Source organism: Camelus dromedarius, chromosome X, assembly GCF_036321535.1.
Source record: "Camelus dromedarius isolate mCamDro1 chromosome X, mCamDro1.pat, whole genome shotgun sequence".
Lineage (NCBI taxonomy): Eukaryota > Metazoa > Chordata > Mammalia > Artiodactyla > Camelidae > Camelus > Camelus dromedarius.
The window spans coordinates 83,475,389-83,761,437 of record NC_087472.1 but is presented as its reverse complement, the minus strand read 5'-3'; the positions used below and the strand labels follow the sequence as shown (position 1 = coordinate 83,761,437).

The 286,049-nt window shown below is 51.2% G+C and overlaps 2 protein-coding genes, 1 long non-coding RNA gene and 1 other non-coding gene across 18 annotated transcripts; 2 read left to right on the top strand and 2 right to left on the bottom strand.

The window, feature by feature from the left end:
• Positions 1-52,566: 52,566 nt before the first annotated feature.
• Positions 52,567-53,214, top strand: LOC116151015 (large ribosomal subunit protein eL29). The gene is given in 3 exon segments (XM_031446637.2): positions 52,567-52,659; positions 52,661-52,837; positions 52,839-53,214. Coding segments are annotated over 3 exon segments (498 nt in total). The 3' UTR covers positions 53,067-53,214.
• A 23,191-nt stretch (positions 53,215-76,405) lies between these two features.
• On the bottom strand, positions 76,406-190,040 carry BCOR (BCL6 corepressor). Of its 12 annotated transcripts, none has more exons than XM_064483279.1 (16): positions 189,938-190,040; positions 102,956-103,081; positions 101,542-101,620; positions 97,793-100,633; positions 97,095-97,148; positions 96,433-96,619; positions 89,982-90,242; positions 89,322-89,666; positions 88,442-88,767; positions 87,854-88,108; positions 82,843-83,009; positions 81,729-81,874; positions 81,244-81,321; positions 80,880-81,036; positions 79,447-79,734; positions 76,406-77,310 (listed from the first exon to the last, which is right to left on the bottom strand). In XM_064483279.1, the coding sequence occupies exons 2-16, from the start codon at positions 103,039-103,041 to the stop codon at positions 77,250-77,252; spliced, it is 5,331 nt and encodes a 1,776-aa protein (XP_064339349.1). In that variant the 5' UTR covers positions 103,042-103,081; positions 189,938-190,040; the 3' UTR covers positions 76,406-77,249. The 12 variants fall into 12 exon arrangements, with proteins under 12 accessions (XP_064339349.1, XP_064339347.1, XP_064339346.1 ...); XM_064483277.1 differs by lacking the exon at positions 189,938-190,040 and adding an exon at positions 122,718-122,774; XM_064483276.1 differs by lacking the exon at positions 189,938-190,040 and adding an exon at positions 121,949-122,235.
• LOC116150747 (uncharacterized) lies at positions 189,817-255,786 on the top strand. Of its 4 annotated transcripts, XR_010379528.1 has the most exons (7): positions 189,817-189,909; positions 191,110-191,346; positions 211,331-212,718; positions 213,652-213,761; positions 247,794-248,642; positions 254,127-254,209; positions 255,359-255,786. It is a non-coding gene; the product is annotated as an uncharacterized LOC116150747 (long non-coding RNA). The 4 variants fall into 4 exon arrangements; XR_010379526.1 differs by lacking the exon at positions 189,817-189,909 and having other exon boundaries at positions 190,914-191,346; XR_010379527.1 differs by lacking the exons at positions 189,817-189,909; positions 254,127-254,209 and having other exon boundaries at positions 190,914-191,346.
• LOC116151053 (U6 spliceosomal RNA) lies at positions 238,737-238,842 on the bottom strand. The gene has a single exon (XR_004134847.1). It is a non-coding gene; the product is annotated as a U6 spliceosomal RNA (small nuclear RNA).
• Positions 255,787-286,049: the final 30,263 nt, after the last annotated feature.

The following is a 286,049-nucleotide window of genomic DNA, read 5'->3' as shown; positions in this document are numbered from 1 at the left end:
ATGACACTCTGAAGGACAAGGAGAGGTGTCAGTACAAGTTACCTATTGCTCCGTAACGAATCACCTTAAAACTTGGTAGCTTAAAACAACACACGTTTATTATCTCAGAGTGTCTGTGGGTCAGGAGCGGGGGGTGGGGGGGGGCAGCCAGGCTCGGTGTTTCTGACCCCGGATCCCGCCTGAGGGTGCGGTCATTCGAAGTCTCGACCAGGGCTGGAAGACCTGCTCCCAAGACAGCTTGCGCACATGGCTGTGGGTGGGAGGCCTCAGCCCTCACCACGTGGGGCTCTCCACGAGCCCCCCGAATGTCCTCACCATGTGGCAGCCACCCTCTCTCAGGAGGGGAAGAGTGTCAGCGAATGCGTGGACATATCTGTCAAAGCACCACGGTGTCCAATCCAGGGTGGGGTTTCCACCAGCTGTTTCCTCCCCTCCTCACGCCTGTCCAGCTGGGCTCCCCACCCATCTCTCACTGTGCAGGGGCCATCCACGAAAGCAATCCAAACGGTTTGTGTCCATACAGGTCACGCAGAAGAACGCCGCAAAGCAGAGCACTACTGGGAATGGGCGGCGGCCCGGGGTTGGTACCACTGGGCCCCAGACATCCAATAACCCAGGGCACGTTGCGAGCGCAGTTTTGCACTGCACGTCTGACTGTCTTCCATGCTCTCAGTGCCCATGGTTGCTTTCACAGAACAAAGTCTGTTCAACTGCCCTGTGGCTACCACGGGTCCTGTCAGGGGCTGAAAACACTAAGTGGTTTCTGTGCCAGGGGCAGTCCCCACAGGGGTGTCAGCTTGGAGAGGGGGCGCGTGAGTAGGCAGGCCTGGTCCTATAAAGAAGGAGCTGGCATCGGTCTCACTTTACAGAGGAAGAAATTGAGGCTCAGAGAGGTTGAGCCACTTGCCCAAAATCACACAGCTAGTAACAAGCCGAGCCAGGCCTTGAACCCCAGCCACATCTCTTGCACTAAACCATTTCTACATCGGATCTAGCATATTATGTAGGGCAGGGCTTCTTAAACTTTGTCACCAAAGAGCCCTAACAGCCTCCCGGGGGGGTCTCAGGTTAGAGTTCAAAATGGCACTTCGTGCCATTCATGCCCATCTACGTTGGATTCCATTAGACAGCCTCATGCTTGTTTTAACAGACAAGCGCCATTGACAATCACTTAAAATCAAATACAATTGATCGTCCAGGAAACGCTTCTGCTCTGACCCCGGGGTTTCAGTGCCCCAGCGCCCCTGCAGCGACAGCGGAGTACAGGGACTTCCCCTCATACCCACCCCACCCCCATCTAAAATCACAGACGAAGGCCCCCAAGAGGGCCCGATGTCATCACAACTTCCTCCTCTTTTGTCACGCCCCCCCCACCCCCGGCAGTATTCCCAGCAGCTCTAAACTGAGGCGAGGACTCGGAGGCGAGGGTTGAGGTGGGGGACTTCTCCCACCTTGCTGCTTCACCTATGCCCCCTCCTCCTCCTCCGCTCCCCGCAGCACCACATCAGCCCAGAACAGAACTTTGCACGTTCTGGATCTGAGCGGTTGCAGCCACCACCAACGCCCGGGAGGAAGGGGTTAAAAACATCTTTTATCTCTCAGCAGCCCTTTATATAGTCTACGTGTGACTCTGAATGGTTATGGCTTTATATAGAGCGTGCTCTGTGTGGAGGGAGAAACCGCCGTAGTTAAGGGAACAAAGACGGTTCTAGTCTAACGACCTGCTTTTATTTGTAGGGACCGCGTCTCCAAAGGGCGGCCTTCAGGTGACATCTGCCACGTTGAGGGTGTGCCTGAAGAATTACGCCAATAAACCCCGGAGATGCAAATGCAAGAGGGATGGGAACGTGCACAAATAAATGAAAGCCACTCCTGTTTATTGTTTCTGGGGGAAAAAAAAGAGAGAGAGAGAGAGAGAAATCACATGCTTCCCTTTTGGATGTTTTCACACAGAGCCGAACCTTCAAATGTCAACTTCTGCAGGGTGTTTGACCTAAAAATAGTATAATTTCTGTGTCATTGGAAAAGCTGTTTAAAATGACAGACTTAAGCCTGATTTTTCTTACATCTAGGATGAGAAACCGAAGTTGCATTATTTCGGGGGCATGGTCTTGGAAAAAAACAAGGCGTCCTTCATTTCACTAAAATGTGCCTGTTCCTGTGGTTTCTGCAGGTAAAATCCGTGTGGGATGGTTTTGGTCACTAGATCTCCTCTTTGTCCCTTGGATTAAGAATAATGGGGAGAAAAAAAAGAAAGGCACAGGTTGGGGGTGGTGGAGGGAGCTGGCAGTGATATCCTGGGGCCCCCATCCACCTTTTGCATCTTAGATGAGAGCTGGCCTCCACTCACTCTGGGGAACCAGAGGGCGACGACCCACATTGTCTCTGCCCAGCTCTCAAAATGAGCAAAGCCAGAGTTCTAACCCAGCGCACCTCTCGGCCAGAGGATGTCACACGCACCCTGGCAGGCAGGCTGCCAGAAGCTCGCAGTTTGTTTAGACAGCTCGGGTCATTCCTGTCCACACCCCAAGCTGACGCGGCTTTATAAACACCGAGCAGGGAATGCGGTCTGTGAAGTAACCCGGGTCAGAGATACGCACAGCAGACGGGGCGGGGTTCATGTGGGAGGGGTCTGAACAGTTCTGCTCAGAGAGAGACACGTTCCCCCCACCCAGAAGGACCCTACCCCCACCCCCCTGGATGCAAGTGACTTTCCCAGCGCCAAGTCAGCCCAAAAAAGCAGTCACCATCCTTGAAAACGACTCCAAATGTGACCCGTAGTCCCAACAGCCACTGGACTGGACCAGCTCTGAAAACAGGGCTGGGCTGGACTCCTCTCTGCACACCCCACAAACCCTGGGAGCTCCAGGCTGGGAGGCAGGAGACGAAGGTTCAAATGTTCCACCGCTCAGAACTGGCTGTGTGACCCTGAGCAAGTCACTTAACCTTTCTGAACCTTCATTTTCTAAATACAGGGCTTAGACTAGCCCCCAAAGCCTGACCATTCTAGTGACTCCTCAATTTACACCTCCATTCCATGTAGGAAAGAACAAATGAATTTATGAATTCATGAGTGAATAGCCTAAAGTAGGCGCCCCAAGCCAGAGCCACCCCTGCCCTGGGTCCAACTCTGCACCCGCATCCTTTCCCTGAGGACCTCGCATGCCAGAAAAGGTAAGCCCTTGAAAAACCCTTCCCACAAACATGAATTCACAGACACATCTTCAATGCTCCAGAGCCCAAGCCTCGCCCGACCTAGAGCATTTATGCAAGGCGGTGCTCGCCACCGATTCTCCAAGATTCTGCTCCCGTCCACCCTCTGCTTCCCGCGACGGAGCCCCAGGGAGCCAGGCCCGCAAGCTGCAGCACCAGGCCAAGGGGAAGACACAAACCCGCCGCCCTCTCCCTCCTCACACTTCACCAGTGGGTTCGTTTCAAAGCCTGTGGGTGTACTGCAATGAGAACAACATGAAAACATGGGCGGATTCTTTTCTCTCGAAAAGAAAAAAAAAAACCTGAAACAACACGCTGAAGTAATAACAAGGCAGAACGTGGACATCTGCTTCCCGCCCTGAACGACTCCCCAGCTCGCTTCTTCCCCAACCTTGTCACAGCCACCACCCCTCCTCCCCCCCAGGCATGGATTGCCAAAAAAGCCCGAATTAATTCACCTGCATTGACTAGGCATAGCTACCTGCTGTTGTGTTGTTTGCTACTTGTTTGTTCATTCATTCAACTAAAAGGCAGCGCGCCCTCACCAGGTGCGGGGCGCTGCGTGTTGGGGGCTGTGGAGGCTTCATCTCCAACAAGCCTTTAAGCAAGCCTGCAGTCTAATGGGGGAGCTGAGACAAGCCCATTAATAACTATGATACAGGGAGAAACGAGGCGAGGCAGAGATGCAGGAAGTGCTGGGGAAGGAAAAAAAGAACATTTGTTTGTGTGTGGTGAGGGCTCGAAGTGACGGGCAGGAAGGCTTCATGGAGGAGGTGGCGGCTTCCACCTGGGCATTAAAGTCTAGGTGAAGTTACACAAGCCTGGCTGGAAAGGAAAGCCTTCTGGGCAGAGGATACTGAGTGAGGAAGGGTACAGGGGTGGCTGGCGTAGCAGCAGGGGTCCCAACATCAGCCACATTCAGTGCGAGCGCCCAGGAGCCGGGGCAGAGAAGGCCAGCAAATGGACAGAAGCGGACCCAAAGCGTGTAGACTGAGGCATTTGGAGTTTATTCAGTTGGTAGAAGGGAACTACAGAAGGCATCTTTGCCGAGGAGAGTCTATGGTCGTTTGTCTGTCTCCTCCCTTGCGCTGCTCAGTATAGCAGGGAACTACATTTCCCAGGCGACTTTGCAAGTGGCCTCTAGAGTCAGCCAATGGGAGATACCAGAGGGTGATAGGCGGGCAGAAAGAGGGAGAAACCAGGGTATTTCTCCCCACTCTCTTTGCCTTAGGCGGCACCCCCAGCATCAGTTGCTTCTCCCTCATCCTGTGGTTCCAACTCCTGTTAGCTGACTCCAGCTCCCAGGTTCCTATAACACTTCCTCTGCCTTTGTCCCTCCAGCCTGAGGGATGCCAGCAGCCTCCTGCCATTGCTAATCTCTGGGTTGCTAACCTCTGCGTTACCTCACTGTGCCCTGTTTGGCTTTTTGGCTCCTCCAAAACCTATGAAGTCAGTTTCCTCGATTAAATTCGTTATGTTTCAATACCTAGAGAGGTTTCAGTTTTCTTGGCTGGACCCTCACTAATACAGGGTAATTGGATCCAATTTGGCTTCAGAAGGCTTACGTTGGCTGCAGAGGGCCCGATTCGCAGTTTTTGCAGCCTCCCAGGGGAAAGGTGAGGAAGGGGGAGGGAGGCCTGAAGCAGGGCAGCGGCATGAGAATAGACAAAGGGAGACATTCAAAGAGCCCCAGAAGAGATGACACAGCAGGACCTCGGAGGCCTGGGACGTGAGTACCAAAGATGGTGCTGAACTTAGCTTGAGCCCCCGGGGGAATGGCTGGGCCACCAACAGAGACGGGAAGAGCAGGGCAGAGGCTGAACTGCAAAGGAGCTGATGAGCTGGACTCTTCTTTCTGCTTTTTTTCTCTTCTTTATTGCTCTTTTTTTCTTTAATCCACGCACTTGGCTCTTGGGCTTTCCCTCATTGATTTTGGATTGAAGAGATTGATGGAGGAGACCTCTGCAGGGAGCGAGCACCCGGAGGCAGGAGCAGGAGGCAGAGAACACCTTCGGGCCCTAGGACGGGGCACAAAGGGAAGTGGGGCGGGGACACACAGGAGCACAGAGAAGAGCCACAAGGCAGGGAGGGGGAGGGGGGAGGCCTGAGCACCAGGCAGGAGCCAATGGGACGAGGTGGGAGAGCAGGACAGGGCACGCGGGCTATTGGGGCCCGGAGGAAGCAGCATCACGAGCGCAATGATGGTCACAGTGTCGGGGCAGCGAGCACAGAGGGCTGGTGACACACAGTCCAGCAGAGAGAGAGAGGAGGGAAGGCAGGGGGAGGCTTGCTCTGGGACAAGGTAGATCTGTGCCTGTGGGCAAGGGCCCAAAGAAGAGCAAATGCCCCAAGTGCCAGGGTGTGTGCTTTCATTCATTCATTCATTCACTCAACGAGTATTTACCACACACCTCTATGTGCCAAGCACTGTTCTGAGCACCACGGATGGAACTGTGAATGAAAGCAGTGAAGAGTCCCCACCTGCTTAGGGATCCTATTTGAACAAAGGGAGATAGACAATAAAAAAAGCCACACCGGATATGTCACACTGCACATGATGGTAATGGCTCTGGCGGTTGGCATGTGTGGGGGACACAACTGTGGGGAGAGGTCGTTGTGATTTTAGTAGGGTGTTTGGGGAAGGCCTGGCTGAAAAGGAGACCTAGAGAGGGGAGGAAGCCAGCTGAGAGGCTATATGGTGGAAGTGCACGCCAGGCAGAGGGAATAGTCAGTGCAAAGGCCCTGAGGTAGGTCTGTGCCCAGTGTGTTCCAGAAACGACAGTGAGCCCCGTGTGGCTGGAGTGGGGTCCGGGAGAGGCATGGGTAGCAGGACCTGAGGTCAGGGAGGTAGGGAGGAGGGGCCAGAGCAGGGAGGCCTTGTCAGTCAAAGTACGAACTTGAGCTTCTGTCTGAGGGAAACTGAGGAGCCACAGGAGGGCTTTGAGCTAGAGCATGATGTGATCTGACTCGGGGTAGTGACTGGGGAAAGGAGGTGAGAAGGCTGAAGACTGGGAAGCTATTGTAGGGAGCTACCTCCCTGAGGCCCAAATGTACCAGGAGAGGGGTGATTGCCCTGAGAGCCAGTGGGGGGGGGGGGGCAGGGCTAAGGAGAGCCTCAGGCCTTTGCCATGACTCAGGCCAGGGTACCTGAGTGCACCGGGATTGGCCGGCACACAGTAGGACCCTCCCGCCCTATGGCAGCCCCTGGATCACAATTCCACGGGACAAAGTATTTATGAACTTCCTGAAGACCTCCGCCTTCCCCAGAAGCCTTGAGCAGGGATATTTACTGTTCATCCTTGGTGTCCACGTGCAGAGGTAGGAACCACGAGCCTCTGGTCCTCTGGATTCCTCTGCTCCCAGAACCCCCTCCCCTGAGGTCTGCCCTCACACCCACCCTTTGGGTCCCCAGGCTCCCCAGTGGCCTATCAGAGAGGCAGCTTGCACACTGGGACAACTTCAGTGCACCACCTGTGGCCTGGCCCTGCCCCCGGAGCCATCCTCTTTTCTCCTGCACCCACCCATCAGCATTTGTGGGACTTAGTGGCAAGACCTGTCACCCCTCACTCCTAAGACGGCCTGCTTCTGGGAAGGCCCTGGTTGTGGCTTCTTCAGACTTCCCATCAGCAATGGAACACACAGAGCCAGGGCAGTCAACCTTGTGATTTGGCTGGCTGTGTTTCATTCTAGAACTTCAGCCTAACCGCTTTACCTCAGTCTTTTTGGGCACCCACAAGAGTATATATCTCTGTGCCCATGAATACAGACCTACTGGACCACTCCATCAGAAGAGCGGCTTCTCACAGTGTGAGATAGCAATTTCCCCTCAGAAACCCGAGAACAACAGCAGTCCCTGGTGGGCAGTCAACAGCACGAATTGGCAGCCATGTTGGAACTGGTGGCCATGTTGGAATTGGTGGCCATGTTGGAACTGGTGGCCATGTTGGAATTGGTGGCCATGTTGGAACTGGTGGCCATGCTGGGAAGGGTACATCCAAAGCAGGCACTGAGATCTCTTCGCCGCAGACTGCGCTCTTTGTAGAAATAGGGCTGCCATTCTCTGTCCTCACAACCCCAAACTCTCAGTCTCGGGGAGCCCATGTGTACTCAGCTGGGTATGAAAAGCACCACTTTTAGCTTTAGAGTCTGTTCCTAAATCCTCTGAAACAGCAAAGTTTAGTCTCCCTGCTTGCCTTATGAAAGTTGACACTTTTGTACTCTACATAAAGTTGAACATTAAAAATAATAGCTTTTGTGTTGGAGTCTACACTTTCAATATTCATTTTCCACGCTTCAGGATAAAATATATGACCATTAAGTCGCTACAACAAGTTGAAAAACAAGATTACTGCTTTCACATCCCGTGTGAGTTGCTAATAATCTTACCGTTATCCTGACATCGTGGTCAAGAGATATTGCTTTTAAAGTTATTGGGGTGGAAGGTCCTCAACACAATGGGTTTTTTGAAAGGGAAGAGGGAGGAGGGGAGACTGATTTTATGGGGGTGGGTGTGATGTCTTTTTATACCTTTTATTATGGAGAATTTCAAACCTATGCAAAAGCCAAGGAAATCTTACAAGGAACTGCTGGGACCCACGGCCAGCCTCAACAGCCTGCCACCCAAGGTCCGTCCTGTCCTGCTTATCCTGACCCCAAGATGCTCTGAAGTGAACCCCAGAGAGTACACACTTCGTTCGCAGGATACTGGGTCTTGTTAATAATGAAGAGGATTATTGTCAAGGGGTAGGACCTCTGTCGGTAGCCTTCCCTCTCTACTTGGGTAAAGCTGAGAGATGAACTTCAGCCCAGTCCATCCCCAGGAGGCATGGGACGCAAGTCAGTCTCCAGACCTGGGCCATTTGGACCTTTGCTGCCGCAGGAATAGAAGGTGCGTCTTCAGCTTAATGAGGGGAGTGGGGATGGAGGGCTACATGCAAGGCCTTTCTCAGTTGCTCCCTGGACCCCTGCCCCCGCCGTGGGAAGAATACCCCATCTGTAAGAAATGACTTTTGGAGAAAAGCTCATCTGAGCCCATCATTTTATATCAGCTTAATTATGCATGGGGTTTTCCACTGCCCTCAAGAGTGAGGCCAGACTGGCCTTGTGTGCTCCAGCTCTGATGGTCAGCACCCCCACACCTCCCCTCTGCCTTCACTTCCTCCCAGCGCCCCACCCCCAACCCATCACACTGAGCAGGAGGTGCCCTGGCTGGGTCCCGCGGGCCAGGTCCCGGCACCTTCACACACCCACACCCACTGATCTCTCCTTCCGGAATATACCAGTCCCTTCCCACCAGCTACACACCTCCTGGTCCTTCAAAGCTCAGCTTTTGTCACCTCCTCCAGGAAGCCTTTACTGTACTCCTCCAAAAAAAGCCAACCTCTGTGCTCACCAAGCACCTTACATGCTTGTCACTGAATCACTTTTTTGGACAACTATTTACTGAGCTCCTAGTGTACTACGTTTCAGGTACTGTTCTGTCCACTAGTGATGAAAGTGTAAAGAAAAAATATAAATAAGTGTGTGCTCTCCCGGAACTTCTATTCCAATGGGAGAAGACAGAAAATAAGCTTGTACTAATAAATTAAGATAACTTCAGGTTCTGATAAGTGCTACGAAGAAGATAAAATAGAAAAACACGGTAAAGATGGAGCAGGGGGCTACTGATTTAGGTAGCGTGGCCAGGGAAGGAGATTTAACTTGGGTCACAATTTTTTTAAATGGCCACACAGATCTTTAACATTCTTCCCACAGAGAGGTGAGGTCTATGTCCTCTCCCCTTGAATCCAGGCACGTTTGTGACTCCTTCCACCAAGAGGGTACCTGAGAAGTGACACCAAGAGAATTCCAAAGCTAGGTGACAAGCGGCCAAGGAGCTCCTGCTTGGTTCCCAAGAACACTCACACTGAAGCTCTGAGCCGCCACGAGAGAAGTGTGACTGGCCTGAGGCTGCCATCCTGTGAGGGAGCGCAAACAATAAGAGATGCCACGTGTCAGAGCTCTGGTCAGCTGTCCCAGAGAGACTGAGGGCTAAAGCTTCCCAGCGCAGGTGCCAGGAGCCTCCAGGTAAGTCCAGTACCAGCTGCAGGTCACCGCCAGTCTTCATGTCTTCTCACTCATGCTGGGGCAGAAACAAGCCATCTGCTATGTCCTGTCTGAACTCCCGACTCCCAGAACCCACAAACATAATATAATCCCTTTTTTATGCCCTTAAGTTTTACAGTGGTTTGATAAGCAGCAACAGTAACCAAAACACACTGAGTCTTGAATGATGAGAAAAGGCAGACCTGCAAAGAGCTGGGGGTGAAGAGCACAGCAAGTGCAAATGTCCTGAGGCAAGATCAAGCTCGGTCTCTTGAGAAAGAGGTAGGGCCTTATTACAGACCATGTAAAGAGTGAGGATTTTATTCTAAGTGTTACAGGAAACCATTGGAGGGTTTTGAGCAAGGCAGTGACATGACCTGATTCATGCTTTAAAAAGATCCTTCAACATACCAAGTGTTGACAGTACGTGGAGGAACTGGAACTTTCACCAGCTGCTGATGAGGACACACATTCTCTAAGAAAGGAATGCTATCCTGGGTCAGGTTCAATAGTCCAGTGTCATTCCTCTCACAATGTCCCCAGAGGACACTGGCTTCATCAGCCTCCTGGGGCAGGCTGCCATCCACAGCTCCTTCCTCGTGTCCAAAATTTGTGATTGCCAGCCAAGAGCTGGGGACATTCGAAGGTGCTGGGCTGTAACAGAAGTGGCCCCGGCCGCAGAGGACCAGTTGGCATCTCTGAACACCCTCCCAGAACAGAGCTGTTGGGCGTACAAGAGGATTACTTTTGAAAAGGTCCAGAAAGTTCTCCTTTTGCTGCCCTTTTAGTGTCACAAAAACATCACATAGTGATGGAAAGCAACTGGGAATTCTGTAAGGCTTGGTAATACGGTATTTTCCTCATCACACCAGCACTGCAGACATTTGGAAAACAGTCGTATTACCACATGCAAGACAGAATATTTATTCAAGGCTACATATGCAGACTACCCAGCCCAGATATGGATTGGAGGACGCCTTGCTCTAACCAGACAGCCTAGGTATGAGTAACAGAAGTCAGACGCCACAGAATTCCAGGAGCTGAGGGAGAGACAAGGCTCACAGGGTAACAGCTGAGAAAGACAGAGTAGCCATCAGACAGAAGCCAACACTGTGTCAGGAGGCTGCAGCCAGGGCCCGGGGTCCGCGAAAATTTCCTCCAAAAGCCTTCTCGGAAGAGGTGTGAGATCACACTTAAATCTGTCCCAAAAGGTCCAAAACCAAACAATGAGACGGTGGTCTGAGGCATTTTGTAGTCACTTGATTAATGAGCCTCCTCTTCTTAAAGGTGTTCTGTCCTCACCCCACCCTACACACACCCCCACCACACACACACCCCCGCCCCAGACCCTTCACCTTTCAGATCGGTGGAGTGACCGGAGCAAGTCAACTCTTCCAAATTGTGCAATATGAGGCGAAGACTCTGGGAAGGACGGCATGTCTGCTGCCGCCCCCTTGTCTCTTGGTGCTTTGCAAGCCGGGCTGTCTTTGCTTCCCTTCTCCCTAGATTTGGTCATTCTCAGGGCCCACAGCTCCGACAAGCTTCCATGCTACAGGGCACTTCTTCCCCTCTGCTCAGATCAACTATGGCCAGCCACTGAGCCAGTAAGAGAGAACCAGCTAACCCCGCAGACAGCAAGAAACCGCCGAGCACACAGCCACCAGCCGCCCAGAAGCCCCTTTGCATGTTGCAATGCAGCTGGGTCTCCAGACTCAGCTTCCCTCTGCCTCCCCTCCTCACCCTGGTCCAGGCCTCAGGAGCCTCCTTACAGGTCTCCCAGCTTTCTGTCTTCCTTTTCCAAACTGTCCCCCTGAAGCTATTTTTCACACGTACAATTCATCACCTTATCTCCCTGCTTAAAAACTTTTGGGTGGCATCCCACTGATAAAGCCCTAAACTGCAAAAGGCCCTGAGACCCTGACAGGATAGGATGCACCCACTCCAGGGCCCTCCAGCCTGCCTCAGGGCCTTTGCACCACACATCCAGCCTGGAAAGCCCTTCCCATAGTGCTCATTGAGTTAACCCCTTCTTACTCTTTCATTTTCAATTCAAATGTGGGCTTCTGCAGGACAGACTTCTTGGACGCCTCAGACCAAGTCAGGGCCCTTATACCCTCTCAGACACCCCAATGTCATGGCCACGTGGCAGTTGTCAAGTTTATACACTCATAGGTCACCTGGTAACTGTGTCTCCCTTAGATCTTTCAGTTCCAGGAACCCAGGGACGGGGTCTATTTGCTTCATCTGCTTAGGTCCAGTGGCAATCACAACCCCCTGCCTGGTAGGTGCCCAATACATATTTGTTGAGAGAATAAAGGTAGAAATAGGAATATGTTCATTTTCAATTATTCTTCCTTAATTTTAAAAAGTAATACATTCTTTTAGAAAATGTTTGGGAAAATTAAATCAACCATATTTCTAGAGATGAGCACTGATAACAGTCTTCCATCTTTCCTTTCCACCATTTATACTTTTTGTTTTACTAAACAGAGATTCTATTGAATATACAATACAAAGCGTCATAGAATAATTACTTCTCAAAAAACGTGAATATACCACTCCCTCTATTCTCTTTTCTGTCGCTTTTTGTTCTGATTTAACAATAACTCGTAGTCACCGGAAAAAATTTGGAAATTACCAAAAACATACAAAAACAGAAATGTAAATTACCTGTAATTGCAAGCTAAGGATATTCCACTGGTAACACAGCCCTGTATTTTCTTTCCATATTTTTTCTATGCATAAATTTCGCTGCATTTATCTCTGAGAAAGAGTCACAACATCACCACATTTCCAGGTGCTCTCCACCCAGAGAGGGAAAATGTTTCTGGCGAGGTTTTACCAGGGCCCCAGCCCTTCCAATCTGCTTGCAGTTCAGGGTGTCCTCCGGGTGGGCGGGCCCTGTAGGGCCTACGGGAGGTGGCTGCTTCTGCCTCAGCCCCTCCCCCGCCCTCCCCCAGGCCCGCCCCCCCCCCCAGGGCCTTTTGTGTGCCCCAGGCCTCCTGTGAAGCCAAGGAGTCCTGGTGTGCTTTTGTAACCTGATCACCTTCATCCTTGTGTCCCTGCGGGTTTCCTTAACGAGGCCAAATTTATGTGCCCCCAAGGGAATCCAAGCTGCCGGCCTCCCCTGCCCGGATCCCACCCCCACCACTACCACCCCCAAAAGCCACGGGGCATTTACAAGGAGGTCGGGTGAGCTTTGATAAAACTGAAGCAGTCCCTGGTGTCAGGTCAGAAACTCCACCTCGGAGTTGTGGGGACACCAGACAGGGAGTCATAAACAGGAAGCATTTCCCCTGCGCCTAGGGGAAGGCAGGCGGGACTGCTGGATGGATGCAAGTCTGAGAAAGAAACGAGGGGCGCTCAAGGCCACCTCAACCAGGGCGCTCTCTCCCCGCAGGGTTCCGGTGGTCGTTGCTATGAGGACTTGGCATCTGGCCAAAGTTGGGGTGCTTATGACGCTCAGTTCAGCTGGAGGGCAGAGAGGAGGCAGGCGGGTGGGCCCCAGACCCTGGAACCTGGCCCCTCCATCCCCCGAGCCCCACCGGCCCAGGGAGGTAAGTGGGCAGCACAGACCTCCAGACATGCTGGGAAGGACAGAGGCCCCAACCTCCAAAGCCCTGACTGAGTCTTTAACGGCAGGAACCTGGCCTCCAGCGTAGAGCTGTGGGGACAGGCCCCATGTCCATGCAGGAGGCCTGTCCCTCACTTGAGCCTCTGGACGATGCCTTCCTGGAGTAATAGAACACAGGAAAAATGAATTTCCCAGCCCAACCATACGGTTCCTAAGAACTGTGCCTCTCAGGAAGTAATGCTTCCGGGAGGGTTCTGCTCACCCCCAGCAAAGGTCGGACAGAAGGCCAGTGGGGAGAGGCAGTGAAGGTGAAGAAGAGGGGCAACCTGGGAACAGCTGGTAGGGTCTCCTCCAACTGCGACATCCCCCATGGAGTGTGGTTCCCAAGTACCCCCCTCTAGTCACGCCTTCTGCCACCTTTGGTCAAATCCCACCCACTGGGCTCGATTCAGATTTGCTCTCAGCTCCTTCCTGAAGCCGCTCAGAGGGCAGAATCAGGGCATCAGAACGGCAAAAGATTTTAAGCATGGCCACTCAAGTGTTTCCCAAAGTGTGTGCTGTGAAAGCCAGTGGGACCTACAAAGGAGCTCCTCGGTCAGGTGACTTTGGGAAACACCGTGCAGCAGAGTGCCTCAAGGATCCCAATTCTTGACCCCTCCTGAAATCCACGCCCTTGGCCATGGATTCACAGTGGCCTCCCATGGCAGGCAGGTCACCTGCCCAACCCTTGGCCGGTGGGCCAACCGGATGCTAGCAGACCTGAGGGAAGCAGAGGCCTGCAATGAGCTGGGGTTTTGCCCTCTTGAGCCTCTGCCACAGCCACGGGAACATGCCCAGGAACCTGCTGGAGGACGAGGGACGGGGTGGGGAGGGTACAAAACAGACCTGCCGTTGTCATCCCAACCAGGACCAGCTTAGCTGGCCCTCCAGCCAGCCACCGCCGGACACGTGAGAGTACCCAGCCAACCCCTGGGCCTTCTAGACACTTGAGCAATAAATCTGTATCACGGTGGGCTGAGGAGGTTTTGTAGCATTGTTGATGCAAAAGACAGCAGATGCAACTCTGCGTGTTAGTATGTCCCAGAGAGTCCCAACGGGCTCCAGCCGAATAAAGGCCCTGGGAAGGTCTGCAGCAGAGGAACCTGCTCAACTTTGCTGAACCCAGCATTGCCCCGACTCACTGGCTCAGGGAGCCCTTGTCTCCCAAGTAACACCTTAAGGAAGTGATGTTTAGAGGAAGCCACAGCAGGGAAGTCTCACCCCTCATTTTATAGATGAGGAAACCAGACCCAGAAAGGAGGCTCACCTGGCTTCTGGGTCACAATTTCTTCCCTTCAGTGACATTCCCACTTCCTGAGGTGATGGTGGCCTCTCCCTTTTCTGAACTGAGGTCTGAATCACACAACTTCACATTTGACTCTTTGCTGTATGCTGTTCTCTTTCCTTTTTCTTTTTCTTTTTGAAGTACAGTTGATTTACAATGTTGTGTTAGTTTCTGGTGTACAACAGAATATACATATATTCAGTTATATGCGTATATCCATATTATTTTTCAGATTCTTTTCCACTATAGGTTATTACAAGATATTGAATATACTTCCCTGTGCTGTACAGTAAATCCTTGGTGCTTATCTTTTCTTCCCTCCCTTAATGGGGGCACTGGGGATTGAACCCAGGACCTTGTGCACGCCAAGCACTCGCTCTACCACTGAACTCTACCCCCAACCCTGTTTATCTATTTTATATATAGTAGTGTGCATCTGTTAATCCCAAACTCCTAATTTATCCTTCCTACCTCCCTTTCCCCTTTGGTAACTATAAGTTTGTTTTCTATGTCTCTGAGTCTCTTTTTGTGTTGTAAATAAGTTCATTTGTATCATTTTTTTTCAGATTCCACATATAAGTGGTATCATCTGATATTTGTCTTTCTCTGTCTGACTTACTTCACTTAGTATCATAATTTCCAGTACCTTGTTTTCTAACTCAACAACAAAAAAAATTTCTTGAGAACCTACTACGTGCAAAGATCAGTGCTAGGCACCAGGAACCTCAAGAAAAGACAGTCCTTAGCTTCAAGCAGCTCACAGTCCAGTGGAGGAAGAAGGCGAAGAAGAAGAGCCTATGAAGGGGATCATTAGGTGCTCTGGGGGCAGGAAGGATGTAGAAGTGACACACATATCAGGACAAGCTTCGTGGAGGAGGTGACATCTGAACTGAGTCTTGAAGAATGAGTAGGAGTTACTTGCATAAGAAATATGAGACGGGGTAGGATGGGATGGGATGGGATGGGATGTGGTGGGGAGGAGCTGGAGGCAGTGGCAGTGGACCTGTGAGTGAGTCAGGGGTCAATTAACAGAGAATAGGATCCCCTCCAGCTAATTGCAACAGAATTATTAAGTATTAAGAGACTGACAGTATTATTGGGAGGGCTGAAGAGACTCAGTCAGTGCTGAGCTTCCCAGAGAGTCCCCCAAAGCCACACCACAGACCTGAGCTGGGATGATCAGGAAGCTATTCAACAATCAGAAGCCACCCCTGCCAGCTTGAGAACCATGTGGCCTCAGTCGCTAACCACATCAGCAAAAAGCGTGTCTCTCTCTCCTTCTTTCACTGAGATCCAAAGTCAAGTTTCCCGCAGGAAGGTCTGATTGGCTGAACCTCACCGTGCCCGGAACCCTAGCTGCAAGGGAGTCTGAGAAATGTGCTGTTTAGCTCTCTAACAGAGGTTGAAAAGGATTCAGTACGTCAATTCACCGTATCTTTCTCCAAAGAGCACTTAAGAAAAGCCAGTTCAGCGTGTATTTAGGGCTTATCTTCCCAGAAAATACTCTCAGCTCACACAGCTTCTTTTTTTCTGTCTCCCTCCTGGCGCCTCCCCCCACTTCTGGGCATGCCATAGGCACTCATTAAAGACCTCCAAAAAGCCTAAGCTGATTAACCGGCCTCCTCACTGCTTGATCTCTGGGGTGGGCAGGTATCAAGATGAATAAAGGCAACCTTTTTTTTCCCTCCAGTCTTGCCTGGAATAAATTGCTACTTTCTTAAACGCACAGAAGGATGTATTATTATGAAGGTGTTCTGTATTATTACTGAGAACAATTATTCAGAAGCCAGAAGCCTAGAGCTGACGAGGTTATATTCTCTGAGGAGAAATTCCAGAAACCATTAGTCATTGACTTTTTTGCTTGGGAAAAGAATCTCTTCCTTCTCCTGCATGGCTTGCCACCCAAAGAAGGACTCGACCCTGCGTGTTCACATCGCATCGGTGAGTCAGTGACTGGAAAGCAGCAGCCTTCAATCGGAGGCCAAAGCCAGCAGGCGGCCACTGGATGAGGCCTGATCATAGCTCCACAGAGGAGGACTCTGGGAATGAGGCTTCGGCTTGGGAATGCCGAACAAGTGTGTTTCCAGTGACTTCCATCTGCACAGCCTTCCCTGGCAGGGACGGGTCAGGCGGAACTGTTCTTTTGTCACCATCCGACCAAACCTGAAGATGGGGAAGCCGGGGCCTCTGGAATCCAACATCTGCCCAAACCCCGCAGGAGGTGCGGGCGGCCTCATTGATGCCTGTCTGTGGAACACCTGTGCAGCCTCAATGAGCGGTGTGGGGCGACCACGAGCCCAATTCATGACCACCATTGATGGAAGCTTCTGGCCCCACCCCCGCTTTCATTTCAGCTGCCTGGCCCCATCTCAGGGTAAAGGCAGGCCAGTGCTCGTGGGGTTTCTGGGGGGGGGGAGGGGGGGCAACAAACAGGCGACCCAGAGACCCCGGCTGGGGCCAGCAACTCTGACCGGAGGTTTCCTGGATCTCACCATTTTCCTCAGAGAAAATGGCTCGATTCCTCAGAGCGTCTGAGCCTCTTTCTCAGATTATATGCCTTTTCCCTCAGAGCGAGGTACTAGCGCCAAGCTGAGACACTTTCCTCAAGCTCTGGCCTCGGCTTTAAAGCGGACTTGGGTCCCCCAAGAATGTCTTGCAAAGCCCAGCCACTCCAAGGGCCATATTTAAACTCACCACAATCAAATGCAGGGCAGGGAGGGAAAGGACAGATTCTACAGACAGGAGGACAGGGTTCTGTTAAAGCGAAGGGAACACACGATCCTCCACAAATGGAGTGAGGCGGGTGGGGGCTATTTCACATTTGATTCCTCGTTCACTTCGTGGCATAAGAGATCACCGGCTGTTTAACTTCCCAGCTCTAAGAATGGGCTCCCTGGACGTTAAGTTCAAGGCTGCCTTGCCGTTCCTCTGTTCACAGGCCACCAGAGCTAAGCGACCCTGGAGGCTAGCACGGCTGAGACACTGGAGCTGGCGGGGAAGCTGGGGTCTCCACACAGGGTTATGTGACCTGAGTCTGCAAGACTGGGGTCTGCGCGGCCTGGGTTTGCATAGCTCAGGTCTACACGGCCAGGTTCTTTCTGGCCCAGATCTGCATCATCGGAGCCTGTGGGGTCCGGGTCTGCGTGGCACTGACGTTGCCACCCCTTTAACCAGTCTGAGGCCTCCTGACGCAAAAGAGGGAGTCGCTGCTCCGCTTATAACAAAGCTCTCAGGCAGCAGGAGTAGGGGCCACGCTGGGGAGGTGTGGGGCTGTGTCTGAGAGCTCCCCCGGGTGATAGGTCCATCTGGGACGTCTGAGCAGGGAGGCAGTTTCGTCCTCCCTGGGCCGCCGCAGTCCGTTCCACCCGCGGCATCCACCTCCTGCTTTTCCTCTCACCACCAGCTGCTTTCCTGTCGCCAGGGAGGACGAGGAGCCTGGAGCTGTGCACAGCGGCCCAGGCAGGCAATCCTGCCTCCCTGGGTGACAACAGAGGGTTGTTTACCTTACCTCTCTTGACCTCAGAGAGCAGGGGGCTCCAGCCACATTGCTCTGGCAGGGGAAGGGCCTGGGCCTGCTGGCCTTGCAGGCTGGGGAGAGACGCGCTCAGAAACACCACGGCGAGAACTGTCAGCCTTCATTATTAATACCCGGTGTTAATGTTTAATGTCAGAAAACTGCAGCTCCCTTCTCGGCACCGTCACCAAACCTGCTCAGGTCACGCCAACCAGAACTCTTCCATCTCAGCGCTCCTTGAGCTGCGTATCAAGACCAGCAGAGACATTTAGGTTTGCTCAAAAGACTAGGTACCAAATGAATTCTATAAATAAGAAGATTAAAATTAAATAGGACTAAAAAAGGATTGCATTGCTTTTGCAATCAGTCCTGTTCCTTAAACGTCTCTAATACTCTGTGTTTGTTCAGATGCCAGAAAGTCTAGAAATAGGGTAAAGCAGAAGCATCACCTTTAAGACAGGGAAGTCTGGGGCTCTGCAGAGTATTTTGTGTGTTGTTGATATTCCAGATGTATTTCTTAATCAGCAGGACGGATGCAACCAACAAAATCTGAAGGATCCGATGGACACCCCAAGATGAGTGCAAGGTATTGAATGAACAGGAATATCTAGCACTTAGGTAATCTACTAATTCTTACCTGTCAAAACCAACTCGTTTCTCAACCTGGGACACTCTGTTAGCTCTGGGGGCGGGACAGTCCGTTGCACATGGCTGTCCCACACACTGTCCCTGCCTTTCACCCCATGTGCCATCAAAAACATGTGGACTCATTTCCAACGCCCCATGCCGGGTGGTGGGCGGTGCAGCCCGGGGCTGGGAACCCCTGATCCAGGTGCACTGGAACACCGATGTGGTGTTCGGCCGGCGCAGAGCTGTAAATGCAGACTCAGAAATGACCCAGGCACCAGGCCAAGCCAGCAGAGCCGGGCCATGCTCACGCTGAGGCTTTCGGGAAGGCGACAGGGTTAGGGACTGGCCTTCACAAAGGGAGCCCAAAGGGAGAAGCTGCCCCCACGCCCACCCCACCCCACCCCCACCCCAGGGCAGCGCCTCCGCCCTTCTCCAACCCCCCCTCCCCCGTCCCCCGCTGAGAGGCTGAGAGCCGGCTGCCACCTCCATCTGCGGGCGGGAGTGGCCACAGCTTGTAAAGCTTTCATCTTTTCAACTTCAAAGAACAGCCTCGCAAAAAAGCCCAGGGCACAGTTTTCCAGGATCCAGGAAACCAGGTGACTCACCTGTGCTGGCACCAGCCTGGGGTCCCTGCTTGCCTCTCTTGACCTGAACCACACCTACCAGGCCCGAAACCTCACCTCGCTGCCAACAGCTAGCAGACATTCTTAAAGGACCAGAGCTGAATCCCTGAAATGGTTGGAAAAGCCACTTTAGAGGGATATAAATAGAAGATGATTTAATTTCCAGAGAATCTTCTTCCTATAAAGTTTTTTTTATAGTATTTTATTGAGAAATAATTTACATCCAGTAAAACACAGAAATCCTAAGTGTACAACTGGATGAATTTTTACATATGTATGCACTCGTGTGCCTTATAAAGTTTTAAGGAGCATAGAAAAAATTTTAATGAAAACACACACACTAGCTGGAATAGCTAAAATTAAAAAGAATAATAATACCAAATGTTGGCAAGGAGGAACTCCCGTACGTCTCTGATAGGAGTGGAAAATGGTACAACCACTTTGGAAAATGATTTGGCGGTTTCTTATAAACAGATCCCCGCCACATGACCTAGCCTGGGTATTTGCCCAAGAGGAATGAACATTCAAAGCAGCTTTATTTGTAATAACCCCAAACTGGAAACAACCCAAATATCCACCAGGTGAATGGAAAAACAAAGTGTGGTGTATCCACACGGTGGAATACGAATCATTGATAAAAAGAACAAACCCCTGACACATGCAACATGGATGAACTTCAAAATAATCATGCTGAGAGAAGCCAGAGAGTACGAACTGCGTGATTCCATTTATGTTAAACTGTAGAAAACGCAAACCATTCTACAGTGACGGGAAACAGATCAGTGGTTGCCTGGGGATGGAGGCCGGGGAGAGGCAGGCGGGAGGAATGACAGGGAGTGGCGGGTGGCATGAGGCAACCTTGGGGAGCAATGGATATATTCAGGATCGTGATTATGGTGACGGTTTCACGGGTGGATGCATATGTCAAAACGGATCAGATTGTATAATTTAAATAAGTGTAGTTTATTGTATGTCAATTAGACCTCGATAAAGCTGTAGTTTTTTTTTTAAAGATGTGTGTTTCACCACATGAAAATCAGACTATAATGTTTTTTTAAACACTGGAATTCTCCACCACTCCCTCCTCCCCCCAAAAAAGAAGGGAAAAAACCCACGTACAATAAATATGGGCTCTGGAATTCCACATATCTTCTCGTCTTTGGGATCAAGCTAGAGAAATTCTACTTTAAGCCTAAGGCCATGCGACAGAAACGCGGCCACCACACCGCAGCAGAGGCAGGAAGGCAAGTCGACGTGTCTGAGCCGAGGCCTGCCTTCCCGAGACATGGCTCTGGCTCCTGCTCATATTGTAAACTGAAGGGCACGTTCTAACCAGACGATTATTCCCGGGGTTAGCCGCGAATGAGGCATACATTTCCACCTTGTCCCCTCTCTGCTTCTCCCTTCTCGGGTGACTGTTCACGGCTGGGGCACGGCAGGAACTCCACACGAGCACCCAAAATCCTGCACCGTGACAACTTCATCTCTTAATTACAGTAAACATTTACATACTGCTCGGGCCCAGCCAGTGCAGAAAGATTCGTTAATGCAGAAACATGCCCTTTAACCATCCCGTTTTATTACACAAAACCCCTGGGGACCTGAGCAGCCCAAGATTTGCAAAAGATGATGGAGAAATTGGCTGAGATATTAAGCCCCTTTCCAGGTGCAATTAAAAGTGGGCTGGAGAAGCTCCCGCTTTCACAGATATGGATTTTTTTTTTTCATTCTGAATTCACACTGTAAGGATTCCAGGTACCTAGCTGCCATTAGAATTCTAACATTTGCTGGAGATGGGGTTTTGTTTTTATTCCCATTTTCCCCTCTCCGTTTCTGAATTGACAACCCTGCAGGTTTTGCTGGGAGGTCTAATATTTCCATGGCCGCCCAAGCACAAGGCCAGTTGGAAATAAACCCAGCAGCAAAGACCGCCATGAACATTATGAACATTCCTCTCGCTTCAAGCCTTTGATTCTTTAAAACAGACCCTCTCTGGAGAGACCAACTTTAATCACATTTTCTCGAGCAAAATCCAGCTGGCCTGGGGAGGGACAGCCCACGCCAGGCTCGGAGCCGGTGAGGAGGTGCCAGAGTGCCACGGCAGGCTCCCTACTTTCAGGACAAGGAAGGTCTCTAGAGGAGGAGGAGGAAAGGCTATGGGAAAAGTCAAACCGGAGCTTCCTCCAACCTCCTGTGCCTCCTCTCCGCTCCTGTCCTCTTCTTGGTTGTATGATCTTAGAAAAGTGACTCCCCTCTGTGCCTCGGTTCCATCATCTTTAAAGCAGGGGTAATGATCCTTCCTCTGCAGGGGTGTCGAGTAAGGGCTTTGGTGAGGTAGCTCTGTGCAGAGTCTCCAGCTAGGGCTAGCAGGTTAGTGCCACCCACGCCACGCTCAGTGGCTCATTTTCTTGTTGTCACCAGTATTATTGCCATCCTTGTCAAACCTTAGGCAGCCAAAAGGATCCCTCGTGCCACCTTCCCATTAATGAAATTGTGCTCGAGCGCACTTGCAGCCCCTTTCTCCCCTCGTGACTGAAAAGAAGAGTTCTACACCAAATAAGCTTGCGAAAGCCACCTCCGGGGTTCCCACCCAGACTGGCAGGAAAGGCACTTGGGCTGAGGCTGAGGGTGGAAGGGGCAGTTCTGAGCAGTGAGCAGTCGGGGGGGTGGGCATGACTACCTGGTAGGAGAGCGGCCATATGGAAGCGGGTGGGGTAGGCAGGCTGAGGATGAGGCCAGCCAGGAATCTAGGGGGAAGTTCAAGGTCCAGGAAGAGCAAGATCTGAGGCCAGTCCTGGGGAGAGGCAGGCGTCCTCTGCCTCGCGTTGACACATGCAATAGCACATACCCTACCTGACGACAACTTTCAGTTATTTAATTTATTTCACAGACATTTATAAAGCATTTGGGTTGTGTTGGGCACTGTTCCAGTACATTACAATCATCACTTCATTTAATCCTCATAACCACCCTATGAGACAGAAACTGAAATGATCCCCATTTTCCAGGGGACACAACTGAGGCTCAGAGAGGTTCGTTAACTCGTTCAAGGTCACAGAGCTAGGAGGTGGCAGAAATGGAATTTAAATCCAGGGAGAGGGGCTGCACAGCCCACACTGTTACCCACTGCAGGTAATACTTGCCCAGGGATTCACAGAAGGAAGGGACTCAGTCGGGCCCAAGCTTGGACTTAAAGGATCAGATCAGGCAGGTGAGGGGAGAGAGGAGAGAGGCAAAGGGCTTTGCAAGTGGGGGTAAGAATGTGAATGAAGACTTAGGGCATGGGGGTGTGAACAGCTCAGTGGTAGAACACATGCTTAGCACGCACAAGGTCCTGGGTTCAATCCCCAACACCTCCATTTAAAAAAAAGAAAAAAGACTTAGGGCAGACATGAGTGCCACAGGGCTGGCTGGGAAGAACAGAGAGAAAAGAGTTTGCGTCATCGAGTGGGAGATGGAAAAATAGGGCATCATGGATACTTTTGACATCAAGTTACAGAAAATCTCAACTCAAACTGGCTTTGACCAGTGGCCTTAGAACACTTTGACCACAATCCACAGTCACAAATATCCTTGCCATGTTGGCTCTGTACGCATACATCCATGTCACCAAAGTTTCACAAAGCGCTATACATGTGACGTACTATATTTTCAATTCTGTTCTTCCCTATTCTAACTCATTTTTTACATTGTTGATTGTGACCGACTTGATTGATTCCATGGCCCACAAATGAGTTCTGATCCACAGTTGGACAAATACTGGCTTAAACACTAAAGGAACTGATGATGGCAGTAACAGGGGTGTGCAGAGGTGGAGCTGGCTCCAGGTAGAGGACACTCAGAGAGGACATGTCAGCCTCATGCTAAGACTAGTTTCTCTGGAGGTCATAAGGAGCTCCTGGCCATCCCAGACGACACATCTAGGCAGATGCAAGTCCAGGGGAAGAAAAAGGCAGGCTACACTCTGAGTACCTTTCTTAGGAACAAGTCAATATTCCCCAGAAGCCCCCAGCAGACCTCCCTTCATGCCTCATTGGTTAGGACAGAGCCACAAGTCCATTTCTGACCCAATCCCTAGCCAGAGAAATAGACTGACCACCCAGTGGGGTGACAGATATCAGGGATGGGCCACCGTACCCTCTGCAAGCCCACAGGGGTAGGCCCTCATTATAGATGCCAGCCAAGAAACACAAAATTGATCTCATGGGGTTTGCAGCAGAGGTGACAGGGTTAAATGTGACAAAGGACAGGGATCCAGATTGGCCACCCTGGGGAGGGGGAGCGCAGAATGCTGGGCTGTGGGGGTGGAAGGCATGATGAGAAGGGCTGTAAACCAGGAAGGGCAGGGATCAATGTCCCCCAGGGGCACCCTGATTGGTACACGGAGGCTGGCTCTCAAGAGCAGCCTGAAGGGCGAAGGCTGGTGTACGTGTTGGGGGAGGGGGCAGGGGTGCCAGGTTCCAGTCCCACCTCTAGGAAAAGCCACCTCTAGGATACAGGAGACGTCTACTATCAGGCTGTGGAGCCAGGTGTCAGGATGCGGGCAGCTGAGAGCAGGAGCACTGTCCAGAGGGGCGAGGCCTGAACAAGCGAGTGGTAAGAACCAAATGGAGTCTGAAGTGGGGCTCAGTCAGCCAGGGGAAGATAGAAGATGGTTTGGGTGGTTTCCCCACAGGGGACCTTTAAGACAAGGATCCCGGGACCAGAAGTTCATGTGTGTTTCAGTTATCTATTGCCGGGCAACGAACCACTCCCATACTTGGTGGCTTCAAATAAATAACAATCATTTATTTGCTCACAATTTTGCAATCTGAGCATCAGCTGTATCAGTTCAACGGGTGCTGGAAGACCCCTTCCCTAAAGAGGCAGCAGGTTGATGCAGGCTACTGCCTGCCGGCTCTGAAATTCCTCATCTCACAGGTCTGCAGGCCAGAAGTCCAAAATCAAGGTGTCAGTGGGGTTGGTCCCTCCTTGGGGGCTCCAAGGGAAAATCTGTTCCAGGCCTCTCTCCTGCCTTCTGGGGCTTGCCGGCCAGCCTTGGTGTTCCTTGTGGTCTGCCAAGGCCCCCTAATTGCCACCTCTGCTGTGACATGGAGTGTCTGTGTCTCTGTGTCTTCGCTCCCTCTTCTTAAAAGGAAACTTGTCATTGGATTTGCGGCCCACCCTCATCTTAACCTCATGACATCTGCAACCACCCTGCTTCTGAACAAGGTCACATTCTCATAGGGACTGGGGGTTGGGATTTCAACAGATCTTCTCGGGAGACACAATTCAATCCATAACAACACCCTGTCTCTTGGTAGGGGGACTGACAAGGGCTTCACAGCCAACTTTAACCCTGCACAATCTGAGTGATGACAACAAGAGCAAAAAATGATGAAGCGAGCCGGAAGGGAAAGAAGTCATGGGGTTGATGTTATCACGGCAGTTGTTACTGTGAGAACAGGTGGGACCTCTTCCCACTGGGGACCTCGGGGAACAGTGTGGAACGAGCCTCAAAGTTTCTCCAGCCGAGGGATGGGATGGCAGGGTATTTATCCACTGATCCCCCCCTTGTCGGTGCCCTGAGTGTGCTGCCAGAAAAGGTCCCTAGGGCAGAGTCGGAGGTGTTGGCAGTAAGCAGTCTTCTGAGCTTAGAGGCGAGGGCTACAGGCAGGTGCGTGAGGCACCGAAAGTGTCTGCCACCAAGGGCAGGCCAAGGCAAGCCAGCAGGGGCAGCCGAGCTGGCCGGTGGCAAAATTCCAACCCCACAAGTTTAGCCACTACGAAAGGGCTGAGAGGCACGTGGACTACATAGATGAAACCCAGGGGCCACTCCCTCACCACTCAAAACAGACCAAAGGGATCCAGCCAGGACCTAACACGGGCTCCCTGTGGATGGGCCACTGGAGGCCAGATTGGGGACACATCTAACCCTGCCACTGGGCAGAAGAGGAGCCCAGGCTGTGGCCTCGGCCAGGAACTGGGGCAGGCTGACAGCTCCAGGCTGAGCCTGGAGGGAGCAGGTTCCGGGCTGGGAAGCCCAGTGGGCAGCGGGGAGAGGGGCCACCACAACCTTGAAGGGCAGTGAGAGTCCCATCTAAGCGTGGCTGGGCCCCAACCGTCACCCAAGCAGCTTCTCCTGCCCCAGATGGCCGCTCTTCGGACACAGGCCTCAGGAAAAACTGGGAGGGGAGAGGCGAGGCGCAAGCAGGCAGAATGTTTTTCCCTCTCTTGCTTTGCACCTTCCCTACCGGGCGCTCGGGGTCGGCGAAGCCACCTGCAGAAAGCACGCGGCCGTGAGTTTCTCATGAATGATTTTAAATGATTCTCGTTCTGTCCATGGGGGGAAATCACAGATTGAAAATCCAGCAAAAGCGTAGCCAGCTGAGGGCTGCTCCGGATGGCTGCTAAAAAGCAGATAGCCTGGCCACTGGCGTTCAAACAGCAAGGGGTCCTGGGAAAGAAACAGGCTCCCCAGGCCGAGGCCGCCAGGAGCCCCGGGCGATGCCCGGTGCAAATCAGGCCACTGCGCACCCACTCCGGGCCTCACACTCATGGCCCCACTTAATCCTCCCGACCTGTCATTCGCTCACTCATTCGTTCATTATGCAACGAATAATCACTAAGCGATTGCTATATGTCACTCGCTATTCTAGGCCCTGGGAAACTGTTGTGAACAAAACAGATTTTTTTTCAAATCCCCGTAGTCATGGAGCTTACACTCTTGTCGGGGAGAAAGGCAGAAAACAAAAAATAAGCAAAATATGCGGTGTGTTTTATGGTGGGAAGTAGGAAGGAGAAAAGTTGGGCAGGGAGGAGAATGGGGAACCCAGGGACCAGGGGTACGGGGAAGGTGGCAGGTTTCAAAAGAGTACGCATGTGCTAAGTGAACACTTCAACAAAGACCTTGAGGAGGCGCCAGAGGGAGCACTGGGGACAATGGAGAAAGAGCAGGCCTGAGAACAGCCAGTGCAAAGGTCCTGAGGTGGGAGCGGTTCGGTGTGTTCCAGGACCCGCAAAGAGGCCAGAGTGGCTGAAGTGAGAAGGGGGAACAACAGGCTGGGAGCTCAGAGAAATAAGGGGGGCGGGTACCAGATCAGACAAGGCCTTCTTAACACCCGCAGCATTCACTCGGGTGCCATAGGAAGGCTCTGGAGGATTCTGTGCCAAAAGGGACAAGATCAGACTCAGGTTTTAGTGGACCCCTCTGGCTGTTGTTTTCAGAGAACTGGAAAAACCTGATACAGATTTCCCATATTTCTCAAAATTCCCTAACTCCCTCTTTCTGCTGCTCCCTCCTTCCATTGGGTAAAACAAAAAATGGATGCAAAGCTCTGTTTCGTCCACCAGTCTTTGGGTTGATGTCTGATCCTTTCTGGGACTTCTCATGCTTCTGGTCTTTTCCTTACGAGGCAAAGTGGCGTGAGTCTGGGTGGAGGAGCAGGATGGGCTGGGCCGAGCCTGGGCTCTCACATCCCCCCATGGGCAGGGCAGTTCCCAGAAGCACAAATCCGGGCTTTACCTCCTCCTGGGGTAGGTTCCTTTCCCCTCCATGGCCCAGACAGTAGCCAGGTCTTGGCATCCTCAGCCTTCAAGCTTTTGTGGGCAGGGCCACAGTGGAGTTGCCAGGCACCCAGGGGCCAGCCCCCCTCCCAGGCTTTTGTCTTCAACTGAAGCCAAAGCTGTGGAAGGATTATATGGGATCAGGCGTTCCCAGAGCCTGTTTTGTATACCGCTGGAGGTACACAGACCCGTATTTTTAAATAATTATGGTTATGTATTTTGATGTGCTAGGAAAAAGAAAACCCACACAGCCGACCCATGACTGCATGAATATTATTGCTCAGGAGAAAGCTAAAACATTTAGGGTGGTTTTTTTTTTTTTTTCTTTTAAGAAAAAAAGATGATTTAAATTAAAAACATTATGTTAATAATGACATAAGTGGTACAAAATACTGCAGATGTCATGGAGGAAGTACAGAATGATGCTGCAGCAGGTTGTTTCGGATGGGGAGGAATGAGGGAAGGGGCTTCCCCCCAACCCCAGTGATCTGAAAGGGTTTTTGTTAAATATCCTCTTATATAACCAAAGAACCAGGAGGCTGTAGAACAGTAGAAAACACGACCACCAGAAACGTTAAATAAAACTCTCACGCTCTCGCCTGCTCGACAGCACCGCCATTAACACCCAAGTGCACATCTGTCTTGCTCTACTGCTGCGTAGCGAATTACCGCAAATTTAGCAGCTTAAAACACCACCCACTTATTACTCACCACGTCTGCAGCTCAGAAGTCCGAGGGGACTTGGTTCTCTGTTCTGGGTCTCACAAGGCCAAAGTTAAGGTGTCAGCCCAGCTGGGCTTTTATCCGGAGGGTCTCAGGGAGAATTCACTCCCAAGCTCGCTCAGGTTATTAGGAGAATCCAGGTCCTTGCGGCTGTAGGACTGAGGTCCCAGTTCCCTTGCGGGCTGTTCTCTGCTTCTTGTATGTCTTCAAGCCAGGAATAGCACATCTAACCTTTCTCACGCTTTAAATCTCTCTGACTTCTGCCCGTCTCTTGTGCTACGAGTCAGAGAAAATGCTCTGCTTTTAAAGAGCTCGTGTGACACCAGGTAACTTGACACAATCACATGAGCGAAATCTCATCACATTCACAGTTTCCAAGATTAAGATATGAAACATGTGTTTAGAATCCTGCCCACCACCACACCTTCCTGGATCTTTCTTTGCACAAATATTTATAAAGACGTTTTCATACTGTAGATACCATAAGCAACCTGCTTTTTCCTGTCAAAGATCACCACCTTTCCATTTCAGTAAATATTCATCTCAACCAACACCCAGAACGTATTCAGATTTCCTTAATGGGCCCCGAAATGTCTTTACAAACCAGTATCCAGTCCAGGCCCAATATAGCATCTGGTTCTGTCGCTTACCTAGCCAGGTCCTTTTTTCATCGATCCTGCTGTATTCAAGAGGACAGGAGAGTCATTCTGCAAAATGTCCCACCTTCTAGATGTATCAGGTGGCTTCCTCGTGATGTCATTAGCTTGTTCCTCCTCCCCCTGCATTCTCTCCCAGGCAAAAGTTATACACTGGTGAGGTAGCAGATGTTTAATGCCTGGCTCTCTGGGGGAAAAGCCCAGATCCGGGGTGTTAGCAAGTCTCCATGGTGTGAATGCTTCCACTCTGGCTGATTTCAAGCCACCAACGAGGGGAGGTAGAGGAGGCTATAAGGAGAAAGACTTGAAGAGCCTCCCCATTCTCATCCCTAAAACGCTATGGAGGAGACAGGATGATACGTGCTCCAGGAGCAGAAGGGCCTGGCACCGTTCCGCCTCCAAGAGGACTGTCTGGGGGTGAAATGACCCGTACAAGCTACGATCTCAGGAGCCACAGCAAAGTTCCCCGTGGTGCAGCCCAGCCGGGAAGCCAGCATGGTAGTGAAATCCCACAGCAGCCTGGCTCCTTGGGTGGGTCACTCTTCGCTGACCCACCACCCCAGGCAGGACTGAGCCCCAGCTGCCACAGGAATCACTGGCTTGATGATCATCCCCTTTGTTGGTTTCCTTCCCTGCCCTTCCCTGGCTCATCTCTGCACCCCTCTACTGGGGCTTCCTGGGACCACCTCCCAAATAAAGCACCGGCCCCCAATTCCTTGTGTCAGGACCCGCTTCCAGGACCCAAGCAGAGACAGAAGGCAGCAGCGGACAGGGAGTGGCGTAAAATTGTTTCAGGTTTTATATTGTTTACAAAGGGATGTATTCATGTAGTATTAATGCAATTAATAATCCATTTTATAACACAACATTGCAAATCAACTATACATCAGTAAAAATTTTTTAAAAATCCATTTGAAATAAGCCAATTTTCAAATGGAAAAACAACGGCTAGAAACTCCAGAAGATTCACCAAAAGAGACCACAGATAAATGCTCCCATTCCCCTCTCTTCTCGCCCTGACCGAGAAGCCACTGTCCCACTGATGCCCACACCTCTCCCCACACCCCAGGGCATGACACCGGCAGGTGATCATTTTAAGAGGAGTTGACATTTGTTGAGCAGATACTATGCAGAACGCTTTGTGTAGATTCTCTGTTTTACATACTTCGAGCACATGTACTTATCTCCGCTTCCTCCCAAGCTCCCCCTCATAGGATGGTGAAGGAACAAAAAAGGTATAAACCCACAATAAGGAAGGGGGGTGGGGTGTCAGCAGATGAGGGATTTCAACACATTTCTGGGAGACAGAGCAGAAGGAAGGGTGGTGACAGGTGACGCAGAGCAGAGGGAACCGCAGCTGGAATCCTCCCAGGCGAGCAGGCGCGAGGAAGAGGCTCCAGGCTGAGACCGTGGGGTTCCCCAAGAGCAGGGGTGGGAAATGCGGCCAGAAACGGGGGTTGACTGAGGGTCTGCAGCCAGGTAACCACCCCCCTCACCACAACCCCCACCTTTGGGGGTAGAAGAGCCAAGAGCACACTTCTTGGCTTCCTAGAGTTGACACTGGGGTTCGTGCCTGCATTTCTCGACAACTACAACAATGAAAGTAGGGGAAGATTATTTTCTGAAGAAAGGGAACTCATTTTTCGAGAACTGGAGCAGCTCGTGTGGATATTAGCGCCTTGGAAGAAAGCCCCCCACTCACTGCTGCCGCCGTGATTCATCATTTGGGAGACCTCATCTCCCCACCTGCTCCCCTAAAATAGAGCTCGCCACCCACCCATCCCCATCACGCACGTGACGCTTATGGTCCACGTCCTTCCACTGCACAGGAAGACACGCTCTCCCTGGTGGTTCATCTAAAGACAGCCTGCACCATCAGAGAGACAGAGAAGAGCAATGGAAAACTGGATCCTGGGGAAAAGAGATCATTTAGTCAACAGAGGAGAAGAAGAAAGAGGAGGAAGAGAGGGAGGAGGAGGAGGAAGAGGAAAAGGAAGCTTTAGAAGATGCAAGAATCTATTGCAACCATAAAACAAGAAGTTGGCACTAACAATTACAGAAAGTAAGAGCACTTGCAAATTAAAAACATGGGGACAGACTGAAAGAAATCAATTAAGGCCCCGAAAAAAAAAAAAAAAAAAAATCGAGACTCTTCCAGGACATGGAGCAAGATGAGAGAGACAGAAAACATAAGAGAAAAGAGAAGAAACAGAGAGAGTCAGTCTGGGAGGTCCAACATGTGAGGAATAACAGGATTTTCAGAAAGAAAGACCGGAGAATGCAGGGGGAAAGAACCTGGAAACCACCCCAGCCCCTGTGGCTTCGGACCGCGCTGGGAGGGGCAGACTCCGGGCGGCTGGGTGGGCCCCCACACTTTGTGAGCCAGGCTGCCCTGTTTTGTGTACCCTCTGTCAATTCCCCTTTCGTCCTCCCTTCGAGAAGTCCCAGCTGAGCCAAGAGGAGCCAAGAGGAGGAAGAGTGTATCCATGCAGGACACTTGGGGGTAAAATGGAGAGGGGGCAACAATGGGGACAAGTGTGACGGAATCAGTGGGCCTCAAAATGAGGGTCCCCTGAGGGAAGGGGACTCCGGGAGGGCACAAGGTCAGAGCTGCTCGCTTCTCATCCCGCTGAGAGATTCTTTCCAGATCTAGATCCTAGTGGCCCTGGGTTTTGTTTGGAAAAGGAGTGGGGTTTTCCCTTACAGCTCATCTTGTGGATATGCGGAAGTCAACTTCTCCGGGATGTCTTCTAGCCAAAGGACAGGAGATGGGAGCTGATGGGGACGGAAGCTGTAAAAGATTTCTCAGCAGATGTTTTTGATACTGGAATGGGATGCCTGGCAGCGAAGTGAGTCCTCTGTCACTGGAGGTATTTAAGCAGAACCCAGATAAACATCCATCGGGAAAACTGTAAAAGGAATTGAAACCCTAGAACTGGTACATTCATAGAGATAGAAAGTAGAATAAAGGTTACTAGGGGTTGGGGGTGGGGTCATGAGGAGTGGTGCTTAATGGGTACAGAGTTTCTATCTGGGATGATGGAACAGTTCCGAAAATAGATAGAGGTGATGTTTACACAACATTGTCAATGTACTTAGTGCCACTTAAAATGGTAGAATTTTATGTTATGTATATTTTACCACAATTTGTAAAGTCAAAACAAAAGGGAATTGGAACCCACATACACTGGGGGTGGGGACATAAAAAAGTGTGACCACTGTGGAAAACAGTCTGGTAGTCTTTCAACAAAGTGGAACATAGAACTACCATATGACCCAGCAATTCCATTCCTTAGGTATCTACCCAAGAGAAATGAAAAACATCTGGCCACGAATATTCGTGGCGGCATAATTCATCATAGCCAAAAGGTGGAAATAGCTCAAATGTCCATCAATAGATGAATGGATAAACGAAATGTCTATCCATACACTGGAATATTATTTGGCAACAAAAAGGAATGGAATGCTGACACCTGCTACACCACGAATGAACCTTGAAAACATTATGTTGAGTGAAGAAGCCAGGCACACAAGACCACATACTGCATGGCTCCAATTACAGGAAATATCCACAACTGGTAAATCTATAGAAACAGAAAGTAGATCCATGGTCGCCTAGGCTGGGGTGGGGGGCGCTTGGAGGGAAATGGGGGAGTGATGGCTAATGGGTACTGCGTTTCTTTGGGAGATGATAAAAAGTGGTGATGGTTGCATTTCTCCGTGAATGTACTAAAAACCATTGAATTGTACACTTGAAATGGGTGAATTGGATGGTATGTGAATTATATCTCAATAAAGCTGTGGGTTGTTTTCTCTTTTATTTTCTAATAAAAAAGGAACAGAAGCTTCCCACCGAGATGGGAACTGGGGCCAGATGACCTCTTTCCATTCCAAGGTTGGGCGATTTCCATTCCAAAGCTCAGGGATCTTCTGACACCTCCTCCCATTCAAGTTTTGGGCCCCAGGAGGGCTTTCTCAGCAGCTCCTGGACACACTCCCCAGTCGGTGGGTCGTGGTGCCTGCTAGTGGCTGAGTCAGAAGCTTTGGGCAGCGCCGAGAAGGCACCCCCTGCATCGCACTGTCAGCCTGGCCCCCTGGGTTGGTTTGTTTTTCCAGGGCATAAACGTATTTTATGGAGAAATAAAATGCACAATAATAAAAAGGGGGAGGGGAGTGTTTCCACAGGCTCACATTTTATCCAAAGGGGCCGTGATTTGGCATCCCTGGCTCGAATATGAAATTATTACACAAGAATTGACTCTCGGTGTCTCCGATGCTCCCTGGGATGATTGCTTCTATAACTTATGGAGACAGCTGAGCGTTTGCATTCAAGTGATCACATAAATTAATATCCATATGTGGAAATGGTGTGCTGGGAGCCGGCCTGGTTTAAGAATGCATTCCTTGTAATGCCCCTTGCACCTGAAGAAAAATGCCCATCCCCGGCTCCGAGTGCAGGTCTGGGACATTCTAGTCATGGTTCATAAGGGTTTGAAGTAAAATATGGCAGGCAAAATGCTCCCCCTTTACAGCGTTAAAGAGCTGTGTGCTGTGTTCAGCCGTGATGTCATCAGCGGGAATGAAGGGAGCTGCTTTTTGGAGGAAAAATTTTTTTAAAATAAATCAATCAAAAAGCATGTGCCTTAAAATGAAATGTTTTGCTCCTCAGGGATGGGTTTAGCCCAAAGTTCTAATTATACGTGTGGCAGTAAAGGCCTCCCAGGCTTCGTGCTTGCCAAAAGCTTTTATTTTGCTACGTGACAGGAGACAAAATTATCCCTTTCTCCTTCAGAGATTGCCAACACCGTGCCAAAGGGGCGACGGGGGCGGCGGCGGCAGCAGCAGGAATTAATGATGGGCTTTGTGTGGGCCAGGCAGGGGATGGGGAGCTAGAAAACCCAGACCCTACCCTCAGATCGTGGATCAAGTGGCTGAAGCCACAAGCCACAACCAGGCAATGCTGAGTCTTGGGGACACAGTGCCCTGCATGAGTTGGGTTCTCAAAACATATCTGCTGAATGAAAATACAGAAGGAAAGGAGCAAAGACAAAAAAAAAACAAAACAAAACAAAAAAAACCTATTCCCACTTTCAATCACTCATTCATTCATTCATTCACTCATTCATTCAGTAAATGTTTCATCAGCTCTCAAAGCCCTCTACATCCGAGGCGAGACGCGGGGAGCCTGCCAGCAGAGCCCTCTCACGTGGCGCACGTTTAATTCCGTTCAATTCATTCCGGGGCTTTTCAACACCAGGTGGATTTATAACCTTTCCAGGTGATGGATGACAGGCATGCGCTCTAGAAAAAAGGCTAGATACGGCAGATTCGGCCACTTCCTCCCATCCTTCCCACCACGGGCCCTCCTCTGTCCAGGTGGCGGCCCATCAGCTTCATGCAGGACTGGCTGAATTTAAAAATAAAATGTTTGAAGGCTTCTGTTCTAAATTAAGAGCTGAACAAACATGGGAGAGTACAACTCCTTCATTTCTACACCCACCCACACCCCACACACACACACACACACATCCCGGTTCCACTGTATCCACCCCCACCCACCAATCTCACAAACTTTCCTTTTGCCTTTACAAGGACAGACTTCTGAGAAATCTTGAGAAAGACCCTTCTAAGGTTCAGTGGCCTGGACTTTTCCTCATCAGGAGCGATATGCTGGTAAATGTTTAACAACTGGCTCTCCAGGAAAAAGAAGAAAAAAAACAAAAACCTGTTTGCAGTGTTTGCCGATTTCTGTAGTGTAAATACTTTCACCCTGCCTGATTTCAAGCTACCAACATGACATCACTGACTGCAGAGTTGGGAAGAGATGTGTAGAATCTGTCCTCTCCGGCTGGGGAGCACCAGCTCCTGCATGACCTGCAGAAGCGAGGCTGCAATGCACGCACTGCGCTAAGTGAAGGGGAGTGTGGGAGCGTGTCCATCAGCCGTCAGGGGGCAAGTCGGTGGGAACACACGGGGTCACCTTGCTGCCCCTCCTAGAATCTGTTCCCGTGAGAAGCAGTGAGAACCTGGAAACATTCCAGCAAAACCTCAGCTCTTCCCCCTCATCCAGAGAAGATTCCTGGCTTCTCTCTCTTCTGGCTTTGGAAGGACTCAAACGGCAGACACCTGAGACAAAAGATGCCCCGTTCCAGAAGCTTAATTGTGATTTCTCTGAAAAGGTTGTGCCTTCCCATGTTCCAATATTTCATCATAAGAAAACGGGAATCCAAATTCTTCCCCACTAAGGTTGAACGGTGGAATGGGAGATGGAGAAATCACTGAGGGGAAGAAATTGATTTGCAATGTCCACAGCAGATTCAGTGTCCTTACCTGCACCTGGATGAGTCCTCCCCTCTTGCCAGACTGGATTTTTTCAGAGGGGGATGCAGTTTGACTGCGAGCACTTTACATGCGAGCTGTAAAGGACAGGTTCTGGTACCAGCCTCCAGCGCCCCATCACTGAGGACCTGGTGACCGCCCCTACCTAGTCCCGCTTCCTTCTGAATCTCCTTGTGCGGTTCCAAGCGGCTCAGTTCCAATCTCTCCAGCTTTCGGCCTTTGTTCATGAACCGTGCACACTGCAAGACTGTAGCATTGCTCAGCAAATGTTCACACCCCCTCCCCACTCCAACTGCTCCGCGCACCCCTTCCAGGACAGGCATGTACTTCCGAGCCCCACTGATGTCGGTTCGGCCACGTGACTCACTGTGGTCAATGGCATATAAGTAAATGTGATACAATCAGAGGTTTTAAATATGCTGGCTTGGTTTGGCCTGGCCTCCTGCACTCCTGCCATGGCCGTGAGAAGAATATGCCTCCAGGTAGCTGCTGCTGCTCCAGTCTGAAACCCCGGAATGAAAGATGCATGGAACTGACCTAAATCCAACCCCTTGCCTGGAGCAGAGAAGCCACAACCATCCATGGGTGAAAAATAAGTGTTTGTGGTAAGCCACTGGGATTTGGGGGCTGTTTGTTATGCAGCTGGGTTGCACTGATAGTTACAACATCCACTGCAGGTTATGTTTAAATAGAGAGCCCTTCTCAACCTGTTTCTGCAGAAGACTTGGTGTCCCACCAATATGGTGTCACAGACCTCCCTGCAAATCAACTTCCAAGTATTCCAGTACTTAAAGGATGCATGCGTACTTTTGGCCACCTGTAATTCCATACACCAATGCCTTCCTGAATTAGCAGTGGAGTTTGGTTTACTCTTTTTCTCTGACAACACAAGGAATCATCTGCTAAGTACCTATCTGTATACCAGCCACTATGTGTCAGGTCTCTAGAACCCAGAATCAAGAAGGCTACAGTTACATTGGGGAAGGTGAAGACATAAAAAGGATAATGAATGACACAGATAATAAGTGCTGGGAACTCAAGAGGGAAAGAACAATCACCTCTAGGATTGGAGGGAGGAGCAGGGGGAACTCAGAAAGTTTTCACAGAAAAGGAAGAAACTGAGGTAAATCTGCAAGGAAGAGTTGGTCTCAGATGCAAGCTAGGGCCAAACATTCCAGGCAGGCCACGATGAGTTCAAGTGCGCTCGGATGTGTAAGGGGCAGTGCACAGAACAGACCCATTAGAGGGAATGGTACACTGAGTCAACCCATAGAGGTTTTCAAGGTCAAAAGGCTCAAGTTCTCACTCCACCTGATATGAAGGCTTTTACTATGCAGCTACCAGCATCAGGACGGTGCGGACTGATGGGGGACCAGACGCAGACATCAAAGGGAAAAATATAGAACCCAAAATAGACCCACACTTTTATGGTGCAAAAGTTTTCTTTATTCTTACATTGAAACATAGCATCTTGTCCTTGTCATTTTTTATGAAGTCCACTTTACCCCCCTGTAGATGTTATAAATATGCTTTTATTTTCTTTCAGGGTTTTTTGTTGTTGTTATGTTGTTTACATCTTTGTTTTGGTTTTCTATTTAACTCTAACCCATCCTGAAATTTTGGGGGGAAGGGGTAGGGTCTGGTGGGAGATACAAATCCAAGTTGGTTCTTCTCTATACCAATTACTCGTGCTAATGGCATTTCTTAAATAATTGTTAAATATTAAATAACATAATTTGGTTGCTTTGTTGGTCATGGATTAAATAAGTTCTCATGATGTTTTAAATCTCCTTCTAGAATCTTTCCTATTCAGTTGATCAGTTCTCTGTTTCAGAGCCAATTACATAGGAGCTTAGTTATCATAGCAGTATATTCACCTCTTGACATTTGTATGGAATTTAAAAAAAAAAAAAAAACCTCAAGATTCTATTTTGTGGCTAAGAAGAACCATTAGCAATTTTCTAGCATAACCAAGCAGTTTTCCTACATTGTGGGTTAATCAGGAGGTAGTGTGTGAAATGTAGAAAGTGAAGCAACAGGCAAACAGCAAGTATTTACTGTCTAGCACAGGGAACTATATTCAATATCTTGTAACAAGCTATAATGGAAAAGAATAGAACGAAAAGAATATAGATATATACTTATATATATATATATATATGTATGTATAACCAAATCACTTTGCTGTACACCTGAAACTAACACAATATTGTAAATCAACTGTACTTCAATAAAAAAGAAAAAGAAAGTGAAGCAGACCTGGAAGTCAGGAGACGGGGTGGCAGTCTGAGATAAGGCCTAAACACAGGCAGAGACGAAAGAAAAAGACACAAAGCTACATTCATCAAACCAGAACAGGTCAGTTATAAAAAAAAAAAATCTAAAGTATATACCCACAAATATTCATTCCACAAATGAGAAAACAGAGGCCCAGAGAGGTGAAGTCACTTTCCCAAGACCACACAGTGCATTAGAGCAGAGCTGGGAACAGAGCCCGGGCATATCAAGTAAGAATGCTGTAAGTAACAGAAATCCTGACAGTGGCTTGAGTAAGGGGTTTAATCTTTCTCTTGTAAGAGAAGTCTAGAGGAACGTACAGAATCTGCTCAGGTTATCAGGTTTCAACCTCATGGCCCCAAGATGGCTGCTGCACCTTCCAGTACCGGATCCCAGTTCCAGACAGGAAGACAGAAGTGTTAAAACCCTTCCCAGCGATTTCGGCTTACCTCTCCTTGACCAGAACTGAGTCACATGGCCACCACCAGCTCTAAAGCAGCCTGGCGATTTGAGAAGTTCACTATCTAGCCTCTATGGTAGAGAATGAGAAAGCGGAAGAGAGTTCGAATGGCTGTGAGTGCAACTAACTAGAGTATGTGCCTGACACCAGGTCTCGTCTTATCTCTTGGTATTTTACACTGTGACAGGGTGGGGACAGGGGAGGAAAGGGGGCCACAGATGTTTATCCAGGCTGGAGCCAGGGAAGATGGCCACCTCTTTCTCAGATATTGATAAGGTTTCCTGAAAGACTTGGGGCCCTAGGAACTGCTCAAAAGAAAGGAGACAAAGTATCAACGTCTGGTGGAGGAAGGAAAAGGAAGCCATGTAATTCACGCCACTAACAATTACCAGGCACTGACTACTACGTGCTAAGCACTGTTTCCAGACCCAGGCCTGGGAAGTGTCTTTAAAGTAGAGTATAGAAGATCAGATGAAGGGAATGGATGCGAGTCAAGAAAATGTCCTTGGAATGAGGGCAAGAAAACAAAACAGAAAACCAAAAGAAAGGAAGTTAATCTTGGGAGGACAGCTCAGGAGAGGGTTTGAGAGCAAAGCGTGAAATCCTGGATAGGCTCCGTCAGAAATAAAAGCAAACATTCTCCCTTGGCACCAACCGTGACAAAGATGCCCCAACACACTAGGTTCACTTCTGGGTGGGTCCTTTGGAAAGATGTAAAGGGGCCAGAAAGAAGAAAATTACCATGATGATAAAGCTCCTTGGGCCAAGCACTGTGGTGGAAAAGAGAGATCTGAGTTCCCATGCTGGTTCCATACCACCTGGATTTCACTTTTCTGAATCTGTCTGACTTATATGCTTCTGCAGGGTAACAGATATATTAAGACTTTCTCAGCTGCAAGTGACAGAAAACCCAGGTCAAAGTGGTTCAAGCAAAGAGAGGGAATTTCTCGGCACACATAACTGAAATATCCTGGGGCAAGGCTGGCTTCAGGTTCAACGGTATCCAGGGGCTCAAACAATGAAGACTGTCACCTGGCTCTGCTCTGCCTTTGTTGGCTCCTTTCTCAGGCTGCTTATAGCCTATCTTTCTGGTAACCCCAGTAGAAAGCGTGGTTCTCTTTTCCACTAGAAACAGCAAGTTCTGAACCTGTCTCTCTGGGACCCACTCAGGTCACATACCAATCACTGTGGCCGAAGTGAGGTGAGAGGATAGGTTCAAATGCTCCATTCATCCCATGTCTGCAGCCAGGAGATGGAGTCAATCCCCTCCCACAAAGCACTCAGACTGAGTCAGAGTGCAGTGGTTCCCCCAGATAAAGTGTGGGTTCTGAATCTAGAAAGGGGAGCAAATGTTGAGCAGGCAAAGCCAAAGCTACTACCACATCTGAGGCTCTGCCAATAAGGCCACAAACACCAAAACCTCCCAATCGATCGAAAACTGCCTTTTCCCTGTATCCTGTCTTGAGGATGTGAACCCTAGCTCCCAGCTTTGTCAAAGACATTGCCAGAATGTCTGAGCTGAAAAGGCCCTTTGAAATCATCTCCCCCACCACCACCACCACCACCACCACCACCACCACCACCAGGGCGCAAAAGGAGCAAAGCCTGCCTAAGCATGTAAGGCTAGATCAGCTGCAGAACAGACTAGAAAAGACCTACAAAAATTCAGCCAAGCATCCTCACTTCCTCCTGCAGCCTCTCTAGGAATGGTGTATAAAGGCTGAAACAAAACTCGGGAAAATGTCACCAGAAATGGGAACAGGTCTGGCTGGCGTGCAGTGATAGCTCAATGCAGATTTTCTTGTGGGGGTGGGGAATCCTCACGGACTGAAGGCAGCGGCGAGGCTGTATAAAGGGCCAGGATGTCTGCAGCCCTCTGGCCTGGATCAGGGACAGCGTGGCTAGGGACATAGGGAGTGGTATGGCACCTTTCCATGACAAGCTGAGTTGGGGGCAGGGGGCAGGTCCAGGGCTGAAGGACCCCTTAGGGACAATCATGCAACCAGACACCCATGAAAAAAGTTGGCTGAAGGTGCTCTGAGAAACCACACACCTTTATGATTCCAACAGCACGTGTCTTATCAGCAATACCTCAAACTCTGACCTGCTCCCCACAGTGAGATAGGCTTCCCCCAGCTCCCCAAGGAGGTCAAGTATCTCCTTTATGTTTTCACCAAAAGGGAAACTATGCCCCCCTCACCTGGCTTCCCTTTGATCTTTCCCTTCACCGCCAACATCCAGGCCTGGCAGTACCATTTCTCAGAAACCTGGGGACACACTTAGGAAGCTTATCTGGGCAACAGAGCCATGTCAGGCGGGGAAGTTTTCAGACGGATACGTTGCAACGCTCTTTATTATAGGCTGCCTTTTTCTCTCCTTGTCTTTTTTTTTTTTTTTTAACAGGACTCAAGTGGGAACACCAAATGGCCTCAGACCCCTAAGGAATTTGAAAGGATTATCATGATTACTTAAGCAAGGGTTTTCTGAAACTCCCAGCCAAGCTGGGAAAGAGAATGAAACCTCTAAAGTTATACCCTTTCAGTGATTGCTTAGATAAGGGCAGGCTGGAGCAAACAGACAAACCAGGAACATTTCTCCCATTAACTCTTTCAAGACCTAGAAAACATACCAGGGAGGCCCCACATGTCCCTCCAGGCCCTGGCACTCAGTAATTTACCAAGACAAGCCTTGGTTCCTTAAGTAAAAGTTCAGGATCCAATCCTTCTTTTACTTTGACTCCTCCCAGGCCACCCCCCCCCCAAAAAAAAACACTTCAGTTCCAGCCATGTCGGGCCATCACGTTCTTCCAAGTGGAAAGCAGACCCTTAAGGAAGAAAGCCTTCATTTCCCAGGAGCGCCCAGCCTTACCTCGCTCTTTTCTCAGCCGCCGCAGTGCTGGGCAGAGCCTGTCAGAGAGGCCTCACGTCTCTCATGGCACAAAGGCATCCCACCTGCCTGTCACCCTGGCCGCAGAATCAGATGGAAGCCTTGGCCTCGCAGCCATTCTTCGCAGCCTCTCAGAGATGGCGTTACATGCCTCACCTGGGTCTGAGGAGCACCTGAGAGGGAGCCTCAGGCCACAGACATCATCAGAAGTTTTTGCTGGAGAAAGAAAATGGCAGGAAACCAATCTCCCTAGCTCTGCAGACATCAGCAGGGACCAGGAGTGCTGAGGCGGCTACTGGCCTGTGTACAGGCATGCTGGCACTGAGCAGGGAGCCCCAATGGCAGAGCATAAAGGCAGAGAGTCTCTACTGTCAATTTCCCCTCAAATTTGCAAAAAAAAAAAAAAAAAAGAAAGAAAGAAAAGAATCCTACAAAAAGTGAGTCGAATCATTATAAACCCGAGGGTTCAGGATCCAGATTCCAGGCCTGCCTTGGTCTAGGGACCCCTGGCTGCTTCAAGGGATAGGTGGACAAATGAAGGGAAATGGGTTAAAAAAAAAATAACAATAACCTTAAAAAATAGATGCTTTTGAATTCTGGAAACAACCCCTACAAAGCAGGAGCGCATCAGTAAAGGAAGCAGAAGTAAGTTTCCCAGAAATTGGCAACCCCTGTGGGCCTTTCCAATCCCAGACCGTGGAAAGGGGGAAAGAGTTTAATCAGCCCTTCTGCAGGTTTCCTTTGAATGGGCCCACCGAAAGTCAGCCTTCAGCCGCCACAGACCACCTCTTACCCTGCGAGAGCCACGAGGGTCCTCAAGTCCCACCACCCGGAGCCCCCGCAACCCACCCTCCGCCCCCGCGCAATTTCCAGTCCTACGGGCAAGGGGGGGTCAATGTCGTTCAAGTAATTTCTCTGCGAACACAAGATGGCAGCCTTAAATAAATGCAACCCTGCGCAGCTTTTAATCTTACACATCATTAAATTCCTAATTTACACATTATGTTTTCGTGGGCCAACCCATAACTCATTAGTGTTGAACTCACGAGGTATAAAGACCAACGCACGACGGGAGCCGGGGCGCCGTCACCTGCCTGGGTTAACAGTCTGCCTGGGCGGGGGGCGGGGGGGGAGCGCAGGGAGGAAGACGCGAGAGGGCCGCCACGGCGCCCGCGGGGCCGAGGCTGGGGCGCGGGCGAGCCCTGAGTGTCAGGCCTCGCGCCACACAGCGCAATCGCAGCACTGCCGCCGAAAAAGTGCTGGGGCCGGCTCCCTCCCGCCTCTCCCGGGTCTCCCGCACGCGCGCACACACACACACACACCCCCACACACACACACCCGCACACCCGGGTGGCCGCGCGGGGCTCGAGCCGCGCAGGCCTCCTTGGCAGACGTCTTCCTATGGGAGGATTTCAAACGAGCCGTGAAAGCCAGAAACTACACGGGTTACAAACTCCGGAATCCCCGACCGGCCCGGGGCCCCTCCTCCACCTCCGACCCGGCCCCCTCTGCTCGGCACGGGGCCAGGAACCCACCAAAGGGCAAGGCGCACCCGCCGACGGCGCGGGGAGTTCCGGGAGGTCGCAGGAAGTGCCCAAAGTCCCGTCTACCCTCTGACTCGGGGACAGTGTGCGCAGCCCAGCTGCGGTGGCCCAGGGCGATTCTCGAAGCGCGCGGGCTTCGGGGCCCGCCCGGGCCTTGGGTGGAGTGGAGGGTTTGGTGAGTGACCCGCCATCCGAGGCTGGCCGCCGCGCCCCCTCAATGCCACTCTCCAGGGAACGATGTCACCCGGGTGCGCCTGACTACCCCAGGCCCTGGCCGGGCGCACCCTAAGAGGGAGGCGGGTGCCTGGAAGGGCCTGGGGTGGGGGGCGCAGAGGAAGTGGCCCGCACGCAGGAGGAAGGCCCCGGCCGGGAGCGCCGAGGACCGCTGTCCAGGTGGCGAGGGCTAGCACCCGCCTCGCCCTGCGCCGAGCCAGCCAGGCCCTCGGGGTGCTCCGCGCCTTCCCAGTCAAAAGCCAGCTCCGCGCCGGCGGCGGAGTGGGAGGGAGGAGGCTGGGCGCGCGCCCCGCCCTCGCCGCCCGCGGTCACAGGGGCAATTACACTCCTCGCTGCAGACGGTTACCAGCGCGCCCGCGCATCCCTCTCCCCCTCCCCGCGCCTCCCCTCCCCTCCTCCGCGGAACTGCTGGCTCCATCTTAGCGAGCGTGCTCGGGAAGCGCGGCCGAGGCCAAATGCCTCAGGGGACCTCCCGAGACTTCTCGCACGCTGCGCGCCCCCCAGGTCGCCGGGGCGAGCCCTCCGCAACGCGCAACGTCCCACGCGCGCCATAGCCCCGGAAGTGGCTGTCGCGGTCCCTTCAGGACCCCTCTCCACGCTCTGCAAGACCCCTGCAGCCGCGCTTTGTCCCGCAACCCTGCCCCCAGCTAGTGCAGCCACCCTAGCGCTCCAAATCCCAGGCGCGCCTCGGTTTTCCAGGCCACTCCCCCGTCCAGCCGGTGTGCTTTCCAAATGCCTACTCGACGCCTAGACCACTCTGAGGCCTTTGCGCTGCTAGGCGTCCGCTGCCGCACGCAAACCGCCCCACTCTTGCCCCCTAAGGTTTATACTATTCTGGAAGATGTCTTTGAACTGTAATTGAAACTCAGGTTTTGAATTAAGGGCTTCATTTACAACTAACTGCGTGATCTGAAGCAAGTTTCTTAACCTCAGTTTCCTTATCGGCAAAATGGGAGAAATGTTACCCATACAAATGCGTGACAGCGAGTTTTAAAGAAGATGCATGTATGTATAAGCTGCTTGGCACAAAGTCCTGGTGGTTAGCATTATTATTACCATATGGCCAGGACTGTAGCCGCACTAAAAGTGAGGTGGCCTTTTTCCGACCAGGAGTGAACCCCCTGCGGGGCCCAGGGCCACAACTCACAAATAGTGGTGAGCCCAGGCCACCGGCTAGGCCTGAAGGGAAGACAGAGGAGTCGAGGGGCAGCCAAGCAAGCGAATCGCTCAGCCTTCCGTCTTTGCAAATGAATAGGGCTCTGTCTACGGCTTCCGCCATTCCTGCGCCAGGTCTGCAACGCCTAAGGCTTAAACCTGGCGCGGCGGTAAATTTAGCCTGAAGGCAGCGCCTCCTAAGGGGCGGGGATGTCTCCTTGGAGGAAGGAAAGGGAACTGGGTAAGAAAATGGAGTTGCCTTTAGGAAGAAGAACCAGGGAGAGGAAACCTTCGGGGCCGCTGGCTGACCACTGACAAAAAGAAATCGGACGCAAAAAAAAAAAGGCTCCCCAGAAATTGGGCCACCGTGGGAGCCGCGAGACAGACTTCCCATCTGGGAAGGGCTGCCTACGGGTAATTGGGTTTGCTCGAGTTGCCTCTATAATTAATAAGTGATTTGACTTGGAGATTGGAAATAGTCGTTGAAAGGAAGCCGCGGGCGTAGGGGTGCGAGGGCCGCGAGCCTCCCTCCGAAATCCACTGACCGCGGAGGAGGACGGTTTAAGGAACACGAGGAATGTGATAATATTGGCATCTAACCTTCCAGTGTTTGAGTAATTCGTTGCTTAGCTACTTTGGATAGGCCATTATTTTGCAAACTGGAAACATTTGCAAGTGGTGATATTTTGCTCCTGCCTGACGCAGGGGCTGCAAACCTACCCCGGCTCTGCTGAACTCTTCGAAATATATATGCATAAATTGTTCCTAATGAGACCATCTGTTTTTTATGGCCCCTCTGGAAGCAGGAGGAACCCGAAGACTGCTCTGTCTTGCAGAAATCTGTGGCCAGGCAGGCCCGGGAAATAAATAGAGAAGATTAGAAGGGTGTGCGTGATTTAACAATATGCAGGCAGAGGGGTTCGGTGGTCGAGGGGGTTCCCTTTTAGGGGAACTCTGGGCTGCTAGGGGCATGAGGGTTCCAGCCACTGGGCCTCCTAGAAGGCCCAGGGATTGTGCAGGATTTCACAGCACACACGAACCTCTCTCTTCCATGCCTGGAACATCGCCAGAGCCACCACGCAAAACTACGAGCCTGCTGCTGCTCCGGAGGCCCAGTACATGTACCCTGCGGTGGGTGGCCCCCGGCGTCGCCCTCTAGCCAGGACCTCCCCACTTGCAGAGGTGAAAGGAGTCCTGCCAGGGGCACAGAGCCTGAGAACTAGCCTCACTCCACCCCACCCCCGGGCGGGAGCGCGGCGTTCACCCGGGGCCTGTCCCAGAGGCTGAGCTCTCTGCCCGGCGCGCGTCTGGCAGGCCCAGCGGCGCGGCCTGAGCCGGCACCGAGGGTGGCAGGGCAAACACTTTTTACATTACCCGGTGGCTGTTAATTGGGGCAGTGCAAAAGACGCCGAGCCTACCCCCTTTGTGGCGGGGGGGTCAGGAGTGGGCAGTGGGGGCTGCTTAATAATAGAGGGGCTGCCCTGGGGAGCCTCAGATATCGGTAACCCCCATGATTAATTCATAACTCTCCACTGCGCCTGGCACCGTCTCGGGTCTTTAATCGGTTCTGAATGTCAGCGAGGCTTCCCCGACAGGCTGAGCGCAGCCTTTTGAATGTGTTGAAAGTCGCTGCGCGCACACCAGGAGACAAAGTTGCCATCTGCTCCGGGGACCACAGCAACTGGGCGCTGGGAGGGGCCTTCCTCCCGCGGCTCCGGCTGCCCCGGGCGGCCTCCTCTTCCCGGCCAGCCCCAATCCAGCCCCAAAGCCAACATCCCCGCCCCCGCCCAGGGCGCTCGCCTGGTGGAAAACTCGGGCTCGCTGCGAAGTACAGCGCTGCGCCGGGGAGCGCGGGGAACGTCGCGATCACCCAGACCCAGGCCTATGCTAATGAGATTATGAACCGGGGTTGTTTGCGTGCGCGGACGTGGATGCAGATAAAGTGTGCAGACGGGGATGACTTAGAGGGGGGAGGGGAAGCCCCGGGAGAACAAAGCTCCCGGCCGTCGGCCTCCAAAGAGTCGCTGAAGTGACCGCCACTAGCTCGTGCACAGGCGGAAGCCGGGGGAGGAGGGGAGTGAGGCCGGGCCTAAAGTGCCCTCACGGGTTTGGAGAACGTGGAGATGACAAGGCAGCGGGGAGGCTGATCCCGTAGCTAAATGTTTGGCCCTTCGGCTATTTTTTAAGGAAATGGATCTCTAGAAGGGGAAAGGAGGGTATCGCCCCCGGGAGAGGTAGGCGGGAGAAGCCCTGTCCCCCTTCTCCCCCTCCCCCTCATCCAGCAGAGGGTGTGTGGTGACCGACCTTCCCGCTCCGGACCGAGAAGGGAACGGAGCCGCAGGGGACGGACCGCAGGCCCGAGCTGGCCGGGGCGTCTCGCCGCTGCGGGCCTGGGCTTCCGCACTCCCCGGCTCTGCGCGTCGCCGCTCGCGGCAGCGCCTCTCCTTCCAAATGTAATTCCACACTCCCGCGAGCGCTGGGGCTGCGGAATCATTTGAGGGAGTTGGAACTGCATCAGATGAGCACGCCGGGAGGTGAGATCGGGTAGAAAATAGGCGAAACTTTGAGTTGTGCGCCGCCGAGCCCCCCCAACACACACACCCACACACGCATAATTTCCCCTCCTCCTTCCCAGCCGCCACCTCCCCCACCCTCTCGATTCTTCAAGGTTTGCAGCCCAGCCCTGTCATATGGTTTTGTTTCTGTGCTGCTGCTTTTTTTCAGACACGAAAATTGGACACGTGGAGAATTAGCCCGACTGGAGAAGCGCTGGGTGCAGACTCAAACAATGGTTTCCAGCAGCGAAGCAAAGGCAGCACCTTCCCCACCTCATCCCCAAATGGCAGTGGCCTCGATGTCCAGTGGGCACAGCCCAGCACTGCCCACTCCCTCCCCCCACAGCCTGGGAAGGGACCAGCGGGGGCTGCATTTTCTGCAGCCCCTTCCCCAGATGCACACCGTAGGGTGGGCCTGGACTGCTGGCTCTGAGATCATTGTGCCTGGGGTCTTTGGGGACTTCCAAGTAAAGGGCCTGCTGTTTTTCCCTGGGTAGGTGCAGTCTCAAAGATGCCACCCCAAATATTAATGTTTAAAGACCCAACAGGGGAGTAACAGCTTAGTGGTAGAGCCCGTGCTTAGCATGCACGAGGTCCTGGGTTCAATCCCTCCGTTTAAAAAAAAAAGCAAGCTCCAGGCTTCTATCCTTTGGCAATTCGGGCCTCGCAAAGCTGGTTTCCTCTTACAGGCTCCCGTCAGAGCTGCTGGGGCTGTGGCAACGCCGGCAGCTCCCTGTGCAGCCCTGGGTCTCCCCGCAACGCTGGGAGCTGTGAATCTGCCTTCTCTTCCCTTCCTGCAAAGGTCAAGCCATCTCCTTCTCTCGCACGGCCACAGTTCCATTCTGGCCTGCAGAGCTGGTACACTGCAGCTGGGATATGGGGATGGGGTGGGCAGCCATGCAGGCCAGAAGTCAGCCCCCCAAATGAGGGGGAAAGGGACCAAAGGGTGTGGGATTCGAGAAGAGAAACACTGCAGGCAAACCCCAGAGAGCAGTCGAGGATTTGCAGCCAGAGAGAGACTCAAGAAAGGGAGAGAAAACCAGGCAGAGGCTGTTAGGCTGTTAGGGGAAGAGTGGGCCTTTATTCCAAGGACTGCGCTAGGGGCCGGCCAGGAAAAGAAGCCCCGGGGGTCTGTCTTGTGTCCTGTGCACTTCCTAGGGCCCAAGCACCTCCGGTTAGGCTGTGATTCACTCTAAGGGGGAGTCAGAAGCAAGCAAACAGGCTAAGACTTCGAACTCAGTGGCCACAGGAGATCGAGTCAGCTGTGGGCCCCCCCCCTAAAGTACCCCAGAGAGGCCTTTCTGCCACCCCAACCCCAGAGAGGCTACTGAGTTCTGTAAGCAGCAGGGGAGGTGACCGCAACACCTCACTGTGGAGAAAAATGAGAGGAAATGCCATTAAACCTACTTCCTCTAAAGAGCGCCACCCCCAGTTTTCTCTGTACTGCACCTAAAAAGTCAGGAGAGAGAACTCGTTAACTTTGGTTTGGTTTAACATTGCCAGCTTCAAGTCAACCGTAGCCCCCCTACCCCAAAGGTTTTGTGAAATAGTTCACCTAGCTCAATTTCCTGCAGTCCCTAACCGGACCACCCCGCTTACTAAGGAGCTGCCAAAAACCAAGCTTGACTATAGGCTAGCAACCAGAGGCCTTCCAGCCGCCTGGCTGGCCTGTACCCTCCACTCAGGAGTCTGGACAAGGCCCTTCACAGAATCCAGACAGACCAAGACCTGGATAACCCGGAAAGTCCAAAACCCTAAGGATGGAGCCCAGAAAAAGGAGTTAAAGAGGCTTTTCTCACGAAACTGGTGTTTGTGTGAATTTCTGTCCTGTCCCCCGCCCCGTCCTCCATGAAATCTGTACAATGGGCATGCGGATGTCTCACCTTCCCGAGGTGCTATACATTTTGAGGAGTGGCGCTACGGGAGAGAACGACCCCCTGTGTGACCCCTAGTGCCCTCCACTTCCACCCGCCCCCTTCCCTGTTTTCCTCTGCATCATCTCACTAGGGAACACAGCAAACGGGAGTGGGATCCTTCGACTGCGCTGAGCCTCAGCCCCTTCCAAACGTGAGGCTCACGGGGAGAACTGCTCTGCCCAGTTTCCACTCCCGCCTCCAGAATAACGAGCCGAAAACATGTGTACTGTAAATAAAGCCTGTCTAAATAAAGAACTCGGGTGAAGGCTGCCGAGAAAACACTCGGCATCGCTCTGTGTTCAGAGCGTGAGTCAGCTTCCCAGCTCCCGGGAACAATGGGGACCTTGCCAAGGGTCCCCTTCTGTCGACCCCTGACGGCCCCCAGGCCCATTTAGGTGGCAGAGGCGCCGGCCCATTGGGACTTTCGGCCTCGAAGTTCGGGAGAGGGAGGGGCGCTGGCAGCGGGAGGTTGGGGTCCAGCCCCCGGATTAGCGCCGCCGGGAATCCCTCTACCCGCAGCTGCCGCGGAGGGGTTGAGGGTTAAACAAACACGGAGCAGAGGAGCGAGCCTGGGGCGCTGTGGGGCTGCGGTCTGCGCGGCACGGAGACGGGAAGGGAGGGGATGCTGGGGGTGCTCGCTACGGAGCCTCCCGGAGGAGAGACGCCCCCTCCCCGTTCCCAAGCCAGGCTCTCGCCCACTCCGCCGGCCGCCTCTCCTCCGCGGCCTCCCAAGTCTTAGCGGAAACGAACGTAGCAGCTGCCAGAGTCACCCCACTGCTTTTGGAGTCCCCATAGGCCCAAACACGTATACTACCCCACACGCACACGTGTGCTGGGGACTCCAGGAAGCCAGGCCCCAGAGTTCCCAGTGCGGGCGCCAAGGCCGAGAGAAACGGCGCCCCTTTGGTGGAGGGCCGTGTGGGGACCCGTGGTGGCCCCCACGCTAGTCTTCTGTCTCGTCCTCTGGGCTCCGCTGCGGAGCGGCGCAGCCCCCAGCAGGGTTCCGACTGGAGCGCTGGCCTCAGCTCTGGCGTGGGCGGGTGGTTTCCCCGCGCCGCGTGACCTTGAGGGTCAGCGATCCACCCGGCAGGCCCGCGGTTTCCGGAGTGGCGCGGCCAGCCCTTCCTCCTCGCCTCTCCGGCCAAGGCCGCCCCCGACCGCCCAGCCTCGTCGCGCTCAGCCGGCCGGCTCCCGGCCCCGGGCGGGGGAGCTGGTCTGAAAGCATCGAGGGCCTCACCCACACCCTGCGGACACGCGCCCCGCCGGGGCCGGTGTTGGCGCTCCAGCAGCCTGACATTGCCAAATCGTCGTTGGGCAGGGTTGGGGGCGAGGCTTTGGGAACCGGGTTTGAGCTCGAGAAGGCGAGGAAAACAAGTGAAACGGGAGGGGCGGGGTGGGGTGACGGCTCATAAATCACCCAGCCCCACCCTCCGGCCACTCCGCAGAGGCGCCCCAACCCCGCTGGGGATAGAGGGTCACTCGGCCACTCCTGGCCGACCTCTGAGCTCTCCCGGAGCCAGCGCCCCACCCTGGGCTCAGGCCGCGCTAGGACCAGCTCCCAGCCCCGATCGTAAACCACCCGCCCGATTCGGCGGGAAGCCACCCTTGGACGCAGCGCGCATCCGCCCAAGGGGAAGTTTATTTATAGCTTGTAAACGTAAAGGAAACCAGACCGCGCTGGCTCGCCGCGCTCGGGCTCCTACGCTCCCCACCTGCCCACCAGGGAGGGCGCGGCGGGAGGCGAGTGGGGCGTCTCGTTTCTTTCCCTCCTCCCCATCCCTACCCCCGCTCCGCTCCCGAGGGAGAAAGGGTAGGGTTCTAAGGGGCTGGCAAGCCTTAAATTCCTCTCGAGGCGCCTATCCAGTGCCGTGAAGGCCGGAGATGGGGGAGGACAGGGCTCAGGCACCGGCCTAGAGAGGGTGGGGGCGGCCGAGCTGTCCCACTTGGCATGCACCGGGGGGCAGGCCCGTCAGTGCGGAGCGGGATTCCGCAGCTCCCGCTCTGTGCCCGGGGAAGTCCTGGAGAGCCCGGGATGGGGGCGCTCCGGGAGCCTCTCCTTGGAAGGCGGGACGCTTCCCCGGTTCCTCCTGAGCACGTGTCCTCGGCAGAGCAGGCAAGCGCTGCGCGCCTGGGGCTGCGATCCGCGGGTGACAGCGGCTGAGAGCGCTCCCTCCCCAACCCCCACCCCCGCCGTCGCCGCCTCTCCTGGGGGAGCTCCAGGCTCCCGGGTGCGCTCGGGGCAGGCCCGAGGAGCCGGAGAAAAGGAAAAGTGCCGGGGAGGAGATTAGGGAGAAAAGACATTAAAAAGCCCAGCCCTGAATAGACAAGCAGCCGAGCTGAAAAAGACGCCTGCCAGCCCCTCTTCCCCTAACCCCCGACTCCCAGCCCTAGCGGCCTCTACCAGTCGCGGCGGTGCGCACCCACTCACTCCCGGCCTCGGCCCGGGAGAATTCCTGTGTGTGTGTCTGTGTGTGTTTGTGCGTGTGTGTATGTGTGTGTCTGTGTGCGCGCGCGCGAGCGCCGGGCGGGCAGTTGCGAAACGGGCTCTTGGCTGCAGCGCGGCATAATGGAGGTGGCTGGAACAATGCGCGCTTTGTGCGCGCAGGGAGTTGTTTTCCACCCGCCTCGCCCCCCTCGCTCGGGCCGTATGGCACTTTAATCCCCACCACGGCTCGGCACAAATGCACTTGTGTCCTGCGGGTCACCGGGGGCCGTGCGGCTGGAGCCGACCCCCTCCATCAGCGGACCCCATCGCCGGCTGTCCCGTCTTTCTTCTTTTGCACCGACACCCCCCCCAACCCCGACTGCCACTACTTCAATTCCCGGCGTGGGCCAGTGAGCCGGCTTGGAAGCTTCCGGGCCCGCGAACCACTTTTTTTTTTTTCCGTGGAGACGGCGCATCCCTCCCTCCACTTCGCGAGCTCACACAAACACACCCGGGCCGACCGCAGGCCCCACACTCGCCGCCCTCCCTCTCCCTGTCTCGGCCCGCCCGCCCCCGCCCCGTGCTCCGGACTCCTGCGAACAATAGTAAATGTCAACAGATTCCGCGCGGCGAGTGTCTGACTCGGCCGAGATAAGGGTGCGCGGTTGGCCCCGCGCTCCGTGCCGCCGCGGGGGGAGCCCGCCCTGACCCCAGCAGGAAAGAACCGGCTGTGACGAAACCCGTGCCGGAGCGGGGGTGGGTAGGAGGGGAGGCCACCAGTCTCAGCCCGGGGTGGGGGTGGGGGGTGTCTAGCCGGGAGCCCAGGCCCCGCCCCGCCCCCACCCGGCTGAACTCGCTGCTAATGCCGGGCCGGTGGGCACGGTGAAAGCGGCCGGGTCGACGTGGCGCTCCGGCCTGCTTTCAAATCACGATTCCAATGCCCTGCGGTTGCCGGAAAAACGCTGATCCGGGTCAGGATGCAGGCAGTTTTCCACCTACTGGGAGCCGGTACCCGAAAGACGCGAAAGATTCGATTGCTTGTCTCCGGAAGCTCATTAAAATATTTTTTAAGCGCGCACACACTCTCACAGATCCTCCTCCTGGATCATCCGCAACCCACCACCCAACCGAGTTAAAATTCACAAATTGATTCTCACGCATTGGTATTAATGGGTTGTTCCTCTTAAATTGTTGCCAACTTTGCTAATGGATTATTATTTAAATGATTTCTTTTTTATAAAGTACGTGTTGTTTTATAGATGCGTATTTACTTAAAGAAATCAACTGCATCTATTAACATATTAAAGAGAGAATAAAGCATCGGGGCCGGTGTAATGTACTGTTCAGCCTTACTTTGGGTGCTTGCGAAGATAGGAAAATCTTATTTGTTTAATAATAAGTCATCATGAATATGCAAATGACATCGGTGCAGTACCTCACTTCTGTCACTATTAATGAGTTGCAAATTAATGTGACAACAAAAGGAAAATCTATTTAGTGGAGGAACTCGGGTTCCTACCTGGGGAGATCACAAGCAAGCTCCGGAAAGGACAGGAATGGGGATGGACACTTCCTCATCCAGTCTTTTCCTGGAGGCCACTATTGTTTGGTCTCAGGGACCTGCTTTGTCAGGAGCCCCTTAAAATTCCTGCTCCAGGCCTAAGGAAGAAAGGCTGTTCCAGGGTAATTAGGGCCAAGTGTGATTAATGGAAATCAGCCCACAGTTTGAAGTAAAGCAGTTGGTGAAGCAGATTTGGGGGGGGGAGGAATCTCCCCCAGCCAGCTTAAAGATTCCCCAAAGCCTTTTTGGCCTCTGTTGCCTTGGACAGAGTTAGGACTGTAAGTAACCAATCAAGCCTCACAGGCCTGACCACAGGTATTAAGACAGCACCCTATGCGCTTTGCATTTTACGAGGTGACTCGGCTGATGGGAGGTTTAAGAACAGATCAGCTCACTTTCCTGCCGACCTACTTCCCAGAGGTTACAGACTGAAATCTGGTTGTCTTCCATTGGAGACTTTGCTCTTTTCTGGCCTACACATCAGAGCCTGGTTTTATTCCATCAATGGATGCTGAAGAGAATATTTCTAATCCAGTTAAGTTTGGCAATGTCTCTGAGAAAAAAATAAATGCTGAGCTGCCCAGAACCATGGGCTAACAGTTCAGGTGCCTGGGTAGTATTTCAAGAAGCTGTTTGACTAGGGAAGCTTCTGGGCAGATGCAAATATTCTATATTTAACCTGACTGATGACTATGTGGTTATTTACAAATGTAAAAATTCATCAGGCTGCACATTTAAGATTTGTATGCTTTACTATGTGTGAGTTATATCTTGTTCTGTGTGCCTATTACTGTGTAAAGCCACCTCAAAGCTTGGTGGTGTAAACAACAATAATCATTTATTTCGTTCAAGAATCTGCTATCTGGGCAGAGCTTGGCAGAAACGGCTCACCTCTGCTCCACACTGCATCAGCTGGGGCAACTCAACTGAGATTCAAGGCTCCATTTTCAAGACAGCTCACACACATGGTTGGCAAGTTGGGGCTGGCTCTGATTCTTCTCCATGTGGGCCTCTCCAGAGGCTGGCTTGGGCTTCCTCACAGCATGGTGGCTGGGTGCCAAGAGTGAGCACCCAAGACAGCGGGGAAACGGAAACTGCTAGTTACTTAAGGAGACTAAGCCTGGAAACAAGCAGTGTCAGTTCCGCCATATTCTGTTGGTCGAGCAGTTACAGAGCCCAGATTCAAGGGGGAAGAGGACATCAACCCCTCCCTCTTATCTCTCAATGGGAAGTGTGTCAAAGAATCTTGGAGCTCTGTTTTAAAACTGCCATATGCTCTTTCTCTTCCGGTCCCAGGCGATTCAGGATCTCCCCGGTCCAGTGCAGACATGGCCGAGTCGAAGAACCGCACCACACACAGCCAGTCCTGAAAATGGCACAGAAACGGCATCAAAAAGCCCCGCTCAGATCACAGCGATATGATCTCTTAAGAGGGTGGACCCCAAGTTCCTGAGCTACATGCGCTTTGCCGAGAAGCACAACAAGAAGGGCCTGAAGGAGATGCAGGCCAACAACGCCACGGCCACGAGTGCACGTGCCGAGGCTGTCACGGCTCTCATAAAGCCCAAGGAGGTCGAGCCCAAGATCCCAAAGGGCAACCAACAGCCGCAGGCTCAGTCGACTTGCCTACATTGCTCACCCCAAGCTCGGGAAACGTGCTCGTGCCCGCATCACCAAGGGTCTCAGGCTCTGCCAGCCGAAGGACAAGGACAAGGACAAGGCTCAGACCAAGGCCACAGCTTCAGCTGCAGCTCCCGCTCTGGCTCTGGCTCAGGCTCTGGCTCAGGCTCCCAAAGGTGCCCAGGCCCCCACAAAGGCTCCAGAGTAGAGACCTTCATCTGTTGATGTGAGGATAGAAGGACTGGTGTGACCCCTGGGCTGCTGTCTGCATGGGGCTCATGTCCTCCTGTGCTGTTTGTACAAATAAACCTGAGGCAGGATCTATCAGTCAAAAAAAAAAAAAAAAAAAAAACCACCTGCCATCTATCTCATTTTAAATGAAAATCGAACACATGACATCATTTTTTGCTTCATGTCCTCCCCCTCCTTTGCCGCCTTCTACATCTCTTTCCTCCAGACCATCAGTGGGAATTATTTGATATCCCAGTAAATTCATGTGGCTGTATATAGAAAAGACCATTAAAATTGGGGTTTTAGTTACTATTGATTTATTTAAGTTCCAGATTTTTTACATTTAGAGTTTCACAAGGCTTTCACTTCCATTTATTAACCCTGTTTTTTTAAGTTGGAATCATAAAGCTAATCTGCCAAATTCTTTACTGCCCCCAAGTTTTCATAAACACTACAAATTAAATCACAGGCATAGATTGTTCCTGAATTTAACACCAAAATATCACTACAGTATGCTTGATTGATTTCATCTTCTCCGTCCGTATTCAATTCTCAACCTTCCCAAGGTTAAGAGGACACCCTCTGAGGAGGGTGTTTTGCCAACTCAAGACAGTTGAGGTTATTTGATACAAGAGAAAGTTTAAGGCTTTGGAATAAGCATGAGAGATTACTGGCTATTCTTTCTTTCGATGGAATGCTGGAGCCTGAGGGTGGTGGTATCTTCCAAACCTACCGCGATATGAACCATTGTCTTTGCCAGGCTATTTTACAACTCTATAAGATGCTGAGAACTCGTAGCACTGTGAGGACTTCTTGCCTATAGATAAGCAAATAACTTCTCTCTGGGGAAGTGACAACCCCTACCCCCACCCCAAAAGCCAGTTTGGGGTCCATTTGCAAATTTATTTCAATGTTCCCCTTCTACAGATGTTTCTGTTCTTGGGATTCTCCTTTGAACAGTTATATCTCACCCGTTCCCTCATTTAATTAATGACCTATATACAACCTTTGACATGTGTTCACTTTATATTTGTATGAGAGTCATGATTTTGCCTTCTTTTGAGGTTTATTCTTTGACGTTGGTCAACGGTTCATCACACTATTCAGATTAACATTTGTGGCTGGGTAGAAATTGTTTTTTGTTTTGTTTTGTTTAATGGAGGTACGGGGGATTGAACCCAGGACCTCATGCATGCTAAGCATGCACTCTACCCACCCCTGCCCCCATCACTGGGTAGAAATTGGAGGCCAGGACATGGGCCCTACAGAACTCCAGGGAGAATTTGCTTACACCCCAGATGGACCACCAGAGCCCTTCTTAATCCTGTTTATAGTTGCTATGACAACTGATGATCCAAGGCCATACCCTTCAGGTAGAATTTTTTTCTTAATCTCAGGTTCCCAGTTCAAGGTAAATCCTACCCTGATTCTTTTCTAACCTCTGGTCTCTCTGCCCTGTCATCTGAAGGAGAGGGAAATATGTGGCTACCACCCATGTTGCCTCAACACTTGATTGGATTCAATTAACCTATTTACCACCTGTGGTGGTTTTTAAATATGTCCACAAGTTCTTTGATTCTCCTCCCTTCAAAAGGTGGAGCCTGATTTTCCTTCCCTTGGTCGTGGGTGGTGCTTAGTGACATCTCTAATGAATAGAATGTGACCGTGTGTGACATCCATGATTAGGGTAGAAAAGGCATTGTGGCTTCCTCACTGCTATCTGGGGAAGCCAGCTGCCATGTTGTGGGTATCTCGCAACCCTACAGGGTAAGCCAAGTGTCGAAGAACTGAGGTCTCCTGCCAACAGCCATGTGAATGAGCCGTATTAGAAAGAGATCTTGTAGCCCCAGTGGACCCTTCAGACCCATATCTTGACTACAGCCTCATGAGGGTCCCTGACTCCTGAATTCCTGACATACAGAAACTGTGAGATAATAGATGTTTTGTTACAGAAATAGGTTACAGACATAGTAAACAATCTTATGGTTACTGGGGAAAGGGGGTGGAAAGGGATAAATTGGGGAGTTTGAGATTTGCAAATGTTAGCTACTATATATAAAAACAGATTAAAAAACAAATTTCTTCTGTATACCACAGGGAACTATATTCAATATCTTGCAATAACCTTTAATGAAAAAGAGTATGAAAATGAATATATGTATGTATATGCATGACTGGGACATTGTGCTGTACACCAGAAATTGACACATTGTAACTGATTGTACTTCAGTAAAAAAAATAATAAATTTTAAAAAATGTTTTGTCATTGCAAGCCACTAAATTGTGGGGTGATTTGTTACACAGCAATAGATAACCAGTACATGAGTCAACCTTATGTTTGGCATAGCTGTAAACCATTCTAATAACACTAAACACATTTCTCTTTTGCCTAGGTGGTAGATGTGCCTCTTTCAACCCCCAAAGCAAGATACCCACCCAACTCTCAACCTTAAGAACCACGTTCTAAAAACCAAGAAGAATAACCTAAATCACATTTCAGAGAGTGAGAGAAAAGAGTGAATTAAATATATGGCAAATTAATGTTTCCAGCAATAACAGTGATGATAAACTAACAGAAGCAGTAAAACCGTTTGAAAGAGTTCTTTTGATCACTTTGCTGTTGAAAGTCATCTTTGTAAGAATTCATTATCATTTTAACTTACAGAGAGGAACCATTCTTGGAGACGGTGTCAAAACGAAACAAAACTCACACTCATACCCTACAAGAAGCCACCAAAAGTGTGAAAAGCTAAACTGAGGTGATTCAGTTCTGGAGGAGTGAATCTCCTATAGGTATGCCCCGAAGTGCTACTTAAAGATAAAATAACTTCCTTTCTCTGCACACGGTATTTTTCAACAACTAAAAAGATAAAACATTTGGAGTGTGACCCAAATGACTCAGACAGCTTCCTGTCCCAGGAACAGGGACTTCCTAGTGTAGCTAAGACTCCTCCTAGAAAAGAGTATATAGACCATCACATAGTCAAATTACTTAGTCCCGTGGTTTTCCATGAGTTTCGATGGGAAAAAGGAAGCTGTGTGTGTCTGTATCTGTGTCTGTGTGTCTGTCTAACATTATTCCAGAAAGGATTTGATAAATTTTTAATAAAAATGTAATAAAATGATAGAAAAATATAAATAGTAAATAAGAGAATGTGGGAGAATCTCAGAAGGATGAGATAATACAAAGGCCACAGGAGAAATATTTCTCGTCTAGCAATTCGTCCACATTCAGTATTCACTCACTGGAATAATATTTCTTGAATGGCTACTGTAAGTTAGATGATGGTGATAGTAAAATATGTAAGACACAGCTCACTGTTAAAGATGCTTACAGTCTAATAGAGGGAAATAGATACAAATTATAGTGATTTGCGGTAAAATGTTGCAGTTGTTTTAACATGTCTTTGTAGGTTACTAGGAGTATATTCCACCAGAATTGTGTACCCATGTTCATCAAAAGACAGGGGTCACTGCAGTGCTGTTGGTAATGACCCCCAACTGAAAACTACCCAAACGCCCATCAACGGCAGAATGGGGAATGAAACTGTGGTGTCGTGACACAACGGAATACTATACAGCAGTGAAAACAAACAATCTACAATTGCACATAACAATATGGAGTGATCTCATAAACATAATATTGAGTGGGAGAAGCCAGACATAAAAAAAAAAAACTGTTGGGGAGGGGTATAGCTCAGCAGTAGAGCACATGCTTAGCATGCACGAGGTCTTGGGTTCAATCCCCAGTACCTCCATTAAATAAATAAATAAACCTAATTACCTCCACCCCCCCCAAAAAAAAGAGTTAAAAAAAAAAAAGAAAGTAGATTAAAAAGAACTGTGTGATTCCACAGATCTGAAGTTTAAAAGCCACACTAGTCTTTGTAGTGACAAGCCTGGACAATAGTTACCCTCTGGGAGGAGGCACAGGGGGACAGCTGGGGGACTGGGAAAGTTCTGTTCCTTATTTGGGGTGCTGCTTACCCACAAGTGCAACAAGTTGCGTCAGTCTGTGAAAATTCATTGAGCAATACATTTATGGTACAAGCACTTTTCTGTATGTGTGCAGTCCTTCAATAAACTGTAAGGAAAAAAACCCACCCCTTGAGAGAGTGCGTGTGTAGGCCAATGAGGAAGGCGTGGTTAGTTAGTCTTAGGGTTAATCTTAGGGTGGGGAGCTTAGGAAAACTTCCTGGAGGAGGTGATGCTGGCCCTGTCTTCACAGGTAAATCCACCTTAGCCTTGGGGATGAATTCAGGGCAGTATCAGGAGAGGGCAGAAATGCAAAAGCAAAACACAGAGAGAAAAAAGAACCTCCTACACTGTTGGTGGGAATGTAAATTGGTGCAGCCACTATGGAGGACAGTATGGAGTTTCCCTAAAAAACTAAAAATAGAGTTACCATATAACCCAGGAATCCCACTCCTGAGCATATTTCCGGAGAAAACTCTAATTCAAAAAGACACTTGCACCCCAATGTTCATAGCAGCACTATTTACAATAGCCAAGACATGGAGACAGCCTACATGTCCATCGAAAGATGACTGGATAAGAAAGATGTGGTATATTTATACAATGGAATACTACTCAGCCATAAAATAGAATAAAATAATGCATTTGCAGAAACATGGATGGACCTAGAGATTATCATATTAAGTGAAGTCAGAGAAAGACAAATATCATATGCTGTCATTTATATATAGAATCTAAAAAAAGATACAAATTTTATTTACAAACCAGAAATAGATTCACAGACATAGAAAACAAACTACGGTTACCAAAGGGGTAAGGGCAAAGGGATGGACAAATTAAGAGTTTGAGATTAATAGATAGAAACTACTATATATAAAATAGATAAACAGCAAGGTCCTACTGTATAGCACAGGGAACTATATTCAATATCTTGTAATAACCTATAATGGAAATGAATCTGAAAAATAATATATATGTATATATAACTGAATCACTTCATTGCACACCTGAAATTAACATTATAAATCAACTACACTTCAATAAAAAATAAAATTTAAAAAAATACAAATAAATAAAAAACCCAGAGAGGCTGGAACCAGCCTGAGCGCTGGGTGACGTTAAGAGAAATGTCGCAAATAACAGTGGCCAGGAGAGAGGGGCCTGCTTCTGGCATGTCTTTGTTTGAGAAGCTTTTATCCCCCTCACTTACCAGTGCAGGCTTGGGAGCTGGAGCCGGAAAGGACAGGATTACATTTATGTTCTAGAAAACTCTCTCAGGCAGCAGCGCAGTGGATGGGTGGCGCCGGGAAGGACGGAGAGAATTGGCTGCATGGTCCAGGCCAGGGGTATGGGCTCCCGAGCCGCTGGGTTCTGGAGACAGAGAGGAACAGAGAACACTAGGAGACAGCGAGAGATGCTGTAGGAGAAAAATGAGAAAGAACATCAGAGAGCGAGGAGAAGAATGAAAGGAGGGGTATTTTTAAAGCTTCCGGTAAAACACATTTAAAAATACAGTCTGCTCAGCTGTCTATAAAAGCTGTTTCACTGAATTCTTAAGAAGGACAGAATCAGTCATCAAAGAGATGCCCCGATTTCTCTCTAAAATAGGGCTTCTTAACTTGGGTTCAGTAGATAGAATTGTCAGGACTTGTGAACTTGGATGGGAAATCTTTTTATTTTTCTTTTCATTAACCTGTAACTGAAATTTAGCATTTCTTCCAGCCCTGCGAGTAGGCGACCATCATCGTTGTGTTAGCGGTACATGTGACTTGGTTGCTAATCACAGGTCTTTCCGTATCATAGTACAGTGCCTGTCAATATCTCAATGTATTGATCACACTCATCACTGTTTTGAAATTATGGTATTTGTTAAGCCCGCTGTTAGGTCTTATTATTTAATTCATAATTAAATAGTCCCATCCATTAGTGTTCTGGTAATCTATGCTATGTAACAAATTGCCTCAAAAGGTAATGGCTGAAAACAGCAACAATCATTTCTTTTGCTCTTGAACCTACAATCTGGGCAGGGCTGGGCGGGCTGTCCCTGCTTCCGGCAATGTCAGAGGCCTCGGACTGGATGATCCCAATGACTGGGAGCTCCTTTGGGCATCTCTGTCTCTCTGTCCCTCTGTTAAGTGGGCTGCCTCTGGGTAGTGAGACTTCTTACGTGGTGTCCCACAGCTCCAGAAAGACTGCTCCAGGGAATAAGGGAGGAACTTGCCAGGCAGCTTCAGATCCAGCCTTAGGAATTCCAGAATGTCAAGTGGACGAAATGGGTGAAGGGGATCAAAAGGTACAAACTTCCAGTTATAAGATAAATAAGCTCCGGGGCTCTAAGGTACAGCATGGTGACTATAGTTAATAACACTGTATTGCATATTTGCAAGTTGCTAGGAAAGTAAATCTTAAAAGTTTTCATCACAAGAAAAAGAAATGTTGTAACTCTGTATGGTGATGGAGGGTAACTAGACTTAGTGTGGTGATCATTTTGCAATATATGCTAGTATCGAATCATTACGTTGTACGCCTGAAACTAATGTTGTATGTTCATCGTACATCAATGAGAAAAAGGAAGTTCCAGAATGTCGCTTCTGCCACGTTTTACTGGTCAAGCAAATCTCTTACTAAGGTCAGGCTAGGTACAAGGGGAGGGGACATAGACCCCACCTCTCAACAGGGTAAGTGTCAAAACATTTGTGGCCACAATGACTTTATCACAAATTTGTGGGGTTTTGGTATTTTGATAGCATATTTCAACATACAGAGCATGCTAAGCATGTGCTCTACCACTGAGCTATTCCCACCCCCAGGATGTATTTTTAAAACCATCATAGTTACCTTTATTATTTAGAAGAATTTATTATTAAAAAAACATATGAGTTGAAATTGTATTGCCTTTCCCACTGTCATAGTCCAAAGCTACTTTATTAAACTTCCCACAAATCTTTGACATTAGTGATTTCGCTGGCACTACTCACTGAGTAGTGCGACCCTGCCTTTTCTGTGTGGAAATTTCATCCAAAGTTACAAGCACACATTGTCCACCCAGTAGGCTCTCTCTTTTATGCCTTCTTTCTGTGTGCATTTGTGGCCTCCACAACGAACCACTGACTGTATTGTATTTGAAAGCAGGCATTCAAGGGCTTGACCACAACAACGCCCACTATTTGTGTTGTAACCAGGAATAATGACTAAATCTTGATTAACTTTCTTTGTCTCTGCAGTGAGCTGAATGTTCGTGTCCCCCCAAAATTTGTTATGTTGAATCCTAACCCCCCAAGGTAACAACATCAGGAGATAGGGTTTGGGGGAGGTGATTAGGTCATGAGGGTGGAGCCCTCATGAATGGGATTAGTGCACTTATAAAAGGGACCCCAGAGAGCTTGCCAATCCCTTCCACCATGTGAGGGCACAGCAAGAAGGCAACGGTCTATGAACCAACAACTGGGTTCGCACCAGACAAATCTGCCAGCACCTTAATCTTGGACTTCCCAGCCTCCAGAACTGTGAGAAATAAATGTGTGTTGTTTATAAGCCACCCAGTGTGCAGTAGTCTGTCATAGCATCCTGAACAGCCCCTCCTTTTCTTTCTTCTTCCTTCCTTGCTTCCTTTTTTTTTTTTTTTTTTTTAAATAAACCAATTCTGTTAGGTGACCTCTCTTAAGCTTTGCAAACCAACATTGATTGAGGCCATTTCGGGTTAATGGGTCTTCCCCAAACACTACTCTGTTGTTCAAAATAAAGTCATTGAGAGTGTCCTCCAAAGCAAGAGCTTTTTCTGGAACTCAACTGTAAGGCAACTGTCACCAGTCAAATGGATCAATGCATCGTGATGGGTCTGTACGTTGTGGGAAATTCACAGAATGGAGCACCACATAGCAGTGAGAGTGAATGGACTACAACCACACGTAACCACATGGATGAATCTAACAAATTCAATGTTGAGAAAGAGAAACCAAACACAAAAGAAAAGGCACCGTAGGATCTGGTTTATATAACATATAGACAGGCTAGGGCTTACCCTTGGTGGGGAGGTGAATGGAGGGAGTCATTGGGGGGCCTTCTGGGGCACTAGTCATGTTCTGTTTTATCTGGGTGCTGCTTACATGAGTATGTTCAGTTTGTGAAAATTCATATATTTATCAAGATGTATATTTATGATTTGTGTACTTTTTTGTATATTACATTTCCATAAAAGTTTCTATGAAAAAGTTTCCCATTTTCTGAGGGAAAGTTTGGTTGCAAGAGTACTTTTATTTTCCTACCACTCCTAGTTGCTGGACAAGACAGATGCTTATTTCTCTTTCATTGTAAGGCATACAGGACTGGTATGGCACTCCATTTCAGGGAATTGGTCTCCTTCTATTTTGTCATCTCAACATCCTAGGTACAAGATGGCTACACAAGTTCCAGCCATCACACTTGCATTCCCACCAGCAGAAAGGAGGCAAAAGAAGCTCTATTGCCCCATCTCTGTCTCTTTCCACTTGCCCTCAAACCCAATGTCTTCTTGGATCTGCTCTACCACTAGACTATAAGCACCAAGAAGTTGGAAATTGTCTGTCATTTTACCCCAGGTCCTGATATGGTGCCTGACCCATAGTAAGTGCTCAATAAATAATTCTTGAATAAAGTGACTCTCAGGGTCCAATTCGGTGACTTGTATTACGCTCCTACTTCTGTCTCTTATCTGCTGCCTCTGCTCCCAGGCTCTGCTTCTGAAATGCCACTGTCCTTCAAGACCCAGGCATTTTGTCACCTCTTCTAGAATACATCTGTTATGAGTTGAATTGTGTGTCTTCCCCCCACCCAAATTTGTCTGTTGAAGTTCCAGCCCACAGTATCTCAGAATGTGACCATTTTTGGAAATAGGGTCCTTGCGGATGTAATTCATATTTGGAGTAAGGTGGGCCCTACTCCAGCATGACCAGAGTCCTTATAAGAGGACAAGTATGGAGACAGACGCACAAAGGGAGCGCGCCATGCGAGGATGAAGGCAGAGATGGAGGGGATGCTTGTACAAGCCAAGGGACGCCAAAGACGGCCAGCAAACCACCGGAAGCTGGGGGAGGGGCCGGGAACAGATTCTCCCTCACACCCTCAGGAGGAACCAATCCTAGTGACATCTTCATCTCAGACTTCCGCCCTCTAGAAACGTGAGAGCTTAACAAAGTAGCACAGATACAGCCCTTTGTTATGGCAACCCTAGGAAACTAACACAGCACCTCCCACCAAGCAGTTGCTAGGGTCTCTGAGTTCCCTGGGGGCCCTTTCACACTCTCTGGAGGAGGCTGTGAAATTCGCTCTGGACAGGGGCCTACCTACCTCCCCTACCTACCTGTGAGTGAGTCCCTGGGGAAGAAGCGCCGTGGGTCCTACAGAGTGTAGTGACCCTTACCCGATACCCGGTAATTCACAGATATTTGTGAATTTGGCAGGGCCACAAAAGTACCCAGAGCCCCAAGAGTTTGAGGTAGTAGTGTGATTCAGTCAGATTTTTTCTTTCCTGTACTTAAAAATATATAAGGAAAATCCTCCAGGGCAAGAGGAGTAGTACCTTTTTAGCTGTGTTACAACCAAGCAGTAAAATCCAAGAAAACTGGGGATTTCTGGTTTGGTTTGGTTGGTTGTTTGGTTTTGGCGGTGCTGCACCTTTCAAGAAAAGACCTGTCAGCTTTGCAGGATTCCCAATTCAAATGATAGGAAACAGGGAACAAGAGAAAATTGGGGGAGCACACAGATGGGCAGGAGGGGGGCAGCTGTCTGAAGACAATGTAGCGTGAGGCTTAGAAGGCTGAAGGCTTGGTGTGCGGGTGGCCTCGGTTCTGAAATTGCTGGGCCTCTTGTGTCCAGAAAGATGCTGGATAACTTAATTAATTAACAAACAAATAAACAAATAAACAAAAGCATAGGCCTCTCTGCTTGAGGCTTCCCTGAAGGAACACAGACTCCTGGGTCGGGCCATTTCTCTTTGCTGATGGGGAAGGAGGTAGAATCCGGGACATTCAGGCAGGGCCTGACTGGCCTGGGTTCTGGCCTTGGGCCTGGGGGAAGAAGGGGAGACATCTGAGCAACACTGAAGCCAAATGCAGGTTGATTTGGGGAAGGACCTGGAGGTCCTCAGAGAAGAAGGGGCTCTGAAGACGAGCTGAGAAGTGGGCCTCAGCCAGGGAGAGGCTGGAGCTTGAAGTGGGAGCATGGTCTGAAACTGGGCCTAGTCTGTGGAAAATAGCATTTTTTCCAGTCTCCGGAGAGTTCCTCGAGGTGAAGCTGAGTGTCTTACCTCAGGGCTCCTGGGTGTCCAGTCTGCTCATAATATCTGCCTCCACCCTCTCTTCCCTCAAGGAAGGCAAGTCAAGAGGACAGGACCAGTTCTGGGGATTCTAGGGGACAGTTAGGGGCTTGTAGAGGCCAGAGACGAGGAGAGCGGAAGTCAGGAAAGAAGGAATTTGAGGGAGGGCAGAAGTTTCTAAACGAAGACCCAAGTGACAGCAAAAATTTCATCAGGCCTAAGGGGCCAAAAGTGAGGCTACATTTTTTTTTAGCCTGTTTCAAAGTTTATTTCATTCATTACATTTCTATTCCCTTCAAGATAAGAGTCTTTAAAAAAAAATAAAAAAAAAAAAAGAAAGGCCACTCCTGGGAATATATCCAAAGAAAGCAAAAACACTAATTCAAAAAGATACATGCACTCCAATGTTCACAGGAGCATTGGATGACGGGATAAAGAAGATGTGGTATGTATATACAATGGAATACTACTCAGCCATAAAAAAGAATGAAATAATGCTGTTTGCAGCAACACGGATAGGCCTGGAAGGTATTATGCTAGTGAAACAAGCCAGACAGAGAAAGACAGATATTGTATGCTATCACCTATATGCAGAATCTAAGGGGCTACTTTTTAAAAGGGGACTTTGGGGGACGTGTGAGCTATCAGGCCTCACCACATGTCCTTGGCCTCCATTCCAGTTTGTGGCCATGTCTGTTCTTTATCCCACCTGCTCGATCTAAGAAATGTTCCTCTTGAGTCATGGGAAGTGTCAGAGTGGTGGTAGTGGGCAACCGTGGGAACAGGATCCAGGACTCAGGGGACTGACATCCTTATAATAATGTGAGAAGGGGAATTTAAGACAAAGCACACGTGTGATGAAGAAGCCGGGTCATCTGTCCCGAGAGCATCCCACAGTCTGACTCTTGCTGACGGCATGCATCCTCCATAGTATTGTTTCCAGGTTCCACTGATCCCTGTATCTCGCAAACTGGTATTTAGAGCAAGAGGCTTTATCGGTTTGGATTGGAGTGTTCTTTTTCCTTTCTTTTTTGGCAAGAGCATGTCACAGATGATGTTATGTTCCCTCGGGCCGCTGTCTCTCTTTCTGTGATGCTGGTGATCTTTGCTGACCACTATAGATTCTAGTTCATCAGGGGCTGCCAAATGTTACAGATAGAAGTTACAATTCTATCACTTATTCTTCATATGTGTTAGCTAGGATCCTTCTAGAAAGTAAAAAGTCAACTGGTCCGTTACCGTAAAGATAGGATAAATAAATGCTTGATTCTTTCCTTTTATTAACCAGTCTTCAGAATAATATTGGCTCCCAGGTATCCTGCAAAGGGACCAATGGGGTCTCTCTCTCTCTTTCCAGTATCATCATGAACCTATGAAATTGAACATACGGAACGTGTTTCAATCCATGGCAGTTACTCTTCTTGATGTTCACATTGTTCCGTCTTTCACTGGTGGCTCCTAAGCCTTTTTAACCAAGCCCATGTCAAACTTCGAAAATGTCCTTGCTTTCTAGTATAATATGTTCCAGGCTCACAGCTTGTGCTTTTCCTGCCCCAGATCTGGAATTAGCCAGTTCCCCAAAAAGCCCTGATTCTTTTCAGTGGAAAATGGTATTTTGAGGCTACAATTTGGGCACTAAGATTTCTAAAGGGACACGGTCCACCTGGAGTCAAGTCTGCGTTGTCCAGCCTCCCTTGCAGCTAGCTATGACCACATGACTAAGTGATGGTTGACACGCAGTCAGACCTCAGAGAGATTGTGGGTTTGGTCCCAGATCAGCACAACAAAGTAAAATGAGTCACACGAATCTTTTGCCTTCCCAGTGCATGTGAAAGTTATGTTTACACTAGACTGTAGTCCAGTAAGTGTGTGATAGCACTAGGTCTAAAAAACCAACAGACACACCTTAACTAAAAAATACTTTATTGCTAAAAAATGCAAACCATCAATGCTGAGTCTTCAGCAAGTCATTATCTTTTTTGCTGGTGGAGGATCTTGCCTCGATGTGGATGGCTGCTGACCGATCACGGTGGTGGTTGCTGAGGGTGGGGGTGGCTGTGGCCACTTCTTAAAATATGACCACAATAAAGTTTGCCCCATGGATGGACTCTTCCTTTCACTTGAACAAACATTCAGAGGCCACTGTAGGGTTATTAATAGGCCTTATTTCAAAATTATTGTGTCTCAGAGAATAGGGAGGCCTGAGGAAAGAGAGAGAGATGAGGGAAAGGCCAGCCAGTGGAGCAGTCAGAACACACGCATTTATTGAGTAAGTTCACCGTTATATATGGGCTTGGCTCGTGGCACCCCAAAACAAATTAAAATGGTAACATCAAAGATCACTTATCACAGATCACCATAACAAATATAATAATAATGAAAACATTTTGAGAATCACCAAAATGTGACACAGAGACACAAAGTGAGAAAATGCTGTTGGAAAAAAAATGCCTCGACACAGGGCTGCTACGAACCTTCCATTTGTAAAAAATGTAAGATCTGCAAAGTGCAAAAAAGTGAGGTCTGCCTGTGAATGGAGCTGTTGGAGATGACTTCTGGGAAAAATCTTAAAGGAAGAAGCTGTGCCTTTTTGGTCTCCTTCTCCTCCCTGCTATCTGGAATGTAGATAAAATGGCTGGCACTCCAGTAGCTTCACTGAACCATGAGGTGAAAGCAGTGCATTGAGAGAGGCAGAGCCAAGAGATGGTAGGTGAGCAGGGCACTGTTCATGTCTGGGCTTCCCTGATATGAATGAGATTTCAACTTCTATCTTATTTAAGCCACTATTGGTTTATCCATGTGTTGTTATCATTCACTTTTTTGGTTTTGGCCCTCAAATCCAAAGCTATTCCTAACTGGTCCTGCAGGGTGTTGATTAAATAAATCTGAGGATAGTAAAATATGTTAATCATCAAAAATAATAACAGAGAAGTGTACTTATTCACGTTGTAAGATGTCACAATATGTTCAGTTTAAAAAGCTACTGATAAAACACCTGTACGATCCCACTCCTGGGCTTGTATCCAGAAGGAAATCTACTTCAGGATGACACCTGCACCCCAATGTTCATAGCAGCACTATTTACAATAGCCAAAACATGGAAACAGCCTAAATGTCCATCAACAGGTGACTGGATAAAGAAGCGGTGGTATATTTATACAATGGAATACTACTCAGCCATAAAAACCGACAACATAATGCCATTTGCAGCAACATGGATGCTCCTGGAGAATGTCATTCTAAGTGAAGTAAGCCAGAAAGAGAAAGAAAAATACCATATGAGATCGCTCATATGTGGAATCTAAAAAACAAAAACAAAAACAAAGCATAAATAAAGGACAGAAATAGACTCACAGACAGAGAATACAGACTTGTGGTTACCAGGGGGGTGGAGGGTGGGAAGGGATAGACTGGGATTTCAAAATTGTAGAATAGACTACACTGTATAGCACAGGGAAATATACACAAAATGTTATGATAACTCACAGAGAAAAAAATGTGACAATGAGTGTGTATATGTCCATGAATAACTGAAAAATTGTGCTGAACACTGGAATTTGACACAACATTGTAAAATGATTATAAATCAATAAAAAATGTTAAAAAAAAAAAACAAAACACCTGTACGATATGAAAAGACAAGGAAACAGATATATGAACAGAAAAAGAAAGTTGAAAGGATAGTCACCAAAACCTTGCCTCCCACCCACCCGTGCGCTTGCAGTCCATATAATAAAAAATTTTTAATGTTTAAATTAAAGAATTTTTAAAGTTCATGCTCTAAATTGGATTCACTTATTTATTTACCAGGAAATTAACCAAGACCCCAGGCTCAGTGGCCTCATGGTGCTGCTTCTCTAGGGGACATTTGAGTCCGAGGCTCTCTAAATTGTCTCTTGTCCCTCCCCAGGGGGTGAGTCATCCAGAGCATGCGCAGTTCTGGAAACTTGTATTCCTTATTTCCGTGTGAGTGAAAAATACCTACCTCCCCAGATCAGAATTTGCCAGCTGGTGGGCCTGGGGATGGGCTGGTTTGGCTTGGTCTACACAATGTTTTACCAATGTCATGACTGGGGGAGTACACATAAAAATCCAGATTACTGGCTTCTCTTCTGAAAGGTCAGAAGACCCGGCAACCCAGAGTCCCCTCTCAGTGACAGCTGTCCCAAAGCCACACTGCACCCTCAGACAGGGCATTTGTGGTTCCCACAGCCCCAGCCGCTCTCTGGGGTAACCCCAAGTCAGGTCCCTGGGAGCCTTTGGCCCAAACTACTCCTTTACACGTGGCTCTGTGAAATGTAAATCCCTCTGCAGGCATTTCAGTGGGATTTCTTGGTTCACACTCCCTGAATGGTTTCCCTTCTGTAAAGATTTGGTGCAAAGGGTGCGTGATGCCTTTAAAATATGCCTCCAAATTCTTTGACCTTGTTCCCACAAAAGATGGAATCTAATCCAGCTCTTCTTGAAAACAGGCTGGCCTCATTTACTCAATTCTCACAAATAGAAGGTGGGGAGAGTGACAGCGTGACTTTTAGAGGAAGTCATCAAAGGAAAGACAGCTTGGAAGTGGTCCCCGCTTTTAAGGGATCCTTGGCCTTGGAACCCAGCCGCCATGCAGGGCCACACACAGAGTGTAGGTGCTCCAGCTGACAGCCTCTGCTGGAGTCCCAGCCAACAGCCAGCTTCAATCGCCAGACATGTGAGAGAAAGCAAGTGCCTCTAGAAGATTCCAGCCCCAGACTTTGAGCCACCCCAGCGGACACCAAGTGGAGGATAGGTGAGCTGTCCCCGAGGAGGCCTGCTCAAGTGCCAGATTCACGAGCAAAATAAATGTCATTGTTTGGAAGCAAGAAGTTTCTTTTTGACATCTTTATTGAAATATAATTCACATACCATAAACTTGACTCAATTCAATGGTTTCTGTACATTCACAGAGTCGCACAACCATCACCAGAATCCATTTTAGAATATTTTCATCACCTCCTAAAAAAATCTCATGCTCCTTCCACCTTCCCCCAGCCCCTGGCAACTACTAATCTGCTTTCTGTCTCTACGGATTTGCCTGTTCTGGACATTTCTTATAAATGGAATCGTATAATATGTGGCCTTGTGTTTCTGGCTTCTTTCACTCAGCATAATGTTTTCAAGGTTCATCCGTGTGCTAGCAGGTGTCAGTACTCCATTCCTTTTTATTGAAAAATAATATTCCTCTGTATGGCTAGACTACACTTTCACATTTATCCATTCATCGAATGATGGACATTTGGCTTCTATCCACTTTTTTGGCTCTTATGAATAAAGCTGCTGTGATAGTCACATACAAGATTTTCTGTGCATGTATGTTTTCGTATCTCTTGGGGACACACCTAGGAGTGGAACTGCTGGGGCATATGGAAAATTCTCTATTTAACATTTTAAAGTATTGCCAAACTGTTTTCTAAAGTGGCTGCATCATTTCACAGTCCCACCAGCAACGTACAAGGGTTCTAGATTCTCCACATCCTCACCAACACTTGTTATTATCTGTCTTTTGATTAAAACCATCCTAATGGATGTGAAGTGGTATCTCGTGTTTTTTTCTTCTTTTTTTTTTTTTTTTCCCTTTCTTTCTTTTTTTAATGGAGATACTGGGGATTAAACCCAGGACCTCATGCATGTTAAGCACACGCTCTGCCACTGAGCTTTTTCCCCCCACCCCCATTGTGGTTTTGATTTGCATTTCCCTGATGGCTAATGATCTTGAACATATTTTTGTGTACCTTTTGGCCATTTATATATCTTCTTTGGAGAAATGTCTATTCAAATCTTTTACATATTTTTAATTGGGTAATGTTTCCTTTTTTTTTTTTTTAATGGAGGTACTGGGGATTGAACCCAGGACCTCATGCATGCTAAGCACCTGCTCCACCATTGAGCTATTAACCTCTCCATTGGGTAACTTAATTTATCTTTTTACTATTGAGTTGTAAGTGTTCTTTATATATTCTGGATACGAGTCCATTAACAGATAAAAGTTTTACAAATATTTTCTCCCAGTCTGTGGGTATCATTCATAGCACAAAAGTCTTTAATCCTGAAAAAGCCCAATTTACTTTTTTTTGGTTGTTTGTGCTTTTGATGTCATATCTTAAAAAACATTGCCCAACCAAGAATTTCTCCTGTTTTCTCCTAAGAGTTTTATAGTTTTAGTGTTTACGTGTAGGTCATTGCTCCATTTTGAGTTCATTTTGGGGTACAGTGTGAGGTCCAACTTGACTCTTTCCAGTTTTTCTAGCATCATTTGCTAAAAAGACTGTCCTTTCCCCACTGAACAGTCCTGGCACCTCTGTCGGAAGTCAGTCGACCATCTACGTGAGGGTTTATTTCTGGGCTCGTTTCTATTTTATCCCATTGGTCTATACGTCTGCCCTTCCGCCAGCAGAAACCACAAAGTTTGGGAGTGACTTTTAGGTGGCCATCATAACCAGAACAGGGAGGTAACAGGGTGGGGAGTGGACAGAAAGGATCAACCACCCTCCTTTCCTTCCTTCTTTCTTCTTCCTCCTCCTTCTCCTCCTCTTCCCCTCCCTACCCCTGCCTCCTTCTGGTAACCATTTCTTCCTCCACTGCCCGTGCCCTCACCCAGAGGTAACAGCTATCCTGAATTAAGGATGTATCATTCTTCTTGTTTCTATATCTTTGCTAACTACTCAGAAACCCATCAAGAATACAACATGGTATTTTGCCTATTTATAAATGTTATATAAATGTGTCATGCCATACACATTGTTCTGTGATCTGCCTTCTATTTTGGTCAGTATATATATAAGTTTGTGACATGTGTCTTGGTTGGTGTCACTGGGGTCTAGTAGCTCGTGGGTGGACCATGAGCCAACATAGCGATCCACTCACCTGCTCAAACGTCTCCTCCCCAGACAAGCCTTCTCTGTCCTGAACGGTCATCTAAAGCTGACTTTTTCTTGCTTCCTTGTCCTCTGCTTTCTTTGAATAGAAACACACTGAGGATAAAAAGCAGTTTCCAGAATCAAATTGGGCCTCCGCTCTCTCTGGTCCTAGTCCTCTTTCATAGTACGAGGGGCAGAGGGAAAGTGGGTGCGTTTGGGTCAGCCAAGCAGAGAGGCCAAGCTGGGATAAGACAGGGAAGCCAGTCATTGGGGAGGAAGCAGGAAAAGTCAAGGAGAGCCTTTGGACCTCGATCAGGTCCAACACTTGAGAAAGGAGAGGAGAAGGAAGGAGGAAGGGGTAGGGAGACTGTCATACTGCAGTGTGGTTCCAGGAAAGCTTGAGCTAAAGTCACCCCTTGGAGGGGTCCCGCATCTTGCCAGAACGAGCGGCCCCAGTACTGCTGTGGCACCCAGTCACTGGCTGGGAACAGCCCCCGGGAAGTATGGCCTCGGCCTGAACGTGGTGGTAGATCCAGAGGAGAAAGACAGCTGGGCTCTCCCGTGATACAGGCTCCCCAGGCGGGGCAGGTCTGAGCAGTGTGCTCTCGTGACCTGCACAGCGACTCACTCCAGCAGCATAGTTCCGGCTGCCCGCCTGCACTGACTTAATGAGGACCTCCCCACTCAGACTGAGACTTGGCTATCAACCCTCCCATCTGGGGGAGGGGACGGTAAATGGCTTAAGTGGTAGAGGGCATGCTTAGCATGCACAAGGTCCTGGGTTCAATCCCCCATACCTCCTCTAAAACTAAATAAAGAAATAAACCCAATTACCTCCCTCTACCCACCCCCCCAAAAAAAAACCTCTCCCATTTGGCCAGGCAGAGGGCTCTGGGGAGGAGGGTGTGGTGGACTGAATGTTGGCATCCCCCCAAATTTCATACGTTTAAATCTTAATCCCCAATGTGCTGGTGTTTGGGAGGTGGGGCCTTGGGGAGGTGGTTAGGTCACGAGGGTGGAGCCCTCCTGAACGGCATTAGTGCCCTTATAAGAAGAGGCCAGAGAGCTGGTTCGCTGCTTTTCTGCCATGTGAGGATAGAAGGAGAAGTTGGCAATCTGCAACCCTGAAGAGGGCCCTCCCCAGAACCCAACCCAACCACGCAGATACTCTGATCTTGAACTCCTAGCCTCCAGGACTGTGAGAAAGAAATTTCTGTCGTTTATAAGCCCTCAGTTTATGCCATTCTGTTATAGCAGCTTGAACAGACTAAGAGAGGGGGTGACTTCAGTGTGAGGGGGAGAGACACCCCCTCCCCCAAACCAGACCCAAATCCAAACCCCAAACTCTGAACCTGGGCTTTGGGAGAGGACTTAGTGGGGAGGGGCTACAAAACCTTTTGGGCCTTCTGTTTTTGACAGAATCCTAAGACCTTTCAGAAGAGGGAGAAGAGTGACAAGGTAATAAATGTTTTAACCTGTCTTTATTTCATCTTTCTCTACAGAAGCAGTTATGAGAGGCATTGAAAAAAGTCTGAGATGAAAATTACAATTTTTTTTTCTTTTTTTCTCCCCTCAACTTATTGTTTTGAAAAATTTCAAACCTTATAGAAAAGTTGAAAGAACAGTTTAATATACCCTTTGCCGAGATTCATCACTTATTATTTTGCCATGCTGTTGTTATCTGTGTGTGTATACGCTTTTTGCTGAACCATTTGAAAATAAATTACAGACATCATGATAATTCACCCCTAAACAGCCCAGCATACATCTCCCAAGAATAAGAACACTTTCCTGCATAACCACAACACCATTATCACTCCTAAGAAAATTTAAAATACCCTCTAATTTATAGTCTTTATTTCAATTTCCCCATTGACTCTATATAGTGAGAGAAACCACATCAGTGGTTGCCTGGGATGAGGGGGATGTTGAAAGCAAAGAGGCACAGGGGAAATTTGGGGGGTGATGGAAATGTTAGGTTCTTGATTGGGGGTGGTGTTTACATGAGTGTAAAATTGTCAAAACTCATAGAACTGTACATTTAAAATAGGTGTCTTTTATTGTATGTAAATGATACCTCAATGAGATTGATTTTTAAAAATTTCCTCAGTAATCTCAAAAGTGTTTTATAGCTATTTTCCCCCTAATCTAGGATACTATCAAGGTTCATGCATTGGGTCGTGTATGTTTTGTCTCTTCAATCTTCTTGAGTCTAGAACATTCCCCCTGCTTTTGTTTTTCATGGCAGTGCTTAAAAAATAAAAATGAAAGTAAGCCAGTCCAGTTGTCTTGCAGAATGTCCCACATTCTGGATTTATCTGTTTCCTCATGATTGGATTTAAAAGATTCCATGTTTTGGACAAGAACACTGCAGAGGTGATGCTGTGTCCTTCTTATTCATCACAGAGAGGCATATGGTGCCAGTCTGTTCCTCTATTGGCGAGGCTGGCCTTGTACATTCCCTGAGTTGGCCATTTCTTCAATCAATGCCTGGTTCTTGATAGTGGAGAATGGTATTTAGAAACCAAGAACTTGGTGCTGGATGTGCTCATTGCTACTGGAGTATCAGTGTTTTTCTAGGTCCTTTTAGTCTGCAGCAGAGCTTGGAAATCTGCATTGTATTTGTTTAAATATTGAGTTGACAATTGAAATCCAACATCACAGGTTTCTTTCTCCCTTTTGCATTCTACATTCATATCTCCCTTCTGACACGGTTCCTAACACTACTGATATATTTATTGCTGGTTCCAGCTTACAATGCTTATAAAATACTTTCAACAAAGTACAATTTCAATACAAATATCACTACAGGAGATCTGCTGAGTGAAGTTCAAGGTATCTTTGTGGTGATTTTTGTCCTTAGAATACATTCCACTAAGGATGTACAATCTGTGTGCTGTGTCTAAAAGTGACTTAGCCTAATTCTTTTCTCTGTGTGGTAATGTAATCGATGAGATACAATGTTTCATTTGTTCCTGTTTATATTCAAATTCAGTATTTGCCCTTATTCAGCTATTTTCATTTTGGGGTTTTGAATATTTACACCGTTAAAAACTACATAATAGGCATACACACAGTCTTGCCCCATCCCTGCCTCTCTGGGTTTTTGCCATAGCTTCTCTCTCTGCCAGTTTTCCCATTGAACAGGTCACCACCAGACGGTAGAGATAAGGAAACCGAATCTAATCTGCAGTAACTTGCAAATTGTGTGTGAAGAGATAGGATCATCTCAGGGTTTTGTTGTGTGTGTGTGTGTGTGTGTGTGTGTGTGTGTGTGTGTGTTTTAAGAATTTATTTATTTATTTATTTATAAAACACAACTTTTTAAAAAGAGGAATCTAAGCATTTATCTAGTGCCTACTACCTGTTGCGCACCGTGCTTGGTGCTTTTCTCATCCTCATAGCAACTCTGAAAGACAGGTTTTGACGCCCATTTAAAAACCACAGCAACAACAACAACAAAGACCTCTTTTATTGTAGAAAAGTTCATATATACCCAGAAGTAGAGAGGAGTCTAGTGCAAATAAATCCCCTGTACCCATCACTCCTTCCCCTTCTTCCTGGTGATTACGAGGCAGAAATCGCCGATATCCTATCATTTCATCCATAAATTTAAAAGATAAGGACTCCCCCCCCCCCAAATACTCTGTTCCTATTTCCCCTGGTTTTCACAAATACTTTGTTTTTTTGCTTATCTGTCCAAATCATACTCTAAGATCCATATTTTGCAATTTTGGGTGTTTCTAAGTCTCTTTGAGGCCATAGGTTCCCCGCTCCATCTATTTTTCTCCACTTACCATTTATTTGAAGAAACCGAATCACGTGCCTTATAGAACCCTTATAGTTCGGCTTTTGCTGAATGCATATCCATAGTGTCCTAACATGCTCTCCTGTCCCCTGTGTTTCCTGTAAGTTGTAAATAGTTCTAAACCTGCACTGTCCAGTATGGTAGCCACTTGCCACAAAGCTACTGAGCACTTAAAATGTGGCCAGTCCAAACTGTAAAGGGCTGTAAGTGTATACATCAGATTTCTTTCAAAGTTTTAGTGGAAAAAAACCCAAGTAAAATATTTCATTAATAATGATTTTTCTATTGATTGCATGTTGAAATGGTAATAATACTTTGGATATACTGAGTTAACATATAAAAATTAGTTCCATGGTTTCTTTTCACTTTTTAAAATGTAGCCACTAGAATATTCTAAATTGCATGTGTGACGTTGTGTTTCTATTGGGCAGCGCAGTTCTGGAGGCTCGTCAGTTTTGGGTTCCATTTTTTGACAAGACTCCTTCATAGGAGGTGAAGCGTTTGCCTACCAGGAGCCTCAGAATGCCTGCTTGTTCTTTTTTGTGTTTTCTATTTTTGGTAATGTTGGCATTCGTGAATGGTCATTGCCTAGACCCACTATTTCATTAACGGTTGTGAAATGGTAACATTCTATCATTTCTTCTTGTATTGGCTGGAATACTGTTGTAAAGCAAAACGTTTCCTTTCATATAAGAAAGGCAGGGAAATAGTTCATTTTCCCCCTTTATTTGCCAGTTTTCAAATGATGAGGTTTTCCCTGACATCCCTCCAAAGAGATCAATGGGTTTGCTGTTTTATATACCATTATAAACTCATAGATTTGAACGTATTTCATGTTTCCAGTAGTCCCTCCTTATCAGTGGGGGATATGCTCTAAGATCCCCCCAGTGGACAGTACCAAACCCTATATCCAGGGACTGTGATACAGTGACAGTTGATCTAATAACCCCGTCAGCTATTAAATGACTAACGGGCAGGGAGCATATACAACGTGGATATGCTGGACAAAGGGATGATTCACGTCCTGGGCAGGACTGAGCAGGACTGAGCGAGATTTCATCATGCTACTCAGAACAGCACACAATTTATAACTTATGAATTGCTTCTGGAATTTTCCAATTTTTTTCAGACCAACGTTGACCCTGGGTAACTGAAACCTTAGAAAGCGAAACTGCAGGTAAGGGCAGGGACTACCCTATATTCATTGCAGTTATCTCATTGATGCTAAAAGTGGCCCAAATTTATCCAGTAGGGGCCCCTCCACGTTGGCTGTTAAGTCTTTCTGATCCAGCCCCATCAGCTTACTGTGTACATCCACACACCCTGTCAACCTTTACTGGAATCAACCATTTCTCAAAGAAGCCTCAATTCTCTTGGTAGGAAAAGGTATTTAGAAACCAGAGTCTGGGAGCTAGTGGTGTTCATTTCTATTAGTCATTGTTTCTAGGCATTTTCAGTGGACAGAGCTAGACTTTTTTTTTTTTTTTAATAAAATTCATCATGAGCTCAGTGATACTTCTAAATCAAGACCAAGACTACACAACTTTGCATCTCCTTTCTCCCATGCTGAAAATCCCAGTTGTCTACAATTGCAAATACTTTTTGCTTTCTCTCACAACACAAACAGGAGATAGGACTTGTGAAAACACTCTCACATGTTGCTACACTTTCTAGTCCTTAGGGTGAGGGATTATATAATCACTTTATTGTGTTTTAGTCACTTGAAATAGTTCTCTTCTGTGTGGTTAGTCTACCAACTCGATAGTTAGGTTTGCTTCATCTACTTCTTGATTTGCCGTTTCTTTCGGTTCATACTCATGTAAACTCTAAAGTCAAATTAGTATTTGAAAAACATTCAGAGAATTGAAGCTTCCATCCCGTTCCCACGCAGCTTGGTCTTCTTTCCCCAGAGGTACTCATTTTTTCAAAGATGTCTATATTTTCATTTTTTTTTTAAAAAATAAAACACCTATGTGTATATGAGTAATTCCCCCATCCCCTTCTTAAATGGTAGGAAATGTGCATACTTTTCTTCACTTTGTTTCCTCATTTAATGACATACCCTGAAGGACACTAAGGCAATTTTTAGAGCTGGTCCTCAGCTCCTCGTACACTTGCATAGTCGCCACCGCGCGGATGTACCGCTGTTACGTTAAACAGGGCCTGCCCGATGGAGATTTGGGTGTTTTCAGTCTTTCGCTGTTACCCTATTGGGCCAGTACGAAAGAGGCACACGCCCAAGTGCACACAGATAGTAAGCACGTGAAGATTAGATTTGACAGGAGTAACAGGAAAACTCAAAATACCAGTGGTTTCAACAGAATTGTTTATTTTTCTCAATACATCGGAGCAGGGCAGGGCGGGGCATGGTAGCTCTGTCCCACTAGGTCCTCAGGGACCCAGGCTCCTCCAAACGCGCGGAGTACTTGACTTCCACGCTTCAGGGTCCAGGGTGGCTGTTGTGGCTATAGCTGTCACAGCCACATCGCAGCCAGGATGGAGGACAGGACAGAGGGCATGCCCTTGACCTTTAGAGACACCTTCATAAGTTGAATGAACCATACTTGCCTCCAATGTGGTGAGCAGGATGAGTGACTCTATAACCTGGCATCCCCCTGTAGTCAGCGCGTTCTCATTCACTCACCACGGAGAGCTCCTCTACACCCAGGGGGATGTGGTCTCCACCTGGGCTCCCTCTATCCTCATGGGGGGTTAGCGGGTGCTTATACACCCATGGTACCTCGTCTTTACCCACAGGGAGTTCCCTGACAGCCTAACCTTTATAGGTCATGGTCAGCTCATCTGTACCCTGGGTCAGTTCTTTAGTTCTTTTTGGTCCATGTTTTCAAACACCCTGATGGATCTTACAGTAAGTGGTCTAACCTGCCGATAGCTCCTCCAACTGTATGAACCACAACCTTAAATGTCTCCTACACCAAGCTCATTATTTCCCCTGTTCCCCTTAAACCTGTGTCTCCCACCTGTTTTCTTGGCTTAATTAATACAATGACCTTCATTCAGGACAGAACCTTGGTTGGCCTCGGGGCCCTCCCTTTACCTCCAGCTCAAATGCAAATACAAAGAGCCAAGTGCCCTGGAGTTATTCTTTGCTTTAATTTGGACTCTCGGGAGCCCCTTGTTGGCTACAGTAGCTCAGGCTCACCGGTGCTGTTCTGCTTAAATCATTTCTGCAGGTCTGTTTTACTGGTCTTGCAATTTGCTTTTTCTTGATCCATTCCCATCTGCCGCTTGAGATGACTTCCTGAGAAACAAAAATTCAGCCAACTATTAACACTGGTTTGAATCCTGGAGTGGGGAAGGGGAGGAGGAAGGGTTGGCTTGGGATGATAAGAACCTCTATTTCTGAAATGCTTGGATTTTTTTAAACAATAAAAAGCATTTTTTTTTTTAATAATCAAAAAAATAAATCAAGCACATTTGTTGGCTCCCTTTTGCCTTCAGGGTGCACCCCAAACTTCATTTGGTACTCCAAGTCTTTGCCAATATTGGGCTCTCTCTCTCTCATTCCACATCTGTCAGTGCTGGATTTTCCTGTTCCCACCTGCCAGGCCATAGTCTGCAGGCCCTCTCCCTCCACGTACTTCAAGACCCCACTCAAGTACATCATCTCTTCAGCCTCTTCTCTGATCCCAGAGGACCCTTCCGTCTGCTCTGCCTAAGGGTTCTCAGGGTTCAATGCAAGACTGAAAAGCACTAAGGACATTCTGAGCTCAAATGGATTTGATACAAGGAATCAGATGCTTATAAAATCTTTGGGAGGGCTGGAGAAATGTGAGTCAGGGAGGACACTGGAACCACTGGGTTTAAGAATAATCTGCTGAGACTGTCATCCAGGAAACAGAAAGCTGCCACCACAATCATTACTGCTTCTCATTGCCACAAAGCGGGAGAGCCAGTGTTGGAAGGCTGGTCTAGTCACTCCAATTGGCCAATATGCCCCTGATCTTTCTTATCAGCAGCCAGTAGAGCAGGAAGATGCCTCTACCTCACTCTGCCTTCCAAACCGAACAACCAGTCAGAATCCTAGCTGCAAGGGAGTCCAGGATTCTAGCCTCTGCAATGCAGGAAGGAATGAAAAGGATGTAGGATGGAAATTGAATGCCAAGTGACAGTACCCAGCAGGGACACTGCTGCAAGAAGTAAGAGCAGTGGAGGAGCAAAGGGGTCAAAGCCACAAGCCTCAACTATTGGGCCAAGCAGATCTGACTTTGAAGCTAAAAGGTAACAGAAACACATGAGGTCTAGAGGGAGAAGTGACACAACAAAAGCCCTGATTCTAGAAAAGGTACTCCTAAAGATAGAGGCATCCAAATACATGTCCAGAAATTGAGCTTTCAGGATAGGATTTGACATTGTATTCTGAGTGTAACTCCCCTGAAATCCTCCAGTCTGCTTCGCTTTATAGACACTATAAATTGCCCTAACGTTATCTCTAGAGGACTGACCATCAACACCACTTTAGAAAAACTTGTGACAACACTAATGTTTTAGGAACACATAGGACACAAGGTACTTCAATTTTCTCCTTTCCTCAACAGGTTTATTGCCTTTTAAGAAAATTTTTGTAAAATATAAATACAAAGGCAGAGAATTTACTTACAAAGTTAAAACACAGATTTCAAACATAAACACACAATTCAGAAAATTTTAGTTTTATGTACAATTTCAAGCAACCTCAACATATTATGTTAGTTTTCAATATTTTACAGGGTACAGAAAAAAATAGCTCAAAGTCTTCTTTAAATAAGAGCATAAAATGTTTAAACATATAAACAATCCGGTTTGATGCGTGAAAACTACTTTCACAGCTTTTAAATTAGGATATAAAAGTTTCATACAATTAGTTGTTGTGTGTGGATACGGTTTGAGTTTATATTAGACACTACTGGATCACATCCAATAGCATTGACCTGGCCCGAGCAGGTACTCTGTAAACAAAACATAAAGTTACAATATCGCCAAGTGCCTTCACCAAACTCCCCCCAAACCAACCACACGGTTCTGCCTATGTTACGGCCTCTGTCATCGGAGCTTTGTATGAAATTAAGTCAAAGCGTGGAGCTCCTTTTCCTCATTTGTTTTTCCTTAAAAAAAGAAAAGAAAGAAATGTTCCAAGTAAAAACAAACATATCCCAAAGCATGTGTGCATTGAAAAGTAAAGAAACGTTGTAACAACTTCGTAAAAACTGACTTAAAAGTTTAAAAAGAAAAAAACATGTTTCTAAGTCCTTCCGACTGGAGTCATTTCTCTTATATAAAGAAGAGATATTTTCATATGTAATAGTGTCCTTTCTTTACAGAAATAGTCGTATTATGACACATATGCACAAGGATTAACACTATGACACACTGTACACCGTGGGCCCGGCGAGCTCACCAGTAGTCGTCCGAGCCCATGTCGCTGGGGTGGAGCCACTCCATGGATGAGCCCAGCAGAGTCTGGAGCTCGTTAGTGAACTCCACCAGATCTAAGAGCTCCTTGCTTTCAGGGTTAAAGGCTTCCAGGTCTTTGGAGCAAGAGAATAAGAGACTTGCTGACACCTGCCGGTAAAACTCCGCCTCCGCGATGGTGACGATTTCCACATTCGGGAAATTGCAGCGGAATATGCGGGAGGACATTTTCAGTTTCTTTAGCACGTCTGAAAGCAAAAGCCAGTTTCGAGGCCTGCACAGAGAGGAAGGACAGTGGTTCAAGTTCATGGCAAAATTAAAAGCGCTCCTAACTGGTAACTACCAGTCCCCAGCTTAAACAAGAGACTGTTACTTCTGCTTTGATAATGGCGCCACTCCCCCTGCCCCCCTGCCATTTCTCACCGTACCCAGGAGAGATCTACTTCTGTGGGGGACTCTTTGACTCATCAGGATGTGCTAAGTGACCATCTAGGGAGGATCAACCGACTTAGACAAGAGCGGGAGCGGCACCCCTCCCCCAGGCTGCTTCAGTGCCGCGGGTGCCAATGGAGATGGACGAGTGAAGACTTGTTCAGTCGGTTCTGGCCACAACTCAGGCCACCCCTCTTCCAAGGGACTGCCCTGCTGTCATCACTGGGGAAAACCTGTCTGCTGCCGACCTGAGAGAGGTCACAACCCCTAGGACCCTCGGAGAGAAAGCACTGGAAACACTCAAGGGCAGCTGGCTTTCCTTTCCTTGCCCACCCCTCAATGCTGTGGGGAGTGATGCTTTTGAGAAAGAAGGTAGTACGTCCATTCCATGCACCCTACCCAACTCGGCAATCTCAGGTCTTCAGAGACCGTCCCTGCAAAGGGAGACACACGCTCATAGCCTCAGAGCCCAAGGAGAATGCCGCTCAGTAAGCACTGGGGTCAACACACAGAACACAGTCTCCTGACATGTCCACTCCAAGGGACTGGTCACAGGCGTACGGTGGCCCGACCATGGGGGCAAGACCGGATCTACCAAATGTGATGACACAGCTGCCATATAGCGCTTTTCCTAATCTCACACGAGAAGAGGGTGTCTATCAGTGTTGTCCTCAAGTGCCCTGGAAGGCTCTATGGTGGCCTTCTGGGGAGGATCCCTTCCCTAAGAGTTTAGTGACTGAAACTGTGCAATTCCAGGCACTGACTTCCACGTCCTTGGGGCCCTGGGGGTGTGTTCCGATGAGGGCAGTTATGCCGTACTGGGAGCCCGCCTCCACCCCCAACCCACACCCACCTTTCCTGCAATACGTGATGTGGGCGGACACCTGCTGAGGAATTCACCCACCCACCGACCCATCCTCATCTGCTAACTCCCATCACCCCAAGAGCTGCTTGGCTGGCTCTCAACTACACGACAGCCATACTCACCCCTGAGCGACGGACACTTGGACATTGTAACATGGTAAGAGGGGGCTTTCTGAGAATTCAAATTCAAACACGTCGCTGTAGGCCTCATCGTCGTCATCCTGGTCCTCCGGGCCTGGGGGGTTGGCTAAAACATCATATCCGCTTTCATCATCTGGTTCTAATGGAGGGTAGACGAGAGAGAGGACTCAGTAAACCATAGCACGATTTCAGCTGTTATCAAAAAAGGACCCTTGAACAATTCTTTCCCAACTGAGCCCTGCTTACAGCACCCCTCGGCCACCTCCACGGCTACCCCTCCCCCTGCCAGAGATAAAGGTTCTGTAACTCATTCACGTGCCACTGAACTAAAAACAACGTTGCTCACCACACACAGAGCTGCCGTAGAAGTCCCAAAAGCCATTGGGGTCATCATCACTGCGACCCTGCAGGTCATTTAAATAATCTGGAGAGAGAGAGAGAAAGAAACAAGATAACACCTGCTGGCGAGAACCAAATGTTGGCGGAGTTCGGGGACATCTCACGTTGGGGCTGGCACGGGGCTTCCCTGACAGCTCCCTCTGCACATTTCTCCAAGTGTCTCGTGAAAACCCGCCGACCTGTTGGCCCGGCAGCCCGAGGGACAGCCGCCCTCGCTGCCCCAGCCCTCGAAACAAAAGCTAGCCTGGCAAGCTAAGAATTTTTCAGCCCTCAGAGGCAAAACTCCAGTTTGGACCTCTTCTTGGAGACCAACTTTACACTGCTCTTCCCAGTATGTGTAACGCAGAGTAAACAAGGCGGGGCTGGGTGAAATGGTGGAAAGTCACCATCTAGACGCTTGAGTAAGTGCACATTTCTTGAACTTCGTCTTACCTGTTAAGAACTTCTCCATAAGTTCGCTGTGGGTCATTTTCATGATGGTTCTACCTGAGTACGTAGCCAAAGTGGGGTCAGCACCATAGGAGAGCAGCAAACGGACGATTTCCAAGTGATCGTTCTCGACGGCATCATGGAGAGGCCTAGGGGAGGCGCGGGGAAGGTCAGACTTGTGGACACGATGCTTGCCTCCGACGGCAGAAGGCAAAATCGGGCGTATGTATGTGCCCAGCCTGGTAGGCGTGATACTTCATCAAGGTGTGCGGATGGTCGGGGAAACTGAGGCACGGAGACTGGCCCACAGTCGGGAGACAAATTACTGTTTTCTATACTTAACCCTTTATAGGGCAGGTGAAGGGACTATTTCAGGCCTAATTCTCAAATGCAGCTGTATCTTTAACCCAGGGCCTAAGGAGGAACTCATGCCATGATGAAAATCTTTTCAATGAACTTAATTAGTGGCAGACTGTAAGAAGAAAGCTTACAGAGTGAAAAAAAATCCCAGCATCATGGAAGCCAATTGTTTTTAAAAGAGACACTAGCGGTAAAGTGGAACTTCTCCTGAAAGCAACTTGGAGATTAAGGATCAACCCTCTGGCCCAGAAGCAGTCACCAGAGCGAATTCTCAGGGGGGTACAGAATCCTCCCACCCGTGACCTCTGGGGTCGAGATCGCTGCCCACAGTCCCATCCTGAGAGAATGGAAACCACGAAACACCAAATACATTTCAGTTTTGCTAATTTTATGACTGTCAGGAAAGCCCTAGTGCCCGGCCCCCCTGGTAGCATCCAAGGCATACAACCAGGAAGATGCCGGGACTGACTCAGCCCTGGGCCTCTGACCAATAAACTGAGGTTAAGGACAGGGTGGAACCAGACCCGGGAATGTGGGTGTGTGCGACAGGCCCTACCAAGCCAGTGGCTGCTGGCCCTGTCTGTACTCCTGGGACTTCCCACTCACGTATTTTAAATACTGTGATTTAACGGATGCGGATGAAGAGTCCAGGTTCTTAAAAGACAACACCTCCGCGCCTCTGGGGTTTCCTGCACACCCTGAGGACCACTGCCTATGCCCCAGCAGGCCCAGACTGACAGTGAGACCGGTCACTGACCTGGTTCCATCCTGGGCGCTGCAGTTGACATCGGCGCCATATTCCAGGAGGTGACGGACAATGTTGAGCCACCCCCGGGCACAAGCCTCATGCAGGGCACAGTAACCCGCGTTGTCACGATGGTTCACGTCACAGATCTTGTTCTCCAGGCAGTACAAGACCACTTCCTGTGGGGAGAGGAGACGGGATGCCATGAGACCACCAAGCAGTGAACTCTGTAAAGGGGACCTTGCCAGAGCTTGGCAGTGCCCACTTTGAAAGGCATACATCCTTGGGTCCAAGAGCCCCACTATGGCAGGGGCAGGCGGTGGGCGTCTTGGTGAGGGGCAAGAGTGAAGAAGGGCTTGGTGATGCAGACAGCATCTTCTAGGGCCCTGCTGCCCCGGTGGCCTGGTCCTGGACAAGTTACCCGTAACTTCTCTCCAGGCCTCCATAGGGCGGCTGAGAAGACACATTCAGAGAGCAATGGAAGCCCTCAGCCCAGGGGCTCGCCTGGCTAGTACAGAGGCATCCCGGCTGCTAACATCTTAGATGACACGTTGCCAAGTGCAGAGCAGTCTCACTTGATGAGCCCATTCGGGAGGTGTCAGGGATGACAACACAAGTTTAGGTACGAGTATGGATGATGGATGCTTACAGAGAGATTAAATCAGCCGGAGAACATTCCTCAACTTAGAATAGGGATGCCCAGGTTAGCCAGGTCCTCGGGACCCCGTCAAGACCCCGAATCTGAGCCTGGCCTGCAAATGCTCCTGTTTGTTGTTAAGTTGCGTTAAAGAGAGGCTCTCTTTCTCCATCCTTAAGAAGGACATGAAATGCTTTGAACAACCTCGCCCTCTGTTTTACCTCACTCCACCCCACTCGGGCCAGAATCAATCCTATATTTTCATATTTACTGAAGTTAATGACAGGGATCTGATATAGCATATACCGCAACCTACACATTTCCAGACCCAAATAAAACAAGTCTAGCCTTCCTCCTCCTCAGAAGGTGTTCCGTGTGTCAACAGTTTGCATTAAAATCACTGTTATTAATCTTGCTTCTTTGGCGTGTTAAAATATTAATACAAACTGCTCCCAGTAAGCAGAGCAGTAATTTATTCGATGTTTTATTACCTTGATTAAGAAAGTTTTCAAACACAAAGAACAGCATTTGCCGCCAGAAAACACATTATACTGTTTTCCTCCGAGTCACGCCCAGCAGAGAGCTGTCAGGTTCTGAGCACTGGGGGTAGGCAGAGTCTGCAGGTGGCCTAACACGTGGTCCACTCGGTAAGGGGGGACAGGATGGGGTCAGGCTTCCTTGTGACAACTCTTAAGTAACTCATCTCTTAAACCTAAAGTGGGATTCATTCCAGCCACCTGTAGACATAAAATGGGCTCTGTCAAACCTTTTATGGCCTTTGGAAGACATGCCAATCAAAGGTGACCACTCATTTGGGAGCGACCTAGAACATCACTTGTGCTCACCTTGGGAACCTAACATGGCGTGCTGGTAGACCTGGCCATCTTCAGCTCCCTTCCAAAACAAGAGGACGGAGAGAGAAGGCACATCTACAAATGCATTTCTTCGTTCAGATCCTAACCTGCCAGAAAGCCCACAATCCTCTGGGCTCCCAGGCCACCTGCCCCAAGCCCTGGTATCCAGGATACCGCATGAAGCTGCTGCTCTTTTAGTGGGCCCTCAGTGGCCAGACTCGAGTGGATGGCGGCAAGCTAACGAGTTGTCTGCCCCAGCCAGGGAGAGGTCCCGTCACGTGGCTGGGGGATCAGGCCTGACCGCCACCAACTGCTGTGCATGGATCAATTTATCCAGGCCCGCGGCCTGCCTGATGTTCTATCAACTCAGGGTTTATTTGCTCTGGCAATTAGGGCCTTCACCTGGAAACCCTTATCGCTACGAGGGCTGATTTGAGGGTACCAGAAATGAAAGGACACCCAAGCTGATGGGTAAGTCAACCCTCTTCTCCTGCAAGATGGCAGCAAAGGCGGGAGGAGCCCAGCGGCCAGGTCAGACTTTCTGTCACAGGCTGTCCTAACTCAGCCATGTTACCGCTACCTACATGGTGCTTCACAGTGCTGCTCCTTCCCCTGGATGAGTGTGTCCTCTGTCATCCCACAGGAACCCAGGAGATATCAGGAAGGAAGGTAATACTGTTCACACTCAACACTGGGGGAAATTGAAGCCCAGAGAGGTGAAGCCCCAAGTTCAATTAACACGAAGTACTAGACCTCTACCTCAGGTCTTTTGGTACGCGGTCAGCTGGGAAGATTCAAAAGGCCCAAGAGGGACTCAGCTTGAGGGATACAACCTAGCTGCGTGAGCATCCTGCTGGCCCTGTCTGTTGGGGTCAAGTGGCTAGCTACACTCTCCTAGCCAGGAGGACGATGGCCTCTAAACGGACGGCAACCTCTGTCACCAAGTTAGAGAGAATGGTTAAGAGGCCGGGCAAGTCTGTCTACCCAACCCATTTCTTGGTTTATTTTCTCCGCTAGAAATGGGAGTGTTTGAAGGGCAGCCCACCCGTTCCCAAACAAAATCAAACTGTTTTTGTTGGACAATTCTCTGTTAAGCGGCTATAAGCCGAATGCCATTAACCGCAAAATGTAACCATAAAGGCCATAAACCCGACATTGTTAATTAATTAAATGCCTCATTAACTTTTTTTAAAACATGATTTATTCAATTCATAGAAAATTTAACCATCACCACTAAACGCACAAGCATGTGGTTGCACATTGGCATTTTAGCCCAAGAAACAGAAGCCTTTTTACCAGGAGGGAAAGCTTTGAGGTCTCTGGCCATGCAAGTGATCTGTTTAACGCAGATCTGAAGCCAGAGTGTGTTTCTTAACTTCAAGAACCACATTAACATGACGTAGAGCTCAGACAGCCTTTTTCCTGTACATGGTATCTTTGTGTTTAGCTAAGCAGAGAATGGCAAAGACAAAAGTTCAGGAAAACCCTCCCAAACTGTGCGTTCAAACCACACCTTTATCGGGTTAAGCAAACTGTCCTTCAATTTGAAACAATTTAAACTGCCACATTTCCTGACTGGGCCATCATCCCAACATTTAAAATTCTGCCTGACTAAATCCCAGAAAGTTGGATACAAAGTTGAAAGTGTTCATCTGGTATTCAAAACATCCAGCATCAAAACTGGTCATCTGTGCAATTTACATTTGAAGACTAAAAAGCTGTCTGACCATAAACATTCCCCAGGTTTCCGGTGCTGTCAGAGGCCAGGTAGCCTAAAAAAAAAGTATGGATCAACTGCCCCTGGGTCCAAGCCTCAGACCCACCAAACCCAAATGGAAACTTTCTTAGAGGACCAACGAGGCTCTCGAGGTCTCTGGTCCCAAAGGGAGACTGGTAGAAATGATGCTGACTTCAAAGGTGGGGCTAGGAGCCCTGCCCTCCACAGCGGGTGCAGCAGGCTGCCCTCCTGCCCTCCCCTGCTCTCATCTCCCACGTTTGCTGGAAGCAGGAGTCTATTTTCTCAACCACGACGTGTCATGAGCTGATGCTTGGCATGTGGGGTCTAGCTCGGTGCCATGTGCAACATCTATCCTGTCCTCCTAGGTGCTGCTGCTCTCAGCTCTTGGGAAACCAGCTGGGTGCCCCTCGGATTTCATCTTCAAGTAACTGCGCTAACTACCAGAAAGTTCTCTCCAGCTAATCGAGAGGTCTCCAAGAGACATGTTGATAGAAACAACAAATGTGCAAACAGCACACTCAAACAACAACCAAAAACAACCCCCCAAACTAGGCAAAGGACCAGTGCTTCCAACTTCCCACCCATGCAATCGTGCTTGGAGGGTGAGCTCACGGCGGGGGCAGTCACACCTCAAAGGGCTCAAGGCACAGGGGACAGGGGCACAGAGCTGGCCGAGGTGTGGGAACCAGAGCTCTGGGTTAGCATGGATCCTGCCACACCAGTGCTCATCCACACCTCCACACTTAGCCTGCTGAGCTGCATTTTACTGTCACCATTCAACTCCCAGAGGGCTGATGCCAGCATAAAAAAAATGCCTTTGCCCTGTGGGCTATTACATCACAATTTCAACTGACAAGTGCGGTGGGGGAGCTGCGCAGGGCAGAGGGAGTAATCTATCTCACAGAGGTTTTGAACTGTAAGGAGAGCAATTCTGATGCAAGCCTGCCTCTGCGAGTGAGGTGGGGGAGGGGTGGGCTTTGCAGCCAGATGGCCAGATTGCTACCTGCAAAAGTATCATTTAAACCCTCCTAGGCTGTTTCCTCATCTGAAAGTGGGCTAACACTAGTTATTACCACATGAAGATGTTAAAAGGGTGAAAGGAGTTACTACGGATCACACGGTCTTAGAAAGATATAAGCTATCTTTCTATCTATATTGCTCTGGCAAGATGGGCTATTGTTGTCATTGGCCAGGCTGGGTCAGGATATGGTGGTGTGGACAGTGAGTTCTGAACAAGGCTCAATCCCCTCGCCCCTCCCTCCGCATCAGCCCTTGGTTCCTCTGCCCACTCAGGTCTGCCCCACCCCCACGCTGCACAGACCTTTCCCGGCTGCTGTCCCACAGGGGCACCACTCTGCCCCAAACAGCGCAGAGCAACCCAAAACAGAGCTAGTAACTTCTCTCCCCGTTGCTAATCAGAATCCAAAAGGGCTCATTAAAATTCCCGCAGTCGCCAAGCCCTGGGTTATCTCAGATTTTATATCAGAGATAAGTGAGCGAGACTGGAGGATGCCGAAGCAGCCTACCTGCCTGAACACGAACTGAACATCAGAGGCCTTTCTTTTCACACCGCGACTGAACAAGCCACCAAAGAGCCGGCAGTGGAGTGGGGCTAACGCAAACATCCTGCTGGAACACCCAGCCCGGCCCCTCATGTTGCGGGGGCTGGGCTGAGCACCGCCCCCCGCCCCCGGCTCCAGCCCCAGCCAGCCCCAGCCAGCGTGCCCTCACCCTCAACCTCAAGGAGCAGCAGCCGGTGGATCCTGAATCCAGGGCCCCCACAGGGATGCTCACCTCGTAGCCTAGCCGGGCAGCACGCTGCAGGAGGGTCTCGCCAGCATTCTTATTGACAATAAGTCTCCGCGCTTCGGGTGGCATCGGGCGCGACTGGGTGGTCTCTGGAGGGGAGCTTGAGCGTGGCAGCTGCGAGGACTGGGAAGCTGGGAGCAACTGTTGCAAACGGTCGAAGGGCTTCTGGTCCTGCTTGGCTGGTGACAGATCATAGTCGGAACTGGGCTCGGGCCGCTTTCTGAATCTCCGGACGGTCACCTATCACATAACCAGGCAGTGCACACATTTTCAGGCCGTCTTTCCTCCACCCGCCTCTTCCCCTCCTCCCCGAGTCACAAACCTGAGCGGAGGAAAGCACTTTTTCCTTTGCTTTTCTTTGGGGAGGAAGGGGTTGCATTCTCACTAGTTGGAAACTTCACCACCACCCAGGAGCCAGGTCCCCGAGGACGGGGTAGTGCCTTTGGCGCGGGGTAGGGGAGCGGGGGGGAGAAGAGTTCAGGAAAAGGAAAGCTTTGTCCCCAGAAGCAGAGGAGCAGGCAGGCAGGATGTGCTTGCACAGGCCCAGGGGGGAGAGCAAGGAGCAAGAGTTACCTTGCCATCCGCATTCTCCACGTAGTAGTCCCCTGTCAGCGACAAGCCCCGCCTGGGCTCCTGAGGGATCAAATGCTTGGTTTTACACAGTCGCTTCCCGGATGGTTTCTCGCTGTTGTCGGTGTATTTCTGCAGCAAGGAGGTAGCCTGGCAATCCTCTTCTTCGTCTCTGCACAGCACATCTGTCTTCTGGCTTTCTTTAATTTTCTGCTGTTTGGCAGGCAGCCTTGAGGCTGGCGTGCAGCTTGGCTGAGCCTGCTTTTTGCCGCTTGCATTGGTGGATGAAAGGCTCTTCATGGGCGGAGAGCCGGAGAACACAGGCAAGCCTAAATCCAGAGGGGAGGGGGTGGGAGGGCGGGAGGCAGGGGGAGAAGAAGCAGGCGTTACACAGTTGTAGCCAGTGCGGAAAGAAAAGCCCATTGTTAGCACTGATCACTGGAGCGGCTTCAGTTTTTAAAGATATACCAATTATGTTTTCAAAGCATTAATATTTTAATTATCCCACATTCAACTGGCAAATAGGTTAACCCACGGAATGCCAAATGGCAAGTTGCTTCAAAGGGCCGGGACAAGAGGGCAGAAGCCAGCCCTTCCCTCTCAACCAGCCCCACTTCTAAGGGTCTGGGTTCCGGGGACTGGGCGACCGGGAACAGCCTGAGGCTGTCACCCCAGACTTTCCTTCCTGCCTAGCCACGGGCGGGCTGGGTGGGGAACAGCCCAGAAGTCAAGCTCCCTCCTCAAAGTACACATTCCAGAAGGAAGTGTGGAGGCCAGAAGGACCTCATGAGAGAGAACTCCCTGCCTGCCACGTGCTAGGTGGCCCTTAGGTCCCCTCCGGGCCCTTTCTCACAGACCCAGTCAGGGAGTGGCCCCCGCGTACCTTGTTCATTGTCACTGGATTTGAGGGACTCCTCCGACCAGCTTCTGTTGCCTTTGGCCTCGGTCCTTTTCCTGCCAGCTTTCTCTTCAGAGATGTTATTGCCCTGGGCTGTGACCTCAGGCTGCACGGCCTGGGTCACTTCCTTCCTGCCCTGGCGGCCAGGTTTGCTCTCTGCTGCAGACACCTGCTGCTCCCACCGTTCTCTAAGGTGCAGCAAGTGGCGTTGTTTTTTGGGATGGAGCCCTGTTAATTCAATGCACACCTTCAGGTTGGTCAGCTCACTATAATGTGGGTCTTCTAAGTGGTTAGAGGAACTGTTTGTCATTTCCCTCTCAGGCCAGTCATCTAATGGAGAAATAACTACAAATTAATCAAAAAGCCCCCTGGGGGGGGGGGAACAAACTGTCTTACACATCACTAATGGGGGTGGGGGAGGGGAGGGTGTGGTCACTGTCTCGGCTGGAGCTGGTCACCCAGTCTTGGGAAAGGGCCTATTTCTCTTTGGCCATCTTTGGGCTGGAGCTCCTGCACCTGGCTTGGGGGGCGGGGAGGTGTGAGCGGCTTCCCCCGGGGCTCCAGGGCAAGACTGGAACCCTCTACTGCTCCACCCCAGGACTTCCCCCACCGTGCCCTGCGGCCCCGAAGCCACCCCGAGCTCACCTTTGGAGACCCGCCTCCGCTTGGCTTTCAGCAGAGGGTCCTCCGGCAGCTCTTCCACAGTGGTCTCGGTGTGGCTGCTGTCACCTGAGACCTTGCGCTTTCTGTCCAGCCGGAGTGTGGGGCTGGGTGGCATGTCTGGGGCCGTCTGGTCGGCGGGGGGCTCGCTCCCAGGCGGCCTGTCCACGAAGTACTTCTCCACGGGGAGGTCTTTGTCCTCGGGGGCTTCGAAGGGGTCATGTTTGTTTCCAGCACTATACTCGCCTGGGAGGGGAGACAACCCGGAAAGGAAGGAACATAGGTCACGAAGAGCAGGCAGGGCTAGGGGAGCAGGCAGGACCCCCCCACAGGCCCAAGGTAATCTGCTCCCAACGGACCCTCCTTGGGAGACCAGGGGCCTCACACGTTGGAAGCATAGAACCCTCAGAAAGACAGTGACCCAAAGGAAGGGAAGCTGGAGAGTGAGGCGTGACGCACACTCACGGCTTCCCTTTTGCCATCTCATAGTTGGGGCAGGAGAGAAGCAAGACGAGGCATCAACATCATCTGTCTGGATGGATGTATGAGAGAACTCCCCGCCTGCCACCTCCCAGCGGGTCAACTTTGATGGCACTCACGCCCCCTTCCCACAGGGGACGGGTGACCCTGAAGCAAGAGTCAACCAAGCTAAGGCTGAACTCAAAATCTCTATGGAAACAGTTGCTGAGGTCACTGTTTTGAAATAAAAGGAATCTGATGTAATAGAAACCAAATATCCCCCAAATGTTCTCTACCCGACGGACAGCACCAACGTTCACTTGGGTCAGTCAGTGGGGGAGAGGGTGAAATGAGAGTCGGGAAAGAATGGTGGGAGGCAGGGAAGCTGGGAGAACAAGGGAAGACGAGTCTGGCAAAGCCAAAGGCAAGATTTCCTGGTGTGCACACAAGGGTCCAGAGCAATGTCAATCAAACTCAACCCAATGGCTACCAGTCCCTCTGTCCTCTTCCCACACCTGTGGGGGAGGAAGCATTTATCACTGCTCCTACTTCCTGTCTAGGAAAAAGGCCCTGGGTGATACCACGCACACCCACGGGGATGCTGGTCAACCCACCTGGCACTCCTCCGTGCGTGCCTTCCTCCACACGCAAGCATCTAAAGACGTTCTAAAGACAAGACACAGCCCCCTTCGTCAGGTGCTAACTGCTCTCACTCCAGCTCTACCTGTGCTGTGTCTGCTCCCTCCACTCAACCCAGCATCGGCTTGGGGCTTTTCCTCCAATCATCCCAGCCTAAAATCACTCTCCCCTTTGGCTTTAGCCTAAGAAATAGCTTGACTGCTTTGCTGGTTGCATATATTTCTAACACACAATGACTCTGTAATGATCACTGTGATGTTAAGGTGTTCCCCTAAGAAGATCCTGCCCATCACCGGAGGGTATGAGTTTGGTATTTCGGTAACACCGGAGCTTAGCCCCCCACAGCCATTTTGCTAGATGAAAACATGAACACGCCCCTCACATGCTGCTCCCATCCTTCCTCCTCTCCCTAGTCAACTTCAAACACCACTCCCACTTGCGCCCAGCCCGCTGGCCGCCTGATCAGCCTTCTCTTGAGGGGCATTCCCAGTACTGAGTAGCAGTCAGTTGTGGGGAGGAAGGAGCTTCACCCTGGCCTTGGCTAGCCTGTGCTCTCAATGGTGGAAAGAACCCAGCCACCTCTTCTCCAAGGGCATCCTAAGGCGGGACAGATCCCCATCTACCCTTGCCAACGAATGATGGAGTCACCGCAACCACACGGGTCTTCTGTCATGGCAGCGGGAGAAACCCCACAGCTTGCCCGAACCCCTGGCCTGTGCTTCCCAGCGATGCAGCCCAGACCACCACAAGCCCAACGAAGAGGGGGAACTCTCACTCCGGCTGCTCTGTGACCCTCTTAACTGCTCTGGCAGTAACAGCGCCACTTTACAACTCGGCCTCCTTCAGTTGTAAAGTGGGAATGTTACTACAAACCGCCTCCCGGAGGTGGGCTTCATAAACACGGGCGGGCTCAGCACAGGGACCAGCTGGAGAAATCACTTTAACCAAATGACAATAAGCCTTTCAGACCAGCTTGAATTTTTGCCCCAAACACCATTTGACTTCTCCAGTGCAATCAGCCTTCCCTGAAAGCCCCGTCCTTGGGAGGGGACCAGCGTAGAAATGTAAGGGCTATCTTAAGAACCCCCATGTCCCATTTTAAAGTTAATTTTAAAATGTGTTCTCCCTCCTCCACTTTAGGTAGCAAAGATGGTTCCATTCCAACCTGGTGATTTGAAAGCAGTGGTGACTGGGTGATGTCAGCAATGCCTTCCAGGGTCCCCATTAGGGCACAGATTAACCAGCATGTGGCCCCACCCAGAATGAGCTGCCACCTCTGCCCACATCTGATGTCTTCAACCACATTAAGAATCTGTCAACCCCCAGTGTTTCTGATTCCACTTCCAGAGATTACATATTAACCCTGTATCTGTTTACAGTTTCAAACCATCTAAAGAGGCATCTTACTCTGGGAGAAGGTTTTCTACCTAAGTTTTCACCCTCACTGCAAACTTCCTACCTAACAGTGAAACTAGTTTATATCTCACCCACCGCACCTTATGCCACAAAAGGCTGGCATCTCTTGCCCATGGAAAACCACCTAGACGACTTGAGATGACTTTATTTCTCAGGTGTTGGCAGGCAATGACTGACTGGGGAACCTCTTCCCTCTGCTCCTAAGAGCAGAAGCACCCCTACAGGACAGACTCTTCCAGCTGTCTCCTCCTGGCTTCCCATGTGCTGAAAGCTGCCTGGGTGTGGAAGGCGCCTCTTCACCAGCCGAGACTGAGAGTGTGCTGCACATGGGCCCAACATTCTCGATAGCCCCCCTCCTGCCTTGTCCCCAGGGACTCCCACGGTGTGATGTCTGTGGTTCCTCATCCTGAACTATTATCAGGAACGCTCCATGGCTGAAGTTGGGGCTCAATGAAATCACCCATAGTTTAGTTGCTTTGTTCCACGTAATGGAAGAGGACCTCGTCTGAAACTAGGTCTGTCCACCCTTTCCCCAACCCCCGAGCCTTTCAGGGCAAAGATTCCCCTCAGTAAAGGCCCCTCAAGACCTCATGTGACTTTACGCAGGCTGGTCATAACCCTGAAGAGCACCCACCCTGACTGCCCAAGATACACACAGCCACCAGCCACGGGGGAGAGGCTCCGCGTCACTTGGAGCTTCTCAGTGACTCTGTTCTAACCACGACCCACCGGATTACCCTTGAGGGCAAAGGAGATGGGGAGATAAATAGATACACGGGGATTCTAACCATCAGGCTTCGCCATCGCCACTACTTTTGGCCCTTCTAAAAGCAGGAAAGCCATGTGCTCTTGGTCACCCTGTCTAAGCAGATGTGAACGTGGCTGTTGTTTGAGGTTTAACACTTGCTCCCTGCAGCATGGTCATATGACTCACAGCATATATATCCCGTAATTTATTATGGTTGCGCCATAGCCTCACCTTCAGAAGCATCACCATGGCAACATTTACAAGTCACCGTGGCAACAAAGCACCCTCACCACTGTTGAGCCATGCCCATGATTAGGTGAGGCCTAAACAAGGTGGGAGGGTTTTTAGATGTTGGAAGGTTCCCCAGGATCAAAACTCCCTTCTCTGCAGGTTAATCATAGCACCTCCAGTAAAGGCTAACCTTGTTAAAACTTACGCCCTCTACAGAAGCAGCCCAGGGAATTTCTGTCCCAAGTTAAAAGTCATTTACAAACATCCAGGTGGCTCAGCTGGAAGAGAAGTTTTCTGAAGCCCCTTGACTGAGGTTTCTTCCAGGTCCTGGTGGGCACTGCCACCAAGCAGGTCCTAGGTCTGTCCCAGCCAACTGGTTGGCGAGGGAGACGGTCACTCTAAGTTTGAGAAGTAAGGTACCAATGTCTCCTTGTCCCTCCCCATCTTCAAATGCCCCCAAAGGATCCTAGTAATGAACTCCCAAGTTCGAGGAGCCTCCTAACACGCTTGTTGAACTTCTAAAATAAAAATTTAACTCAGTCACCCCTATGATCATAAAGAATAAGTAAAAATCCAGACCACTGTGTTTTCAAAGTTAATTCACTTTTCTTAAGCAAGTCCCTCAACAAGATGCACCCACATCAGGGCCACTGAAGCCATGCAAGCAGCACCCACCACCTTAGAAGCTCCTGGTGTCTCCAGGGGTAGAGGGCTGCCTCAGAAGTGGGGAGGCATCTTGAAGGTGTCCTGTACTCTCTAATGTGACCCCTGCCCACCCCAACTCCTCACCCCAGCTCCCACAAGCTCACAGCTTGGGTCTCAGCCACACTGACATCCATGAGAAGGACCTGAGCCCATGTGGGCTCATAACATGATGGCCCAAGGACAAGGAGGCCTGTTAATTTCCAGCTGAATGGACTGAACAACCGCCACACCCTGATCAGGAGGTGGCAGTAAGGACAATGGTTCCTTTAAGTTACCCTTCTTGACCAACTACAAACCACAAGTCCCCAAAACACTGGGGATGGTGACCCACCTCCTTGATGGCCCTGATCTTTCAAAAGGAGCCCCTCACCTTCCCCAACCCTTCTCCTGCCCTTCCTCGGGGGCCAATAATGGCTCGCTGGGCCATGTCCCGTGTGCTCTGGGAACAGACCCACGAGTCTGAGCTTGGAGGGACACAAGGAAGAGGAGCACTGGGGGAGGGCTTTCTGAATCATCTGGGGCTCAGGCCCTGCTCCCCATCAGCCACACTGATTTCTCATCTCAAGATTCAGCAGGAAAGTTGGGAAGGACACAAACTTCCCTGGGAAGAAGGCCGAGGTGAGGCCACTGAGATGTGAAGGGCAGCGGCCACCCTGGGTCTGGCCAGGTCACAGGACAAAGGGCAGGAAGACGGAGACCGGCTCCCTTCCCACCCTCCTCCTCCCATCATCCACCCGGAACAAAGAGGGACTCTCCTTCACAGGCGGATCTTCATCCTCAGAGAAGTGCCTTCCCAGGAACCTGGCCTTTCCCACTCCTACCAAGCCTCTGAGAAGCTTTCCCAAGAGCTGGTGTTATGAAGCAACTCAGGAAGGGGAGGGCTGTGTGTCACTCGTGAACGTCAGCAAGGAGAAAGGCTTTCTTGCTGCCTTTTTAACTTAAGAGCAGTCTGGACCCCTCACTTTCCCATTCCAATCCCTTGATGGGGAAGAGTTCCGAAACGTTTACTTCAGGCCCATCAAGGGTCCCCGCTCCTCGGGTAAGGGTGCCACTGACTGGCCACAGAAACCCCCTCCGGCAGGAGCAACGTAGAACCAAGCCGTCCCAGCGGGGTTCACCCAGAACCCGGGCCACAGGCCTCTGTCTGACGCCGAAGATGAGCTGGAGGTGAGGAGGGGTCCTGTGCTCTAAGCAGTGAGAAGCATGCTATCCCTGACCACGAATTTTCCTGGACTCCATGCACCTATGACCCAAGTGTCCTGGGGGTACACCAAACCTACAACGTCCAAGGGCATAGAGCTCTTACGCGCACCCACCGTCCCTGACTGTCCTGTGTCAGGAGGATTTCGCGCCCACCCTCTCCTTGACGTTCACCTAGATGCCTTAATTCACCATCACCGACGAGGTTTCTGGGGTCCGCAGCGGGCCACAAGTACGCACGTTTAAGGAAGCAGGAGCAAGACCTTCCCCGACACATCTCATTAGCCCGAGATGTCTTGAGAACAAATCCCAAAGTCGACCACAGCAGGGGAGCAGCTGTGGAGGGGACCATGGAGGGGACTGCGAGGAAAGCACTTCACATTTTGCCTCCAAAACCTAATACACCCTCTGTGTAGTGGGAAGAACGGCCTCGTTTATCCCACGCTCTAGGAGTATGTTGTCAACTCCTAATGATGGCAGACAAACCCACCACAGAAAATAATTATGACTATCTTCCTGGTGCCTTCATCAGCCCTCAGCCCATTTTAACAAAACGTCTGCCTTCGGAGGGAGAATACGAGTACTCTCCATTCCGGACCATAGGAGACTGACTGGCACCACGGAGGGCCTGGTTCCAGCTGGACAGATCGTTCCACAGCTACCAAAAATCCACCTCCGTGCCTGCTACGAACAGAACACAGACATGCTACACTTGAGGTCCTGCACTGTCTTTCCTCTGCTCTATTGGATTAGACTGCTACACTAACTACAGGACCAGCATTTCTCTGGAAAAGGAGATGTTCCCCAAGAAATCATCTTTCATAGGTGCCTCATTCCTGGATGCCACAACGGTCAAAAGGACAATCAGCCCTGCACTCTGTGGCTGGCAAAGATGACAAGAGTGGCCTGCTTCTCCGAGCAGCCACCACCCGGATGCCAGGTGGTTGAAAGCTTCCTCACGTCCGTCCCTCAGCTCCGGGAGCGTTGCCCCGTTCCAAGCGACGCGGGAGCTCGCGCGAGCCACCTGGGTTCACTTACATCTCTCACTGTCGTTCTGGTCGGCAATGGCCTCCTCCAGGGCGACCGACTTTGGCTTTTTGTCCTGACTTCCTTTCAGCCTTTCCCAGTCGGCGGGGCTGAATTTGCACACCTCGGAGTCTTTGGTTGCGGGGTGGCCGCCTTCTCGCTCTTTCATCTCCAACTCTGAGAAGCGCATCATTGCACGCTAGAAAGAGAACGGAGACGGAAAAAAAAAAACACACACCTTACCATCAAAGCTATTTCACTAGCCTTACCTTAAAGGAAAGTATTCTCAGAGAAAAGTTTGCCCAAAACCAACCACAATTTATGATACAACTGAGATATTTTAAAACTTAACGATAAAAAATGTGAGTGTCTATATGTAAGTAGTCACACACTCTTTATTCATAAAGCCATAACGTATATAGAGATATACACGGTGTGTATGTACAACCGTACATACACTGTGGCAGAGAGACAGACATTCTCTTTTGAAGGTAAATAAACAAAACAAAAACACAACGCAAAGAAAGCAAAACAAAAACACAACAGAAAAGAAAACAAATGCACAATGAATAAAGACGACCATGGCCCACAAACTTCCCTTTGTATATTTGGAAATGAAATTTAACTCAAAAGGTTTATGGAAGATTCTAGTAATAAAAATTTGAAGAACTGACCTCACAGTAAGCAGCGGGTAGACATAAAATACTGTCCTCTTGTAATCCTTCCATCTATGTAATTAAAATGGGCACTCAATGGATCATTTAGATAACTTCATCCATTTTTATAAGCATAAACCAATTTTTTTCTTAACATTGCAAAACAATTTGGCTTTATTTATCTTTTAATTAAAAGTAAAATATCTTAAGGAAATTCCTATACAACATCTATCATTCACTAGCAAGTTAAATACATACTCTATCCCTTTAAGCGAGTTTTTTTTTTTTGGTGGAAAAAAAAAATCGCATGAATCCCAGACATGCGGCTGCTACACACCTCCACCAAGTATCAACGTAAGGCATTCTAAGCAGCGCTTTTAGGTATATTTGTTAACGTACAGTAATGGCAGAGAAATCAAAGCAATTGATAGGTAAATGTCATGCAGTCTTTAGACATCCTTCGCAATAATTAAAACTTCCATTATCAGCATTTGAGTGGAGTTTACTTTAAAAAATCTACAGAATAACTTGAAATATCCACTCACATCCCCTTACTGGACACATTTCATACATTTAAATTACCATTAGCTTCATTAACCAAAACCTGCCCAGTGTCCTGCCCTACCATACCCCCCCAAAGTCCTCTTCACACATTTAAAAAAAAAAAAAAAACTGACAACTGGTCAAGTTCCTGAAATTCGGGTCGGGGGGCTCACCTGCAAAGCCCGCTGCTCCCGGCTGAGCTGACTGGAATCTGCGTACAGTTCGGTAGTGACGCACTTGAACCGGTCACCCACGTAACCAGCGGAGTTGGCGATTCTCTTTGCCAGCTTAGATGGCTTTGGCTTCAGAACTTTGCCATCGTTTGACTCTGACTCGTCAGCTCCCTCTTTGGTATAGGTGGGGGTGACGTCCACACTCGGGGGAGCACTGCCCACACAAAATGGTTTGGGATCCTCTTGGGTTTTCCCAAAAGTGACAGCAGGACCATCGCTCCCCAGGGTTGGCTCCAGGAACGGAGTGGAGACTGGAATTGCCAGGTTCTCCTTGTTGGTTCCCGCTGGAACATTCTCCTTGCTTAAGCTGAAGACTGACTGGCTCGGAGCCTGTTTGAAGGTATAGGCTTCGTGGAAGTCACTGATGCGTCCCAACTCCTCTCTCAGGGCGATGAAATCCCGGTGCGGCTGCAGGGCTGGGTCGGTCGGGGGTTTGGTGGGCTCAGCGCTCTGGCCGACACTCTCAGTTGCGAAGCCGGGTTTGGACACGTTAGGGTCGGTTTTCGTATCTGGCTCCTCTCGGAGAAGGTCTACATAGACAAGCTTGTCGCTCTTGACGACAGTTTTCCCTTGATTCCAGCTGGGGCTGGGCTTTAGGTTCTTGTCCGCTGGGACTTCCGGATGCAACTTGGTGCTGCTAGCCTCCAGCACCTCGGAAAACCGGTTCCGGAGGGTTGGGTCCTCGTAGCGGGCCCTCTCGTGGGACCGGGATCTCCTCTCCGGTTTCTCCTCTTTAGCGATCTCTATGGGCGTGTGAGGTATCAACATGGGGTGCACCATGCCCAACCCCAGCGCGTCCTGGTAGGTCACGAACTCCGGCCGGCCCGTGGGCAGCCCGTAGGGCAGTCCAGGCTTTGGGGCAAGGTGCCCAGGAAAGAGACTGCCATTGGGCAACAACACTGGGTGAGGGTAGACAGGGCCTTTGCCGTGTAAGGAGAGGGGACTTATAGCAATGCCCTCGGGCGCTGGGTAAGGGAGGTAACTCCTGGGGTAGGGGATCGGTGGGGACCTGAACGCCTCGTTTGGAGACAGAAATATTGAGCTTGGCGGGAGGCCATTCTCATTTGCTTTGAAGCTCGGCTCCGGGTTGCTGGCTTTGGCGCCCTTGCTGCTGGTGCTGCCGCTGTGCTTGGCAGGCGTGGTCGGGGGCTGGCCCACGTGCTGGATGACGGACGGCGTGGTGTCCACGGAGCTCCTGCTGGTCTTGCTGCCATCTGCGTTGGCATTTGGGGCCGGCGACGCGGAGGCCGGACGGCCGGCGCTAGACACCGACCCTGAAACGTTAGTGACCACGGCATCTGCGGCGCCCATGCGGGGACACGAAGAGCTGCGCTGCTGCGGGAGGGCCCAGTCCAAGGCCTTGTTTTTCAGGGGCAGGCCTTTGCCGTTGTTCTCTTCGTTGGGACTCGGCCCGGGCACCACCCAGGACGAGGGAGCCGTGCTAATGATCTCAGATCTATAGATAGCACAGCCATTTCCTGGAGGAGATAGAGTTTCTTTCGGAATCTCACTTCCGGAGAGCACTAAGCCACTTCCAGCTCTGCTGTGCACCAGGACTGTGGGGGCCATCTTTTTCACGTGCTCAGCTTTGGAAGCATCTACACCCACCACTTTCGAAGACAAATCTAGCGGCTTATCGGTGACGTCTTTGGTAACCGTCTGCTTCTCTAACAGAGGAGGTGAGCTGCCATCTTTTCTGTCTTGACCCGCTGCTTTCCGGGTGTGCCCAGGAACTGGCTGGGCACTTTCGGCTCCTTCGGGAGCTTTCGGATACTTGCCGCTGCAGAGCCTGGCTGCGGGGAACTCGCTGCTGACCGTCATGTATGGCTTCGACAGGGTGACGGAGGGCGAGGTGGAGACCCTGGCGTAGTGCTTGTGGAATTCGGAGTAGGTGTCCGCAGCAGGCTGGGAGGGAAGGTGGACGCGGGGTGAAGGCCTAGGCGAGGGGGGCAACAGGAGAGCCGTGTCCCCCGGCAGGCCGCTGGTGACCGCCTTGGCAGAGGGCACCCTAGGCTGCTTACTGTTCTGGATGTGGGGATATGCATGGGAGTCAACCGGGTTCCCAGGGCTGACGCCCATCTTCCAGGGCAGGCTTTTGTCTGTGCAGTGGACCAGAGGTGGGATGGCTGGGGAGGCCGAAGGTGTCGAGAGCCTCATGGGCGAAGCCAGGGACGACGGGATGTGGGGACTGACGTAGTGAGGCGGCGGCAGGTAGAGAAATCGCTCCCCATTGGTGCAGACCGGAGAATACAGCGGCTGGGCCAAGCTGTAGGACTGCTGAGGTAGCAAAGCCTTGTACATGTTCAGGGAATACTTATTTGGCGAGTCAAGGAAAGGGTAGATGGCTGGCGTGGCACCTTCCATGTAAGGATTGACCCAGGGCAGCCGCAGGTAACTAGCACCATTGATGTTGAGAGGGCTCTGTTTGTCACTGGCAGGCCTGTCCAAGCCCAGTGTTTCTGCCGTGGGGACAGCACTTTTTTGTATCCCGGGTGGCGTTTTATATATAGCACTGAAGCCATTTGGGGGTTTTCCAGAGACAGCGGAGGCCTCCACTGTCTCAGGCGTATTCGGTTTGAACTGCATCTCTGGATTTCTTTCAGAAAACCCCAGACCACCTAGAGTGGTCGTGGCAGCCTCCCGACCTTTCTCTGAGCCCAGTCCACACAAGCTAGAATAGACGATGTTTCCAGGGACACGCAACCCCTCCCGGATCAGGCCGGTGCGGTCCATGCTCAGTGCGGCCAGGCCATCGATCCGATGGGCCGCAGTCGCGTCCACCTTCACAGAAGAAGAACATGGGTGTTACGGAGGACACGCCTTCAAAGTAGCCCATCCCAAAGAGACACCACAGACTAGGCTCAACGTGACTGACATCAGCCCCAACGTCTGAGTAGAAAGGGTTAAAAAAGGATTCACAAGCTCTGTGGCCCCCTCCCTCTTTATCCAGAACCCTCTGCTGCCTGCCTTCTCACCTTTGTTCAACTAGTATCCTCAAAGCACAGAAAACGTTGATCCCTTTAGACTTGAGGCCCCTGCTTTCATTCAGTCATCTATTAACTCTGGAAAATCCACCTTCACAGCAAAAATTCTTGGCTACAACTGAGGTGGCACCAACTGCACTGTTCTCAGCACCACCCTCGTGGGGTACCCGGGGTGAGGCGGGTGGAGGCGGGGCGATGTGCACTGTGCTTTTCGGGGTGTAGAGAGGCATTATTTAACATAACAAAAAACAATCTTCAGGGGCTCAGCAAGGAACGGAGGACTTGAGCTGTCTCATTCCTACATCAATAAAGAGGCCATGGGTCAAACTGTAGTTGCGTCTTTTGACTTCTCCTCCCTGGTGTCTCAAGACAGCTCTCATTTGATATTTTACTGGGAAGGTAAACCCTAAGGGTCTATTGGAGGCTGGAAATTTATCCGGCTAGGAGCACTGATATGGCACGTAGCTTATCGAAGAAAAGGCAGCAAGTATCGCACCAGTCGCTAGAGGACGCAGACAGAAATGGCGAGCCAGGAGGAAACTAGGGGAGGCCTCATCCTGGAGCCTAGGCTTTCTACTCAGCCCTGCCTTGAAACACCGCCCCCGGCCCCTCAAAGGCCCTTTAATGGTATGCAGATGAATGTACGATTGATTACAGATCACTGATATTCAGATAGCACATCAACAGAAGCCATTAATCTCTTACCACGTTGTGGTTCAAGGGATTTTCTTCCCTTAGTTCCAGTCTGGCCTTTGAAGCGTCACCATCATTTACGGGAATTTTCCTATTTAAAAGGACACACCAACTTCACGAAAGCATTCTTCACTTAATCCATCTTTCATAGACTGCCCCAGAACAGACCAGTTTCTATTCCCATTTTTCCAATTGCCCTTAAAAAAAAAAATTCCTCCCCCATGGCCCATATTAAAAGTTGTCCCCAAATGGTGATCCTAGTGGACTGGGAAAAACGAAGCAAAGGCAGGGCAATGGGGATGTGGAATCACAAATGTCCCTGAGTTGGGTGGGCAAGACAGAAAATCAGGCACAAACACCTGTCCCTCACAATCTTCTCTCTAGAGAAGCTGAGCAGGCTAGTCTGGGCTCAGCTGTCCAAGCCAACCCTTATAAGCTCTACCTAAGAACAGACATTAAGCAGTACAATGGCCAAAGCCAGGGGGAGGACCTCACGGCTAAAGTCTATGGGCTGGCCACATCAATCACTTCTGTGTTACCCAAGAGGACAGGCTTTCAAAACTTTCCCCCAAAGTTAAAGACCATGTCCTATGAAACTGGTTTCCATGGTGATAATGAAGCCATATTTGACTGCCTTTATCAAAATGCTGGGGGATACACACTAGTATCATACGCATGTCAGCTGCTCCAGGCTCCAGAGGAAGCCGCACATCTGTGCCAGGCTGCTGCGGCTGCCCTGGGACTTGTTATCAGAGAGCATCGATAAAGAAAGTGCTTGGTGCCAACTTCCAAATCCCCAGGATAAAATTGCTGACAAGCGGCGGAGGAAAGTTTCATCATTACCCCAAAGAGCAGCTTCAATTATCTACTGCTTAGCTACTTCTACCCCACACTCCAAAATTACTGATTAGGAAGCATAACAGAGCTGTCGGGTGACTGAAACCAGGAGCCAATGGCCTCGCCGAACAGGCGGCAGAGGACAGGGAGAAACCCTGGGCTTAAACGAAGTGAAGGGTGGCGATCTCCTCATTTATTACTGAGCAAACTATTTGTTTTAAAAGCACATCGAATGCCGATCCACCTGGGCCCACACTTCTGACATTTAGAGTTAAAGCAGCATATAGACTGGGATTAATTCTCCTTCATAAATATGAAATAATAAATTAAGGACGAAAGTGCACTGAAAGGCCGCTTTAGGGGCTAATCTCTTAAAGGGCGGCAATGCTTCGCTGAGCCGGGTTGCCTGTTAAAACTGTAAATCAAGGGCCGCCAGCTAGGCGGGAGAGCTCTCTCCCCCACCCCCTTTGGGCTCACTCTGGCTGTGAGGTGAGGGGGCCCTGCTCAGGAGCAGGGCGGGGGCGGGGGACGCGTGGGGGCGGGGAGGACCCGCTCTCTCTCCAGGCCACAGCCGGACAGGCGCATTCACCTGTCTTCGCTGATCCCACACATGCGGACCCTCTCGCTGTTCATCCAGCTGTGAACGTTCCCATACAGGGGGGTTGCTGAAAGCATGTCGTCTTCTTGGATGGCAGCTTCTCTTCAAGCGTCTAGTCTGTTTAAAAAAAAAAAAAATCCCAGGCGGTTGAATAAAGAAGAGCCAAACAGGGAAGGAGAGAAAGTCTTTCTAGGCAATTCGTACAGAATGTAGACTCGGGAAGGCAGATCCTGCTCGATGTTCTACAGATGTCCCGGAGCACAGGAACACACCTGACCCAGAGGAGGGGTGGGGGATGTAACTTCCCTGGCAGGAGGTGCTGGAGACAGGGAGAGGGTTCAAGCACCATGGGCCACACCAGCCAAGGTACCGTACCTATTGACCCCACCTGCCATCCTCCCTTCCCCATCCCCAGCCTTTGGCAAACACACTTGGATTGGAAGCAAGCGGAAGGTGCCAGATCCCAGGGAATCCCACACTGATTCTTCATGGGGCTGAAAGGATGGGGATGGGGGGGTGGGGATATGGCATAAAAGGCACAACAGTCCGGTGTGGTGGCCCAAACTGCAATTCATTTTCAGGGCTGGATTCCCAGGGCTGTGGTGTGTCCAACTTCCAGAGCAAGGGTTAAACAGAGTCAGTGGGCTGGTGAGCCACCCCACCCAAGCCCTAGATTAGATTAAGCCCCCAACCGGGGTGGTTTTGCCTGGGTGGTTTGGCCTGGGAGCTGCAGGGGGAGGCGGCTGAGTAATTCAATGACGCCCGCTCGCTGGGGACAAGAAATCATTAGCGAGCGCAGAAGTCTTAGCAGCCCAGGCTGCCGGGCTGCGAGCCACTGGCACGCGGGGAGCAGGCAAAAGCCACCCCTTTTCTCCCCAACGAGAGGGGGGTGGGGAAGGCTGCCAAGGCAGAGGGAAGAGCACCTCTCCCCGCTTGCCCTCCTTACCTTCTTTGCCCCCCACCCCCACCCACATCACATTCTAGTTTGCTGCATGAGTGAAGGGTCAGGACAAGCTGCATTTTATTAACAGGATTATCACGGCGCGTGATTTATCCTCGTGCAGGATTTTAATTGCTCTTTGGAGGTTGAGCCGTTTCTTTTGACTGCGCTTCAGCCCATATCCTGCTGTTAAATGCTGGGTTAATAAGTAGGGGAGCCTTTAATGCCTGGGACCGATGGCCCTCAGCAATTCCCCCGCTCACCCGACTCCCTTGTCCCGGGGCCCCTGACCACGGCTTCTTTACACAGGGACCCAAACCCGAGTGTGAAATCACTGGTGTGCAGATCAGATCATCGGGGGAACTTTTCTTTCTCCTCCCTCACACACCCACCCACACAGTTTCCGAAAGCCCAAATGTTCCCTAAGTCGACACATTTCCTTTGTTAGCAGGAAAAAATATGCAAATGCTTGCTTTTACACTTTAGTGCATGGAGATGACTGCCAGGTCGGTTGGGTGGGAGCCACCAGGTCCGGGGACTCTGGGGACTCTTTTTGCGAGAGCGACTCGGAGTGGGGGTGGGGGAGCACCCGAGACCCGAATCCCAAGGCCAGGCTATCTTTCCACATTTCTTTGTCCTAACTCAGGCTTTTGTCCACCAGCATCCCCCATCGGCCCCTATACATAGAACACCGTCTGTTAATCAAGAGCCACGCGCGCAGACACACCGCGCACAGTTCGAGCTCAACAATGAAGCTGGGGGAGAGGCAGAGGCAGAAACCTCCCAGCTGGGTCAGGTCTGCTGGACTTCTGAAGAAGCTGTTTCACTAGGAAGCGTCCCTGTCTTCAGACACACGGGCATTTCCAGTGGGCTGGCCAGAGCGCCCTGAAAAGACGGACTCGGGTGTCGAGGGAGGTTCTGCTGGGGCCTGGGGGCCGTTCTTCCCTGTCCCGAATACACAGATCAAGCTGGGGGAAGGACACCACTGGCCCAGGGCTGACCACAAGGCACATTTAACAGTGTCCCCTCTCTAACCGCTGCCACCCCTTCTAACAAAAGGAAGACACTCAGGGAGGCCTCATCTAGAAGGGCGAGCAACATTCCTGGGCCCAAGTGTCCTGGGCATGGGTGCAGAGCTAGGACTGCACCAGGCCATCCCCTCTCAGGGGGGAAATTAGGACATGATGAAATATGGACATTACGCCAGAAGCCAAGGGTCACTCCATCAAACCTCTAAGACAGGGATAAGGGGAGACAAGATGTGTGTGCCCATGAAGCCCCAATCTTCTGATGCCCCAATCTTCAAATCTTAAAACAAGCTGCCTCCTACACGCCTCCTTTAGTTGTCAGTTTGGGACAAGGACCTCTGAGCACCTGACTAAGGAAATAGGAAGGCTGCTGCTTCATTCACCCTACTGAACCTCCCTCTCCCACAAAGGGCTTTTTTTAAGAAAGGGCGGCCTGAACTTAGCTGATAGGTGAATGCAGTTTAGAGACGCTTGGGAGCACAGGGTGCTTTGAAAGCCTCTCCCCCCTTTCCAGGGCTGGCCCAGTGGGGTTTTCAATATTAATGTCGCACAGATAAATGACACCCAGTGCCAGAATGAAGTATTCTTACATGCACAGGGTCAGATGGAGGGTTGAGGCCCAGAGTGTGGTCCAGTGTCATGGGGGTGGGGGCAAGGGACCGGGCTAGCCAGGAAGAAGCAAGGGGAGGAGGGGCAAGGCACAGTGTCGGACGATGATCCTGCTGACTTACACCTACACCTACACCTACACCTACACACACACACACACACACACACACACTTATAATCTTTAGCTGCCCCATGAACTTTTTGTGAACTGTTTAAAAGTGGAGGTCTGTTGAACAAACAGCGGCGCCACTGCCAGCCATAATTTCATTGCAACAAGCTAAAGACTTTTAACTCTTCAAGCTCCTGGTCAAAGATGGAGCTGACTAGAAAGGGCCAATGAGCAAGGGCCCTGGCTGGTGGGAGGCCATCCTCCAGAGTGACAGCCCAAATCAGCAGGAACACCCTCATCCCGCACAAAGGCCAGACTGCTCACACCCCGCCACCACTGAAGAATGGGGACCCCTCCCTCCATCTATCTGGGATATAGAATGAACTAAGGGGGTCTTGGGGGTAAGTAAGGGACACAGAGACTGAGAGGCAGAGACCCAGCCATGCTCACTTCGCTCCACTTCTAGAAGCTGCTGTTGAAATAGTTGGAATCTTTTTTTTTTTTAAACCTCTGAGGGAAAGTTCTTCAAAAGTGACTCTCTGACCCTTGGCTGTGGGTCACGGTGAGGAGGGCAAATGATGTGATTTAGATGACAAACAGAGCGGGCGCTTTGCTGCTATATAAGAGGCTGCCCTTATTTCTCAACCATCCCCCCCTCCTTTTCTTCCACACGCAGGCTATGCTTCTGGAAGTGCCAAGAAGTGTGAAGTCAGTCATGAAAAGCACTTTACAAGCACCAACCTGTTTCCAGGGTGAGCTGCTAAGCTACACCTTGGCTCTGGGTTTTAACCCTTTTCCCCAGTAGTGGAGAGAAGGGGGCAAGGATGTGGGACAGGGATGAACAGGGAAGATGGCTGAGAGACAAGTGTCAGCCGAGGAGACGGAGTGTCTGAAGAACAGAGAGGAACTGTAGTGGCTGCCCTCTGAACACCCAGTTCCGGAGAGAGACTCAGCTTGCAAAATGCCAACACCCCGAGTGGTCTCCAGCTTCCAGTCTGGCCGTAACTGCAAGCACAGGAGAGCTTGGGTCTCCCTTGACAGACCTGGGCAGTCATCTGCTCTGGAAGCCAAGAGTTATGATTAGCATCCGAGCTTGGCCTGGACACTGGGGAGAAGAGCCTGATTGGCAGAAAGAGGTCAGAGGGATCAAGATTAGGAGCTGTCACCTCAACCTTGGCATCCCTGAGAGGGGGCCCTTTGGCCCTCTGTGAAAAGACACAAGGGGGGCACACGGGCCCCCGAGCTGTACCCACCACCACTGCTCTGTCGATTCCTGCCATGAGGACACCATCGTGGACCAAGGAAAGGGAGGACGTTTGTCTTTTTTCTTTCAAGGAGATGTCCCTGGGCAGACAAGGAACAGCAGGTTGAAAAGGAAGGCGCAGTGGCTGTGAGAGGCTGGCGGGAGTGGAGCAAGGGGAGGTAGCACCAGGCCACTCTTGGCACTCCTCCTTCTCTCCACCCCGGCTCTTCCTGGCACCAGGCCACTTTCCGCTGCCTCCACCCTGGAGGCGGCCGATCGGTTCAAGTCTGCACATCGCGCTTGTCAAGCGGCACCAACAAAATGGAAAGCATCGCCACTGAACCATCCCAACTTCACACAACGCACAAATCTGATCCGTGCTCCTTCCTAGAGCCTCGCTCGCTAGGCACTCCTTGCCCCATCAGGCAGTTATCTAGCTAGTGGCCAAGAAGCTCCCGAATGCCGGGCGGACATCAGGGATCCTGGCCATTGTGCCACGTACTGGGGTCCTCTGTAGGCTGGCGACCTCCCTCACTGCACAGCTGGCTCTCCTTGGAGAACATGCGAGAACGTGGTCACCCCAGCCTCCCAGCTCCCACCCTCACCCACAGCATGTCTCTGGGCAGGTGGCCGAATCCTTTCAACTTTGGTCTCTTCATCTATAAATATTTGGCAATGTGTTTCCAGAGGATTAAACCGCACTATGGACTTGAGCTCTGCCTGGCAATAGCTGGTGCAGGCCACGTTTAACCCCTTTAAACCGCATCTGACTCCACCAAGTCTACTGTGTAACAAACAGACCCCAGAATCTGCTGCATAGTTTCTTTGTGGCAACAGGAAGGTTGAGGCAAGGACACAGAGGGGGCCAGGGAGGGGTGAACTTTGGCAGTGTGTCTTTCATGGAAGCCCAAAGCTCACTAAGCAGAGACCCTTTCTAAGGTGGCTCCAAGCACAGACTGAGTTGCCCACCAGCACTTCTCTACTGGTGTCAAGGAAGAGAGTGGTGAAGAAGTTCCTAGTTTTGGATGGGGGTGCTGCATGGGGGTAGGAGATGAGAAAAAAGCAGTCTAGAATGTGCAGCATTGGGGCAGGTCCTCCTGGGATGCTTTCCCTAGTGTGTGCAGCAGTGGGGAGAGGGGGACCCCCAAGGCTGCCCCCAGGTCTGGACAGGGCCACAGGCTTCCTGGGGTATGGCTGAGGGAGGTAACTAGATGGGTGCTGAAATGGGTTGTGGGGTTTGGAGGAGCGATCCAGCCTGCCCAGGCACTGTCTCTTGGCACACTCCAAGTCACAGCCATAACCTCTGGGGGCATCCCCACCCATGTTCCAAGTTTTGCTGCAGAGCTGCAGTGGGGTGGGGGTGGAGGGGTAAGAGAAGCAGACGAGAAACGGGAAACTCGAGGGCAGCCAGAACCTTTCCTGCCTCCGGCCTCCTCCCAGTTAGCCTGGATGGAGCAGAGCTACTCAGGTCAGGAGTGAACTTGGCCCCACAGCGGCAGTAGGCGGTGGCGAGTGGGGGAGGGGCACCCCTCCCCCGCCTCAGCCCTGAGCCTGATCAAAACAAAGGGATTTTTCTCTCCCACCACGTACACCCGTGCAGCGCCTAGCCCCTCCTCGCCCTCCTCGCGGGGGTCGCGCCCCCGCACACACCCGCGCGCCCTCGCTCCCGCCCGACCTTCCAGGAACTCCAGCTCTCTCCGCCATCCTCCGACCCTAGTTCACCCTTCCCGCGCCGCTCTTCTGTGCTCCCCCTTCCCAAGCGCCGGCCATTGAATCTCTAGCAAAAAAACAACTTCCAGGTGGGCGCACGGAGAACCTGGGATATGCAGCCGAGCCCACCCAGGGAATAGGCACTTGCAGACCCCTCCCAGCCATTGTCCTGGGCTCCTTTCGGCGGGACTCGACTTGGTGCTGCTCTCTGTGACCCTCGCCCTCCCCGTAAAGATGCAAGCCAAGTGTAGCCAACTGTAAAACGGGGGGGAGGGGACTCGGGGAAAGGGAGAGCAGCAGCAAGGATGACCCGGAGAGCCGCTGCCCAACCCGGGCTGCCCGCCAGGCACCCCCTTTCCCACAGGCAGAGCCACGGCCCGAGGTCAGCTCATGGACCAACCCCAGACACTTCTTCTCCCCTGACTCCATGCCTGAGCTTTTATTCCCTTCACGGTTATGCCACACACAACCACATGTGTATCCAAGAGGGGGCCTCATTTGGAAGCTGGTGTCCCTCAACAGGAGGCAGCCCAGGCCAGGAAACCTAGGTTGAGTGCAATTAATGACCCTTACTCCTCTCCTCCCTACCCACCCCCAGCAACACCCCCTCCGGTCTGGTCCCTGCAGGGCTGGGTTCCCACTTGGAGTCTACACAACCTGGGGGCAAATCCAGAATAAACGGTCCATATACCACAACTTTAGAGGGGGTGTCACTGCACTGCAGTTTCCATCTGGGCTCTGGAAATAACGCGCATTCACTGCACCCCCCCACCCCTGGCCAGGAACAAGCTATACCATAAGGCTATTAACAACAGCTATCATTAGTACACACAGGAAGCACAAAGGAACTTTTTACGAATAAAAGATGCATAAGACACAGGGTCCTGAGATCTGCACCCGGGTTCCTGGCTGATTGTGTGCCGCCTCGGAGTCCTGGGAAGACTGGAGATGAGGGTCAGGGGAGGACAGGGGCGCCCACTTTCTTTACAAGGAACAATAGGAACCCCATGTCTGCTACTCAGTCTTGGAACTCAGAACACCCCAAACAAAGCTGTGGGAAAATTGCGGTAGAGATGGGGGCCCATGAATTTTTGTAGCTGTTCAGAGCTTAATTACTCCTCCTTGATCCGTGGGACTAGACACGACACCGCCAAGGTTAAAATGCCCCGAACAGCGCCGAGCAGATGTGAGCGAGCTGGCAGACGCGCAAATGAGGCCTGCCTCGGAGCACGATAACAAGTGACTAATACATTGCATATCGTTGAAAGAAAATTATTTTTCTCTAATTTGCATTTGCTTGGGGGAAAAAAAAAAGCCAACCAGAGTCCCTCCTCACAAGCAGGAGTCTAATCCTGGAAATACAGCCCGGCTGCTTTAAGAGAGCTGGAAGGAGGGAAAGACTGCCAGTGTTTTGGCAGTTGCAGGCTTGTTTATCTTTCCGCCTTTCCTCCAAGGCGAAACTCGTTTTGCAAGCAACATTCCTACAGAAAATGGCACACGTCATAAAAAGAGACCAATTTATAGAACTGGCACCGAAGTTCATGTATCATTCCAGAAGCATCTCCCAGCTCCCCACTAGGGAACCCAACTAGATGCAGAAGTCCACATTAAAACTCAGAGAGGGTAGACCTGGGGGCGGTTCAGGGAGATGAACTGCAGATATCCTGCAGACTGTCCGCCCAAGGGCCAGAGTCACACAGAAGAACAGGCTATAGAATTAAGTCAGCTCTAAAGGATCCTCTAAAGCCCCGGGGCCAGGGCTGCAAAAGCTTCAAACTTGAGATTGGGGGTGAGCTGCTTTTTTTTTTTTTTTTACACCCAGCTTGCCCCAGGATAGCCCAGGGGCAGGCCCATCTTCCTGGACATCCCAAGCCCTGGCCAGGCATGCATCTCCAGGGCCGGCCAAGCGGGGGATTGCCGCCACCCACCAACTGTTCTCCCTCCCACCCTGGCGCCTCCCTGCAGTGCCTGGCAGAGGACCAGGAACTCAGAGAAGGCCTGTGGCTGTGGGCATCTAGTTGATTAAGTCACCGAGTGGGTGGTGCTGTGGGCAGACCTCAAGACAGCACCGTTGGTCCTGCAGCTGAAGGCAAGTGCGCTCTTGGAAACGGGAAGGCGAAGGGAGGTGGGTAACCAAAAGTCGACCTGCACCCCTCCCCTCCCAACACCTCCCCCCCACTTCGGGTCCTGAACCTACACACTTGTGTTTCCAATCCAGGAAACAGGGCAGAGTGCGTAGAACACAGCGCCCGCCTGTCTTTCGAACTTGTCTGAATAACAGGGCCATTTCAGAGGAAGAACAACGGCCTTCAGAGCGTCTGCAATTTCCAGAAAGCCTTCAGTTAATAATACATTCTTTCCAACAAGCTTGCTTTAGGGCTGAAAGTTATTTTCCCAAATCTTAACAACCCAGTCGCAAGCCGCTGGGGCTCCAGGTCCACAGATCCCAGCCAAACCCCTCCAGACAGTTGACACTCATGACCCCGCAGGCCTTCTCCTGCCTCCTCCCCCTGCCCCCCACTTCCCCAGCCTAACAAGTTCCCCAAACCACAACACACAAACCGGGGCGCGTCCACCCCAAGCCCGAGAGCCATAAAGACATGTGCTGGGGGGATCGGGGTCGGGGTGTGGGGCTGCTAAGAGCTTTCTTGAGTCTGAGGACGCCCTGGTGAGGACACCCTGGCCAGAGAGTGGCGGCCACCTCTGCAGTTCTCCGCGGGCCTGCATAGTGCGCGCTTTGTGTGAGTGCCGAGGAGGCACAGCGCTGCTCGCGCACCAACAGCTGTCACATTATTTGCACTCGCTGTAAACAGCCTTCACATTCCCCCCTTACCACATAGTTAAAGCCAGACTAACAATCCACAGTTAGAGATCAAACCAACAACAGCAGCATTGTGTCTGCCTTCGCACCAAGCCCAGCAGCTGGCAGGTTTCTCCGGAACAAGGGACCCCCCCCCCCAGCCCCTCCAGGCCCCAGCCAAGGCTAGCCAAGGCAGCAGCGCGTTTGTCGCCGCTGATTGTTAAAGAACACAGCCACTTCGCACAGACAGAGAGTTCGGGGTGGTTCGTCGGCCCTCTCCCAGAGATTCCTCCTCCTAGTAGTAGCTCAAGGCAGGCCCCCCCCCCGCCCATTTCCTCAACTGTGAATAAAGGGTGTTCAGACTCCCAGGGTTGGTTTCTCGGCAAAGCGTGGGCCAGCCTGTCCAGGTCATGCCAGGGGTCCTGGAGCTCCCTCTGCCCTGTCCCCAAGGCCACGCAGCTTGGGAGCTTGGCCCAACGCCTAGTGTGTTCCAGAAAATTGTCCACCTCCCTGAATCCTAACTGGTCGCCCCACTGATCAAAATGTCTCCTTTATGATTTTTGGTTAAGTCGAACATTTCCATAATCGTCATTATTAGCGCAAATTACACGCCTAATCGGTCCTTAAATAGATTTTAATTAAATAATCATACAAGGCTCATTTTATGACTTAAGAAAGGCATTACTTTTCGTTATAAAGTTTCCACCAGGATACAGAATAACGACAGCAGACAAATACTTAATTCTTTGAAAAAGTACCAACAGCCAATGGGCAGAGCATCGTGAAAGCAGACCCCTGTTTCACACCTTCTGGAATCGAAGTGGAGGCTGGACAGACCACAGCTGCACAACTTTCCTCCTGAGAAGGGAGAGGGGGTTTCTACTTCCAAAGCATTATTTCTGTCTTCTCTTTGGGGCCAGGGGAGAGAAACCCCAAATGCTCCTTTCCATTGCCTGTCTGAAGACATTTCTCCAGCCAGAAGTCTCTTCTAGAGACCACTCCTCCCCACCCCCATCTGTTTTCCACCTCTTAGTCTGCTAAGAGCCATGGTGCAAAGCAGGCAGGCTGTGCTTGTTAAATGCTGTGTAAAATGCTGTTAATAAAATAATAAATACAAAGGATGGAGGCTGCTGGTTCCATGGGTGTTTTGACTGGAAATGCCTTGGCACTTGTCATGTGTTTATGGGAGGGCAGACAACTCTAGGATTTACATAGTTTGGACATTTCTGTACTTCATTTATTCTTTCCTAAATGACGTAGGCCTAGAGCTATTTCAAGTTTGCATTTGTACAGAACTGTTAAATGCCTAAGAGTTTCTCCAATTAGACCAAGTTTTAAATCAGACCCAAGGCTGGAACGTACTCTCTGACTCGCCCTACTCCACCCCTCAGCCTCTGTTGCTGGAGAAAACAAACAGACCCTCAACAACAATTCGGTCCTTGCTCTCCCCACCTTCGCTCCCCCACCCCGTGGGGCACCTAGGGCAAAGGTTAAGGTGTCTTCAGATTACAGTCAGGGCCCTGGCGACACACACACTGGAAAGCACTGCAGTTAGGCGCATCCTGGCCATCCTCTAACCTCTAAAATAGTGAGCTAAGATGGGGGGGAAAACTGCTGGCCTGGTAAAACCCACTGTTCACAAAACAATGTCAGCAAAGGCTGGAAGGCATTCTTTAGAGAGGGACCAGGGATTCGTGCCTACTGAAGCTCTTTCAGCACAAAGGCTTTTAGGGGAAGAAGGGAAAAAGAGGGAGGGGGGAGAGGAGAGAAAGGGAGGGCTCCTGTTTCAGAGCCGGCATCCCCAGAGAGTCAAGAACCAAGTGTAGCTTCAATCAAATGCTGACTTCCCCTCTGGGAGTCGAGTAGGAAACCTGATCACAGTAGCTTACTACCGGCCTGGATCCATACAGGTCTGGTTTTCTTCTCCTGCTAGTAATTTCTTTAAATACATATCGATATAAAAGAAGCAATCCCTGGCAGACTTTATTGAAAACCACACTGAGACCTCATAACATCCGGACTTAATCCCTATCAAACAAACCACAGCACCTCTGGCCTCTGCAGCAGGCCAGACCCTCTCACCTCTTCCCACCAGGTCTCTCCCCTCTAGCCGCGGCTGTTCCCTCCCACACCCCACCCCCACCCCAAGAATGATGGGAGGACTTGCCAAAGAGCACCTAAATACTGGTTCTGGAATCAATTCCTAACCATATAAATGATCCCACTTAGGGGGAGGGAAAAAAATCCAAGACCTTTCATATGGAATCCTTTAAAACCCAGAATGCAAAGAACTGTAACAAAGGGAAAGAACCCACGGAGGCAGACCCAGAGGAATACACTCAGAGGGGAACTTCACCTGCAGGTTGGTCCCCAGACACTGGCCTAAGCAGGTCTCAGGGGGTCTCAGAGGGCCTCAGGGGCGGCAGGCAACGAAGAGCAACCGATAGGAACCTGACCAGTCATTCAAAGCAATTACTAATCCTCGGGGCCTACTATGTGCCAAGTCTTCTTCTTTGATCCTAAAGGTGGATAATTATTCCCAGTCTTACAAATGAAGAAACTTACTGAGGCTCAGAGGCCATAAATAACTTGCCCCCAAGGTCACACAGCTAGTAAAAATGGGCCACGGTCAAACTCAGTCCTGGAGTTGCGGAGAGGAGCCAATTATTGGTCTAATTGTGCCATTTGAAATCCCCAAGAAGTTCGGAAGGCTTCCTGAGCCCCTGTATTCATATACAGGGTGAAAGAATAGCGCTTAACACCCATGTAACTCAGTCCACGGGGAGCCTGGAACCCAGTTTCTCCTACACCCAGTAAACTCTTGGTCCATATGTAGTATTTCGCAATTTCCCCCGACATCCTACAAATCTCCCAACACTGGAACACCCTGGTGTGAGGCCAGGGATCCCAATAAGGCTGCATTTCCCCTCCTCCAGGAGCCCAGAACACGCAGGGGTAGGTGGGTGCTACTCTTAGGTCTCTGCAGAAAGTGCTGACTCCTGCTACTAGAACTAGGCTTCCCATTCTAGTTTTGCCACATAAAGCAGTAAGTCAAATTATCTAGACAGAGCAAAAGCCCTTTGGAAAGAGTGCCTACACCTACCTTTCCTAGGATTTTAACCAAAAACCTAGGGACCAAAGTGGGCTGGGAATGGGAATTGAGAGGGAAGTGGCTTGCAAGATGCCAGACACCGGGGGGGGGGGGGGGGGCGTGAAAAGCCAAGTCCCAAGAGAAGCTGGGAGCTGGGGTATCTCTCCTTTCCCCAACTTCTTGTCCCAGCAGAGCTGGGTCATCGCCCAACATCCCCTCCTCACCCCATCTCCAATTTCCTGGTCTGCCCCAGGCTTTCAGATGCTCTGGGAACTATCCACACCTGAAGCCACAGGCTCCACACCCGAAGGCCGTCTCCAGCTCGGCTCAGAGGAAAAGGGGAACCGGCAGACGCTCTGCCGCCCCTGCGGGCTTCCTGGTCCCGGGCGGGTGGCCCGTCCAGAGGCCGAAGCTCCGAATGTGCGAAATGGCTCCAGGAGCGCCTGGGGCGGGCAAGGGCCTCGGCAGCGGGAGGGATCGAGGCGATGGCGGCGCCGGGTCCTCACCCCGCTAGCCAGCCGAACACGCCCCGGCGGCCCGGCCGCCCCTGGCTCCCGGCCAGTGGCTTTCTCTTTTTTAAACTTTCCGGCCTTGGCGATCACCGCCGATCGGAGCAGGGTTTCCCGCCCCCACCCCCAGCTCGGGGCAGGCCCTTCCAACCTCCGGGGAGGTGACCCCCGCCCCCGGGCACCGCTAGTCGTTGGCCCCAGGAGACCCCCCCCCCCGCCACTTGGGCCACCTGGAGAGAGCCGCTTCCCGAAGCGATCAGCGTCCGGCCGAATCTGGGACTGCTGCGCCCGCAACCTCCAACGGTCCGGGCCTGCCCGCGGCGCGCATGCAGTAACGCCCCCTGCTCGCGCTCCCTCGGAAAGGCCAGACGCTAGGGGAGGGGGAGGGGAGGGAAGGGTTATAGGCTGCTTTTTTTTTTTAATTTAACTCTTCAGATGCAAGTTTTGGGTGTCCTTGTTATGATTGCAAGCGCTAGGGTAGAACAATAGAAATGGGGGGTGCCGGAAATGGTGCAGGAAGACCCCTATAACCCTATAAACCTCTCCTCCCCTTCCCAGTTACTATTAGCATTAAAAGACCCCAGCGCCTTCAATGCAATAGTGCCTGTTTATAACTTTTTCCCGCTGGGTCCCCATACCTTAAACGAGCCCCCTCCTCCCGTTTCGAAATCACCAGGGCAAAGATCGCTCCCAAATTTGTGACCTCCCAAAGCTCTTGCACCTTACCTGCTCTACCCCAGGCACCCTGACCTGACTCACCCCCCCATACTCCCAGTAGTTCCTCTGGTTTGCACCTAGACAATAAATTTAGTTTAATTTAGCTTCCGGTCTTTAATTTTAGCAGGTCTCCTTTTTGCATGCAAATCAATATGGCAATTACCATCTAAAAGCTCGCCCAGCCCCGGGTCAATGTAAATTGATCATTGTCCGCCTTCCACAAAATAACACCGGGAGTCTGTGGTGCATAATGAGATTATACTGGAAACTGTCTTTTAGATCACAAATTATATTTTATGCTGTCAGGATCTTCTCCTAGCGGACTTCCCTGCTAGTCTAATCACGGGGTACCAAGCCCCTGGGTGCTGAGGGGTGATGGTTGGCCGGGGAAACATGGCTCTAAAAAATAACCAAGGGTTGACACCCCCATTTCCGAGACCCTCGACTGGCGGCAAGCGGAGATGAGCTTGCGCTGGGAAAGGGGGCCTTCTACAGAAACGTCGCGGAAAAGCATCGTTCATTAATTTTCATCCATCGGAAGGTCAGCTATCACTTTCCGAGGAACACATTGGGGGCAAACAGTGAGAGCCGTCGGGCCGGGCTGGAGGTTGGTGGACGTCCGGGGCCAAGTGCTCCAGACGCAGGAGGCCTGGCCACCCCGGGGGCGGCCTGAGGAGGCCTTCCACTCCTGCCTCTGCTGCTTCTCAACCCGGCCGCGGCCACCTAAGCCCCGGTGGCGCAGCCAGACTTGCAAACCAGACGGAATCCTGCGGGCCGTACACACAAGCAAAGCAGCCGGGGCCGGCCTCGGTCTCCCCTCCCCAGACTGGGAGAGGCCCCGCCGGCCGAACCGTGTGAGCAGGCGGTGAGGCCTCCAAGCCCGGAGAAGGTCCTTTCTCGCCGACAGCACGGCTCTCCCGCCCCCTCCGCGGCCCCCAGGGCACGGGTGTGACCCTGGAGCCTAACAAAGAGCCTTCAGAGCTCCTTTCGGCCTCCGGCTGGCGGGGGAGGGGTGGGGCCCGCGGGGGGAGGGAGGAGGAGCGGCGGCCCAAGTGGACCCGCGAGGTCCCCCGCCCCGCTGCGCCTGGCTGCGCCGGCCGGGCCCGGCGCCCTCGAGGAAACCACCAAGGTGGCATTGTCAGGGCCGCCGGGCGCTCCAGAGGACCGTCCTGGCTGTCCTGGGATTTGGGCGGCCGGCGAGCCTCCCGCCCAGCCCCGCGGTCCTGCCCCGCCCCGCCCGACCCGGCGCGGGCTCCACCCGAGTGCGGTCTTCCCAATAAAAGCTGGAATTCCCGGCTGGGCTCAGACAAAGAGGGACCGCGGCAAATCGACGCCGCGGGCAAACCAAACCCTAGCCTAGTTTACGTGCGCGTCTGGGGTCACAGAGGCGCCTGCTAATCCACCCTACGCAGGCCGTCCCTGCATGGTCTCCTCCAGGAAAAGATTAAAAAAAGAAGGAAAGACTATCTCCCCTTCATTCCACCGAGAGGCCGAACTTCGCACTTCTTTCGGTTCAGTTCTTATCAGTGCACTAGGCCCTGCAGCACCTTAGCAAGCAGGACTTAGAGCAGCGCAACATCTCTTCCTCCTGACCCAGAGTGGAAAGCTACTCCTCCTTCCTCCACCATCCATCCTGTCAAGGTCAAGAGCTCAAAATCTTTTAAACATCCTCCTACCTGCTCAATACATGTCCTCGTCCTCGTTCTAGACGGGAAGAAACTATCACCAGCAGTAATCCTAGTAACTGAGGGCCCTCCACCCTTAGCTAGGTCCCTTTGCCCTCAGTTTCCCTCTAGCCAAAGACACATGATTTCCCTGTGAATGAGTGTGCGAATGTGGTTGTGTGGCCCACGCTTCCGTGCCCCTGTCGGTCTCACTGGGCAGGAAAGTCTCCATCAGGCATTGAGGAGTTTTTGTCATTCAGCCTGTGTGTCTAAGCATGGATGTATGCATATGAATGCTTTTTGTGTTTCCAAGTGACCCTCTTCACACCTTTTAATGGGCTTTTGTCTCTGGAACGAACTTACAGAAATTCTGCCCCAGTTTCCAGCTCAACAAAGTCTGGGATTTTCTCCTAGAATATGGCTCTAGGTCTCAGTATTTGCATATCCATGTTTACATTCCTCTCGGCCAATTCTTTATCTCTTCTGTATCTCTTGTTCCATGTGGGCATCAGAGCCAAAGTGTCTTGATTTGTCTCAGCACATGTCATTCAGGCGTACATCTTAATCTGTGCACTCCTGTCTAACACGTACACCTCCCTACGATTTACACTCTTGCTTTGCCTATAACACTGGCTCATTCCCAGGCCAGACCAATATGGGTTTGCAGCTTAAATGGAACTAGAGGATCACCCTGAGACTACAAACCCTAAAAGGAAGAGGACTGGGAAGGAGAGGAGTGTTACTAAGGATTTATTTATATATGGGGTAACCCACCCACCAATTTCAACCTCTGTAAAGAGCTAGACCAATGTCTGCAGAGCTGTGCTAAATTTTTAGACCAATTCAATGTTGGCCCCCATGTATGTGTATACAAATGATCGATCCTGTACACATCACTATCCAACTCCTGTTTGGAGACGTCTCCCTGCACATATCTGATTCGAACTCTCCACAAGTTCATGGTTAAAAGTGTGTCTATTTACACAGACAACTCAAGGACCCCTTTTCTCTCTCTGATTCATACCTATACACATTGGTCTGGCATTTCAGACTCGGGTCTTTGGTCTGCAGCAGTCTTGGTCAGAGGCCCCACCCGACTAAAGCTTTGAGCAGACCTTCCTATACTGGATCGCTCGCAGGAATTCTGAGAACATTGAGGTCTACCTCTGCATCTCCCAAACTCAGTTCCTTAAGTGAGGGTGCCCAGTGTATATGTTCACACCTCCCCCATTTAGAAGTACCAGGTCAAATTAGATCACCCACCAGCCACGTTAGGTTTGTCGAAGAATCGAGCTCAATGCACCAGGATGCGAGTGTGCAGACACAGAAGAGAAAGGAAAACCCTAGGCTCAGACTCCCACCCCCACCTCCACCCGGGGGGGCTACTTTGCCTCCAGGAATTTTTACTAGGCCCCTGCCCTCCCCCTCCCCTTACCCTCTCCCCATCGCCTTTAAAGGGTTAAGAGAAACCTTCGCAGCCTTCCCTCAACCCTGGTCTCGGGGCCCGCAGGCTTGCTCGCTCACTCGCGGCTCACGGGAGTCTGCCGCCGCCTCCGCGGCCCGCCCCCCCCCCCCCGTCCTTCAGCCGGGAGGGAGCCTGCATGCCTGTCTAGACCGATCTATCACAGGCACACCAACAACACCCGCGAGAGCGCGGAGACCCTGCCCAGGTTCCCCTGCCCGCACGGTTCCCGGCGGACGGAACCCTGGAGCGTGACCGCGCCTGCGGGGCGGGGGTGGGGGTGGGAGCCTACGGGCGCTGGCCGCCCCGAGCGCACGGCAGGTCCTCCCCGGCCCCGGCCCCCAGCGCTCCCGTCAGCCCGGCTGCCGGGGCACAGTCACAGCTCTGCGCGCTGGGCAGTCCTATTTTTATCTTGTCTAATCCCAAACTGGGCGGGGAGCACAGGCATCGTGCTTAGAGAACAAGAGATAGGCGAGGGAGGCGGGGAGGAGCAGCCAGGCAGCGACGCGAGCGGGAGCGAGTTAAAGACACAGTCGAGGCGACCGAGAGCAGGAAGAAAGAGCGGGCTGCGCGGGCCTCGAGGCGCCGCACGCAACGCGACTCCCGGCGAAGTTACACTCGCCTCCCCGCCGCCCCTCGCCGCCGGTCCCTCCCCACTTCCCAGCGGCGCTCTCCGCAGCCCAGACCGCGGGGCCCGTTCTGTGTGGGAGGCAGAGACCCGGCCGGCCCTGCAAAGGGCTGGAGAGAATCGCTAATGAGCTGTGCGGCCCATTGATCCGGAGAACACTTCCTAATTAACTCTCAGTCACCTACTGGTGACAGCGCCTCAAAGGACAGCGCAGAGGCCGTCCGAGCCCCAGCCCTGACCTGCCCGCCGAGCGCCTGGTGCCCGAACCCCGCGCGCTCCCCTTGCTACCCCAGGCAATCCCGGTGAGTGGCGGCGTAAACCCGTACACTTCAGGCCAGCCTCGGATTAAACCCGGACGGCATATTAATCACCGCCATCTCCCCGCCTTCCTCCACGCGGTGAAATCATGCCCCAAATAAACACGAGAACCCACACTGCAAAGCCCAGACCAGATAGCAGGTCGGGGGTGGAGAGGGAAGGGTCCAGAAACAGACGTATTCTCCAAGTGTCCACGTACAGGAGTCTCGGAGGCTGACAATTAAAATGCCTTCCACACAAGCAATTCTGTTGGCAAAACCGAATCCAACACCTCGTAAGGATTGATTTCGGCCCGCGGTGTCCGTTTCCAGTGCCACAGGAAGTGTCAGATGGCTAGAAATACCCAAGTCTGTCTGCGTTCACCACCCACCACCTTCTGGGGTGGGACATTTCCTCCTCGTTTTTATTCCCAGGCCATTTTAAGGATTTTTCTCCAAGAGGCTATCCCTAGAACCAAATACCACTACCCCTCCTCTGGCCTTCTCTCAAAAAAAGAAAAAAAAAAAAACAGCTAAAACCCTGAACTGTCTAGTCTAGACACCGGAGGCTGTAAGAATACCTATTTGAAGCGCGCTGGTTTCTTTTTAAGGTTTGTTTTTAAATACACATAACCCTCCCCCTTCCTTCGCTCTTCCATTGCCCCAACCCCCACCCTTCAGGCGCCGGCGGCGCGCGCCCTCGCGCGCGGGCACTCACAGCCTCTAGCTGGAGATCGCAGACTTTCTGGAAAAGATTCATTAACAGCAAATTAAGCCTCGCCCGTCCTCGGCCTACACGCGGCCAGACTCAGCCGTCTCAGAGACCCGGGGACGTGCCCACTCGAGAGTGCAGGCGGCGGGAAGCCCGCCGGGACCACGCGTGTCTCGAGCAGCCCTACTCCGCACACACAGGGCTTGCTTGGTAAACAGTAGGGGCAAGTCGCCGCCGCCCCGAGCCCCAGAGTTGGCGGAAGCTCTGCAGCGCAGCCGCCCACCCGCTCCGAGCGCGGGTCCCGCAGCGCGGCGGCGCCTCGCCCTCCGCGACACGGCCGAGGATCGCGCCGGGGTGCGCAAGTTCCTCTTCGCCCTCAGCCTCTGCGCCGCACGCCCCCCGAGTGGGACCAACTTCCTCCGGCCGCAGACTCGCACACGCCCAACAGGGCTTCCCACCAGGCTCCCCGCTGCCCAGTGCAGGACCCAGGTCTCGCCCCCCCCCCGCCCCTACTCGCCCTCCCCCTCCGCCGCCCCCGCACGATCTACCCCCACCCCTGGGGGTTCACAACTCAAAACCAATTCCGCGATGTAGCGGGGAGGGTGGGGGTGGGCAGGGGTCGTGGATTAAAATTTTAAAAGAACATTTACAAAACAAAGCGTCTGACCTGGCGGGCGGGCGGACGAGCCGAGTTGGAACCCCTCGCTCTGCTTGATTTCCTAGTAGTTTTTTTTTTTTAATCCACGTGATTCGCGCTTTGGGGCAAGCCAAAAAAAAAAAAAAAAAAACCCGGGACTCCCCTCCCGAGTTGCGCGGTGGCGGCAGGTCGAGCTCGGCTCGGCCCAGGGCGCCCGCCACACACACCCTCGCGCACGCACACACCGTCGTTCCACTAGCAGGAACCAGCGGCCCCCGGAGAGGCGAGACGAGGCGGCGGCGGCGGCTGGGGGTTTTTACAGTTCTTTCCCGAGTCGAAAAAGAAAGCAGACGGGAACCCGCCGCCCTCCCCTTCCTGCTCGCGAGCTAACGCCGAGCCGAGCTTCCCAGCTTCCAGCCCAGCGCCCCCCCCCCCCGCGCCCGACTCGCGGCGCTCAGAGACGACCGCGCTCCCGCGCACACAGGAACACACTAGCTGCAAACTTCCACTCCGCGAACTCCCCGCTCTCCTCCCAGCCCCCCAGGGAGGCGGCAGGCCCCCCCCGCCGCGCCCCTCCCTCCCCGGAGCCCACGCGGGGCCGCTTAGGTTGGCTGCATTTTTAATAACTTATAGCTATGAAATAAAAACGAAAGCGAGCAAAGCCGCCAAAGGGAAGCGCGAGGCGCAAGCTTCACGGGGTACGCGAGAGAGTCGGAGGAGCCACCCGCCGCGGGCGGGGGCCTCGAGGGAGGGGGCGGACTGCAGCCCGCGGCGCTCCCGCCCGCCAGCCCGCACGGCCTCCCCAGGGAAAGGTGGTCCGGGCACTGACCTGAAATCACCGGCCGAGGAGTAAGCAGGGAGCCTGCAATCCGGCGCTTTGAAGTTTTTCCCCGGAGCAGAGTCGAGGCGGCGAGGAGAAGCGAGGGGCGGCGGGGTGGGTCGGGAGAGGTGTGCGGGGTTGGAGGAAAGTGGGGTGGCGACGTTGGCGACAGGAGAAGGAGCCGGGCGGGGAAGCGCGGCGAGCAGCAAAGTTTGCCGTCCCCGGCTGCCCGCAGCCCGCTCGCGGCGCCGCGCTCGCTCGCCTCCCTCGCCGTCTGCTGCCAGCCGGCTGCCCTCGGGGTCGGCCCCGCCGAGGGGTGGGCTCTGGGCCGGGTGGGGGCGGGGCGGGGCGGGGCGGGCTCAAAGCCTCCGGGCAGGTGGCGACAGCCCCGCGCGATCCTCCGGGCTCCGGCGGCTGGGCCGGGCTCGGCCGGGCTCAGCAGCTCCCGCGCCGCCGCTGCTGCCGCCCGCGCTCGGGCAGGAGCCCCAGCGCCATGTTGACGGATCGCCGCGAGCGCCCGCTCGGGCTGGGTGTGTGAGTGTGTGTGTGTGTGTATGTGTGTGTGTGTGCGTGCGTGTGTGTGTGTGTGAGTGTGTTGGCCAAGTCGTCCCTGCGCGGCGACAGCGCGGCTTGGGCTCCCCGCCCGGCGGCTCGCGGGCTCCCCCTCCGCCGCCGCCCGCCTCGCTCCCGCTCTCGGTCGCGGTCTGGGCTCCGGCGCGTCTCCCCCGCAGCCGCCGAGCTCGGCCCGCGTTCAGCGAGGAGCGTAGCTTTGCCTCACCTTGCCGCTGGGAGCCCGGGCTCCGTCTGCCGCCGCACGCCGCGATCCCAACGCGTCCCCCCTCCCAGGTTCCCTCCTCTTCCTCCTCCCCCTCCCTCCGCCCTCCCGCCCGCCCTCCCTCCCTCCCAGCAGCCGCCTCCCCTCCCCCCGTAGGCGCAGCGCTCGGGCGACAGCCGCCCGCCCGCCGCCGCCTCCAGCTCTCGCAAGTTTGAGCTCCCCCAGCCTCCGCTCACCCTCCGCTGCGGAGCCTCGGCGGTGGGGGTTCGGAGGGGTGATTCCCCAGGAAAGGTTTGCACGAGTTTCCCCAGCTGTCACCGATTCCCGGCGCGTTTCGCCTCTCTGGGTCCGAACCCCGGACCACTTGCCCCCCTCGCCCCTTGCCCTCCCCTCCCCCGCTCGGACCGAGTTGGCTGCGCACACCCGTCCCCGGGCGCGCGTCCTGGGCGAGCCAGAGATCGACTCCGGAGGCGGCGGCGGCGCGAGCGGCCCACTGATCCCGAGCCGAGGGGATGGGGGGCGGCGGGGGTGGCTCTCCCAGCCGCTCGCCGAGACTCCCCTCGCTACCCAGAAGGCCAGTGGAGGACCGCAATTACCATAAAGCGCCTCGCACTCCGCTCAGCCAAAGCTGTCAAACCCCAGCGGCAGTCGCCGCTGCCTCCTCTCACCACCAGCGCTTCGCTCTCCCGGTTGCGCGTCCCCTCCGAGACACAGCAGAGCCTGGCGAGTGCAAGTTGGAGCCCACCCCCACCCCGGGTCTCCCCTTCCTCCCGGAGGAACCCTGTCCCATTTTGGTGTCAAGAGCTACCCGAAAACACCACCCTGGGCAACAGTGGCCATTCCGCCCGAACTCCGCGCCCGAGTTCCCCGGACGTTTCAATTGTGTGGGAATTGTTTGGAGAGGCGGGGGATGGAGGAGACAGCCCGTGGGGCGCAAGGAGGCGGGGGTGGGGGTGGTAGGGGAGCGGAGATGGGCCAGAATTTCTCCCCAGTCGAGGGCATTTCATAGTCTGCATCTCAGATGGTTGGAGGGTCTGTCCTGGCCCCTCGCCCCGGCCTCGGGAGATTATCTCCCGCGTTTTATTTTCCTTGGCAGGGAGCAACTTTTGGCTTACACCGTTCGCCCCATAAATTTCCACTCGGTAACGTCTTGCTGATCGCTGCTCGGCGGCGGCGTACAGCCTGCGCCCGCAGCAGTTCAATTCAATTGACACGTATTGAGCTTCTCCAGCGCACCCGGCGCGGCGCTGGGCGCGGAGGGGGGGGGGGAGGGCGGGGGCGGGCGGGCGGGCGGGAGGGGGAAGCGGAGAGGCGAGGTTCCGGCCTCCCCGGAGCGCAGGGCCTCTAGGGCGAGCCGAGAAACCCCAGTTCGTGAAGCGGGCGGGAAGGGGTGGGAGTGGGGGAGTGGTGTTCCGGCCTAACCGCACCCAGACCGCGGGCCCGAACATCGCGGCAAAAGGTGACCCCAAGTCGGTTGCCGGATGGGGTCTTTTTATGCTGACGGTGGGGGAGTCTCTTTCTGCCTAAGGACAAGATGGTGCAGGCTCGATGAGAACATCAATCCGAAATGGAGGTAGCTTGTAAATCCACACGGAAAGTTTTAAAATATCCTGGAGTGTCTCCATGCCAAAAATAATCAAAAGCATCTCAAGTTGATAACTAAGTCAAGGTCAAGGCCAAAATCAGCTCTAGCTAGCAGATCCCTTTTAAAAAATTAGACTTAATACTGACTGCGGGACTGGTGTTAAGTGCGACTTTATTTATTCTTTTTTAGTTCTCAGTACATAGTTGTAAAAACAGCCCTTTTCAAAGCAGAAGTGAAACATCTCTACCGTTTGAAACCCGAAACTTCGGGCAGAATTCAATCTTCATGCTCCAGAGCTGCTTATAACAACTGATGCAAAAGACAGGCGGGCAAGTGCCCCTGCCAGCAGTCCCCTGCCCTGCTGAGCCGCCACCGCTTCCAGGACCCGCGCCTGCATAATGGAATGTACGCCTTTTTCTTCCCAGTCTTTCTGGAGGTGGATGTCTCTGAAAGCTAACCCACACATTTTTTTAATCTCCGGTAACAAGCAGAAAGACACCTGGACTATTATGCTGTAAAGCTATTTTTTATAAAGACATTTTAGGGCCAGACATTAAAAGTTATTAGACTGAACGCATGCGAGTTACAAACACAGCTGGAGAAAAGGCCTCTGGTTGTGTGTTGTAGCAACATTTCTTTTTGAAGCGATTCCTTTTATTCAAAACAAGTCTAAAATAACCGGGAAGGCTGAAGTTGGGTATTTGTGGGGAAACTCTCTGAACGCGGTTCCAGGCAAGGAGGCCGCTGTGCCACCGTGGGCCGCGCGGGAGAGCTGGCCTGGGCGGGTGCGGAGCCGTGCCAGGCTCTTCCGGCTCAGTTAGGCCGCCACAGAGACCCTGGCCCCATGCCCGGCCACCTTCTCTCTCCTTCCCTTACGTCCCCAACTCTCCCCCAAGGCACAGGCTTTTCCCGGAGTTAAGAGTCGCATGTAACCGTCCAGAACTTTTGGAAAATCCAGGAACCAAGTGAAAGCATGGAGCCCGCTGCCTCTCCGAGTCCTGTGGCCTCCCGGGGCTGCTGACAAAGGGGCCTGTTTGTCTAACTTTAAAAGTCCTAGAGTTAAAATGAATTGGGGAGGGGGATGGCGCTGTAAATGTGAAGGGGCCTACAGGAGGGCTGACTGTGGGAGAAATTTGATGCTGGAGACAAACAGACCAGTAAATTCGCCTTTGACGTAATTTGCAGCATTCACACCCCACCCCCACCCCCACCCCCGTTTTTTAAGGAGTCTTGCCTCCGAGATATCCTCCTCTCGTGCAGGCTGGTGGGATTAAAGGGTTTCTCCACCATCTCCGAGGGATACATTTTCCAACTCTGGGATTTTTAAAATATCTTATTAAGGGAGTCCTCAGAGACATGAATGTGTGTGAATGGGGGAGGGGTTCATGACTCCCTGGGAATTAAAATGTGAGATCTTTCCCGAGGTGCTTTAAAGCAGAGGAGGGGTGGTGAGTTTACACCTATTGGCCTGGTTAGTTGGAATTGTTCCAAGGAGGAGAAGCAGAAAGCTCACGAATGGCATTCCGATCTTGTGTCCCCACTCGGGAAGGGGCTCCGGGAGCTGAGGACACCACAGAGCCTGCAGCGTGTGCGGGCCTTCTCCTGCTCCCTCCTCCCCTGCCCTCCCACGAGTCCCTCAGGAGCTGACCTGGGGGTCAGGCTGTTACACTCGGCCCTCAGCAAGGGGAGGATTTCAATGAAAGCAGAGGAGGAGGCAGCAGAGAGAGCCAGTGAGTGAACTCAAGGGAGGGGAGGCCGCACAGGCGGCGGAGGAAAGGAATAAAGAAATAGGCACAGAAAGCAAGGTCGTTCCAGCAGAGATGCAGGGCTACCCCTCTCCCACCTGCCTCTTGTCCCCTCGGAAGGGTCACCCGGTTATAAGCTATGGCCCTAGGGTACGCTTCCGCTGTGGACTCTACCCAGCCTCTGCAATTGGACAGGCAGGTTAACGCTTCAGGGAGCAGGCCTGGAGCCTGATCCCCCTTTTCTGGCCAGGCTGACTGTATAAGGCCTGCCAGGCCCTCTTCCACACCTTCAACCTCCACCTAGGCCTAGGGGAATTGTCATGCATCCTGGGGTTAGGTTCTTACCCAGTGTTTGGGGGATCCTGGGACCCCAACATCGTGTGTGGGGTTCATTTGTAACATATGTGCGGGGACTAAATCACAAAGCTCTGTAGGCCCTCGATGGCCCTCTTCAGAGGATGTTCTCACGTCTATGATGCTGGTTATTGGAATAGGTGCGATATGGGTGATTACAGATAATGCATTTTCACTTGGCATAGTGTGAGCTAGCCCGTTAATGTTAACTATTTTGAAACACACACAAATAACCACACTAATAGTCTTCCCTGGTCACTTTGTAAAAGAACTCTGGGCTTACCCAGTGACGCTTAGAAGATCCACTGGCCCATCCCCCAAGCACAAGGCATCCTTGCCTCAGGGATTTCAGTTATCTGGAAACATCTAAAGGTAGCTAGCTGCCTCCCCTGGCCAGAGTCTGCTAGACTTAGGGATTGTCAGGTTGAAGATGGCTGCTCTTTCTGCCTAGTCTTTGAAGGGTTTGGGGGCATTTGCGGGAGGAGGGTCTAGAAGGCAGGTCCAGCGTCTGGGCTGGATTTCAAGCTCTGACCAGGCACCCGTGGATGAACTGCCCTTTACACCAAGGGGCTTGCTGCTTAGATGGGTGTCAGTCGAATGAGCATAAATACTGGTGCCTTGGGGAGGCCGGGTCTTGCTCTCCACCTGGCTCCGGTTTAAGAGCCCTCGAAGCTGCGGCACTGGGTCGGATGCTCCTGTAGATAAACTCGGATGCCGAGTCCCATCCTGGGTGCTTATTTAGCGAGGTCCCTTCAGCTCGTAATTTACCCGGCCAGGGGCAGTGAGTGGGAACCGCAGGGAGAGGGCGCGGAGAACACCAACTCCTCGCCCGCCGACCCAGCAGGCCGGCCTTCCGCCCCAGCCATTTTGTATACAGCTTCCCTCCTCCGAGGCCGCGGGACCCCTGCAGACAAGCACCACCCCGAGCCCCTTGGCAGAGACTGGAGGGATCTGGAAGGATCCACCAGCCCCTAGCTCGGGGCAGGAAGGGAGTACGGCCCAGCGGATGGAAATGCGGTGCTGATCTGTCCCTAAATACCTCTGAGGCCCCCACGAAGTCGGGCGCAGAGGTGAGAGGCGCGAGGTGGTCGCCTCTGGAAGGTCAGCCAGGAGCAAAGCTTGGGGCTAGCGCAGGGCTGGGGATTCCAAACAGCCTAATCCGTGGCACTCTCTCCCATCCCCTCCTCCGGGTCCACTCTGCTCTGCCTTGATGCTCCCCCACATCCCGGCGCCTCCAGCACGTTAGCAGTGGAGCAGCCCCCAGCCAGGGGTGTGGATTGGGGGGTGGGGGTGGGGGACGCAGGGTGGTTTGTGTTGGGAGGGCTGACAGAACCTTCTGTGTGCGGCGAAGGAAGGAGGCTAATGCATAATGCACAGCGCCTGGAAGCCCGGCCATTAGCGGCCTGTCGGTGACACAGACAAACGACTGAGAGGGAGGAGATCCAGCTCGCTCTAGAGTTTAAATATACCAGCGTGGAGGGGAAACGCCATGATTTAAAAGTGTGTGTTTGCAGACACTCGCATATATTTTAATGATTTCCAGCAGGCCATGCGTCCCAGCTTTGCATCCCCCTCCCCAAAAGGGGGATGTGTATAGAGGGGAAGGGGGGCATGAAGGCAGAGTGTGAGGCCTCGACCCGAGACCCACCGCTAGCTTTTGAGCGATGAAATGTGCAGCAGGGAGAAAGCCAGGCCTAGGGAAGCCACACGACCCAAGGCCATCCCCAGATTTTTTTTTTTTAATCTGGCCATCAGGCTTCCACTCGGAACTGGACCTTCTACGTTGTACTAGAAAGGCCTGGGGGAAGGAATAAACCCTGCTACCTTGGCTTTCCCCAGGCGCCCACATTTCTGAATCTTCCCTTTCCACTGACAATCCAGAGACCTCATTCCTCCCCGTTTAACACACCAGTGTTTTTTAGCAATTAAGGCGAGAAGGGGGTGGGGATAAAGATAAGCCAATTTTTTTTCCGCCATGCAAGTGTGAAAGATAAGATAACGCTAAGCTGAGGCAAAGCGGCTGCTTACAACCTCCCCTCAGCGATTTTGATCGGTCACTTCTTATCTCGGAAAAATGCTCCTTTGGAAAACTGCATCAAAAAAAAAAAAAAAAGAAAAAGAAAAAGGCTGAAGGAAAGCATTTTCATTTGGAAGTGACATTTAAAACCCACCTCCTCTACACCAGCACCCCCCTCTCCATCCACAGGGCTCCCCAGGAAAAGTCGCACCTCTACTACGGGGTTTCAGGCTTTCTCGTGGGGGACAGGATTACCTAGTGTAATTAGGCTGAATAAAACCAGGGATGCGTGATGAGGATGTATCCTGCATCCAACCCCAAGCTCGCAGCCGGGTTTTCCTTCTCTGAGTTACTGATCGGCGTTTGTGTTTCACCATCGCGCTCGTGTGTTGAAACTAAACAGGTAAGTTATATTTGGGACGGTCATATAACTATGTCAACACGAAGTGGTTGTTAATGCGAAATACTAAGAAACTCTGCTGATTTTTACAGGCCCCTGTAAAGGAAGGAAAAGGCGTCATGTGGCCCGGAACCCGAGAACTCTCGGCCGAACCGGACTCTCGGGGAGTCTTATAAAATCCTTTTCTCCGCACAAAAATCTCACGAAGGGGTTTCCGGAGACTTTGTATTTGTTGAGGGAGGTTTCGGTATTGAACTCCAGGCCCTCAGGGCGGCCTGTGAATTCCCCCCCGCCCAGGCGCTGGCCCCAGATCGCAAACATCAAGACAGGCGCCCCAGGCCGAGTTGATGAGCCTCTGCGCCCACCTCCGGCTTAGAGCTCCCCAGCTCCCACCTCTTCACCCCCCATCCCGGGTTCGCACCTCGGCGCTGGGTGCACACTGAGTCTGCTCCCTCTGGGCGAGCCTGCACGACCTAAAGCCCGGGGCCAGCCGCGGCCGGATAGTCCCCGGGGAGCCGAAACCGCCGAGCGGGGAAACCCCTCCTCTCGCCCTTCCCCGAAAAGCCTGGCCGCGGCGTAGGCGCCGAGCAAGCGGGCATCCGCTGACAGCCGGGCCTCACGTAAGGCCCACACGCGTCCCATTAGTCAGCCTGAGTTCCCCTCGGGCGAGCCGTCTGGCGCTGCCCCAAGGCCGGGCGCGGGCGGGGAGGGGGTGCGGGGCCGCGGCGAGCTGGGAGCGGGGCGGGGGCACGGGCTCTGCGGGGCCCGGCCAAGCTCGGTTCCGCGTTCCTGGGCCCGCGGGTAAGCTGAGCCGGCGGGGCAGGCCGCTCCCAGGCTGGCGCCGAGGCGCCGAGCTGCGCTTCACGTGCCCGCCATATCAGCGGCAGCGGCGGCGGCGGCGAGGAGCGGGGGCAGGGAGGCGCGCCGCAGCTCCCGCGGGGTCTCCGGCCCCCGCCTCCCCCGCCCCGCGGGGGTGCTGGGTCGGGACCACCCCGCAGCCCCCATCCCCGCGCCAGGCGAGAGCGGCGCTGCCAGACGCCGAGAGGCTCCTAGGGCGCCGCTCCGAAAGCTACGCGGCGGCGGCAGCAACCAGGGGAGGGTGCTCCTCGCAGCCGCCCCGGGAACTTCCCAGCCGCCCCGCCGCCGCCGCCGCCGCCGCCGCTGCAGTAACCGGGACCGGAAGCCCTTGCGCCGCCCGGAGCGGCCTCCTCAGGCCCCCAGGGCTGTTCCAGACGGGGGCTGGCCGCGCGTCACCCTGGATCCCTCCCGGCCCCAGGCGGCCGCCCTAGCCCTGGGGCATCCCCATTTAAGACCGGAGGACCCTTCTCGCGGTCCAGTGAGACCTCCCTCTATTACCGCCATCAGCGCGACTCCCCCCGCAGCTGGGACGGGAGGGGAGCGGAGCCGCCACTCCGGCCGGGCAGGAACACCTGCTCCCGGGCCCTGCAGCTGGGCGCGTGGTGCCGGGAGAGGCTGCCTACTGTTGTGTGCAGAGATCGCAGAGGAGAAAATGGGGCTCCGAAGCTCAGGGCCAAGCGCAGCAGCGCCTCGGCCGCCCCCATCTCCCACCGTTTCTGTGCGATCAAGCTCGAAGCTTGGGGACTCGAGTCCCTCTGAGGGTCGAAGGTCCGCCACCCCTGGGATCCAGCTTCTGGCCTTAAGAGGTCGTTCGCGAGACAAATGGGGCAAAACCTGTTTTGGGAGCCTTCCCAGTGTCCGCCCCCGCTCTCCAAACCAGACACACTCATCGCCCCTCGGCCCCTACTCTAGCCTCCGGCGAGGGACGTGAGTAGGTCATGGCGGCACTGGTACCAGGTTCGGACTTTGCCACTCCGTGTGGGGAGGGCCGATGGACCCTCCCCATCTCTGTGCCCCGAGGAGATCGAGCGGCCGAGATGACCCGCGCTGCTTGTCCTGCCTCACCACCCCCTCTTGCCTCCCCCGTCCCGCCCTCCCCGGCGCTCCTGGCCCAGGGCCCGGCCGGGGAAGGCGTTGTTTTGCCAGCGGGAGCCGAGCGAGTGCGCAGAGAAAAGCCTCCCTGCTCTAATGAGAGTGCACACAGCGCTGCAGCGAGGAGGATGATTACCCGGCGGGCGGGGGGGCGCGGGCCCGGGCCGCGGGCGGCGTGTGCGGCGGCCCCGCGGGCCCGGAGTCCCCGCCTGTCTGGCTGCTAATCGCACGCTTTCTGCTGTTACGGAGGCAGGCGGGAGCCGGCGGCCGAGCCCAGCGCCGGCGACTCGGCGGGTGACACGGAAACATGGCGCAGCGCCCCTCCCCCGCCCGCCCTCCCCGCGCTCCCGCCTCCCGCCTCGCACTTCCTCCCGCCCGCGCGGCTTTTGCAGTTCTAATGCTCTGCTGTCGGCCCGGCACCATTAAGCTAGCAGCCGCTTCTCGGCCGCCCCGCGCGTCTCTTTCCCCTTTGTTTTCGGGGTCTATAGAAATCGTTTGCTTTTGTCCCGAGTTCTCGTTAAACCAAACTTGTGGTGGCAACGGAAGGCGATGCGGGCGGGGAGGGGCCCGGGGATTTTTGGCAGCAGCCGACCAGAGCGTGGTGGAAACTTCTCTCGCTGGGTTCCCCGCCACCCCGCCTTCCCCCCTTCCCCCTCCCCTCACACACACAGGCCAGTCGGCCTGCGGACGCTTCCCCCTTCTCCCCCGAGAGGCCTCAGCGCTCCAGGAAGGAGGTCTGGGCTAGAGGGACTGTGACCAGGGGAAAAGAGCCTAGGGTGCATGTCTTTGGGCCCCGAGTTTTTGGCACTCTGTGACCTCGCTCTTTGAAGCCCTGACTTGCCTCTCTCTCGCTTTGGTCATTGGGGCTTTGTATCAGCCGGTGGAGAAGGAAGGGGAGGGAAGAGAAGAAAGTGGTTCACGTGTGTGGTTTTTATATTAAGGGTTTGTTGGAATCTCTCACCTCCAACTGTACAGCCGCTTTTATAGGATCTCGGGTGAGAAGGGGGAACGTGGGCCCCACAGGGGAAAGGGTCAGAAACCTAGGCCTGGGAGCTGGATCGTACTCTACTGGTCGGCTCAGCTACACTCGGTCCGCACGCGGGGTGGGGCGACCCTGCAGAGTGGAGGACGGACGGGAGGGCCCGGTCCCTTGATCCAGGAGACGCCAAATCTCCCTCCCTCCCCCCGCCCGCCGCCCCCGCGAGAGCGCAGGTCCCCCTGGCGCGCTCCCCAGCCCAGAGCGCACGCCGTGGCTCCGCACCGGAGCTGCTCAGGCGGCAATTTTTTAAGCCTGCAATTAAGCGAGGCGTCGCCGTGTCCTCTGCTAGTGTCGATCCTGTCAGTCGCACATGGCCTTGGTGCTCCGGTCCGAGGCCCCGCGATTAGTCACAGGCTCGCTTCGCTCCTTCCCTAATCCGCCTCTGCAGGCAGCCTGGGGACGCGGCCGACTTGGCGGCGCTGGCAGGGAGCCACTGCGCGCGGGGCGGGACGCCCGGCCAGTACCAGCCCCGCTGCGCCCGAGCCAGCGCGGGCCCCGGGGTGCGGGCTTGGGACTCCCTCCCCCCTTCACAGCCCCCAGGCTGGGGCGGCGGCGCCCCTCCTCCTCTCGCCCCACTCCCGGGCCTGCGAGATCTATTTGTGTGGTGTCATTTGCATAAAAATAGGACAAGTGTTTCAGTGCGTTCGAACGCGGGAGGCGAAATCCTTATTGATGTGTCTGTGTGGAGCCCTCGGTTGTCGGAGCGGTTTGATTTAGGGTGTTTGTGTTGCCTTCTGCGAGAAATGAGAGGAAATCCTGCGCAACGCCTTCGGCGGCCCGGGCCCCCCAGAGCATCCCCTCTGCACGGCCCGTAACCGTCCACCGCCTGGACCCTGGCGCGCCAAGTCCACAGCGAGCAGGTTGAGGGCCAAGCAGGCGACCCATTATGACTCATAAAACCGGGCGGCCTAATCACCAGCTGCCAACCCGTTTACGTGTGGCGCTTCCCAATGCTCCCTTCGCCTGGCCCGGGCCTCCAGCAGGTTTGCCCCGGACACGGCTAGAGCCGCTCAGTGGGGGCTAATCAAGTGGCCGCTCGTTCCCGTCGGCGGCGCGGCTTCCCTTCCCGGGCGACCCCCGCTCTCCCGGCCTTTGCGCTGCTAGCCAGCAACTCCTCAGCTTGGACAAATAGCTGGGAGGGCGCCGGCCGCGCGGAGCCAGTAAATCAATCATTAACTCCCCGGCGAGGCCTGGCCAGGGGAGGAAGCGGCGGCCAGAGCCGAGTCCGCGGGGCGAGGCCCCCACCCTGTGTTGGGAGCCGTCCACGCGCCAGCAGACAAGGTGCGTGAAAGTGGGTCCCCCCAGGGCCTCCCAACCCCCTCCAAGAGCCTCCGCCTGCAGGGCCTTGCAAGCCCGCACCTCGCCTCGCTGGGCAGGTCGGGTTACTGTGCGGCCCCCGGGCGGGCTGGAACATTAACAAGCCGCCCCGGGCCTTGCGGCCTGCTCTCCCCAGGAGAGCCTGCCGCGCTTGGTCAGGCTCCTCGGATCCGGTCGGGCTCTTCCAGACACCGGCTTGCCAAACCAAACCGATCGCCCCCGTGTCGACCAGGTTTCCCTGCGGCGCCCTCCCCCACGGAGCCCACCGTGGGGCGGCACACAGTGGGTTAAAAGCTCCGGTTCGCCCTGGCTCTTCGGCGGCGCTGAGGAAACGCTGATCAAAGTGCTCACGGGGAAGGAAACACACATGCACACTCGGGCCTGGGTCGAAGAAGGCCGACTGGAGAGACGGCTCGGGAGCCGCCTGCCTCGACCCGCTTCCCACACTCCCGGGGACGCGGTGGCAGCCCGCGCGATTCTTTCCGCGGAGCTCGGCGCGGCGGGGCCGGGAGGACGGCGGGGAGGGGGAGGAACGAGGGGGCGGGAGGCGAGCCCGGGCTGCGCGCCAAGAGGCCCGGAGCCGCAGATTAGTCACCGCTCGGCTGGGTGCTCACGGGTGCGCCGGGGAACCGGGAGGGCAGGCGTCGGCCCCGCTCCGCCAGGCTCCCGGGGCCTCGGCGCCGCGGCGCGGGTGTCCCCGCCCCCACCCCCGCGCGCGCCCGGCGCGGCTGGAGGGACTCTCGGAGGCTCGCGCTGCCGAGATCCACTTGTCAGTTCAAGGGCAGGACAGAAACTCTGCAAGCAGAGTCTTGCGAACAGGAAATTTCTCATTGACAAGGTGCTGCCCCTCCCCCACGCCCGGCTTCAAAACAAAACAAAAACCCGGCGCGAGCGGCCAACGCACCCAGCCTGGGCCCGCCGTGGCCTGCGCCCCTCCGCCGCTTCGGCGACCCCCACTGCGTGGCCCCGGCCCGGGGAGTGGAGAGCTCGCCGAGCCCCGGGCCCCGAGCGCAGGCGGCCGCCGACAAACAGGCCCGGCGGGCAGGTTGGACTCGGGCCCCGCCGAGGGCGCCGGGCTGCCACCCTCCGGGGCCCGGGCAGGGTCGGGCGGGGGCGCGGAGCCCGGGAGGCTCTGCGCCTTCTCGGGTTATGAACCCGGCGGAGCGGCCGTGCAGAGCTGGAGGCCACCGGGTCAGCGGCTCCCGGGAGGCGTGGGGGGCGGGGAGGCCGCGCGGCGCCGCCGACTCGGTGAATCCCTCTGCGGGGACCCGGGAGGGCAGCGAGCTCGGCCTGGCAAAGTTCCTGTGGAAACTCCATGTTTAGAAACTCCAGCGGCGTTGCGGGAGGTGATGGAGAGGAGGGCGCGCGGGGGCGGCCGGCACCCGCCTCCCTCTCCGGGGGAGGGGGCCCCGCGCGCCCCCCAGCCCGAGGCGAAGTCTGGAGGGCGGGGACGGCCGGGTCCCTGGGTCTATTCTTTTGTGTCTGTCCCTCTCTTTCCTCCACACTCTAAAGGAGATGTCTAAACCCGTTTCGTTTATTGAATTCAGCCAGAAGAGGAAGGCTGCCTTTTTAGGGACCCGATATTCAGAGTAATTTCGTATTTGACACATGTAAATACTTAGTACTCTCAGGTAAGGTCAAATTATTTATCATCTTAATTTATATTTCAATAGGCCTACAATTTAGAGGCGCGAAATGCCTCCTTATGAATCATTATGGTCTATTAGGGGAAGTAATGTATAAACAGCACTATTTGGGAGGGAATCACTTATGTTGACATTTAAATGGCTCTTCAATAGTTAAAAAAAAAGAGAGAGAGAGACATTCGAGTGCCTTTGATTAAATATACAATTTACACGACCATCAGCAAAGCCATCAGGAATATAAATTCTTCTTGGGGTTTTTATTTATTTATTTCCGATTTTTTAAAAGCCTTCCAGGGCGTGCATGTCATTTAATTCCTATGGGAAAATCCACAAATTTCAGGCAAAATATCATTCTCCTCTCCCCCAGCTAATGGCTTATCAGAAACCCAGGGAATCACTGGAAATGTGGGCAAACTCCACCAGCAGGCGCCCCAGTGGGATATTGGTAGGTCTTTGTACCTCAGTAACAGCATCAACCACCCTATAACAATATTGCAACGTATTTATGAAACATCGTAGCTTCCCTGCTGAAGTGGAACCTTCCTGAAGGCCTGTGTCCATCCATCCAACCCGCCACTCCCACAGCACTCAGCACAGGGCCTCATACCATTTTAAGTCATCCTCCTACACCTGCTAAAATATCACAGGCAGAGGCTCTTCCTGGCTGCCTCCCTTCCCCACCCCCATGCACTCTTTATTGAATTACCTTGTTGTATTCATTCCCTTGAAGCATCTCCCATCTTTAGAATGCCCTTCCTTGACCCCACATCTCCTTCCCCGGCTCCCTATTTATCTGTTCCCCTGCACAGCTGTACTTCTCAAAAGAGGTGTCTACATCCATGTGGTATTTCCATTTCCTTACCTTGTGTGCACTCAAAAAATCAGCTCGTTTTGAAGTTATTCTGAGATATTGGGATAAATGCAGCTTTGTTTGCAACAGTATAAGATTAGAAACAACCTAAATGCCCAGCAATGACATTGATGGTTCATGCATACCACAGAATACTCTGTAGCTATTTAAAAAAAATAAAAAAGATCTGCTCTGTAGTATCAATAGGGATGACCCCTAAGGTCTATTGTTAGAGGAAAAACATAATGTGCAGAAAGGGTATGTATAGTATGTTGCAATTTGAGTATATTACAGTTTGTACAAAAAGCAACAGGATACAGACAGATATTTGTAGATAGGTGCATTAAACATCTTCACCTCTGCTGGGGAGCACCCCCCCACCACTGTCTTCATTTTCAGAAATGGGAACACACCACACAAGCTGTTCCCTACCTCACCTAAGACACTTATCACTACATCTTACAGATCATTTTCTCTTAGAGATGAGCCTTGTCTGTGCCAAGGCTCGTGGAATTTCACTGTATAGATACATCATTTATCACTCTTCGACCACCACCCTCCCTGGCGATTCTGCAGAAAGTGTTCAAGTTCACTGGTCACTTCCTTGTTGCTTTGGGGCAGGGGGTATGTGGTTCAGGACTTCCTTGGCCTTGGAAACACTCAACACCCCTGACCACTCCCCGCTTGAACTGCTCTTGGCTTCCCAGATGCCACACACACCCGGTTTTCATTCTACCTCTGAGTCTCTTTCAGTCTTTTTCTGGACTCTTCTCTATGCTCTATTTCTCTATGCTCTATGCCTTGGGCCTGGAGCCTCCCTTCCCCCTCCCCAGTCTCATCCAGGCCCCTGTCTTTAAATACCACCTCCTTGCTGATGACCCTTCAATTTGTTTTTCCAGTTCCAGACCCCCGTATCAAACGGCAGCCCTGATATCTCAATTGGGCAATCTACAACCCGCTTACTGCTAACAATAGCTAACATTTGCAGTGCTGGCAACACTCTTCCAAACGCTTTATAGAAATGAACTATTAATCCTTACAACTACCCTCTGAAACAGGTAGAATTATTATGCACATTTTACAGATGAGGACACTAAGACAGAGAGGTCACAGAACGTTCCCAAAGCGACTTGGAACATGGTAGAGTTAAGATTCAAACCTAGGCCGAAAAAACAAAATCAATTAATCTACAAATATTTGGGAGTATTTACTAAATGCCAAGCCCTGCAACAGGTCCTGGAGTTAGTGTGGTAAGCAGGACAAATTATCCCTTAAAAAGGGACGAGCTCTTCCCCTGGAACTTGCCATTTGTCCCAACTGCCTTCCCTATCAGAGAAAATGTCTCAGCCACTTAAGTGCTTAAAGCAGAATCCTGGAGATGGGAGGGAAGGATCCTTCTTGACCTGTCTCCTTCCTCAAGTCCACTGGCAAGACTCAGATTCTACTTCGAGATGTTCTATCCAGTAAGCCCACTTCTTCCCATTCTCCCAAGTCCACCTTGACCAGGGTAGCATCTCCTTGCCTGGATTAGCATACAGGATTATTATTCCCACTGGTCTCCAGGCTGCCACTCTCACCTCCCTCCATCCCATCCTCCACATGGCAGCTACAAAGGTCTTTTGGGGGGAAAAAAAACCAAACATGTCACATGTCACTACCCGACTAGTTCCCACTGCACTTGGAAGAAAACCTAAACTCCTTAACAAGGCTTACAATCCCTGTCACCTCATGGCTTGCCACTGTCCACCCTACTCACCGAGGGCCTGTAGTTAGCTCCTTCATAGGCTCTGAGTCTTCCTCCCTGGGCTGTCATCTCCCCAACAAGACTGTACACTCCATAAGGACAAGGCGCACCATGACTGTGGACTAAGTTTGTGTCAATATCCAGCAACAAATGTGTATAAATGTAATGTTCTCATAAGTTTGCAGCACATTCATGGCATAGTGCCTGGCAAAAATAGATGCTTAAAAAATACTCGATAAAGAGTAAATGAATCATGGAATGCTTAATACATTTTTGCTAACTGTAATCAATATTCTATATTGTGGCCAGAGAAGAAACCAAGTTCAAGAGAGCAAGACAATTGTGGGTGTGTGCTTCAGGAAAAGCACGGTGCCGGGGTTTGCAGGGAGTGGCTCTGTAGTTCTGGTGAGAACTGAGACCCAAGAAATTAGGAGAGTAAAGCATGAGGCCAGAGGAGTCATTATTGCCTGGAGAGGCCCATGGGCTGCTGCAAAAGTACAGGTTTTTGTCAAAGGAGCCAGGGTTCCTGCGTGTGCACGCTGGGGGCAGGCCTTGGTCGTCCTATCCTTGCTAAATGCCATAGACTATCAGCCCCAGGAGATGAGAGAGGGACCTCCTAGTCAAGACAGAGCAAAACAGAGCCCAAACCAGAACCTCCTTAGAGTACTTTGCCTGTTGGCCACCTCTTGGTCCTTACTTGGTGGCAAGAGATCGAGACCATCTTTCTTCTCGAGATCCTCAGAAACCAGAAGAGTGGGTTCTGGTCACAGGTGACCTCGGGCAGTTGGAGTTCTTCTCTCAATTCTACGCCATTCAACTTTGAACCGTAACTGTCATTACAATGCATTTGATGGCAAAGCAAGTCTTTTTTAAGGATGAATAATTCCTCCGTGATAAAAATAGCTACTGTTTATTGAGGGCCTTCGCTCTTTCCAGTTACTTTATTAGGTACATTTCCAAGTTACCTCACGTAAGCCCCCAAAATAACCCTCTGGGCGGGATATTATGATTCATATTTTACAGCTGAGGAAACTGAAACTCACAATTGCCCTCGCAAAATATATAGCTAATCTGGCCGACTTTGGTGACAGGGATTCGATCTGACTCCAAAGCTGAGCTCTCTCCAGTGGAGTATATTGTCTCCCACACATACACGCTGTTCCCCCAAACCTTAAACTACGTCTGGGATCAAATCCTACATAGCTTCTCCAATCATGTCCTTCTGAGGTCGTCTTGACAACTTGCCAACTGCAGTAAATATCAGAAAAGGAGTCTGTTTCTTTCTGGGATCAGCAGGTCTCGGCTGATCTGTTGTGTTCACCATGGGAACCTAAGAATTTATCATCTGAATGAAAAGTTGCCTTCCTCCCAGGTAAGCTTTGAAAAAGTATGGGACCAAGTTCAAGGGAAGGACTTCCTCCTCAGAACAAGTAGATTCTCTAGCTCTGTTTAAAAAGTTTCTCCACTTCCACCAATGCTAAATTGGGGCTCAGGGTTTGGGGAGATTATAAGCCACCTTGCCCTTTCATACTTTTGGGCAAGGGTTTTCCCGGCTTTGGGCTTTGATAAAGATTATTCTGCTCTTGCCACAGGGAGAGCTGAAGCAGGGAAGAGATATATCAGAAGAACCCACTACCCAGCCCTTCGGAAGCTCTTGAGCTTGGGGACGAGGAGGGTCACTAGCCTTTTTCAGCTCTTTGGAGAACAATAGCTAGGATTTATTAAGGGCTCACTATCCGCCAGGCACAGTTCTAAACATCTTATGTGCATTCATGATGTCATTTCATATAGAAAACTACCCTATAATAAAGGTACTATTATTATCCCCATTTCACAGATGAGGAAACTGAGGCTTGGAGGATCATTAACTTGCCTGCCTGCCTGGACACTCATTGCCCAATTCCTAGAGCCTCAACTTTGATCCATGCAAGTCTTCCGACTTTCCAGGCACCTGTGGTCAACGTCATTACTCTGCCAATTCCACAGGCTCGTCACGATTGGGTGCTTTATTCGGATCTAAAGGAAATGGCCTTCACTCCATCCTGGCATGCCAGCGATGTCCCCTGAGGACATGACAGCAGTGCATTTGTCCCGAAGTTCCCTCTAAGATGCCTCCTGTGTTCTGTGGCTTTCCCAGATACAGCCCATTCTGGGCGAGCGGAAGCTCCGGGTTGATCCCCGTGACCGAGTGTGGTCATCCCTGGCCTGCTCTCTTTGACAAAGCACGCTGGTCAGGGGGTGGATGCCCTTGCCGGTTCAATACCAGTGGCTGCGCCGGGACCTTCCTGACCTGATGGCTGGCACAGGGAGCGTGGAGGAGGGAAGATCAATCTCCAAGATAATTTAGGTTCTGTCTTTCTTCAAACCAGCCTCTGTCCTCTGCTCTAGGTCTGGCGGCTATGATTAATGCGCCACTGAGTATTTCCTCTCTTCAGCTTCTCCCTGGCTTTGGGGTTTATTTTACAGCCGTTGCCAGAGTTTCTCCTCAGCAGAGAGTAAATACTCAGAGATTGGAGCCCAGCCCTTGGTGTTACTCAGACAGCGTCCCGGGCGGCAGGTGGCACCGGGCCATTCCTGGAGTAGGTGATGCTGCTGCTCAGGATTCAGCACTCACCCACCACCTCCACCAATGGAAGCCTAATCTTTTTAATTATTCTGAAAATACCAAAACTAAGGATTGCAGGGAAGGCAATTAATAGGATTCATACGGTCTCGTCCTCATTTGTAATTATATATTATTATTTTTCTCCCTACTCTGTTCCAATAATGACTTAAGGCTGCTTCCAAAGATACACAAAGCCCAGCAAAGATAAATAGAAGGAGTGGGACATGAATTATAATGTCATGCCCGCTCACAACCTCTGTGCCCCATTCCACATAATAGAACTGAATTCATAACGCCTGTCAAAAATGAGGTAATTCTGCTCTTTTGGTGACAACACTAGGCTCTTTGTAAAGCAAGGGGTTGGTACACAGTAATGAAAGGACCGGGGAGGGCACAAGAGATCCCATTTCTCATGCTGGCTCCCTCAGATATGACCTTGGACAAGTCACTCATCCTCTCTGGACTTTGGGTTCTGAAATTCTCAAATGTCTCTGCCCATCTCTGAGGCCCCTCCTCCCTCCCTCCCTCCCACACCCATCATCACCATCACTCAGGCAGAAGCCGGCACTGCCCATCTGGCATGAGGCCCCCTAGGAATTACTATTAGAGAGATGGGTTCTCAGGAAGCTTGCTCATTCGTGCGCGCTCTCTCTCTCTCTCTCTCACACACACACACACATACACAGAAAAATCTTCCCAGACACTGAAACAATGCAACTTGAATTGTCTCTTCCCCTAAGGCAAGGACTCCCAATCTTTAGCTAAAGAGAGACTTCCAGGAGCTGGGGTAGCATGGAGAACATCCTTCTGGGAGGCAGGGACTCACGACCCTCCAGACCTCTCTCTCCCTCCCTCAGGGGTGAGCTACTTTCCTTCCTCCTCTTGCAGTTCAAGACCTCAGAACCTGGCCTGACTCGCTAGATGCAGTCGCAGCTGGCCTTCACTCCCTCCTAACCACATCTTCCACTTTGTTTATCCCTTGCAGCACCTGACACGATGCTTTGCATATTATTTGCATAAAACACCCAGTGTACTCCCCTCCCCCACCCAAAGTCACCATCACCCCTCTACTGCCTCTATGAGGGCTCCTCCAAGTTTTTCTTGAAGGATTCTGCAGGCCAGAAGAGCTCCCGAGGCTCAGCTCTCATCATTTGCCTCAAGTGGGAGGCGGCTGGGAAGACCGTTTTTTAAAAATACAAGCCCACCTGGAAAGCACACACACAGTAGGATTCCATTTACATCAAGTTTTAAAGTGGCCAAAACCAATCTAAGGTGTCAGAAGTCAGTGTAGGGGCGACCATGGAGGAAGGGGGACAAAGAGGAGGGGCATACCCCCTGGGAGGGGGCACAACAGGGGCTTCTGGGGGGGCTGGGCACACTCTGCATCTCCATCTGGATGCTGGCCACATGGTGTGCTCAGCTTGTAAAGATTCATCAAACTGTACACTTAGGATTTATACACTTTTCTGTCCGTGTGCCACACTTCAGTAGAATGTTAACAAAATTAAAAATATATATAAATAAACAAACTGGAGAAGAAAAAGGCTTATAATTGCACACGGGCTCTGGGCAAGAGACCTGGCAGCAGGAGAAGGGAACACGCTGGGTGGAGTGGGGGTGGGAGGGGAGGGCAGTGAGGATGCTCTAGAGACAGCCAGGAAGCGTGGCTTAAAATCACAGGAACAGAAGCAAACTTTCTGCTCCATGATAGAGGCAAGTCATTGAGAGGGATGCACCAGGCAGCTGTGCCACATTCAGGGTGAGGACTCCCAGTGTGGCTTCACAGCTGCCCTGCCCATGGCCCAGGACTCCAGAGAGAGAGAGCAGAAAGCCGGTGGCGTTAGCTGATGGCCAAGCCCCCTGATCCTGCCTTTTCTCCCATCTTCCTCTCCTCTGCAGGCACTTCCTTCCACGCCAGCCAAACTGGACTTTTCACTCTCCCCTGAACAGGCAGAGCCTTCCCCCATCACTGCCCATGAATGTTTCCCTCCAGGAACTCCTTTCCCCCTTCTTTCCTCTAACCCTGCTCCTTCTCCCTGGTTCCCGCCAGCCACCTGGTCATGACACCCAGTTCCACAGAAAATGCAGTCCAGGGACCTGTGAGTCACCTCTGACCTCTCCGACCATCTCGCCCCTTCAACTTGACCCATCTCCAAATCCCGTTTTCTTTCCTCTGCACAGCTGTCCAAGTATCCATTCTCTTTGCATCCAGCACCTGCCCAGCACATTCTCTTGCCTAAGCCCTGACAATGACCTCCTGACAGGTCCCCGTCATCAGCTCCTGCCCCTCTGCCATCCATTTCCGGCACAGCAGCCAACAGTGATGACCATCCCCACAAATATTGACCACTGCTGGATACCAGATGCCCTTGCCGGGCACTCAGCACACCCTGGGGAGCAAAATGGATGCCTGTCCTTGAGGTGCTTATATTCCAGCAAGAGAGAGATGGATGATAAACAATAAAGGTAATAGGTCATAAAATTACCTTGGATGGTAGACAATGATACGCACCATGGAAAGAAAGGCGGGAGCAGGTAAGGACCGGAGGACAGGGGGTGGGGAGAAGGTTGTAAGATTCAGGGGTGGTTAGGGGAGCCCTCTTTGAGAAGGTGAGATGTGAGTGAAGACTCCAAGAAGGTGAGAGAGTAAGCTAAGAGGATTTCTGGAGGAAGAGGGTTGCAGGCAGAGGCATAGCCACTGCAAAGGCCCTGTGGTGGGAGAGCGAGCGCCTGCAGTGTATAAGGAAGAATCAGGATTCCCATGTGGCCAGAGTGTAAAGCAGGAAGATGGATCAGACAGGTAACAGAGACCAGTTCCTGGAGCCAAAGCAATGATACTCCCACAGCTTTCACTATTGAGATGAAGATGAAAACCCTCAGCCAGCCCACCAGGCCCTGTCCTTCAGACCTTGGCTCTTGGCTTGTTTCCAGCGCCTTCCCATACCTGGGCCATCCCAGGAGCCTGCTGAGATCCGTCTTCCCTCCACCCACTTTGCCTAGTCATTCAGAGCTCTATCCAAACAGCATTTCCTCTAAGACACGTTCCCCGAACCAGGTTAGTCTCCCAGCTTCACCCTCTCAAACCGCCTGGCCCTTCCCTGCACCACAGGCCTCACCAGTTCATTGCAATCCATCATTAAGTCTATAATTAGTTCATTTAGTTCAGCGCATCTCCTACAGGTGTTTACTCTGTGCCAAGCACTGTCCTGGGTGCCAGGGCACCGAGGAGAACAGGACTGACAAGGTCCCTGTCCTGAGGGAGTCAGACCATAAACACAGAGCAAATAGAGAGGATAACTTCAGATGATGACACGCGCTACCAAGATGAACTGGGGCAGTGCGGCTGCGGGGGGCGAGGATGGCAAGGAAAGTCTCATCTCTGGCATGACTTCTGAGCTGAGAGGAGGCCAGCTGTATGGAGATGGGGGAAAGAGAGCTCCAGGCAGCCGAAGGGCAAGTGCGCAGGTCCTGACGTATGACTGCCCTCGAACTATTTGAGCAAGAGGACGGCTGGTGTAGCTGGAGCTAGAAGGGCAGTCCCACGAGACCCAAGACCCTCCGTGGCTCCATCTTCTGTGCTTGCTCCCAGCTGCCGCTCACAGCGTTTGTTGAATGAAGGAGTGGATATTTCACTTTTGCCCCTCCTTCATTCCCACTTTGTCCAAGAACTCTGCCCAGCCCCCTCCAGAACTCCAAGAACACTTCCTCCCCTAAACCAAAACCTTGGAACCTTCGCTTGAGATCCTTGGATGGTCAGCTTGGGGCTCGGCACCCCCTTGAAGTGGTGCAAAAATGGGGGCCTTGGTACCTGTGTCCATTCTTCTAGGGGCATGTGCATCAAGTCCAGAGAGAACTGAATCTCAAAAACATTTATGAAACAGTGACCTAAACCCCTGGCTTTCAAGATACAGTAACTGAGGTCTAGAGGATGGACTGTGTATCCCAGGCTCCCCATCAGGCCACGAGATCCATTCCATCTTGCTGCAAGAAGCCAGGGTGGGCTCTCTCGTTGGTACTTGCAGCCTCACAGCCTCATGTGTGGTGGCTTGCCACGGGGTCCTTCAGGATGGTTTCCTTGCTTGAATCTGTAACGCACCCTAACTCTCTTGCGACGGGTCGCTGTCCTCTCTCCTCTGATTATGCATTCCTGGAGGGCAGGACAGGCGTGTTGGATTTTTAAAACGTTACTTGACCTTACTCTTTCCCTCTGTGTCCACACACTTCCGACTGAGGGACTTGAGCACTGGCTGCTCAGTAAGCTCGTTTCTCCCACCCCTGAAGGACCACGGCAGCCGCCACTCGGGGCATTCACTGGCTTGTGGTCAGGCCTGTGGCCAAATATTCTTAGCAGCCTTCAGCTGACCATCCCGAGCATCTCAACTCTCCTGTCACCAGGGCTTAGATCCTTCACCGCCAGGGCTGAGATGCTCTCTGTTTCCAAGCAGACAACTCAAGAGCCTAGAGTAAAGGGAAGTGTGCTCGTTTTAAAGGCCTGCAGCCTAGCGTCACACTTAGCCAGCTGCTGTCCGCTGCCGCCCGGGCCAGACTGTTGGGAGCACGCGTTGTGACTTAGCAGACCTGCTCGGCGCGGCAGGAACGCTCAGCCACAGCAGGGCGGTGAGCACGGCTGACCTCTTTCCCGGGCCCCAGGGCAGCTCTGAGGCCGGGGACATCTCAGACCCTGGCTGACCTTCCTTTCTATGGGTCAAAGGCATCCACTGCGAGTCAAGCAACAACTTAAAAAAAAAAAAAAAAAAAAAAGGTCCTGGGGATCAAAATCCCGATTTTGGCCCTTTCCTGAAATCCCTGGGTGAATTCCCCTTCAGGATGAATCTGTTTCTCCCACTCCGGAGGGGACGTCACATTTGGCCTGCCACCAAGCTGTACGTGCAGTGGTGGGGGTGGGGATAAGGGTTGAGAGAGGGCCTTGGGGACCGTCCAGCAGGGCACTGTGGGTGGGGAGGGTGGTGTAGAGTCAGTAAGGGAGCTCTAGTCAGTTACGCATGTTTGGGGGTGAAGGTTTCCGCACACTCGCCATCTGCCCACAATGGTGTTTGGAGGCAGGACACATCCGAGAGCCCTGCAGAGCTGCAGCCCTGGCAGTGGGTGGTGGCTTTGTCAGCCTCTTCTGTTGGGCTGCCACCACCGCCATGTCCCTGCACTGCCAGCCCATCAGAGCCGCATGTAATATGTCCCTTGACCTCCCCGGACTCCACGCCTTTTCTTCTGGTTTCCTTCCAACACTTTCTCATTTCCCTCGGGGTGGCTGGACCTGCAGCTGTGTCTTACTTTCCTCTGTCCATTAGGCTCTGGAAGTGCAGGGACATAGCCTGGGAGGAGATGTGGGCTGGAGCGCAGGTCAGCTCCCTGGTAGGGGTGTGTGTGGAAAGGGGTTCCCTCTCCCTCCCAGCATCACTGTTCCACCAATCCACAGTCAGGTTCAATGTCAAAACCCTGCGTCTTTGAAGGTGCCACGCGGTGAGGAAAGGCAGTTGTGGAATGGATCCGAGGAAGGGGCAGGGGTCTCGGGAGGGGGGACGAATAAGCACCAAAGCTGTGATAGGAGGAACCTTCCGAACCGCCCCCCCATTGCGCTATTTTGGGATTTGAGGACTAGGGGGGAAGTGTTGAGCCAGGGGATTAAGGGGACCACTCTGAAATCAATTCTATTCTATAAACGCTTATTAAAGACCCTCTATGGATAAGTCAGGTGTTATGGGAACTACACTGCCCTGAGAAAGACACCCCGGGGAACCTCGGGGGAAGTGCCAGGCCAGAAGGAAGATGAAGGGGTTTGTGTAGGGGGTGGGCCGTGGGGGCGATAAAGGCAGGTGGGGCCCACCTGGCTTGTCCTGTTCTGGGAGGCTGCCCACATAGTCCGCTCAAAGCCGGGTGAGCCGGTGGCACACGCAGGTGAGGTCCCGGCCGCCTGCTGTGCACCCAGCAGGGATGTGCTGGGGCAGCAGCCTTGGGGGAGGTGTGTGTTTGCTGGAGACAGTGAGTCTGGAGGGTTTAAGGGAGCCTAGAGTTGGCGTTTTTCCTCACTAACCTCACAAAACGGGCAGGTAATAAAAGAGCAGAAATAGTAATACCAGCAGCTGGCACGTCTGAGCATTTGCTACGGGCGGGCGCTGCATGGGCTTCTGTCCTAGATTACAGATGGCCGAGATTTCTTCGTAGCTCCTCCCACCAAAGGGGTGTGTTCTGGACTGAAATGTGTCCCCCCCCCCCCAGATCTCTGTTTTGGAGTCCTGACTCCTCCTGGTTCAGAATGTGACTGTATTTGGAGTTAGGGTCTTTGAAGAGGTAATTAAGTTAAAAAGTGGTCATCAAAACTGAGGTCACATAGATGGGCCCTAATCCAATCTGATTGGGGTCCTGATAAACCAAGGAAATACAGACACAGACACACACAGAGTGCAGACCATGTGAGGACACAGACAGAAGGTGGCCATCTACAAGTCTCCTCAGGTGCAGGCTCCATTCCCTCCCCTAGAAGCTGGGCTGGCCCGGTGACTTGCTCTGACTGACGGAACGCGGCAGAAGCGATAACTGTGTGACTTCTGAGACAAGGCTTTAAGAGACCTCGCGGCAACCTCCTTCACCCTCTCAGGCAGTTCTGAAAATGCCACATAAGGAAGCCAGTCTTGTGTATTAGAGGATTTAAGGTGACAGGGTAGAGAGCCACCGTTCACCCTAGCTGGGAGCTGGCACTAACTACCAGACTGTGCGTGAGGCCATCTTAGGCCTCCTCTGAGGTGAGTGACTTGCATGAATGAGCCCTGCCAACCCACCCAACAAATCATTGTCATTTTATTATTATTACTATTATTGTTCTTTGGGAGGAGGTAATTAGGTTTATTTATTTATTTTAATGGAGATACTGGGAATTGAACCCAGGACCTCATACATGCTAAGAACATACTCTACCACTAAGCTCTACCTTCCCCCCTGAAATTGTCATTGTTTTAAGCCATGATGTTTCAGAGTGTTTTGTTACACAGCAATGGCAAACTAATGTATCTCATTGAAACATACTGTCGAAAGGTTACCATCCAAAAGTTTTAGAAGAAAGTTTATGTTTTCCTGACTATTGGGCAAAGCCCTCTATTAAATGGGAAAAACCTTTACCTAGAACTATTTCATCCTTCAGCTACCTCTGGCTTGACCCTGCACTATGTCTGCGCCTGCTGTTTCCAATTCTGGGGCACAGCATGGGGTACCTCTCAGGAGGTAAAGGGGGCAGGGAGTGCTCTCCCTGAATCATCAAGGGAGAGGAAGACCACCATTTCTTTACCCACCGACAAGCAGCTGCCCAGGCCAGTCAAATCCCCGGAGGTCTCAAGTCCTCAGATATCATTTAATCAGACACCTTCTGGATACACAGCAGTAGAATCACTATGGAGATAGCCACCATTAATTTAGCTTCTACTAAGTACTAGGTGCATAGTCAATGCATTCTCTTATTTAATCTTTGTGGAAGGATGGTCAAAACAAGTCACTAATCACAATTATTACCCTCTTGTGGCTGAGGAAACAGAGTCAGAGAGGTTAAGTAGCTCTACTCAGGTCACAAAGCTAGTGGGCCTGGACTTGCAAACTGATGGTCTTTCCTCTCCTCCAAGGCTAGATACTTAAGAAGAATGGGGATTTTTCCCTGAGTGAAGAGAAAGATGAGGAGCTGGTCTATGAGGAGGAGCCAGGCCAGGTTTGTAAGGGAGAACCAGGGTGGAGCCACCAGGAGATGCCTCCGGGAGCAGGTGAGGCAGTCAGAAGCCGGAGGAGCTGCGAGGCCTTGGAGAGGTGGGGATGGGCTGGGGGTGGGAAGCCCTTCCACGGTCCTTACATGGGGGCAGGAAAGGGCCTACAGAACCCACCCCTGCAGCAGGCTTTGCCCCTCCACCACCCTTCCTCCTGGCTCCTGCTGGCTTCTCCTCCGGGTTGACTCCAGCCTGGGCAACTCCCCAGGCGCCCCTCCCTTCTTCCCTCCCTCCTGCTTATGCAAATCTCTAACCAGAGAAGACCGACTTGATTAAGGGCTGACTGTGTGCTTATCTGCACACCCTCATTTCATCCTCATGGCCACCCCCACTTTACAGATGGGGAAACCGAGGCACGGAGCTGTGAGAGGGTCAGCAGCCCGCAGTGTGGCCGAGCCTCGTTACTCCGTGCAGGAGTCCTCTTTTGGCCTCCCCAGTCCTCCAGGACCTGCCGGGCCATGGATCCCCGAGGTGCTTACACACGTGCATTATTCACTTGGGCACGTGGTGTGTATTCATCAGTTTGCTCCCCTTGGCCGGCATCACGGAGGCAAGTAGACCATTTCTCGCCCGCAGTGCGGTGTCGGGCACATAGATGGAGCTGAGCAATGTGAACTCTGGTGGCTAAACTGTGGCATGTCTGCGCAGACTCCTCCCTCTCCCCCCCCCCTGCTCTGAACAACACAGTTGCCTGATGTGAGGCTGATGGGGGAAGTGAGGGAGCCCCAGAAGGAAAGGCAGGACGACCAGAAAGAGCATCTTCCTCAGACTGCCCAACACAGGCCCCAGCGCCTTTTTCCAGAATAAGAGTGTGAGCCTGAGGGGTCAATGGACCCCTACCTCAGAGAGACCTCAACCACCTTCCCAAAGGACAGCTCATCTCAGCAGGCACGTAACAGCAACTCCCTCTCTTGTCCTGCCTTCCCAGGGTGCCCGTTGGGCAAATCCTACCCACTCAGGCACCAGCTGGAACCCAGCCTCTCTTTTAACGCTGCTTTATCCAGAGGCACCCTTGAAAGCTGCTCCGGAAGGCAAGCCATCACCCACTTTCCCCTGGGAGCCCGGGAGCTGGCCCCAGTGGGCTCCTTTTGACCTCAGCTCCCCGACTCTCTCCCGACCTGGGGTGAAGAAAGCAAGGGCAGAGGCGGACCACACCCACAAGAGCCACTCTTTATTGGCCTTCAGTTCAGCTATCACTCGGCTCACCATCCCTACACACATGGGCCTCCTGAGGGCCCCACACCAAGGTGTCTGTCCTGGTGACATCGTGCCTTCAGCCAGTGTTCCCATTTGGAGCCCAAGAAGGTTCCAGTTGAGCCCAAGCACATGCAGGGCTGATATGGGGTCTCCGGGATGCATGAGAGACCTTGTGTACCCAACAACCCCCATCGGGGAGTCAGACAGCTCCCCTCTGCCACCCTGTACTAACTATCCAAAGGGACTGAAAATGACTAGGAACTGAGAAAGACTGTCCCTTCACCCCATCCTTGCAGCCCAGTAGACATGAACAGTTGCAGCTGGAAACGTGGCACCTGGCACTGACTTTGCCCTCAGAGCTCCTGGGCCTAAACTAGAAGAGGATGAATTCGCGTTCATCCGGTGCTTCAAAGTCATCATCTCACTTAATCCTCACAGTGACCCCATGAGATACCGTGGCAGTTTGAAACACATCTGTGGGTTATTTGACACTCTTCCCACCAAGAGCTGAGGGTGATGCTCCCACTCCTAGAAATCTGGATGGGCTTGTGACTGCTTTGTACGCAACAGAAAAAGGGCCATGCAGCTTCCTCCTGGCTCTCTTGGGGCACCCATTCTGGGACAAGATAAAAAGATGTCAATGGCCACGCTGGGGGGGTGTCACAGGTAGATGCCCCAATTGATGGCCCGGGTGACCTCCCAAACAATGGCCAGCAGCAACTGAGAGCCAGGTGAGCGCGCATCTTGGACATCCTTCAGACAGCTGCAGCCCCGTGGATATCTGACTGCAGCCTGGAACAGCGCCACCCAGCTGAGCCCTTCCCAGAATTCCTGACCCACAGAACTGTGACCAAAATACAACAGTTTTAGGGGCGAAATAATTTGTTGATAAATGACCAACAAGGTCTGAAGTAATGTGTTGCACCAAAACCAGATCCAGAGTGTGGTTCCCACTTCACAGAGGAGGAAACTGAGGCTCAGGGGGTTGAGTGACTTGTCCGTGGTCACACCCCTGGTAAATGTAAGAGCTGAGATTCCAACACTGTCTCTCTAGGTCCACAACATTATATCACAGACTTCCTGACCGTGCCCCCCAAGACATTTGTTCACTGCCTAGAAGACAACATTCTTTCCAGAACCAACTAGTTTCCAAACCTGGCTGTGGGTCAGCGTCAGCTGTGGTAAGGGTTAAAGACAGAGACTTCTAGGCCCCACCCCAGGCCTACTGAGTCAGGCCAGGAACCTGCATCCTACGCTGACACCCCAGGTGACACTGAGGCAGTCGGTGAGTGAACCAACCAATGGGCCCCGCTGCTCTCAGCCTGTTTATTATAGACAATTCGAGGGGACCGGCAAGCTCTTCTTCAAAATGTACTGTGTCAGGAAGTCACTCACCATATTTGCTCATCTGGTTAAATTGAGACTTTCTTTTTTTCAAAATTGTCAGTGGAGGTACTGGGGATTGAACTGAGGACTCTACCACTGAGCTATTACCCTCCCCCACCAAATGGAGATGTTCTTGATCCTAACATCTGAGAAGTCTTTTCCAGCCCCACACAACTAAGACACAGAACCTAACGGTCGTGTGTCCGATCAATAAGCCATCGTGGGCAGCTGGTAGGTGAGAACACCTCGCTGTGCAATGTGGCCCCTGCTTTTCAAGAACTTACAACTGAGCTGAGGAGATAAGATGTAACTTTGCAACCAAATGATAAGTTTTGTGGCTGTGACGAAAGCACAAAGGCAAATGGGAGGATTCAACTTCAGCGTAGTCTGGGAGGGCTCTGTGGAGGAGGTGTGCCTGGAGCCGGGTGTCAGAGTGAGCAAGATCACTGCAGGTGGAGGGCCGGGGAGCTGAGGCTCCCTCAGTGGGCAGGGGGGCGTGGGTGGGCAGCGAGAAGCCTGGGGCTGCCTGGCAGGTACGCTTGTGGCGCATGGAAACCAGTGTAGAGCAGGACCAGACTGGTGGTGGTCTGGGCGGGGGGGGGGGGGGGGAGGGGGTTGGGAGGCTTGAGGTTTGAAGCTCGATCCAGATTTTTATTCTCTCGGTTTCCAAAAGCTACTGTCATTAAAGATCAAGGGACTACATTTCAGCTTTTCCTGAAAAGTACAAGAAAACCACGTGCTTTCATTTCCCATGGCATCAGCTAACATTTTCCCCACAGTGGTTTTACAGGAGACACTCAGGATGGTCTTCAAGGGAGAAAAATACTTTGTTTCTGCCCTTTAGGAGCTTGAAATCTCATAGGGTCCACCAGAAGCCCAAAAGTCCAGGTGCTAGCAAGGGGAATTCTCCTACTGAGCTGTGGGGGTATAAACTGGCACGACCACTTTGGAAAACCTTTTGGCGCTATCTATTAAAGCCGAACACAGGCCCAGTGACTCAGCTCCTGGGTACACATACACCCAGCAGACATGTGTCCATCTATTCATCAGAAGGCATGTACACAAGTGGTCATAGTGGCATTGTTCGTAACAGCCCCAAGTGCCCATCAACCATAGAATAGTAGAGAAATAAAATGTGGTGTATTCACACAATGGAATACGCCACAGCAGAGAGGATGAGTGAACCACACGGCACACAATACAGATGGATCTTATAAGCATAATATAGAACAAAAGGAGGCAGACACGCAAAAAGTTCATACTGTAGGTTCCGTGTCTCTAAAGGACCAAATCAGGCAACGCTAATCATTCTATGAGAAGTTAGGTTAGGAGTTATCTCTGGGGCAATGGTACTTGGAAGGGGGCCCGAGGGGATTTCTGTGATGCTGGCGATGTTCTGTTTCCTGATCCGGGTACTGGTAATATGGGTGTGTTCATCAAGCCCCACACTAATGATATGCGTGCTTTTCTGTACAGCTATTCTGTGTCAATAAAAAGTAAATCCTCCTCATCATCTAACGGGGAACGAAGGCGGAAGGCAGAGAAGGGCTGCTAGGATAGAGTTGCCAAGAGATTTACGCTGAGAGTGACAAAGACATGAAGCCGGGGGAGGCTCAGACATGGATAAGTTCAAGGTGGACCCAGTTAAATCCAGCAAAGTTGTCAGTGAAAGCAGAGACCAAGTTGCAGTTTCAGGAATGCCAGCGCACACCCTGTAATGGTGGCTGGTCCAAGAGGCGATTACATCCAGCTGGTCCCCCTTCCCGATCTAGGCTAGGATCAGTTACAGAAGATGGATCACCTCACACACCTTCGGAGACAGGAGGCAGAATTCACCCAAATAAAAAATGGCCTGAATCCTCTTGGGGCCCCACCATCCAACGTCAGCCCCAATGCTCCATTCTCTCTGCTTACAAGATGTAAATCTTGATGCAGCCACCTTGAATTTTTATACAGTGGATTCCTTTGATTAGAATCACTTGGGGCAAAGGCGATTAGACTCCATTAGCTGTCAGAATCAACTGAACAATGAGCTCTCCTTCCTAAAGGGAAGGGCCAGGTTCCAGTAGTTGGTTTGCTGCAGAGCCATGGAGGAATTCATTGAAGGGTGGCCCAATTTTAAACATCATCACTTTTTGAAGAGACATTAGGCATCCTTCCCACATTATTCAAAGACGGCACGAGAAAGGCAGGGCAGGGCTGGCGGGAAAGGAGCTGTAAGAGCATGTCCTAGGCAGACATTGAGACCAGTTGATGAATGTTTAGTCTAGTAGAGTTAGGCCCAGTGGGTCTAAGACACTTCCTGGGTCTTACTTCAGATTTGTGTCACTCCAAGACATGCTCAGAGGCCAGCAAGGACACCTGCTAGGTCTAGGGTCTCCTCTGGTCTTTCCCATCTGTGCCCCATCCCTGCAGAGGAAGCCCAGGCAGGAAGACAGGTCTCCATCATGGCCTTCTTCTCTCTCAGCATTGGGCTGGCCTGTGGTCCATCTTCTGGGTTTTCCTGAGGGGGGCACCCATGATCCAGAAGCCTCTGGTCCCATCATAATCTACCTTGGGGATGCTAATGTGTAATTATTGCATGGATTTATTTAATCTAAGACAGAAGATGCCAGCAAAGGCAGTTATATCATTCGCATGTTTGTATATATAAGTGTCATAGCTAGAGATACATAGTTTGGGTTTGAACCATCTGTTTCAGATTGCACTACTGCTCCCAAGTCCTCACCCCACCCTGTATCCATGCCCTTTGCCATGTGACTTTACAATTCATCCCTCTAGAGGTGAAGTGGACCTCCCCATCCCTGCGATGTCAGGCCACAAATGTCCTTTGGCCAATAGAATGTAAGCTGAGGTAACAAGCTCTGAGTCTAGGACTTGAGTCATTGCATTCCTACTCTGCAGCCTCTCACACTTCTGCCATTGCCATGAGAACATGTCCCAGGTAGCCCACTTGTCCCTGGGGGATGAGAGACCCATAGAGCTGACTAGACACAACCCATACTTGGAGTCAAGCCGAGTTGGGTACAGTTGAGATCAGCTAACCACGAGTGATCCACAGACATGGATGTGAGAAATAAATGCTTACTGATGTCAACTGCTAAGTGTGGGGGTAGTAGTTTGTTATACAGCATCATCATGGCAAGTGCTGACTGATACACTACCTAAACACTTTATTCCATCAATGCATAATCTACCATCTAAAAGAACATCCCATCTCTCTCCCCTTACCCTTCTTAATTCTTCATAGACTTATCACAACCTGAAATGTTATATATATGTGTGTGTTTTGCTCATGTACTTATTCTCTTTCTCCAGTAAAACAAAATTGTATGATGGCCAAGATACTGTTTTGCTCCCTGCTATAAACGCCCAAAACCTTGGTAGGTGCACAGTGGGTGTTAAATAATTGTGTGAAATGGATGGATAGTTCTTTTTGTCTTCAGTTAATATGCCTTGTCTAATTTATGTTGCTCTGTGCAGCACAACGACTTGGTGATAGGCAAAGGTGAAGAAGAAGAAAACATTCTGTGGAGAAAAATCTGCCAATAGGAGACCTCTGTTTATTGCCCCTGATGCAGGATGAGGGTTTCTTCCTCAAGGAGCCACTCCCGGTGATCAGGGCCCTCGGAAACCACTGCAGACCTCCAGAACTGTGACAAGTTGGCAGGTGGTTTGGCCAGTGCCATCCAATGTAACTGCGATACAGCTAAATTTCTGTCACCCGTCTCAGGGGCTATCCTCAACCTGAGGAGGTTTGTGTGTGTCAGTTCAAATGGCGGGGGGGGGGGTGGCACTTCAAAGGGACTGATGTGGCTTCCAAGAGCCATCAGAACGTTTGACTCTCTGGCGTTGTGCCAGCATCACATGTTAATTAAATTATATGGCAGAAACACCAGTGTCAGAGACTCACATTAGGTGCAGTATTTTATAGCACAGAGCAAAGTATACCTTTAAACAAATGTCTTTATCTTTCCTGTGCCCTCTCTTGCTTCTGGCTCTTAAGAGATCCACCATTCAGCACTGCCCACGTGAAGAGATCCCAGACAACTTTGTCTGAGGGTTGGTCCATAGGACCCGCTCGGGTTTGTCGGGGGTGGGGGGGGTCCCTGGGATCACATCCACTTGCTCTATCTGACCCTCAACTCAGGCCTGAAACAGGCTTTTGTGAGCCTGGAACTCCCTGAGGGAGGATGTATTCTTCCTGGCTTTGTCCCAAAAGTCAATGCTAGCTCTTTCTTGGAAGATGGTTCTATCAGCAGGGCAGCAACTAGCCAGGCTAGAAAATGGGGAGGAAAAAAAAAAAAAAGACTTTCCCTCCAAATGTCTTTTTAATAAGCACGGCTAGAAGCTCGCTGTGAGTGTGAAAACTGGCCCTGGGAAGCCCCCGGCTCCGAGCAGAGCTGAGCGCGGGCAATTCTCTCAGCCGGACGGGGAAGGATGAAGCCACATTCCCGGGTTTCCTCGGGCCTCTCTCGCGGTTACCAATGAAAACTCGCAGGCTGTGAACTCGGGGCCAGATGACTCACGTGCAATCACCAAAGCAAAGTTGATACCAGATGTGTCTGTCTCGTCTCCCCAATATCTATTAAGCACCTTCTATACACCAGGCATGATTTTATGTGCTTTATCTCCCTCAACTAACTTAATTCTCCCAGCGTTATGAAATCTGCTGTATCCCTTTCCATTTTATAGACGGGCACAGTGAGGTGCCCAGAGTAACTGCCTAAGGCCACGCAGCTAGTCAAGGTCTGCAAGGAACCAGGGCAGTCTGGCTGCACCCTCCCTACCAGCTATCATGTAGTCTTGGCTCCCACGAGCCAGGCGCACTGATAAGGTGGCGGGGGCCATGGGGAGAGGACCCTGTCCAAGCAATGTCTCCACGAGGGCCAAATACTCCTAAGTAACATTTTGAGATAAAGTTAAATTAATTCAGCTCTTTGAAGGGGTTTTGAATTCTTTCCAAGGGTAGGCGCGTTGAATAATAAATATTGCACTTTTGAAAATTTACCATCGTATATGGGTGTTCATTGTATTGTTTTGATTTTTCTGCGGGTTTAGGATTTTTTTCAAAATAAAATTAAAAAAAATTTTTTTAAGAATTACCCTTAATAGACTATCTTGGGAAGGGTAAGTAAGAAACCGGGAGTGGTGACTGCCCCGTAGAGAGGCAAACTGGGTGACTGAGGAACAGGACCAGGAGAGGCGCACCTTTGATAGCCTTAGAATTCTGTGGCACAGGCAGGTGTTCCTGTAACATCTGCCGCTAATGTGACATCGTCTGGATGGAATCTCGGGAAATAAAGCACAAAATTCTGGGTTCCCAAGTCCCAATCCAGCAGGTGGGCCGCTCAGAGTGTCGGGGAATCTTTGGTTATCCAGCTGTAAGTGGAAAGTGGGCAGAAACACACCATCCGCTCTTTGGCTTGAAAAATATGTGCTTCTGGAGGAAAAGCAAGGTGTGGGGGGTGCTCCTTCTCCAGCTTTAGGTCGTGTGAGCACAGGGAGGCTTTCTGCCACGTCGGGCTTATGTCTCTCAGGGAGACGGTAAATTCTCCAAGGAGGCGATGGGGTCTGGTAGCCTGGGGTCTCCCCTGGCCACCCCCAACAGCTGCAAGCACTGCACTCAACAGACAAGGGGGCTCTATGGAATGCTTGCTGAATGACTGAGCCGTGCTCACTTTGGGTCACGGGCCACGTGGCCCTATGCTCTCCCCATGACATGTGTGGGTACATCCTGGGACCTGGATGTCACACTTACCACGACTGAGCTGTACTTCCCAGCCTTGATACACGGAGAACGTGATGATACTTTTACGACGCACAAGGGTAAATGGTGACCAAATGTTCACCAAGGCCCAACTGGGCTGCTCAAGGCCTGAAGCTACCAGTCAGGGGACCTCCCTCCACCGGCCCCTCCCCCACCATGGCCAGACCACCAGGCCACCCCCACTCCTGGCAGGCTCTGGGGTGAGGGCTGCAGGGGCTGTTCGCTGGCTCTGGAACTGGCCACCTAAATGGGGAGAGGGCAGGCTGATGGGGCTGCTAAGGGGCAGCAGGGCTTCCCGGGGTCCGGGCTGGGTTTGAGGGTGTGCCCCGGTCTGGGGGGCGACGCGGGCCTGAGTGGTGGGCTGGACGGGCAGGCTGCCAGCTCCAGCTGGCCCACAGCCAGGAAGTCTGACTGAACTTGGGCCAGCCCTGTTGGCCCACAGACTCTGTAAGCTGAACTGCTCTGGCGCTCCTTGGCCTTTGTTTTCGCTTCCCCACCGCTCTCCCTTAGTGTTTAGGAATGTGCTTTGAAGGTTCCAGCGTGTTTCGCCTCTGCTTAGGGAAACCAAGAGCAGAGGCTGGGCTGAGGCCAGATGGCTGCAGGGAGGGCACCTGTGATCACACTGCGAGTGCCCCCAAGGGGCAGGTGGAATCCGGGGGGCAGAGAGCGGACTGGGGGGGTGCTTAAGCCAGCCCCCTTTCTCTGCTGGGAGACCGTTTCCAGCGTAAACCTTGGAGAGTCTCGGGTTTGTTTTGTTAAGGGAGGCAGTATTCCCTCACCAGCTCTCCCAGAGAGCCTACATTTGTCCGGGAGCTTCTGGGGGATAAGCTACACTCTTGTGTTTGTCCAGAACAAGAGAGACAACTGCAAGGCGGGCTCGAGCTGGAAAATTTGCCTCCTCGATTTGTAGGAGACCCACTTTCCCGGGCTGCCTTGGGAAACACAGTCAGGCCCTCCAACAAAAGCCACGGGAAGGACCCTGGTCCAGATGGCCCTCTCTCACCACCTCTGCCCCCAGGAGAGGGGTCTTATATCCAGGCTGCCCTCCTGTCAACCTCGCGGTGGGCTGAGTTTAAAAGTGGAGCCGCGAGCGGTGGGCTCCCTTCTTCCCTTCCCAGCCCCCTTGCCCACTGTCCTTCATGGCCTGTCACCCCCTACTCACCTGCTCGGTCCTTTGAGGGTTCAGAGTGTGGTGGCCTCGGAGGCCCAACACAGTGCTTTCTACACAGCAATTGCTTAATAAATGCCAAATGACAAAAATACCAGTCCTCGTCCATGACCAAGAGCACCCTGGGTCTCTCTCTAACCAGAAGTCATTCTCCACCTCTGATTCCATTTCCCAAAGCTGGGAGCTCTGGGTTCTGGTCTTAGTTTTGCCACTGATGTGTCACCTTGAGCTGGTGTCGTCACCCTCTGAACTGATTTCCTCAGCTGGACTGAATGGGGGCTTGATCAAAGCCCTGCCAGCTGAGGTCTGCACACACATTCCTGTGCGCCCAGCTGTCACTTTAAGCCCTGGTGGGGCCATTTCTAAACCACGCGGGCCCAGGTCTTACTGGGGTCCCTGGCCTTCGGTTGAGGATGCTTCCTCCGCTTTTCCACGGTCCGTTTATCTTCACAACACACACCTGGTCCTTGGGCTCCTGACACGTCTGCTCCTTTCTGTCCTCACAGCCATTTATACAGCTCGAGCTCCCGCGTGCGACGGGGCCGTGGCACATGAGCAATAACTCCCATGCCACAAGGGCACCTGAGTCATTTTTCTGCAGCTAGCATTGTCTGTTTGGAGCTCCAGAAGACCTCCTTCCTGCCTGGTGGTGACACAGGCCCTGTTTAGTTATGTGTGGGCTCTGGGCTTTTTTTTTTCCCCTTCCTAATTTCCATTTCTCCTTGATTTCAGCACCACGAGAGCTAAAGGTGCATTCAGAGGCTCTGCTGAGGATAAACAGAAAGTGTGATCAGAGGGATCCCTTCCTGTCTCTCTCAGAAGATTCACTTGTCTCTGCCCAGGTAATGACCACCCTCCCCACCCCCACCCCACCCCCACCACCCCCCAGCTTCCCCTCAACCTCCATATATTTAATGCACATGGCCCTGGATAGAGTTTAATTAGGCACCAATGCACCCAGGGGCTAGGACCAAGGACCCCTCTTGGGCTGAGCAAATGGGACCCAGCCCCGGCGCAGGAGCCTGCAGCCAGCCTCCCCTGGCTGGTTAGTGATGGGCTTCCAGCAGGTAGAGGAGGCTGTCCGTTCTCAGCTAATGATCGCCTTAGGCGCCAAGTGATGGAAAATCCAGGCGGGCTGGCGAGCTGCAGGGCGCAGCCAGGGACAATTGTATGGACCAGTTTAACAGGGCTGGGGGAGGGATGGCAGAAGGAATGCTCTGTGTGTGCATGTGTGTGTGTTTCCTGGTCTCTTTTCTCTCCCTGCTGCCTTTCCCTCATTCTTGCTCTCGCTTTCGGTTTTCTGTTCTGTTTCTAGCCCACACGAGTTGAAATTAGAAAGGTCTTTGCATTCATTTATTTGTTTTAATAAAGACAGCATTTTTAAGCGGATATTTGCAGCAATTGAGTGCTAAACTAAACACCAAGCCAACTAAATGTGTTAGGGGGAAATGAAAAGTCAGTTTACAAGAAACATGTAATTAACACGTTCTCTGACTTTCCCTAAGCCTTTGTCTGGCTGAGGACAAGACAGAGGAACCATAATCAACTTTAATAAAATGAAAGATGGTATCGAGGCAAAAGGGGAATAAAAAAGTTTGGAGTAGGAAACAATGTTCAAGAGGGGATTCTTGAGTTAATAATAAATATGTTAAAAAAGAATCTTTTGTTGCCTTATTTTTAGTCAACAGCCATTTTCTCCTAACTACAAAGGCTCCAGAAGGCTCTAGTTTGTACGGTACCTGTTAACAGCAACTGAAGCCGAGACCTGGAGGGGGGCGGGGGAAGGTAGTACAAGGAACCAGCAGGAGACGCATGGGGGTTTCCGGAGGCTGATCTGCCCAGGCTAATGGAAATTACTATTGCACAACACCAGAGTCTTCACGTGGCCTGACTTCCAATAAACTGTTCCCCTCCTCACCCCTTGGAGAAAGTGAAATAAGACATTAGACTTTCAATAATCTCATATGGTGATGATCAATCAAAACCCAGAGGAGAAGGCCAATTTATAGAAATTGTATCTGCTTCACTGGGCGGCTGGAACCAGGGAGCTGATAAGAACACTGTGTTCGCCTTTGATGTGTGAAGTTGCCCCCAAATGATAAATGCCAAAAAAACCATTACCTGTACACATGGGGGCTTTTCAAAGGGAGAGGGGTCTCCGGAGAGGCCTGCAGATCACGGTAGGGACTGCCTGCCGAAAGGCGAAGCACATGTATAGGCCACATAAGAACGATTTATTTTTATTGTCTTTTGGCTATTTTAAGTTGGCGTTTCCATCTTTCTTGTTTGTATTATCTCCAATGAAGTTTATTTGCCGAATTAACTTTTAATAGATCCTCTACTTTGTTCTTCAAAGTTGGCTTCTAGGGCTTGGGCCTTTTTAGCAGGGACCCCTCTCGCCTTTGTGACCAGCTCTCATCCCCCTCACCCCATCCCAATCCTGGAGGTGAAGGGCTCAGCCTCTGTTAACTCCTTGCCTGCTGGTGTCTTTTCTCTGTAGCTACTAATCACCTCCTTTTGATCATTGCCAAGTTCTCAGGTTGAAGGAAGGAGAAAGGACCTCTTGACCATTCTGGCTGGCTTTCCACATGAGCCTGAAAATGTCGACAAATTTGAAACATCTGCCGGGCTGCTTTGGTCTGATTGCTAAAATATGCCGACCTCAAGCCCCCTCCCCCCCGCCCCTTTTAATCTGTTTCATATTCACAAATTAAGCATTTAGTCTGGGTAATAAATCAGGGCGGTTTACGAGGCTCACACGAGACAAACAAGCGAGTAGGGCGCAACACAAGCCCCTGGAAGCGGCGTGCGCGGAGCTGCCAGGAGTCGGGAGCTCCACGCGCTCGAACGCAGAAAGCAGCCCTGGCGCGCCCTGACACGCCGCCAGCACCCACACTCTGGCCGGTCCCCGAGCTGGCGGAGCGGAGGGGTGCAGGGGAGCAGCTCCAGCCGGGGCCCATACCCCACCAACCTTCCGCGCGAACCCGCGGCGCCAGGCCCACCCCAGCTCTGGGTAACTCGGCGCCCCCGCCCCGCCAGGGAGGGGCCGCTGGCAAAGGCGACAGCCTCAACCGGCACACACCCTGTGGTGGGCCCATTAAGCCTCTCCCAGCCGGGAAGACTGGATGCCCCCTCCCCCACCTCTTCCATCCGGCAGAGCTCGGCCTTAAAGATCCCAGGCCCACACTCTGAAGCAATACGAAAGATCCCCCTGCACATCCACGTGTAACCTCCACTAAGCCTGGGCGCTGGGCATCGCACCGCCTCCCACTCCCCCATCTCTCTGCGTTGCCTCCTCCCAGGTTTCGGTCCCAGCAGCCACAAAGCTACTTTCAGATTCAGAAGGGGAGGGGGGCCGAGGGGAAGGCTCTCCTTTAGAGTGAATCAAGGCTTAAGAGAGGCAAGGGGAGGGGAGCAAGGCACAAATAGGGCCCAGGGTCCCGCTGCAGAGATCCTCGTCCAGGGTTTAGCGACCACTCAAACTCAGGGGGCTTCAACCTGTGCGTTTCCCGCCCTCCCCTGTGCATTAGTGAGAAGCGGACCTGGACTGGGGGTCTCCTGCCAGTCCCAGCCTAGGACCTTGGGAGACCCTGAAGGGGAGAGTGGCTCCAGGTCACCTCGTCCAAGCCTCTGTCGCCGTGCCATGCTCAAGTTCCCTATCGACTGGCGTTCTCGACGCTATCGTGGGACGCGGCGGCAGAGAGGCGGAGGGCGGGAAATCGGGAAGCCGGAACCTGCAGCCCACCCTGGACCAGGGGGAGGAGGCACAGGAACAATTCTCCATCTCACAACACAGTACACACATCGCCCTTCCTCTCTTCTAGCACACATTCCGACTGCGAAAGCCATTACCGCCGGCGCGCGAGAGACTTTTTAAATATTTACAGCCCGCTCTCCGCACGGTAGCCTGATCCATCTTGTGGGCGCGGAGGCGGGGCGCAGGGCTCCGCTCCGGGGGAGGTGCGGAGCCAGGGCTGGGGGCGCCAGCCGCCTCCCCCCGTGGCCCCTGGGTCCTCCCGGAGCTCCCCACCTAGTCTCCCCCACCAGGTGGGGAGGGGGCCGGAGACTGCGCGCAGCGCTCCCGGGGCCGTGCCGGGGCCTGAACAGGCGGGGGGCAGCGTCCGGGAGGAGGGAGGGCCAGGAGGCTGATTTAAAGGTTCTCACCGGGAAGCGAGCGAGGCACAGACCTGAGAGCCGCCGCGCGGTGAAATCCGAGGAGCTCTCTTGGCGAGGAGGGGCTGTCAGAGGCCATTTATCTCTCGCCAGAGTGGAGGCTCGGCTCCCACACCGCCCGCGAGTAACAATGGCAGCGATCAGCAGCTCTGCACGCGCTTCAGTGCATGAATGGATTGCGGAAGATGCCTGCGCTCCTCTCCGCTCAGGCGGCTCTCGGAGCGCCCCCTCCCCGCCCGCCGCCCCCGCCCCGCCGGCCTCCTCCGGCCCCAGAGCGCGCGGTGCGCCTCGGGGTTCGCAAGTCCGGCCCCGCGGCGCGGTCACTCTCACCCCGACCCCTTGCCGCCCTTCCCCCTGCCGCCGTTCCCAGGGCCCTGGCACCTTGCCACCGAGTGTCATTAGGGGCTGAAACTTGACACAAGCCTTCCCGACGCAGACACCCCCGCCAGCCCCTCCCTCCTTCGCTCCCCTCGCGGCAAGTTTACTTTCAAGGAGTTGGACGGCGTTTCCGCCTCAAAGGCAGGCAATGTGCGGGCCCAGGGGGAGAGGTGGTTTCTGAAGGGTGTCTTCACCTGCCCCGCGGCCTAGGGTGTTCGCAGGCCCCTGGCTGGCCCCAGCCCGAGCGCCCAAGGCCGGCGTCCCCTTCCCCCACCTTTGTAGCGGCTAATCCACTCAGAGTCCCTGCGATCAGCATATGCACACGCACTCCCGGCACCCCCACCCGGACCCACACGTCCAGCCAACTTTCGGGTCAGCTGCACAACCATGTACTCAAATTCTCAGAGGCTTACAGTCTCAGTTCGGAGAGTTCGCAGAACGCCACAGAGAGCGCGAAGTCGACCGCAGGAGTGGCCCCCTTTAACTCTGCCAAGTAGATCTCATAAACGTCCCCCTCCAGGAGCAGCTTAGGGCTGGGAGCAACGAGGAGCGCAGTGAGAGATACACCGAGCCCTCTTGGGTTTGCTTTGGTGGAGCTAAACCCCCAGAACCAGAACCTCGGGTGTTTCAGTCCCTTAGGTCACCAAGCCCGGGATACGGCAGCCTGCGGCGGGGGCGCTAGGGGTGGGCATTCGCAGTGATCCGAAGGTAGTGCCAAGAAGCCCGCGAGAAGAAGCCGAGCTGAGCCCGGATTGAGGGAAGGCGGCCACACACCTGCGCAAAGAGCGAGGTAGCGTAAAAGCTGAGACGCACTCCAGAGGCAGAGCCCGACCGGCCGACCCAGGAGACTGGCGAGGGCAGGCGAGAAGCTGGCAGAGAGACAAAGCGGGAGGAGAGAGAGCCAGGGAGGCTCAGCCGCAGACCCGGAAACGCAGGCAGCAGCAGACGCCCGAGCCCCGACGCGGAGGCGTGCGCAGCCAGGCCCTGCCTGGCATCCCCTGGTTTGCGCGCCCAGGGACGCCGACGCGCACTCCCAGCGGGGCCTACTGCCAGGAGGTGGGGAGGTCTCTGTTGGGCCTGGGCCGGCTCGGCGAGTCAACTTGGGCCTTCTCAGCAGATGGTGGGGTCCATGGAGTGGGATTAACTGATAGGGACCCCTTTCGTCTCTGCCCATTCTTGAGCCCGGGACAAAGGTATCAGTTTGAGAAGCTCGGCATTTTCTCAGGGCAAGAGCACAGCCCTCGGAAAACTCGTGTCTCCATCTTAGGGGCTTCTGGCAACTGTTTATCTTACTTAGAGGCGCTGGAAGGCCGCCACCCTCGACCGAATTGACATTCCAGCTTCCCGATCCCAAGACCCTTACGGCAAAGCCCATGCCCTGACTTTCCAACAATCAGGAATCAAGACTGGACTTCCTGCAAGGAGGAACCGTGTCATGTGAGAAGAGGCCCCCAGCCTCAAGTTCTCCGCAGCTCCCTCCAACCGCCTGCACTCTGGGCCCAGCAGATTCCCCTCTCCACACTGGGCCAGCAACGTCCCCTACTCACTGATCCCCCCATTCCCCACCCACCCTGGCTCCGCAGCCCCGGAGCGCACCTCTCCTCCCTCGGATGAAGCCGAGAGCTTTCCCGCGGCTGCTGGCTTTGCGGCACTCTCGCTGTACCCACCCCCACCCCACCCCCTACACACACACGGTTCTCGCCCTTCCTGTCTCCCTGCTGGGCGTCCTGGAAACCTGACTGTCTAGCCTGAGCGCAGAGCCAGGCAGAGCTGGGAGCCTAGGACACCAGGCGGAGGTGGCCAAGGAAGAGGAGGAGAGGGCCCATAATGGAGGAGGGGGCGCATGCCTGAGAGAAAAAGAAGCCAGGCCGGAGCCACAGCCTGCAGGAGAGGGGGAGGATAAAGGGAACGCCAACACTAATCCCTCAGCCTGCCTATGTGGGGCCTGACAGTTTACAAAAGCCTTTTCCCTGAATATTATCTCATTTGCACCAGCTTCACCACCGGGCTGTGAGGGAGGTAGAGCAGATAGCGTTACCCCCACTGGCAGAGGAGGGAGATGGGGCCCAGAGAGGTTAAGAGGGGTCTGTACCAAGGTGGCAGAGCTAAGAGTGGTGGAGGAGGCCGCAGGCCTGGGGCTTCCTGCTCTCAAGTTCACTTTCCTGTTCAATAGCTCTGTGAGTGTGTGTGTGTGTGTGAGAGAGAGAGAGAGAGTGTGTGTGTGTGTGTGTATGTCTGGGTGAATATCTGTGTGGAGGGGAAAGGGGGCGGATGGCCGGACAGGAATGAACAGTCCAGTTAGGGAAGTCCAGGAAGGAAGGACACAGCCCCACACCTCTTCCTCTACCCAGGTCTCACCCAACAGCGCCCCCCCTTTTCAAAGTAGCCTGCAAGCCGGCCCCCAGCCCGCCTGCCCAGGGGCGAGCTAGCAGGGCCTGGCCGTGCCTTCAGCAGTGGCCATGTCAGAGGTCTTGTATCTTCGGGAGGCGCCGCTCTGCTTGTCTGCTCAGCTCTCCTCTCTGCCTGTCATCCCCGCCCCCAGCCTCGGCTGCAGGATGCCTTGCGTCCAACTGTGGTTTCCGGGCAATAAAACAACTATTAAAGTCTCAGGCACGGCTGGTGATTTGCATCACATCCTCTCGTGCATGGATTCAATATTTAATACACAATATTGAATACGGATATTAAAAATCAATAGCTGAGGACCCCTGGGGAGGCGGCGCAGTGCGATCCTGCTTCGGGAACACAACCAGCTCCTCTAAAAAGACAGGAACGGCAAGTTCAGCCAAGCTGAGCCCAGCGCCAGGGGAAGTGAGGAGTAGAGGATGCTTCTCAGCTTCCTGAGCTGCTTAAGTGCACCATTCCTCAGTCAAGCCAAAGGAAGGCCAAAGGAACAATGTGCCCCCAGGCTGTACTAGCCGGGGAGTGGGGTGGGGTAGGATGCCTTTCCAAGCCAGCTACCAGGTGGACGGAGCCGCCCTCTTTGTTGTCCTTTGCACTTAGGTTTGGTTCAGGTCTGAGTCCTGCAGGAAAGCACGCAACACTTCCCACCATGACGGCTCCTTCCCAGGCCCTCACGACATCCATCACCATAGGCCCCATGGGGAGGTTTTGGCATAAGCTTTCAGAGAAATGGAATGGGAATTCCAATGGCTCAGAATATTCTTTGCACAGTAAAAGAAAGGTGAATGCCTGGTACTAAGGTGGGAGTCACAGGGTCTTCTGAGGCACCATCAGCCTTCAAGACAGAAACCCTTGACCATGTGACTGACCCAAGGGCCTGGTGATGGCTGGGTGGTGACAGGGAAGGGGACGATGATAAGAGGGATGCTGGGACATGGAAGCACTCCTGCTCCAGAACGAGAATCCAGATTGTCTGTTAAACAACCAGGAGAAGAGTGAGCTCCCTGGACGAATAATTATCTTTTCAGGCCTGAAGAGGAACACAAATTACTGTCTTCTTTATCAAAACACAGAAATACACTTTCCCCTACACAGAAACAAGGTTCTCACAGTCTGATAGGGAAGGGGTGAAGAAGAATAAACATCGCTGAGAGGATTCCTTTTTTTTTTTTTCCCCCATTTCAGAGAGAGAAGAGAAACTCACAGTTGGAGACACACTTAGGTTACCAGCTGGAAAGGCCTGGAGGTTTTTAGATGCCAAAGAACTAGGTGAACTTGACCTACTGAAGTGCCATCCTAGGCACTAACTTACAATATTCGTTATATAGATTCCCTTTTTATCATAGCTTAAACCAATATGGATTGAGTTGGAAATCTTGCTCTGGTTATAAATAGGCCACCTCAGGAAAACCCCAAAGTGGCAATTTGGGTAAAAGTTAGGAGGGAAGGAAAGAGATGTTAGAAAATGACAGTTAATGAGCCAGTGGCCTCACCTCTTTGTTCCCTAACAGTTGTCAGAGAAACCATCAAAGGGAAGGAACAGGCGTCCTTCTCAGAACCGTCACAGGAAAAGCTGACACTCTGGCTGCTATAGATCCCTTCGGCGGTGGCGGCGGTGGTGGCTCGCAGACCCAGCCCCCTGGGAGTTTGCCTGTGTGTATTCATGCGTTTCCGGGCTGGGGGTGCAGCCACTTTTACAACATCAGGCCCCAGGCCTGTGAAACGCACTAGCAAAAGTTCTACTCAGCATCACCAGCAACATCTCCTTGAGTCCTTCGTCACTACCAGATTCCCTCACTTCTTCCCAACTCAGCCATCGGGCCAGGCTGTGGGCCTCCTCCAGACCCATGCAGACCTGACAGTTTACAGACCCCACAGTTTGCACCTAGCAGGCACATGTGACTAGGGTATGAGACAGCTGGCCAAGGGAGAAGGGAGGCTCTGCTGGGGGGACCCAAGGGCCCAGGAGGGCCTCCTGGCACAAGCTTAGAGCTGACTGGGCTTGGAGGGGGTGCACCACCAGAAACCACGGACACCTCCTCCCTTGGACCCACCTGGTACTTCAGACCAAGAGGGAAAGTGGCCTTGTCCGGTATTGTTGGGCTAGGCCCAAGGTGCAGACCTCTGTGGCATGAAGAACCCACACATCAAGTCCCAGACTTGGAGAGGGTTTGGGGGCAGAAGGGGGAGGTATCATCGGGCCTCCCACCACCCCACCTTTCTGAACGTTTTCCTGGAACCAACTGAAGCAGCTAGTGGAGGCATTCCCGAAGCCCCTCAGGGGCTGTCACTACCTCCTGATGCAAGACAGTGAGGACGATGGCTCTCTGCTAATAGTTTCCCCTGGATGGTATTTGCACTGAAACAAGTGGCTTCAGATTCTGGCACCTCACGGTTTGGGTAAGTTTACTTCCCTCCCACGCCCCACAGGAACATATCCCCGAACTGCTGGAGTGAACACCGAGCTTGAGGCCAGGGTCAGTGGAGGGATGGTCCCCACCACCACCAAGTTGCCGGCCGAGATAACAGCTGTGGGAGGGGGAGGGGAGCCGCAAGCAACCACGACTGAACGGTTGCGATCTAGAAAATTCAACAAGAGGCCGCCGCGGTGGCGGCGGCGGCGGCTCCAATTAGCTGAGCCAACTGGGAAGGCAGAGAGCGAGGCGGCGGCCCCGCCGATCCCGCCCGGGGCGAGCAGGCGGGCGGGGGCGCCGGGTCTCGGAGCTGCCCGGGCGGCCCTCGCCCGGCCCCTCCCGCGGACTCTCGGAGCGCGCCTGGTGTTTACACACTGTCCTTCCGACACGGGATCAAGTTTCAGGCCGCGCTAGAGGCGCCGGGGCCCGGCCACAGGCCCGGGAGAGGGGAAGAACTGGAGCGGGATCTAAGGCAGCGCTGCGCGGACAAGAAGGCCTGGCGCGAGTGGGCACAGCTAGTGCAGCGGTCCCCCCCGGGGGTGGGGTGAGGGGAAGTCCATCGGTCAGGGTGGGCAGGGGCAGGTGGGGCTACGGGGAGCTCTCCGGAGGCAGAAGCATCTCCAAGTAGCAGGAGTGGTGTGCTTTGCTCATTCTGGCCGGAGAACTTACCCTAGGAGCGTGGAAGGACTGCCCAGAACCCTGGCGCAAAGACCGCACTGAGCGCCCCTTGTGAGCCCTTCACTCCTTCCTCCAAGTCCCTTTGATACACTACCCAATTCAGGCCATTGTTGGGGAGGAGGGGGGCACGGTTTGTGGGCTGGAAGAGGAACGCGCGATCGGAGACCTAGAGCTTCCCCGTGCGCCCTGGCCCCGGGGCTGCCGAGGCCTCGGGCCGAGTGCCGGAGGGCTCGCCGCTCCGCGCCTCCTCTGAGCTGGCAGCGCGCGGGTGCCCCACGCTGTCAGGCGGCGGCGGGTGAGCTTCCAGCAGCACAGGCACACTGTAAACAGCTGCGTGCGCGCCCTCCCCGCCCGGGCTGAGAACCTCACCCAAACACCATGTCGCCTTCTCCCCGGCTCCCGGCAGAGGCGGGGGGGGGGGAGGCGAGGCTTTTGTAGCGTAGCCTGGGGAAAGAGGGCCCCCACCCCACCCCCAGGCCACCGGGGCCCGGGAGCAAGCGTTCTGAACCTGCAGGGGTGCGGGGTGCTGCGGGGAGGGGAAGGAGTCAGCGCCTGCCCCCTCCCCACTGAATGTCTGCTTTGTTCCGGAAAACAAGGGAAGCATTAGGCTGCTGCCCCCGGGGAAACACAAAACTTCTTTTTGAATCTCGGGAAGGGCGGTTGACTGCGCTACGGGGCTCCCGAGACAGACCGAGGAGGGGAAAAGCTGAGAGGGCGGGCGGAGACAGGGAGACTCCGGAGGGAGGACGACGACGGGGGGGGGGGGAGGGGGGGAAGCCGCTCAGGGTAACCGGGAGGGAGACCCGGGAACCCGACTCGGCGCGAAGGTGCCGCGCGAGTTCCAGCGAGCAGCCGGCCCGGCCAAGTGGCGCCGGCCCAGCCGGCGGCCGTGCCAGCTTCCTGCCCTGCCCAGGACCGCGGAGCAGTCGGGGACGCCGCCGCAGGCTGGCCCGGAATCGCAGGACAGCGGGGGAGGGGGCAGAAAGCTACAAGTAAACCCATACTAGAACTTTCTGCACCCCACCTCCCAGAGTGGGCCCGGACCCCGGGCCTGTGGGGCGTCGGCTCCAGGCTTTCAGTCTTGGAGGAGGGAGGGGGCAAAGGCCCAGGGAGCTCCCTCGCGCGGGAGGTGGACAGTCTGAGGTGTCTTTGGTCTCACTTGATGACCGCTAATCCGATCGGCTCTCAGGCCCGCTGTGCAGTTGCGAGGGGGCGGGTCACTTCTGCCCTGGCCGGTGCGAGCGGGTGAGGGGACCAGCGAAAGCAGACCTGGAGCTCGCCTGCTCTCCAGCTCCCTGTCCTCCCACTATCGCCACCCTCACTTCAGCCTTCCCGCACCTAAGGAAGGGGAGGGCACCCAGGCTCTGCCCCACCCCCCGCGGGGCGCTCCCCTCCGCCTCGTAAGCTCAGACTGAGAGCGAGGGTTTTCCCCCTTTCCCCTGGGCTCGCTGGGTTTCCAACTTCCTCTAAACCTCCCTCCTCGCTCCGAAAAGCCCCGAGGAGAGGAGCCGAGAGGAAGCACGCCGCTAGTGTGCGAAATGAAGACCATGTGTGGGGACGGCGGCATCAGAGTGCAGCCGCTGCGGGGTGGGGGGTGGCGAAGGCCCCCACGCGGCCCGAGGCTCTGGGAGGCAGCAGCCAGCGCCTCTGCTCGGCGTTGGGGACGCGGAGCTGCAGCGAGGAACAGCGAAGAGGCTGGGCTGGCCTCGTGGCGGGCGGCCGGGAGGGGGTGCGGGGGCTGCCGCGCCATGGGGGGCGGGGGGCGGGGACGCAGCCCCGGCTTCCTGGGCCGCAGCTGCGACCGAGGGCGCAAGAGCAGATCGTGCTCGGAGGCGGCGGAGGCGGCGACGGCGGCGGCGGCTCGGGCCCGCGGCGCTCGCAGCTGAGAATCAACAAAGGGAGGCGGCGGGCGAGCGGGGGAGGGGCACCGCCGAGCGTTCGCTGGCTGCTGTGGAATAATAAAAAATAATTAATAATGATAATAAGAGAAAAATCCCCGGGCTTTCATGGCTCTGGGTTTCCGTGTGGCTGCAGCGAGAAGCGCGCTGTCCTTGAGGCGGCCTCTCTCGCCTGGTCTGCCCGCCCCTCCCCCTCCCTCGCCCCCTCCCCTCCTCGGGAACCGGGAAGAGAAAGGTCTGCAGCTGACAAATATTATCCATTCTCCCCATCGATCGCGGAGTGTACAGATGTGAGCGCTTGATGTGCCCGCGGAGCGGCGGATCCTCCCTGCTCGCTCGCTCTCGCCCAAGCTCCGCTCGCCGCCCCCCTCCTCCCCCTTTGTTCTCCTCCCCTTTCCCTCTCTTTAAATAGATTTCAGGGCGCTGCCTGTTGGAGAGCAGCTGGCGATCTCTCCCGAGAGAGGGAGCGAGCGCAGCCCGAGGTGCCCTGTCACCAGCCTCCCCTCCCCCTCCTCGCCTTCCTAGTGCGCGCCCACCCCCCACCTCTCCCCAGTTTCCAAAACAGAAAACACTGGGAACACCCACATCCACCGCACCGCGAGTCTCGGAGCCTTTGGACCCCTCGCGCAGTCCCCGTGTCGGTGTCTGTGTGAGAGGGAGGGAGGGAGCGCAGGGAGGGGGCCCGGGGACGTGCCGGAAGAGCCGAGGGTCGGGATCTTTCCCCGGCAGCAGCAGGGACGCAGCCCCGGTCACGCTGAGAGGGGACAGTTTATCCATTAGGGAAAGTCGGCGGAGACAGCCCTTTTATTCCTCTTTTGCAGATAGCAGATTAAGCCAGCAGCGTCCGGCCTCAAAGGGGCCGGCGGCTCGGCTAAGGGTTAACCCGTCGTCCGGTAATCGCGGGCACACACACACTCACAAGCGCGCGCGCGGCGCGCCCTCCCCGCCCGACCGAGCGCCCGCCACAGCCCGCAGTGCGCCCGGGGCTAGAGGCGGGGGGGACTCGAGGGGGAGGGGCGGGGCGGGCTTAACCAGGCCGCTCGACTGAGCCGAGGCCACCTCGCCGTCTGTCACTTAAATGATTGTCCTCCGCGCCTCTCGGTGCGGTCAGTACGGGCTGTTAACAGGCAGTTGCAATCAGTTTCCGAAAGGTCAGCCAAGGTCCTCCGGCTCTCGCAGACGGAAGGCATTACGAAACCGCTTTTGTATCTGCAGGCACTTTAGAAAAAGGCGAGGAGGGGCGCACCGCAACACCGCGGTGCTGCGAACCCCAGGAGAGGGGCAGGAGCCATGGGGCGGGGGAGCTAGTCCCCCCCAACCCACCCCCGCGGCCTGGACCCGGCGGCGGGGAAACCACACGGCGAGTGACCCAGGCCCTCCCGGTTTCGATGGGGAAGCAGGAAGGAAGGGGGGGGGAAGCAGGCAGCAAGGGAAGGAGGAATGGGAGGAAGTGGGAGAGGCGTCCTGTCTCCCCTCCTCGCTCGGCCAGCAGCCCACACCGGGACACGGCGGCCTTAGGTGCCGCAAGACCTCGCTCGGACTCTCAGGTTCTCCTGTCTCCAGGAAGTGGGGCGGGGGCTGGTTGGGAGAAAAAGAGAGACCCTCGCAGAGCAAGCGAGTCCCTGCGCGGTGTCTGAAGATGCTGCTGCTGCCGCCGCTAGAAGTCGTCCATCAGCAACCAGTCCAACCTGCCAGTGATAATGTGCGATCAACACCAAATCACCCCCGCCAGGCGCGATCCATCATCGCTGCGCGCCGCGGGCCCGCGTGAGGCTGACTCGGGGCTGGGGCGGGGGGGTGGTGAGGAGCAGGAGGCTGTCGCCCAGCGCACTGGGACTCTCGGCGCACCTAGTTGCCCCTCCCGGAGGCCTGCACCCCAGCGTTCAGAACTCTCCAAGTTCCCCAGCCGCAAAGCGCAGACCCCGTGGCTGCGAGTTCCTGGCGCAGGTCACTTAGGAGACCGCACGCCCTACTGTCCGAGTCACACCCTACAAAGCCGTCCCTTCCTCGGAGCTGCCCTGCCCGTCCCCTCCCCCTCCTTCGAGAAAGCCTGGCTGGCGGGAAATTAATATTTAATATCGTGAAATTGATTAAAGGGCTGAAAGCCGGCGATGGGGTGGGGGGAAGGGTAGGGGCGTAATTAAAGATCTGAGAGTCGTGGCCGCTCCTGGTCTGCTCCAGCCGCACGCGGCCTTTGTGAGGCCGAGGCAGAGCGGCGCTGGGCTGAGCCCGGCGGTCCGGGGCGGTGGCCCATGCTGCCCAGGATCCGGCCGGCGCCCGAGTGAGGAGGGCAGGGGCTGCACTGCGGGGACGGACTGTCCTGGAGTGGCGAGTTAACCTCAGCGCACCTGGGGCTGCGCGGAGAGCCGCGCTTCCCTTGCCTGCCTGTTATCAGGGGCTCATCTCGGCCTCAGGAGCCTCAGGGTCGGGTGTTGCAGCTTTTCGCTACTAGTTCGGCGCAGAAGCCACTTCCCCGCCCGGGAGGGCCCTGGAGGGAGCATCCTCCATGCCATTCCTGGGTCTCCAGTGCAGCCTCACATTGGGTCCCTCTCCGAACCTGCCGCCCCAACCCTTGACCGAGGTCTTCTGGGCCTCCCACGCAGCCTTTCGGGAGCAGGGAGTCAGCTCCATCCAGTTCTGTAACTGGGGGATCCTGAGGCTGAGGCTGCCCGGAGCTCCCACTGGTTCTCTTTAGTCCGGACCCCACCCCGGGCCGCTCACACTCGGGGCAGCTTAACTCGTTCAGCTGCACTGCAGATGGGGCCTGCCGCTTGAGGCGGCGGTCTCCAAGGAGTCGTCACGGAACCAGCTCGACTGGCCGCCTGTCCTACCGTTTATGGTTACTGTGCCTCCCGGGAGGGCCATGGGAGTGGACATGGCTGGAGGTGGGTGCGCCGGGGCCACCTGAGCTGGGCGTTACTTGAGGAATTCGGTGGGGCCAAGATCAGCGGTAATCCACTGGTGCAGGCTACAGGATGGTTGGCTCAGTGGCAGGATGATTCACCCCCCGCCCCATTTGTGCAGGCCTGGCTCCAAAGGGCCACTTCGAGGTTTTTCTTGCAGACGATTTATTTTTTGGTGAAGCAGTCTTGTCTGAAGAGTACCAACAAGTGTGCAGGGGGAAGGAAACACATACAAACACAACAAACAGGATCCTTGGCCCTAATCAGCTGGGGGCCTGGGAGGGCCCGCCAGGCTCCAGGCCCGCTAGAAGAAAGGTCAGGACCAGGGAGGATTAGGCCCAGTCTTGGGTTTATTGCTGTACTTGAACAAAGCACCGGGGGCTGCCTAAACTGGGGCAAGAGAGAGGTAATTAATAGAGGGGCTGCAGAAGTAAAGGAAGGCTGGTGTGGCTGCTGCCTGGGTGGGTGGAGGAAGTGTTCTCCATGAGAATAACCAGCCGGGGCAAACGTTATGCAGAACGACTTTATTTCACCAAAACAAAACCAAAAAGTTCACATTCAGCCTCTCACGCTGAGCTGATAAGCAACATGCAAACTTGGGATGGAACCTTGAACCAGTGGGAGGTGTCAGCCCGCAGTTTACAAAGGCAATGGGAAGCTTTTCCGGGTACTTCTCCGTTCCTACCATTGTGATTCTACCTGCATCTGCTACTCCCTAGGGTGGCCCTTCTGACCTCCCAACCTGAGCCCGAGGCGAGATCACTCAGAATGCACCGCATTCATCAATGCCATTTCTGGTAAATTGGACCTCAGGTTTTGGACTGTCCTAGGAGGAAGGCAGCCTACGCAGTGCGCATACCGATGTCAGAGCAAATGTGATGGGCGGCACACATTCTGTAGCCTTTACTGGATAATATTATGGATTTCCCAATCAGATATACCCGACTTTCCAAGACATTCTTGATTTCATGAGATCTGGGCCCTGTATCTTAATCGGCCCGATCTGCTACTTGCGGTCACTGATATTGTGGGATTGTGCACCAAAGGTGTCCCATGGCTTACTGGCCGAGCTACCAGGGTGGGAGGAAATGGCGTGGGTGTAAGGCCTGCACCCAGTGGTACGCACTGCTCCTCTGTCCACCGTGTCTGCTGAGGCAGCCATCCTCCTCGTAGTCCCCACCTCAGCTAGGGCCTGTCCCTACCTCCTCCTAACAGGAGTCTGGGGGAGTAGGGTGATAAAGCATCCCTTTAGGGCCTGTCCAGGTAGGGCGCAGTGCAGGGAGCCTGTCTGGGGAAGGGGCAGGACTGGGTCCTCGGGGGTCCCCGTAGGCCAAGGAGGGGCGGTCTCCCCGATGGGGTCCCTAGGCCGGGAGCACTGGCTCCCGGGGGGCTGCGCCCGCCTCTCCCCGGGCGCGGGCTGCACGCCGGCCGCCATCTTAGCGCGGGCGGCGCTGCCCCCGGCGGTGGGACCGCAGAGCCGCAGGCCCGGCCGAGGTGGCCGCGCGGGCGTTCCCCGGGCGCTGCGTCCGCTCCCTCCCGAGGCCCCTCTGCGCAGCGGGTCACGCCTGACCCCTGCCCCCGGGCGGCCGCTCCCGGTTAAAGCGCGGCCTGTAGTCACCCCTGGCCGCCACGCCAGAGCGGATTTTAATCCCGGTTCCCGGAGTCCTGCAACCGTCCACGCGTTATCACCTCTCCCGCACCCAGCGGCCCCGCCGCTCATCCCGGGACTTGGGCTGCTGTCATCCCGGGGGGCGAGGCCTGCAGCACAGTCCCCGCCGTTCAGGGGGTCTGTAAGTCGCTTTCGGGGCAAGAGGATTTGAAAGTTACCTCTCTTTAAGGGATCTTGATTGCAGAAGACTGTCACTCTGCTTGTCCACTTTTTGGGATGCATTTATGAAGAGCTTGCTAAGGGCAAGGCACTGGGTTAGGTCCTATGGGAATTCAAAAGTACAAAAGTGAATTTTTTAAAAAGGCACCCTGGCCCTCAATTTACAATCTAGGTAGGGAGGCAGGCTTGTAAATGACTAACACAAATAAAAGGCAATGTGAAATGAATGTAAACAAAGGGCATGAATCCTGCAGTAAATGGTCTGAGGAAGGGCCAATTAATTATTTTTAAAATAACCTTTACTTCTAAAAATGTAGAATCAGTTCGAGGAGGGAAGAGGAGGGGAGGATAAATACTTGCTAACACTGGATGGTTCCAGGGAATAACAGTCATCACTTCTGAAACGTTGATGTTTAGGAAAAATGGTGAAAGTTTATTTAAACTAAGCAAAATACCAAGATTCAGAAACCTTGGATTCATTTCTCAGGTCCTGACATAAGCTGGGTGGTAGAGATGCAATTTTCCATCCAAACACAATACCACCCCCTTCCCGCCACCCCGCCCCCCGCCCCGTTTGAAATCAGTAAAACTCCCACCATAATTCATAAAAAGAAAAGTTTTAGAAAATAAAACGAAGTGGAAGATTAGAAAAACTTCTCAAAAGGCTTCAGACTTAAAGAAAATGGGGATTAAAAAAACCAACACACAAAACAAAAAAGGCCAGCCTATTTGCAGATGGTCTCCAAGCTGTGAACATGCAGAACACTGTCCCAAGATGATTTGTACAGGGGTTGAAGAGTGTGGGAAAATGAGTCACAGGTCAGAGAAAATGAAGCAAATAAAAAAATGAGGCAATTATTAACTCTAGGAAAAAAATTGCACAAGAAAGGAAATGCAATCACTGAAGCTCATTTGCCTCTGCAATAAACATATATATGTGGTCACAAAGTAAACACTGGATATGAATTTAATAAGAAATTATGATGTAGCTCTATTGTGAGAGTGGAGGAGGGGAAGCATGATGCAGAGAACTGAAATCTTCCTGTTCCATACTAGGAGGTCAACAGATGATATTATTATCATGGATTATCTAAGAGAAGGCTACATCTATACATCTACGTATTACTTAGAAATATGGTACCTACCAGAAGAAACAGGCAGAAAAAGAAGGGAGGTACCCACAGGGGACTGCTTTTTGTACCAAGCCTTTACATGCTATTTGGCTTCATAAACTTTGGGCAATCATTCCTTTGTGAAAAATACAAATTAGGTTTTGTTTTTTTTTTAAATTAAAAACACACATATGTAGAAGACTGAAACTCTGAGAACCCTCAAACAGTCACAATGATGTAACTAACATCCTTTGAAACTATCTTCCTTCAACATACCCTGCTCAAATTACCCAAAATGGGCAAAGAAACAGGGAGAGAGGTGAATGGAACTGGAGCTCCTGGCCCGTACATTCCTCGTTATGAGGGAAGAGCAAGTCATCTAAATTTTCCATTCTCAGGAAAGATGCCATTTATGGCTTTACTGTGAAAATATCTTCCCAAGTATTAATGGAATTCTAAATACCAATACTGTCCACTATAGAAACAAACGAGAGTAAGCTTTACAGGGTTAATTTAGAAGGCTTCCGAAGGATTCCTCTCTGAGCCTAAGGCCGACACCAGAAAAAAATCCCTCTTTAGAGTTAACTTTGATTAGGAATTGCTCTCTCCGGATGATCCTCCACTTTTAAATGCAAATTGTCTTCGTCTGTTACCCGTTGGTGTGAATTTTAGTTCACAGGTAACCTGTCAGGATGTCCAACTCCATTGCACCACCTGTTAGGGTCTTACACTCAGACACCCACACCCAGTACATAAAGGCCTGCAGTCAGCAACATCCCTGAAAGGCTTCCCACTCAAAACCAAAGAAAACAGCCCCACCCCGCACCTGCCAAAAAAATCCCACTTTGTTGGCTCAACAAGACACATAGGTTGGGTGGCTGTCTTTTTTTTTTTTTTTTTTTTTAACACCTAATAAAGTGTAGGAGGGACCCAGTAATTCAGTAATTTATGAACACTGGACCCTACAGAGGAGAGGTGACAAACAAAGAGTGAGTAAATGGGCCTACTGCTCCAACTTGCTAGGTCAACGCTGGCCTGGTGTGCAGCTTAGGCTGGCCCACTCTGCTCCCAAGATGCCCTTTTGACCCCCGTCCTGCCTTGTATCACCATCTCTTTTCTTCTTGATCAGAGAGAAAATCTGTTTCTCCTCTGCCCTGAAAATAGAACTGCCACTAGCCTACCTGGTGACTTGGTAAGCATTGGAGAAAGGTGCCTCTGGGCCTGAATCCCAGTCCTCACTCCCTGTCTTGGCTAGGGACCTTTGTGCAGTACACAAACTACACAACCTGATGTGGCGGCCCGGCTCCAGAAGCCTGCTTATTTCGGGAGTTGCCCTGAATGTTGCTCAGTTCTGACCTGTGAGGTTCCTGCTGCCTCTGGGTTTCTTTGGTTTCCTGCATAGCAGACCTGGTTTTCTGCCCTGCAGACCCAGATCACCTGAAGAGAGGCTGGGGTGAATAAGATACACCCTGGGAAGTTGGGGGTGAGGTCAGCAAACGGGCATGTAGGTCAGAGTTCACCCAGGAGTTCTCCACTAACTCTGGGACTTCCATTTTCATTGAGATCTAAAAACATGAACCTCTTGCCCCAAAGCCTTGCTGAAAATAAAATCTTCATGAGCAAAAAAAGAAAGCAGGCCAGAGGGTAACGTGCCTTTTGGAATTTCAAAAGCGGGGAAATGATTAGATTTCAGATTTAGGGAAGGTGCGTCACATTAAGGGAGCCAGAGAAAATAATAACTGCCAATTCCGAAGCAAAACAAAATCATGTTTTTCCACTGCGTTTCTATCTCTGTCTCCCTAGTCAAGCCACAATGAAATAGCAGATCAAATAGCAGATCAAAGGCAGAGGCAAATACAATTATGTTGCCTGTGAAACCCCTAGCATGAAATTAGAAGTCAAACTCTCCATTCAGGGGTTAGAGACAAGGATAATGGGAACCCGGGGCCCTAGAGATGTACCCAGCCCCTTTCAGTCACAACACTATCCATGCTGGATATTTAGAACCACACCTGGGGGTAGGGGACAAACATTAAGTATTAGAGTAATTTAGTATTAGACTCATGTATTATTTTTTCCACACTTACTTTTAGCAAGTGCACTGACTACATTTCCAGCTCTGCACCACAGAAAGATATCTGGATGTTGAAGGGGAAAAAAAAGCGATTTGCAAGCAAATAGTGAAAATAATGTTGCCTGAAGTGATGAAGGGTTACCGCAGATCCACCCAAGACAGCGGGTGAAGGATGATGGCGGCCAGATTCCCAGTCCCATCCTTTACCTGCCTCCCCTTTCATTGCTGAATGGCCTAAAACCTGGCTGATCCCACCAACCAATTCTCCCTCAGTCCTTCCCACACTTCACAAGCTCACGGGGAGAGCCGTCCTTTGATATCGTCGATTTTTCATAAAATCCATATTGGCTTTATGGCTCTATTTCTTTTACCCTGGCCTAATTTTAGCTCTCTGTCTCCCCCTTAACCACCCCCCCCCCACCAATATAATTTATGTGGCCTCTTGAGGGTACAAAGTCCTATTATAACGTAGACTATTCTGTTTGGAGCCAGTGCTAATTAAGCTTAGCTCTCAAGAGTGCCTGGCATGGCTTGCTTTCTTTTTTATTTTCCCAGTGGCCGTAAGTTCTTTGAGACCCCCTCCCACTGAGGGCTAGGGTCTGTGTCCCCTCCCCTTGAATCTGGGTGGGCCTGTGACTCACTCGCTATAGGTAGTAGAATACAGAAGAAATGAGGCCACCTGATTTCTGAGGGTGGATTCTAAGAGGTGGTGCTGGCATACTTGTTCTTGGAGCCCGGAGCTGCCGCTATGTTCTGTCACTTCAAGTCCTACTACCCTTAAGCCACCATACTGTGGGGAAGCTCAAGCCACACCGGGAGCCCTGTGCTTGTGCTGTGGGACACAGCCAAGGTCCCAGCCAGCAGCCTCCAGATGTTCCCAGCCCCTTGCTGCTGGGTTTTTCCACCAAATTCTGGACCCACCAAATCCACGAGCAGCATTCAACTGCTTCTGCACTAGCTCCCTTGCCGCTGACAAGCTCTGACCCTCACTTTCGTGATAGTAAGTAGGGGAGATGAGTTTTATGACATGTTGCTAAATCCATAGGAGAAGGTGAGCTGGATTGAAACCAGCAGCATGGTGGGCGGGGCATTTTCCATCACCGCCCAAATCCTCCACCTTGGATGACACAACGTCTTGTTCTTTATGGAATCCCTGGAGGACAGACAGTGTGACCTGTCTCCTTCTCAAATCTGACCTCACATTTCCCCTAAAGGAGCCGGTTGAAAGGCCCCCATTTGTTGTTCCCTCCTGACCTAGACTGGCTGTATGAGGGAGCCAGTTCACTGGGCAGGAGAGAGGGACCACCAGGTGTTTCCACCAGGCTAGCTTTGCTCTCCCATCTCTCCTCCACTCTTCTCACATTTTCCTTGCCTCTTCTTGGAATGGGGTGCTATGGAATACAAAAAGAATGTCAGCTTACTTCATTTTCTTCCCAATTCCTCCACAAATCCCAGTCTTCTCATTCCCTGACCCCCAACTACCCATTTGTGTCACAGTCCGGACACATGCGTTTCCATTCACAATACTCAGTCACATTTGCTCGGCCACACCCACAGAGTTGCCCAGCAGTGTCCTTGGTCTCTCCCTCCCCTCTTCCCTCTCTTCCTCCTTCCCTGAGACAGGTACTCACGGGCCCTGGCTGCCCAGGATGCCCACTGGCCCTAACTCACAGCATGCCCTCCTGGGGAAGTGCTGAGTTCAGGGGAGACCTGGGGAGGAGCTGTGAGACATCTGGAATGTGGAAGACTGAGGGGGAGGAGATGGGGGGCTGGGTCCTAACCCCCAACCCCGTCCCCAACACACACATCCAGTAGGCAGGGCAGCCAAGAGCAGGAGAAAGAACAAGCCACCTCTTATGTGGAGAAAAATAGGCCAAATTGTCTGAGGGGTCAGAGGTGGGGATATTGGGGTCCTGCGCCTCCAATTCATAGGGCTACTGGAACACACCTTAGAAACAAGTCTCTCTGTTGACCCACATCCCAGGCCAGTGAGATTTGGGCCCAGCTAGGGCCTTGCACGAAACTTCCTTCCTACGCTTCAAACACTATCAGCCCAAACCCTCACTCTTTCAAGAGCAAGGGCGTGACATTTATGAAAATCTTATTATTACCTTCCTGGTGCTTTACAGGCAATTACTTCACTGACTCTTTCCCCAAGCTGGCTTGTATTCTCATGCCCATTTCCCAGATAACAAAAATGAGGCTCAGAAAGGTTACATAATCACAGATAAGAAAACCGAGGCTCTGAAAGGTTACATAATACATAACCGCTGTAACCTAAAGGTTACAGAGCTCCCACCTTAAGCCCTGATGTGTCTCGCTCCTAAGCTTTCCACACTTGTGATCTCACAAACACTTTTGATCACGTTGTTTGTGCCAACCTGTGCCAGGCTTGCAAAGATTCATGACAGCCTCTGCTCATGGGGAGTTTGTAGTCTAGTAGGGGAGACAGAAGCAGTGCAATATGCCAGGATAGGGGCTCTGAATGCATGTGGGATGGTCCAAGTACCGTGGAGCTCTTCTGAACATCCTGATCATCATTGCCTTTCCATCTCAATCCTACTTTCTCAGCGCCCCCTGGTTTCTTCTCACAAGGCCACTCTTCTTATCATCCCTTAGGCACTAGCTGCTGGCTTCCCGTCCATGTCCATGCCTGTTTCTTTTCTCCTATCAATGGAGTCTTACACACCTGGCAGGGATCCTGGCACCCTATCTACCTGGAGAGGCTGCCTTGGTTGGGGAGATGTCCTTGGCCTATGGGGTCCCTCTGGGAGGAGCTAGACCCTGACTGCAGCCCCAGGCTTCCTCGGTTGGGACATGGGCACAGGGGCCTGGACACTGGGCAGACTGGTAGGCCCTAGCCAGGCTTTTATTGAAGCCTGTTAAAGGGCTTTGGGCTTCCTCTGATGAAAGGCGCTTAAGTGCATCTGGTTTTGATTACAGGGGAGGAGAAAGCCAGGCGGTCTCTCGGGGGTTGGACCAGTCATCTGGCTCTGCCTTCCTCCGGGCAGAGCAGGCTGCTGGTGAGGCCAGGAGGCCAGGTGTGGGGGGCAGGCAGGAAGCAGAGCCAGTACAAAACCCTCCAACTCTCCAAGGCTCCTGACCCCTGCCCCTGGCTCTGCCAGGCGGGACTCCCAGAAACAGCATGGTGGCTCAGAGATGCCAGGCTCCTTTGAGAAAGTCAAGTTCATCCCTGGCCAAAAGTATTCAAGTATTTCCACCCCCTCATCTCTAAAATATCCTCCTAAGAACCCCTGACTCTCCAACAACCTTTCCGGCTGCTCTTCTCTCTCAGACGATGTTAAAATAGGCTTCTGCCTCAAGGGTTTCCGCAAGTGATGAAAACTAAGGAAATGCAGACTTTTAAAAGTTAAAAAAAAAACCCTTAATATTTTCTTTCTCCTTTTCAACTTGCCAGGTATCATTACCTATAAAACAGACATCATTAAGGATTCCAGGGCACTGTAACTGACAACTATGCTGAATTAAAGGAAGAGATTGGTATTAAAATAAGATGGCTGTCCTGGACCCTCACCAGGCAGCCCCAGCCGCTCTATGCCCCGCACCTGTCCCTGCGCGGGACTCCACGTGGGGACAAAAAGCTCTTGGGGGATAGGATGGGTTAAACACAGTACGCGCGGTTCTAGAAACGAAAATGCATTTTCTTATTCCCGCTCTGATTTAATCCTGCTGCGTGTTATTATTGTCAAGTCTCTTCGCACCACCGTTTCTAAAAAGAAAACCCGTGGGTCTGCGCGGCCATGCGCCGCCTGCTCGGCTTTTATTGTACACGCAGCCTGGTCTGTCTGCGTGGATCCAGCACGTCGTGACCGCCTCGCAGGCGCGCACGGACACCCTCGGACTGGCATTTTGATAAGAGCTGGGCGCATTGTCTTGGCGGCAACACACACACACACACACACACACACACACACACACACACACACAATAAAGGGCTACAGACCCCTGGCTAACCCTCCTCGCAACCCATAATTAGGGGTGACCTTTGCGAAAAGCAATTAAAATATGGTAATGATCGATACGTTCGTCCCTTTCCAAAAAGTAAAATACACAGGTGTTAGCTTCGGGAGGCTCCACCTGGCCCGGCCAGGAGGCTTCCTCCAGCTTATGAATGAACTCTTTCTCCCGGGAAGCCTCGATTCCCCGCTACCTACGCGAGCGCTAGCTTCCCCTCCTCTTCCCCTCCCCTCCCCCACCAGTGCTCAGGCAGCCAGGAGCTTGCTGGCGGCGGCGGGGCTTTGTCATCGGAACGTACACACAGACACGCACACGCGCGCACCCGGCCACCACGGGACCGCGGCGGCCGCTGCGCCGTGTCCTTCCTCGCCGCGTTCCCCTCCCTGCTTCTTCTTTTTAAGAGCTGCTCCAAACCCTTTCTTCCGTCTTTTATGTGTGCGGTCTTTTTAATAGAGGAGCTCGGGAAGCATTTTAGGGGGGCCTCCCGCGGGGCGCAGGACGGCAGGACTTGGGACGCGCGCGGAGAGGACGCGTGGGCAGCTGGGCTTTGTTCCGCCCCTCGCCGGGGTCCCGAGGGCCGAAAAGTCTGTGCCGCGCTGGGGCCCACCGGCGAATCGGAGGGCTAACACCAGCACCTCCCCACCCCCACCAAAACTGGAACGTGAAATTCCCTCCAGAGAGTTCACTCCGGACTTGCTCCGGGTAGGGCGCATCGCCCTGGGGAGGGTCTCCTGGTCCACAAGTGGCTCTCCCCATACAGACAAATGTGCAATGTCATTATGGTGGCTCCTGTTGCTCGAGACCCCAGAGGTGCTTCTCTGGCGCGCGCACACCCCATCTCTACATTGCGCGGAGGACGAGGGTGTGCCCGGCGGATGGGGCTCCTAGGGGGACTGCCTGGAGGAGACGTCGCGTCAGGCCCTCCCGTACCTCCTGGCTGCCTTCCGGGACTGCGAACACAGAGCCAGGGCGGCCCCTCGCCTTTCATTACCGGGCCTACGAAAGCAGCAGCCCAGGCAAATATGTAGCTATTAAAATTAATCGCCCTGCGTTGTCAGCTGAACATAATGCAAATTATTTATGGGCTGTCTGCGCAATATTTATCATCGTGCAGGCTCCAGGCGCTTCGTGCCTCCCGGCCTCCCCCGCCCGCCCCGGCCCGCGCAGGGCGAAGCTGCGCGCAGGCTGCGGCGGCCAGAGGGCTCTGGGCACCCAAATGGGGTTCCGAGGGCGAGGCCGCTCACCAGTCTGCCTTCCAGGCAGAGAGCCTCACTTTGGTTTCTGACACTCATTCCACATTTGTTGGAGGCCTACTATGTGCAAAATTAGGAGGTCCGCGAAATTAGGGGGAGTGAATAAAAACCCCAACAATTTGGAGAAATCGGAACCAAACATAAGCTCAGGCCGGAGAGGCGATGCAGGCGGAGGCTCCTCGGCTGCCCAAGTGAATTTTCTGTGGCCCAAGTCTGCCCTCCAACTCGGGAAACCCATGATTGCGAAAGCCGGAATCGCACTCAGAGAAACCGAGAGCATCGGAGGTGCCCGACAGATTCGAGTATAACGCTGTCGACTGGAACAGGAATTCGGTGTCCTTCGAGCCTCAAAACTTGTTTGCAGATCGCAGATAACAGATTAACTGCTAATTGTCGAAATCGGCCAACCATTTAGTTTATCACTGCTGGGGGACCCTTGGTATTCGCTGCACTTTTTATATGTAAAAACAGCCTTGGTACCTCCTAAACGGCTTTTGTGTGGCTTTTGTTTCTCTTTCAAATACGGTGTTTTAAAAAACAGCAGCAACACGCCACCCCACCCCCTCTCCAACCAAGCCCGCTCGTTTAAAAAAAAAAAAAAAAAAAAAAAAAAAAAAAAAAAACAGAAGGAGAAATAATCTATAGGACAATCCCCCCCCTACTGGTCGGCGCTGGCGTTAGGGTTTTTTAAGCAGATCGAGTCGCCCTGGGCTGCAGAGGTAAACAGGCTTTCTGCACCGTTGCTAAATGAATCACGAGGGGAAGAACGAGGACTGCGGGGGCGGGGGGAGGCCTCGGGATCCGGGCTGGGTGCCAGGGAGGGGAGGGCGCAGCACGAGGGGCAGTGGGGTGGAGGCGAGTAGACCCTGCCCCGAGGCCTCCAGGGCCAGGGAGGGGAGAGAAAGGTCGGTGGGCAGCCCAGCCTGAGGCCCCCGCTTGCAATCTGCGAGGTAGAGTGAATGCGCAGCCTGGGCCTCTATCCTCTGCGCGCCTGGGCGCCACCTGGGGCCGGTCACGCTGCGTGAGTCCATCTGCGGGGAAGGAGGTCAGGTCACCTGCGCCCCCTCCCACACACAGTTTTAGCAGCTCTGGGCCTTCAGGACGCAGAGGCAGGCCTAGGTCTTTCTTCTGATGTTCATCTTAAGCAAATTATTGCCTTTCATCAGTGTCTCCACCCTAAACGCCAACGTCACCTCGCACTTAGCTCTTCAAGCCGGAGTCAGGGCCTACTTCCGGGGTCCTGGGGGGTAGCGTGCCTCTCTATAGCATATGCTCTCCAGACTAACAGAAGGGGACAGAGCCAGAAAGCTCCTTGGAATTTATATTCTTCATCCGGTTTTCTTCTCTTTAAAATGTGATTTGACCCAATTTAGAGGCCCTTTTTTCTTTCCCTTTAACCCCGACTTTAGACAGGGATTTTTCTTAGAACATTCCAAAGATTCTCCCATTACCTCAGAAACTTAATTTGAAGTGATGTAAAAGAAAAGGAGGTTCAAAACGTTCAGTTCCTTTTGGATTCCCTTTATCTGTGTATTCCTGCATGGATTTGAGGAAGGGCTGGTTTTTGCTTTGTTTTGCTTTTTAATCAGCAGATCACTGTGTTTTCTAGGGTAACAGAGATTGAACATTAGTCACAGTGACGGGGAGGGGGTCATGCCCCGTTTACCAAGTGCTTTAAGACTTTGGTCCTCAGGATCCCACCTGAGAGGGGCAGGGTAGGTGTTATTGTTCTCATTTACAGATGGGGAGACGGACCCCTCCTCACAAGTTTCAGGAATCGAGTCTTACTCGTTGAACTGGGGCCAGAAGCCAGCTCCTGCCTGCATCCACCCTGCTCCACATCAATGTCATTTAGTAAATGCTGCATCCTTTTCTGAGATGTGTCTACTGGGACCCCAGCCACCCTCCGGGCTGAAACAGCCCCGACCTCCCACATTTTAGGCAGCTCTTTCCACAGCCTGCAAACCGCACAGATCGTCTCTTACAACCGTCTGTTTACTCACTTCCCTCCACCGGGTCAATTCCGACTCCAGGCCCGGGAGGACAATTTTAAAGTGTTTCTGCAGACAGACCCTCTGGCCGCGCCGGAAGTGTTTTATGGACCTGTGAGCCGAGTTAATCCCAGGAGGGGCGGCAGGATTAGTCCCTGGTGTGGGTGGGGGATTCCTGTATTAAGGTTTAATCCCCATGGGAGGATGGAGGTGGGGGTCGGGTGGCTTCGGCAATGTGTGTCCCCGGCAATGTGTGTCCCCCTCCGCATGCATTAAACTCCGAGATCTGGGCCGAGGCGGGTGGAAATTGAGGCATGTGGACCCCCAAAAGCCTCGATCCTCGGCAGGCAGGGTGTAAGGGGGTGGAGGGCGCCTGGTGTAGACGCACCCCGGGAGACCAGTGTGGACATCGAGGCCGAGTGGAGAGCGCAGTTGTGTTTTTATCTGCAGGTTTTATTCTTCCAGCCCTGTGGAAAGGAGTAGAGCCGCAACCCGGGGAGGGAGCCGGAAAGAAACACTTAATCACCGGCGTCTCGCTGCTCGTCACGCGAAGATGGCAGCGGCTCCCCTGGGTTTCAAGGTTCCGGGAAAGGCGTGTGTTCTGCCTAGAGGCGCGCGGGCTGCTGTGCTCCCTCCCTTGTCTGGGCGGCCGGCCGGGCTCTCGGAGCCTCTCTCAACGCCCGTAAGTACGGCTAGGCCAGCCGGCGGTCAGGCCAGCGGGGCCCATGGGTCTTCGCGAGCTAAAAGTAAAGGCTCGAGGAGGTGAGGTGGTGAGCTGATCGTCCGGCGTCACCTCGAACCACAACACCCCCCCCCCCCCGACCCCAAGCCACACACAGCCACATTCTGGCTCGGGCACGCAGGGCGTCAAGCTGCGGCCAATCCAAGACATGCAGGGTAGACTCCTACTAGCGGTGGCCCGAGACTGGGCCAGCTTTCGCGGAGAGGGGATTTATCGCCATCCCCATCCACGCATAGGCCCCACTGTCTGGGCGTCCCCTTTGACTCCCGGGCCATCATGAAACACAGAAGGCGCAGGTACCCGCCAGGCGCCACTACTTCCCAGGGGGAGTTGGGGATCCCCAGGCCTGGCTGCGTGCCCCAGGGGTGCCAGCGTGTGCACCGACGCTGGGGAGGAGCAGGGCAGCGCGGCCCCTCCACCCCGACTCTTCTCGGGCACAGCACAAAACTGCCACGGGCTTCCGAAGCGCCAGAGCGGGCAGGAGGAAGGCGGAGGCCCGGGAGGCGTGCTGCGCGCGCCCGGAAAGAGGGACGAGTGCTTGAGGGAGTCAGGGTGAGTGTGAGCAGCCCGGAACCAGCCGTCCCAATGGGGGCTTGCCTAGCTGGCCTATCCAGCCCCCCGGGCCGTGAGGCTCCGTGCCCAGAGCTGGCGGCTCAGGCGGAGGGGAGCCCGGAGCTGCGGAAGGCACTGCCGGGCGTCCGGCCAACTCCGCGGGAAGGAGCCCGGAGGCGCGCCCGGAGCCCTGGGACCGGTGTGACCCAGCCGCCTCCGCAGGCGGTAGCTTAGCTCCGCCTTCCGGGACCACTGACTCTCGGCGATAAGGAGTTCCTCAGCAATCGGCTGTCCCCAGCCCCCAGTCACCTCCGGCAGACGTGACCGCCGGATGCTATGTGGCGAGGTGGGGCGAGGGGCCTTTGCACTGCCTTCCCTGGTCCCTTCTCCGTCGCGGAGCCACAGTAACGTGCTTCTGTACGATGCTGCGGAATTTTCCTTTGCAAAACAAGGGCCAAATGTTGGGCTTCCACGTCTCTTCCCATAACTCTTTGGAAGGTGGGAGAGGGGTCCAACAAGGCCCCCCCCAACAGTCTTCACTACACAACACTGGAGAGGTCCTACCTCCCTTTGTGGGGGGCAATTCTAGCCTTAGCCCAAACTGTGAGGCAAAGCCACTTAACAGTTCTGGGCCTCAGTGACCTCATCTGTAAAATGATGTCAATAATAGTGTCTAACTCACGGGGTTGTTTTAAGGATGATATGAGTTAATATATAAAGTGCCTGCAACTCGGCCTGGCATGCAGTGCTACAATGTTTGTTGTCAGAATTTGGTACTTTCTTACCAGGGGGTTTGGGTGGGGTGGAAAGGGCACTACTCCCCACAAAAACGTTAAGGAGGCAAAATGGGCTCAAACTGTCTCAACTAGACTTTCCCTTAAAGGCCTGCGTGTGTGGTGGGGGGATGGAAGGGGGAACTGTGCTTTAATGGTGCTCATTTAGACTGGATTAATGGGAAGCTTCTGCCAGGGCTCAGGCACCATTACCCAACCTCTCCCTGAGGCCTTGGGCGAACAGCACTGGTTTAGAGAACGTCCAGCAGACTTCCAGGCCACCCTTTCTGACGGCTCTAGGCCACCTCCTATAAATCAGTTCTTGGAGACGCTGGGCAAAAGCCACATCCTCTGGGGGTGTAAGCCAGAGTTTACCACTGGTCCAGGGCCAGCATGAGGCAGGCCCCGGTCGCTGGGCTGCTGCTGGGCCTCATTTTAGGGACACACAAATGCACCACTATTTATGTAAATAGAGTCAGATCTATAATTTCAAAAAGCTTCCCATTTCCTTTCAAATGGGGTCTCCTGCGCCATGGGGAGGAGTAGGGGCAAAGAAGAGCCTCGAGGAGGCCTGGGCGCCACTCACTCTCCTCCTGGTCTCTCCTAGGTCACTCATAATTCATTAGGTGGGACAGCCTTTTCCTTTTCAAAGACAACGCAAATGGCCTTTCCCTTACGTGGCTGCCGCGTTCGCCTAATCACTGAAATGTGCTGGCGGTGCGCTCTCGCTCTCACAGCTGATCTTTATCGGAACTGTGCGTGCCAGGCGGCCAGCCCCGGGAAAGACAAAGACGCAGGCGCCTCCGGGTTTGCTCCCGAGGCCTCCGGGTCACCTCCGGGGCTTCCCCTTCACAGCCTCCGGCTCCCAAGCCGCTGCCGGCCAGCTACCGGAACAAACCCGCAGCCCTAAGTCACAACTCCAGTTCTCGAGCGCCACCCGGAGAGTTCACATTTCCCCTCCTCCGAGGACGCGTGGTGAGTGAGAGAGTCTGAGGGCGGCGGCAGCAGACGTTTGGGTCCCGGGGCGCGCGAGGAGGTAGGGTGGGGGACGGGACTCCCTGCACCCAGCTGCACGTCAGCAGGAAAAGAAAAAGGCAAGAGAAAAAATGTGGGCTTATAAAAGCCAAAACCATCCACTATGAAGTGCAAACAACCCCAGGCAAGAGTCTGCAAGGAGCAAGCAACCCCCAAATAGAAACTACAAGTAAAAATACATCCCCGTTTAGAGTTATAGTAAAAGTCCTCGAAGGTGGGGTGCAAAGGAGACCGCGCCTTCTTAGGACACACACAGGCGGTGCCAAGATACATCGTGCTCAGCCCGGCACCTCCTGCACACACATTTAATACCAGGCAGAGAGCGGGGTTTCATCTACAAATCAACCAGTAATCACAGTATTTATAACTGAGTCAACGTGTACTTGATTTAAAAAAAAAAGATTGATCTTGCTTGAAAGATACATGGACAACCCGTATTTAGATGGGCTAAGTTCCCGCAGCTGTCTGCCCACATTTGTCTGGTCTCTCTAAGAATCCACGTTTTCTAGCCCGGGAAGGGGCAGGCGGCCCTCGTGGCTCCTCCTTCGGCGGTTTCCTGGCTAGGCGCCCATCCTCCCCAAGCACCGGGAACGGAGGCGGCCGCATTAATACTCGCGGGCAGCCGTCTCTGACCTATACTGTCATTTTTTCCATCGGTCAGAATCGGGCTGGGGGTGGGGAGGGGAGTGTTCTCCGAGGGGCTCTGCACGGATCATTGGGTTTTCCCCGGCGAACTTAACACGGAGGCAAAAGGGGCAGATGGAAACCAGGCCTCGGCTGGCCGGGCGCGCGTAAGCGCCGCACTCGGCAGCTCGACGCAAAGCCAGGGCTGGATTTTCGCGGCCCGGGCCCGGCGGCCTCCCCGCGCCGGCGCGATCCTCTCTCCCTCGGGCTGAGCAAACGTGCTCGCCTAATTCCGCCCTGGAGACAGCAGCTGTGCGGCGAGGGGGTGGGGTGGGGAGGATAACCCGCAACTTTTCCAACAGAAAGTGTATGCGCACAGGAGAGGTGAAGGCCCACCCGATTCTGTGCACGTACCGACACAGCATCTAATCAGTGTCACTGCCAGGAATACGCTTCCGCGGCGGGCGACACCCCGGCCCCCGCCAACCTGCAGGAGGGAGGGGGGATGCAAATGGCGTCTCGCGTCGTCCCAGACTCAGCACAGCTCCCGCTGCCGCGACTCCGAGCAGACGTCGCAGCGGGCCAAGCGCCGCCACTCTGGGGATGTGAACACGCAGGCGGCCCGCACCCCCTCTCCTGTGACCTGGTCGCGGGAAAAGGAACTAGCACCACTCCCCGTTCCGAGGCCATTCCCCGGCCCCCACCTCCATTAGAAGAGTCCTTCCCCGATGGGGGGGCGGGGCGGGAAACTTTGAGAGGCGACTGTTCCTCGCCTTCCCCGCGTGTCGTCGGAGAACAGGGGTGGGTTTCCTGTCCGAGGCCTGACCACACTCCCCCACTTTTCCCGTTCCAGGATCTGAACCTCGTGGTCTACGGAGTTGAGGGGACACTTTGGGCCACTCTGGGGTGGGGGTCACAGAAATAAGGCGTCTTCAAGGGCTCTGGCGGATGGCTACGTTAGTGTCCTTTCCCTCCCACAAGGGAGTAGCGTTCACCACTTTGGGGAAGCCTGAGCCGCCTCAACTCCGGCCACGAGGCCATCTCTGTCTTCAGGGTGGGGCCGATGGTCTCTCTACAGAACCCTCCCCCGCTCTGCGGCCCCCACAAGGCTTCCACGGCCCCGGGGATCCCACAGAGATGGCCCGTGCCTTCCGTTGCCCGCTCTTCTGGGGGAGGGGGAGGCGTGTGTGTCGTGTGCACCACGACTCCGGCCCGCGCCCTCAGCGGAGCCACCTAGGCATCCCTCTCCGCCCGGAGTCGCCCTGCGGGATGCAGCCTTCGTCACGCGTAATGGGGCACCCCTGGGACGCAGGCGGGGATGGCGGTTCCGGTTGTTCCGGGATTTGCATGCAAGAAGAAAACAAGGCCGGCGACTACAAGAGCGGCGCCTCCATTCTCGGGGTTCGGACGCCCGCGCAGTCTCCGCGTGGGTCTCGCTATCGCCACTTTTGCCCGGGGGGCCCGCTTCCGTACCCCCACGCCATCCCCCCAGCAATCCCTCGTCCCGCCCGTGCCGCACCACGCGGAGCTCCGAGCACCCTGGCTCCCACCCCAGTCCCTCCATAACTCGCACGCCTCCCTCGCCCCGGGCTCGGGGTGCCACTCGCCCTCAGCGCCCTGAGTACGGCGGTTCCACCCTCGGCTGCGAAAGCCGCCGCCCCGTGCCACCCCCGCCCGGCCCGGCCCTTGTCCCAGCCCGGCTCCCCCGCCAGCTGCGCCGCCACCGCCGCACGTGACCCGCCCCCGTCGCGGCTTCCGCTGAGCTGCCTGTTCCGGAGCACAAACAATTTCTGCTCTGACGCGGGGTCTCTCGGGCCCGGGCGTCCTCTCCTCCCTGCCTCCCCCCCTTCCGGGTACGAGAACTCAAAACAACTCGCTGACCTTCGGGCCCACCAGCTCCGGCTTCCACCGACTCCGGCATTCCGTTCAAACCCAGCAGCGGCAGCTTCTAAGATTTCACTCCGAGCTGGGCTGGGGGGATGGGGTGATTTCTCCGGGAGGGGGTGTCTCAGATCGAAAGAGCCACTTTACGCTCCTTCCTCTCCTCCGAAGTGAGTTTTTAGACTATCCGGAGGCCCCGGGGAAAGCACTCCCTCCCATCCCCACCCCAACACACACACACAGGCCGCCTTGACTAGTGCCTGACCCGATTTCCAGGGTCACGGCCCAGCGGCAGAGGGCCTGGCCAGCGTCGGAAATACCACCAAGCGGTGGAGTGCGGCATGTATCAGAGCTGGGGTGGGGTGGAGAAATTGCAATAAATAATAAGAGTAGGCCCCGCTTCCGCGCTGCGCGGAACAAGCCCCCGAACTTTACAGATCAGAAAACTGAGACGTAGAGAAAGGTCAGTTAAGTGACTCTATCAGAGTCACCCAGCTAGTTAAATGACTTAGGAATTTGAACCCAGGTCTCCCAGAGTCCAAGGTGATTAAATGTAATGTTAGTGCTCACCTTGGATCAAAAGCACAGACCCAGCTATGAAACTTGAAACTTAATGTTCGCTTGAGGGCAAGATAGTTTCCATGTTGTATTGTGACTGGCACATGGTAGGCCCTCAATAAATATTGCTAAAATGAACGGGTATCTGACGATTGACAGAATCACTGATGGCAAGTGATCTTAGAGGAAACAGCTCCAACCACTGTTCCTTCTAAGAGGACCGTTTTACCTTAATAAAATCTCTAGCTGGTTTTTTTTTTTTTTTTTTGACTGTTTGCAGATAACAGGAAACTCTTATTCAAAAATATGTTAACTCCCACCCCTATCCCCCAGCCAATCAGCCAGGCAGCATTTGAACTTGCTGGGGCACATACCCAAAGCAGCTTTTACCTGGTCTCAGCCGTTTTCCCCTGACCCGCTTCCTTCTCCGTAAGCTTCTGCTCAGGGTCAGGCAGCCTGGAACTGCATTTGAAGTGATTCTGAACGTAGAACAGGAAAGGAGTGTACACTCACCAAACGTAGCTCATTGGCTTCCCTTCTCCAGGAGGGTGGTGGTGGCATGGGGAGGGGGGGGAGCATGACTTGCAGCTCAGTAGTTATTTTTTAATTCACAGACCACATCAGGAACACCACGATCTGTGCATGTGTGCATTTGTTCCAGAGTCACAGCCCTCACCAGCTGTGAGGTCACGTCTCTTGGAAGGCAGTCATCTACCTTAACCAAGCGCTCTGAGACGCTCGTCAGTGGGACCACATCTGTCATTTGGAGAGCTGCTGCTGGTGCTCTGTGCTGTCCTGCTCCTTCTGGTGGCCTGAGAGAGGATGCGATTTTTTAAAATTCATATATTCAGGTAATCCAATAGAATGTACTTTTATAGCGTGTTGTCATCTCTCCCTCCCCCCAACCCTGGTTTGCTAAACCCAACCAGTTGTCCCTTGTATGTCACTAATTGGGCAACCTGAAATGGGGACAAATTTCACTTCAGATTACCTGAAAGTAAACTTTTTTTCCTTTCCAATTTGATTCCTCCAACATCTGTTGAATGCCTCTGTGGTGTAAGTCCCTATATTAGGCAGAACATGGAGGAAGAAAACGGCTAGTCTCTGTTTCTGATTATCGGTATAGTCTGCCCTCCCTCCCTCTCTCCACCCCCTTCGTTTCCTCCCTCCCTTCTTTGTCCTTCTCTCTTTCTGACAGTTGTCTATTTTGGCTCATGTTCCTAGGATTATTAACTAAGAAGAGAAAACGTTATTTTATAACAACCCAATCTTGATGATAAGGGTAAGGTTTCAGCCGCCTCTTTTACAGTCTGGTCTGGAGTGACCAGCAGGACCCTGTGACCTCAGCTTGTGGCCAGCCTGGGTTGGAAGCATCAAATGATTTCCAAGGAGGCCACAGGCCTAAGTCCCACGTGGCCGGATCGTAGCTAAGCACGGTCTTGCCGAAACTCACTTACCCCTCGTGCTGGGGGAACGGGTGACAAGTGATGCTGAACCAGAGGTTCAGGATGCTAATTTGATTTATTATCTGTGTACAGCCTGGGGAGGAGAAAAGGCTCATAAAAGTGTTCTAGGCTGGTCATTCTGAATGTGAGCATTTATTTATCTGCAAAGCTGCCGAATGTCCCTGCAGGAAGTCGCGGGCGCAGCAACCCCTGACTGCACAGACAAAAGTCCCCCCTTTACACAGGGCTGCTTTTATTGTTTCCAACAGCTTTGTGCTTTCCCTGGGGGAAAAGGAGAGTCACAGAGCGAGTTTTCTTCCTCTTTTCTCACGCTGCAGAGGAAGTGATGTTGTGGAAACAGTGGCATTAACTTGGCCTGCAAACCAGAGTTGGGAAAAGCTCAGAGCAGGGCGGCATTCCTATGGCTTTCCTCTTCTAGGTCCCCCAAAACCCAGCCTGGGTCTAGTCTGAGAGTGGGGATGGTGGGCACTCACAGGTGGCACAAAGCAAGAGAAGTCATACTTGGGAATCATTCCCTGGGTACAAGGGGCTCCCTGGGGATGGACACTCCCGACCAATTAGGAGTAAAGCCCCCAAAAGACTTCTGGAGCACTTTCCCTCATCCATTTATTGGGCCACATTTAGGGATTACCCCCTTTGTGCCAGGCACCATGCTACTCCTGGGTATTCAGTGGTAAGCAACAGAGATGTGGTCCCTGCCCTCATGGAGCTTACCTTCTACTTCACTTGGCACCTAAAAGGTACAAGATGTGGTCCCAACCATCAAATCCTGTAGGTCCTACCTCCTTAACATCTCTCCTGGGCTCTTCCTCATCCAACGGTCTTAATTCAGACCCTTGAGGATTCCTCATGGAACAATGGAACCCACCCTCCCCAGTCTCACCTCCTCCATCTGACTGTGCCACCCACGGCTTTAAATCCTTCAAGCAGCAAGAAAGGGAGGGTCAAGGGAAGATAAGAACACCCTCTTCCAGCTGAGTCAGCCTCCTTTATAAAGATTTCTCAGAACTCCCACCCAGTGATTTCTACTTACGAGTCACTGGCCACCTCTTGCTGTACGGGAGGCTGAGGAATGTTACCTTTCAGCTGGAGTTCATTGCTGCCTCTAGTTACTAAGGAAGCAGGGGATGGCTGTGGGGGTGAGCAGCCAGCCACCTGTGCTCATAGACTCACAGAGCACGTGACGGACAGTATGAAAGCACTTAGTAGATGGTAGGAGACGATTCAAGAGGGACCATTGGGGTTCATCCCGTTCTCTGGGAACTGCCCTCCATCTCCTCCACGGGGTTGGGATGCCAGCAGCTTGTAGGTGCAGGTGGAGCCTGCCCCTAGCTGAGCCAGTTCTGGCTCCCCCACCTCTGCCCCCTGGGGAATGGGGGATCAGGAGAGAGAAAGCTGGTCAGTCAGGGCAGGGCTGGCTGCATGGCTTCCTACCAGTGCAATCACATGGCCCTATGCTCAGAAGGGCCCCACACTTGGGGTTCGACGCTCTGCAGTCACCACCTTGCCATTCTGAATCATATTATTTCAAATTTGTGTTTGGTAGGTGATGTCTGATGGGACAGTGGAGCATGAGACTGGGATCCTCAGCTGGCGCCCAGCCCCACCTCCCACCCTCTCCTGGCTTATCGCCCCCAGATAGGTTCTCAGAGGCCGGCTCCCCACCTCCTGGTGGCCCCCTGCCCGGCCTGGCCTCCTGCATACCACCCTGGCCTGGGGACTGCATGAGGTGGCGCGGGCCCGGTGGGCCCAGTGGCTAACTTTGGGAAGGTCAGGGCTGGGGTCCGGTGAGCCTTATGGCATCTTAGAGCAGAGCGAAGGGACAGTCTTCCCTGCCCGGGCTGGCAGGGCCTTGAGCACATTTGGCCGGCCACTTGGCAGGGGCCTCTCACCCACCGAGGACCCAGCCACCAAGTGTGTCCGAGCGTGGAGGTGAGGTGGAGTCTGCCCCTAACTGAGCCGGTTCTGTTTCTTTTTCTCCCCCGGAAATGGAGGATTGGGCCATCCCTTGGAGGCCACCGTCTGACTTGGGTTGAGGCAGTGGATATGTGGGGAGGAGAGAATGACTTCCCCGCCTCTGGCTGAAGCTCTGCCTTTTAATTTTGTTCTGGGCCCCGCAAATTATGTAGTCAGCCCTGCCTGACCGTGGGGTTATTGTATGCTTCCCTTTCCATGCCAGGCCAGGGAAAGCCAGTGTGCAGAAAGGCAGAGAATATCAAAGAAATGCGGTAAATAACAGAGCGCCTTCAGAAACATGGGGCCCCAGAGAGGGCAAAGATGGGTTCCTGAAGGGGGTCCGGTGCCCGGGTCCTGCCCCCTGGGGGCCTGGCTGTACTTTTGCTCCTGAGTTCTCCTTATCAATTCCCTTCTGTTCCTTGTGCTACTATGAATGGATTTCCCTGATTACCAACCAGAAGTGCTCCAACCAAGACAAAGAACAAAACAAAACAAGTAAAAGCTTGGTTTGCAGTTCGTAGTACTGGGTTTCAGTCCCAACTTTGCCATTTAACCAGCCATGTGATATTGCTCAAGTTAGTTATTCTCTCTGAGCCTTCGTTTTTTCGACCTTCAGAAAAAAAATGGCTGGACCTAATAGTACCAATGTTGTAGGTTGCTATGAGGATTATCTGTCTGCACCCCTTCTTGTTAATAGAAGGACTTAAGACCCAAAGGCATGCAGGGAATTTTGAGTGAAATGACTTCCTTCTCTGACTGTTTTTTCAGTACTTAAATACTGCATATTTGAATCTGGTTAACTTAAGTGGTTAGAATGGGGTCAAGCAAGATGGATGTCATAGGTTTGAGCACTAGACAGGTTTGCTTGGCGTATTTCCATGACTAAAGACTAAAGCCATTAGGTAGATATTCCAGTTATCTCTTGCTGCACAATGAACAGCCCCAAAATGTAGTGGTTTAAAATAACAACCGTATTACCGTATCTCATTATCTTGTGGGCCAGGAATTGGGACGGGACTAGAATAGGTGATTCTTTTGCTCCATGTGGGGTCAGCTAGGGGCTCTCAGTGGTACTCTGGTGGTGGATGTGCTGGTCTGGAGGGTCCAAGTTGGCTTCACGCACAAGTGTGGTGCTTTGTGGGGATGGCTGGAAGGCTGGGCTCACCCTAGACTGTAGAACGTGGTTCCTATCTGTGGCCTCTCCAACGTACTGGCCTTAGGATAGTAGTCCTTTTTCCTTGGTGGCCCAAGTTCCAAAAGACCATGGTGGGATCTAGAAAGCCTCTTCTTCTTTCTTCTTCTTTTCCCTTAAGGAAGGCACTGGGGCTGGAACCCAGAACCTCATGCACACCAAGCATGCGCTCTGCCACTGAACTATACTCCCCACCCCCTAGAAAGCCTCTTCTGACCTAGCCTTGGATATCATGCAGTATCACTTGTGCCAATTCATCTAATTTCAAGAGAGTCAGGAGCTCACCCAGATTCAGAAGCAGGGGATTACACGAAGGCATGAGTACCAGGACGCGTGGGTCATGAGGAACATCTTTGGAGACTAGCTATCACAGTGGACCAACCACTCATATGTTTGTTCTCTTATTCCTGGGGAGCAGAGTGTGAGTATGTGGATGGAAGATCTCAGATCCATCCCTATTCATTATCAGAAGGGTTCCAGGAAATCCTGAGCAGGGGCCAGGAGATGAAAAGGCTCTTGGGAACATCAGTCTCTGCAGAGAACTAATTCCGTAGGCTTTGGATGTTAAACCTGCTTCAAAACCAGACTCTTGGGCTCTTGAACTTACAAAATAATCTCAGATTCTTGGGGAGGAGTTACTATAATTGTCTCCATTTCCTATATGCGGAAATAATTAAATTGCCAAAGAATCACAGCTAGAAAATGGTACAGCTGGAATTTGAACCCAGATATATCTAGTGCCAAAGCAGTAGGTCATTTTACAGTTTACAGTTGGAGTAGCTTTCCCAGGGTCACCCAGAGAAACCAGAAATACAATTCAACACACATTCATGGTAGAAATGCTTAGCGAACTTAGAAGAGAATGGATATTCCTTCATCTGACAAAGATTATGTACAAACAAAACTTATAACAAACATTGTATTTAATGGTAAAATATTGAAAGCTTCCCCCCCTGAGAACAGGAACTAGACAGAGTGCCTGCTATCACTCTTTCTATTCATTATTATTCTGGTGGTCATAGCCAGTGCAATAAAGCAAGAAAAAGAAAAAAAAGAAAAAGAAAAAGCATCCAGATTGGAAAGGAAGAAATAAAACTGTCATTATTCACAGGTGACACAGTTGTGCACATAGAAAATCCAAAAGAACCTACAATCCAGCTATTAGAATTAATAAGGGAATTCAGCAAGGTCATTGAATTTAATGTAGGGCTCCAATGAGGATTCAATGAGAAGTTTATATCAGATACTAAACCCTTATCTATTTAATCCTCACATTCATCTCTCTTTGGCCTGTGGCCCTGGTGACACTTCCTCCTTGACATTCCCTTTACCCTGGCTTCCTTGACACAATCTTCCTTTGTGTCTTGTCCTTCTCTTCTGGTATCTGCTCCTACAATGTCAGCTGTGCTCAGAGTTCTGTCCACAAGCAGTGCTGTGACAAGCACAACTCCATCATGTTCTATGTGGATGGCACCCCCCTAGTTGTCCAACACTCTTATCATTTCTTCCCTGGACTTTCCCACTGACCTAGTTCTTGGTTCTCTCGCCTCCAATTTTTCCCTCCATTTTTTTTTATTGTGGCAAAATACACATAGCATACAACTGACTGGCTTAACCATTGTAAGTGTACAGTTCAATGGTGTTAAGTATTCATGTTTTGAATCCATCACTACCATCCTCCTGCCTCGGTCTTGCTCCCTTTGCTTCCATCTGTCACACAGGCCCCTAGGTGACCTTCCTAAAATGCAAACTTGATCTTGCCATCTTTCCCCTCTTTAAATTCTTTCCAGACCTTGAGATACCTTGGTTAAGTTCAACATCCTCTGCCTGGTATAATAGCCCTCCGTGATCATGGCTTTTGCTTCCATGCCTGTTTTAATTTAATTTAATTCCCTCCCAGAGCTGAGTCTGAGCCAAGGATTTTGAGGCATAAGAGAGGTATTCCCAGGAAGCACAGCAAGGGAGTGAGAATCAAGACAGGGAAGGGAGGAAGGCCACCAAAGTATATGTTAGTGAGCAGGTTACCGTTGTGGGCAACTGGGGCTTAGTCCTGCTGGCTCAGTCCAACTGGGATCCTGTGTAGCACACCCCTCAGAACTGCCCCAGTGAGAGGTGAGGAAGCCGGAGTATTTATCCACCAACTCCCACCCTGTGGGGTGCTGGTCAACCAGCTTTCTGGGAGAACAGAGGATGTCCCAATTTGTAGTGTTTGCCAATGGCCATGATGTAAATATTCCCACTGTAGCTGATTCTAAGCTACCAATGGTTTCACAACTGGCTTGCAAATTTTCTGAATATGTAAGAATCAGGCTCTCCAGCACTAGTACCACTGCTCCAGCACACCCCTGCTCTCATTCCACGTTAGCTGAGGGTTATTTCTGGGAAGCTAAGCACTTAGGATCTGCCCGCACATATGGTGGCCAGCTGAGCATGCTTCAGAGGCCAGAGAACACCCTCTGATGGAGTTTCAGCAAGTCCTCATTGTATCTGGGAAGTCTTCTCAGGTGCCTTCCGGGGTGGGTGGAGGGACATGCGTGAAGCACCAGCAGAGCTTGCTGTACGGTCTTTGCGGGGCTCTTGCCCCCTGCTTGGAAGGCCTGCTCCTTCTTAGGCCCCCCTGGTGAGCTTCTGCTCATCCTTCAGTGCTCAGCTATGGTGTCACTACCTCCATGAAGCCCTCCCTGCCTTCCCACAAACTGTCCTTGTCCGAAAGCATGCCCTTGGCTTGTTGATCGCTACCTGCCATTCCCCTCACTGCACTGCAAGGTGCCAAGGCCAGTTGTCTATTACTTTCTGTAACCACAGTGGTTAGCCCAGTGCCCAGTACAAACTTAGCTACTTAACAGATAACCCGCCCCTACCCCACCCTGGCACATAGTAATGGTTGAGTCAAATGATCACTCTCCCCGTCCCCTGTTAAAATATCCACTGTTCAATCAATCAGTTGGTCTCGCTACAGCTTTATTGTTTATTCCCATCCGTTTCCAAAGAGGACTTTAGGCAACAAGCAGGTGCTTCCTTTCCCGCGAAGGTGTGAGCGACCATATTTTCTGAAGCAATGATCAGGACACGTGATCTGACACATGTTCCAACACATGGTCTGACAATGGGACAGAATATTTTAAATCACCACCGTCTCGGAAAATCTGGACCGCGTGGCTTGGTGTAGAAAAGAGCCAGGAGCCACGGCCTCGTAACGCACACCCGGAGCAGGCAGGAGTTCTGTTTTAAAGACCTCTGTGATTTGAGGAGCGGCATGTGAAGATAGCTGAAGAGAGAAGTTGATTTCTGTGGCACTTTAGCTGGAGTGCTCACAGGGAGCAGGGGAAAATTTGTGGCAGAAACAAGCTCTCATTAAGACCATATGCTGTATTTCTAATCGATGGCTCTTAGAAGTAATTCCCCGACATTTCATTCATTTTTACTGCCTCCCCTTCAGGGGCAGGAAGAACAGCGTTGTTAGCCGGCGTTTATAGATGAGGGTATTTAGAAACAGAGAGGTTCAATGGCTCAGCCCCAGTCACAGAGTGAATCAGAGACACCGCCAGCCTCGAATCCAGAATTCCGACTTGAGCTTCTGTGCCAAGATCCCTCGGGGCACATTTCCTCTCTAATTTGCATAAATCATCAACATTTTTTTCCAAGCTTGTGCTGAGAAAGCCCCTTTTCAAACAGCGGAAACTCCCTTTGCCTTCTGTCGCCTTAGTTTTATTTTATGAACCAAATTCTTTTACTTCAACACGTAGACTTGCTGTTTTCCCTTCCGTTGAGCCCTTTTCAAAAGAGGTCGTGACCTTTGCTTATAGATGCAATGGAAATGGGTGAGCCTAAAGGAGGTTGAACCAGATGATCTGGGGACCGTCGAAAGCGTAATTTCAACTAATGTCCAAAATCCCATGCGGTTGATTATCAGTGTTGGATCCTGGCAGGTTATCAGGAAAATAAGAATGGATAAATGGCGCTACCAGTGTTTGGACCCTGTTGGGTGTAAAACGTGCCTCCAACCCTGGGAGCAGTTTCCTAGGATTAGAAATAAGAAACCGTGGGAGCATATAGCTCAAGTGGTAGAGCACATGCTTAGCATGCACGAGGTCCTGGGTTCAATCCCCAGTACCTCCCTTTAAAAATAAATAAACCTAATTACCTCCCCCACACCTCCAAAAGAAAACTTAAAAAATAAATAAGAAACGAGAAACTGGACATACCAGGGCCATGCCAGTTTGGAGAAATTTCAATTTGGAAATACATAGGGAGTCATACCTGAGATTGAAGGTATGTGAACTTGGGCTTTTAATCACCAGCATAATTACATAATTACTCACAATCCTTTCACGTATTTAAGAAATTCTTAGCTCATGACCTCATCTGTCTGATGGTCCTTAGGTGACTCCAGTATTGAGGTTTCTGGGCATGAACCGCACTTCCTGGAATCCCCAGGTCAGCACTTGGCGCATTGCTGACAGTCACGAAATAGTAATAATCCTCTTGGAAGTAAAAACATATGCAGTGTGTTTGGAAAAATCTTCTCCTTCCTGTCAAGTACGTTAGATAATCAAAATAATTTATGGCTCATCTGTTTAACCATTAGAAGGAAAAGGAGTTATATCTGTTGGAAATATTTGGTAAAATAAAGTTCGGCATAGAGGAAAAGCTTTTTGTCTACATGGCATCGTAATTTACTTGTTACTTATCACATTAGTCAGCTGTTGCTGCAATCATGCCGTGTAACAAAAGTTTTAAGTACACCCAGACTCAGTGGCTTAAAATCTTTATTTCCTGCTCATAGGTGGGTGGCAGGGCTGGGGTTCTGCTAATCTGAGTTGAGCTCGGCTGCACTCTGTAGCTTGGGTCCAGGCCTGCTCCACGAGTCTCCTCAGCCTCCTTGGCCCAGCAGCTCTGGGGCATCCTCATCTTGTGGCAGATCACCGGAGAGCAAAAGGCGGGCCAAACAACGCAGGCACGTTTAAAGCCTTTGCTGGTGTTATATCTGCTCATATTCCACTGGGTAAAACAAGACACAGGGTCAAGCCCAAGGTCAGTGGGGCAGAGGAGCACCACACCCAAGATGGAGAGGGAGGGGAGGAAATATTTACTGAACAATATTCCAGTCTCTCACAATTATCATCCCTAAAAGCCTGTGTTCTGGACTGAATTGTGTCCCCTCCAAAACTCATATGTTACCACCTAACCCCCTGAATACCTCAGAATGTGACTGCATTGGGAAATGTAGCCTTTAAAGAGGTGATTAAGTTAAAATGAGGCCATTAAAGTGGCCCTAATCCAAGCTGACTGGCGTCCTCATAAGAGAAGGAAATTTAGAGACACAGAGGAAAGGCCATGTGAGGACACAGTGAGAAGGCGGCCGTCTGCAAGCCAAGGAGAGAGGCCTCAGGAGGAACCAAACCTGCCAACACCTTGATCTTGGGCTACCAGCCTCCAGAACTGTGAGACAATAAATCTGTGCTATTTAAGCCACCCGTCTGTGGCGTTCTGTTAGGTCGGCCTGCACTGACTGACACAGCCTTGCGGGTGACTCAAGGTTGTGTCTTACTCATTGTGTTGCCCCCCCGACAGTACTTAGCACATTACCGTGCATACAAATTTATGTCTATTTGATGAGTGAATGAAATCTTTTCTCAGTTTCAAAATCAATAATTATTTATTTTATCAGCCAGGCGCAGGGCAGCAAGTGTTAGAAACCCATTTAAAGTTTTTTCAGCAAAAAGGAAATCTTTTGGGGTCAGATGACCAGGGTACATTCTAACATCTACAGACTGATTCCAGGAATTAGGGCCTTGGGTATTGGCACAGGGAACTATGTACCTGCCAGACCCTCTCTCTACTCTCTTGCTGAGGCTCTTGGCCTTGTTCTTGCAGGGAAAATGGCTACCAAGAGAATGACAGCTTATATTTTCCAAAAATGGTGACAATAATATCTCCCATCCCAGCCGCTCATCTCACAATATGCCTTTGACATTCCTCCCATTGAGCAGTGGGGGGTCTATGTCTTCTGCCGCTGGATCTGGGTAGGCCTGTGATTACAGTGGAAGTGGCACTGTGTGACTTCCAAGGCTAGGTCATAAAGGACGATATGGCTTCTGCCTTGTTCACTGAAACATTGCCTTTGGGATCCTGAGCTGCCATGGCAGAAGTCTGCGGCTGCCATGCTGTCAGGAAGTCCAAGCTACATGGAAAGGCCACAGGCAAGTATTCTGGCCAAGAGCCCCAGCCGAAGTTTCAGCTAACAGCCAGCACCAACCGCCACATATGAGGGACCCTGACCTCCATTGAGTCCTCCCTGTTGAGGCCCCAGATGTTGGGGAGCAGAGACAAGTCCTCCCCACTATGCCCTATCAGAATTCCTGACCCACAGAGTCTGTGAGCGTGATAACATGGTTGTTTTATGCTGCTACACTTTGACATAGTTTGTTCCACACGATAGTAGGCGGAATCGAGAGCCCAGAATTACATTCTTAGAGCTATACCACACCCCACCCCACCCCACCCCCGCCACTTCCTCTTAAGAAAATTCTGGGAAAGGTCTCCAGTTGGCCAGGCTCGGGTCACATGGCTACCCCTTGCACCAACTACTCCGTCCAGGAGGAAGTAGAGCAGCTCTAGCCTAGTTTCTGTGTTAATTCCTAGGCAGTAGGCAGGGATGTCATTACTGCCACACACCAGGGGCCCATGGCTGGAGTGATTCACCAGAGGCAGTATGAGCGATGGTATCAGAAGAAGGGGTATGAGAATGTGTTCTGGGCAGAGTAAAATAAGAGCTCCATTCTATCACCTTTACTTTGTTTGGTAACCTTTGTTGTTGTTGTTGTTGTTGTTGTTGTTGTTGTTGGAGGTTTAAGATCATCTCCTTTAAAAGAAGACAGACAACCGGGCTCTATTACCTACACACTGTGCAACTTTAAGCAAGTGACTTTGCCACCCTGAGCCTAAAAAGGTTATTTTTTATACTTCTCTGGCAAGTTGTTAAGAGCTTGTTAGAAATGCTTTTCATTTTGGTCAAAACTTACAATGAGTCAGTCATCACTTGGAAGCAGGGACTTCAGTGTTCTGCTGAAGTGTCCACATTGCTGCTCTCTTCCCTTTTCCACCCCCAAATACACACACGTACACACCAGTCACATATGATGTGCACACCCACACAGTAAACCTGTATTTTTCATGTATTCCAAAAATAACCAAAGTTTTCTTCTTTCCTGAAAGCCAGTAATATTTTTGCAGCCTAGAAATATTCCTAGGGTTAATATTCTCTATCAGGGATTGGCAAATTTTTTTCTGTAAAGGGCCAGAGAAGAAAACTTTTCACCTTTGTGGGCCAGATGGTTTCTGCTGGTGACTACTCATCTCTGCCCTTGCAGCCAAAGCAGCCACAGACAACATATAAGTGAATGAGTGGGGCTGGGTTCCAATAAAACTTTATTTACAAAAACAGGTGGCTAGCTAGATTTGGTGCACAGGCTGTAGTTTGCTATAGAATCTATAGCAACATTGTCCAATAGAACTATAATGCATCCACATATGTAGCTGCAGATGGAGGAGATGTCTCCCCAGTATCAATTCCCAGCCTGCAGTAGCACCGTCTCCCCTGTTGCAGGAGAAGGTACCCAGACAGAGCATCAAAGATATTTGGAGGCTGGACAAAGGAAGCTGTTAGAGTACAGTAAACTGTCTCCCGTAGCTGCCTATGGACTTAGGCAGGCCAAGGAGATAGGAATGGGGCATCGATAGTGTCTGCCTTGGGGGAAAAACCTGAGGAAGAAGCCTGTGCCTCTGAAGGTAGAACAGCGAAAAGGGGGTTGGGGGCAGGGAGTACTGGAGATACTACAGTGTTGCTGGATCAAGGCTTCCCTGAAGGTCTAATGCTGGACTTCTAAGGTTATGTGAACCAGTACATCCCCCAATCGGTATGTAAACCAGTTTCCACAGGGGTTTCTCTGTCTTGTAACGAAGAGCGATTTTTACTGCTCTAGGAATTAAACAGGTTCATTATCTCAGCAATTCTTTGGATGCTGAATAGTCTTACTATGAGAATTGAGGTTGACAGAGGTGCGGAGATTCTCACGTAAGTGTTTCTTGCCCCTCTATATTTGATAGGAAATGTCTCTCCCACTCCTGCCCCTCAAACAACAAAATGAACCCAACTAATTTTTTTTTAAAACCCCACATCAATAGTAAAATAAGACTTAAAGTACACCCTGGGGAGTTTGGGTAGCATCTATTTCTGAATTGCACACAGTGGTCTGGTCATTGGAAGGCCCAGTCTGTTGGCTGAAGCAAACTGTAAAAGGAAACCACACCATCATTGAAGATGTGGTGTGTAGACACACACACACAGGAATATTATATAGCCATAAAGAAGAAGGAAATCTTGCCATTTGTGACAACATGGATGGACCTTGAGGGCATTGTGCTAAGTAAGATAAGTAAGATAGAGAAAGACAAATACTGTATGATCTCACTTATATGATTAAAAACCAAAACAAAACAATTCATAAATTCAGAGAAGAGACTCGGTGTTGCCAGAGGCAGGGGGTGGGCAGTGGGCGAAATGGGTGAAGGGAGTCAAAAGGTACAAACTTCCAGTTATAGAATAAATGTCCTGGGGATGTCATGTACAGCATGGTGACTATAGTTCATAATACTGCATTGCAGTATCTGCAAGTTGCTGAAAGAATAGATCTTAAAAGTTCTCATCCGAAGAAAGAGTATTTTGTAACTATGTATGGTAACTGATGTTAAATATTGCACTGATCATTTTGCAATATGTACAAATAGGGAATCATCATGTTGTATGCCTGAGACGAATATAATATTGTGTGTGAATTATATCTCATTGAAAAAAGACAGAAAGAAACCACATCGTCAGTCCAAAAGAGCCCAGGGCAGGTATGGTAGATTGTTGGCTCCCTCAACACCCATTTCAACTCCCCTCTGGCTGACAGTCCTTTAGAGCCAAGCTCTACATCCAATAACCCACCTTCCCGGACGTCTGTGCAGGAGAGGTGGCCAGGTGACTCCATTATAGCCAGTGGGACACAGTCAGAAGTCAGCTGGCATCGCCTCAGAGATGCTTTCTCTTTTTGGAGGAGTGAGGGCCTGGGGCTGGAGATGCGGCCGCAGTTGCCAAGGACTGAGGAGAGGGAGACACACAGGCCCTGGCTCCTCTTTGGCCTTTGTGGGCCACCCTTCCAAAGCTGGGCTGTGTTACCTTGACTTCTTACCGCCTGAGACAAATCAGCGCCTTTGCCATGAAGCCACCACAGTTGTTGAGTTTGTATTATGGGCAGCTGAGTGCAGTCCTGTGTGATTCAGAATTAGGTAAACCTCTTTATTTCACCAGGATGTTCCTTTACAACCTTCCTAAGGATCATGGGCACATGGGTGACCTCAGAATTCCTAAACTTTGGCCAGGGCTACAGATCCAAAGCAGGACAGATGAAAGAGGGTCGAGTAGAGCTAATGGCCGTGGGAGGACCTCTCCAAGCTTCTTTTTTAAAATCTTCAAGGAATCCAGGGAAGAGCATTCAGGGTTGGCTACTGAATCAGGAACCAGTTCGTGCCCCTCATTGGTATAGACTGTTGGCGAGTAAAAGTGGCCAGATCCCAAATCCAATTCATGGAGGGAGACGGGTTCCCCCACCCCAACAAAGGCGATGTTTGGGACACTAGCTGGGTGCCCTCCAATTCGACTCAATTCCGATGCTAGTTACCCAGAGATAGCGTCCGATCCTACAGGTTAAGGACTCAGTCACACAAGCCTGCCCTTCCCCCGTCCCCATTCAGATGCCAGTCGCAAGTCCAGCTTGTCGCCTGTACTTCTGATCTGCTGGCTATATATCAGAGGTTCCCACAACCTCCTCCCTGGGTTCCATTACTTTGCTAGAGCAGCTCACAGAACTCAGAAAAACATTTTACTCACTAGATCACTGGTTTGTTATAAAAGGACATAACTCAGGAAGCCAGATGGAAGAAATGCAGAGGGCAAGGCGTGCAGAAAGGGCGCGGAGCCCCCATCCCTCTCTCTGGGCTCACCTCACCACTCTCCCCACATCTCCACGTGTTCACCAACCCGGAAGCTCTTCGAACCTCATCTTTCTGGGTGTTTCTGGAGGCTTCATTACACAGGCAGGGTTGTTTAAATCACCGGCTGTCTGCGATTCATTCAACCTCCCGCCCTCTCCCCTCCCAGGAGGTCAGGGGGTGGGAATGAAAGTTCCAACCCTCTACTCCAATGGTTGGTTCCTCTGGTGGGCAGCCCCCATCCTTAGGTGCCGGCCAAAAGTCACCTCATTAACATCACAAAGACACCTTTATCACCCTCAGCATTTAACAAATACCAAGAATTTCAGGAGGTCTGCACCAGAGACAAAGACCAAATCTCCATTTCTTATTAAAAATCGCACTATCACAGCAAATCTCCCTTGGGCTCTACCGGAGGAGAATGAGCCACTGGAGGCTAAGCGGTAACCCCAAGTATCTCGATGGAGAACATCTCTTATTTCTCTAGGACCTGAGTGCTCCCCAAACCCCTGTCCCTCATGAAAAAGGCCTTTGGTCTTAGCTGCAATGCTTTCAGGCACCCCATCATTCTCACCACTTCTCCTTGCCGGGAGTTTATGGCATTAAAAAAAGCAACCATCACGACAATTTCCTTTTCTTCTGGCCTTTCCAGAAAGAAACCTAAAGTGCTAGTATTATTTTCCACTTTTAATCACGGCTTGACAGAGATGGAAAGTTAAGTCATGAAATTGCTTTTGTGTTTTGTACTTCTTTTCACTATTTTGGAAAAAAAAAAAAAGAACTAGTTCAATGGATAAAATGTAGGTTTACACCAAACCCCAAACATCACGAGCGTTAATGGCAACCATGTGTTATTCTGGAGCGTACGCGCCTACTTTATTGGAGGAAGAAAAAAAATGCGGCGCTGCTCAGCTGGGATACCGTGAGCCCCACAGTTCCAAAGGCATGTTTGGGGACAGAGAGCGGTTTCAAGTATCTCAAAGTAAAAAAGATATATTTTGGAAAAACAAAAAACAACTTAAGAGGTAGGTGACAATAGGCATACTTGCAGCAAGACTGCCTTCCCCAAACTCTTGAGTCATAAAACTTCTGTCTCAGAAACAGAAGGCTGGGGATGCCTAGAGGCACATCTGGTTCATCCCACCACCTTCTGCCCAGATTGTCCACAAAACCACTAGGCCAGCCTGTGGCCCCCTGAGCAGAGGCCAAGACAATGCCAACAGCTGGGGCTGAAGCTTGGCCCCCAAGTGCCCCCCACCGAGAGCAGAGCTGGGAGGGGGCTCTCCACTCAGCATGGATCCTGCCTGTTCTCTCCTGTTGCCTGAAGCCTCAGGTGGGCTGGGATGGGAGAGGCATGAACTTAGTAGAGACCGACTTGGTTCTGGGAGCCATGACTTGATGCCACTGAATCATGATTTCCTCCTGGAAGGTCTGGTGCAGCCTTAGTCTTTGCGTGCGAATTTAGCGTCTGCTCAGGGGCTAGAATCAGAGCTGTGGTTGGAAGCACCCAGCTCCGAATTGTCAAGCTGGTAGGAATTTTTGCTTGGTCACAAAGTCTAGTGTGCCGAGACTAATGCTCTTTATTTTCCATTTTTTTTTTTTTTTGCAACCTCTAAGTTTTTATTAACATGAGTTGTTAAGAACAAGCACCCAAACTAGTGTGGGGGTGAGGGTGGGAGAAGCAGGGAGGATAGGGCAAGGGGAAGAAATTCTGCTCGATTGGTCATAAAACTCCAGAATTAACTAGAGTTACCTTGGCTCTCAAGCTCTCGTTTCCACTGATGGTGGAAACCGTCAGCGTGCCAAGTCAGCCCAGCTCGGCACTTAAAGGTCGTCCTTTTCAGGGCAAACGGCAGTTCTCCCTCATCCTCACCTCCTCCTTCTCTTCTCCTAGGGGTAAGCAAGGGCTGACCCCTGGGCCTGGCCTAAGGAAGGGGCCCACACGCCACCACTGGTACTTCCCACCACTGGTACTCGCTGACTTCTGCCCATCGGGTTATCCATCTCCGGCTGCATAGCAAACCGCTCCAAAACTTAAAACGAACACAATATTTATTTTTCCCATAAAAGCTGCAATTTGAGCAGGGCTTGGCAGGGACAGCTATCTCTGCTGCATTTGGCATTAGCTGGGGTGGCTCGAAGGCTGGGCATTGGTACCTACATGTGGCCCCAGCCTGTGGTCTGGGCTTCCTCACAGTGTGGCAGCTGGGTTCTAAGAGTGAGGGAAGAGAAGAGAGGGGAAGGGTATGCCAATTTGCTTTTCATGACCTGGTCCTTAGAAATCCTGTGGTATTGCTTGGTCACATTCCATTTGTCAAAGTGGTCACAGAGGCCTGCTGCACTTTAAGAGGAGGAGGGGAAGACTCCACCTTTTGATGGGGAAATGGCACATGCTAGGAGAGTATGTGGATTCACAAATGTTGTAGAGGCCAAGTTTCAAGACACAGCCTGCTACATCCTCTCTTCTCCATGCATTTGCTGCTGACCTTTTTAGAGCTGCCACGGTCTCTGGTTCATTCAGCCCACTCCGGTTCCCTTAGCACCACCCAGAGGCCTCTTGGTGTCCCAGCCGTGGGGATGGGGAACACTGACACAGCCTATTTCCTCATGCTGGAGAACGCCGTTGGCCTCCAGGCCTCCTGGGCCTTAGCTGCCCTGTGACTCTGGCACCATGTCGGATGCGAGTCTTCTCTGTGCAGTTGCAACCACCCCTGGTCCACTCTGCTCGAGCCCCAGCCTTCTGGTGCCCATTCCAGCCAGCAGGGAAGAGGAAACAACTCTCCTGAGGGCAGATTCCACATTAAGGACACTAATTGCAAATCCACCCCTTCATTCTTACCCACTATTGGCCAGAACCTTGTCACATGGCCGTGTCTAACTGGAAAATGTAGATCTTATTCTGACAAACTATGTAGTTTGGTGAAAAATTGGAAGGTTTTCGTTTTTTGTTTTTTGCTTTATTTTTATCAAGGGAGGAAAGAATTGGTTTTCAGGGAGAACTCCTTCCTTGACAAGAGGCAACATTTAATCTGAGAGCTTCAGGGTGAGTCAGAGTCAGTAATGCTAGAACGAGGGGAAGAGTATTTTAGGCAGATGGAACAGCAAAAACAAAGGCTCAGAGGCAGCAAAGAGCATGGCCTGTTCAAGGAACAGGCATGTCATTAACGAAGGATGTGACTTGTGGAAGTGATGGCAGGTAGACAAGAGGAGAGAGATGAGATGAAAGGAAAGGCGGGTTTTATTTATTATTTATAATTACCAGACCATGCGGGGCCATGTTGGCCAGAGTAAGGAGTTTGGAATTTATTCTAGAACATGCTTCCTAACAGACCGTTCAATGTCTACAATTCTCATAATTAGCTTTTTTTTTTTTCTTGGTGCAAAAGTCCATTTAACACAAATATTTTTCGAGTGCTTACTCATGACAGGAAAACAGAAGGCATCGTGGGGAGGTAGGAATAGCTTGATAGTTGGAGTATTAGCATTTAGAAGGTACTGAATTTGGTCAATTTATTAGCTGGGTATCCGTGGGCAAATTACTTCACTTCTCTGAACCTCAGATTCTTCGCCAGACAATGCTGTGAGTTTTAAACAAATGAACGCATAAAACGGTTCATGGTGAACTCTAAGGAGCCTTGCCTACGCTTGATATATTGTTCCAATATGAATGTAAGTTCTTCCCAGAGTACCAAAGGGCCCACCAGAGGGTGAGTAGGGGAGGGGAGAGTATGGCTCTAGAGAAGGACCCCACAGGGAGAGGGCTGGAGGGAGGGGCCCTGGTGGGGTCACTGAGCACTGGGCCCTGAGGGGTGGAGTCAAGGATGGGCACCAGGGGATACCAATGAGTCACACTGGCAGTAAGTGTCGGAGGCCAGAGCAGGCACTATTGATACCCATCTCTGCATCCCCTCAGCCAGCCTCTGGGTTCACCTGCAGCTGCAGTGAGCTGTTTCTGGAAAGCATACAGGGCTCCCCTCTCTTCTCTTTTCAGCCTGTGAACTTTCTTTGGCACGAAGGATCTTGCCGGAAGCATGCAACCTGGAGCTGCCATAGAGTTAGCATCCTGGGGGAAATTCTCAACCCAGCTACCCCAAGTTGGCTGTTTGGAAGGGGGGATGTGTTCCAAGGCGTGTCCCACATGGCGTCTCAGGGGGTCCCCGGTGGGATGGAGTGGCAGCCGCCCCCAGTGGTAACTCGCTCATCAACATCCCCTGAATGGGCTTCCCTCTCCGTCTCATTTCCCCACACCCTCACCACTCTTCCTGGGGTCACCTTCTAAATAAGCGACCTGCACCCAAATCCTCATCTCAGGCTCTGCTTTGCGGGGAACTTCAACCAACCCCCGTTCCCACCCGCCTTCCCTGATATCCAGGATGAAAGGGCTGAAACCTGGCTCCCCCAGCTCCCATCACAGTTATAGGCGGCCACGTGACCCACTGCCAGGTATTGGCTCAGAAGCCAGTCTTATGGAAGGTTTCTTGGAAAGCTTTCCCTTCTTTATAAAAGGAACAGATATTTTTGGTGCTGGCACACCTCCCCCGCCTTCCTGCCTTGACCATGAACACTCTTAGAGCTGCAGCAGCCGTCTTGGGGCCAGAAGGAAAGGCCAAGAGAATCACAGAAACACTGTCCTTGATGTATTAAGTCACCGAACTCACATCTGTAGCCATCGCGCTCTAGACTTCTTCTGTGCAGAAAATAATCCTCAGGTTGGTGGAGGATGTCGTTCACAGAGCGCTTGGTTACATGCCCCCTAATGCAGTCCCAACTGGTACACTTGCTCAGGGTGCCAAGGTCAGCGGCGGCTGCATCCTAGATTTCCAAGTCTTGGAGCCTGGGGGTCAGACCTCTCTGCGGTGGGCTGGCACCCGCTGGAGCAGCACAGCCACCCTTGCCCTGCCAACTCCCAGTCCTGTTCTTGCCCCTGTCTGAATTCCACGGCTTTGCCCAAGCAGGATAGGCAAGGCCCCTCCTGGGAAATCTCAGACTTAGAGGTCGAGGAAGGCAGGCGGCCTCGGAGACCGCAGGCAAGTCTTTGACCTGCTTCACTCATCTTCCAGCCTTTATTTCTCTCTCTCGCTTCAGATTTACAAAGAGAGCGAGCGCTGAAGGAAAAAGACAAGACTATCCAATGTTGAGGGCCAATTCCCTGATTCCCCTGACATCTCTTCTTCCCTTTCCGTCTCGTTTTGTCTTAGTAAGCAAGTCAGTGAAAACGAGGCTGATGAATTCTTTCGACTGAATTGCGTACAACTGTTAACTGGTACTTACTGAGAGCCTAGGTTGCTCTGGGCTAGGGAAAATACCAAGGGCACGGAAGGCATGGCTTGTCCTGTCCTAAAACAGGACACAGTCTAGTTGGGGAGGCACGTGGAAGCACCCAAGAGGGCCTACAGTTCAAGAGGCAGGCTAGCAGAGGGGTCAGGAGCATATGTTCTGGAAGAGGTGGTCTGCATCGAGCAAGGTACTTTACCCTGTCTGTGTCTCACTTTTTTTCTCCATAAAATGGAGAGAATAATTGTACCTAATCCTTGGGGTCATTGGTGCAGATTAAGTGACTCCGCCGTGAGGATAGTGATGATGATGAAAGTTATGTGCTCATCTGGCATCTCCACAGTGCCCGAGGCAGTGCTTTCCTCATCCTCAGCCACAGGAACACCTATTTATGAGTATCCAGTACACAGCAGGCACTGTGTTAGGTGCTGGAGGTACAGCGGCCAACTAGACAGATAACGTGTCTGCCCTCATGGTCTGGCAGGGACACGGACATGAAAGTCATTATAGCTGTGACAAATAAGGGCTCCAGGCAGAGGACCCAGCCCAGGTTCAGGCATTGGGTGGGCGGCTGATGCCCAGAGGGGGTAGATGTAAGTGGAGGCTGGAACAGACAGGGTCCAGATCTTGTGGGCCCAGAGGGTTAAGTGTAGGTGGACGATCAAGGTCAAATATCAGTGATTGAGTCCAAACTGGTGGGGAATTCTGGCACGTGGACACAGGGCAGGGTGTGTGAGAATCACACTCAGGCCTCCTCCTGACCTCTGCCTTGCTCCCTGCCCATCGGCCCTGTGGAGGGTTCCCGGGGCCCCCTTGGGAGCCAGGCAACGATCTCCTGCAGGCCGCAGTTCTGATCCAGCCGCGTAGGAAGATTAGCAATGGAAGATTAATTTCTCCTTGTCATTTCCCCAGGGGCCTTAAGCAATCTCGGGAGCAATTTTCCTCGCCTAGAACACCGCCCTAGGGAAGCTGGCGGGGATCGGCTGCGGTGTGGCGCCAGGTGAAGGACAGCCCTCGAGTCCAAGCTTCGGAGCTGGGTGGTGAGCCAGAGAGAAATGTGCCCGCTGAGCAGTCATCGCCGGCCTGTAATGGACGCTGAACAAAAGAGAGGCAGGCATAAGCATCGCTTTGCTGTGCGGGCTTTCCATTTGGCTAAGGAGCGTGAAGGACGCCGGAAACAGAGCTCTGGGACTTTCGGTGCAGGCGGCCGCTCGGAGCCGGGCAGTCTTTGTCTCCAACGAGATTTCTTTTCACAATCGCGGCTCTGCCTGGAGGGCGGGGTGCTGAATCCAAGGCCACAGTTTCTCCCTCCTGCTAAAGAGAAGGAAGAGGGCAGGGATGTATTGTGCTGGAGCTGGGGACCCGAGCGCACTTCCACGGAGGAGTCTGAAGTCAGATCTTAGGAAGGACTTCCAGGCCAGAAGGATAGCCCTTACTCTGGATTTTGATTAGCAGCTTTTCAATGAAACCCAGAAAGCTGTTGTTTGGGATAAATTTGAAGACTCTTAGGCTGGAGGGTCTAAGAATGGTCAGAAGATTGGGACAGGGTACATCCCCCACAGGGTTGTGTTTCCCGGCTCCCAAATGGCTGTGCCTTTCAGCCACTCAGCTGCACCCCATGCTGTGCCATTCATTCACTGATTGTGTTTAAAATGGGGCTCCACCAGTGTGAAGCTGGGTGTGGTATTAACCTCTCAGACTCCATTGCCTCATCCCTAAAATGGGCTTGATAATGTCTTCCTCACAGGCGGAGGGACAACAGTGAGTTAATATATGTAAAACAGCCAGCATACATGGCCATGCATCGGATAGGGTGCCTTCAGCTGCAAGGAATTGAAGACCCCGCTAAAAGTGTCTTCACAAAAGGGGGCTATGTTTCAGAAGAGAACTCTTGAGGCAGGCTCATTCCCAGAGCTGGAGGGTCTAACATCTATCTCTCTGCTCCACTATCCTCGGCTTGTTTAGGGGTGACACGCCTCATGGTCTACAGACAACTAAAGCCGTTCCAGGCATCACATGTTCAGTTTAAAGAAATTGACGCCTCCTGCTCTAGTGGATTTTACTTCCGGTCCCATTGTCTAGTACAGAGTCATGTGACTGTGCTCCACCAATCTTTGGTAAGGGATATGAGACCATCATGGTTGGCTTAGATCAAGCATGATTCACCATCCCCACAGGACTGGGAGGGGGTCCTCTTCCCTGATCACCCTGGAGGGCAAACGAAAGAACAAAATTTGAGCTTGGCCATCGAGGAAGATGCAAAGAACTTGAGGGCACAGAAGGAGAGAACAGATCCTTGGGTAAGCAACCTGTAGTTTTGGCTACAGTTCCCTACCTATCTACCTACCTCCCTAGCTATTTACCTTTTTATTCTTGACTGTATGTCATATTTCCATGAGTAGAGAGAATATAACCCCTTGCTGGCAGGAACCTGTTGATTTCTCTATTTCCCAGCCCCGGGCACCTAGTAAGCCCTTTATACACATTTGTTATTGATGATGATGATGACATATATAAATGATTGCAAACATCATTAAACAGTAGAGTTTGTACACACTTCTATTTCTGAGAGCGGTAAGGGACTTTAGGAAACATAATATTTTCGCAGCGGTTCTTCAAGTGTTACTCTGAAATTCGTTATGAGATCAAGGAGGAGATACTACAGAGAAATAAAAGTATGTTGCTGTCTGGTGAGAGGAAGTCAGGAGAAAAAAATAACCAACACACATCTAAAGGAATATATATACACACACAGACTTCTTTTTTTTTTTGGTCCAACTTTCACTTCCTGCTTTACCAAAGCAATCGACCTTGAGAATCCCCCCACCCCCCCATAGTAAAGCTTTTTTTTTTTTTTTTTTTTACAGTTTGGTTAACCCAACAAATCAATAGTGGCACCCAGTGGCTAGAAGGGTTAATCAGGGAACAGCAATTACTTTTTGCATCTCAGTTTTATCAACCAGAGCTGCATTTAAAAATTAAACCACTGAGTCAGGCATCTGAAGAAATGTCAGGGCTTCAACTCTGGCAGCATTTTTTTCCCACGCCTCCTTTCCTCTTAGCAGCTCAGACTTTGCGGGCCCATCCTCCACCTGGGAGCCCAGAATTACGGCTGGAGGTGGGGTGGCGAGGAGGGTGGCAGGGAGGGGGAGAAGGGGGTGGTGAGAAAACCTCTGTCGCCTGGCAGGGCTATGGGGATTGTTAAAAGCTTGTTTATTCTACATCCTCTCTAGAACTGAGCGAGCAAGTGTAATTATGTGCATTGCTGGAGTTCCAGGTCTTTCCTCCAGAGGACATCTCCCCCCAAAGTTGCTGACGTCTGGTCCTTACGGGATTTCGGGAGGTAAGTGATCCAGAGGAAACCAAAACCTCTGCCAGTTAACAGGATAACCAATTAACCAAACCAGTGAGAGGGAACCCGGGAATGCCCGTATCTAGCTTTGGAGTTCCATCTTCATTCTTCCAGCAGTTAGCAGGGAGAACATGTGACATAGGCCAGGCTGGTAATTCCTTAGTCACTAGGCTTTGCAAGGTTCTAAGTCCTATTTATTGAGCTACATGGACGGTGCCTCTGACTTAGAAGGGAAGGTAGGCCCAGGTTTCACACTGCCATAGGGAACGAATTATTTCCTGTTCCAAACAAGCTGAAAGATCCCCATGGCAGAGACCATTCATTGTTCCCAAATAGCTCTTTCCCCTGCTATTTATAAGTAATAGAATTTTAGCTGGGCACATTGCCTCCTGGAGAAAAAAAAAAAGTTTTTTCCCCAGCTTCCTTTACAGCTAGGTGTGGCCATGTGACTAAGTTCTGGTCGATGGAATGTAAGTAGAAGTCTTGCATGCAACTTCTGGGAAGTGGGAAGTATCCTTAACAGGAGTGCTCTTTCTCTGTTCCTTCTAAAATTTGCTTGGAATCTAGTCTTGATGGCTGGAGCTCAGGCAGCCACCTTGGACTGTGAAGTGGCGTAGAATGGTCAAGTGTACCAAGATAGCAGAAACATAGATCCCTGAGTGCCATACCAGTTCTGGGCACATTATGTAAAGATTTTTTCCCCTAGCATTTTCCTTCTCAAAATGTGGTCTTGTTAGAAGTACACATTCTCAGGCCCTATCCCAGGCCTACTGAATCAGATACTCTGGAGATAGGGCCCAGCCATCTGTGTTTTAACAGGCCCATGGGTGATTCTGATGCACTTTATAATTTAAGAACTGTCCTAGACTATTATTTTCCTATTAAGGTATTTTCATTGATTTTCTCCCACAGTCTATTAAGAAAAAAAGTATTTAGAACTAGGACACCTAATACTCCTTTTGTCTGTCTTCTATTTTCCCCCACCTAATTTAAGAGGAGACATTATCGACATCAATAAGATTATGAAAAGATGTAAATTATGTATAGGTGAGAGCAGGACTCCTTAAAGCATAAAATTTAGGCCAAGCAAGAGCAAAACTGGTACCACAAGCTAAAAACATCCAAGGATAAGTAAGTTGAGTTCATGGAGGCCAGTGTGATAGCTAATTGTAGGTGTCAACTTGACTGGATCATGGGGGGCCCAGATATTTGGGCACACATTATTCTGGGTGTGTCTTTGAGAGTGTTTTTGGGTGAGATTACCATTTGAATTGGTAGACTGAGGAAAGCAGACTGCCATCCCTAATGTGGGTGGGCCTCATCCAATCAGTTGAAGGCCTGAATAGAACAAAAAGGCTGACCTTCCTGGGAGTGACGGGGAACTCGTCCTGTCTGACTGCCTTCCAGCTAGGACATCTGGTTTTTTTTTTCCTGCCTTTCCTGAACCATCAGCTCTCCCTGGGTTTTGAACCTGAAGGCATTCAGACTGGAACTCCACCATCAGCTCTTCGGGGTCTCCAGCTTGCTGACTAAAGATCTTGGGATTTGTCAGTCTTTGTAATCATATGAGCCAATTCCTTAAAATAAACCTCTGTCTCTCTCCACACACACATACACACACATCGCATTGGTTCTGTTTCTCAGGAGAACCCTGGCTAATACAGACGGGGAGGCCATGTGGCAGAAAACAAAAACCCAGTGAGCCCTGACTTTGAATTCTGCTTCCATTGTTAGCTAGGTGTGAAGTTGCGTAACCTTTTGACTCTCACTTTCTTTATTCGTAAAGAGGGGCTAATCATACCTTCTTTCCCAAGACTTTGATGAGATTAAAGGAGATAATGTTTGTAAAACACCTAACATAGTGCTTGGCATATAGTTAAATGCTCAGTAACTGATAACAGTGATAAAGATGATGATGGTTATGATGGTAATGATGACAAGTTCTGATCCCTGGCGGGTGAATATGAGAAGAGACACACCCTGAATCTTCTAAGATACTTTCTAGGCTGGCATCTTTCGCAGAAGCCATGAGTGGGAGAGCCATGTCTGACCTACCGTCCTTGTCATTATCATGCATATATCATTATCCACATACAGAGATGATGGGAGGCGTGGTAGCCAGTCTCCAAGATGGCCCCAGTGAGCCACGCCTGGCATCCCTGACCTGGCGCCATCCCCTCCTACAACTGAATCAGGGTGCATCTACTCTGAATCTACTGTGACCTGTAGGCTCCTGCACATGTGCTGGCCTGTGACTTTTGAGGTTGGTTACAAAAGACATTGCAACTTGCTTTTCTTTAAGAATTCATTTCTCTTGAGATATAATTGACATATAACATTGTATAAGTTTAAGGTGTGCAACACATTGGTTCTATACATTTATATATTGCAATAATGATTGCCATTGTAGCATTAGCTAACACCTCTATCACGTCCCATAATTATCGTCTCTTTTTGTGTGTGTATGGTGGGAACAATTAGGATCTAGTCTCTTAGCAGCTTTGAAATTTAGAATTGGTGTCTGTAATCACTATGCTGGCCACCACAGGTCTCGCCTTGCTCTCTTGTGTTGCTTGCTCTGGGGGAAGCCAGCCACCATGTTGTAAGGGCATTCAAGAAGCCTTGTGGAGAGGTCCACGTGGAAAGAAGCCAGCTAGCCAGCACCACCTTGCCAGCCATGTGACCGAGTTACCATGCAATTGCATCTTCCAGGCCCTGACTTCAAGTCTTTTAGCTGAAGTCCCAGACATCGTGGACCAGAGACAAGCTATCCTCACTGTACCTTACCTGAATTCCCGACCCACAGACATCAAGACATGTAGTAAATTGTTAGAAATTGTCTTCACATGGCATTCTCCTTGTGTCTTCACATGCACTCCCCTTCCTCTCTGTGTGTCTGTCTCCAAATTTCCCTCTTTTTATAAGGATACCAGTCATATTTGACTAGGGCCCACCCCCCACCAGTATAACCTCATCTTAGCTAATCTCAGTTGCAATGACTCTAGTTCCAAATAAGGTCATATTCTGAGGTTCTGCGGGTTAGGACTTCAACATGTCTTTTTTTGGAAGGGACACAGTTTAACCTATAACAAAAGACTTCTTACTTGATGATTCAGATTCTAAAAGCAAGTGCCCCATCAGCCCACCTAAACAAGGCAGAATCTGCACGGCTTTCTCTTATCCAGCTTTGGAAGTCAGAGTTTAACTTCTGCGACTTAAAAAAATGGAAAGATATCCCATGCTCCTGGATTGGAAGAATCAGTATTGTTAAAATGGTCACGCTGCCCAAGGCAATCTACAGATTTAATGCAATCCCTATCAAATTACCGAGCACATATTTCACAGAACTGGAACAAATCATAATAAAATTTATATGGAACCACAAAAGACCCAGAATTGCCAAAGCATTACTGAAGAGAAAGAAAGAGGCTGGAGGAATAACTCTCCCAGACTTCAGACAATACTATAGAGCTACAGTCATCAAGACAGCATGGTATTGGTACAAAAACAGACATAAGGACTAATGGAACGGAATAGAGAGCCCAGAAATGAACCCACAAACTTTTGGTCAACTAATCTTTGACAAAGGAGGCAAGAATATACAATGGAATAAAGACAGTCTCTTCAGCGAATGGTGCTGGGAAAACTGGACAGCAGCATGTAAAACAATGAAGCTAGAACACTCCCTTACACCACACACAAAAATAAACTCAAAATGGACCAAAGACGTAAACATAAGACAAGATACAATAAACCTCCTAGAAGAAAATATAGGCAAAATACTATCTGACATACATCTCAAAAATATTCTCCTAGGGCAGTCTACCCAAGCAACAGAAATAAAAGCAAGAATAAACAAATGGGACCTCATTAAACTTACAAGCTTCTGCACAGCAAAGGAAACCATAAGTAAAACAGAATTTAACTTCTGCTATTGGTTGAAATAGTCAGAAGCTTAACCATCAAGGGCAGGTGTCCTAGTCAGCTGGGGCCATAACAAAACACACAGACTGGGTGGCTTAAACAGCAGACATTTGTTTTCTGACCGTTCTGGAGGCTGGAAATCCCAGGTCAAGGTGCTGGCAGAGCTGATGTCTCCCGAGGCCTCTCTTCCTGGTTTATAGACGGCCGCCTTCTCACTGTGTCCTCGCATGGTCTTTCCTCTGAGTGTGCAGAAAGCTCTCCGCTTCTCTTCCTCTTCTTCTAAGGACACCAGTCCTGTAGGATTAGGGCCCCACCCTTATGACTTCTTTAACCTGAATTATCCTCCTAAAGGCCCTGTCTCTAAATAGTCACATTGACGGTTAGGGTTTCAACCTCTAAACTGGGGGGTGGGGGGGGCGGTGCACAATTCAGTCCAGAACAAAGTACTTCAGTAGAGAGTGTGTTTTTAGTCTATACTGTAGAAGAGGTGGGTTTACATTTGAAATACACCCGTGAAGGAAGCACACCTCAGGGATGGTTAGTTAGCATTTGAAAAACCTGAGTCAGAAATCCACACTCCAAAGACAGCTACCACCCGCACATCAGCTATCTAAATCTGTACTGAGGGTTCACCAATTCGCATTTTTTAACGAATAAGCGAGGTTCAAGACGGGGGGATTGGCTAGAAATATCGTACTGGCACCTCTGCCGCTGCCTGAATGGGGTCTGTGAGTCTGATGAGCCCGGGGCGGGGGGTGGGGAACCTGGGGGTGTGGCACCCCAGGCCACAGGCTTTGTTTACTCCTGTGGCCTGCCACCTAACAGGACATTGTGCCTGTTCTAACCGGAGGGTTAGTTGAATCCTGCCACTTAAAGATTGTCACTTGTATATTCAGCATACCTTTTAGCCAAGGTGCTTGTTGGTGTGCCTATGGGCAGAGACCCAGCACTTCACTGAGCGACAAGAGCAGATTGCGTAACCGGTTTTTGCGCCTGCTTGTGATAAATGTCTTCATGTGTGATTTCTGATTCAGTGGGTGGCTGGCTATGATTTTTTTTTTTTTAATGATTCTTAACAGAACATCTGGTAATGAGGTTGTGTGAGGGGACCAATAGCCTTTCATTTGCTCTAGACTGGGGCTCTTAACCTGAGGTTCAGGGATAGAATTCACAAAGTCCGTGAATTTGATGGGGGAGAAAAAATGACATATCCGTTTTCACTAGCCTCTAACTCAAATTTAGCATTTCCTTCAATGACGTACGTAGCAACAAATCTCAGTAGTATTAGCAGATATCTTAAAAGATCACATATGCTCATCAACACTCTGAAACGATGGTAGTTATTAGATCTGCCGCGGGATCTGGTTCCTTAACAATTTACTGAAGAAAGAGCTATGTCCATCTCTATATCACACATTTGTTTTAATAATTTGATCATGATTTCGACCTCGTTGGTTTCCTTTGTAATCCGATGTATTTATTTACGGTTAAGGACCTCTGTTCTGAAGGCTTCTGACGTTCACCAGATAGTCCCATTATACGACATACACTCAAGGCCAGGCTTGTCATTAAGATGGCAGTGATTGGAAACTCATGTTTCAAATCGTCTCTTGATATTTTCAATTTGGGGCCGACTCGAGCGCAGATCTGATTAGATGGTGGCTGTTGTTGCCTCATGATGTGGCTGACAAAGAGCTCATACCAGAAGAAACATCTGCTCTGCCTCCATCTTGTTCGGCTGCGCTTGTATTATTGGTATTATTTTTAACACATGGTTTCTTTGCAGGAATCTTTTTAAGCCCTATGGCTCATTTGGGAGTTAAGTGAAAACTAGGTCATCTGATCAGTAAATCCACATTGCTAGGCACCTGTAAGCTGCAATGCGTCACAATATGCTGACAGTGGCGGAGGCAGTGGGGCTCCGGCTCTTCTCCTGAAGCCACGTGGGTGCCACCCGTGACTGAGATTCACGGTCGTACTTGCCAGGTGAAGGCACGCTCAAGTGGCAATCTGCCTGGCAAACGTAAAGGCTAGTCACATTGATTTTAATCTACAAATAAAAAAGAACTTAATCTTCATTAATATTTACATTATGACTTTCCGTATATTTTTTATCCTTAAAAAAAAAGAGAAATTAGAGTTGTCAGCGCACCCCAGTGGAGTGTCAAACACCACGACTCTGCAGCACCAAGCCGTTGGTATTAGCATTTTTTTGGCAGTCATATGACTCAATAAATTCATGTGGCATTTACCAAAGCCCCTAAGTCATATTCTTCCATACATTCATTTTGTTCACTGACCCCTTCAGTCAACAAGTACTTATTAAGCGCAGTTCCATGCCAGATTCTGCTAGATGCTCAGATTCAAAGATGAATAATCTATATTTTCCACCCTCCCTTGGCCACAGTCCTAGGGGAGATGGGCAGTGTGACCAGTCCTGGGATGTGGGGACAAAGGTACCTAAGCAGATGGGTAGAGGGCAGGGGGGCACAGGGACTGGGTGGGGGTGCTGCTGGCCTGTGATGGACTCAGTCTGGAAGGGACTCCTGATCTGGATAGAGATGTGGTGGGGGTGGGGAAGATGGGGCAATAGGAGAGGGTCTGCCAGACTCCTGGAAGCAGCTCACGATGGGTGTTAGGGCAGTTGTTCATCTTGGCGGGTGGGAACATGGGTGAGTGACAGGCAGCAGGGCGGAGCCAAAACCTGGTCCGCGGGGTCTTGTCCTCCTTTTGAGACTTGATTATATCATGGAGTGATGGAATGGATTTTTTTGGGGCGGGGGAACCATAGGCAGAGGACTTGTTTATTTCAGTCCGCTGAGATGTTTTCCCATCCCGATTAATCCCACATGTCATGCCACGAAAGTTGTAGAATGGGACTGATATCTAATGTGAACCACTAAAGGCGGCCCATTCCGCTGAAGAGAAATGTGTAAGGTCGTTAGCGACCTAGGTTCTGGGACTCTTTAGTCCACAGAAATTGATAAGAGGCCAGACGAGGAATTCTTGCAAGGTTTTATTGGGATTCGTGCTACAGCACGAGGGACTGAAAACAAGTAACAGGTTCCCTTGCTCACTCCCTGAGGCGGGGCGAACTGGTCCCTTAAATGGGGTGAGGGTAGGGCTGGGTCTGTGAGTTGGGCCAGAGGGGTGGCTTCGGTGGTCTGTCCACCCTCTTGGTGGTGCTGTGCGCGGGGATCATGCACTGTATGCTGCTTCTGTTCCTGGCACCTCAGAAGTGGCGGTTGGGTTTTGATCTTTTTTATCTTCTTTTTCCCTAGTTGCCGCGACTGCACACGCCTGCAGTTATGTTTAGTCCCTTATAGTTTCTTTGTAGCTTCAGGAGAGGTTTGTCAGGTGCAAGCACTGTAGCAAAGGGTCCCAGGTCCCAGACAGTCTCAAGGTGACAGACACTTACCTGCACTGCAGCTCTGGGGCAGGGCTGGGGAGAGAACACTTGAACCACTTGTTCTCCATTTTGGTGTCATTTTGACTTTAAATAAACCACTGAGACAGATACTACACAAGTGAAAAAAAAATTCCTGGCCATAAAACATATCACACCTTACTCCGAGGTAATGGCAAAATACCTTCCTATAAAAAATGAAAAAGGAATCTGTGTCACCTAATTAAACCCCAGCAAGATCTTGTTCAATGAAACAATGAACATTGCCAATCACCAGTTTCCCTTCTACACATATAGCGCCTGGACCCAGACAGTTGGAATTTCACACCGGGGAGACGCTGAGATCATCCGATGATGGAGAGTTTGAACTTTGATGATTCTTTTTAGCATGATAAAATTGGCCTAGATATTTCTGCCTTCCCCAATATGCATGGGGATGTGGCCGTCAGTGGAGGAAGGCAGAGGCCGGAGTCAGGGCTTTTCATCTTTGTCTGGAAAATCGGAATTCAGGTCAGGCTATAGTCACTGAGCTGGAGTACCACCTTCTGGCTGCCTCCGATTTAAGAAGATTGCGGCAGCCCAACTTTTTCTCAAATTCGTAGATTTCTCACTGTGTCCAAACACCTCAAGTCCCTCTTTTCCGCTTATCAGGAGGCTTCTAAGCAGCTCCTGTCTAGGCTGGTGGCTCCTTATGCTTCAGGCTCAGCTGTCACCGTGGGGTTGCCTCCCTCATCATGGAAATTCCCTTTGACTCTGTCTTGGGTGGCATCCCCAGTTCCCTGGATTCCACGTTTTCCCCTTTCTTGATATTTTCCAACATTCTGGTGGACCATCTCTTGTGGCTTCCTGAGATAGGATACGTGGGCAACAATTTTATGAGACCTTGCCTGTCAGAGTTTTTTCTATGCTCACACTTAACTGATAGTTTGGCTGGATATAGAATTCTAAGTTGGATCATTTTCCCTTAGATTTTTGCATGACATTTTTCTATTTTCTCACAAATTCCAGAGTTGCTGTTGAGAAGTCCAAAGACAGGAGGATTCTCAATCCTTTGTATATAATATATAGTTTCTCTTCAGAAGCTTTAAGGGCTTTTTTCCTCAGTATCCAGAAAAATTTAAGATGATATATATTTATGTGAGGCTATTTTCATCCAATATTTTAGGTACTTCTTTGGTCCTTTCAATCTATTAGCTCACATCCTTTCGGTATGGGAAATTTCCTTGAATTATTTCTTTGATGTTTTCTTCTCTGTCTCTCTGTTCTCTCTTTCTAAAGCTCCTTTTATTTGGACTTCTGGAGGAATCATTTAAAAAATTTCTGCTTCTCATCTTCTTTTCTCTATTTTTGGGAAAATGTTCCCAATTTTATATTCCAATCCTTCTACTAATTTTTTCATTTCTGCTGTCATATTTTAATTTTCCAATGGCTCAATTTTTATTCTCTAAAAGTTTTTTTTTTATTCCCTGAATGCTTCTTTTTAATGCAATTAAAATAATGTCTTTTCTGGGACATTATTGATGGGGTGTGTGTATGTTCCTGTGTGCGAAATTTACATTTCTCAGTATAGTTTCCATTTCCTTCAGCTTGCTTCATCTGTTTGTTTTGACCTTGGTCATTTATGTTAGAGGTTTCCCTTAAATGCCTGCTGATCACCAGTTATGTGGACCCATTTACAGCAGGGCACTAAAAAGCTGCTGGAAATCCCTATGTGTGTGGGTGTGGCTTGCCAATTGCAGATTTCACTCTAGAGCAGCAGTTTTCAAAGTGGGGTCTCAGGACCAGAAGCAGCAGCATCACTTGGGAACTCCTAAAAAATGCATATTCTTAGGCTCCACTGGAGATTTACTTGATTTAAAACCCTGGCAGTTTGTAGCTCTGATGCAGGCTGAAGTTTGAGAACCACCTCTCTACGGTGATCTGGGTAAGCCTTTTTAAAAAATTATTGACGTATTTATTTACATTAAAATTTTACATCTAAGATGAAAGATACCACAAATAAATACAGTTAGAACACAAATAATGGGTAAAATACCTACCACCAGATAAAATCTTGGTCTTTTGATAATAGAACTTCATTTGTCACAGTCAGTGTGGTTCCTGATTCGCTTTAACTTACTTTTGTCCTTGGGTAAGCCTTTTGATTGGCAGATCTCTGACGTCAGTATTCAGTCTCCTTCCTAGAGGGCCCAAGCCTGAATATCAAGTTTCTGGGAGTTGAGTGGGCAGGAGAGCTTAGCTGGGGGTACAGTGTTCATAAAAAAAACTTATATCTAATCTCCTTGTTTTCAACTGGGCATCCTACTTTCAACTATCCCTCATGTCTCTAACCAAAGACCCTTTTTATTTTTAATTTTTTTAATTGAAGTATAGTTGATTTATAGTGTTGTGTTAGTTTTTGGTGTACAGCAAAGTGATTCAGTTTCATATATATGTGTGTGTATATATATATATATATATATATATATATATATATATATATATATATTCTTTTTCAGATTCTTTTCCATTATAGGCTATTACAAGATATTGAATGTAGTTCCCTGTGCTCCACAGTAGGACCTTGTTGTTTATCTATTTTATGTGTGATAGTATGTATCTGTTAATCCCAAACTCCTAATTTATCCCTCCCCGCCACCGCCCTTTCCCGTTTGGTAACCATAATTTTGTTTCCTATGCAAAGACTCTTTAAAACCCTCTGCAGTTAATAAGCAAAAGTCCAGTCTTCTGTCTGGGAGGGGAGAGGGGGAGTGAAGAGACAGTCATGTAGGGTCGCAGAGCAGGGAAAGGCATCTGAATGTCTGACTGCTGCTTGCATGGACTTTCAGTCCATCCTCCTATTCTTAGTCTCAGGTCCACCTCCTCTTCCAGAAGCACCTGGCACTGCCATTTCTGAATCTTTGGAAGGGGGAGAGCTTCTGCGATGCAACTTGGGTAGCTCCTGAGCTTTCCCCACGGCCAGTTTGAGATTCAGCTTTCTCTGCCCTGCTGTTAGTCACCAAACAACCTTCTGCTTTCCAACTTCCCAGACTCTGGGCTGTTTTCTCCTTTCCTAGTCTCTTTATACTGGCAGGTGAATGCCTTTTGAAAATTCCACTACTCTCATCTTCATGAAGTTTGGGGACTGGAGCAGAGGAATGAACGCACGTGTTCCATCCCATATCTTTAACCAGGCATCCCATTTTTCTCTAAACGTGTTCCCTTTGGGGACGAGGAACTAGAAACCGTCAATGAGAGAACAGAGTTTCCAAAATTAGTCCCTGCTGCTGCTACTGTTATCCAGGTCAGGACTGGGGGCCTGGCTGTGTTTTGGCCTCTCTGGGCCCCCCGGGGTGATAGGGTAAGGGAAGCCAAGGCCTACTGTCATTCAGACAGAGTCACCTTCTGAAAAGATGGCTTCCATCCCTCGCTCAGGAGCCAACCATGGCTCCCCATTGTCTACAGTGTTTATCCCTCAAGTGGGGCATTTAAGGTTTGCCTTAACTGCTTGAATTCTCTTGCTGGCACACCTCTCTGCCCTCTACTCCCCTCCCCTCCCCTCCCCTCCCCTCCCCTGGCCGCAGACACTGGCATTCCTGCCCTCTGCCTGTCCCCTTGCGCGGAGAAGGGCCTCTCTCTCCCCTTGGCCTGCACAGATCCCGCCACCCCTCCAAGTCCAGCTGAGGGGCCCCCACTCCCTTTAGGCAGCCTCTCTGGGGCTTCAGCTTCTTTCTGGCCTCACACACTTGTCATCAGCATCACACAAGTCAGCCCTGTGGTGTCAACTCCAAGAGGACACCTCCCCCTGGGCCCAGCGTAATGCTGGAGACGCTGGATGTTAAATACATATTTTTGATTGATTGGTAAGGACATACTGTGCTCATTTCTTATATTCTTTATTATTAATTGATATTAATATAGATTCTTTATTAACATATTAATACATGACACATAATACATAAATACATATTGTGAAGTGACAAGCACTGTCTTAGCTCAGTCCTCAATTTCTCTTTCTTTACGGCTTTTCTCTGTGCCATCTTGCCCCACAAGTCTTAAGAAAAAGTAAGAGGTTTTGGTTTAGTTGCTTCACGGTCTGTTTTTTATAACAGAATTTCTCCCAAGCTTTTCTCAAATACATTGCACAAACTGTGTTTTAACCATTTTTTTCAGAAATCAAAGTGGATCCACCAATAGTCCTAACCATCCTAAGGCATTAAATAGTTCTCATTTTTCCGTACTCCCTTTCAATCGCCTCCTAACCCAGTTTTTAGAAAATTGAGGTGAAATTCACATAACATAAAATTAACCATTTTTAAAGTGAACGATTCAGTGACGTTAAGTACATTCACAATGTTGTGCAACTGTCACCGGCATCCATCGCCAGAACATTTTCATCATCCGAAATGGAAACTCCGTGTCTATTAAACAACAATTCTCCATTCCCTCCTCCCCCCAGCCCCTGAAACCACCACTCTACTTTCTGTCTCTACGAATCTGACTATTCCAGGGACCTCGTATAAGTGGAATCATCCAGTATTTGTCCTTTTGAGACTGGCTAATTTCACTTGGCATAATGTCTTCAAGCTTCATCCCTCTTGTAGCGTGTGTCAGAATTTCCTTCCTTATTAAGGTCAAATAATATTCCATTGTGCGTATAGACCATATTTTGTTTATCCATTCATCCGTTGATGGCCACTTGGGTTGTTTCCATCTTTCAGCCATTGTGAATCATGCTGCCATGATCATGGGTGTATCACATCTATTTGAGTCAGTCCCTGTTCCTAATCTGCTTTTAACAGAGTTGTGACAGGACCTCAGGCACAGTTTGGAGTTCTACTGTTTTCTTTAATGTTACATCATACCTGCCTTTTTTCCATGTTACCACGCGGTCTTTATAACCATCCTTCTCAATAGCTGTATCATAGACTGTCTCAGTAAGATTTTTGTCTAGATTTTCACAAAGAAATGCAGTGCCAGTTTAGACAAGTTCTCACAAGCCTTCCCATCCCGCGTCTTTTGAAGGTTGAAGCATGATGCATTTGGAAAATTCTCCTGGGAGAAGCAGTTTTCAGCCTGTAGCACAGATACCCCTGGCCTCGCCTCCTCTGACCTCTCATCCCCAGCCCCATCAAAGCTGCAGGAAAAAAAAGGAGACAACCATGTCCTGCAAACAGATAACAACAAGCTGAAAGACAAAGACAGGAGTTTCTCTGAAGTTCTATACTGAAAATAGGAGAGGGAAAAAGGAGAGGAGAGGAAGCTTGAAGCAAAGCAGAAGTGCATTCTGGGGAGTCTGCATTCAGCCTCAGAGCGCAGCTGTGAGTCGAGCCCCAGCGCGAGCCAGGTACCAGGTCCTCGCTGCCTCTGCCTCCACCAGTATCCTTCGTGAGCATCCTTTGGTAACCCCCACAATGCACCAGAACACCACTGTCCTATACTTGCCTTGGCTTGTGTCAAACGCTACAAGCATTGCTCCTGCTCCTTCAGAGCAGGGAGCAACAGAAGCAGAAAAGAGCTTTCGAGGACCCAGGGGCCCACTGCCGACAGCCCTGGGTACCTGGTAGGGAAAGAAAATGTTTTGTTTGGCTTTGTTTTGTTCACAGAGCCCCCTTTCCCAGCCCCATTCACCTTAACAGCATCACTTGAAGCAACAAAGCAGCTTAATCATGCTGCCTTTTAAAACTTTGAACTAGGCAGGCTGGATTCCTTGTGTTAAAAATCCTTTCCCTCCTTTTAAGAGCTGAAAGAAGCTTCCCTGCTCAGCCTGGTTTTAAAACCCTCACACGGAGCATGGAAAATTCTATAAATACCAAATGCAAACCTGGAGTTTAACCTTTAATTAGTCTAGCCTCTGGCTCAACCTCCCGATTCCACCAACTTCTTTCTGTAGGCCTTCTTTAAAACTCTGTCTGGAGATTGATCAACGTGAATAATAATAAAAAAAAAATCTCCTTGGGAAGACTTTCAGAGTCGCTGGAAAATGAATAGGAATCGTAAAAGTGGGTGTGTGATCTTCGGAGAACCGCTCCTCTGGCACCTGTTTTTCTACATTGATGCCAGAGGTTTGCATCACTTTGATTGTCTGAAATCACTGCATAACCCCCAAAACAGGTGAAGCCTGTATCTTAACCTGGCTCCATTTTCTCCCAGGCGGTCTCCTGGATGCGTTTGCTCTGAAGACCTCTGTTCTGCTCATCTACTGCTGCTTAATAAACCATCCCCCAAATCAGTGGCTTGAAACAACAACAGTTATTTATTTTGCTCACAAATCTGCCGTCTGGGCCAGGCCGGTGGGAACAGCTTGTCTCTGTTCCACACAGGGTCCTCTGGGGTGGCTCGAAGGAGGGGGGGTGACTTGACGGCTGGGAGCTGGAATCACCCGAAGACCCACGTGATCACACATCTAGCATTGATGCTGGCTGCTGCTGGGACCTCAGCTGGGGTTGTTGACTGTGGCCTCTCCACGTGGCCTCTTGGCTTCCTCACAGCGTGGTGGTGGGGCTCTAAGGCTGGGCGTCCTGAGGGAACAAGGTCGAAGGGCATGGGATTTTTAGGACCGTGTCTTGGAAGTCACCGAGCTTTACTTCCGCTCGATTCCTTGGCTTGCAGACGGCTGCCTTCTCAGTGTGTCCTCACATGGTCTCCCCTTGTGCTCACATCCCTGGGGTCTCTTCCTCTTATAAGGACACCAGTCCTAGTGGGTTAGGGCCCCACCCTTCTGACCTCACTTAACCTTACTTATCTCTTTCAAGGCCTTGTCTCTAAATACCGTCATATTGGGGGTGAGGGCTTCAATGTATGAATTTGGGGGTAGGGAGGACACAGTTCAGTCCCTCTTTGGAAGATACAATCTGCCATAGGCCCTTAGCTATGTTTTCCTCTCTCTCTGAGTCTCTTAAGCTGAAATCATCCCTCTCAAAAGGACAGTGTCAAGCTTGACCTGCAGGCGAGGTTTGGAAGGTGTTGCCCCATAAAGGTCTTTCCCTCTGTGAGCCCAGGCTACCTAGCAGGCCTGGGGCACGACATATTTGAGGACTAGCCGTGTAATCGTCACCTCTAAACCAGCTGTGCAGAAGAGCGACGGCGGACCCTGTGGCTGTCAGTTCACATCTTGTGGTGGTTTTGTGTTGTGTCACCTCAGCTAAGCTGGAGCATTTCCTAGAATTCTCTTCCTTTTACGGTTCCTGATTAGAGTTGGTCAGAAGAGAAATATGCACATTTGGAAGGTGGTGGAGAAGCAGCTGCTGCTCCTCGCTGGTCATCATGGTTAGATGTGGAGAAAGACAGAAGGCGGCAGAAGGTGCCGGCTCACCCTTGTTCTCTCCTGCTCCACTGGCCCTGCTGAGCCACAGCCTTGCCAAGCCCACCACCAGACGTAGAGACACATCACCTGTGGGTGGCTCCCCCAGTTCCCCCTCGTGGCCCCACTTTGGCAGAGGCAGGAAGGCTGGCTAGTGGCTTCTCTCTGTCCCTCCAGCGTCACCTTCAGACCCTTCCTTTCCCCGACTCTCCCACATTTGGGTCAGCTCTTGTTCCGTTATGAAGCCCTTCCCCCAGCATCCTCATTATGGTGTGTGTCCCCGCTCCAGCCCCGACTGGCACAACCTCCTCGTTCTTTCTTTCCCGAGTCTTCACAGTAATGCCCAGGCTCCGGCGGCCTCCCATGAATTTGATGAGAATTCTTCAGAATGGAGACATCAGGGCCACCCAGTGCCCTCCCCTCCCCCGGGGACCCACACAGTCGCCTTGTACTCACAAACCTGGGGGTTTAGGCACCCAGCTCCCTGAATAGGTTCTATGCTCAAAGGAGGATAAAATGGGGACCTCCCCTCCTTGAGGCCTGGCCTGTGTCCTTGAGATAGGGCACACACATGCAGAACGCTAAGTGACCAGACCAAATGGGGTCCACATCGTAGGGGAGACAGAAGCGATGTAGCTCAGGGGTTCACGAGAGGAAGATCTTTTCTGAAGTGGAGGGAGTGGTCAGGATGACTTAACACTGTGGGTTAAGCAGAGTCGGGCATAAACTCTGGCCGCCCAGTGACTGTGCCCGGAATGAGATTCTGGTTGGGAGTAGGGGCGTCTCCTTGTTTCCCCGCCCTTAATGCCATCATTGTTGGAGCTGGGACAGGGCAGCGGAGCTGGGCCCTTTCAGGACTTCGAGAAGCTGGGAGGAGCCTTTGGGCCTGAAGCAGGGCCTCTCTGGGCATCCTCTCTACCGCACGGCACCTCAGCTCCCCGCTCTGGAAGGTTCTTCTTAGGCCCGGCGCCGAAATGTGTCCTCACTTTTTCCGTGACATCAGTTTCTCCTGCAGGCTTTAGAAACAGGGTGAACACAGCCCAACACTGGAGAGCCTGTGGGTTCTGAACACTGCGCTTCGAGGGGATGGGTCTTTCCTGTGGTCAACTGCAGCACCCTAATAATTCCTCAACATTAAAAACAATGAACTCGAGGGGGCAGGGGGAGGGTTTAGCTCAGTGGCAGAGCGCATGCTTAGCATGCATGAGGTCCTGGGTTCAATCCCCAGTACCTCCATTAAAAAATGAATAATAAATAAACCTAATTACACTCCCTCCAAAGAAATCAAAACAAAGTTAAAAAAAAAAAAACCAATGAACTCAGCCAACAAGTTAATAAATCAGTTTAATGTGCTGAGCTCAGTTTCCAGTGACTTTCAAGTCGCCTCAACCTGAGTAGTGAAATATTTTTAACCCATTTCTCATCTATTTATTTACTTACAAATCGCATTCATGTGCTAATGTTTTTCTGCTAAGAGCATAAGGCCCTATGTATATGTGGGTGAGGCCCGTTATTAACAAAAGAAGTTGAAAATCCACATCTCAAATTATCTGCTGAAGTTTGAAGTTTCTAAAACGTACTCCTTGTGGAATCTGATTGAGAGCGAGCATGGTGTTTCCCCCTCCTGGGGCCGGCGAGCTCTCAAATCAGGAGCGCTGTGAGTGGCACCAGTGCCTTCCCAGCTTCTGCTTGCTTTCACAGTATTATCTCCAAGCCACGGTTTCTTTAGAGGAGCCGTTTCAAGCCCCTTGCCCATTTCGTGATGATTAGCTTAGTTAGAGCGAGATAATATAATCTGGAATTCCACTCGACACAACACCCATAACCGGCCGTTTACTGAAGTGAAAAATCCGGCGAGGCGGCTGCCATCTGAGTTAGGGGACTGCCACTCTTGCCTCAGCATCCCTTGCCTGTGACACTGGATGGCAGCGAGCAGTGACCTCGCGGTCAGTCTGCCTGTTGCATATGGGTCCCTGTAACGTTACAGTCAACTTTTGCTGCCATTTTGCTGCAGAATGAACACTCCAAAACTCAGCGGCTTACAACAGTGGGCGTTTATGGTTCTATCCTGCTCGGATTCCTGCGGGGCTCTGGGGGTTTCATGGATCTTGGCTGGGTTGGGCTCTTTCAGGATGCAGGTTGGCCAGGCTTACTTCCAGGTTGCAGGTTTTGTGCGGGTCTGGAGCCCAGGCTGATGCGACTGCCGCCACCCAAGACCTGTTCTCAGTGATGGCAGAAGCTCAAGAGGGCGAACAACCCAGCACAGAGTCCTTCTCACAAGCCATGTCCACTCATACTCCTTCGGTCCAGCCCAACTTGATCGGCGTCGGAGGAGTATATCCCCCTCACAGTGGGAGGCGTCGCAAAGTGACAGGACAAACGGTATTAATTCTGTTCCAAGCGGGCGATGAAGTAGGATGAATTAGCCAAACCACCACAGTGATATAAACAGAAGTTCTCAAGTTCTGGTATCTTCTTTCTATCTGTGTCATTTTGCTCAGGCTGCTATAATGAGGTACCATAGATAGAGTAGCTTAAATGACAGAAATTTCTTGTCTCACTGTTCTAAAGGCTGGAAGTCCAAGATCAAGGTGCCGGCAGGGTTGCTTCCTCCTGTGGGTGTGAGGGTAGGATGTTCCAGGCCTTTTTCCTTGGCTTGTCTTTCTCCTGTATCCCTTCACCTCATCTTCCCTCTATGTGGGTCTGTGCCCAAGTTTTCCTTTTTTAAAATGACACTAGTCATATTGTGATTACCCTCTGTAGAGATTCCATCTCCAAATAAAGTCACAGTCTGAGGTCCTGGGGGTTAGAACTTCCATGCATGAATTTTGGGGGGACATAATTCAACCCATTGACACTACCCCTAAAAGGATTGTCTTGTGTAACACTGAGGGTGTGTGTCCCCCCCACTTTGGAGACTTCCTGGCATAGAGACGAATGGAGAAAGTTCTCTTGCACCCGGCCCTGTGTGGAGCAGGGGACCGAGGCTCCAGACTTTAAGACCCTGCCCACAGTCCCACGACCATCAGGAGAAGCCCTGACCTCTTTGGCCACACCATCCCCAAGCCTTAGGGTTAAGTTCATCAACACATGTGACACCCACTTTGCTGGGGGGAAAAAAAATCTATCCCATTGTCTATAAGGCGTCATGGAGGCAAGCCTGTGTGTCAGCCTTACCATCTGTGAAATGAGTACTTCACTTCCCTTAAATGGGGTGTCGGGAGGTTTCATGTTTGCCAGAAGAGCCCTAGAGGAGAGGGCGGAATGAACCAGACTGGTGATTCTATAGAACAATTCTACTTTTCTTACTCACGCCCAGAAAGGGGTCTGGGACAAATGATGGAGCTCACAGCAGACTGCGTTCCAATGAACGGGGCGGAGCAGACCGGCATGTACGCACGCAGTAAATATCTTTAACACTTTCTAGGAGCTCGCGACGAGGCAATTCTCTTAGCAGACTTCCCCGGAACGCGGGGCTGATTCATTCCTGAGTGATGGGGCCCACATGTGCTCCCTGCTGCTGCAGAAACAAGTGTCGTTTCTGCCCTGTCAGCGTTTTCCGTCCTGGCATAAATTAGGTACACTGTAGCCATTTCATTAAGAAATGATGTCTCTGATGTGACGTGTCGGGTTTCCAGAGGTGGAACAGAAAGGCCTGCCTGTGGCTGGGGACAGCCACTTCCTCTAAATACAATGACTGCTCCTGTGACACCTGGCCATTAGGGAGAGGCGGGGGTGGGACAGGCAGCCCCAGGAGACAGGCCACCGCAGACGACAACGCAGTCTGTAGCCGAATGATCAACGGCTTCCTTTCTTCCTCCCCACCCCCATGCCTGGTGTTGGAATATTCCAGACATCTGGAATTATGACTGGTTAACTGCAGTCAAACACAGATTTCTTTTTGTGGAAATATTCTGATCTAAGACCCAGGAGGGCAGGGATATTGGGTAATTGCCATCCATGCAATAAACATATTATAGAAGTTTATAAACTTGGCCTATCTCTTGGCTGCTTTAGGCTTCTGGTGTGCCTGGGATGGCTTTGATTTTGAAATCACTTAGACGATAGGCAGACTTTTCCTCTCCTAGCATTTGCAGTGCAATCTGATAAACACATCTGTGGTAAGTCCTGCTTGGGGTAGTTTGGGGCCGACCAAAGGATAGAGTAATTTTTACGAAATAAATACATACATAAAAAAAGCATGCTTGTGACTCAACGGGAGTTGGGAAGAATGGAAAATATCACAAGATATTCTGTGCACACGATATCTAATCTCCCTTTTAGACAGAAGAAATTCCAATAAGCCTCTGCCATTAAAACTTTGATAATCAGAAACTTCGTCTTAATCAGCGCTTGCCGTAAACTCCGTGGGCTCCGCTGACTTGTGTATTTAACATTCTTGATATTCTACGCTCTTCCAATTATCCAAATTTTTTCTTAAACTCAATTTCCCAGGGCCTCGTGGCGTTCAGCTAATCAAGCTTTCACTTTTTTAAAAAAGTGTTTGTCTCTATACACACTGAGTATGTAGACACACAGGCACCAGATCTAGGAAGATGTCAGGGTGCTTTAAAGGTGGTCAAAAGCATCCCCGTGGTGCGGTTCTTTGCTGATGAAGGGACAGCTCTGGTCCTGCTCACATCCATGTCCTGTGTGAACCTTTCCCTGCCTCCTCCCGCTGCCACCCACCCTTCCCAGGACGCTAGTTCTGACCAGAAGTCCTAGAAAGGCAGAGGGCGTGTTCTGTGGACGGATATTTCCCCCGCTGCCGGCTTCCCTCTACCCCCTCCCTAGTGGCTCAGAAAGATTAGCGTTCAGGAATGCGGTTAGCACACCCTGCGCTCATAACTCAACCCCGTACATCACAGCACACAATCACAGGAAATGCCGCCTGTCACTACGACGTGCACGCTCACGCGTCCGTCCTCACACACGCCACACGTGGCAGCGTGCACATACACACGGTATCCCCAGCCCCACGTTTCGGCGCATCCTCCGCTCTGCCCCCACCACGCCCTGCACGTGCCTGCAGACACTAGGGCCCCAGCGGTTAGGGGAGAGGATCCACTTTTTTTTTTTTTTAATTTCAATCGCTGTGGCTACTTAGCTTCCCATTCTAGGTTTGGTCCACAAGGGTCAAGAATTGTTGAGAAAGTCGATCTTGGCTCCATTCCAAGCACCGGAAGGGTTGGGTTCAGAGACTGTGTTATTTCAGTTGTGGGAGGGGAAGCCCCGCTATTTGCCTGCCTGGGATCCGGCACGATTTCATCCCGCAGCCCGGCCGATCCAGACCAAATGTCCACTCAACGTCTTCTGCGCATGCCCACCAAGTCCCACTGCCCTTTGAACCAAGCTCTTTTCTGCCACTGGAATGTTTTTCCCCCCCTTTCTCTGCCTATTGAAATCTTCCCCTTTCCTCAATGCCTTGCGGGAGCCCCACCTCCCCTGAAGAGGCCAGCTGGAAATGATCTCTCTCATTTCAACTCTTAAAGGCTTTATTTTCTATAGCACTCATTGGTCCCAAAGTAAACACTGCCATTGGGTGTTTGGGGGTTTTTTTGTGCATGCGAGAGCAGGGACTTTGTTTTGTACTTCTCTGCCTGCCGATGCAGCCTAAATATGATGACTCGCACATAATAGGCACTCAACAAATGTTTGTGGCTGATGATGAGACCAACAGCTACCATTAATCGAGCATGTAGTGTGAGCCAGGCACTTTATCTCCAGGATTCTATTTAATCTTTTGGGTTTTGATAAAAGATATTTTATATATACAACACTTTAATACATTCTCTTTCCAAAAAATTAAAATTTAATACATGGAGTAAGAAGTGGAAGCCTTTCCCATCCCACTCTCTACCCCCCTTTATCGCACCCCCTTATCTCCCTAGAGATAATCAACCTTAATAGTTTAGTCTATCTGACCTTTGTCTAATATTTATATATATGCGTAAGATACACATATACAGTTTTAAATATATATACATGGAATTATACCAGATGTACAGTAACTCAGTGTAAATGTCACAAAATTTTTTTTTTTGCATATGAAAATTTATTACTCTCGTGCTTTCACCAAGAAAACTTATGCTCTTGGCTACTTTGACCACCTTAAAGCGGACTCCAGGAATGTCACCAACAGCATGACCTTTACGACCAAATCCAACAACCAGAACTTCATCATTTTCCTCAATAAAATTCAAACAACCATCATTGGGTACAAAGGCTGTGATTTTTTTTTTTTTTTTTTTGCCATTCTTGATTAGCTGAACCCTGACACACTTCCTGATGGCAGAATTTGGCTGTTTGGCTTCAAACCCTACTTTTCTGAGCACAATTCCCTTTGCATGAGAAGCGCCTCCAAAAGGGTTGGCCTTCAGGGCTGTGCCCAAGTGGGCTTTCTTGTACTGTTTATCATGGTACTTCTGGTCTCGTCAGTGGCTGCGGAGCTTCCTGGCAGTTCGAAGACCGCGACACTTGCCCATCCTGCCGGCGCCACAGGCCTGAGCAAAAGAGAGAAGCAGCCCAGGAAGCCACAAAATCTTAAAAGGTGTATTATTTCTATTTTTGAATTGAAAACAATTGAGACTTAGAGCGGTTAATGAACTTTTCCAAGGTCACACAGGTAGAAAGTGGACGAATCAGGATTTGAACCTGGCCTCTGCTCTTTCGATCTGAATAACTGTGGGGTTTCAGAATTGCCTCTGGATCACCTGTGTTGGAACACCTGGGGGACTTGTTAAATGTACAGATTTCCACCTGGCCCTCAGCCCTGGGTTCTTATCCAATAAATTCAGAATGAGGCTCTGGATTCTGTAGTGCAACAATGACCCACAGTTGATTCTGATGTGTGGTCTGAAGGCACACTAGTCTGAAGGCACCTGGGGTGGTCTTCTGTCTTCTAGCACCGTCTACTCCAGCTCGACAGCCAGCCAGGGGCCGTGGAGTGGTGGTATAGCCCTCCCGAGCCAGGCTACCTAGGTTCAAATCCTGGCTCTGCTACTTCCAACTGTTAACTTGGGCAACTTAATTAACCTCTCTGGGCCTCAGTCTCCTCATCTGTAAAATGGGGCTGGTCAATAATAACGCCTCCCTCCTATGGTTGTTGTGAGGATTAAATGAAGGTAAGAGACATAAAGCGCTTACAGTGGCACCTGGCAGAGTAACATCTGTATAGTTTGCCACTCTTGTCAAAACCAAACTATTCTGGAAGCTTTCCAGGGAGCCCCTTTGGTCTCAGGCTACTGTTTGACAGCAGGATTACAAGGTCTGTTTTCTAGCCTCTTATCAGAGTCGGCATGGGGTGGATGATGCGGTGTGGCAGGGGTGTATGATAAAGGAAAGAGGGAACTGTGGTGCACTGCGGAGCTGAAAAATGCAGTCACCTGGGAGCCAGGAACAGTGGGAAGTTCCCATATAAAACCCAGTGTCAGGACCTCCCGCTGGAGACACGCATTTTCCTCTTCTTTCTGCACACGCGAGAGGTCAGGTGCCCCTAACATGAACAAAATAACATTAGTTAGCGCTGCTTGCTCAGGATAATGAAGGCTGGAAACTTGGGAAATATGGAAGAATTTTAAACCTGTTTATGTCATTGCATTGTAAGTTTGGAGGGGCAAGAAGACTCTGGAAATTCACACAGGCCACTGACATGGACCCTCCCTGGTCTGTTACAGAAACAAAATGGCCGCTGGGAATGGCTGTCCCGCCCACTGCCTTTTTGGTCAAGCACTTTCTTGACAAATATCTATTGACATCAGAACCTTGTGTTTCTCTCTGCAATGCAGTTCCCTGAATACTATCTTTCCAGAAACTGGTAGGCAGGTGATACTGCTGTAATGGTGGGCGTTGGGTTTTTTTTTAAATTACAGTTTGACTGCACATACACATTAGAGTGCACATAAATACATGTATACAGTACACTGCACATTTTTTTCAGTTTACATATATGTACTAATTATTATTTCTAAGAACACATTAGATCTTTAGCTTTTTAAACTTACATAGTTATCAAAGGAATAAAGCCAACCACAAAATAAGAATCAACAGAATGCGGTAATCCAGTCATAAAGGACAGTCAAATGTGCTTATACATAGTCAAGAAATCAAAATAACAATTAGTTCATTTGTGTCCTTATTATTGTTATAATTTTTTTCTATTCCTCATGTAAATGATGTCATATGGCATTTTCCTCTTTCTGGCTCACTTCACTTAGAATGACAATTGCTAGGTCCATCCATGTTGCTGCAAATGGCATTATTTTATTCTTCTTTATGGCTGAGTAGTGTTCCATTGTATATATACCACAGCTTCTTTATCCAGTCATCTGTTGATGGACATTTGGGCTGTTTCCATGTCTTGGCTATTGTAAATAGTGCTGCTGTCAACGTTGGCATGCATGTGTCTTTTTGAATTTTGTTTTTCTCCAGATATATGGTGGGCATTTGGTTTTTAACTCCCTTCCTTAGTTCTCTGAACGAAGCCATGTGAGGTGTGGCCTGTTCCTTCCCTTTAGAGGTCAGGGCTGGAGGAAGCCTGGAAAGGGGACGTCAGATGCAATTAAGGATGCTTTGATTCTCTGTAAAAATTACTTATGATTTCAATACAAAATATGATACACAAATTAGGGCAAAAGGTAAAGAAACACAAAGACCTAGGGGCAAATCTAGCAACTTTCTGCATATATTTTAAGTCGCAAATAGGTGCTTAGTCATCTTCTAATTTTTCTTCTTTGGCTGCAAGAAGAAACCTTAATTAACTGCCAACTATGTTTCACTGAATTTTGAAAAATGTCAGGCCTGGATAAATCTTCCCAGCCTGCTCCTAAGTGGATGTGTCCATCTGGATGGTCTAATATTCACTCAATTAACCACTCAATTATATATAAAATATATAATAGATTTTCTTTTTTAGAGCAGTTTTAGGTTTACAGGAAAACTGGGCAGATGTTCCCATATACAACCCCCAGTTTCCCCTATTATTAATATCTTGCATTAGAATATTGGTTCAATATTGAGGAATCAATATTGATACATTATTATTAACCAATCTCCGCGGTTTACATTAGGGTATACTCTCTGTTGTATACATTGTATGGATTTTGACAAATGCACGATATCATGTATCCACCATGACAGTATCATACAGAATAGTTTCACTGCCCTAAGCATCCCCTGTGCTCCATCTCGTCATCCCTCCTTCTCCCCCTAGCCCTGGAAATCACTGATCTTTTTACTGTCTCCATAGTTTTGTCTCTTCCAGAGTATCAAGTAGTTGGACTCATCCAGCAGGTAGCCTTTTCAGATTGGCGTCTTTCACTTGGTCATCGGCATTTCCGGTTCCTCCATGTCTTCTCGCCGCTTGCAAGCTCATTTCTCTTTAGCACTGAACTATATTCCGTTGTCTGATGTACTGCCCCTTCCTATACGCTAGACACTGATGGGAGAGCTGAAGAGATCCAAGGGGGGCTAAGAATCAGTCTTTACCTTTGAGGGCAACTTCTAGTCTAGTTGGGGACGGAAGACATATACCCATGCAAAGTCAGCTCATGATATTAAACAGTAAGTCAGACATGCTGAAAGTCACATGTGGAATGAATAACTGCTGTAGCAGTTAGGGGAAGAGTTCGTGGAAGGTTCCACAGAGGAGGTGCAATGGGCTGAGGGTGGGGAGAGACAGAGAGGATGGAGATTCAAAGAACGCTGTGCGCGTCTTAGCTTTTAACCCTGTGTCCTTTCACCCAGGCTGTAGACAGAGAGAAAGGAAATGATGTGTCCATGGTGTATCCAACCTCCCTGGCCCAGGACCATCCCCACCTGGGCAGGCTCTCTGGCAATTAGCTCACAGGTGGCCGAGCTCAGTTCCTCTCTCAACAGGTGCAAAACTGCGACAAAGGAACTGATGTCTTTATTAAATTCCATCTCCAGGCAGCAAAGCCTCTCAAATCCTGAGCTAAATTTTTTGTGTGTGTGGAGTATAAAGTTTACTTTAGAAGAGATCCTTTTGTATACTGTTGTGTGTGTGCGTGTGTGTGGTGAGATAGGTTTTCAGATACCAGGAAATTTTTATTTTTTTGTTGCAGTATAGTTGATTGACAATGTTGTGTCAGTTTCAGGTGTACAGTAAATTGATTGATTCAGGTACACATATACATATATATCTTCTTTCTCAGATTATTTTCCATCATAGGTTATTACAAGATATTGAATATAGTTCCCCGTGGTATATAGTAGGTCCTTGTTGTTAATCTATTTTATATATAGTAGTGTGTATCTGTTACTCCCAAACTCCTAATTTATCTCTCCCTCCCCCCAGGAAATCTTTATTCTAGTCCTTATCCTTTTTCTGCATTAAAAAAATACGGAACACGCTCCATGAATTTGCCTGCCATCCTTGTGCAGGGGCCACGCTAATCTTCTCTGTATGGTTCCAATTGTATATGTGTTGCGGTAGCAAGCACTGGACTCTTTTTTTTTTTTTTACTGTGGTAAAATACACATAACAAAATTGACCATCTGAACCATTTTGAAGTGTATGACTCAGTGGAATTAAAGACATATACAAAAAAAAAAAGACATATGCATTGTTGTGCAAGACATGATTGACTCACCACCATCCATTACCAGAAATTTTTCATCTTCCCAACTGAAACTCTGCACCCATTCAACACTGACTCCTCCTTTCTTCCTGGCAACCACCAGCCTACGCTCTGTCTCTATGAATCTGATCACCCTAGGGGCCTCATATAAGTGGAATCAGACAACATTTGTCCTTTTGCATCTGGCTACTGTTTTCCACAATGGCTGTACCATTTTACATCCCCACCAGCAGTGCACGAGGGTTCCAATTTCTCCACATCCTCGCCAATGCTTGTTATCTTCTGTTTTTTTCTGGGTTTTGGAAATAGCCATCCTCATGGGTGTGACGTGGTCCCTCATCGTGGTTTTGATTTCTTTAGCTCAACTTCTGTTTGTTGAGGAAAAAGTTGAGAGTGACGATTCCTGTACAGGATGTTAACTGTGAGTGGGCTCAGCTTTCCCGTCGGAGGCCAACGTTCCCCACCTCTGGCAGTTCACCTGTGTCCTCCAGGGCCTGTTGTATAAAATATGCATAAAATGTTAAAATCTGTTTTCTAAGGATTATCAGTGCCATCAGTTCATATGTAAAAAGCTGTTAATATTTCGGTGCACACAGATATGCACATGTAGTTATGTTTCATCTTTTGGTCATTCATTTTTAATGGCAAGTAAGTTCAAATACAGGCAAGCTAGAAACTGGGACTGGGAGGCCTGGGTCATCCCAGCATAAGAGCGCTGGGTGCTGGACTCGGGGGAGGGGAGGAGCACAGAGTTGGGAGCTGTCCTTTTTGTTTCCCTTTCTCCCACCTCTGTTAGCAAGATTTTTGTTTTTGTTTTTGCAACACATTCCAGTGTCAGTTGTCAAGCACACATAAGACTTTCCCTGGCTGATTTGGCTGATAAAGATGCAGTGAGCCACTTTCAGATTTGGACACTTTATTACTTCTATACACAATGAAAGGAAAATTAGCCAAAGGTGCCAAGTCCCTGGGTGCTTGTCTCACCCCAAAAAGGATGACATTGAAACAAAAGGGGCCAGATGGGCCCATTCTAGACTGGCAGTATAAAATATAAAATGAGGCAGTTTTGTACTAGTTTGATCTTGAAGGGGATGGTATGAAAGTCTCCGACCTCATCAGAACCCAGGAGGTGATGAGAATCGGTCTCCTGAGAGCCTCCCAAGGGAGATAAGGGGATGTTATGGGCTGAATTATATCTCCAGCTCCAAATTCATATGTTGAAATCCGAATTCCTAGTATCTCAGAATGTGACTGCCTTTAGAGACGGGGTCTGTAAAGACGTAATTACATTAAAGTGAGAGCAGATGGGTGGGCGGTAATCCAATCTGACTGATGCCTTTAAGAGAAGAGGAGATTAGGACCCAGAGAGAAGATGATGGGAAGACTCCGGGAGAAGACAGTCATCTATAAACCAAGGGGAGAGGCCTGGGACAGATCCTTCCTTCTTGGCCCTCAGAAGGAACCAGCCCTGCCAGCACCTTGATCTTGGACTTCCAGCCTCCAGATCTGTGAGGAATAACATTCTGTTACGTAGGCCACCCAGTCTGTGGTACTGTGTATGACAGCCCGAGCTGACTAACACAGGAGATGAATGGAAGATGGTCTCAGAGCAGTTCCTCACAGGCCTCCATCTTTTCATGGTCTGCCAAGATCCATATTAGCTGCAGTTCAAGCCTTGCCTGCCTGGCCCATGTGATACATGCAAGGTCATTTGGGTGCCCTGTGGAGCTGTTCCTAGGAAAATACTTGCCTGTCACCTGCTTTGTGGATAATGAAATGCTGTACCAACCATGACTTCCAAATGTTTTAATGCACACATACACACATATATATATTCACTTGTATTATTTAACATTAAAATTTTTATTTAAAAAGTGGGTTATAAAATTACTATATATAAAATAGATAAACAACAAGGTCCTACTGTACAGCACAGGAAACTACATTCAATACCTTGTAATAACCTATAATGAAAAAGAATATACATATATATATATATATATAACTGAATCACTGAATCACTATGCTGTACACCACAAACTAACACAACATTGTAAATCAACTATACTTCAATTTTTAAAAAATGGGATTACACCCTACCCACTTTTTTTGCAAGATTCTATTTTTACTAGATGGGCAGTATCATGGGCAGCCTTACAGCGGCCTCCTGACCCCACTGCAATAGTGTACTCTTGAGGCCAACATATCCATGGGCTGTCCCCTGAACCCACATTCCTGATGGTGGCAGAGATGACTTGAGAGGTGAACCAGGAAGAAGACCATTGTGTTTTCAACACCAGAGGTCATGGTGGCTTAGCATGGGCCAGTGGCAACCAGAATGGAGAAAAGTAAGTGAATTTGAGAACATACAGAATATATATATATAAAATCTCACCCCCCCCCACTGCATTTCCCTTCCCTAGTTCACATGTGAAAAGTCCTTCCAGATATAATGCACACATATCTCCACATATAAAGTTGTTTTCTCTTTTGTTTGTTTAAAAAGTGGAATCATACTATTCCCATTTTTTTTTGCAGGATTTTTTTTTCATTTGATGATGTGTGAACAGCCTTCCATATCAGAATCCATCTATGTAACTTGTTCTTTTTATCAGCTGCATACTATTCCAAGTCATGGTGAAGCATTAGATCATATTTTTTAAACTTTATCATTATTAGTAAACACAGAGGTTGACCACACTAATTTTTAACATTACAATAAATAGCCTTGGACATGAAGTCTTCTTCTCTCAGAGGTTTCTATGAAATAGATTCCTCAGTGGGGAAGGTAGAGCTCAAGTGGTAGAATGCATGCTTAGCATGCACAAGGTCCTGGGTTCAATCCCCAGTTACTCCTCTAAAATAAATAAATAAATAAGTAAAACTAATTACCTCCCCCCGAGAAAACCCCAAACAAATAAAAAATTTAAAAAAAAAATAGATTCCTAGAGTCAGTCTTGTCAAGAGGTATACAGTTGACCCTTGAACAACAGGGGTTTGAACTGTGTGGGTCCACTTATATGTGGATTTTTTTCAATAGTAAATACTACAGTGCTACACTGGTTGGTTGAGTCTACAGGTTCAGAACAGTGTATATGGAGGAACCACATATATATCCAGAGGCCAACTATAAGTTTTACACAGATTCAACTATGTGGAGGGGCCGCACCCCTAACTCCTCATGTTGTACAAGGGTTAACTGTATACCTGACAGAAATGTGTTTCTATGTGCACCAAAGGTCACATAAGAATGTTTGTTAGCAGCACTATTTGCAATAGCCCCAAACTGGAAACAACCCAAATGTTCCTCATTAATACAACAGAATGATAAAGTCCAGTCTAGTCACACAATAGGATTTCATACAGCAATGAAAGTGAATGTTCTGCTTCACAGAGCAACATAGTTGAAATTTAAAAATATAATATTTGGTGGAAGAAGCCAGACACACAAGAATATATACTATATTCATGGACATTGATGAATTCATTCGTTCCTGGAATGGAACATTCACTCATGGAATGTTCAGAAACAGCCAAGTCCTGTTTGCAGTTGGGATAGTGGTTGCCTTTGGGGAGCTTTACTAACTGAAAGAAGGCACGGGGGGCTTCAGGGTACTGATAATATTCTCTTTCTCCACCTGCAATGGCCACCTGGGCATGTTCAGTGTCTGAGCCACCCACTTAGGATTTGCATCCTTTTCTACATGCATGCTCCACTTCAGTAACAATTTACCTACATTTCTTGAAAGGTACATGTATTTAAAATAATGACTGGAACTGCCAAATCACCCTCCAAAAAGGTTGCATCAATTTACACGCTCACCAATAACACACGCGAGCTCTCCTGTCCCCACATCCTTGCCACAGCGACGCTAGACAGCTTTTTGATTTTTTGCCAATTTGATGGCGTTTGAAAAAAGGTATCTTCTCATTTTCATTTGCATTTTCCTAATCACCTGGAGGTTGAGCATCTTTCATGTTTATTGGCCATTTGAATTTCTTTCTCTATGAATTACCTGCTTATACTTTCCCCCATTTTTGCATTGAACTGTTGGGTTCTTATTTATATATAATGGGTATTAAGTTTTTCTTGGATGTGTTGCCAACATGTTCTCCTAGAGCACCTTTTGCTTTTTCGTTTTGTTTATGGGACATCGCAGGCATCTGTTGTGGGGAGGCAAGCAACGCGAATAAGCCAAGCAGGCTCGGAGGAGCATGCGTGCCTTTGCTGGGAACCAGCGGACCAGATCTTCTGATTCTTCAGGAGATGCTTGAAATATGGATTTTTATGGGGAAACTTCCAATTTTAAAATGCTGGCAACTCATTCAAAGAACTTCAAGCACTAGAAGAGACAGCACATGTTTGGGCTGGATTGGATCAGCAAGGTACCAGTTCGCAAGCCCTGGGTGATGCTGTATTTCCCTAGAAAGGAGGTTTGTGTTGTCACATCTGCCCATCTTTTCCTTTATGACTTCTGAGTACTGTGTCTTTTTTTTTTCTTTCTATCAGTTCAACACTTTTTTTTTTTCACTCTCTAAATTCTTCTTTTAAGCTAGAGAAAAGCTTTTCATGTTTTTTTTTTTTTCAAGTCTCCTTAATGAGAGATAAAGGTGAATGCATACATTACTGGACTCAGAAAATAGAGGAGGTCCTGACCTTGGGGGACTTGGGTGGCTGGGTCTGGGGATGGCTAAAACATCAGAATTAGAACTTCTTCCCATTTTCTCATTTAAATCCAAGGACTCCCCTCACTCCAACAGTAGGATTTCAAGGGAAGAGAATAAACAGTTTTATTCCACAATGAAATCAGAGGCCCCTAGGAACACTGAAATTCATACTAATGTGTAAATGACTTACTTCAAACCCCTTCCTGGGAGCAAGTGTGTAAGTCAGAGCAGGGAGAGAGCCGGGCACTGCAACCTGAAAGTACAGAGGATAGAAGAGCTCATCCTGAGCCCACTCCTCTGTCTGAAGGAACTTCACCATCTCCAGCTGTGTCTGCCTTCCCCAGACCTGCCCTGCTCCGCATGGCTCCCACTCTGGCTGGGAGTACTGTCATTGTTCTGTGCAAAGTTGATAGGAAGCACAACAAACACCCCGAACCGACTGGGGATAATTTAATGGCCTTTGATGGTATCATCTGGGCATTTCTCACCCATGCTTATGAGCAGCTTGCTTTGGCCAAGGTAGCACATCTAGAAACTGCTCTGGGGGTAAAAAAAAAAAAAAAAAAAAAAAAAGTTTTTCTGGCTGTGTATTTAGCAGGTCCCAGCAAAGGACAAAACAGGGGATTGCCGGCTGAGCGCCTGGCACGGCTCATCCCTTTTCTGGCACCAGATGACTGAGGTGCTGGGCTTACTCAGGAGAGCCAGAGTTGCTGGGCATGTGTTTATTCCTAACAATCATAACTGCATGTACCGAGTGCCTAGTGTGTGCTAGGAATTGTGCTGAGCTCCGTATTGAGCCACCTCACCTCCTATAATCCACACTCAGCCTGCAAGTTAGGGCTGTTACTCTAAGTGATAGGGTCCAGTGTGAACCAGGCGGCATGCATGACTCAAGCCTCAGAATTCTACCTCCAGCCCAGGGCTGCCTGCTCTCCCAGGCCAGGCGGGGGTGGCCCTCCATTCCAGCGGCTTCTCCAGCCCGGCCTTGGAATGTCTTGAGCCCCGGGTTTCCAGTCCACAGGACTGGAACCAGCCCTAGGCACAGACTGCGCAGGCACCAGGCTCCAGGCTCCACGCTCACTGACCCAGCCCCCTTCTGCGTGGCGTCAATGGCCCCGCCCCGTTTTGCCTTGAGTGTCAGGGCGCTCCCTTCCCTTCTCTCCCCTAGTTGAAGACTCTGGCACTAAGTAGTAATCCAGATTGTGAACCAATAATGAAGGTGCTGGGTGGGACGAATTTTAAGGTGTGACTTTTCCAGGCCACACACATTCATTGAAAAGCAGCACCGATAATATAGTTTATTTTCTGATTCTAAAAACAACCGTGCTCTTTGTAGAGAAGTCGAAGATACGGAGAGATAAAAAGAAGGAAAAAAACCCCTTATCTTACCACCTGGAGATAATCATTGTCAACATTTTCAGATGGTTCCTGCCACTCATTTTTATATGCTTATGAAAATACACACACACACACATATATCAATTTTCAAATATATATACTTTTTGAAGCACAGTTGAGATCATTCCAGCAATATACTTTTCACAGGTTGTATCATGGTGAGCACTTCCAAAAAGGACCCTCTTAAGGCAGGATGGATGGAATCAAGGAAAGGGGAGAATGTGGGGTTTTTTTTCCAGCTGCGGGGAGAGGTTCCCTAAGGCACCTAGGACAAAGTTGCCCCGGGACCTCTGGGGTGGAGAACGATGCCGTCAGCTTGGGGTCAGGGCGAGGAAGTGTGCCCTCTGCCACCCTCTTCAGTGTCACTCACCAGTTCTTGGGGAGGGTAGGAGCCTCCCAGCTGCCTGGACTAGCTGGGGCCTCTGGTCGCACCCCACCCACACCCCATGGTGAGCCCAGTCCCCACAGCTGCCCCTCCCTGTGGTTTTGTGTGTGTGTATGTGACAAGGGGGGGCTGTCTCTTGGAGGGACAATGGGCTGGCTTCTGACATCTTGAGGCCCTCCAGTGGGGGTAGGGCACTCGTGGCCGAGGTGCTTCCTGCCTCTTGAGAAACAAGCCGCCTTTTGGCTGTAACCGCAGTGCTGCTGACCCCCATTAGCTTCCTAGAAGTGAAAATGGATTTGCTCTGAGTTCTGTCATCCCTGGTGACCCAGGGCTCACCGAAGCAGCGCCAAGAGCACAGGGCTGGCCACCAGACCAAGCCATGCTAACCCACCCTCAAGGCTGCTTGGACTTGATGAGCACGCCCCCGCCTCCCTCCTCCAACCACCTGACGGAGACAAAGTTCTTGAAACATGGGAAGGTTTGGGGCTTCCCTGGAAGGTCGTTCATTCACTGGTGCCAGCAGAGGAGGCCCTGCTGGGCCAGAGTAATTACAGTGAGAGGGACCTGGTTAGAGTCCCAGCTCTGACCTTAGCCCGTCACCTTGGGCAAGTTACTAAACCCCTCTGAGTTGTCTCCCGACCTGGAAAATGGGCTTAACAGTACTTACGTCACAGAGACAGATGCTCCGCAGAGGAGATGCTTTAAATTGCACACATAAGACATCTATCACACGCCTGAAGCATAGCAGGTACTCAATCAGTTGTTATTGTCAATTATTATTATGTCTTTGTTATTATGTCTTCAGTTTAACTTTTGGTAACAAATATTATCACCCCATCTTATGTCAAGGGTCAGCTGAGGCTCTGGAAGGTTAAACAGTATTTCAGTTCCGTATTATAGTGTAACAACCATCCCAAACCTTAGTGGCTTAAAATAAGACTGAATGATAATGAATGACAATTTCTCATGACTCTGTGGATTCATTGGGTGGTTCTTGGGCTCCAGGTGGGGTCAGCTGGGCTCTATCATGTGAATACAGTCAGTTGGCAGCTCAATTGGACTGAAAGGTCAAAGAAGACCTCTCACGTGCTTGGTGTCTTGGTGCCAGCTGTGGACTGGGCTGCCTCAGTTCTCTTCCTCCTGACATTTTCACCGGCTAGCTTGGGCTTCCCCAGGTTTGGCAGTTGACTTCCAGAAGGGTGTGTCCCAAGAGGACAAGCCTCAGCATGCAAGCTCTTAGCGAGCCACTGCTTTATAACATCCTTGTTAATGTCCTTGTTAATGTCAAATAAAGCCAAAGTCCTTATTGGCCACCTGCCCAAACCCAGACTCAGCATGGGAGGGGACAACATGAAGGCACACATACTGGGAAGCATTGGGGATGCCCAGGTAACAAACAAACAAAAAGGCTTGTCTAGGGTCCCACGGCTGTTGAATGGCATAGCTGGGATTTGAACCCAAGTCTGCCTGACTCCAAAATCTATGCTCCCTCAAAGCATGGCTGAGGCTGACCCCATGGCAGGCTAGCGTTTGTGCACCACCCCCAACCAGAGTCGGAAGGCGAGGTGATTTTCCATCTTGTCTGCAGCCTACCCCTGCCCTAGTATACCACGATGTCCTTGAACCTCTCCTGCTCACCTGATGAAGGGGAGAAAAGCACCCTCCTTCTGCTGGGCCCCTTCTGCTCTTCTGCCTAACACGTCGACTACAGAAAGCTACTCCTGCTTCCCCCAGAGTCCCAGTACCAGCCAGGACGGTGGTGGCCCTTTCACTCGTGGCGTCTCCAACCACAGCAGCATCCTGGCTCTGCTGGCCTCAGGGCACACACACCTCTCTGAACTTCAGCTCTATTTTCAGCGGTACCCTTACCAGGAAAGCAAGGATCTTGGAAACAATGACAATATTACAGACATGAGCCCAAGTTTATAGCCCACTGTTGTCTTCCCAGTGGACTTCCAGTCTGCCCACGAGCTGGGACAACGCCTGGGACAGGCCCCCTACCCTCACCTCTGTCTACACTCAGCCAGAGGCTGATTTGAGCTGGCCCCTTGGTGATGACATTGGGAACCCAGCCACTTCTGGTTCCTGCCTGCCTCTGACTGAGTGAGACTCTGGTCAATTCCAACCACTGGTGCCCCGCAGGCCCAGCACCTGGGTGAGGAATGCCCTTCTCCCTGTCGTTCCCTGCTCCCAGTCCGTGTGGGCAGTGAGCATTTCTCACTTTCCTGTGGCTGGACTCTCACTCTCCCGTCTTCTTAAGGCCCCAAGAGAGTACGCCATTTGTTCAATGCCCTATCATGAGCTGACTGCAGAGCTGGGGCCTTGAACTTGGGATGTCATCTCCCACCGTTATCTCTTGCAGGAGACCCAGCACCCTCCCCCCAACCGGCATTCGTGGAGTCTCAGCGGGGCCCACAGCCGTTCTGCCTCAGCGTGGAGTGAAGGCTAACCGAAAGCAAAGCCTCTGGAGGAAGAGGAAATGTTCTCTGGATGCTGAATGGGAGACCTTGGGGACGTGTGTGTGTGGGGGAGGCCCCTCTCTGACTTGTGCCCAGGGAAAAGTCATGGTCAATGAGAAAGCCTTTGATGGGAGAGAGTCGGTGATGCAGCCGAGGAACATCAGCACACATCACCCGGGATGGATGTGGGACCCTCTGTCAGACCAGGCCAGTTCTCCTGATGTAAGGTCAACAGGCTGATGTCCTGGGGTACGGAGCTCCCCGGAAGTGGACTGCGATGCACGAGGAATCTAGAACTGCTCATGTCCTGTGTGGTCTCGCTGAGGAAAGCCAGGCAAAATCTGGCAACTGAGCTGGAACGGCCAGGGCTCTTGGCTCCGAGCAACAGGAAGCAATTCTGGTTTATTTCAGCAGAAAAGGACCCTATCAAAAGGGTCTTGGGAGGCTCACAAAATAACCAGGAGGGCTGGAGAACCGGGTTTGGAAAGCAGGCCAAACAAAGAATGCTGCGCAGCGGTCAGGACCATGGCCAAAGTCAGGCCAATCCAACGACAATCCCACTGCCAAGTCCAGGACACCTCGGCTTATACTGCCACCTCCAGACATAGCTATGGTCCCTGCCATTCCAGGAATGGAATGTCATTGCCATAGTGACTGCCACCCTCCACCAGAACGGACTTCTGTGCTCCCTACATCTCTGCATCATCACCTGCTGACACTCAGTTGTTCATGGAGCATCTGATTGGCTGAGCGTAAGTCAGGAGCCCACACTAACTGCAATGGCAGCTGGGAAAGTGGCTCTGTGGTGTTTTTCTCTTCTTTGGTGAGAGGCAACTAGAAAGACAGGGAATTTCTCAGACACGGTAGTGGAGGGTGGATGCAGGTCAGCCATGAACTTACCTCACCTGGAAAAATGTAGAACAGTTGTCCCCAGGGAGTGCTAGAGAATTGTATGCCTCCAGGGACAGCCTCAGCTTGTCTTCCCTTCCTCCAGATGCTGATGGAAGTGTGTGTGTGTGTGTGTGTGTGTGTGTGTGTGTGTGTGTCTCTAAGGACAGAAACATGTTACACGATATTGGGTCAGGGACCCTGGGTTTGATTCTGAGGCCCCGAGGCTCAGTTCCACGTCACAGCCTGCTGCCCTGCCTTCGAGCTTTCACAAGGTATGTGGTAGCTTCTGCTGTAGTCTGAGCCAGCGGGCCGAAAGATGCCCCTAAGACCGAGATAGCCCCAAATGGAATGGGGCCATTCGTTCTGCGTAATGAAGGAGAGTGCAGGTTTCGGAGGCAGAGAGATTGGGGTTTACCAGCCATGTGACCTTGTACGTGTTCTTTAACTTCTCTGAAACTTAGTTTCCTTATCTGCAAAATGCAGATGAGGTGGCAGGCACCCAGCCTCCATTCCAACTTGGTCCTATGGCGCCTTCATGTTCTGCAGAGGCTGGAAGGGTCCCAGACACCTTTGCAGCTGGGGCTGTGGATGAGAATTAGATTTCACCAATTAGATGCACTTGTGTGAGTTTCAGAAGGCAGCGGCGAGGAAGAGATTACTTGCTTGCTACTCTGGCTGTTGCTGCTGGAAACACTGAGTGTGAGAGAGAGAGAAAGAGAAAGAACATTCTAGTGTTTGATCAGTCAATTAGTCACCAGCTTTGTGGATACTGAGAGGTGTTGTGGTGGCAGTGGCTTCCTGATCCCTGGATGGCAACTACAATAGTGTCCTTTTGAAATCAACATCTCCGTGACTGGCCCCTGCCCTCCTCCACCTTCCTAATGATAGCAGAGATGGCATCAATCTTGGCAGCCCAGTTCAGTGGTGTTATGGGAGTCTAGAACCTGCTTCTCCAGCCCTTCCAATTATTTTTGTAAGCGCCTAATTTCCTGTATTAAATTTCTTCTAGCTTAAGATAGCTGGAGAGGTTTTCTGTTTCCTGCAGCCGAACCCTAACTACTATAGGAGTCACACCCCATTGCTCACACAGTTGTTGGGATGAGATGAGGTGATGGGTGCTATACAGCCTTGTAAACTGTAAAGCCCTTAACATCTGTTAGGGTAAAAAAAAGAAAAAAATTTTTTTACCAAAGTATAGTTAATTTACGATGTTGTGTTAGTTTCAGGTGTACAGCACAGTGATTCAGTTATGTTAGGTGTTTTTCAAGAAAGAGTGTCCCTTTTGTCAGGGGAGACGAGATGTGATGGAAATCTTGCTGACGTGTCACTCCAATGTTTACACGCCCCAGTCAGTTCTTTCACCTCGAACTGCTGGGGCAGAAGACAGCCTGAATGAATTTAGGTAATTTGAGTGGGTCACCTGCTTTTGGGGGCTGCAAGGGTTTTCCTGTGGATTCAGGGGGAATTCTGCCTCTCTGTTCACCGTTACAACAATGACTGGTGCTCCACGGTGCCTGGGAAAGGTGGCAGATGCCCTGATGTGAGCCTGAAAAGTCAGCTACCCCGGGACTCTCCCCTACCCATGCTGGGCTCCCCTGTTAGCCCATCAGTTTGTGTTAAAGCTCACATTCATTCCTTACCCCTCCTAGTTAAATCTTTGTGTTTACAAAACCTTCCCCTCCCCTCCCATCAGGCTTGAAGGATCTCCCTTTCTTTGGTGAGTAACATTCTCATGGCCGTGGCATCGGCCCCTAATTCCTGTCACAAAATGAGGGCCGTCTGTGGGGTGAGGGGCCAGGTAGGTGGCCCTGGGGGCCATGAAGCTGGGAGGAAGCTGGGCTGGGCTTGGCTGCCAGAACAATCCAGGCTCCACTCCAGCCCATCAGGGGGCGTGAGGCTGAGTGGGCAAGATAAACCATTTCAGCGGTTTTCAGGAGCCCTAATCAATTGCGAGGCAGGGCGCAGCCCTCGGGGACAGATAAAGCCAGCCCCACGCTCCAAGCCCAGTTGGAGCCAACGTTTGTGTGGTTTGAACTTTTGTGCGGTTTGGACAAGTCCAGCTAGCTTTGCTGGAGCTGTTTCCTCTGTTCCCAACTGTAGTGCAATGAGGTGAGCGGCCCTGGACCCCACAAACCAACCCTGGAATGATTTAGGTGGCCGATCCTCTCTCCCCGCAGGGTCCTACAGGCTGGGGCATGTCCGGGCCATGCCCCTGGCTCTCGCCGGTGGCTCGGGGTTTTAGCAACACTCCGTCGCCCAAGGCAGGCGAGACGTCCGCATCGGGAGCTGAGCTGCTGCAGATTTGATTCTCTGCCCCTGCTTCCAAACTAGAAAGCCCATGCCCACTTTCAGATTCCACCTTCACCACGGCTGCCTCCGGGACGCGCAGTCGCCTTGTGCAGAGGAAGCCCAGGACGCTGGGGACACCGCCTGGAGCCTGGGCGCATAGCAGCAGGGCTTTTTCCGCCCCTCCTCCAGCTTGAGGTTTCTTGTTTAACCTCTAAGTTGCCAGAAGATATCCGGAGGGTTCATGGGCAGGCCTTTGGCTGACTCTGAGCAAGGCAGGGCACCCCAGATTCGAGCACCACCGGCGGGCACTCCTTGTGCCAATATCTGCTGCGCTTGTGGGCTGCAGGGCAAGGTGGCCCGGTGAGGTGGATGGACGCTGGGCGGCATGGACCCATCTGTCAATGCTCTGTCCCCTGGGAAGCCTGTGTCAGCCTGTGTCAGCCTGTGGGGGCCCCAGCAAAATAGAATCAGGAACAGGTGCTGCCTGGGAGGGAAACTCGGGCGCCTGGTGTATCTCAGTGATGCTCGCACCCTCCAGGGACCTTCCTGCCTCCACAGAAGGTGGGGACAGAGAGAGAGAGAGGCGAGCATGGAGAGAGAGAAAGGGAAGTGGGAAGAAACTGGTCACGGAGGAGGCTATTTTTATTCTTTGCTACAGCTGCGTGCATTTCTCTGACCAACTAGGCAGAGAAAATCATTCTGGCTCCCGGTGAAGCAGGCCTTAAACTTGGGGTGGGGGAACAGGGCAGGGAGTGGGAGGTGCGCAGGAAAGGGGCAAAGAGGGGGCAATCCCTGAGGATCCAGCTAACCACAGCCTCCAGAAGCCCTCACTGTACAGAACAACCCCCCTCTGCCGCCCCCTACCCTAGATGCTTCAGCCTTAACTTTGGCTGCCAGCGGTGGGCCATCCTTTCCCTTCTGGTGACACCTTGTGCATGACCCAGTTGAGACTGGGCATTTGTTCATCACTGTCTTCTTCTGTTGGGCCTTGGAGGAGAGCCTTATTCCCTCCCGGCAGGGGACAAGACCTCCTGGGTGGTGTCAGTTGCCACGATCACCCTAGCATCTGGAGAAACTGGCAAATGTCCCAAACAGGAAACCAAGATTAGGGGCCAGGGCCTTAGAGTTACTCTTTTGAGGCCATGATTGTCTAAGTCAGCAGTTCCCAAAGTGTGTGCCAATGATCCCCATGGTACCCCAGACCTTTTCAGACTGTCTTTTCTAACTGCAAAGCTCCATAAGGTTGGATTTTCTTCATATACTTCAACCAAAACCACATAGCACAACAGATTGGATGCTGAAGCAGCTAGGAGAAAGCAGCTGTCTTCTCTGAAGCCAGACATTAAAGAGGCTTGCAAAAATGTAAAACAATGTCACTTTTCTCCTTAATTTTTTTTTGTTTCAGAAGACACAGTCCTTTTTTCATGAAATTATGCTATTGATGTTAACATGCATATTAGTTATCGATTGCCGTGTAACAAATGACCTCAAAGCTTAGTGGCTGAAAACAACACACATTTATTATCTCTCAGTTTCTGTGGGTCAGGAATCTGGAAGCAGCCAGCTTAGCTGGGTGGCTCTGGCTCAGGGTCTTTCATGAGGCTGTGGTCCAGGTATGGTCCAGGGCCGCAGTCATCTCAAAGCTCAACCAAGGAAAGAAAGGATCCACCCCAAGCTCAGTCATGTGGGTAGGGTGGGCCCAGCTTGCAGGGTCCAGGGAGCAAGGAATGTGTGGCAGCTGTGGTCAGATGGGCATGAGGCCCTAGTGAGCCAGAATGATCTGGTATATCTCAGCTTCTTCATGCCTAGTTAATTGGTGAATGCGGGACTCGGGGTAGAAGACCCCGTAAGTGAAAGATGTAACCGTATGGACAGAGTTGCAATTTCTGGTTCAATTTCCCTTTTCTTAATGAAGAGTCTCCTTCTGGAGCTGCCTTGACATGTTCGGGCTTTGATTTTGATCCTGGAGATTCCTCTGTGGCTTGCAGCATCCTCTGTGAATCCCCGTGTTAGGGATGCCCCCCGGGGGGAAAGGCTACGATTCATGAGAAAGACCCCCAAACGTGTGAAGACTGGGCTCCTTTATCATCGTCTCATTGACACCAGGGAAGCTTGAGCTGCTAGCCTTCTAATAGGAGGAGGTAGGGGAAGTCTGGGGCAGAGAGAGGCCAAAAACCCAGGGTGGAGACAAAAAGCTGCTGGGGTCCGGAAGAAGAGAAGCAGGGGTGGGTGGCTGGGATGGACGGAGTGCACAATTGTGATCTTCTCTACTTCAAAGTCCGGCCTCACCAGCCCTGATCTCAGGGTCAGCTAACGTAGGAGCCCCCCAGCCCCTCTTCCAGCCCCTGAAAGCCATCCTGAGAGAGGAAATGTGGCCCCTCACTCAGTGGTATCAGGGGCGTGGATTGTGCTGCAGAAGGTGGGGAGGCCCCCGCCCTCAGGTATCACGCAGCATGCTTCAGTTCTGCCTGCTCTCGGGACCGGGCCCCAGCCCAGCGGGCTCCGGAAGGACCAGGCCAGGCCTCCGACACAGGTCAGGGATGCTTTTTGTTGGGGGGAGGAGGGGTGTTGTTTAAAATGTCACCTCTCTGGGGCCCAGCACAATTCTTTCAGAGCTGTCTTCTCCTTGCTGGTTCATTGGTGGCTTCAGGCCTTGGGTTTGAATGTGGACCAAGTCTTAGCAAAAATGCTAAAACAACGCAAATATTTGTGTGCACCTTCAACCCTTATTGGGGTTGAGTCCTTTTGAAGAGAGAACGGGGGGATTACCTTTGGTTTCTGGCCTCGTGGATGAAGTCGGTGAGCTAATAATAACCTGGCCAGGCGCCCAAGATACCAGCGGGTCTCAGGTCACTGTCCTGGACCGGCAGCCTCGGCGTCACCAGGGAACTTGACAGCAATGCACATTTGGGGGGCTCACCCCAGACCTACTGAGTCAGAAGCTTTGGGAGTGGGGGTGGGGCTTGGGACGCTGTGTTTTTAACAGGCCTTCCAGGTCATTCTGATGCCCTTCCAAGAGCCACAGTTTGACGAAGAATATGATTCTTATTTAACAGATGAAGAAAACGAAGATCAGAGGGGCCAAGTCACTCGGCCGAGATTGTGCGGCCAGCAAGTCTGGTGCCAGGATTCAAACCAGGTCTTTCACAGAGGAACTCTTATTTTTTCCTTTTGTCTCGTCCCACCCCCTCCCTCTCCAGCCCCACCCCTCCTTCCTCTCTCCCAGAGGTTCTCAACTTGGCCGCATATATTGACATCACCTGGGGAGCTTTAAAAACTAATTTTGCTGTTAGGGCTCCACCCTAGGAAACTGAATCTCCGGGGTGTGACTCCAGCATCTGAACCTTTTATTCCCTATTCACAGGCAGCCTTACCCAGATGCCTCCGCGATTCCAAATGTTTCTACTGCACGCCTTCGCACTAAGGTGTTAGTAACTGGATGTGTTACCTTTCTCAGGGTATCTGCATTTGAAAAAAGAACCAAGGACATAAAATAATGAATTGCGTAAGCATCCTAGCGAGTGGGAGAGACCAGCTTTTGATCTCTTTTTTTCCCACTTACAGCAGATTTATTACTCTCACATGTCCTGCTAGGAATCTACCCAGCCGTCTTGGCTGAGATTTCTGAATATGCTGTGTCTTTTTGAGGGGATTTTTGGGCTGGAAGAACTTGAATGAATCCTTTTCTGAATGCCCTTAAGCCATCAACCTTGCCCACAAAGGGCTGAGTTTCCCAAACCAGTAACAGCCAGTCAGTCCCATTCTAACTAGCTAGCAAAACCAAAATTATTCCCCAAAATGGTTTTTTTTTTCCAACCATTCAATTTTCCCCTGTCAGGCCGTTCCAGTGCCCATCCAAACACACTCTGCTGCAGAAATTGAGGTGGTATGTACCTCAGCCATAAGTTAGAGTCCTTTTCCAGACCCCCAATTCCAGCAAATCGCATGAGACACTCAGCGTGGCTATTTCCAGGACATGACAAGATTTCGATGTTGACGCCTCCTTTTAATTTTTTTAATTGTCAAAAACCTTTACTTGTTTGCTTTTATTTGTGGAGGGGAGAGGTAATTAGGTTTATTAATTTTTTTAATGGCGATACCGGGGATTGAACCCAGAACCTCATGCATGCTAAGTATGCGCTCTACCACTGAGCTCTACCCTCCCCGCACTGTGAACCTTTTTAAAGTGAAGTACAGTTGATGTACAATATTGTCGCAAACCTTTGAGTTTTGAAAATGAAGAAAAATAAAAGCCACCCTAAAAATGTTTTTTTTTTTAAACCAGCAGCTACATTTCTACCCTGCTTCTTGCACCTGGTGGCTTCTCCGCCCTTCAGGAAACAGCCCACTTGTCAGCAGCTGGGTTCATTACCACAGTATCGACCCTGACACGTTCCACGCGGGCCACCTCCCCCGGAGTTCCTCAATTCACACCCTAAATGAAACGTAATTGGACCTGGACATCTTTGAAGTCCCTGAGCAGCTTGCCAGCATTTTGAAATGTCCTTGATTTGCATGGTGAAGACCTAGTTGGAGGTGACTTTTTCTTTCCCCTCATCCCACAGTTTTAAAGACAGAATGATTTTAAATGACATTCCCCAGCCAGGAGGAGTTACCATGGAAGAAATAAAAATTCTCAAAGCCCCCAAAAGAAAAGGATTTGATGAATCTCTAATTTGCCCCTCTCCTTGGGTTTTCTTCTGTGACGGCCGCAGGCTAGGCCATGGTTTCCTCTCCAACTTCTCCCCAGGTCCCCGACCTGGGGGAGGACAAGAATCCGAGGGACTCTGGCCAGAAGGTTCTGAAGGCCGGCAGGTCGCTGTCAGACCTGAGGCAAGAAGACGAGCCCCACCGCAGGCCGGTGAGTTGGTGAGGGAGGCCATGTGTTCAGCAGGGATCATCTCTCTCCCTTTCCGGCTGAGCCAGGGCTGCAGAGATCACGCCCAATCCTAGAAATCGGTGTGCCTGCCTGCCCTGTGGCCCTAGAGCTGGATGACTTCCTGCAGCCCACAGAGGGGCCTGCCTGCTGCCATCATTCATGCCCGCAGCCTAGGCGGGCGCTTGTCAACCCGGGGGGGACCTTGGACCTTGGCGATCTGCTTTGCTCTGGGCAGTGGCCTGCCCCCAGTTTGCAGCCACCCCCCCACCCCAACTTTTCTGCTTCTGTGAGCTTCCTCGGGGGTGGCCGTCCTCCGAAGCAAATGATCCGCTTTCCCCCAGAGCAGCGCTGTTCAATAGAAATTTCGGTAAGAAGGGAAAGGTTTTCTCTCTGTGCTGAGATGTGGCTAGTGCAACTGATGACAGGAATGTTCAACTTTACGTAATTTTATTTAATCTAGGTAGCCACATGTGACTAGTGACCGCTGTGTTGGACAGCAAAGGGACAGGTGATCAAGCAAAACCCAAGAGTGGATGCCCCGGTTTGGAGGGTGTATGGTATTGACTATCAACTTCCCCAAAAGACTGTTGATCAAGCAAAGCTTAATTTATCAGACCTACTTCAGTAAGGAAGCGTACCTGGGTGACAGAATGCTGGTGACGTCTCCAAGCAGGGACACTGGGGAAGGGTATTTATAGCATTTTAGAGACTGGACTGGGTTATTTTGAAATTGGGTCTTTCAAGGCAAGAAACTGTCTGGGATGGGGCAGAGTTTATGACAAAATCGTTCTGGATTGGTGAACACAGCAAGGCAGAGGTTTTGTTAGGTCTTGATAAGCTAGCTATTGGTCTTGTTAACAAGCTATTTTAGTTGGTTATCTTCCCGGTGGAAGTATTTCTTAGAACAAATAGCGAAGTTATTTTCATTTGTTCTCAGTATTCTTTCAACATGGGGATGGGAAAGTATGTCTGGTCCCGGTGCTGTTTAACGTAGGGACGGGGAATAACAAATTACCCCCAAGTGTAGTGACTTGAAACAATACCCATTTCTTATCTCACAGTTGCTGAAGATCAGGAATTTGGGAGCAGCTGAATTGGGTGGTCCTGGCTTGGGGTCTCCCGTGAGGTTGTAGCCAGGATGTTGGCCCGAGTCACCAATGATCATCTGAAAGATTTCCCGGGGCTGGAGGACCCACTTTCAAGGTGGCTTACTTGCGTGGCTGGTGAAACGGGGTTGGCTGTTGGCAGGAGGGCTCAGTTCCTTGGCATGTGGGCCCCTCATGAGGCTGCTTGGGAATCCTCCTGGCATGGTAGCTAGCTTCCCCTAGAGCAAGTGATTCAAAAGAGCCAGACAGAACCCGGAGTGTCTTTTATGACTTAACCTTGGAAGTGTCACATCATCAAAATATGCTGTTGGTTACACAGGGCAGCCTTGTTCAACATGGGAGGTGACCATGTAAAGGGGTTAATAGCGGGGCTGAGACTCACAGGGAGAGGGAATTTGGGGGTTTCAGTTCTCAGGGGTAGGTTGGGGGCAGTGGTATAAGGGAGGATGCAGAGGTTCCTAGGTTTCCGAGTTGAGACACAACTGTGGCTGGTCTGTGTATGTTGGGGAAGGGGGGACCCACTGGCTGACCCAGCCTTCTGCCCTCTTTTTCTGGAACATTGTTCCAGTTACCATCACTATGTAATAAGTCCCTCCAAAATTTCGTGACTTCAAACAACCATTTTGTTATGCTCATGGACTCTGTGGGTCAGGAATTCTGGTAGGGCGCATCGGGGGATGGCTTGTCTGTGCGTCACCACGTCTGGGACCTCAGCTGGGAAGACTCCGAGCCCAGCGATGATAGTTGCGGGCTGGAGTTATTCGCAGTTTCAATCATCGACATGTCCGGTGCCTGTGCTGGGGGGAAGCAGAGGCTTGGATGGTGGCCGGAGAACCTACAGGTGGCCTCCCTACATAACTTGGGCTTTATCACAGCATGGTGGCCTCGGCTTGGTGGGACTTCTGACGTGGGGGCTCAGGGCTTCGAGTGTGATTGTTCTAGCAAACAAGGCGGAAGCTGCATGGGCGTTTAGGGCTCAGCCTTGGGCGTCACCAGACATCACTTCCACTGTTCTTTCATTCATTCTCTCTTTTGTTTCTTTATTTACCTTAACAGAGGCACTGGGGATTGAACCCAGGACCTCGTGCATGCCAAGCATGCACCCTACCACTGAGCTATACCTGCCCCCTCCACTGTACTTTTTTGATGCAAGCAGTCACAAGCCTGCCAGAATTCAGGGGAAGGGGTCACAGACCCAGTCTCTCAATGGGAAATGTCAGTGTCACATTGTAGAAGAGCACATGGGCTGGATGATATTGTCACAGCCTTTCTTGGGAAAGACAGTCTGCTGTGCACCCCAATTTTCCTAAGACTTTTGTCTTTGATGGGTGGGAACAGGGGGTGCTGAGGGAATGCAGGCCCTGGGCACCCCACACAGCGTCTCTGCTAGATCGTGCTTGTTCCTTCCCCATCACAGGTCACTGGCCCGAGTCTGCGCTGAGTGGGACACACGAGGAGGAAGAGCTGAACCCAGGAGAGGGGGTTCTTCACACAGGCCCATAGGACTGTGTCCCAGATTGTGGGGCCAGAGAGAGCTCTGCCACTTACTGCGTGGTCTTGGACAAGTGGCTTATCTCTGAATTGGGAAGAAGTCCTGCCTCGGGATCACTGTGGGGAGCAGGTTAGGTGAGGCGTGCAGAGGATGGCAGGACGCTTGGCACGTGGGTGGGTATTCAACAGACGGGAGCCACTGTGACGCTATCTATTATTCACTTATCCAACCTGAGTTCAACCATCTGTGGCACAGTATTCGTCGTATATTGCTGGGTAGCAAGTCACCCCCAAACTTAGTGGCTTAAAACAACAGAAATCATTTCTTCCCCACTCTCTTGCTTTCTCTGGCGCAGACATCCAAAGCTTGGTCAGGTGGCCATGGCCCAGCTTTTCTCAAAAGGTGGCAGTCAGACATGGCTGAGGCTGCAGTTGTCCGAAGGCTCAAAGTGGTTCAGTCACGTGGCTGGCAAGCTGGCACTGGCTGCTGGCTGGGGGCCTCAGTTCTCTCCACGCAGGCCTCCACACAGCTGCTTGAGTGTCCTCATGCCATGGCAGCTGGGATCCCCTACAGCCAAGTTTCTCCGGGAGGGTAGAATCTGGGTCTCTCTTAGTCTCCACCGTATCTCAGCCTGATGCCCAGCTCAGTATTCTGTGAGAGTTTAAAAGGCTGAGAACTGACTGCCTCAGCCACTCTGCTTTCAGCCTTTTATATTCTTCTGCAAGGTCTTTTAGGCCTCTGCCCAGGCTGACGGCAGTCTCAAGGTTTCAAAGAGGATCCCAAGGTTGTGGAAGGGGAAAATCAGGGAGAGACAGCCACCAAGGCCCAGGGCCCAGGTGCCCCTCCTTATTGGAAATGCTCCTTCCAGAGCTTGACCTTGGACTTCTGAGCGTGTTCAAAGGGAGACTGTCCTAGCAGGCTGAGAGCTGTGCAAACCCTGAGAGAGAGAGAGAAGGAAGTGCGTGCGAGGAGCTCATATTCCACTGAGGGTAAGCAAGGAGCCCGGGGTTCCAGCTGAGCCGAAAAGGCCAGATCAAAGTTGCTGTTCTGCTGAAGTAGCAGGTGCAAAGGCCCTGAGGTGGGGCAGTGGGGAGCAGGTTCTGAGCCCTCTGAGCCAGGAGGGCTGGGCTGCGAGGGCAGGGTCAGATGAGGCCAGAACAGGGGGTAAAAGCAGAGCAGTGGGGTGATGGAGGCAGCCACGAGGAGGAAGAGGGGGCTGGGGTGGGGGTCTTAAAGCAGGGAACCTGCAAATTTCTGGGCAAAAGTCAAGAGGATCTGAACCAAGGCGGAGCCCTGAGAAAGGGGGAGGCAGGTTCCAGAAACATTTAGTTGTAAACTTGACTGGATTAGACAGCCAGATTGGATTAGAGGGGAGAAGGCAGGATGATGGGTGAGTGGTTTTCCCTCTGGTTTCTTCCTCTGTGATGTTCAGAGGCAGCAGTTGCTATAAGGAGGCTTAAGGTGCTTTGCTCAGTGTCCTGAGACCAGAAAGAGAACCTAGAAGGCCTGGCGCCTTGCAGAGTGTGGCCCCTGATGTCCTTTGCCCAGAGGCCCCCACTGCTCCTCATCCCCCAGGCAAACTGCCCTGCTGAGAAACGCGCAGGGATGACTGTCTAGATGTGCAGGCTACCGAGTCCTGGCACATGTATCACTGTCTCTTTTAATTGTCCGGGTGGGAGTTGTGATTCCCATTCTACAGATGAAGCAAGTGAGGCTTCTGGGCTCAGAGAGCTGTGATGTCTTTTCTAAGGTCAGAGAGGTAGCAGAGTCTGTCCTGGAACCCAGCCGAGTCTTTCTCTTCAACATCCTTCCCTGTTTTCTCATCTCCCAGCTCCCTTAACAACCACTCGTATGGAGTCAAGGTCGTAAGTATTTGCAGAGTTCTTCCAGGGCCTCTGTGAGGTGAGGCGATACGGCAGGTTTGGGGCGGTGGTTCCTGATAGGTGTGTTAGAGGTGTGGGTGTATGGTGGGGTGGGAATAGGGGGGGCGAGGGACAGAGAGACCAGAGCTATCAATCAGAAAGGGGTCCCTGAAGGCAGGCTGATGTGGCTGGGGCTACATTCAGGAAACCCATCAGGATGACAGTGACCTTGGGCAAAGACCCATCAAGGCAGGTGTCAAGTTAACAGGGCTCTTTGCTATCTCCCTCTTCTGGTGCCAGGTGTTCAGGAACTTGACCCCCTCTCCTGGTTTTGTCTGGTTTACTGCCCCACCCCCCCACCCCCCCGCCCCAACACCCTGCCCTGTCTGTCTTTGCTGGTTCCCCTTCCCTGGAATGGGTGGCCAGGGTCGTACCACCCCCCAGAAGGGAACTATGAATTCCATCCCCTTAATTCCTTTCCCAGCTCTCTCATAGCCGGAACACCTAAACGCTTTCTGCAACAAGCTCTCTAAATGATTGGAACTTTCTCCCAAATCAGCACTTTTTCATGCTACATTAGCATTTATTGGTTTGATATTTACATTTGGCAAAGGAGCACCCAGTCCCTGGGTCCCTGGGAGCACACACCGTCAACAGAAACAGACCCGCCCCATCTGCCACCTGCCTTGTCCTTCCCCCAACCCCCAGTCTATCAGAATAAAAAAAAAAAAAAAAAAACTCAGAAGGATTATCTTTACAGACCAAAAGGTCTGCTGATAAACAGGGGCCCTGCCCAGAGGAGAGGGGGCGCCCCAAACCAAAGGCCTGGCAGGGACTATCTGAATTTGTACTGCAGTCGTGTATACATGCTAGCTTCCCTGTGGGATCTTAACCTTCCTGAAGGCAGAGATCTGTTTTCGTTCTTTGAATTTCTCCAGATTCCTCTCCAGGGCGAAGAACCAAGCTCTGCCACCCCTAGGTTCTTAAGGAACATTTGGCTACTGTGGAATTAATCAGAAGTCGCGCCCTCCCTCTGACAGCTGCTGTGGGGGAGGGTGGATGAATGATCCAGGCAACAAGAGGGCAACGGGGGCGGGGTGGGGGGACCACGTGGTAAAGAAGGGAAGTTCTCCCTTCTCCCTTTCAAACGCCCCTACAGATCTGGCCAAGGAGCCCAGCCCTGCGAGGTTGTGGTGGAGGCAGGAAGCTGTGTGGTAATGTGGTTAGAGCTCAGCAAACCGGGCTCCAAAAGCCAGCGCTGTTATGTAACCGGTGTGGGCCTCAGTTTCCTCTTTGGTAAAATTGGAATGATGGCAGTTCCTCCCCTCATGGGCTGGTTGTGGGGATTCAGGGAGATCAGGAGTGTTAAGGGCACATCATGGGTTTAGGAGACGGCGGTTGCTAGGATTTTATTCAGACCTGTGGCAGTAAGTGGACATCGTTAACTACTCAAAGGTACATTTCTGCTGTGCCCTGGGGTTTTCAAAGGGCAGTCTTCCCAGCGGCCCCAGAGCCTTGCCACTCAAAGGGCCCGTGGACCAGCAGCAGCATCACCTGAGAGGCTGTCAGGAAGGCAGATCCTACGCTGCTCCCCAGACCTGCCGAATTAGCATTCGTATTTTAAAATCCCCCAGGTGAATCATGCACATTAAAGTTTGCGAAGCCCTTTAGAAACCTCCCGTGAAATCTACAATGTGGCAATGACTATTCCCCATTTTGAGGATGAGAAAACTTGCTCAGAGTCAGAGAACTGATGCCCTCTTGTGCCTAAGCTCATGAGCTCTCTGGAAGAGGCCGGTGACTCCTGTGTGTCCTGGATCTCTTTCCCTACCCACAGCTGTTCCTTGAAGGACCAGCAGACTCCAGGGCAGGGTGGAGATGAGCGGGACCAGGGGGCCGGGGGCTCATCTGCAGCCCCATTGCCACAAAGGGGACCGGGATGGCCTCACCATGTGGAGTCCACCTGGAGGCGGCTGGGGTCTTGGCCCCTGGGGCTTGAGTTGGGATGACAAAGAGTCCAGAAGAAAAAAATGTCGTCTCAATAGATGCAAGCATGCCCGTGTTAAAATGAAATTTTCAAAAGGTGAAAATGCTTGACTCTCATGCAAATATAAAATGACCACATGTCAAAGATTTGATTTAACTCATTCATTAATGAGGGAACCTCTAAGATGTTAAAACTGGTTATCGTGAGAATGCGAGGAGCTCGGTATTTATAGGCAATTGAATAGAAGAATGTTAGGGTGAGATAGCTAGGTTAGAGATTATTTGCATCTCTACCAGACAAAAATCTGAAAGTTAACCAACCTCTGCCGCCGTGGGATTGTAAAATAGCCCAGTCAATAGGAAATCAATCAAAGGTGCCAGCCCTGCACTGTGCTGAAAGAACACCCAATAATCTCTTTCGCCTATTTCCAGTTTTGGATAATTTTTTCTGACACTACCCTCGGTTAGTCCTTGAGAATCCGGAAATTGCTCTTGCCTGAGAATTACCCTCAGAATGGAATGTGGGTCTTGGAAGGAAAGGAGGAATAAAAGATGAGCAAGCCCGTCTTCTAAAAGATGGGGTGTGTGCTTTCCCGGCCACCTTCCCTCTGTCCTGCTGAGCACCACGCCACAGCGCTCAGAGGGCGTGAGCTGGCATCGTGCAGGGAAAAAAGACTGTTCTCAGAAAGGACACGGCGCAGCCTGCTCCTGCCTCCCATTCTCTTTAACCTTGGCCACGGCGCAGAGGGGAATGATGTATCTGCAAACATCTGCAGCCTTGTCCAAAATATTTTCCCCTCCTGTACAGTTTTTGCCAATATTGTTAATCTGTGGGTTGACTTCAGACCAAAATAAATCTCCCAGCCCTGGCCACCAGCTAGCTAATTTTACTTTGTAACCAGGGAATAGAAAGTACGGGCCCTCGGCCGACCATTCTGTGTTTATTTTGCTTTCTCTCTGCTGCAGTTTAAAAATCACAGTTGGAAAAGTGGGCCCTCTGTGCATAAGAACAGCCGCCGAGATAAAGTAACAACAAAGACGGACGGGTTGAAAAAGGCAAGTTCTTCCGATTGCCCTCCACATTCGTCTCTCATCTCAGGATTCTGATCGTCCCCACTGGCCTTTTCCATGAGGTCTAGAGTTGTAAAATGTGCCAAAAAGCAGAAGGATACATGGTCCTTCGGGGAGGATTTTCTTAGGCACTGGGTCTGTTCTGTCACTCTTGTCGGGTTTTTCCTACCTAAGAGAGTTTGACTCTAGGTTCTCCTGGACCAGTCCTTGAGGAAGCAGGTGGGTAGAACATAAACATGTCAGCCATAGAAGGGACCGTGGAGGGCATCTTGTCCCGTTCAGCCGTGCCAGCTGAAAGGCAGGACGACCTAGTGGTTGAGAGCACAGATTCGGAGTCAGATAGCCTCGGTGTGAATTACTTCTCTACCCCTTACTAGCTGCGTGACTTTGGACAAGTTTACTAAACCCTGCCTCAGTTTCCTCATCTGTAAAGTGGGGATAGGAGTCACCATACCTACCTCAGATGATTGTAGTGGGAAGGAAATGAATTGACATATATAAAGCATCATGAATTGTGCAAAGCATACAATCTGCGTTTGACGGGAGACAGACATGAGGCTCAGAGAGGAGAAGCAACCTCCCCGAGGTCACTCAGGGAGTTGCCAGAATGAGCTGGACTTGGTGAAAAAGAGGAGAGGTTACTGCCTCTTGGAAATTCTGACTAATAATTGTGTCTTTGCCTGGGTTACATCATCTTCGCTCAGCACTTGGAAAGAGCCCTAACGTGGAAGTCAGGGCGGCACTTCTAGTCCGGGCGCTCTGCTGACTGACGGTGGCCCTACTGGTCATTAGTTTGGGGCTGGATGGTCTCTGGAGGTTCCTGTTGGTATGAACATCTTATAATTCGAAATTAAGGTCTGTACCTTCCACTCAAGTTAAGTCTGTCTTTTTGTGCAACTCTCTTTTTACTGCTTTACTTTTCTCCCTTATTTCCCTCTGACATTTTGCCCAGCCGTATTCTGTGGGCATCAATATCCGGTTTCCCTTTGGCTCTCCCGCCCTGTCCCTCCCCACATTGGTCCCTCTCCCCTCCCCCGCCGTTGGGGCAATCATGGGCTTCCACTGGCCCACACCTGAGCCCTCAGCTGCCATGTCTAAGTTGATTACACACTGTTTTGTAGGTGCCTTGAAAGTAGGCACTTGATTTCTTATCATGACCCACCTTAAGAACCTAATCCAATGTCCTTGGCACAGTGGCTTATCCATTATGGTTTGTTGATTGGCTCTATAATGAGTTGGGATAATGGATGAAATCTTTTACTATCAAGACTCCCTCTGGTACAGCTGCATAGATATCCTTTGTTCAAGAGGAAGCTAGTATTATCAAACTTCAAAGCTTGATAAAAAAAGGTATTTTAGAGCAATTAAAAATTCAAAGATGAAAATTTCAGGCTGGAACGCAGGAATGTTAATATACTTCCTTTGCTGCCTTTCTTTCTCGGGGACCCTATCCTACACCCCCTTTCCTTAAAATACAAGCCTGAGTCAAATGTTCTGTTGCCACCTGTTGGTGAAGTGAGGCATTGCAGCCCAGCTCTAGGAGGTACTGTAAATGCCTGGAGAACAGTAGGGACTGAAATGCTGGGCGACGAGATTGTAGAGTCAGGTGTGGCCCAGAGAATTAGCTTTCAGATTAGGTTGATCCTGAGGGAAGGGTGAAGGCTAATAGCAGAGGGGAATCCTGGAATAAAAGAGACAATATTAAGCACTCCAAGGGCTGTAGAGGAAAAGTAACCAGTTATTTGAAGACACTAAGTTCTGTAATACCTAATTCTGCTAGCGTGTATGTAACAAGGCCCCACGTACCACTGCGCTGACCACCAGTGTAATCCTGCCGCTCTCAAACCTTTGCCCTTAGTCAAAGTTGTTGGCGCCCAATGTAAAACTATACTGAGGAACAAAGAAAAATGAGGTTTCCTTATATAGTTGGGATGGGTGGCATTTTTAAAAGATGGCTGCAACAATATCCCACATGTTCTTCTGCAGTGTGACCTTCAAGGAGGGAGGTCTATCTCACTACCCCTTTGAACCCAGGTAGGTCCTATGACTGCTCTGATGGAACAAGGCGAACGTGATGCTGTGTGATTTTTCAGGACGAGGTCACGAAAAGCCTTGAAGCTTCCATCTGAACTTACTAGAATGCTCACTCTGGGGACACTCCCTCTTGGAACCTAGACACCATGCTGTGAGAAGGCCAAACTACGTGGACAGGCCGCCTCTAAGGCACTCCAATTGAAACCCCAGTTAAGTTCCCAGCCCACAGCCAACATTAACTGCCAGCCCCATGTGTGTGCCATTTTGGACGTCCCGCTGGGTTAAGCCTTCAGAGGACTCCAGCCCCAGCCAACACCTGACTGCAACCACATGAGAACCCAGAGTAAAAAAACACCCCCAGCTGAGCCCAGTCAACTCACAGAACTGTGAGAGATAATAGTAAGTTGTACTAAAGCCACTAGGTTTGGGGGCACCATGTGGCAATAGGTAACAAGGACAGTAGCAACTTTGGTTATACACCTAAACCGTAGGGCGACGCATAATTCGGTATAGTTTTAAAATCCTGGATTCAGCTTTCAGGCCATGAGTCCCTAACATCATAAAGCAGTACTATTTCAGTTCATATCTGCTGCCTCTGATCAAAACACTATCTTGCACTTCCTGAGAGAGACGGCACTTCCTGACAGGTGTCCCCTTGCGTCCTCATCTGTGTGACTGCGGAGTTCAGTGTCTCTCACACATTCCAGCATGGCCCTTGGTGCCTGATTTGCAGGCCACGAGATTGAACCCATGCTCTTGTCTCCAGAAGGTTTTGTGGGTGGGACTGTGTCATATACAGCAAGAATCCACCCACACATTTTCTTTGAATCAACCTCAGTGATGGATAACTTACATACGATAAAATGGACCCATTTTAAGTGTACAGATTGATGAGATTTGACAAACGTAACCCATGTTACCACCTACCGCGTAACCACCATCATAAAGTCTAGAACATTTTCATCACCCTGGAGTTTCCTTGCGCCCCCTTTACAGTCAAGCCCCTCCTCCCACCCCCAGCCCCAGGTAAGCACTGATTTGCTTTGCCATTAAAGATCAATTTTCGTCTTTTCTGGGATTACATATAAATGGAATCATACAGGATGCCCTCTCATGTGACTGTGTAATAGTTTGTTCAGCATAATATTTTTGAGGTTCATCCATGTTATTGTGTGAAACTATAGTTAATTCCTTTTTATTGCTGAGTAGTACATCGCTGTTTGGATATATCGCCATCTGTCTATTTATTCTTCTTTTGACGGACATTTGGGTCATTTATACTTGGGGCTATTATGAAGAAAAGTGCTATGAATGTTTATCTACAAGGATTTGCGGTCATATGTTTTTATTTTTCCTGTGTAAATATCTAAGGGTACTAATGCTGGGTTATATGATAAGTGTATATTTATCGGAAACTGACACTGTTTTACATGCCCACCAGCAAAGTATGAGAGTTCTGGTTGCTCCATATTCTTATCAGCACTCAACATTGTCAGTCTTTTGTAGCATCCTTGGTGAGTGCAATGGCCACAGGTTTTTAACTGTCTCTTCCATTAGGATGTGAGCGTGGACTTGCTTTTTCACTGAGACATCCTCTGGCACCTGGAATGGTGCCAGCACCTGGAACAGTCCCCAGCACCTGGAACAGCATGCAATATTTATTTTTGGAGTGAACGAGTTCATGTTTCCCTGGGCTTTCCTTAAGATCGATTTTGGTAGGGGGTATTAAGCAAAGAGGATTTATGCACTTATAGTTGTGAAAGATATTGCCAAATTGCTTTACAAAAAAAATGCTGAACCAATTTACCCTCCCACCAACACGAACTGTTGTCAGTTTAAATTTTTCTGCCGGTGGAACAGGTTAAACATGGTATTTCATTTTGGCTTTAATTTTCTATTACTCTTGTCACTGGGTGAATTTGAGCATCTTCTCATATGTTTATGGGCCTTGTATGCTGCTTCATTTGTGATTTGTGATCCTATATTTTGCCTTTCTTGCTTATTTTTTAGTGGACTATTTTTTCCTAATTTAGAGAAACTCTTTGCTTATAGATGGAAACAGTTTGCCTGCTGTGTATGTTGCAAACATTTTGTGGAGTGACAAGCAGGGTTCAATGACGACTCCTAGAACCCTTCTCTTGTTGCCTGCTCAGGCTGAGGACCCCCACATTCCCCCTAGTGGGAGTGGCTGTGACGGAAACTAAGTTTGCGTTGGGCTGAGGGCTCCCCTTCCTCCAGCATGCTTGCCTCCAAATCTTGACTGTCCCCTGTGTGTAAAGCCTCTCCAACTTATAAAATTAAAAGGTAGCATCCAGTGTGGGGAGGGGCAGGGTCCCCTCCTGGATCAGAGCCCATCGCGCATGCCACATCCAGAGCCCCTGCTCCTTTCCGTGGGCTGATGAGAGCACAGGGTTGGTGTATCTCATACTCCGTGACCTTCTCTGCTCTCCTGCAAGCGCTCGCTGGTCCTTGCTAGTTATATTGGTCAAAGTCCAGTTGAGAATATGGGAAGTACTCTAGGTGTTTGGAGCAGATGGAACTTAATGCATAAAATTGTTTACACATGTGATGGAAGACAGAGATGCCAAACAGAAAGGGAGGCAACTTAGAGATAAGCAAGTCCAGGAAACCTCAGTTGCCCCTAAAGCTGGAGGGGTGAGGGGAAGAGCTGGGTCACTGGAGCCCGGAAGTGGGGTCAACGGATCCCGGAAGTGGACTCAGCAGGCAGAAACCGGAGCTTTAGTGGTTCTGTCCTCTGGGTTCTGCAGCCACAGAGGTGCTCCAGCTGCTGAGGCAGAGAGCAAGGAGGAGAAATACCCTGGCTTCTCCTTTCCTCCTGTCCTCCAGGCTCCTTCCGGTGCCTTCCACAGGTGCCAGGAAACAGGCAGACAAAACCAGACAGAGGAAGGGATGAGGGATGGATCTGAGGACATGATGCCTGGGACTGGCACATTGGTGTCAGGCATGTGGCAGATTTTATTTTCCAAAAATAGCCGTAGCCATATTTCTGGTCCTCCATAGTTTTCTAGAACCATGACTCTCCCATCCACCGGTGGAGTCTGAGTCCCCCTCCTTCATCCCAGGTAGGACCTTGTACTTGCTGCCATGAGTTGTTCTCTGTCTCACGGAGGGGATACTAATTGACTTTGGAGGCGGGGTTATCAAAGGCAATACCACTTCCACCTGGGATACTCTGCCTTGGAACCCAGCTGCCGTGCTGTGAGCAAGTCCAAACCAACCCAAGCGGAGAGTCCCCATGGAGAGGCTCATGGGGAGAGACACGGGGGCCCCAGCCCTCAGCCTCCGAGTCCTCCAGCTGAGGGCCCAGACATCACGGAGCAGAGACAAGCTGTCCCTACTGTCTGCATTCCTGACCTGCAGAATCTGTGAGCATAATTATTATTTTTTTAAATGCCACTAAGTCTTGGGAAAATTTGTTACACAGTTTATCTCATAACTGGGACGGCACCGGGTGGGGCGGGAAGGGGCAGGAGGTGCATAGGTACAGATTTGGGGCTCAAGGCACTATCTGTCTCCTCTCACATCTTGTGTTTTGCGGCTGAATCCTAACCAATAATTGGAATTGGTTTGAGAGTACATGGAAGCTGGTCTCCCTCTCCTGCAAAAGCCTGTAAGTTTGTTTCGGGACCTATTCCCTTGAAAAAATTCATTAATTCACTGTACACATATTTATTGAGTGCCTAAACTGTGCTAGGCAATGCATAGATGCTTGAAAATAAAATAGGAACAGTTCCTAACTTCAGCCAGAAAGCAAATCACCTTATAAGTAAACACATAATCACCAATCGAGATAAATGCTCTGGAGGAAAAATGTGAGACGCTGAGAGAGTGTAATAGAGGATTTAGATTTTGTTTGGGCCATTGGCAAAGCCTCTCTCAGGAAGTGAGATTTCTCTCTTTCTCTCTCTCCCTCTCTCCCCTTCTCTCTCTCCTCACCGCGACCACCATCTTCTCCCCTTTGCTTTCTGAAGCTTATGACTTATTTATTCCAAGCCATGAAAGCTTTTATAATATACTTTTCAAAGTTAGCAAAACAGTATTTCCTACTGAAAACGATCATCGGACACACATGTATTAAAAAGTGTTTACTCACAAGAAACCAGAAATTGTTGGGGGTTTTTTGCTAGGTGACACATGAAAACTAGGGATTCCCTTCCCCAAAGAGTGCCCAGACGTGCCAACAGACTGAATCTGCCATCCAGTTTTAGGAGAGTGACTCTTAGTCCCCAGAAGCCGGGGACCCCAGGCTGGCTGGTACATGTAAGCAGGGCTCAGCTTTAACGTTTTCTCCAGACGCCCAAGTGCGGGGGAGATGGCTCCAGGGAAAGAGAAGAGGCGGGGCTGCAGGGGGTCAGGGGAGCTGCACCTGGGAAGCCCCGGGAGCCAGGACTGAGTTGCAGGCTGGGGCGAGAATGAGAAGCAGCTCAGGTCCTTGTCACGGTAACCGTGCCGTGCCCCATGTCTGTCACTGCAAGGAAAGATGGGCTGAAATGGCCACTTCCAGCAGGCTCCAGAGGGAAAGGGGCAGGTCAGACCATTCGCAAAGCTCTTGATTTCCCTATGACTGGGGAAGGGGTGTTCCTCCAGAGATGGGGCTGGGGTCTTTCCATCTGCTGCCTTTCCGCAGGCTGTCCTGCCAGTGGGTGGCATCTGTCTGGTCCATCGGCAGTAAGCTCACTCACAGCCTCTCCTACCTGTAGTTCTCTGTGAGCTCGAGAGCAGACATTGGTGCGTTACTCCACCTCCTCCACCGTGAGTGGTACCTACGCCGCGGCTGCCGCCTGCCTCCACACAGCCTGGTTCATCAGCCCCAGAAAATGCTCACTAGGTGTCCCTTGCAGCGGCCAAGATGGTCATTAAACAACACGCAGCCAGACCTCAGAGCCGCGGCCCTGCTTCACAATCCTGTGAGGAACACCCAGGGCTCCCACAGCAGACGGGAAGATATGGGTGGGGGACCTTGGGTCTTGGCTGCCTTGATGGTGCCGCTCAAGTCCACCTCCCGGGCCTCACGGCTGGCTCACTCCATCCAGGTCGGCTTCCCGCTCTGATTATTCCCTCCCCCAAGGTACAGCAGCCAGACTCACAGATGAGTGATCATTGTGGACATGCCTACCCCTAATTTTGTTGGGGGCCAGGACAGGAGTACACACAGAGGCCCACGTTCCATATCTGTAAATATTTAAACATTAAAATCAAGCCTACCAGCCATTACGTAAAGTATGTTGACAAATGTAACTTCACAGTGATGTGAAAGGCCAGGTGCAAGTTTAGAATTCTTGGATTCCGCAGCATTTTGCACTGGAGCACAGCTGGTTCCCGGCCCCCCTCTGCGGGTCCCCTTCCCACCTGTGGAGCTCGGTCCTGCACTGGGAGAGGCCTGGTGCACGGACATGCTCGCCCTCCAGCCCACCTGGTCCAGTGCTGTCCACTTTCTGCCCTCCCCCAAACTCCCCCAGCAAACAGCCACCCCTTGGCCACCTAAGGATGTGAACAGACAGTGATGTGTGCTCTTGAGAGGACCGACAAGGGGAAGAGGTCTGGGCAGTCCCTGGTAGTGAACTTAGGGCTGTCTGGCAGGAAATTCTGGGGTCCCAGGATCCCAGAGTGTATCCAGAGGGAAGAAGAGACTCCAGGTGGGTGTCTCTTTGGTCCTGTGAATGCCTTGCCTTGTGGGCAGAGGTGTGGCTAGAGCAGGGCCCTCTAGATCATGGAACCCAGGCCAGGGGTCTTGATTGCCCAGTTCTAAGGGTACTTCTTATTCTAGAGAGTGGACCAAATCTTGCTTGGTAGAATTGCTTTGTGTCCTTTGAGCTGTCACTCACTTCCTTTTCCTTCTTCTTGTGCAACTACTAGGAAACTTCATTTGGGCTGTTCACCTGCCTGACCCCCATCCTTCCAAGGGTGATGTTTGAAATATTTCACTGCCTATAGGACAGGCAATGACCAGTCAGAGCAGATGCTTACCCATTGCTGAACTGGGGTACTTTGGGTCTTCTGCTGGGCTAGGCATTGACCTGTCTGTTGCCAGGTTATAGGGAGATAGAGGAGGGAACAGGGCCACAAGGAGGGACATTGGGGTGAGGCTTAGGGAAGGGGCCGTTTATCCCCAGCTTTGTTGGAAGTGAAGAGGTGGCTCATAATATGTAACGGCAAGTAATTTCACTGGGAGGAGTCCCCTTTGTCTCTTGCTCTTCTCCTTCTTCCTAAACCTCTCCTGCTTGCAATGATGATGGCTGAAGCTCCAGCAGCCATTTTGTGACCTTGAGGATGGAAGCCTCATGCTAAAGAAAGTAAAACAGAAATATAGAAGGAGCCTGGGACCCTGATGACTGTCGAGTTGTCATACCGGCCTTGGACTGCCCACCGCTGGCCTCTTTTTGATGAGAGAGGATAAACTTCAAATTTGTATAAACCTCTGTAGTTAGATCTCTGTTATTAGCGTTTAAATTTGATTGCTGACTCATTTCAGTTCCGGTTCTCAAGGCTGGTGTCTCCAGTGTCAGGGATGTGGACAGAAAAGGGATCTTCATTTGGCATGTGCCTTCCATGGGCTAGAGGTGTTTTGTCAGCTAACCCTTAAAACCATTCTGGCTCCTAGCATTACTTTCCTCACTTTGACAGCTGAGAAAACTGGTCTGAGAGGTTAGGTGGCTTGACTGGTGGCAGAAATGGGGCCACAGCCTGGATCTTCCTGCTGGCCTCTGGGGACAGTACCTGGGAGGTCCTCCAAGGCTAGGCATTGTTGGCTTGGACTGAGGCCTTTGCAGATCCCACAGCACCTCAAGGGCAGCCAGGCAGGTTCCTGCCTGTCCAGAAAAGTAGGATGTGTATGTGTGTGTTTGTGTCAGAAAGGAGCCTTTAAAAATCTCCTGTCTTTCTCTTTAAAAAATCTCCTGTCTTTCCCTGTTCTTATCCTTGAGAGAAAAGCCCAGAAAAAAATCTCAGGAGAGCTGTGGAATAGAGGGTAGGGAGAAGCTATGAGGCAGGTAGCAGACAGCCTTCTGCCCTCCCAGTTTGGTGAAGGGAAAATCCCCGGGTAGAGGGGGAACAGAGAAGGAGCCACGTCTGAGGTGGGGGCCTCGGAGGGGCCCGCCAAGGGGCTGGGGCTCCCACAGGCTTGGAGGTCGCCGTGTCCTCTGCAGCAGGAGGACCATTCTCAGAGGCAGCTTTATTGTCCCAAAGGTCATTAGTGGATGCTGGTGGAGCATCACCTGGAGGCTGGTCCTCGCCCCTTCTTGGACCTCTCTTCCCGACACTTCTGTTCCTAGTACATTTTGAAGGGATAGAGAATTGTCCAGAAGCCTGAGGCCCTCACCTTCCTGCAGCTCTGCATGAGTTCTACATGACCTGTTTGTCTCTCTCGGGGCCAGAGGCTCTCCCCACTCCTCCCCTCCATCTGCCCGGGGCCTTGCAGAGGTGCAGCAGCCTCTGATGGCCCCCAGAGAGAGCCTGCCCTCGGCAAAACGGCTTCCCGAGCACTGGAGAAAGAGCCGGCCACCGCAGGGCCTCCCCGGGGCCGGGGAGGCCCTGCGGTTGTGGCCTCCCCTCCCCTGGCCGCCTCTCACAGCGCCTCCCTGTCCCTGACTCCCCTCGGAAAACGTGACCCACCAGGCCCTCCTGACAAGCCCCTGACGCGCCTCCCCCTTCGCGGGCTCCCAGGCGGAGGAGATGGAAAACAGACCCTCCTGAATGTTTAACTTCAGCGGAGATGATAATAACTTTCCCATGGACGCAACTGTATCCTTTCCCTGTGTTCCTGCGGGGATCCCGAGCTCCAGACGGTTCTCATTTGCAGCTCGTTCCTGAGGAGGCCTCATTTCCTCGCCACACACCCCTGATGTGGTCGGGGTCTCCCTCCCACAGCCCGGCCAGGGCGGGGGCGCGGGCGTCCCTGAGCTTTTCCCTCACGGCTGCCCGCCCCTCTTTGCCTGTCTGGCCTCCCCAGACCCCTCTCCTGGCCTCTGCCCTTCCCCTCACCCCCACCCGTCCAGTGCCTCAGGCCTTTAAGTCCCCGCTCCCCACGCCCAGGGGCTGTGGTCAGGGCTGGGCTGTTCCCCAGGCAGATGTGCCCCTTCGAGAAGCTTCTCCCACTCAGCTTGGTAGTTGTTGAATGACTGCAGGGGGTCACTGCGAGCGCTGTATCCTGTGCGAATGGCGCCTCCTGGAGTTAAAGACTCCAGGGTCGGCTGGTAGGGCAGAGAAGGAGAGGAGATTCAGAGCTGGAAAGGACCCCAACCCCCTCTTGCCAGTCAGCTCTGCCCCTCAGACTCTTTCCACCACACACCTCTCATAACTTTGATCTCACAGGAAGCCCAGAGGAGTTGAGAAGAGGAAAGGAAAGAACAATCAGACTCTCACGTTTGGTGGTGATGGTTTTGTTTTTGTTTTTTAACATATTCACATTCCTGGCATCTCCCAAGCTTTCAAACCCCCCTGTGAGCATGTGGAGCAGGGGTCTGTTACCAGCCTTTGACAAAACAGATGAGGACCAGGAGCCAGGGAGGTTGAAATGAAAAGCCTGGATGTTAGAGTCAGGTCAGGGCCGCCTAGGTCCTGGTTCTGCCCGCGTCCTGCCGTTTCAGGGTCGGAAGGCAGGCGGGGAAGGAAGTGAGGGTGAGGAGGCCGTGGGCTTAGTAGGGTGGCGCATGGATGGTGGAGCTGGGTTGACCAGGTCGAAGTCTCCTGCTCCACCATTTGTAAGTTGTGTAACCTTGTGTGAACCACTTACTACTCCGTGCCTCGGTTTCCTCATCTGTAAAATGGGGATCGTGATAGGATGGCTATCGTGATAGGATGGTTAGTAAAGGGGAAGTTTGGAACAGGGCCAGATGCGAAGTAGGTGATTTTATTGCTGTTGTTGTTTTCAGACGGGGGCGGGGGAGGGAGTCAAATGAAAGGCCACTTTGAACTTGGTTCCTCCCACCCTCCAGCCCCCTCCCCCCACAACGCACACTTGGAGGTCTTCGAGGACAAGTAGACCCCTGGGACATGGCTGCTCTCGCCTCTGTATCTGGCTGCCACTGAGGTCAGGGCCCAGCGGCTTCTTTCTGGCCCCCTCTCGCTGTTTGCAGCTCTCTGGGTCCTGGTAAGCCAGGTCCATCGGGGCTCAGGGATCCCGGAACTGCCTTCTTGGTTGTGCAAGAACTACCCACAGAATCCCAAGTGCCCTCAGAGAAGCAAGCGCTCCGAGCAAGCGGTCCTCACGGGCCCAGCTTGCCCTCAAAGGCTGGTCCTTCCAGGAGGTTCTTTTGTCTCAGGCTTGACCCAAGATAAATAGATGTGATTAGGAGTTCAAAGAACTTTCCACTGGTTCGGCCTGAGGGGGCCCTTTGATGTGCTCCCATGCCTTCAACTCCTACCCCATCATCCCCGCCACCTCAGAGTCCTCTCAACTCCTCTCCCAGCTTTCATGCCTGTTCTTTTCGTCTTTTTTAATTTGGGGGGAGGCAATTAGGTTTGTATTTATTTATTTTAATGGAGGTACTGGGGGATGAACCCAGGACCTTGTGCGTGCTAGGCACACACCCTACCACTGAGCTATACCTCCCCCCCACCCCACCCCCTTTCATGCCTGTTCTTATTAAGCTGCTGCCTCAGCTCTCTGTGCAGGGGCGGCCGAGTCTTGCCTATGGAAGAGGAGCTGGGTCCACCCCGCCACCCCCTGCCTCCCGACACCCAGTGGTTTACCAAATCACCAGTTCCAAGCTGAAGCCAGCACGCTGTAGCAGGTCGGCAAAACCCAAACCATTTCATTTTGCACCTCGGTTGCACAACCTGAAATTTTGATATGCTTGTAAATGGTGGACGGGTGAATCACGCCTGCCTCTCGGGCTAGCTAATTAGATGGGGGCCTGCCTGGTCTCCCAGAACTTGGCCCAGGGAAGGGAGGAATCATGATGAGCTTTCTTCTCCTTTCTTTGAATAGGGTAGACAAACCTGTGGAATTTTCCTTAAAACTTGAGAGATGGCTTTGAGAGATGGTGTTGTAATTGCTCAAAATGGACCCTCTGCCACCGATGGGTTCCCCGGCAGGTTTAGGCTGCTAAGCACCCAAACTCAAAGGGAGGGAGGTACGAGGTGGCAAGGCCTCTCCCAGCCTCTTGGGCACATTTCAGGACTGGTCACTGTGGCCAGGTTTCCCCGCCACCAACACAGGCCACGGGGGCCTCAGCTGGCTGGCTCCTGGGGCTCTCGTTCCACTCCCGGGGCTCCTCCGGCTTGGGGATTTGATGATGAGTGCCTGCGAGGGAGGAACTTCCTCATCAGATGAAAGCGGTTGTAGGGGACACGAGGAGCATTTCTGGGAGAATCTCCAGGAAGGAGGAGGATCCCTGCCCTGAGCTTCCCTGGAGGGTAGACACACGGGGGGTTCTGGCTGCTTTTATGCTTTTACCTCCAGGAGGGCCGGTCTGTCTTTTCTAATCCAAGAGGGAATGATGACCTAGGTTTGTTTGTTAAACAAATATTTAGTGAGTGGCTGCCACGTGCTAGGAGCTGGTCTAGGCAAACTGGAGCCATATCCGTGAGCAAAATGGACAGAGGATTCCACCTCTCACGGAGTTTACCCTCTAGGAAAAGGGGAAGACAAACCATAAACACAACAAATGAGTAAATGATCTCATCTCTTAAAAAGGAGAGAAGTGCTATGGAAACTGTAAAAAGAGAGGAGAAGGGGGGTTGGGAGTGTGAGGTGGGGGCAGTGGCTGAATTGAATAGGATGGTCAGGTAGGCCTCATCACAAAGGTGACATTGGAGCAAAGGCTCAAAGGAAGTAAAGGAGTAGGCTGGGCAGTTATCTGGGGAAAGAGTGTTCCAGCCAGCGGGAAAAGCCAGTGCAAAGGTCCTGAGGCAGGGTCGCCTGGGAGATTCCAGGAGCAGCAAGGAGGCCAGTGTGGCTGAGGCAGAGGGAGGAGGAGAATAGAAGATAAGAGCAGAGATGTGAGAGGTGGGACAGGTTCTTGTACTCTCTTGTACCCAACAGTCTTGGAGATCATTGTTGGGACCTTGGCTTTGACTTTGAGTAAAATGGGGAGTCACTGCAGAGCTTTGAGCAAAGGAGTGACATGAACTGACTGAGGTTTTTTAAAAAATTTTTTAAAATCTTTTAGTTTTTTTATTTTTGGGGGGGAGATAATTAGGTTTGTGTATTTGTTTTTCATTCATTCATTTTTAATGGAGGTACTGAGGATTAAACCCAGGACTTTGTGCATGCACTCTACAACTTGAGCTATACCTTCCCCCACAACTTAGGTTTTAAACAGATCACCTTTTTAATACAAACTTCCCAAAATTCTCACGCAGGATAGAAAAGAAATAAGCAATACTAAATTTCAGTTTTGAGTTTCTAATATGCGCTATGTCTTGTGTGTCCCAGTTTCTAACAGTATAGCAGGCTCTTCATTTAAGGAATTCACTGTGTGTGTGTATTGCAGGGGAGGAGGGGGTCCTGTTAGAGACAGGAAGCAAATTCAATTACAACACCAAGGGAAGAAGCACAGAGTTGATGGGAGGAGTCAAAGAAGGTCTCCTGAAGGGATGACAGAACTGGGTTCTCAAGGCTGAATAGGAGTTTTCCAGGTTGGACAAAAGGGGGAAAGGTCATTCCAATAAAGGAAATAACCTGTAGAAAGGAATAGAGGCTTGAAAGAGCAGAGAATTATAAGTAATTCAGGGAATGAGTGGACATTGTACTGTGGAATGTGCCAGAGGGAGTGGGCAGAGATGAAGTTGAAGAGAAAAAGGAGAGTGAGAGAGAGAGAGTGAAGGAGAACAAATGCCCACCTCTTCTCCCATGGCACGTGAAGATATGCTCTCTGCCCAAGCTTCAAACGTCAACAACAAATGTAATCTGGTTTCCGAGATTTCACCTGGCCAAGTCTGATATGTTCTTTGTGCTAGGTTTTGTCCTAGTTTGGGCTGAAATTTTTTTCACTTTCCTGTTTTTATTTATCAAAACTTGTACAAACCTGACCTCATTCACCAACACAAAACATACAACCAGGACACACATGCAGAAGCGGACCCTGAGTGCAAGGAGTTTATTTGGGAGGTGATCCCCAGAGACACCAGTAAGGGCACAGGAGGGAATGAGACAGGGAAGGGAAGAAAAGTGGTAGAGGGTGAGTGAATAAGCGGATGGGAAGCCGACTCAATCCTGCCAGGTCCTCTGGAAATGAGTGTAGAATTTACCTGAGGGGTGAAGGAGCTGGGGTATTTATCCTCCAACCCTATCAGTCATTAGTTGAGGGCTGCTCCTTGAGAGTGGTAACTCCTTGGCCCTCACAGCCTTCCCTGCAGCCAAGGAAGCTCCCCCAAGACAAAGAGCTGGAGATGCATACCAGGGGCATTTGCATAGGTACCTACAGCATCTGTTACAATTGCCACCTGTTACATCTACACCACTCTTCTGGAGGGGCCTTGAGCCCACCTGTGGATGCCGATGTGGATGGAGTCAAAGGCAGACCAGGCTGAGGCCCACACTCGGATGTTCTGGGCTCCATCTTGCTGTAGTCCACGCGACACAGGCTCAGGGGTAAAGGGACAGTATTTGTCTTGTTGTGTCTGGCTTCTTTCACTTAGCTTAATGTCTTCATGGTTCATCCATGTTCTAGCATATATCAGAATTTCCTTCCTTTTTAAGGCTGAGTGATATTCCATTGCATGGATAGACCACATTTTGCTCATGGCCATGTGGGTTGCCTCTTCTCTTTGGTTATTGTGCATAATGCTGCTTTGAACATGGGTGTGCAAATGTCTGTTCGAACCTCTGCTTGCAATTCTTTGGGGTCTATACCTAGAAGTGGAACGATTAGATCACACAACAATTCTAGGTGTAACTTGTGGAGAAATCACCATCCTGTTTTCTACAGAGGCCGCGCCATTTTATATCCCCTCCAGCAACACATGAGAATCTCTTCTGAAGACCCTGGGGTACAGCTCTTCCCCAGCTGGTGAGGTGGCGATGGGCTGAGGACCACCCCCCACATGGAGGGATCATGGCAGGGTCAAGTGAGGACACACGCAGACTTACATGGCCAGGCTTGGTGACAGTTCAGGGGACCCTTTTGGTCTCTGAGTGTCCAGTTCATTCTACTATGGCCGCCTCACTTCAGTTGAACTACGTCATGGTGCTGGACAGCTAGAAGGATGTGGGTTTGAGTCTCACTTTTCCTGGGGCTGTGTGACCTCAGACAAAGGACTTTGCCTTTCTGAGCCTCAGTTTCCTTCTCTGTTCAAACAAATGGGAAGAGTAACAGAGTGGGGACGGGCACCCCATGAAGTAATGGGAGTCTGGGGCTTATTATAGTGCCTGGCAGATGGTCTGTGCTCTGTCGGTGGGGTACCATATTTTTTTTGTCATTATGATCTGTTTCTGGGGATCCTTCTGTGGGTGAGCATCTTGGTGGCAACTTACGCACCTGAAGTCAAGGTTAAGAGCCTACTTGGTGCCCATTTATGGGCTAGGATTGGGGCTGGAGCGTGGTGCTGGACACCATAATACATGGCCCAGGTTCCCCTTTAAGAAAGCACTTACTATCCCGGTTTGTGGGGTGCTTTCAGGGGCCCCTTCTGGCTGTCAGCACCTTTAGGGGCTGTCTCAGCAACAGAGAGTGCCCGAGTCAAAGTCGTACCCTTTCAGTGGCCTTCTAATATGGGGTATAAAGGCCTAGTCATGTGGGCCCACCTCGGGCAACCCTGTGGCAGGCTGACTAATGCCCCACACCCTCCCCAGATGTCCATATCCTAGTTCCGGGAATCTGTGAGTATGTTCGTCACCTCACATGGCAAAAGGGACTTTGCAGGTGTGATTAAGGATCTTGAGATGGAGACATTAGCCTAGATTATACAGGTGGACCCAGTGTAATTACAAGGGGCCTTAGCAGAGCGGGGCAGGAGGAGGATCAGAGTCACAAGAGATGTGATCATGGAAACAGAGGTCAGAGCGATGTGCCTGCTGGCTCTGAAGCTGGAGGCAGGGCCCAGGGCCAAGAGATGCAGGTAGCATCTGGAAGCCAGAAAAAGCAAGGAAATGGATTTCCCCCTGAAGCCTCCAGAAGGAACACAATCCGGTTGCCCCCTCGATTTTGGAGTTTGGATCCCTTGAACTCTAAGAGAATAAATTTGTGGTGATGCAAGGCAGCAAGTTTGTGGGACTTCCCTCCAGCAGCAATAGGAAACGAATACAAGTCTGAAGGTGGGTCCAGCTCCAGCGCCCCCGGTGGCGGGGTTGGGGAGTGGGGCCCTGTAGGCTGCTGCTCGGCCTCCCTTGGTCCAGTCCTGCACTCCCCACTCCCCTCCCCAGGAGTCGGTGCCACGGGGTCTCCCTAATGAACATCCTGCATCTTAAGCTCCATCTCAGAGTCTGCTTTCTGGGAAACCGAACCTGCCACAGCTGGCATATACACACACACACCACACACACACACACACACACACACACACACACACACAAGAAAATGCCAGGCAGCAGTCCCCATGGCAGCGAGTGTGGGGCCAGGGGCGCAGAGAAGCAGCCTTAGAGAAAGGCAGGGAGGAAGAGAGCCGGCCAGAGCCAACGGGGCAGCTCGCATCTTGAAGGGTGGGTCCTAGGTCGCGGGCAAACTTTCCTAAAGGGTCCTGAGTCCAGGGCTGGAGGCAGGTGATGTGAAGGGACAGTGGCAGGCAGCACTGAACAGAGCTGACATCACCTGCCTTTGTGTTACACTCCATTGTCTTTCTAATTTTTTTTTAAAAAATAGGCCTCCACCTGCTTCTATATGACTCTATTAATAATAACAGTGCAAGAATGGTGCCAGGTGCTGGGCCAAGCACGAATCTGCCCAACAACCCAGGAGGCAGATACTCTTTTTATCCCCATTTCACTGAGACTCAATGATTTAAGGCCACTCGGCCAAGGTCCCGTGGATGGTGTATTAGTTTCCCAGCGTTGCTGTAACAAATTACCAGAGACTGGGTGGCTTGCAACTACAGAAATAGATTCTCTCACAGTCCTGGAGCCCAGCAGTTTGAAATCAAGGTGTTGGCCAGGCTGCGCTCCCTCCCAAGGCTCTAGGGAAGAATCTTTCCTTGCCTCTTCCTGTTTCTGGTGGCCCCAGTCATCCCTTGGCTTGTGGCCACATCACTCCAATCTCTTCCTCTGTCTTCACATGCTCTTCTTTCCTCTCCATGTGACTTTTCTGTGTGTCCCTTGTCAGGACACTTGTCATGGGCTTCCAAGGTCCACTTGGATAATCCAAGATGATTTCATCTCAAGATCCTTACTTTAAATACATCTGCAAACACCCTTTCTTCCCAATAAGCTCACACCCCCAGGTTCCAGGGGTTAAGATGTGGACGTAGCTTTTTGGATGCCAGCGTTCAGTCCACTACAGATGGGAATAGAGGGACCAGGCGTCTGAACCTAAGAAAAAGATCTGCTGTCCCTGGAATGTGATACACTCTTGCCAAGAAGAGCTGGACCAGTAGGAACCGCCTTGTCCTGGTTTTACAACATGGCCACAAGGTCTTTGACGCTCTTCCCATGGAAAGGTGGTGTCACTGCCCTTCACCTTGAATCTGAGTGGGCTTATGACTCACTTGTCACCAAAAGAATGTGGCATGACTTCCAATGGTGCATCAGAAAAGGCAATGCAGTGTCTACCTTTTTTGCAGAAGCATTTGCTTTTGGAGCCCTGAGCTGTCATGTGAACGGTGGGACTGCCCTGAGGCCACCATCCTGGGAGTTAGCCAAGGCCACAAGGAGAGGTCCCGCATAGGAGTTCTGACCAATAGCTCTAGCTGAGATAGCTGACAGCCAGCATCCCCTGCCTCCAGATGATTCCAGCCTCCAGCTCTCCAGTCACCCCCAGCCATGGAGTCTCCCCAGCTGAGGCCTCAAATTGTGGCACAGAGACAAGCTGTCCCTGCTGTCCCCTGACTGAATTCCTGACACATGGAATCTGAGGCTAATAAAATGGCTATTTTAGGCCACTAAGTTTGGGGGTGGTTGGTCCCACAGCAACAGTAATCAGGACACCCCCCTCCTTGTCTAAAGAAAGCCCCAAATAGGAGGTTAGCAGTTCCTGAGAAATAGGTCTGATTCAGAGAGAGGCAAAGAAAATATATCTCGTCTGAACAAGCACCCCTGCCCCAATCCCCAGTGGTTCTCTGATGAGAGATGGGGGCGCGGCGGGTGGCACAGAAAATAGAAACCGCCCTTCCCCCAGGACCCACTCGCAGACGGGCCTCCCGCACCCCCACCCACGAGCTGCCGTCCCTCCAGCCCCTGCCAGAGCAAGGCTCCTGAACGAACGCAGCTACAGTGGAGCCCAGCCGCTGGCGGTTACAACTTCCCATGCAGCTGCGGCTGACTGCAGGCCGCTGGCCACATCCCTCCCCAGGCCCGGCCACCTGACGGACCACATGGCCAGCCCCCAGGGGCCCAGCCTACCCTACCCCAGGAGGCTGGCTGTTCCTCCAGCCCTGCCTTTGCCAGGGCCTGGGGTCTAGTCTGCAGCCCCGGCTGCCAATTACAGCACAGCCCCATTCATTTGCTGGATTGGATCTTTGGATTTTGTCATTTGCTATGCGGAGGTTTTCTTTCTGACTAATTTGTTTACCAGGTTTAATTCTTCAATCATGTTTTCATTTTAAGAGATTTCAGGGTAATTATGAACTTTGAATAAATCCATCTGAGGCACCAAAGTGCACTTGGCTTAGCTCGGCTTTGCTAGGGCCTGCCATTCTGTTGCTACACTTGAGATTTGGTGTGCATAGGGCCTTTCCTGCCCCCTCCCCCACCGACGCCGGCAATTGAAAACAGCTGGGCCTCTAGGAGTCAAGGTCAGGATCTGAGAAAAAGCCACAGCTGAAAACCACACTGGAGTCGGGGAGAGATGGAATCAGGCTGGTGTGTGAGTGAGGTTCCAGAACCTGCGAGATTCTGGCCCCTCTCCACCGCCTCATCCAGTGCTGCTCCCCCGGGCATCTGGCAGAGGGACCCGAGGCCCGGGCTGCCCCAGCATTGCCAGCTGAGTGTTTGTCGAAGCAGCGTGCAGTGACACCTGGGAAAGGACCAGAGGCACAGGCCGGAGGCTGTGCTCTGGCTCCAGCTAGATAGCCCCTGAACAGTGGAGCCAATAGGCAAAGTTTCTGAGCCCTCAGGAGTCAACTAGAAATAGATGAAGGATGATGATGACAATTCCTGTTCTCTCCACTTTGCAGGCTTGTCTCGAAGGAGCTGATGGAGTGGGCGGCATTTCATAAGCTGTATCATTTGGCACAGTTGTGAGGTGATGGTGTTGTGGAACTAAGTCTCTTGGACATATCAGCAGGGTCACACTGGCAGGCTGGGGTGATGTGACACCTGGACAATGAATACAAAGGCAGGAAATGCCACCGGGCCCCTAGATGTCTTGACTCCATCACGATTTCTCAACCAATGCGTCCTGGCTCCTGGGTGTGCTGGGATGGTCTCTATGGAGTGTGTGAGCGTATGAATTGTGACTCTGAATCCCAGTTCTGGCCTCAGCACCTTATCAACGCCACACAGGAGGGCTGCGTGTGTCCCGCATCTTATCAGTACCAACAAATTAGGGTTGCCTAATTTGCATATCCATACCAAACTTACAAGCAAACCCAGCCGGGTGAGTAGTGCAGTGTGTGCAGTAATCATAACTAGGATCAATGGATTAGGCTTAGCTAATTTACATGCAGCCAATCATAGCCAAGGTATAAACAGCAAAGCTGCTGGGGGAGCCAATCACATGAAGGGAATTCACCGCCATAGACCACAAGCCCCTGAGCGTCCCCAGCTGGATGGGCACCCACTCCCACTGCAGGGGAGACGCCATGGAGGACTCAGGACTTGCTCTGACAAGGTGCTGGATCCCATCCACCCACAGTGACAGCCAAAGTGACCAAGGGTGAGAGGAAGAGAGTGACTATACTGTCATAGTTTGGGTTCGCTCAAAAGCAAGCCTGAGATGAAGAAGATTCGGGGGCAGAAAGCGCCAGCAGGGGAGTGCAGGTGTACAGGAAGACAGCTAATAAAGGATGCACAAGCAAGCCAGGTACCTCTGGGGGCAACTGTCATGGGCTGAAATGCGTCTTCTGAAAATTCATATGTTGAAGTCCTAACCCCCAGGACCTCTGAATGTGATTGTATTGAGAGATAGGGTCTTTAACGAGGTGATTAAAGTAAACTGAGGTTCTTAGGACGAGCCCTGATCCAATCTGACTGGTATCCATAGGACACAGACACACAGAGAGGATTGACCGTGTGAAGACACAGGGTGGTGAGGAAGCTGGGGGATTTATCCACCAGCTTGCGTCAGTCATCCACTGGGGGCTGTTTCCAGGGGAGCACTGGTTTCCACACCCCCAGTCAGCTGTGGGCACAGGCAAAGCAGCTTTGGTGACCAGTAGAAGCCCCCAGGTGAAGAAGTTCAGGGATTTCCATTTGAAAGTTGGGCCTGGAGGCCCTAAGTGGTAAGAGCGAGGGGACTTGTGGGAGGCAACAGTGACGGCAGCTGGTGCACAGGCCTATGAGATGAATAATGGACTATCTTAGGTACCTGCCTAGGCGCTAAGCTACAGTAGCCTTTAACCCCTGCCCCAGAGGAATATGTGTGGATGTGGCGTGTGTGCTCATAGGAAGGTTTAGATAGAATATATATTATCATATTGGACTATCCCATGTAAGGTTATACAACCCTGTAATAAATACAGTTTGCAAAGTTTACCTCTGGTTAGTTTCCATGCCAAAGCCAGTGGGGTAAATGGAACATATAACACAATTCGCTGTGGCCTTGGACCCCTGTAGCTTTGGAGGCCTCCTAGTGAGATTAGGAGCACTTCAGTGCCTCTTCTTAATTTTAGACCCGTGCACTGGGCTCAGCTAGGATGAGGGTGCTTTGAGTCAGGCTTCTTGGTTTGAAGCAACTGAAACAGATGCTACCTGACTTCAGTAGGAGAGGGATTTCTGGAAGGTGTGAGGTAGTCCACCGGCTTGAGAGAAGAGAATAGGACTCATAACCAAGAGCATTCTGGTTGGTGTGAGGTGGGTGCGACTTGTCAGCACACCCCCCCATGCACAGCCTCTGTAGGGCACTGTCGCTGCTGGATTCTTGAGGTTGCCACCATATCACAGTCTCTGCCGCTTTATGATATTTCCTTGAGATTCAGTTGGGGCTCTCTGGGCCTCCCTATCTCTGAGTGGCCTCTCCGCATGGCCTTTCCAACATGGCAGCTCAGGACAGTGGGATTTCTTGCACATCAGCCCAGGGCTTCCAAGAAAGAGAAACAGACTGAAGCTGTATCGCCTTTTATGACTTAGTGTTGGAAATCATGCAGTCTCCCTTCCACCATACTCTGTTCATCCCATGCAAGCCTAAAAAGCCAGTGGATTCCAGGGAAGAGATTAGACTTCTCAGCTCTCTGACAGGAGGACTTTCAAAGGATGGGGGGACATGTTTTAAAACCACCCAGGTGCGCTCGGAGATGGCAAACAGCCACTCGACTTGACAGTTTAACGGGACCAACACATTTTTCCTTTTTGATTATCTGACTTGGCTGCTTGTTTCCCAGGATGCAGAAAGGCCTGGCGCAAACTCCAGGCAGCATGTTAGTAACAAACGTGTTTGCACTTTGGGGGCTGGACCCACCGACTTCAGTTAATCCTGCTTCGTCATTATGCCAGGAAAGCTCATTCCGACCCAAATTTGACTATTGGTTTTTAATTTTGGTGCCATTTTTCATGCTGATGGCTCTTCTGGCTGACAATGAATTACCCTGGGTGCAAATTAAATACAATAGAATTGCTAATCAGGCTATTAGAATACGCTGACAGGAGGAAATCTACAAGTTGTCAGACCTGGGTGGGCTCTCCCCTTGCCTTTGGGACAGAATTCACTTGAATGTGAATGGACCTGTGCATGAGACAGGTTCAAATATTGGAAACAGACACCTGCAGGCAGCCGGAGGGACTGAGCAAGTGGCTGCAAGGCCTGCGATCCTACACTGGCTCGGCTGGTTCTCTTTGCAGGAAAAATCTTGTCCTGTAAGTACACGTGTCCCTGGGGACCGCTGTCTAATGTTCCATACACTCTTCTCATGCAAGGAAGTGTCGAGATTTATCTCCACCTCCAGGCCCACAAGTAAAGCACCAAATATCTGGCACAAGGAACAGTGTTTTCAGATTTCTAAATTTAGACAGAAGGTGAGAATGCACCAGCGGTTTTCCTCTTGTGTCTAATTCCGAGCAAAGATAGAAAGACTCTTAACTGTTGAAGACTTCACGTCTCACGGCCAAAGTTTCTTTGTCTGTGTGTGTGGTTTTTTGTTGTTTTTTTTTTTAATCCATACAAAACTGAGGAAATAGATTCAGGAGGCGCTTCCTAAGGGTGCAATGATTGATGCCAAATGGTGGTTCTATAAATCAGGAGGTGTTAGACCTTCAGAGAAGATGGAATATGGTGTTCAAGGGTGAAGATGCAAACCTGGGTGCCTTGCAGTGATGTTTTTTGGGGGAGGGGAGATGTGCTGGA

Coding starts and splice junctions, on each gene's coding strand:
- BCOR (XM_064483279.1), bottom strand. CDS start 103,041: ATGCTTTCAGCAACCCCCCTGTATGGGAACGTTCACAGCTGGATGAAC. Junction 81,037..81,243: donor CTACGGCAGCTCTGTGTGTG/GTGAGCAACGTT, acceptor ACCCTCCATTAG/AACCAGATGATGAAAGCGGA. Junction 77,311..79,446: donor ATGGGCTCGGACGACTACTG/GTGAGCTCGCCG, acceptor TTTGTTTCTCAG/GAAGTCATCTCAAGCGGCAG.